The sequence below is a fragment of the Zonotrichia leucophrys genome, chromosome 2, assembly GCF_028769735.1.
Source record: "Zonotrichia leucophrys gambelii isolate GWCS_2022_RI chromosome 2, RI_Zleu_2.0, whole genome shotgun sequence".
NCBI classification, from domain to species: Eukaryota; Metazoa; Chordata; class Aves; order Passeriformes; family Passerellidae; genus Zonotrichia; species Zonotrichia leucophrys.
This window is the reverse complement of record NC_088171.1, coordinates 120,443,299-120,731,656: the sequence shown is the minus strand read 5'-3', so window position 1 is coordinate 120,731,656 and position 288,358 is coordinate 120,443,299. Positions and strand designations below refer to the sequence as shown.

Here is a 288,358-nt window from a genome sequence, read left to right as displayed (position 1 = left end):
GCAACATTTCTGTCACCACAGAAAAACATTCTAGTGTGGGCATCATGTTGGGCACATATGTCCCACTGCATGTAGTAAGGGCTTTACCTAGATGAGGCTCTTGCTCAATCAAATTACCAACACATTTAATCTGCCCCTATTGGCTCTTCCTCTCTCTGTAGGGGTAATAGTAGTATTATTCCCTGAGAGAGACCATGAAAATTCCTTTGTGTAGTTTTCCAAGTCCACTCTGAAAGGAGTGCAGTAAAGGTGAAAAGGATTAATGCAAAGGATATTCTATTCGACTAAAAACTTTGACAATTGCTCAGGAAGCCATGCTGCAAAAGAAAACCTCTTTGTTTTTGTTCTGTATGCCAAGTATGTTTAGAGGAGAATGTTGTCAAATAGCAGAATATCATCAAAATCAGCTTAAGAAGCCTTAATGCCTCCCTGTCTGCACAATGTCAGTCACCAGCCTGTGCTTTTGAAGTTCCTCAGTTCAAGAGCAAACACAACCAAAGGAGAATATAGTTACAGCCCTAAAGTTGAACTTGACCTTTAAGTAACTCTTTCACTTTTCCCTGCTCTCCTTTCCCATTCGTCATTCACTTTGCAAAGCTGGAAAACGCATTGTACCCTTTTATTTTCAATATGATTTTTGTTGGTGCTATTCTGAACTTCCATTTTAGTCTTCATGTTATTCTTCTTTAAAATATATACTTTTTAGTCCAGAACATCAGACATAGTGAATTGATTATCTAGGTTATTATACTTTTGCTATATCCAGGCTGCCCAACCACCTGCAAATTCCTTTTTTTTTGTAGTCACAGAGAATTCTGAAGCTCCCTTTATAAATGTATAAAAATAGCTGGCAAATGTATTCCTTTTAATATCTCTGAAAATGAACATTGAGGTCCTCTTGATAATTTAGAGTGGGATGGAAAATACAGAATGCTGAAACCATGAATTATGTGGAATGCAACACACATTCTTTAGTAAATCCAAAAATAACAGAGAGCAGTTCATAATCTTTTTACACTAAGAAAAATCCATGAAAGCCTTGTCATTTTTGTTGACTTGAGTGTTAAGAGGCTGCTGCATCCCCATGTTGCAGTGTTCGACCAAAATTTATCTGTAGGACTGCATATGCCTGCAGAATATGCTTGGCTATACATCAGCCCTGCTTTCCAAACCTGTTATACACTTTGGCCAGGGTCAGACCCTTTTACAACCAAAAACCACATGCCTGTACAGAAATGCCTAGCCCACAGAGAGGATGTGTGCTCCCTCTTTAAAGACTATGTGGATGGAAAATGGAGTGAACCACAGAGAAACTTAGCCTGTAGTCAGTCAGTCACTTGCAAAAGAGCAGTAGCATTTAACAGTTACCACATCTCATCAGTTTATCATAATCCTTCTCCTGAGATTATTACATCTCCCTGTGATAGCTCTTCATTGCTGAGAGAGATTTGAGCTGACTGATGTTATTTGCACTGAAACAAAGCCAGGCTGTACTTGGCCTTTGCTAGAAGAGTGTTAATTAACAAATAAAGGATGTAAAAGGGCACCTTTAGCACTGAAATTTTGCCTCCTCAGATCTTATTTTCATGAGAGTTGACAGTGTCTATTTTGAAAAATGACAGGGCTTAAATTATTCATTGAGACACCAGGAGTGTCTCCTGTGAGACTTTCAAACACAAATAGATCTTGGCAAATCAGGCCTTGGTACCTGTCCAAAGTTTCAATAGCGGCAGAGATATGACCACAGTTTCATCCTCTGTCCTTAAAATACTGGACAGAATATTGTGAAGGAGAATGGCCACATACCTCAGCATCAAGTGTTTTAACTAGTGCATGGGAAACCATAATTCTGCCCAATGTTCACTAGAGGTAGAGATACTTCAACTTGTTTTGCTCAACAGCATTGTCCTCTCTCCATTTGTGAGATGCATCAATGAGTTCCCAAGGGAGAGAGCTCAATGAGCTCTTAGCATCCACAAGGATGATTGTCACAATATAGAAATCTTAAAACTGAAAAACTGGAGTAAACAAAATTCCCCTCAGTGAGAAAAAAACAAAGCACTACATACATAGATACATAGATACATAGATACATAGATACATATATAATACACCCACATCACTATTGAGGTTCATTATGTGCAATATGTTTCTAGGGTACAGACAGAATATGGAGTTATTTTCCTTAAATGTCACATAAGGACTATTTTACCTTCTGTGAAAATACTTAAAGTATACTGACTCAAACTTTACAAGCAGCAATAAATAGCTCACAGAACAACAAAGTGTGAACATACACATCAGTAGGTCTTCAGACTCATGAAGAAATAGATTCTGCAGAATTAGTTCTGCAGGAAAGACTACAATAAAATAAAATTAAAAACTACCTAGCTACTGAAAATTTTCTTTTTTCAGCAGAAGAAGCTGCTGATTTTTTAACCAGGAGCATGATGCTTCAAATTCATTAGTAAAGTCAGTCTTGCACTTAACAATAAAATTTATATACAGCCTACTATGAAGACAATCAGTAATCTATTTGCAGAGAAAATTCTCTTGACATAAGCAAAAATTCTCCTTTTTCCACCTTTTTCAGTTTTACAGAACGACAGCCAGGCTCCAAACCTTCATTAAAACACCTTTATTCAAACATCTTTAAGTAGCCTGTTTGTTACTGAATGTTCAGGACAAACTTTTTTCTGTTGATATAAATTCTGGATAATTACATTGAACATGGATTATTTCAGATTTATGATTAGGTAAGTGTGAATTTTCAATATCAAGCCTCTAATTACTCTAGGCAAGATGTCATTGATAATTGACATTATTAGTAGAAGGTGTTTAGATTGAGGCAAACAGATAAATAAGTTTTTCCATCAATGCATGGAAAGTGTTATTAAAGACTTATGCAGAAATGGTTAATGGAAAATCCCAAGCAATACAAGTCAGCAGTTTAAGAACAAAACAGAGTTATGAATGAGCTTTATGTTCTACAGTTTGACATAAATCTTCAATTGAAATGTGAAGGGAAATATTAGGGATAAATGAAAGAAATTATGAGAATGTGTCTCAAATTTCCACATTGCCACTTGAAAAGCTTCTTAACAATTTGGTGTGTTCATCTCTCTTGTATTGTTCACATTTTTGTCCTTCCTTCAGCATTTTTGTACTTGTATTTATTTAGGAAGACTGTGCAGGTCAAGTCTGACAGACAGCATGTCCCAAGTCTGTGTCTAAACCAAATTGCTATGTGGAATTGTGGCCTTGCAGTCTGACAGTGACAGGGAAAATCTTCTGGCCCAGGTTTGGTGGCCCTCTAAGCCCTACAGAGAGGAGGGAGTGTGAAGCTGGTTGCACTTAGCACAGGCAATAGCTAGCATGCTTGCAATGAGATTGCAAGCTAATTCCAGTTTGGCAGTCCCCCTGTCCCCATTCTACAACCCACACCATTGCTGGCAAGGGTCATTCACCTTTTTTTGTAGCTCACTAGAGATTTAAATAGACAAATATAAATCCTGCTATATAAACAAATCAACTTAAACTATTTAAAAGATGACAACACATTCCTGCAAATAATCCTTATGGCTGTAATATACTTCACCTCCTCCACCTCACTGCACTTCTCCTAGGTGTTTGTTTTTTAATCCTCTGGTCACCCTGGAAAACCTTTTTCTCTATGCTGCGGGCAAATATTAATGTTTGGGTGGAGTTTTTTATATTTGTGTCTATTGGTAATAGTTTACTCACTTCAGACAGATGGTTATTTATCAAAGCAGGTCTGAAAGTCCTTTCTCTGCATCTAAGGTATCCCAGTAGTTTACAAACAAGGTAAACATGGCTAGACATCAGGATATAAAGAGGTAGAAATCTGCTCTAGCTGCAGTAAACTCTTGTAAATAGCTTATCCCTCTGAGTCTTCTTTCCCAGATGCTCTCCTATGAAAACACTGCAGTTTGGCAAACTGCATTCTTCAGCAAGCCCTTAATTAACAGAGAGTTAGGCATGTCCTTTCCCAAAGCCTGGAATGCAGCATTATTGGCCTGCCACACAAAGTCATCACATAACTTAATGAGCCATTGGCACTTTAATTTTATAACACACTTCCCCAATTAAGCTCTCTAGACCCCAGACTTAAACAGCTGTCCACAGCTGTTGGAAAGAGATTTATCATTGTCAGTCTTTGCAGCCAAAACATTGAAAGGTGCAAGTTTTCAATATCATTCAGCAGATAAACATTTGTCTGTTTTCATTTATTTTAATGCTGTTTCAATAAACCTTTGGCCATCAATTTATATAATTTTTGTATTTATTCTATAATATGCAGATCCATGTTAACTCTGTATTCTCTTCGTGTGTACCCAAGTGTATCAGGGAATACAAAAAGACATAACCTCAAGCAGTGTTTTGCTTCTGTTCCTAAATGTGGACTGAAAAGCTCCAAACTTTCAGTATGGTTGGTCATACAAAGGCCCCCACTCTTGAACACGTGTTATGAGCAAACATTTAGACTCTAAACATATGCAAATGAAGTTGTGCTGTAAAGTGCTGACCTTTCCTTTTTAAGCAATTTTCCAGTCCTGTGATACTGTATTATAAAATAGTCTGTAGAGCTTCCTGAAGAAAAAACCTAACAAATGGACTTAAGAATTCCAATCAGCAGAATTCGCTACAGAAACATTTAAAAGGATGGGTATTCTGGATATCTGATTAGCTAAACATTCAACTCTTCTCATCCATCTCAATACTGTTGAAATGTCATTGTGAATGTTAACCTCACTTTTCATATGTATCTTACCTTTTCAACTTTAAACACAGTATATTATTTTCTGCATTCTTGCATACTATATTTTCATAGAGTTGGTCACATTGATTTGGTATGCTACACCCTACATCAGGGTGAAATAGAAGGTATTTTGGTTGGAGTAGGAGATGAGTGAAAGAAGCTACTTTATCTGGCTACCAGAATTTAACACAAATAGAAAAAGGTCCAGTGTTGATTTTAGCAGTTATTGGAGCCAGTATTGATTTTTCCATAATGTTACTCCTCTCAATACAGGTACTGATATATTGATAGTATGGTGAAGAGTTACACCATTGCTGCATTCTAGCTATGTGACTTTTTTAAAATTAATTCTTTATTGCCTTCAAATTCAGAAACAAAAGAATAAATATAACTCTGGAAGTAGCCAATACTCACCCTCAGCACTGCCACTACATTTGAAAGCATTTGTCAATAATGCTTGGGCAGTTTGTGGGGTTAGAGTTAATGGAAAACTTTTTCCAGTTTTGAATGGTGTGTGGCAAAAAAAAACATAGAGGACAGACAACTGGGCAGATTTTAAGATCTGCAGAGAGAAATAAGACTTGTTCCTTGCACGTCTCTAGTATTTGTCAGCCATTCAGTCATTGTGTTGAGCTAGTGGGTGGTCTGGTCTCAGTTACTAGCTAGGCATTTACCAGTGCCATATTACAGAGGATACCCATAAATGAAAGGTTTTATTCCAACACATTTACAATAGAAGAGTTTCTCAAATAGTAACTGAAGACATTACTTATACACTTACATTCCTTATACATGGTCAGCAAATCAGTGTTTGGATGAGAACCAGTAGAGTTTTTCCAAAGAAAGACACATTTAATTCATACAGAGTTGGTGACATCAAAAAGAGAGACTTGACACAGTGATGCATACTAAGAAAATGTCATAAACAAAGAAAAATCTTTTTCAGCAATAACTTTCTTTCGTTTTTTTTTTTAAAGAACTACATAGATTGGCCCAAGCAGTACCAAAATATTCCGATCACACCAGCCTGAACTGGTGCATTGCTTGCCTTTGGAGGTGGGGCAACCTTGAAAAGTGAGGAGAAATTGTCTTATTGACCATCCACTTTTCAACCAAGAAGACTGGGGAGCGATGTAGATTTCTTTCTCTCTGATGTCTTTAGGAGGATGCTTTGCATTTCAGACGATAAAATTAATTTCAACAAGGGATTTAAATAATGGATTATGATCTTGCAAGTTTAGGATGGATCATTTAATCCATCTGTGATCACAAAGAATCTCTGATGCTACTCTTTAAATTGAGGTCTGGGCAACATGAACTTTCCCTCCATTTGCATTTGCTTGTACATCCCCTAATTTACAGATGTGTGCCAGGTCTACGGGAATAATGCACAAGTTAAAACTAAATGTGGAGCTCAAATGAACTCAAAAAACATTGGCTGGTAGAAGAACATAGGGGTTATTTTCTTCTCTCCAGAGAGCCTTCCTGATGCCAAAGATTGAGCACACAAAGAAATGACAAGTCAGAAGTTTTAAAATAAGCAATCTCAGAAGAATTTTTTTTGTGTTCAATTATTGCAGGACATAGTAAATATAAAAAAATAGGAATATTTTAATATTTAGATGGAGAAAATATGCATAAAAGTCTGTCAACAGTTCCTAAGTACAACAATGCAGATTCAACTTTCAGCTCAGGAAATCCCCAACCAGTAAATTTCCAGAAGCTGTAAGAGAGAGAGCAGTATCATGTGAAGTTACTTTCTATACTGGTGCCATTCCTAAGTATTCAGCTCTGGACAATTTCCAGAAAGCTAGAGGACCCAGTAGCCACAGCCATTAGTAAATTTAGCATATCTTTGATGTGATCCACACAGACATTACATTCCCACAGACTATCCAGGAAAACAAAGATAGTTATTATTTCAAATGCTCAGCACATATCCATAAGCTTTTAAGTAAGCTTGTTTCCTCATATCTCAAGCACTGCTTTGCACAAGATAATTGCCAAGAAAACCATATCTCAAAACTGCATAACTTTCTACAGAGGAGTAAAACTCATCTGCAGGAAGAAAAAAATTCCTTTCAAGACTGCAAAATATGGCCCTATGCTGTTCTATTTACCTCCAGTGTAGGTTCCTTCAATCTTACCACAGTTAATGTCAGAGAGACGCAGTCTTGTGCACAATGAAGCAAATAAAACTGTACCCAAATAACACTCTGTGCCTAAACTCTCTTCCTGGGAGAAAGCTGAAAAGGCAAAGCAATCACAGCATCAGCCAGTCAAGGTACACAGCACCTTTCTGGGAACCTCTTCACTGAAATGGCCTCAACAGTGAACTTCATTTTGTTCACAGTTGTGTTCCAAGTAGAGAAAATATCCTGGTTTGAGCAAGGTTCATTGGCCCACTTCCAGAAAAGGGACTATCCAAGGCAAGGCAGGCTGCAGAAGCTGGAGTAAGAAAACCTTATTTCTAAAAGAAAGGACATTTTTGTTGAAGAAGGTTTCAATAGACAACACTGACAACATTGAATGGCATAAGAATTTTGATCTCATATGGTAGGAGTGGATGCAGTGTGGTGTTCTAGTAAAATAAGCATTGCTTTAAATATATCTCAGGCTAGCCCAAAAACTGTCTGAGTGAGAGTCAGACTCTATTGAATTTGGTGCCTTTTTAGTATGCTTTACTGCAAAGTTACCATGAAATGTATGGATCTTGGTAGACAAAACTAAAATAAATCTCTCTGTTTTTTCAGTTTTAAAAACAGTCTTTCCAACAAAATTTTCCTCAGTTGTAGAATTAAGATGAATCATAGCAACATTTTATCATACATGCTTCCTTGCATGTAAAATTTAACATAATCCACTGAGAGTAGCAGACTAATATCAAAATTTAATTTTCAGTTCTACTCTGTGTTTTACGAGATGTTATCCTTTTTCTTCTTTAGTCAGCTGGCACCTCTGAATGACATTTTCCCACTGAACTATTTTTAGCTGAAGTAAAATCAATATTAGTTTGAAAAACTGAGCAAGGAAAAAAAGACTTCAGCATTTTTAGTTTGCAGATGTTGGAGAGATAGGGGAAAAGTTTTTTGCTAACATAGTGTTTCTCAAGGATAAACAATGATTCAATAACACATTGATCTAAAGCATATTTTGCTGAGGAATTTACAGTATCTTTATCACACCTTTTTAAGTTACACGCGGCTGAGGTGAGACACTGCAGCCAAGAAGTGCGGGTGACTGCCCTGTACAGGAGGAAGCTTCCTCCTCATTCAGTTTTCTACAGCTTTAACCTGATCCTGCCAGGACAGAGGGACTGAAGACTCTCAACAGTGACTGAGTGGACAATGAGTAATGTAGGAACACAGCTACCACCTTTGTCTTGAGCCAGAGGTCATCCCACAGGTAAATACTCTTGCAGCACAGCCTCATAGAGTATGGGCTCTTACATCCTCTTAAATCTGACACATCATTTGCATCTTGTGTGGCTACCTCAGATTTAATTTCTTGCATTTTCTTTTTCACTTGAGAAGGACATAATATGATTCTATGATTCTGTACTAGAATCCGTTAATTTTTGTTCACTTTCAAATAGTGTGAAAAGTCCCTTATCCTTGCAGACAATGGCCAAAGAGCAAAGCAAAGATTTTTTTTTTTATTTCAGAGAGCTCTGTACCTCTTTGAGCCAGGACCTAACTAAAAAACTCCTTCAAATGTTTCATTTGTCAGCCACTTTCAGGACTTGTTTCAGCTCTCTTTCCTGGCCTTACACGTTTTTCTTCTCTTTGTCACACACAAAATGTCACTCAACTGATATACAGTCATTCTCCCTATATCCTTGGTTTTTGACTCAAAATTCAGAAAACATTAGTTTGCACCCTTGGCTGCACTTTTATGTGGCCTGTAATTTTAGTTGCTATTTTTTAATTGTTTCCTCATTAATTAAAGGATTTTTGACTGTTTCTTGAATGACAAATGTACTGTTCACCTGCTTGAAGAGAAGAGAAAGAATTTCTTTCAGCCTCTGATCTTTACTCTCACATGATAGAAAAGACTTCTATGCCTACCTTTCTCAGAGAAAGACAGAAAAAGACAAGAAATTATGTTATTTTCCTTACATTGGCCTGGAAATTACTTTTGTACCTGTAACCAGGTCTCCTGGGCCAGGGCCCCAACTCTTACACAGCTCACCTTGCACCATGTCACAGTTACTTTTATATGATTAATTTTTCAAATAACTTTTTTCATCATGAAGTTGCAATTTTCTGCATATTTGCAAAAACGTATGGAAAGGTTGGCTGCAGTAGTCAGCCACTGCTGGGTAATGTTGTATTCATTTGAATTAAGAATTCATTCATCATCAGTTCTGTTTACTGAATCTAGGTTGGGATGTCTCAAAATTTCTTACAGACTGATGCAAATAGGGAAAAAAATAAAAAGATATTTGGAATTCATGTGAATTGGCTAAAATTTAAGAATGACATATCAAATCCATTAGAGATTTAATAAAAGCCTTCTCTTTGGCCATCAAAACAATTAATTTTTAATTATGCTCAATCAAATGAATTATTTAAGCATGTAAAAAATGCAACGTGTGAGAATTGGCCTTTCTTGATTTGTGAAGTGTTGTGTAGAAGCCTCTGAGAAACTTCATGACTGTGAGTATAAAAGTACTGTATTCCTCTGCACAAATACTCACTTGCATGAACATTTGTGGCATCTGAGATTTTCCTTGTAGATTTTGGCTCTTTGTGAGCATCCATAAACTGGGATTCCAATAATGCAAACACTTGGATATCTGAGTTAACACTGTGCATATGAATAATCTAATTGAACTCACATGCACGAAATTATTCACATATGTTTGTAGGATTGTGGCCAAAAGAATATTGATTCCTATGACATATATTTATTCATTTCACTTCATTTAAGATGAGCCTGAGCCACAAATTGCTGACTTAATGCTGCATCTTCTCAAAGTGTGGGAGTGTTCTGAACAAAATCTTGGTCCCAAACCACTTATTGTACAATTAACATTTTATATATTTCATTTTATCATTTTATTGTCTATTCTTTTTTTTTAATTAATTAGAACATAACGTCCGACTCCAATTACTAAACAATGCCCAAATTATTTATCTCAACTCCCTATGGTTAAAGAAAACATAAATGTGTATACCCCAGTATAATAAGAAGCTCAATTTAGTAACTTACTACCTTAGTGTAATGACCCTTTTCCTCTGAGAACTGGCTTTTACTCCAACCTAAACTAAGGCAGAGGAAACTCATTTTGACTGTAATGGCTACATGTATAATGAGATTAGGCTGACAGAAACCTGTTCTCTCTTTGCAGCCCAAAGGTATTCAATTCAAACCTCCCTCTCTGCTTGGAAGGGGAAGGTGCTAACATTGAACCTGCTGGTCTCTTACCAGTCTACTCAAAACACATTTTCTTTTTTATTCCATCAAACTGACTTCAGTAATGAAAAATACTTCACAAAAATGTTATCTAATGCTAAATCTCTAGATAAAATTGTCTCCTTAACCAATAAACTCTGTTAAGCCTTATAAGAAACCACAAAGAACGTGCTGCTTTATGGTATATGAAATTAGGGCCATAATCTTTCATTTCCTGGCATTCATATGTACTTAATTGACTTATTAATTTGATAACTTCTACCTACCCCAGCTAGCATGAATATAAGAGAAAGAGAAGAGATTTTCAGTTTAAAGTTGGAGAGTGTACATAAAATTTAAAGCTTCTGCAAAGCATTTTAGCAAAGATTTGCAGAGGTGCAGGTATGTAGCACAGCAGCCAGACATTGTGCTGAGACAGGGTAAAACACTTTTATTCTGTCCCAGTGTAACCTTTTCTCCAACTCAAAGGAACAATAACTTTCAAGACAAGGAATGCCCATTTTGGTAATTAATTCCACTTCTTTCACCTAATCATTTTTGGACCAGAACCATCCTCTTTTCAGTTGCAGCCTCACTTTGTGAAATACATCTTACCCTCAATTAAAACTTCAGTATTGATGAATCAGCCATGCTTTGAGAGGGACTGTTTCAATTCCTCCACTTCAAAATATACTAGTCTTCTTGAGTCTGGCAGTAGAAATCATTGTGCTTTCTCTGTGGGATTAGATAGTTCTCTGTAGGAGAAATCTTTTTCACATCAATATTTCTAAATTGTTGTCAACAATTGCCTGTAAAGACTTGTGATTTAGGGCAGCATCACTTTTCCTTGGGACAACATCATGCTCTCACATAGTATCACTGGAAAGGAGTTCTCAATTTTGAGACCAGCTATTTTAGCAGATTTCCATCACACCTCTTTCAGTATTTAACTAGGAATTTTTTTTCCAGTGGTTTTACATTATTTAAAAGAATGTTCATCAGAAAAACATGTACTCTTTCTGCATGAAAATGATTTTTTTATTTTGGTGGAAAACAGAGCACCACTATTATCTTAAAACAATAACTACATATTTTCCAAAGAAATAAAGTACAAAAAAATCAAAATACTGCAAGCCTCCCCAATTTCCTTCAGGAAGAAACATGCACAATGGTTGCTGAATCTGTCAGTCCCCATGTGAAACAAATAGGAGTATTGTTCAGCATAGAAATTCTCCAAGCACTAAATCCATCAGACAGAACTTATTATTCACAGGTTCAGATTTAACATGTCGTGAATCTCTTATACTTCCTAACATTCTTGATTCTGATCTCCTGTGATCAGTGCTGCTTCTTAACATGGCCTGTGGTGCACCACAGACACCATTACAAAACTGCTGTTAAATCAATCACTGGGTGGCACCCAAGAGCCAGCTAAGAGATGTATTGAATTGCAGACACTCTCTAATACACATATTTTAACAATTTCCTCCGTCTTCAGCGAAATTATGCTAATATTTTAGTTGAGTTTCCTTAAGTCTGGAACTCAAATTAAGTCTGTCTGTTTCGTTTTTATGATAGTGCTTGAAATCACTTGCAGACAAGGGGTTGTTGGACCATGAGATTTATAGTGGCAATGCCACAAAGGTGAAACACATCCTGAGGAAGAGGAAAGCAATCTGTATAGCCAGTGTTTTCACTGCAGTAAAGTTTATAGCAGTATTAAGGGAATAGTTACAAATCAGTTTGATGGTGTTGATTTCATTGAGAATAAGTATATTTACACTTGCAAGCTTTCTCTTAATAATTTTCGGTATGTTTTACACAATGGGGTTAGTGAAGGTTGAATCTGAGCATACTTCGGGAGTGACAAAATCTGTTTTTCTTTTTCCCACCCATCCTTCTACTTTATTTCACAAAAATGGTTTTATAACAATTCCTAAGGGGCTGAGTCAAGGTTCAGCTATTTTACTGAGGCACGCTGATGTTTCTGAAGATGCTGCAGAATCTTTTATGTTCAGATGATTTTGGTTATGATGTAGACATGTGGGAAGTAAAATAAAGTGTATGAGTACCAAAAGTCATCCACTTCCTCTATTGGCTCCTTACCACCAATTAATTACCTGGAAGGCTGGGGTTAGATTATATTATTTCCAAACATAAAGCTTTCTAAATTATGCAGGTTATAATAATTTTTCTTCCCTGCTGGCAGTTGAACTGTTCACACCTCATTGTGCCTCTGTAGCATGCAAACTTGTCACCTGCAGAATATCTCTAAATTCAGTCACTTTGGGGCAAGGGGGAACCCTTAACACATAAATACGTAACAGATGTGCAAGTGTAGTTGGGGATGATTATATTAGGTAGGGACAATAAAACAGATGACTTCTTCAGATAATATTCCAGTTAAGAGATAATATATCTTGAAGGACACTTGGGTCTGAAAATCCTTTCCAGAGTAAATGAAGAGCTAGCAGCAGCAAAACCAGAACCAGGGAGTAAAAAAAAAAAGAAAAAGTAGACTCGTGATGGGGTTTAATTACTATTTCCAGCAATGGCAAGAGAAGGGTACATAAAGGGGAATTATGGAACAGCAGCTGCGCCCAGTGAGAAGGGGCAGATGGGGAGTACCCATTACCTGAGCAGGATGCTGGTCAGCAGGCAGACAAGGGGAGTGGAAAACATCTGTCAAATACCCATTTTGAAGGTATATTGTCTAAAAATGTATCAGATGGTAAGGGCTGTATGCCCTGGACTGCAATGAATGTAACCCCATTTTTTCTCTCTTTCTCTCTTTGAATCCATCGAGAGCTGTCCTGCAGCCAAGAATTTTACACTGTAAGTCCTTCAAAAAATTGGCTGTTGTTGTGGTGTCCTTGTACATCATGTTCAAAGTCTGCCCTCAGCACAGTCCCACAGTTCTGAGCAACACAGATATTACACTCAGCACTTCCCACTCAGCACCTACCCCCCTGGCTTTCCCCTTGGCTTCTCCTCTGCTTCCTTCACATAAACCCAATTTTTGTCTCTTTCCTTTCCTAACTAAAACAGGCTTCCAATTAATGTTTGCCTTTAGGATGGTGTACCCTCCACAGTGTGGAGCAAGGCAAGGTCACAGACCTCACTTCCTTCCTTAAACTAAGTAAGCACAATTGTATGGGCCACACAAAGATGACTGTCCTTGTTCCTCCCTACCTTTGTTCGTCCATGCAAAAGATGCCTACAATCCAACACTGAAATAGGAAGGCAAAAACGCGTCTGAAAGAATGACAAAATCATCTTTGACACTTTATGAGAGCTCTGATTTAAGATATAGCCACCACATGCTTAACTTCTGTCCCCAAATAATGTGTAAGAAAAAGTTAACATGCCTGCTCATGCACGCTGTTTGGAGTATATTAAATAGAACATCAATAGCCTGAGAAATGAGAATTCTCTAGAGACAAAGAGGTTAAGTCTTTTCATATAACAAATTAAGCTCCTATATAATTCTTAAGCTTTTTTATTTCAGGGGGTAGGAAAATGGTCTAGTTTTAGAAATTAAAATACTTTAAGTTAAATCCTTTCAGTGATTTTCTCTATAATGAAAAAATATTGTACTTTTGCGGAGAGCAGTGAATAGTTATGGTAGTTGCCTTTTCCCTCTCATTTTAAAGAACAATAGGTCTATTCAAGAAATGTGTTTTTGTTCTTTTTATTGAGCAATTTAAATATTCTAGTTTCCAGTTTCCTTATTTTAATGTTTGCTCCTTCCTTGGAGTAGAAAAGCAATACAAAACACTTATTCCAGTATCAAAACTTGGGACATTATTTTTCTCCAGATAATCTTTTAAGAGTAGGGCAATCAAAATATAATGTCTTTATATTGAAGAGATTTCTTTCTGTTCCGTTTCTTACAAAAATATAATTCATAATAATGAGAAGTATAATGTCAGCCTCTGTAAAGTTCCTGTGCCTTTGTGCAATGAACGCTCAAGGTTGGTTTTAATCGGCAAAACTGGACTGAATCAAGGAAAAAAGTAATCATTCATTCCTAGAAAAAATATTTAAACCACAGGGATGTGGATGTCAATGTGCATGCTCATTTGAGGAAGAGTAACTTTTCTCTTACCACTGTAGAACTGTGCTTCACTGAGTTTGGGTTTATTTCTGACTCATACCCTCCTGGGTGACACCAGAGCCGGTACAGTTTACGGAGTTCAAAAGTGAATTAGAGTGGGGAGGGCAAAGCCTGAGTATGTGCTTAACTTTGGTGCATAAGTGCCACTTACCAAGGTATGGTAATACCTGATTCACTCATATATTGACTTTCCAGATGAGTTAAATACAAATACGTTTTTCTACATCGTTAACTTGAAACCTGACTCTGGTCTGAGTTCAAGAGTGCACACTGCCAGATCACAGTAGGACGGTATCCCTAACGCCTTTAGGGATAGTAGGACGGTATCCCAAAGTACCAGTTTTCTGCAGCTGAAAAACGGCCCTATTTCCCCCAAATTCACACTTGCAATGCAGCAGTGAGTGGTGAATAATCTGTACATGACACAAAGAGATATCCTTTATGTTGTGTTGTTTTAATCAAATTTTAATTAGCCATTGGCCAAAAGCTATAGTAGTTTCTACGTTCTTTATTTGACATGATGGTTTTGGTAAGATGGGAGAGTCAAATTAACAAAATGCAAGGACTCTTTTCTTGAAAACTTGCAAGCACATTTGAACCCGGCTTTAACGTGCTATAGAAATTACTGAAGGCAGTAGGTTTGGTTATTTCTTGGACTAGAGGACTTCACTTTCTTCCTTTGCTTACTGTTAAGGAGCCACACGACTCACGAGCCCTGTGTGGAGTCAGAGCACACTGTGCCTTGAGGAACAGCAGAACAGGAAATCTGTCTGGAGAAGGCTCTTTTCCTTAACACAACAGCTGCTTCTGTTCAATGTGTTTGTTCAACCTTAGGCAGATCTGGTCATTTAAGAGGTTGCATCTTACTATGATAACAGGTCCAATGGCATATTGTCGTGGTTTAACCCCAGCCAGCAGCCAAGCCCCTCAAGCAGCTGCTCACCAACTCCCCCACCAGCAGGGCTGGGAAGAGAATGAGAGGAGTAAAAGCTAGAAAACTTGTGAATTGAGATAGACAGTTTAATAGAGAAGCAAAAGTCATGTATACAAAGGAAAGAAAAACAAGAGAATAATTCACTACTTCCCAGGGGGCACCCAGGTGTTCAGCCATCTCCAGGAGAGGAGGACTCCCTCATGTGCAGTTGTTACTTGGGAAAACAAACCCCATCACTCCAAAAGCACCCCCTTTCTCCTTCTTTCTCCAACTTCATGTACTGAGAATATCGACTGGAATATCTAGTTGGTTGGTTGGTTGGTTGGTTGGGGTAACCTGTCCTAGCTGTGTCTCCTCCCAGTCATCTGTTACCTATAACTTTTTTCAGCAATAAATGACTAATTTCTTCAATGAAATTACCCATTTCTAACATTCAGTTCTCATATTTGTCTCAGAGATGTCCTTCAGTGATGCCAGATTTGCCAGTGACCAAAACAAACTGTATCAGCCTCTGTAGTTCCAGCTGTCTTTTCACCACATTTAATTGAATACTCAGACCTTCTTTCCTCTCCACCTCTGTGTTCATTCTACACTAGATATAATAATGGTATTGATCTTTTCCTATTTTATGTAGTCAGATATTTTTCTCTCCCATTTCTGTCTATTAGAAAGGTCTGGCAGGGGCATAAGATTATTTTCTCTCTTAGGAAGCCTAATCCATAAACTCACCATGCCAAGAAGTAATACATGTATATAATGTACATGCAGTCATTCTGCCATCTGCTAGCCTATACATATCTAGCACTAGGCCAATTATATGGAGAAGTTCCTAGGCTACCACAATATTTTCAGTATCAGATTGGAAATATTTTATTTCTTACTAAGCCAAAATAACATACCAAGAGTACCCAGTTAGAAGCCACCAAATAAAATGTTAGCCTTCTTCTATACTGAGCTGAGTAGACCGCCTGTTTTGCTCTGAATGTCCACTCCTCACCTTAGAGCTGCTCTTATCTCAATGCTCTTGTTTAGGCTGGAAGACTTTTAAACCTCTGCTCCCAGGCATCAAAACTCATTTTTGTTAGTTTACATCACCTGCATGTACCTAGCAAGCTAGGTTTTTCCTGGGACTTTAAAAGGAACCACATGCTTCACTTTGTCTGCCAGTCAGGTTAAATAAAATTAAGGACAATAGTTCAATACTCTGTGATTTCTGTGAGACAATCAGATGCTCCTGAAGTTGCAGTTTCTACTTCCCTCTCAAGATCATGTCTAACCTCAATGCTTTATTTGTATGGCAGTCCTAATAGGCTTTCAAAATTAGCCAGATAGCCAAAGAGTCATTCAAGCTCTCTCTTTGGTTGTTATAATTGTCATTCCTCTAGCCTAGATAACGTATAGTGCCACCACAGCTTTTTGGGATACCTTATTGCGATAATCTGTTTCATTAATCCCTATGAGTGCGTAGATTCTTCAATGGGGTTACTCCCTTCTATTTAAAATATATGAAAAAAGAATATTTACCTTCAATTTCAAAGCCATCATACCCTACTTCCAGCCTACTTATCCATCTCTTTCACCACTAAATCGATTCCTTCAGCAGTATGCAATTGTAATCTCATCAGTCAGGGACATTTTTAAGCAAATTCTATGCTTTCTTCCAGAAACAGCAAAATTTTGTCTCCATCTCCCCATAAAGATTTCTCCGAGTCTTTCCTCAAAGCTCTTCTTTTCTGGGATGTCTCCCAGAAGTGAGCCATGTAGCCAAACCTCATTTATTGTTGTCTTGCAGTTGGACTGTGAGTTCTTTAGGGCACAGAAAAGGTGGGGATTCCTCACATAAAATGCAGTCATAGTCATTGTTCCTAACTGCTTTGATAGTCCAAATAATTATTCAAAATAGCAGCTGCAATAGCAGCAGAGAGTTGCAGCTGTTGAATTTATCTAAAACACTAAAGGATTTTTCAACAAGGCTTTTCCAGTTGTGAAATTCATCATGAGTGACCACATCATGAGTTTCTCACTGTTCTGGTCACACAAGGAAACCAATCAATCAGCTGGATTTTAGAAAGAATGTGTTGATAAGATAGCTTTATTATCAGGTGATTTGACAGATTATGAAGAGTTTCATTTGCATATATTTATCTTAAATGTTTGATATGTTTATAAATGACAGAACTTAACTAGATCAGGCATTTTTAATTTTAAACAGGAACATAGATGATTGAAATGGAAATAAGAACTTTTTTCCATGAAGATAAAATTAATACCATATATGATGCCTCAAATATTTCAGGAAAACTCAGAAGAAAAATGTACACTGAAGAATAAATATGCTACATATAAAGGCATACTTGTTTTGGTTGTTGGCATTCAATTTTTAGTTTTCCATTGCTGGTACAGACATTTGCATAATAAGTTTTGCACAAAATCATTAAAACTTCTACACTTAAATACCAGATTATTAATTGATACAGAAATTTAAAATTCACTTTGCTTCTCTTCTTATGGTATAGATACTCTAATGTTCTTTCCCCATTACTGGAGATTTTAGTTTTACATTTAAAGAACAATCTAAGCGGTTTTCCCCCTCCAATATTCCTGAAATGTGATATTTCTGACATTACCCTAGTGTTCATATAATCTACTGAGGAAAAAATAAAGTAATTTAAGAAGTTCAAAGTCAGTGTGACCATTCTGAGAGTGCTCTCCTTCTCTGACTGCCCACTTATCTGTTTTCTTCTCATAGAGAACTCAGGCCTATCCCTGTAAGATCTGACCCCATGGTGGATGCTGCAAGTGAAGGTGGTGCTCATGTCCCCCACAACTCTTCCAAGCCATGACCCCCCTCACTCATCCCTCCCACAGGAGCCACACTGACTCTGCATGTTCCATATGAATGACTGGAAGCAGTGATTCTCCAATATTCATCTGAGAAAGAAATGAACCAGCTGTTTTTTTTTTTTAATAAAGATGGAATAAAAGCCTCAAGCTGGAAAGTCTATAAGGGATCACCATGCCTGCAACCCACAACACCTCCAAACCTACCTGTTTTGCCGACTTTGAGGAGAAAGGGTTGCTTCCTAAAAATCAATTTGTCTTTGCTCAAAGATAATAGGTCACCTGCTGCCTACATCCTCCAGGAACTTATGCAACAAGCTTAGGAAAACAACTGTGACTGGTGCTCACACAGACTGACCAGACAGATCCAGCCTCCTCCTCACAGCTGCATCTGTTGCTGTGGACAAGAGTATTCACAGTCCCTTTGGATCTCTCAAATTCACAGGACAACTTATTGTGTGAACAGAATTACTGAATACATACATTATGAATGGTTTCTTATTGTTTAGGCAGAAGACTGCTGCCTGACAGAACTTTGAGTAAGTATATTTTCAAAGTTATATTGTACACTGTTTTTCTTCTCATTTTGGAAACTAACCAGAAGTTTGAACAGCTACAATTGAAGCAACAATGTGATGAAAAGTATTATCCACTTTAGATCTACTTAAACTTGTCACATTCAGTAAACACAGTGCAGAAAGAACAGATAGGAAATTTAAATGGCTTTGCAGTAAATTTATATTAGTCCAAACTGCTTTTTCACATGAGGTCAGTAGGGTGCATTTTCCATTTAAGAGAGCCATCCAGACTTTACAGAAGATGTTATGCACATGTTGGATTTTTCAAATAAGAAAAAACACTGTTGGCAGGCAATTTAAACAAATACTTAGTTGTCAGTTAATCCTTATAGCTTCATGGCAGATATTTATTGTAAGGTAGGCTTCACATTGTTTAGACCTGATTTGATATTAATGTTTTTAATATCAAAGTAGTACTGGAACACAGACTGAAGTGTATACGTAGTACTTATCTACCTAAGCATCTGTCAGATTTTGGGGTAGGAAATAAGCCACTACTTCCATTCTGCTGTGAACGTGGGTGGTCAAACAAAAGGCTTGGTGATATTAATGCATTTAAAATTAAACTGTGGCTAACAATCACTAATAAATATGTACAGTCAAGATACCCTCACACTGCTGTAAATTTAGAATAGCTCTACAGGCTTAAGTGCATGGCCCAAACTCACAGCACTAGGGAAAGGGAAGCTAAATACAGTCCAGGTCTTGGCATAAGTAAATGAAGAACCTCTTGCTTACCTTCTCCTTACCACAAAGCATTCCCAAATAATACCTCCTCAGATCTTAAAAATAAAAATTTAAGCTGTCTACTCCCCTGTCATAGCTGACCATAGACTGACTGCCCTCTCCTCTGTGGCCTCAGATGGTTGCAGTCAGTGACAGCAATTTCATTAAACAATGCAAAGTGGAATACCAAAATATAGAAGCACACAGAGATGATCAGATGTGGTAGAGTACAAGGAGAGCAGCCAAAGTCAGTGTTACAGGGAGAAGAAATGCAGGCAACCTGTGTTCTTCCTCTCTGTGTATTTTTAGGTATGTCCTGTGTGAGTGGTGAGAAGTGAGGATGAAGGTACTGCTGGGGCAGAGGGCTGCAAGAGAGAGTAGGGAAAAGCAAGGTTCTGTCCTGGAGCTGCCTGCAGGAGTTTCCAGCCCCTGAATATCCAAATATCTTACAATGCAGGAGTTTAAAGGTAAGGAATTTCAGCATGTACAGCTCAGTAGCTCAGCGAGCTCTCCTCAGTTCTCAAGCTTTCCTCTGGGGCTCTGCAGGCCCTCCTTTGGTAGGGGCAGCTGCTAATTGCTGCCTCCTCTCTGTCTTCCTACCCCTTATATGTGAGGAGTTTTCTAACCACGTTTAACCCATCTTGCCTTAGACAGAGGAGTGAAAAGTTATGTGAATTGTGCTTCCACAGGAATTCCCACAGTGAGGGAGTGATCAGCCCTGCATAGCTGTCTTTTCATGCTTTATTAATAGATATTTATACTCCATAAACACCATCTCATACTCTGCCCCTTTCCTACAATGCCACCACTTTACTGGGAAACCTAAGGCCCCATTGGTCCTTTAACTCCCTTTTTACTCTGAATCCAAAGTAAATAGCATTGCATTGAGAAAGATTGTTTGAAAGATTAGGTTACTCAATTAGAGGGATTTATTCTACCTTACCAACTTCCTTATAAACATTTTCATTTGAATTTTCAAGGGCAGGAGTCTATTCTCATAACAGGCATGGGCCAGGCTCCACATACCATCTGACATTTCTTCATGTGGTTTTTCTTAATCAAAATTGAAAGCTTCTTTTATCGAGTCAGATGTTCACATCAGCATGGACGTAGGCCACCACGGAAAGCTCAGAAAATCAATGTCTCTGCCAACACATTTAGATATCAGCTGGTTTCTGCATAAATGGGAAGAGTGGGTGCTGCTATTATCCTGGGAGGTGATAGGTAAGTGTTGCTACTCAGTGAGTAAGACACAAGAACAGAGATATGAGCATCAGAGAGTCTCTCACTAAATTTCTTCCTGGGGGATAGCCATCATGTTCTGGAAACAGCAGTGTTCAAAGCTCAATAGCTCTGTCCCTCACAGAACTGTGCATCCAGAGTTCCCTACACTGGTTAAGATATAATAACATTATATCTTATGTTATCTTCCTAATAACATTAGGAAGAGTTTCTTTATAGGTTTCACAGATTCATAGATTTCAAGGACAAGAGGAATCCAATTTCCTATGCAGTGTAGGCTACCACCCTCCCCTGAAATAATTAACTGGAGCAAGTGGAAGTAACAATCTCAGTAAACAATAAAACACAATACCTACAGTAGATGATGCAGGAAACCAGGAGAGCTGAGCTCTATCCCATTCCCCCTGCCATGACCCTCCTAAATGCCCATCATGTTCAGTCCTTTGGCACTCTCTGCCACAGGACCCTGCAGTGCTCCACCCTATTACAGGATGCTTGCACACTTGCAAATTTTACTTCAGAAAAAGGATACCAGGGGGACACAAAGCAGTCATTTTCAAATGGTGTGCTTTTCAGCCACATTCAACAGGCTTCCAGTGAACACCTGGAACCCAAGGAAGAAACAATGTACTCTGATTTAAATTATGGCACTTTCCAGTCACTTGCAATGTAAAGTAGCCAGTCAAAGTAATGGATATTTTTCCCATTCAAACAAAGACTGTGTATTCAGATTGCCTTTTACCTTTTTATTTTCCTTTTTCCTTTACCAATAACACATTCACTGACATTGATTTTTGCAATGTGCATTATATCAAGCCCACAGATCATTGGAAAGGACTGAGTAGTATTTTACAGAGCAGTGCCAAAATGTTCAGGAAAGTATCAGTGTGAGTTTCTAGTGTGAAATGTGCTGTCTTCTGCCCAGAAGTTTCCACCCTCATAAGAGTTAGCTACAGAAGAGGCTTTATGAAAAGTACAAAAATTCTATTACTGTGTAACAAAGGGACTGAATAGATCCAAGCAAGGAAATATCATGAATAACCACATTTTTCTGTGGTTCTCTAGAAAAAAAAATTGCAAGGATCAGCAGGAGGCCTGTGTATTCCAGGGGCCTGCCTGATTCAGAGGTCTGAACATTCATGGATTTGTTACAGTGCACCTAGAAAAGACAGAGAGAGACAGACAGAAAAGACACACAAGAAAAAATGGAAGAGAAAATAAAATTCTTTTTCATTGCTAATCAGCCCAATAGTTAAACAAAGTTTGACTTTGCAACCCCAAAATCCTTTTTTGTTTTATGAATCAAATAAATAACATCATTTGAGTTCACACTTGGTTGGCATTGACACAGTCTTGCTGCTCCAGTATTAACTAAGCTGCCAATAAGAGATTTTGATTAGAAAGATTTGTAGTAGATTTCTTAGCCACTGAAAGACCATAATGGCCATCTCTCCATATGTGAGATTGATGCCTATTTTGGGCTTACTTAGAAGCAGAGACCAGACAAAGCTAAAAGGATAAAAACAAATTTATTTAATGAAGGGCCTTCAGGTCCATTAAGGGCTTTATCTGCCCAAAATGGACAATGGTCATGTTTAGACAGAAATAACTTTGGTCTATTTGCATACCAGGAGTTAATTCTTCAATTACAGCTTCAGGTAATGAAGTCATATACCCCAAGTTTGCTCCTCCCCCTTTTGATTATACTTTTTGAAACCTGAGGCAGAGGATGTCCTTGGTTCTCCAGCCTAGAAGGATTGTTTTGTCTGACCAAAATGTGAAGAGAACTTAGTAACACTCTATGTGGAGTTTAGAATATACACTGATGCAGTACTGGATCTGAAAAATATAAAAGCTAAATTCTTAAGGCATCAAGATGTGTCCACTTTACTCAAAGTTGAAAGGGAAAACAGTGAATAGCATATCACCACAGCACAGGAAAAGTAGGATATATTGTTCTCAAGGGAGCATCCATATGATGAAAGGTAAGCATGTGTATAGCATTTGCATAATCAGAAGCTTACAGAGGGAAAACAATTATTTTAAAGTTAAGATAGGCCACCCACTCAAGGTTAATCCTACCTGTCACAAGGGGAAAACAAAATACTATTTTTGGAATGGCATTTTTCTCGGTGACAGCATGTCTATTTGTGCTTCTCCATCAAAAATACCTTTTAAAAATTGCAGTTGGTTTAGCATTTTATGTTCATGACTTATTTGAAAGATTCATTCTTATACCCCACATTCCTCTCAGAAACAGAAGACTTTTTCTCTGTTTTTTTACTAAAAGTCCAGTTGAGCCCGGCACTGAGTCTTTGATGCCATTGGTTACAATAGAGCAGAGTGTGTAACACAAGTTTCAGGAAGCAATCTATCCCTTAGTACATTTTCATAATTTACTGGAAATAACAGTTTAGGAGTTTTCTGAGTCTGCATTTAAACATGAACAATAGTATCTGGACCTATCCACTAGGAACTTGCCTAGTCCCTTTGTGAGCCAGTTCAGGGCTTTGGCCTTCTCAAAATTCTCTCCCAATGAGTTTCATAATTTAACTATGGTTTAGTTCAAAATATTCCTTCTATGATTTTTTTGAAATGCAGTGCCTAATAATTGCATTGAGTGCATTGTTATTTTACAAAATAATCATCCTCTCTTTGTTTCTCAATACTATTTGTTAATCTTACAAACCTCTATCAGAGGTCTCCTATCCTCTCCTCTCATATTTTATGGGAATTCAGAAACAATGCTTTTCACGGAAGAAGCTCCTACCCTACTTTTCTTCTCACTTCATGGAAGCTGGTGTGTGTTCTTAACCACCTTTGTTTAGTGCAGCAGGGTATACAGAGGGTGTTTAAAAAGATGGAAAGGTCAAGCTTTGGCATAATTGTGTTTCCTGTTTCTAATTCTTTCTCCACAGTTATTAATATTATATGGCTTTAAGACCAGTCCTGGATGCTAAACTGGCCAATTCATCTAGCAAATGATGACTTCCAAACTTCTCCCTTGACTGGTCAGATCTAATCTGAAGCTTTTGTGTGGGACCATTCCTGTTGTCTTATTGGGTACAGGCAGTCTCTGAAACTCTTTTTTTTTTTAATCAGCCTTGCTATCAAGAATAAGACCAGGGTGTAGGATTGAGGCGTTATCACTCTAGGAACAGGGACAGCAATTCAGAAAGGGAAGGTAGGAAAAAGCCTTTGTCTCAGCTAAAGAGGATATAGGATAGTTACGTGGCTGATCTGCTCTTTTTGAGACCTAAGATGAAATATTATTTTGAGAACACTGTAAGATATCAGAATGGGCCTCAATGACACATCTGTCCCAGTCACTCTGACATGCCATACTGCTGCCAAGTGTGTGTGCCAAGATGCACCATACCCCTCTCCTGCAACGATTGCATTCTTGGGCTGGCACAGTAAAAGCTGTTGATCTTTGGGACACATTATAAGCCTATTTTATTCCTCAGTCGTTAGTGGTTTTCTAGGGAGCTGAGAGCAGTTAGAAGGGTAGGAATGAGGAGTATTAGTGGGTTGCCAGCTGTATTTTTTAATGTGGATCTTGGTTATTCCAAACTGTATTTTTTGTTAATTTTTTCTGTTCATAGGGGTGATATTTGAAAATTTCTAAATCACTTGGAACTTTACTGAGGCAATTCTTTCAGGCTAGAATAGTAGAAATAAACAAATAAACATAATTTAACCTGCTGCTTCCCTCCCTTGTTTGACATCTATGGCTGGAGTCAGCAGGCACCACACCAGTGCCCAGTGGTGCTGACCATCCTGATGCCACCAGTGCCAGCAAGTTGTTTCAGAGCCTGAGCCACTAGAACTGGCATCAGGTACCATTTGCAATCTCTGCTTTGCCACATCGCTGAGGGGTTCCTAACTGAGTCCAAAAGTACAGTACTTTAGTAATACATCATCATGGTGATGAATGTAAAGTCTTTCTTCACTTGAACAATCCCCTATTATCTAAAAGCTCCATGTTAAAAAGAAATATTTGTCTTGAAGGAAAAACATTTTACTGTTCCTCATCTGTTTTTACAAATCCACACTTATCTGGCAAAGATATCCACTGTCATTTTAAATGAAAACTGACTGAATGTTACATCAGTTTAAAATTAACTCATACTGCAGTTAGAATTTATTGTAAGGCAGCTGGTTTTTATTCCTATTTTTTGAAGAGAACATATGGATTATGACAGAACCTATTAAATATCTCTGGAGTGTATGTGGGAAGCTGTGTCATTTTACTCTGAGCTCCATCATTGAATTTCTGTCTGAACATCTTAGTCTCCTGTAGGCTCCCATCAAGTTACAAGAAGATAGAAACCAGAAGAGAGTTTTGTAAGCATGCCTGAAAATAAAACTGGGTGAATGGCAGTTTTCTTTCTAAGGCTTTGTCTTACTTGCACAGCTGACATTTGAAAAAAGTCCAGGCTGTTCCTCTCCTTGCCACAGTTAAAAAAGATGAAATGTGCTCACTTGAATGTGTGAACTGGGGATCATCAACTTTTCACCTCAAATCTGCATTATCTGGTATGATGGATAACCTGTTACACAGCAGTATCTTTTGTAGAGATTAATGGCCTGGTTTACCAATGCTCTTATTAGCTTACTTGCTCCTCCTAAACTTTATGGCAAATATATTCCTGCCACTTTGTTCATTTTATTGTGTTATGGTAGCAGTGTTTTCATATTCAGCAAAGCGAGAGAGCATTAAGAGAGAGCCCAGCTGTCAGCCCATGCCTGCAATGCCCTCCAGCAGCTTCAGTAAGAGGGTGAGTGAAAATAGCTTACTCAGTGGAAGCTGGATGGGAGATTTCTAGGCAGGCAATTACCTGGCTGGGAACTTGTGGAGGAAACTGTGGTTAATGCCCCTCCTGTCCTGAAAAGTGCAAGGGATCTTTAACAACCACAATGGTCAAGATTTCAGGGTTTAGTTTAATTATGGGGAGACCCTCTGTACCATTAACACAGAGGGGAAAGGAGGGGTAGAGTTTGGTATGTAGAGAGTGTGTGTGTTTTAAATGCCATTTGATAGCCTCTAAAAGCTCTATGCTGGAGCAGCTCAGATGCTTTCTTGTTTAGAAAACTTATGAAGCAGAAATTCTGTTGAAAGAAACTTCACCAGAATACATTAAGATCTTTCATTTGTTGGCAGCTGACATGACTCTTACTGGTGTTTACAAAGAAGAAAATGTAATGTTTCATTTTATTGAATTGCCAAATTAGTCTTGTTGCATTGTTGCAAGCTTCTCCAGTGTTTCAGTCTGCTTTGTTTTAAAGTATGCCTTGTGTTACTACCTGGTAATTGAGGCACTGATTCTATAAACAATGTCCCTGTGAGTTGCTGCTGCCTTCCTTGTCTGTACATTTTAAACACAACTTCTGCTGACACTAAGGGCAAATATTCATTATTATGAACTGTATGGATTTTGACTTATAACAATTTATAGAATCCTTTGTGTGTGAGAGAAAAAAAAGCAGAGTTTGATCATTACGTTCAAAACTATTTTCAAAATTGGGATAACAACCTTCAGACATAACAACAGGAGCCCTTTTATGTTTCCAACATAAATAAATACAATATTTCTGAAAAAAAGCATTTTTCCACCATTGATTTTCAGCAGAACAAATAACCAATTCATTTTAAGAAAAGAGATTATTAAAGAAATATAAAGCAGTTAGAAGGAACTTAGATTGTTTGAATACATTAAGATTCTCTTAAGGTGAAACATTAGTGAAAAATTTCATCATTCTGACCTATCTACCACCACTTTTAGCACTGAACACACATTTGTGGCTTAAGCTGGAGACATAAATCAGACTACAGCTGACAAACCCAAATAATTTTGTGATCACAGAAAAGCTGCATATCTTTCTGGCACAATTTGAACTTACAAAGAAGAAGGCAGAAAACCAGCATGTCTGGAAACTTTTGCAAATACAGCAACATGCTGCTGCAGATCCACAAAGTAGGAATAATTCTTAAATTTGCATGAAAAATAGCTGCAGGAAAATCTGTCCAAGGATAAAAAAGAATGATTGTAGGAATGATTGTCTGGGAAACTGGTGTGCTAAAAAGGCATAAGGCTGCAGTGTACTAAGCAATCCGTAGTCAGTGAAATTTATGTGGTGGGATGAAGTCTGTAAATTGTACTATTCACTTTTAAGGTTATGTAGTTCAGAGTACTGTTCATATTGTTTCAATATTTAACTGTGGTAAAAATAACTTTTCTTTGTTTTATCTGCAGAGGAAGCTTATTTTCCACAGGGATTCCAAAAGTCAGTTTTATCCTTTAAATATTTCCTACTGTGCATCTTTTTTTCTCCAACATAAGTGATTGGAGTGGTTTGAATAAACGCCCAACTTCTGAGTTTCACCATGGATACAGCAGTAGGTGACCCCCTCCATACATGACCAGGAGATGGAAAAGGATCAAAACTTTTGTAATTATAAATCATACAGCCTCTCTGGAGGGGCAAGGGAACCACTGCATGAGATACAGGGTAAAGGAACCACTGCATGAGATACAGGGTAAAGAAAAGGGTAAAGGAAGGGCTCCAATTTGCGTTTTGCAATACTATAAATACATTTTGTTGTCCACAGTAGAACATCTGATCTCCCACCACCTTCAGTAACCTACCAATTTCCTCTCAAATCAGTCCTGCTGCAGTGGAAAGACAAAGGCCCTTTGTAGTCAAAAAAAAAAAAAAATTATTTCACAAGTTATGTTTTTAATAAATCCAGAAGAGCTAAAATATTTTAGTAGAACACCATCAAGTAATCCAACCACTAAATGCATCTCCAGTCCAAGACCACTTGGGCTGCTTGCAGTCAGTTCACCTTGTTCCCTCTTTCACGAGTAGAGCATTCTCCACTAAGTGAGGGTGAAGGAAACTTCAGAAAAACAAGGGAAAACCACATCGCAGCTCTCTTGAACTGCCTTTGGACCAATGAGAAATAAAGTTTTGAAACTTTCCTTTGTTTCTTCCAAGAATATAGTGCAGTCATAGTCTTGACCATTCTTTAGCACTTGTCTTCCTTTACCACTTCTCTTTATATTCCCATAAGTCTTTTAACTTATGGAAATGTAAAGAGAGAAATAGAAAAAGATTGTATGGGTATCCATTAAAATATGAACGAAGGAGCATTTTATTTTCTCACTAAAATAAATTAATTCTCACAGAATCATGGAATGTTTTGGGTTGTCAGGGACCTTAAGGATTATCTAGTTCCAACTCCTTACCATGGGCAGGGACATCTTTCACTAGACCAGTTTGCTCAGAACTTCATTCACCCTAGTCTTGAGCACTACCAGGGGTGGGGCATCCACAGCTTATATCTGATTTATACCTATTGTCTTCCACTTTGAAGCCATCCTTCCCTTCTCCTGTCACTCTGGCCTGTAAAAAGTCCTTCTCCATCTTTCTTGTAGGTTCCCTTTAAGGTACTAGAAGGCCCCATATAGGCCACCTCAAAGCCATCTCTTCTCCAGGCTCAACAAACCCAATTACCACAGATTTTCCTCATATGGGAGGTGCTTCACCCCTCCAAGCATCTTGGTGTCCCCCCCATGGACTTGCTACAGCAGGTCCACATCCTTCCTGTGCTGGGGACCCCAGAGCTGGGCACAGCACTCCAGGTGGGTCTCGTGGGAGCAGAGTAGAGGGGCAGAATCCCTGCCTTGAGCTGCTGGCCATACTGCATTCGATGAAGCCCAGGACATAGCTGGGTTTCTGGGCTGCAAGCACCCAGGGCTGGCTCCTGTGCAGTCTCTCAGCCACCAGCACCCCCAAGGGCTGCTCTTGATCTGCTCACCCCAGTCTGCATTGAGACCAGGACCTGCCTTGACCCAGGTGCAGCACTTTGCATTTGGTCTTATTGAAGTTCATGTGATTTCCATGGGCCCACTTCCCAAGCTTGTCCTGTTCCCTTTGGAGGGCATCCCATCCTTTAGGTATATTCTCATTAAATTACTCTCTAAATTGCCTTAACTGACCGCCTTACAGTGCAGTTTTGGAGAAATTGGTATTAGTGTAGAGACACATTTTAGTTTTTTTGGTTTGGCAGCTGTGAATGAGAGGAGATGACACTGCAAGGCAGACAGGTCTGTGACTATCAGTATCTGAGGCTGGTTTTAATTTTCTCCTTAATAAAATGTTTTCTTAGAAAGACACTGAATGAAATTCAGCCTTAGTGTGGCAACACGAATTGCACAAGCACCAAAATGAACAACCTGAGCTGCAGATGATAATTTTTCTCTTTGTAGGTCACAATATATCTACTATATTTGGGGTCCCCTCCCGACTGCAGATTTAGAGCTATAGTTGGATATTCTCCTAATGGTGATGTGCTTCTTAGATGCAGTTTGTCACCCACACCATCTTCCCTACCTGTAGATTATTGTGGATCTCAGGAATTTCTCTGAATAGTGGCTGTAAATAGGAAAAACAGATATTTTGCTTGTAGACTGTATTACACAAATTATTCTCTCTTTTAGTCACAATGGAGGTTTAAAAAGGGTATCAATAGGCCTCTTAGGAGTTTTCATCTCAATCCAATGCTAAGCTTAGCTGTTGTACTTGCTAATTCTCAGGGCAAAATCTCATTTGTTCCACAAGACTCTTTTTCTTGTTTGACATGTGTTCTCCAGTGGGAATTCCATCACCCTTTGATTTAATTCTTCCAGATGTTTCATGCATCCTATTAAGAGCCTCTTCAAAGAAAGAATAGTCATTGGTCTAGAAAGCAGTTTCATTTTCATTGTTCCAGGGAAGGCAATAATTTTATGCTAGGAAACAGGAGCAAAAAAGAGTATGGGTTGTTGAACATATATGTGTCTATATGTATATATATAAATCAGTAATGAAGAACTCCCTAAAATCTTGTCAGTAAACCCAATGGAAATATACTACATTTAAGCAGTAAATACATACATTAAAAAAATACATTCTATCTGAAGGTAACAGTATCCTTGGGAATGGAAGATTTAGGGCTTTTAACTTCTCCCCTTTCCACATAATGATTTGCTTTGTGTTTATAAAGGGGTGTTGTTACAAAGAGGGGTAGTTTATTGCACCTGAAAGCCATAATGCCCTCATGAAAGACGGTAACTAAATAGACATTTGTAGAACAGATTTTACATTTTGGTACTTAAAGCATTGTTACACTTCAAATAAGAAAAGTCAAAAGCATCGCTGAATCTTTGTGCTCACTCAGAACTTAAAGGTTGCTTGTATAGTAATAATTTTGTGAATGTTTCCATAGTGGCTATTTGTATTACATTAGCAAATTCACTGCACACACCATTTCACTCCTACCTTAATGCTTTTTCATCATTGCCATAAAACTATTCTTCAGGGAAAATTACCTTTTTTTTTTAATTCATTCATGACTTTTAAGTTCAGGAGTGAGGGTTAATTAGCTTTGTTTTTCAGCACTTTTGACATAATGTTGTGATTTTCCTGTTGCTCCAAAAAAAAAAAAAATTCACATCCCAATTTCTCATCCTAAATGTGAAAGAGTACATCCAACTAACATCCTATTATAATACACTAGATTACACAAGTTCAAATCACTGGGCTATTAATTAATTATTTTTCAAGAGCCTCTGCAGTTCCAGCTGGTCTTCCTTTCAGGTATCCTGGAAAGGTGCAAATGTCAGCAAATATCAATATTTCTGGTAGAAATTTATATAATGGAAAACAGTTGGAAAAATACTTTTTTTTAGTATCAAAAAAAAAGTACTAAACAGGGAAAATATTGATATCATAGGCTGTGTCACTAAGTCTTGTAGCTTTCCAGTTTCAGCTTTTTATCTCCAATAATTTGTCTTTGGATAATATATGGCATAATAATATGCCCTGTATAATAGGACAGATTTTGCTGTCCTGGAATTTCACCAATAAATCAGGTGAAATTGCACTGATTGAATGGGATTGCAATTAGGTTTTTGGCTCAGCATTCCCTGTGACCTGACTATTGCAAGAGCAGAAAATGTTTCCCTCACTTCCGCAGGGTACTGTGAGAGGGAGCTGGCCTGTAATGAGTGCAGGAAAGAAGTGCTGACCCAGCTGTGCTCAGCCTCCATGCTGCTGTCCACAGGTCACCTGGATCTTGTCCTTTGGATTGCACCTTTCCCTTAGCCATGTAAGAAGGTCCAGAGCTGAGAATGCTCAGTATCCTATACTGGAAGACTCACCCTCAAACGCAAAATATCTGTGGAAGAAATCAGAGTGACACCTTTTTTTTTCTTTTACATAAATATGTTGAAAATTGAACTTGGTAATTTTTGCTCAAAGTGGGCTGAAATACATTTATCAACATTTCTGTGAGCTTCATGTTATGAATATTAATCTTTCTGAAATGGAATATATGTGCCAGACGCACATTTGTCCCTGTAGAAATACAGCAAAAAGAAACATTTGGCTTTAACTAATTTGAGAGTCTTCCCAAGACAGCAGCTAGACACAGCACCTTCAGACAATCACATCTAAGACAATGTTCCCAGGTCCTGCAGAAACTGCAACAGTAACTGTCCCTACAAGCATGTGCACTTTTCCCACCTTAGTTGCTGAAAGAAAGATCTTCAGTTTCTTTGCCCTTACAATTTCTTTTTGACAAAAGTGGAAATATTTTATAAAATCTGTGTGAGTCCACCCTGTGTCAGCAATAAGTCAAGGTTTTGGCTTAACAATTATTGACTTAGGTACAGAAGGAGACGACTGAAACCTTCCATGTGTGACTGGCAGTTAGGTTGTTATGGATTATTAGGCTCGCAAAAACAACTAGATCACAATCTGTAATTACTTGCACGTGGCAATAGGGACCTTTTTGGTTCCTAATACTAGAACGTAATGCAATCTAATGGCTACAGGTGGGACTAAAATTACTTTTCAAGTGTGTAATTGTTCCCTGAAGCAAAATAATTCCTTATGGCCTTTGTCACTTGAAGCCTTCCAGCTGAACATCTTTCCGCTTCATTCACAAGTTACTGAGTTTGATAATGTTCACTAATTTTGGTGCTGATCTAATCACTGTCAATAACAGTGACACAGGGAAATAAATTCTTTAGCAGGAAACAATGAAAGCCTGTGACCTGGAGAGCTCTTCCAAATAGGCTGGGTTGACACAATAGTCCCTCCCGAATGTGAAATTTATGGATGCAATCCATATTCCCACTGCCTTATCTGAAGTCAAATTTATCCTTAAGTATTTTAAAATGCATCCTATGTTCACTGAAAATGTGTGTTTGTATGAATTGCTTATCTCCTCAGGTTAAAAAAAGGTGTAAGACACTGCATTAGGGTAAATAATGTCAGTCTCTAGTTCTGATGCTTCTATCGCTTTTCCAAAAGAGGAATGTTGATAGTGATTAGTGGTGGTGTAGATGTGAGGATCCAAGTATTTTATTGGGGTACAGTCTGTAATTAGTTCTCTTTATTAACTTAGTTTCACATTCACCCTTCAAGTCTTACTCCTAATGATGCTGTCATTATTTAGCTCTTAGGAAAATAATGTGATACACTTTGGGACACAACCATCTCTGAATTATTTGAAATACTATTACTTAGAAGTTACCCATTCCTGAGGGCTAAACCATATTTGGGTTCCATTTTAACAGAATGGAACTTTTCTTAAAGAGGAGTGTGTTAGGCTAAATGTTGAGCGAGTGTAACACACACTGGTAGGGTAAGATGGAATGGAGGAGTACCTCGGAGGAGAATGTTCCTGGATAGAAACTAAGGAAGTTGTAGCTCTTACATGAATGGCAGGTTTCTTTCTTGAGAAGGAAGATCAGTAGCAGTAGTCATCACCTGCACCACGCGTACTCATGGCCATGACTCCTGTTTGCTCCTTTTTTGTTAGCAGAGGTTTTACTCCATCTTGGAAAGAAGAGGGATAACCCAGTGTGAGCTGAGTAGGGGGTAAAATGAGTGAAGGAAGGATTCAGCAGTAATTCTGCGTTTCCTTGATTTTGTCAGTTTAAAGTTGACCTCTTAACATTAATGTAGATTTTGTCATTTATTTTTTATGCCTGGCGTATCTACCTTAATACAGGGACAACAGTTCATGCTGAGTGTTTTATACATAATTTATATCCAATACTAAAACCCTTTGTACTGCTTTAAGGGGTTATAAATTCAGTGCAGCTGAGTGGATATGTTAATGCAAAACTCCTGGCCTACACATTTTACTTGATGTGAATTGCCCATGATTTTCCACCCTAGACATTTTGCCAGCAATACACACCAAAAAAAAAGAGTTACAGAATGTATCAATGAACAATAAAAAAAGCTACCTTCTTGGGAATATTCACATTTCTAATAATAATTATCCAACAAGCTTTGGATCTGATATTCATTGTTCACATTATTTTATTATCCACAAAGTGCTATTTCCAAGACTTGTACACGATCCAAAGTTGTGGTTGTAGAGAAGTGTAACAACACTATATCCAATTTTATTGTGCTCCATTCATATCAAGTTAATGAAATAGTGAGAGTTCTATTTTTTCTTGTTTGTTTACACTTTGGCTAGCATGAGATAAACCCACTATCATGATACTTAAAAGTCCTCCTAAGTGTATTACATTGTGTTCTGTGAAATTAATACTATAAAATACATCCACTTCATCCTTACTGCTCTATTTATTATTGACCCTTCTATCTCTGCACAGTGACATTAGTGGTTAAGATGCTTCCTAGATGCAGCAAGGATAGTCCATTCCCACCAGAACTTGAACATGCTGGGAGCTATCCTATTATACTTCTTGGGTTTCGCAGCTTGCAGGACTAAATATTAAATTATGATGTGACATAACAAAATAGAGAGAGAAAAGTAGGAGTAAAAAGCAGAGCCAAGACAGAGCACTGTGTGCTATTTAAAGGAGCTGTATTTGCAAGTTTGGAGTTCTACTCTAGGTGTTGGCACACATCAGTGTGCACGGATAGAAAATACTGTGTCTGTCATGGGATCAATGTTAAAAGGAAAACACAATAGGACTGTGTGCTTGTTTGGAGCTCTCTGGTACTGCACTCCTTCACATGCATGCAAACATGGTCCCTCCACCACCTAGAGGGTTCTTTCTTCTTGTGCAAACATTCTTTGCATGTCTGCAGTGGAGCCCCTTCATGAAGAACTTTCCAGCCACGCTGTAGAGCTGGTGTGGAAGTAGACAGGCAGATACCAAAGGTAGGCTGTGGTAAGAGCAATAAAAATGTAGGAAATGAAGCTGGGCCACATGCAGCCATTTTAGACTCTCCTTTTGCAGCAGGAGCTAGAGGAGACACCCTGCTGTTCTAGCCCTGCTGTGGCAAAACAGAAGAGTGTCAGAATGCTGCTATTAAATCTCTGGGTCCACCAGTTTCCCCTTCTTTCAATAGCTGCTCAATGATGCATAGGATCGTGGCCTCTCTGAGTCCAAGCAAGGATGGCTTTCTCCCCACCAAACCCCAGGGCATCCATTCTGTACCGCAGAGCCAGCTTTCATCTCCTGGAGAGGGAAAAGTAATGAATCCAAGAAAACTGGAAGGGAAATTCAGGAAGCCAGAGCATCATTATTGATGTTATGGCTTCTCATGAAAGACTGTAAGGGATCTTTAAGGTTTAAAATAAGCTTTCAAAGCTTCAGTTTTACGTTCAAATAAAATAAAACAAAACAAAAATTAAATGAAAAGGGGATTTCCTTATGGACACAGCTTCTCTCAAAACCACACGGGAACTTTGATCAAATACAGAACCTTGAGAAAGTGTATTGTATTATGTACAACACTTCCAACAGCCTCCAAACTTCTCTTTGCAGCCTCTCATCCAGGTGCTCAACCAACCCAAACATGTCTTTAATTCTTCCAGTCCTTCAGCCTCTCAGTCACCCTTTTAAGAGTACAAGCCTTTAATAAATATATAAATTTACTGTGTAAGTGCTGTGGAAACATGTCCAATGTCCTTGTAGTGATGTGTACACAAAAACCTGTCATCCCACGTAGAATTAAAGCAATGCTCCCTTTCTTGTTTGCCAGGGAAATTGTTTGTTTGTTTTCCTGAAAGGGAGCACAATTGTTCAGACTATTGTAAACTGAGTCAAAAGAGATTTCAGCAAAGAGTTACATTTCACTGAATTATTTGTGACAGCTTTGATTAATTGCAGATGTGCTAATCAGATTTTTTCAATCTCTTATTAACTACAGTACCTTTTTTCCAGGACCTGATTTTCCTTCTTTGCTGGCGATAATGTAAACCTGACCTGAAGGCTGGCTTTGGTCCAGCCTTGGCAGCTTTCAGTCACTGCACAGAGGAGCAGGTAGCCTCTGGCTCTTTGTTTGTTTTAAAATTTCTGTGATGATTGTGATCTGGCAGAAAGAAGACAGATCCAGATCTTGTTTTAAGCAACTGTTGTAACAGGGAAGTTTTGTAAGATCCCTTAAAGCCAGTGATGAAAACAGGACAATGCTCCTCTGTCATTAGACTCCACCAAACGTCAAAGATCACAACCTGTCATGTGTATTTAGGAAAAACTCCCCCTGAAAATTAATTAAGACCTAGGGTTTTAAAATGTCACCAATATATATATATTTAAGAGATAAAAGGAAAAAATTACTTTGAGGTTACAATCAACACTTGAGTTAATATAAGTCAATTCTGTTTATTTTACTTACAGGCAGCAAGCAGTATCAGATTTCAACACATCACACACCTGCATCTTCAGGGTTTGTTTGCTTTCCATCCCATAACTGCATTCAGTAGTAACAGTCAGTAAAAGCACAATGTTTTCTAGGCTAAAATGAATGAAAATGCACATCTGAGTTTCTAGAGTTTAAGTAAACATTAGAGACAGTAGGAGGAATTTGGGATATTGCAAACAGCCCATAGATGTGCCCTCAGATTGCACAGAAACCACATGAGTTAACACCAAGACATGATCAGTAGGTGCTGGTGTTTGCCATTGGGCTGCTGCTGCTGCTGCTGCAAGTCATCACCTTTAGGAGTTTCTGTACTTCTACTTCAACTTGGAATTGATGAAAAATTCTTTTTTTTTTTTTCAGGGCACAAAAATGTCAGCAAGAACTAATAGGTTTTTGTTTCTCTTTCCTCATATTGCTTATATATGAGTCTTGACCTCCTGAAGTCAGTAAAAGGACTTTGTTTTTATGAAGCTTTGGATCTGCTCATTGAGTGCACAAGGGCTTTTGAACAGGAGGGCAGAGCACAAAGGTCCACACGTGTGGACATCTCTGCAGCAGTGTGTCTGTGTGTACAAGCAGGGGGCTCAGAGGGAAAATGCAGAAATGCTCTTGGGTTTTGGGGGTTTTTTGGGGTTTTTTTCCCCTCAAGGAGAGGGAACTTTTAATCCTGAAAGTAGTTCATCTGTTCAGCTATTAGAGAAGAGTTACATAAAGAATAAGGAAAGTTGTGATAAAAAAATGTTAGCTTTTCAATGTGTCTTCTGACTATTTGTAAGTAATTGAGGTCTATTGGGAAGAGACTTTCCTCTATTTATCTTCCCTTTTTAACTTGAGGTTAAGAACCTAATAAATCTCTCCAAGTAGTGCCCCTTCACCCCACAGACATCTTGAGCAGTACCACTGAGTTTCTGTGGCATGCAACTAGAAACCACCACCCATTATGGCTACTTCATAAAATTACCTGCACGCTGGCTTTCTGTTTTTGCTGTTTTACCCTTAATTTGCTTGAAAAATGTAAAAAATAGCTCAAGATAGAAAGAGAAGATGTGGCAAAAATGTGAACTATTTGACTGTAAGGAGCTCCCAAAGTATTGGAAAGAGTTTCCAGAAAAATACATAGGAAACACCCCCCTCCTGAGGCTTTTTTTTAATGTCTTTAAGCTGGAGACTTTAAGATTAGTGTCTTCTTGAAAGAGAAAGATTTGTTTTCTTGGTAAGGAGGGCAGGAGAGCAAGTCCTCTAACACCCATGAAGTTCAGGAATCAGTAGGGCAAAGCAGCTCAAAACCTCCCCTGACTTCCACATGGAAAGCTGCTTGACTTCAGACTCTGACTGTCACTATCAAGGTGTTCTCCAAACATGTTGCCACCAGGTTGTCAATTTTCTGTAAAATGCCATTGGATCTTCCTGCTACTCCTGCTCTAAAATATTCCTTCTTCTCCCAATGTCAGGCTCTTTGCTTTGTGGGGTGGCTAGCAAGTATTTTGGGAGAGGATGTGTGTTCAAGAGCAATCCCTTGCACATCTCCTCCTGTGATGGGTGTTCAGAGAGTTCCTTTTCCTCCAACTGTCATGCATTCTTCAGTCCATGAATGTAAAGGTCAAGAAGAGAATACAATTATACAGCAGTGAACTTCAAAAGCAGAATTATTAAACTATGTCTTTTTCTATACAAACTTGCCATGGTTTGTATGGAATATATTTTCATCTCCCAAAATGAAGAGCAAAGGAGACAAGAGGAACAGTTGCAGTGAAAACATACAGATCATTTTCTTACTGACAACTTATTCTGCCTTTCTGTAAAACTGAAACATTTGGGTGACTCATGTTTTCTGTCTCTCTTTTTCTCTCTCTCTTTGATTCTCCTTGTCTAAGCCCCTCTTTATATTTAATCTCCCTTTGCAATTTCATTGCTGGAATTTAGCATTTCTTTTCCAGACAATCTTTCTTGTATCCAATAGCAGGAACATTTTCTGCACTACCCCCAACTTTGTCATGATGAAACATCTTCTGTGAGATCAGCCCTGGCTCCTGATTGCTAACACTGGCTGCTGCTACCAAGAAACCTGGGGACTTTCCAGGTAAGGTGTAGCAGATTTCAGCATTGTATTTTAGATATCAAATCCAACACTAGTTTAGACCCTGCTGATGCTCAAAATGAAGAGTTGAAGAGGACTATTTATCTAAATGAGGAATAATTAAAAATATTTTAATTGCAGGACTTTATTTTAGTCATCCCCACTTGAAAGTTTTGACCTGATAGTAGGAAGAAACTGGTCGTTCTTTAATCCTTCTTCTTTTTTATTTTACCTATGGCAGAAGAGAAAAATAAACATTTTGAAATTTTCTCACCTATTGCACAGTCAAATTTCTCATGTTGAAACTTGGCTTACAGGTCATGTGGAAAGACATGTAAAAAAAATAAGAATAATCTGAGTAATGGAGGATAGTAAAACTATTCATATCTGTACAGAAAGACAGTTGTCCTAGTAACCTGTAAAATGCTTGATTATCACTTGACTATTAGTCTTCTATTTTAATTCCTAGATCACCTGAATGTTTTAGTACCATCAATGATGGATGATATTTTTCTGCATCTCTTCTGCCACTGCTATGCGGTGAAGTTCAGCCACTCTGTACAAAGGTTAGACCCAGTTAAAACAGCCTGTTAATTATTTATGAGACAGCAAGAAGACCAATGGGACTTCCAGTTGTCCTTCTGGAGCAATAATGAGACCATTACAGTCTATTTAACACCATGAAAAACAATATCCACAGGTGACCTTTCAGAATCATTGCCAAGTTGGATTTATGGCCATCATGTACTCTTTTCAAGGAAGACTATCAAAGAGGGGCTTAAAGTTAAATTGGCCCTTCAGTTGGTAACAGTGTCCTGAGGTTTGATAATAGTAAATCCTCTTCATTTTCCTTAATTTTGTTTAAGGAAGGCAATGGATCTCACAGACAGAATCTGATAGCTGGGGTTGTTTCTTTTAAGTTCAGGGAGCCTACTGAATACTCTGGGCATGTGCTGTGATATGACATAGCAACAGTGCTGAGATATTTCTGTGTCTGTTTAAATAGTCAAAACATCTGTATGCAGAGAAAAACCTCAGCACTCCATTCCTTCAGCCACATTGTTCCTGAAAACAATGCCAGATATTGAAAGACTGAAACCTTTCTCAGTAGTGCTCAGGACACTGATGTACAAAATCTGAATATCACCATCACCTCCCAGAGATGAAAATTAACTTAAAAATAAAAAATACATAAAACTTTGTTTTCAATTAGTAACTAAATCAAATGAAAATTATGGTTTGCCTGTCCTTTATGTTAGCAAATTATACTGAGGTAGATACAATTTCAATCCTGATCCCTAGGTGGGCTTGAAGAGACACGTACATCTATTAGAATGGTGACTATAGAAAGAAATAAAGACTTAATCTAAATGCTGTCACTGAACAAAACAGCAGTGTGTAGGACACATGCAGCTGTGAAACTGCAGATGGAATAACAAGGAAACAGAAGCTAACTGCATGTCTTGAAACAGATGTGAAGCAGAAGGGGCATGTTCCAAGCAGCTGATTAAAAAAAAACAAAAAGCTGCATTGAATGAATTATTGTATTTGATTGCTTATCTAAAAAAAAATTGGAGAGTATAAACAGATTTGAGAGATAGGCTCAGTCCTTGTGTAAATGCCTGCACGACAGCCTGGCTGCATCTTCTTCGTGTGACACAAGAGCATGACCCACAAGTACCAGTGCCATGGGAACTGACTAAGAAGCCAAGCCTGGCACTCAAGCAAACCTGAATTCAAACAGAAGACACAAAAGTAACAAGATGTTTATTCATCTTCTGTCATGAGCATCACACTCAGGGTCAAAGAGGTAACACATTCCACCTTCTGTCTCATCTGTCTCTTTTTCACCAAAGGACTGATAGCAATCTTTTCCTCCCCTACAGAAGGGAAACAGGAAGACAGTAGTTTTCTTCACTGTAAGGATCTGCTTAGCTCCTTTGGTCATAAGCCATTTCTTCATGTTGTCTCAGACTTCAGATATGAGCAACACCTACTCTTTTGCAGAGATATACCCAAGGACCCTCCCCCTGTGTCCAATAATCCATCTGCCTTGCAGCTGCACAGCCCCAGCTGTCCTTGCTGCTGCTGGCCATTGTGTTCCCCCTAATTCCCTTCTGCATCACCATCTACCTCTGCCTCCAAACAGTCCCTTTCAGCCTATCAGAAAGGGCTGCAAAACTCAAGCATGTGTCTTCTCACTAGTGCCAGAGCCTTAACCAATTCCATAAATTCCCATTTTGTCCTGCTTAATGCTCTAGTGTTAATATACATATTATCTATAACTAATGATGCAAAACTTCTGAAGCTGAAGTGACTGCAGATTCAGCAGAAATTTTTGTCACTCTTTTCATATTGAGTAGTTCCAAGACCCTCACACCTTCTAGAAATGAGGAGTTTATTGAACTCCTAGTCAGAAGGTGATTCACAAGGAGCATTCTGAGGGTGGAATTCCCAGATTTTGCTTTAGGGCAACAGAATCTGTATTCCTATTTGCCTTTCACAGTTCAGAAGCTAGAACAACTGCATATCCTCCTATAACTCATTAGCAGCAAGGAAATTGTAGGATTAAGTGTAGTATAACCTTCTCCTTCCTCCACATACTTTTAAAATCCTTGAACTTTGTAATCTGGACTACTTTTCTTTTGTTTTCTTTTCTTTTAATTTTTTCTTCCTTTCTTTTTTTTTAATCCCACAGTAAATTAACTGGAGACTATTCACAAGTTAAATATTAAAGGCTCTTATGTCCAAGATCACCTAAATCCCAGGAACAATGTTGACTGCTTTCCAATTCAATGGCCCATAATCTGTATAGTTTCTTCTAGTTAACTTTCAGAGCTCTATTTAATTCAGTGTAGTATGGTTGTCATCTGCAATTCAGTATTTTTAAAACTCAATAGACATTTTGGGAAGAAAAAAAACCCTAAAAATATGAGGTAAAATATATGCCTAATGTTTTGGAGGCTTTGCATGAGTATTGTATTTGTGGTCTGCTCTTAAAGCCCTCTGAGATTCATCCTCTTTTCCACCCCCTTGCAGAACCTGATACACCATGCCAAAAGGAGAGCCAATATTTGAGGAGTAGAGTATCTGTCCAAATGGTTTCATCTGAGTTTTCACTTTGGGTCTGTAGAGTACCTGCTGACAGGGAGCAGATTCCTCATTTCCTGCTGTTCTACATAGAACTGCATCATAAATGGAGCTCTTGACATTGTCTCTGTTACTAAAATCGGGCTACATCCTCCCATCAAGTGATCTCTTCCTCAGGTACTCATTTAGCACTTTCATATTCCACTTTGGAAGAATCCAGTATTACAGGGAGCAAAGTGCCAAACGAGTACAACTGGGAGAGGATGTTTGGGGAGCAGATTATCCACACAGACCACCAGGTTTTGTCTATTCATTTTTAGAGGTTCGAGAGAAATCACAATCAGAGGCTGCTTACTCCCTACCCTTAACCCCCAAACTACAGTAGAAACAGTTTTTAAGGAGAAATTGATTTTTGAAAGATTCTGCTTGTTTGTTTTAAAGGGACCACCAGAACGTGTAAGTTCTTCAGAGGCCACTCGTCTTCAAGGCAAGTTGCTGCCTTGCTTTTCAAAACCAGTGTTCTCACCAAAATAAAATACTGTATATTTTTGATCTGCCAGAGTTTACCTCCAGAGCACAGGGAGCTGTTCTGTCTGAGCAGCAGCAGTCACCCTTTCTTCCTGACTAGCAGACACATGCTTTTGGTAATTGAATGCAGCTGTTCTCCTCTCTGCCCCTTCTTAGCTTTTGAAGGAAATCCTACTTAGAGAAATGGCTGTGCCTCCAGCAGGGATCCAGAACACGAGGGAACAGCGACTGGAAAGGCAACATTTGCAAAGGGCAGGTACCAGCTGACCCTGTGCTTAAATCTCTGCAGAGAATTTGGGATGAGTGATGTCACAGTACAATTCCAACTACCTGTATTATAGATTCTAAACAGACAGCTGGAATTTCCTTTAAAGAATTCCACAAGTGCCATAGCCTCCTGGTGTCTTGAATGAAGATGGCAAATTATTTTTGCAGTGAGATAAGAACACAAAAGATTTCTGTAGGCGTCTATAGACACCTCATCTATTGCCTGTTTGCGCAGTTGCACTCATAGAGAGGTCTGGGGAGTAAGAAGAGTCCTCAGTGATGAAGCCTTGGGTTTACATGGCCTCTCCCAAAAGTATCATGAAATTATTGATACAGGTGAGCCACCAAATACAGCCATTAAAAAAAAGGACTGAAATGAACTTCAAAACTTTTGTTTGTTATTTGTAACATCAGCAGCAAACACAATTTTATGTTTATACCTTCACATGTAGATGAGACACTATTGAGGACTTTGGATTTTCATAAGTAAACACATATTTCAGCATTGCAAATTTTAGAAACAGGCTTTTAGAGCAAAAGATGAATTTTCTATAAATACAAATGAATATACTGTGACAGCTAATAGAAGGCACAAAATTAGTATCAGAAATTAAGTCTCAGGAGAGGTAATAATAACAATAGCAAGCCCTCAATAAAATAATAGCTTTATTTAAATTATGCAATTCCTGAGAGATATGCCAATAGAAGCATGACTGACAAGGGCATTGGAAGTGCTGTAACTTTTAAAATGGATTTTAAATTAGGCAGATAGTTTCATTGTCTCAGACTACAGACACAGGATCCAGTAGATAACGCTCAAGGCATAAGCCCAGATCAAATCTTGCTGCAGCAGCAGTATAAAAAGGAGCACAGAACAAGCAGTCAAAAGCCTGCTGACCATCCATTGAAGTGAGGGCAGTTGAAAGCCCCTATTTGCTTTTGTTTCAGCCAGGAGTACAGTTCTCAGCACATGGGTGATGCAAAAATAACCTTGAGGGTTGTGTCAAGCTTCCATCCACAGCATTTTAAACAAAGATGGGCCGATGTTCTTCAGATTAACTGCATTATAAGCCTGTCTGCAGTACTCTGTGAAGAGAGGGCAGTGTTTCCTGAGGCAGGGTTAAAATGTCCTTACTTCTGCAAAATGACATATCAGCCAAACTAGTGAATAACAATGCCCAAAGTGCCAACAAAATTCTGCTCTGGACGTGAGGAGAGCAGGCTTCAGGCTGCTAGGGAATCAATAAGTAAAGTCCCCTGTGAAAATGTTTTTGCAGATGCCAGGGTCCATCAATGCTGGTTGCTATTTAAACATCACCTCCTAATGGCTCAGGGGCAGGCAATTCCCAAACTGAGAAATCAAGCAGGTGAGGCAGAAGGCTGGCTTGGCTGAAAAGGAAGGAATCTTCTCTTGGAAATGAGGTGAAAAAGGAAGGTGTATGCCCAGTGGAAGCAAGGTCAGGTGACACGGGAAGACTGCAGAGATGCTGCTCACTACTGCTGGGAGGGAGAAAACTCATGTGGCCAAAGGTGAACTGGAGTTGAAGCCAGCCAGAAATGTGGAGGACAATAAAAAGAGGTTTTTTTCGAATATACTGGTGAAAGGCAATGTAGAAACAGCATCTGCCCCATGACAAGATGGGGACAGTCTTCTCACAAACAGGGACAGATACAAGGCAGAGGTATTTAATGCATTCTTTTCTGTCTGTCTTCAACAAGAATGACAAACTCAGGTGCTCTAAGTGCCCTGAGCCTGAGGACCATGACTCTGAGAATGATCAACTCCCAGCCAACCCTGAAATTGTGTGAGATCTGCAGCTTCATCTGGATCCCTAAAAATCTATGGGGCCTGATGGAGTTTATCCAAGAATCCTCCAAGAACTAGCTGATATCATTCTAAAGCCTCTCAATGATATTAGAGTCATCTTGGGATTCTGGAGAGGTCCCAGCTGACTGGAAGCTGGTTAACATTGTCCTGGTTTTTAAGGGCAAGAAGGAGCAAGAAGGCAAGGGCACTGGAACAGGCTCCCCAGGGAAGTGGTCACAGCACCAGCCTGACAGAGCTCAAGCAGAGCTTGGAAAATGCTCTGAGGCAAATGGTGTGACCCTTGGGGTGTCCTGTGTAGGGCCAGGAGCTGGGTGGTCCTGATGGGATCAATTTAGCATATTCTATGATTCTATGAGTTTTATCACACTGAGATAGGACTGGCTCAGGCACACCTACATCATCTCAAAAGGCATTAGCAGGCAACATGGGTCCATAATCCTAAAGAAAAATTCTTCCACAGGTGGCTACTGATAGTTTTACTGCATTAAAAAATCTGTCACAGTGCTTCAAGTGACTCTGGCTGAATTTTGCCCTCTGGCTCTGGTAGCAAACTCTCTGAAATTGGCAATCCAGGAAGAATTAGGGCAGTCTCTGAAGTATGAGCAGCTCTTACAGAAACTGTTCTCATGATTTGATGAATATCAGTGAGACAGCACAGCTCTAGGTGAGGATAGATCACAGCTCTTGAACACTTATTTATGGGAAGAGAGGGAGAATCTGTTAATATAACAGCACTTCTTGGCCTCCACTAAAACAAACGTTCTCAAAAGCTGAGAAAAATGCCAAATTGCAGAAGCCAGAATTTCTTGAGGGGAAATAAACATTTTTCCATTGTCTTTTTTCTTTTACTCCTTAATTTTATTTTTGACAACCTTTGAGAATTTTTTGGCTGCAGCTGCAAAACTGTCTGCAGGAAAGAAAAATAAATTACTGATTCCTTCAGTTTACACTCTGGCATAAACTTTTTAAACCTTGACTGTCTTTATTGCATTCTGAATTAAAGCACTTCTGCTGAATGTGGTGATTTATTTATATTTTTGTTGTTTCTGTTGGCATTTTATGTTCATATATTTTTTTAACTACTTAATATAAAGTAAACTCACATGCTGATAACTTTGGATCAGCGCAGTATTTTTAAAACCACATGTTTACAATAAAACAGTGAGAGCTTTGAAATTGAAGTTAAACTCAGATGAAACTAGGAAAAATGTTAGAAAAGTTTCTGTGCTTGTGAGTCTGATTCTGCCTGAGTTGGGCCAAAATTCTTTTCTCATCAAAAATTACTCAACTCTGGACTTTCCCCAATGAAGGGAAAGCCAATGAAGATACTTCACATATACTCCTTTCAAGGAAAGCAGAATTCAGGCTTCTGTCTCTCCTTTCAGTTTAGGTAGTGAAAAATCCCAAAAGCTGAAGAAAAGCTGAGGATGTGGATAAAAGATTGCCTTATGAGACCCAAGGTTTTCATTCTTTCAGTCAAAATGTGAGTTTTGCTCCCTCTATTCTTGAATTTTTTATGCTCTTTGTATTCTTTTACAAGGGAATTTTGGGGGAAATTTTAAATAAAAGTCTCTTACTAGTTGCATTAAAAGTATGAAATACATTATATCACATCAACTCTGACCTGGTATGGAGCAGCAATTTTCATCCTTACATTTTTGGCAGATTTGTATTGTGTTTTGATGGTGGGGAATAAAACAATAAATGGCAAAGACAAAAACATCACCCGCTGGTAGCTGGACCTTTTCTTGGAAAATATAAATTAAATTAATGTTCTCTGAAGATTTCATCTTGCTTTAATTATTCTGGCAACTTAGTTTGAGAAAGGTAAGAAAAGTTAGGCATGTGTCAGCTTCAAAGATGCCCCACACTTTTAAAACTCTGATTTTATAACCAGGGAAACGCATTTTTGGGGTGCAATTTGTCTCATTTTTAGTTACTGGTGTCTGGTTCACTGAATTTCAAGCTCTGTGACTGCAAGCTTGGCCTGTGTTTTCTGTTCTGACCACTTGAGGGAATCATTCTGTAGCTGTGGTCTGTAATTTTTATTTTTTTTAACACTAAGGAAGTAAGAAAAATTATATTTGTTGCAGAAAGTTTTCCAACTTTACTTCAACATGAAAGACATCACAAGGCACCGGCTCAGAAATAAATTACTCCCTACATACTAAATATCCAGGAAGGGAAAAAAATGTTGATAAATGAGAGTCTTGGGAGTTGCTAAGTGAGGTCCCTGCACACAATTTATGATCATGCACTCTTGGACTTCAGAATGATTAATACAGCTAATTCTCAGCAGAGTAAGAGCTGTTTTAGCCCAGGAGAGAACTGTATGCTATTGTTTATAGAAGCAGATAACATCAAAGTGGCCCACTGCTTGTGTTAAGCAAATAGAGAATTCTGGGTCAGTGCAAATTAATCCTAAAGGAGTAAGAAAAAGTTCTTAATGACTGCTAGATCGGTGTGTTATCACTTTTCATGCAACCAAAAATGGAAGAACTGTTAATGAGAATTACAAATGGCCTCGCTGGCCGCGGCGTGCTGGCAGCTGTCTGTGAGCGTGGTGACCATCAAGTCCTCTGGCAATCTGTAAATATGACATTTGCTAACAGAGTGAAGAAGATTTAGGCAATTCTCTGAGATATTTATGTGATTTCAAAACGGTCCTTGGCAATAAATACGCAAAGTGCTTTACACTGTAATTAGCAGAGTGGACCAAAAGCCTTAAAACCCTTAACTTCTATTCATACAGTAAGATCCTGTTTGCAGAAATAAATTAATTGAATTTACACATAGTAACTGTGTAGTAACTGTGGGGAGAAAAGAAAGTCTTGTTGGCTGTGTCTCTTAAGATGTGTTTTCACACAAAGGTAAGTAAAGTACACACTTCATGATTGTTTAGAAGGAATTGGGACTGACAATATTCCAAATTCAGCTACAAGCTGCCTTAGAAACATTGTTTTAAAGTTTAAAACACAATTTAAAGTACAATTTAACAGCTTGACCACAAGGTCTAAAAAATAAACATCTTTTATTTGGTTTTGTGAGATGGTTTGGGTTGGTAATGATTTCTGCACCTCTGAACATATCCCAACACATTATAATTCTGTTCCAGTCCTTCTGACATGATCTATGCACCACATGATGGGATGTAGCAAGGCTGCTGACAGGTAAGGAGTGGGAATGGGTTGTAAGGGTACACTGGCCATGTAAGCTGTGGGCTCCTGAGCTGTGCTGGCAGAGCAGAAGGGCAAAAGTCTCCTCAATTCCACCTGGCAGGTTCATGCCTTTTTACAAGTCATCATAAGACAGTATGAATTTTGTAATTCAGAACCCTGTAATTACAATTACTACAATTTAACTCTCCCGGTATTGTCACCAGAAAAATTATTTGTCTGTTAAATTTGCTTTGAAATAAATTGCCTTGTTTCACACAGGATCATTACATCAAGAAACTATTCACAAAGTTATTAGGTCCTCTGATATATTGCCTTCTGGTAGGGTGGTTTTCACTCACCAAAGTTCACACACACATTTCAGTGCTTTGCAGAATATTTGACCCATAAAGCAGAATGCAGTAACAGCAAAAATAGGCTCCCCTCCTTGACTTACAGCTTTCCTTTCTACTGCTTCACATCTGGGGTGCATTTTTGCATATGGAGGTATTTTCCAGTGTAAGCCAAGGATGTGAAATACCCCTGTGTGGATACACAGAGGGAAAATGTCCTGCATAGGACACCAGATCTTTTTTCTTCCTTACATTGATACCCCTACACGGGAGAGTTCTTTGTTCAGGGGATGCAACAGAGCAGAGCTGTAGCAGTCTGGTTTTATTCTAGTATCAAACTTCCCTGAAGGCCTCTAAGCTCTTTTGTACATATCTGGATGGGGAGGTAACAGAGATCCCTATGTATGCTGTGTGGAATAAATGAACCAACTTTTTAGCAACACACAGAGGAACTGAGATATTTGCCAAAAAACTTTGGTGGGAAAAGTTGCTGACTTGCAAAATGAATAGCCTCCCATAGGAGACTTTATTTAGAAGTGACAAAAACCCACACAAAATGAAAATTCATCTTCTCTTCCTCTTTTTAGCCCTTCTCACTTAGTTTGAGGAAGGTAAACAGCTTTCCCTCTTATCCGGGGTAAATCAGTCATCTAACCAGGAGGTAAAATTGCACAGCCTGTCATCTTTGTCCTAGGGAAAATGGCTGTAGGTGTCTCTCATGCCCACTGTCCCATCAATGCTTAATCAAACTATTTGAATTTAATTTTTCTTATCTTCTCACAGGAGTTTGTACATTTTGCCATCAATCTGATTTGATGTTTCTCTCTGAACTCACTCCAATATGTCTATATTTTTTGCTGGTATGTATCTGGAACTAAACATATTGTAATGAGTGCAGAACAGAGCAACAGTGTAATGGGTGCACAGAAAAAACAACCTATTCTGGACTGGGGTAACCACTGTCTAGCAGTCAATTTACTAAGTTTGTGTCTGAAAAGGCAAAATGAGCTATTTTTCATTTGCAGACAAACTTCTGAAATCTTCCACCTCCACTCTAATTCCTAGAAAAGAGAGGAACAAAAGGAAAGCAACTGCTTGTGATTCATCTCTGTCTGCCTCTCAGAACACTGTGCAGAGACCCCTTAAAATACCCTTCAGACTTTCTTGGTGCCTGGCTTATCCTGTTCACCCTTCCTAGCATCATCTGAGAAATACACTGTGCAACTGGCCAGCCCGACAGCTTTCATGATGCCAAAGTTTATGGCAACTGTAAATCTATTAAGCCACAATTTGCACTTAATAAAATGAAACAGCAAGTAGTTAAATGAAAGCTCAATCTTAAACTGGACAACATTTTTCAGGAAAAGCCATTGAGCCTGCTGTTGCTACTGCTGCCTTCCTCTGAGAAATTCAATCGTGCTGATTGAGGGAAGCTGAAGAGAGCTGGCTATTCCTTCCCTTGGTTTGTAATTGCTCCGTAGAACATTTAATTATCTGGAGATGAAACAAAGCCTGTGCTGTGGAGTCCTGGAAGGGCAGGCATGCTCTTATCAACTCCTTCCTACCCACCAAGCAGAGCTGGGAGCTCATCTTGATGCTCTGAGCAGCCCTGCTGTCAAGGCAAGGAGCTGAGAGCAGATGGGCTCTTCCTGCTGTCACTACACCAGCCTTCCTGCCTGCCTTGGTTTCATTACAGCAAAGTCTGCACAAGCCAATTTTTCAGGAGCGGGGTTTGGAGCACAGAATGAAGGTCTTTCTGCCTGAGGAGGCAGGCAGATACTGAGACACCAGCCAGGACAGGAGCTGCTTGATGCTGTCTGGATGAGAAGAGATAAGCTCTGAAAGTTAAATAAGATGAGCAAGGATTTACTGGCTCCTGTAAAATGCATTCCTCTGTCAACCTTAAAATGTCTTTCTTCATACCACTGACTCTGAATGCGGTCCATATTGCATTGTTGCTGAGTGACCAAGAGGATGGCCTTGTTTCACAGATGAATAGTCTGGTCAGAAACCATATCCCCAGTTTCATTAGCTTGAAGAAAAACAAAAACAAACAAACAAAAAGCTGGCCAGGGAAGGCACTGAGAGTGAGCTCAAAAACCAAAAACCTCATCCATCATTGTAACCAGTTTGGAATACTAGCCTTTATTTGAGAGTTGAAATCTATTTCCTCCTGAATATAGATAATTTGCCTAACAGCTCAGGCACTACACATAACCAGGTAAAGCTTGACACTGCCCTCTGCTCCTAGCTCATATTTTCTGTACTTACACCGAGAGAATGCAGCACTTAAAATAGAGTTACAAGAACTGACTGCTCCTGGGAGGGCATTTCTGGGCACATATCTTCCCCCTTTCCAAAACTTTTGTCTGGAAGGATTCTTATGAGGATTTTTAATTCACAAAAAACCACTCAGTGCTGACTAATGCTTGCCAATTAAGTCAGCCCATTGAATCAACAGTTTCCTGTTACCTGTTCCTTCAGGTAGAACAGAGGCTGATACCCCTGCCCTTTCCCAGGCTTCTGTGCAGGGACCTTTCCTGCCTGAAAACAGTGGGGACACCTGTTTTCTGAGCTCGGAAGGCCAGCACCTGAAATCCTAGGAATGGGCCTGCTATTGAGTAAAGGGTGCTTGATAAGGCAGCCACTGTGATAGGCAGCGGAAATTTGATGATGAAAGGAGATGCCTAATAGATTAATCTGGTGTGATTTGCCAAAACACAGGGTTTTCTGGAAGATTATCCACACTCGCAATAGGAAGCCCTTTGTTTGGTAAAAGTCCCCACTTATCATGGTATTCTTTATCTCAACAAGAAACATAATGGTTTACTTGTTTACATGCATGGCAGATATATTCAGAGCTGGGCTTAGGAACTGTGAACTCCTTTTCATTTGAAATGCTTCCAGCAGGCAGGTTATTAGCTGAGGGGGAACAAGCAGTTGGACACACATAAAATTTAAATCTGCCTTGCTTAGATTGGCAAAAATGAATGTTATTTCATCCACTGGGAAAATGTTTTACTTCCTGCTCTGATACTTTTGGAAGAAAATCACAAGCTCATTTGTAGCCATCATATATGTATGTATATATTTTTTTAGAGTTAAGTGGTATGTCTACAGAAACGTATTTGTTACTTTATACCAGTTATTTTCCACTAATATTAATTATTTTATTAGCTTGTCTTTACTTCTTCAGTTTTGCTTTGCTTACTATAAAATGTGACTGATGGTTTTACATTATTTATACTGAATGTGTGGCTGGAATCTAGCCCTTGATGTACCTTGGATAGAACTGCTTTGGTTTCTGGAACTGATTTTTAAATACCTGACACATCCGGAACTGCAGAACTACCAAAGCTCTGTGTTCTTGAACTCTGAAAATAAACAAAAACTACCGTGTTAGAAAACTGCTTTATTAAAGCCTTTTTTAGCAACTGTCTCTCCCCAAAGTCTTTCATAGTGTTCAGTATTAATCTTGCTGGGTACACAATGCACATGCTGCACAAAGAATGCACATTTTATTAAAGGAGCTGGAGCATGGGAGTCTGAGGGAGTTATTTTCCTGTGCTCCTCAGCAGCAGTGTACTGTGTGTACTACACAGGATTTAAATTCACTGCAGAGGCAGCCAGTTTCCAAATCATATTAAGTACAAGGTGGGGGGGGGTCACTTCAAGGAAGACTAAAAGAAAGAGAAGGCAAGTGAAGGAACTGCTCACCCTGGTGCCACAGGATTACTTATGTGGACCTACCTCAGCAATACACTGCAGCCAGCACATGAGTGAGGAAGGAACGGGAATTGCAAAGATGGGCAAAATGGGTCTGGAAGTCTGATAAATCCACCAAAAAATAGATGGGCAAAGATTTGTCTGTCTAGACCAATGGACAGCTACAAATGGGGGTTCGTGGCTCGTGCAAATGGATACAGTGCAATGAAGCATTACAATGGAGTAATGTTTGGCATAGACAGAGGATTTTATTTTACTTATAGGACATATTTCATGGTTTATGAAGATATTGGAAGTCTACTTTTTGTTTCCTTCTTCCATGTTCATAGTTTACATTGCTTATTTTACAATGTATTCAGGCACACATTGTACTTTTTTCTGTCTGCTCCAAACTTTCCTGTTGCTGAAATTGTGCTCAAAGCAGAGTCCTGCAATTCAGCCTTGTCAGTGCACAGCTAAAACAGAGGAGTGCAGGGAAGGCCTTCAGAATTTGTTTGAAGAAATTGCAAAATCATCACAGTCCTTGCAAAATTTCTTTAGGCTCACTGTGTCAATACATTGTACATAAAAAAATCCTCAAAAAACCCCAATTTTCTAATGTCATTTCCCACTGTTGAGTTTTGAATTATTTTCATGTCTGAATAAAGTCACATGCTGGAATATAACAGCATCTTCTGTCCGCAATCAATGGGATGCTTTCAGAAGAAATCTCTCAGCCAAGTGAGTGCAAGCCATACTGAACTGTAGCAGTACAGACAAAAAATAACTCTTAATGTGTTTCTTGGCACTTAGTTCTTTCTTCACGTTTATTAAAACAATTGCTTCCAGTACTTTCTATTTTTTTTTTTTTTTTAATTTAATGATTAAAACATTCTAAATCATTCTGGCAATCAAAATATTCTAGTAAAGTCGAGATGATTAAACATTTTAGCCTATTAAAGCATGTACTTCCACTAAAAAGAGGAAAACACCTCTCATTAGGGTAAGTATGGTCAGCCTTATTTTTCACATCCCTCCCTCATCTTGAACTTTTCAGTGGAGGCTTCTAAAAGGTTCCTTGATTTATTTTTTTTTTCAGAGGATGGAAGTATTGTTTTGTTGGGTTTTTTTAATTGGTTGGTTTGTTTGTTGGTTTGGGGTTTTTGTTTTGTTTTAGTAAATGCACCACACTCATTTGTTTGTCATTAAAAGTTTATGGTTACATCACCCAACACTAAAAAGAGAATATTTTCTTTTGTACAGATAGTAAAAATATTTCATCTGACTAGGAGTTCTGCTAAAAAGTACCTTCTTAGTTAGTCAAGTTTCTGCATGCACAGTCATAGAAAGTCTATGGCTTTGTAACCCAGCCCCAGGGATAAAATTTGCCTGGTGGTTTTAGAATGTACTCAATTAGAAGATAACTTCTACACATAACTTCTGTCTTGTTATAGTCGTGCTGGCAGAAAAAGAGTCTGTCTACATCCCAAATCACCCGCAGACACACGTGTAGAACACGTGGTTCCTTGAGAAAAGGAAATACAGTGCTAAACTGAGGAAGTGCTGCTGCACCATGCTAGAGCACAGTGCACTCCTGAGCAATCTGCAGCAGTGCTACAGGTCAGAGCAAAAGTGAATTTTTGAACAAAACTCCTGGTTGTTCCCACTCACTGTGCTCTGGTTCACAGCACAGAGTGGTCGAAGACCACATTCCATAGACATGTCTTGGATGAAACGAAGCCAGATGGGCTCCAGAACTGGATCTAACTCACTGCAATAGCTCACAGTAGCACAGGTCCCAGACCCAGTCACAAGCTAGACCAAAGCAAACCCCCTGTGACACACCTGGTCCTTGGGATAAACAGATTTGCTCCACTGATCTGCTGATACCAGCCTGTACTACCCACTACTGCACACATAACACGTGTGACCAGCACCAATTTGCCCATATGGAAGGATGTCTATGTGAATGAAAACCCAGCAATGGATTTCAGAGCAGGTTAAGATCTCCCTTGTCACTTACCACTGCAATAGACTGCACAAATAAAAAACTCTATTTCAAATCACTGCCTTGTGTTGCTGCTAATGTCTATCACAGGAAAATATCCTAAGGATGCATGGAAGAAAATGACACGTATAACGATAAGGTGGCAGGCAATGGTCCATCTCTGGAGAGTAACACAGGTCCTTCAGTATTTCTGTTTGCCATTACAGAGGGACAGGACAGATCTTTGCTACTGAAGCTCAAGGACTACTTTTTTGCTTTGTTGCCCCAGTTAGGTCTAGTAAAAGATACCAGCTCTGCTTGCAAGCCTTGACTCGGTTGTAAACTTAGATCCTCCAAGCTACAACAACAAGAGGACAAACTCCACATAGTGCAAATGTAATTTGCAGGGTCAGCATGAAACTGATCCTGCCTCTTGGATGAAGAGAGAGCTATATATGTTGTGTCACATCCACAGAGCTGCCAGCACCTGCTAAGAATCTTCAACACAAACTGAAGCCAAAGTGAGCTGAGGTCACGCTTCAGGCATGCCAGGATGGATGAAGTCATTGTGCTCAGCCACTCTGGCTAAATGCAGTGGCAATGTATACATATCACACACCCACAGTCCTCTGCCCATCCTGTTCCAGTTGTCCTTGGTGCTGCATGATGGGGGATATGCAGGAAAGGTTGGCTGTGTGGAGCAGCTACAAAACCGATTTCCACAACATTAGATTAGGAACAAACGTTCTATACATGGCCAGACTTCAGGCCATCACATTTTCAAGGTTTTCCAGAGGATATTAAAAACTGCTTAAATTAATCTTTGAAGCACGTGGGGGAGGCATATAATATAATATTAAATTAGTTCTACTGACGTCCCTAATGGAAAGACAAATGTTGCAGAAATCTTTACTAAACAGAAGAATGACTTTGGCATGTCAGCTCTCCATCACTGGATCTGAGGAAACAAAACATTTATTGTTTCCAGGTCTCTGAGATCTTAAAAAAAAAAAAAAAAAAAAAACTTGGATTTTTGGCAGCTGAAAATGAGAGCTTTCAATTCAGACAAAAGAATTATTGTTTCTGGTGCTCATCCAAAAAAGTAAATACAAAATAAAAAGTAATATACTTCTGTCTGTACCTTAATACCAATGAAGTGTGTGCTCTAGTTTTCTACTCCTTATCTTTATTCATGGATAGATTTGTCTTCTTTTGCTTTGCTCATGCTCTCTGAATCACAAGAACACATCATGTCTGACATCTCTTCACTCTGTCTTTTGGCTGCACACATCCAGGGATTGACAGTGTAGCTAAAGGTCATCAGACCTACAAAATTATTATGGTCTTCACACAGAAACTCACACTCTTTCATGTTAGAGGGACAGTTTCTATGATGCTGTTTGGTGTCTAGCATACCATAGAAGTAAATGCAGCTGTTTAATTTTGGAGCCAGTAGACAATTCCCATGAGAGCAGCAAAATGACAACTGTTAGACTGGTGCTACCTGCTTGTCCCCTCCATGTGTTTTCTTTCCTATCCCTGGCCTCTGCACCCTGCCCATGGCTCATCGCAGTCTGCCAAACCTGATGGAAATATGCTCAGCTCTTCTCTGGAGAGGATTCACCTTCCCAGTGCCAGCCTTGCAAGGCTCTTCACTCAAATCCAAACCGTCACTGGAGAGAGATCCCTCCATCTCTTCTCTATCCTCCTGCACAACACACAAGGCAGAGGGATCTTGGTTGTCCTCTTCCAGTTCAAACAAAGGCTCGTCAGGAGGAATGAGCATTCCATTGCCATCCTTTCCTACCACACAAAGGATGATCATTTATAGTAATTTACAATAACACAGCTTTGGAAAATATATTTTGGAGGGGAAAGTGTTGTTTTAAGAACTACACAGAATTTTCAACATTCAACTAAGAAAAACGCAGTCAAATTTCAGTGGTACAAGATTTAAATCCCTGCATTTTTGACAGATTATTTCATGTGAATGATAATGATTTGTTGTAAATGTCACCATAGCAGCTACACATAAATATATACAGTCTAGTCTGACTTCAGAATAAAGTAAGCTTTATCTTTATTACATGGTACACCACCAAGAATAGAAGTATCCCCTTTTTGTTGTGGAGATACCAGACCCAAAGTTTGCCCTATTTTTTCTTTCACTTAACTAGTGAGAAAATTGCAATGTAAGCTAGCCAGAAAATGTTGGCAATTGCATGTTGGATAGACTTGAGGGGTGAAATATGAGAATTACAGAGACAAAAATGAAGAATGTTGTCAATTTCAACAGAAATTTAGACCTTGGTAGCCATCCTCCTGGAGATGGTAAAAAAAAAGTCATGGAAATGAATTAAATTTCCAAGGAGTGAGTTAGAAAAGGAGAAAGGAAGAAATGAAAGAAGAAAGCCTTGAGACACCATGAGAAGAAGAGGAGAGGTGGTGAGTGAAAAGAGTAGAGGAAAAAGGAAGTAGAGTGGCTCCTGAAAGATTAGGAAATCAGAGTTGGGAGCAACTCAGTTGTCTGAAGGAGTGACCACAGAAGATCAGGGATGGAGAAGCAGCAAGAGAAATCCCCTTGAGGAACGTGAAAACACTCCAGGAAAGCTGGTGTGGAAAAAGGTGAATGAAAGGGAAGTCCCTGAGACAGGGAATGAAGAGGAGATAGAAAATGAATGAGCCCATGAGGGAACCTCTCAGTCCTCTCTGCCTCTCTGTGTGTGGTCATGCCCCCTCTTCTCCCTGGCCAGGTCTGGGAGGAGATGTGATGGCAAGTTGCATGGCTGCTAAGGTAGCTGAGGATCTTAATTTCCTTCTCTCACAAAGAAATTTTGTTGCTTTAGGTCCATCTTGAGGGGGAAAGAAACCTTTTCTTATGTTGTTGTGGCTGTTTATCTCGTGCTGAGAGCAGGGTCAGAAGAAGCTCCTTTTCCACTTAGGCTCCCTACACCACGCACCTGAAGGCATTTAAGAGTAATGTCCAAGCTGGGGGTCAGGTCTCCCCAACTCCCACACAGCCAGCTGAACAAGAGAGATTGCTCCAGGCAGCAAGTCAGGACTCCCAGCACAAAATTCTCTTGACTTCCCTCTGGCCTGAATAGAGGATCTGAGGATTCCAGCCCCCAGCGGGTTAGAGATCCACCACCAACTCTCCCAAGCCAGCTCCAGATTTCTTGTACTGAAATCAAAATCTATAGGCAAAAAGTAGCTAAAAGTTTAACCTTGTATGTCTACCAGGACTCCTCTTTTCCCTTTTTACTTTTTTTTGAGCGTGTAATTTCTTAAACTCTCTTCACTTGGATAAAAAATGGTGATACATCTTCTAAATTTGAAAATACTTAAAATACATATGCAAAATAATAGGAAGATAATTTTAGTAACTTAAGTAAAACTAATGTCAGTACTTTGTGGTGTAAAGTTTAGCATGTTGTCCTTTAAAAAAAACCTAACATTGTGCACCTTGTAAAAATACCATAGATCCTGTTTCAATTAAATTACTTCATTGAAAAAGCCATAGCAGGAAGATTGAATGCTAGTATTTATTGAAAGTGATAAATTATCCAAGGATTATACTTTATAAACATGGGACTCAATGTCTAGGAAAGAATGTAATAACTACTTTAGGTATATTCAAGAAACAAGCTGTTCAGTGAGCAGTTAACAGAGCTGAGCCCCTGTATGTTTGTGTCTTATACCCTCTGCACGTCCCTCCCGTATTACCCCTGTTCATCTCTCACATCTCCACTTGAGAATCCCTTTTGGCAAGAGAGGGAACGGCCTGGAGCTGTCCCAGAGCCCTGGGTGAGCTGGCTGGTGCGTGGCCGTGAGCGTTTTTGTGCACCCAGGCATTGCCAGGCAGAAGCAAAGCTGACTTTGCCAAACGGGGGCCAAGTTACCTGGAAGAACAAATATCCTTTTTCTCTGCTATCCAACCACAAATTTTCAGGCCAGTTATTGGAACTTAATGATGTTTGGGATTTCTCCTCCTTTCTCAAATGTGGTTGAAATTGGCCTGAATTTTTCTGGGGAGATGAAGGAGTAGTAGGAGGGAGAGAGTGAGAGAAAACTGGGCTAAAAATAACAATGTTTGGATTTTTCCAGACCATTTATTCTGAAATATTAGAAAATGAAATATGTAAAGTAATACCTTTCCTCTCCCCCTGCCCCCCACTAAAACACACAGTTACAGATACAAATGGATTATTTTTGTTTTGATCTAGGAATACATTTTCATATACAATGACATCTGCATTTTCTTCAATTCAGAGTACACATACTTGGAGGTCTGTATTTTTCAACTTCTGAAAGGATCGACACTTTAGGAAGCCATTTGGACAATGGGGGAAGACCACTGTCCAGTGTGTGGGTTATCATGGATATAAGCCCAGAGCTGCGTGAGGAGCACATTGATAGAATCACATCTGTTTACATCAGCTGAGGATCCATAATTTATCTGAAATAGTATGTTTCCCAAGACTGCTTAAATGATTTAGATTTAATATTTGATTATATGGTTATTTTAAGAACTCTACAATGGCCCATAAGAAAAAGCCTGCTGTCTTCAGCAGTCTTGTCTAATTCATACTCTGGGTTCCCCAACTCCTACTGATACTATGTCTTACAAACTAAAGGGATTCCTTATAATAGCCTGTGCCATTGTGCTCACCCTACTCATCAGTGAAGCTAGGTACAATTTTGGGGAGTTAAAAGCCTTTATTTAAAGTAACCAGGTTCAAAGGCTGGTGCATGAGCATAACTGACAGTAGTAGGGCTTGGAATGAAATTCAAGTCCTATATACTAATGCCAAAACCAAGATAGAGTAGGCTCAGGACAGCCCTGACTGCTTTTGACATTCTGATGCCATAAATAACCATCAATTACTGTTTGTGAGAATATTACCTTTCCTCGAGTTCGTAGTTTCACCCTAGTTTCAATCTGGCCACTGCCTCTTCATTATAAATCTGTGCTCTCTTTCCCATGCCTGCCTCCATGGCTCTGGTTGAATGTTTTAGAGGTGCAACACACCACATCAGCATGCCATGGACAAGATGCCGATGCAGCCAGCAAAGATTTTGATGTTCTGTATGTTTTAATTTATAGTTTTCATAAGTGTCATTTTAAAGAAAGAGATTTAGCCCCATACACATTTATCTCTGCCTTTCCTCTTACCACACCACCTCCTGTATTTCTTTACTTTCTTCTTCTGATTTAGTATCTCTATTGTTTTGCTGTCCTTATGTCCTTACAAAATGCCACCATTTCATACATTTAGATGTCTATGGTGGAAAAAAAGCAAAAGAAAATGGATCAGTATAAACATTGGCTTTGCAGACCTGTAATGGGCAAATGGCCAAGGAAATTCTGCTGCAAAGAGAAAGAAAGCAAAGAAGCCAAAACTTTTAACTTTCACTGCCTTTAATACACATCAGTCTAATGTTCATTTCATCAGGAAAAATATAGATGACTTAGAAATCTAATTACATTGACCTTCAGGGATGTTTTTTACTCGCTGTCACTCCAAAGGCAGGACTACAAACTCTCAGAATATTATCTCAGTGCCCATAGTCCCTTGCTCTCACTTCTAAAATCTAATGACAGTGCATCTGTCCAAAGTCCAGCTCTCAAGATGCCAAACTTTGATTCTCTTTTTCGTTCCCATAGGAATGTTGCTGGATGCATGGATGGAGCTGTGAGTTTTCTTCAGATCAGCTTTTTGTGCATGCACTGTTGCACATTGAAAAAAGTTAAGAATCATATATATGGAGAATGAACAACTTTATAGGGAAATAATGGTTTTGTCTGTTCTTGATTTCTTACATATTCAGTTACTTTCTGAATATATCATATGGATTATTGTATTCCAAATGCACTTTGGTGCAGACATCTACCAACACAATAATCAGTAGTGTTTACATTACAATCAGACTTGACTCATGCCTGTAAATTCATCCCCTGTTTTTGTATTTACACACAGATTTTCTCTCCACTTTTTCCCCCCAACAAACCACATAAAATTCAAGGAATGGTTCATAAAATCTAAACTCAAATCTGCAAAAGTTGCAAAATATCAGGATAAGGCTGCTGCTTAAAGCAGAAAAATAACGGGGATTAGGAGGTGGTCACCTGTGGACCGACCTTGGAGGAAGATCTGGGATACTCTCAATGTATTTTAGCACTAGAAACAGAAAGAAATTTGAATTTTAACCCTCAAACATCCCATATCTCAGTCTAGATTGTGAATCAGCCAAGATAAAATGGGCTTTTGAGAAATGGCAAATTGCAAAGAGAGCAAGCATCCACTGACACGACATTTTACATAATGGGTTAAAATCACTTCAGGCAAAAGAAGGGCTTGAAGGTGCAGCTTTGGCAGCTGCAGGTACCTGTACTCCAAATCTCATTCAGCTGCATTTCAACATGTGGAAATGACAACTGCAACTCCTGCTCTCTGTGGACAAGTTTGCTCTTGAAATTCTTTAAAAGACAGGAGATTTTGATCAGCAATTTTTCATTAAATTTGGATGATGAAAAAAGAAGGATCAGAGACAAGCAGCAAGGCCAAAATAATTTCAGGCAGAGACACCATTTGAAGCACTGAAATTTACTTTTTTCACCATTTGAAGCACTGAAATTGCCTTTCCCTAGTCCTGCCACAGTACCTGTGTGGCTGGTGTGGAGAATTGAATTTCAAATGGATTGAAAGCTGTGGAAAACACATTGCACTTCCCAGTCTATCTGGAAGGCCAAGTGACTTGACCCACAGTAGAGCAGTGTATGAAAAAGCCTGCACTACTGGAAGCACAAATAATATCCTGATTCGATGGAAAGCACTAGGAAGCAAAATCATCAGGCAAAGACCACAGGTGTTCACAGGAACATAAATTCAATGAAAATTACCCAGAGATTGAATTTAATTGGCAATCACAGCACTGTTTTGTCAGGTCTAATAGTGACTCACCACTCTAAAAATCTAAATGCAATGGTACAGCAAAATAACAATAATTAAAAAAAAATGCGGTCAGGAAAAGCATCACCAAAACCTCACAAGGAAATATATCTGGCATAAAGTCCCAAAATAAACACTTTGCCAAATACTTGTTGGCAATGACAAGTTTCCATTTATGTTTGTAAAATGACAAAAAAAAATTTAGAAACTATTATTTGTTTTCTGCATAAACTTTCCTGTATGAAAGGTACCATGCTTTTTCTTTATTATCCTTTTCAATTGCTGAAGTTTAAATTTTGTTCCACTCTGAAATTATCCTGAAACACACCCTGCACCAGAAGAACTGTGGATTAAGAGTAAGCATAAAGAGTTTAATATCACAAACATCACAAAATGATAATTAATTTATGTAAAATGCCATGATAAATGCATGCTGTAAAATTGCAGTGTTGTGGTAAATACATTTCTTTAAAAATTAACACTCATGCAGCAGATTATCTTTTTTCTGTATTCTTTAAATGTTCTGACTTCAAATTTCAAAATGCTTTTCTATGTCAATGACAATCTTAATAAACTACAATTAGTTCCACAAGGCACTTTCTGATGCACAAGCCCCTGGCTTGATTGCGGTGAATGGTGGGTATTTCCTGTGTTTAAGTCCACATATGGATTGAGTAAGGCAGTGGCAGAGAGACTACTGTTTTCCTTCACTACATCTTCATTTCTTTTTCAGAGGGTAAGCCTTTTTTGTTTTTCCTGGCTCTGTTGTCAAAACATTGACCAGAGTTTTGGCTCGTGGTATTGGAATACGAGGCCAAAACAATCCTCTGAAAACCGGTGTGGCAAAATGTATTTTAAATCCATACATTCACCATTCAACCATGGGAGTAACCACGCCCACTGCCCCACTCTGTGGTTTAAAAACAACACGGGTTTGCCCCCAGAACGGTTTGATTTATTTGACAAGCTTTTTCAAGCTGGGTATATCAACATTTAAACTGTTCTGAGGCTTGGCTTCCTACATCATGTGTACAGCAAATATTAAAAGACACTTGAATCATTTTCTGCCTCTATTAAACTAGACAAGGTGAATGCATTGTGCATTCTGCAAGATTTCTCTGAAAACCTGTCAGTCTCTCCAAAGACAGATAAGCTAAAGTGATTTTCTTTTTTCTCTGAAACTTACAACCAGGACCTTTCAAATATTAGCTTTATTACATCCTTTTTGGAAAATGCATTGTTATGATTAATATGCAGACCTAATTCCTGTTTCTGACACGCTAAAGTCCAATGCAAAACAGTAAAAGATGACACATTATAGAGTGTCATCTTTTCATAAAATGTATATAGCTTCATAAAATGTAGCAGAATGCAGAAGTACACTGTGACAGTACAAAATATTTTCTGGCATTATCAGAACAATTCTCTTTCCTCGGGGGTAACAAGGAACACAAACAAAAACTTGGATGTAAAACTGAAATCAGGACAAGACCAATTTTGCACACATGATTTGGGGAAACTGAAGTACAGAGATGGTGGGTGGTAGATTAAACCATCTATCCAAACAGAATCTAATATTCTGAGTACTGTGGTGCAATTCCCCTGAACCAGAACTCCGGTATAATTTACTCCCAGCTTTTTGTGTTCCATTTTTTATGGTGGGTACCACACCACTGAACCGGGCCTCTGTTGGTGTTGCTCACATGGACATGATCTACATAACATTCACACAGAGAAATATATTCACAGACATGCAACAATAAGCCTAAATTTAAGGTAAAGCGGTCGCTCCACCTTGAACCACCTATAAATGATCCGTGTGACACTTGAACCAAATTTAAATATCCTGCCGGAATTTACTCCCAGGCGGCACGGCGGGAAGGAAGGAGCGGGCCAGGAAGCGCTTCTCGCCCTTAAATCAAACACAAACTTCACAGCCAAACCTGCTCGGTCCGTGCGTGCTGCGGAAAGCTTTACAGGGGCTGGCGGGGGATATTCGTGTCTGCGAATGCAGCGACACGTGTGACGGCTCCTGTGCCCGGCCCCGGCGGGGCAGCGCGCCGCGGAGCGCCGGCCCTAATTGAAAGGAAAGCAAAGGCAATTAGCGCGGGGGAGGGCGCTGCGCTGGATTGGCCGCTGCCGATGGATGTCCCTCCGCCCCCGGAGCCCGCCGTGGGCCCAGCCCCGGCCCCGGCACTGCCCGGGCCCCCGGGGCGGCGGCGGGACCCGGCCGGGCTCGGTGCCGGTGCCGCCTGGGGATGCGCGCAAACTCCCGCCCCCAGCGCGCCCTCCTGCTCCTCCTGCAGCGCATTCCCGACAGCCTTCCTCACAAAAACCGTAAAAACCCAGCGCTGAAATTTAGTGGCTTAAAACACAGACCTAAAGGAAAAAAAAAAAAAAAAATTAGCAGCGTTTCAACGAACTCCATAAACCCGAGATGCGAGAGCAAGAGAGAAGAGAAAAGGGGAAGGACGAAAAGCTGAAAGTATCAGCGGGAATAGCATATAGCTTAGTTTTCACTCCAGACACCGTAACTTGTTTTACGATTAGTGATCTGTTTAAAGATTTGTCCTGGAAGTACTTGATATTGGGTTACAAAAGGTTACGTTAATTGCATTAAGCCATAATGACCCATGAAGCGCTGCAAAGGCTTAGAGAAATCACGCTTCTTCCTTAAAGAAATAAATGTAAAAAATAAAATAAAATAAAATAAAACAAAATAAAATAAAATATAAAATAAAATACAATAAAATCACAGTGGGGCGGGAGGCAGTGCCCCATTCGCTTTGGGTTCCAGCCCCGGCCCCGGAGCCCCCGGGCTGCCCTCGCCCCCCGCCCGGCCCTGCCCTGCCCTGCCCCGGTGTGTCGGCCCTGGGCGCAGCCGCCCGCGTTATGGTCCGGAATTAAATGTGTCTACTAATAATCTATAGTCTCGCTCGCCGGGGCAGAGCAGACAAACAAAATCGTCATTCCAAATGAAAAGAAAACACTATTTCTTAGAAGTGTTTAGGAGGGTGCACAGCAGGGCATATTTTCTTTCTTACTGGCAAGAGTTTGTAACTGGATCCCTTAACATTACTGAGAACATGAAAACATGAAACAAAAGTATTGATCCAAGAATTCGCCGAAGAAAAGCATCCAAATACAGGCTGGTTTATTTGAAATTTTTTTTAAGGTTACATCAGATGTTTACGGGGGAAGTCCAAGCTTGAGATACAGCCCCTCCGTGCCCCATTCAAACATACGGGGAGGAAAGTGTCATTTGTGTTGTTAAATTTACATTACGTTCACTTTAATTGCATCAGCTGCTAGATAGATCTAGGAATAATGGCATTTTAGAGGAAAATAGCAATCATCTTCAGAAGACTGCAGCATAATGGAGGAACCTAATTAATTTAACTTTGCAGTCTTCCATAATGGCTGCACTTTATCACTTCCACAGATGGAGCTTGAAGGAATTAACAATGCTGTTTATCCCAGCAGACATCTCTGACTGTGGTTAGCCAATGGCAGATTTCCCACTTAAAGATGCATTTCTTTACTTGAGGGAAACCAACCCGAGCCCTGGCAATAGCTGTTGAAACTTGCTATTACTATATGTGTGTGGGATTTTGAAAACCTGAGAAAATGCACAATATGTGTCTCTTTATGGTCTCATCAAGTGACGCTGGAAGAAGACAGAGTGTTTCCTTGCTTACCAGAGCCAAGGTTTTTCCAGTACCATTTCGCTTTCTCTTCCCTTATTTTCCCCTTCACAGATTTTTTTTCTTTGCAACATATCCTGCAAATCTATTTTTTTTTTCCTTTAAAAAATTCAGTACGTGTCTTTTCCTAGACGCGTAGAATTCAACCCCTCTCCTAGATGATTTGCAATGTTTACCGGCTTTTCATGCCTGGGAAACCTGAGTAGACTTGAGGTAAGCACTCCTTCACACACAAAACACGATAAAAACCGGATTATTTGAACAAGCTGATTGTTTATTATTTCAGGAAACGATGCATTTTCCACGCTGCCATATTCTAGGGTGCACCTGAATATCACCCCTGGGTGTCCGAGGAAACTCGGAAGGGAGAGATACGCCGTGATACCAACCTAGGGATGACCCACAGCATTTAAATGCTCTACACCATTACCCGCATAGCTGGGCTAATAAGAAGTGTTGTTTGGCACCTTTGAGAGGGGTATTTGGTACCCCAGCAGCACGGACCTGGGGAGTCAGCCTCAGCAGTGAACCAGATGAGCACACCGTCGACACCACTGTCTCTACCCGCTCCTGTAAAAAGAGAAACCTTTTGAGGGGACTCGGAGCCAAGGATGGTTCTGCGTTCTGTGTGCTTATGTATTCGAGGCGGATCTTAAACTGGATTACTGTATTGGCGGGGGGGGGGGGGGGTTGCCTTTTTTTTTTTTTAGGTTTATTGGCATCCGGAGTTGATTGTTGCTGTTGATTTGTGGGAGGGAGTGAGGCGGGGCGGAAAAGGGCGGGTTTGCGCACTTCCAAACGCCTGGCAAGCAAAACTCCCATCCTTGAACTTAGACCTTACCACTGCCCAAAATGACAATCTCGTACCATTCCTACACCCTGGCAGAGAAAGCATCTTTTCCATCCCTCGTTTGTAGGCAGCAGGGTCCAATGGAAACCAGCTCGTGCAGAGAAAAAATGCAGGGCTGATGGTAAAATTCATACAGCTCTCAGTTTTTATAAAGTAACGGTGAACGGCAGCCCAGGAGCCACCTGGGCTCCTTGTGCCGCGTTATTTAGGAAGGCAGGCTTGGATCCAAACCTGAATTTGTTAACCTGGCAGGTACCTCCACCAGCAGCCAGTGGAGTGACAATGAGTATCTGAGTCATACTGTCATTTCCCTCGGTGTCAGAATAAGTCCCCTGCTGCTGAGGGCATGGAGGGGAGAAGCTCCCGCCTTTCACCCCAGTCAGGAGTGCTCCCATCCCCGGGCTCCGTCAGGCAGGTACGGCGGGGAGAGCGCCAGGATCTGAGCCGCTGACGGGCTCCCCGCTAATGAGGAGATGGTGATGCCGCTTCCCTAACCGGTCTGAAATGCTGGGCACTGGCCATCTGAAAACAAATGGCACATCTATGTGTCTATACTTCCACGGGAAAGAGGAAAAAAATTAAAAGGAATATAAAGATGAACGGGCACAGGAAGTAGCGCAGGGGATCTCAGGCTCCGGCTGGCACGTAGCTTTAGTCTGAGCGAGGGACAAAACATGAGGTGTTTGAAATCAGTTACACCAGAAAAAGGAAAAGAGAACAAACAAACAAACAGCGGCCAAACCTCGGGGGCTGAGGGGAAGCTACCAGGCAGGGCGGCGCGGTGAATCCCGCAGAGGCACGAAAGCACAGCAGCGCCTGCGAGCCGGCTGCACCTGCTCTGCCCGCGGAACCCCCGCCGACCCGCCGGGCCCCGAGAGTGCCCGCAGGCTGTAGGGGCTCCTGAGGCGCTGGGAGCCGAGCGGGAGCGCTCCGAGCTTCTCCCGGGGCGGGGGCGGGGATGCTGCCGGCTGTCGGTGGTGAGGTGGCTGCGGGTGGTTAAGTTCTGCTTGTGATGGAGGATAACGCCGCTGTGCGACCGTGGCGCTCTGCAAATCCCGCCCGTGTTCCAGCCCCTTCTCACTCGGTAGTCACATATTCCCAGTGATACCGATTTCACTGAAAATAAAGTTGTTGGTTTTTTTTACACGGGCAAAATGCAGCTGTTAAAAGAATACAGATCCCAGCGGGAAGCTTTCCCGCATGCTGCGGGATCCGCTGTCCCCTCGGAGGTGCGGGAGGGCCCCGCCACCCCCGTGTCCCGCTCAGAGCGGTGGGCGGGAGAGGAGCGGCCGAGGCGGGGGCAGAGCAGGGAGCGGGAGGTGGCCGCTCCTCCCCTCGGCTCGGGGAATCGCCAGGGAATCCAGCAGGACTTTCCTGTTTACCCGGCCCCGGTGGCCCCCGCTGGTGCTGCCTCTGGTGCCGGCGGCCCAGGGAGGGGAACAGAGGAGCGGGAGCGCGGGGAGACTGTGGCAGCTGTGGTCAGCCAGGGGATGGGCAGGCTGCAAGGCTGGCTGCCCTGTAGCCGGACCTGGGCTGTTGTCCTGCTCAGCCAGAGAGCAGAGCTGCTGTGCGGAGGCAGCTGCATCCTCCCCCTCCCTTGTCTCAACAGGCCAAACCTCCCTGGCGTTCCCGCAGAGCTGATCTGCAGCTGGGTCAGCAGGGCCGGAGCAGGAGCTCTGACGCGCCCCCGGTGTCAGATCCCCCCGTTTTCCACACTCAGGCTCCACTCACAGCGCCAGCCGCTCGGGCAGGGCGGCAGGGCCGGGCCGGCCCCAGGTGGGGCGCGGAGCGGAGCGGGGCGGCTGCGAACGCCTCCCTTGCCTGCCCTTCCCGCCTCCCCTGCCAGCGCTTCCCGCCGCCGGGAGAGCTCCGGCCGGGGTTTGAAACGGGGGGAGCACGTAAATCTTAAAATCTCCTATGAAAATTAATAAAAACACACGAAATCCTAGACAGTCCATAGCAACTGATTTTTATCTACCGTTTTACGCGCTTCATTATCCACCTAAATATAACCACGCCGTGATTTAATGTAGTTCACGGAGACCACAGGCATTTTTGGCTTCCCTCAGTCTTTTTATTCTAGCGTTGGCAGTGGCCTGACTTCAGTCTCCTCTCAACATTTGACTGTATCTGGGAGTTGGGATAAGACCAAGGGGGAGGAAACAGACTGCATTCGATGTGTTTGTCTCGGCATCACTTCCAACCAACCTGGGGAACCCCTAGCGCTTCAAACCCTGTTTTTACGTAATTGTCCCCGTGCCTTCGTTTTCGGCCACCGGTATGTCCCGACGGGCAGTTTCTCTAGAAGCTGGAGACCCCGGTCGGGCTTGCTGGAGGCGGGGGTTGGCCTTAATCAGCGTAGTCAGAGAACCAGAATCAGGTGTGGATTTGTTTCAGGGCATGTTTGCATCAATCAGTATTTTCGTTACAATCTTGTCAACAGTTTTAATTCAAAGCGTATGCTAAAGCCGAAGAAACTGAGCCGTACAAGGGAAAGAGTTATTTTTAGAAAAATATCGTTAAACAAATTGGCATGGATGAAATATTCTGATGGTGCTAGAGGCTAACATTTTTTTTTCTTAGCTTTATCAACACCGAGATGGCTCGAGGCTGTGCGGCAGGGCGCTCTGTAATTTTGGCGAGCATCGACCGTGGCCTGCCAATCCATAAGAGCGCATCCTCTCCTCCTGAGCTTTTCCCTGTCCGTCTGTGCCAGGCGCAGACAGAGCCTTGCGCTTGGCCCAGCCCCAGGAGCGGCGGTGCGGGCACCGGGAGCCGCCAGCGCGGTCACAGCGGCGGCCCTTGCGCGCCCCGGGCCGTTCCGCACCCCCGCGCCCCTTCCCCAGCGCGGCCTCCCGCGCTGCGCCCCGCACGCAGCTCCGCGGGGACCGCGCTGTCACCGCCGTGCTGCGGGCACAGAGGGCCGGGGGCTCTCATGGGCTGTCCCGGCTTTGCGCGGGTTGTAAGCGGGTTTGGGGGAGCAGCCGATGCCAGGCGCGGCTCTCCAGGGCCGAGTGAGCCCCCGCACCGCCCCGCTCGGGAGCACAAACTCACCGCATTGAAGGCTGACCCGGCGGAGAGGCGCTCCTACCTGCGCTGCATTTTTGGCTCAGCTATTTGCGCGGGGCTGGGGGCCCGGCTGCGCGGGCGCCCTGCGTGCGTCTGGCCGGCTCTTTTCGCTCCCGCTCCCCGGCATCCCCAGCTCACTTTTCACATCAAATAGGCCATTAACTTTTGATCCTGCCTGTTACATTCCAGGTTTCCCAGTGATATTTCCTGCACACTGACCCTCCCCCCCTTCTCTCCCACTTCGCATTTAAACACGACCCGGTAGATCTGAATTTCTGTCGAAAATGTAATTTTGAACATATGCACTTATTCGTCTCTTCGCGCTTGGCCTCACACCGAAGTCCCTCTCGGAGGAGGGACCTTACGTTTTAGATGCCCCAGAAGAGCGCTAAGTTTTGGCTTGCCCACATCTTTCAGCGACCGAGCCAGAACGAGACCTATTAAAGCACAGACTGATGCCTGCGAAGACAGTATCCATAACTTCAAAGTCCTTAGGCGACTATTGGCAGTGGCTGCGCTCAAGGGCAGCTAACAGCCAAAGGGATCAGTGGGACATTGTCTACTCCCGTTTAGAACGTTATTAAGCGGGAGCAGTGACTCAGGCTTCAGCCGAATAGGAATAGGTTTTGTGGTTTTTTTCTCCCCCATATGATCTCCTAGTTTCCTCTCTTGGCCGTAAGAAACCACTGGAGTGACCGAGCAGTGTTGGAGGAGCATCCCCTGGGTGCCACAGGAGGTCACCTCAGCGAAACAGGGCTCGGTCCATGGTGGGTGGAAGGGGATGACTTCACGCTTGGCTGCAGCCCAGTCCGGCCCACAATCCGGCTTCCCCCGAACCCCGCTGCGGGCACCGAGGCTACAGAGCCGCCGGGTGCCTTCCGGCCGTGTCCTTCGGAGCATCCATCACTCAAGGGCTCCTCGTCCCTCGAGCCTGGAAAATCCCACAAACAGCCGGGGAGGGAGGGGAGTGTCCAAGCCCTGGGCTCGGCATCCCCCGCCGGCTCCGCGCGTCCCGGGCCCGGGGGCGGAGCGGGGCGGGCGGCGAGCGCGGCCCGGCTGGGGCGGCTGCGGCCGGGAGGCGCCGCTTCCCCCGCGCCCGGCCTTGCTCCCGGCCCTTTGCACTGCCCAGTTTCATCGTGGGAAAATATTTACTTAAAATTCGCCGTTTCGTTACATTCTTTGACAAAAAAATTCTCTTTCTACAGTATTTCCAGACGCGTGTTCAGAAGGGATTTGAGTGAACTCAGAGATGGTAATTTTAAATTCAAACATAGCTAAGGATGATACCTTTTCCTATTAACTTGTCAGAAATGTGTTGCAACGCCTTCATATAATTTTATTCACCAAAAGAAAACATTTTTTTTATTTTGTCATCATTACCATAAATATTTGCCTTGTTAATAACTATTTTTTTCAAAGACACCTGAACGTCCTGTTACAAACACCATTTCCTCAAATATACTAAAAAATTTTCTGTAGTGAACCTGGTGAGGATACAGGTAATGACAGATTAGCAGGACTTAACATTGTCAGCAAAAATGATTAAATTACACCAACCAGCCTCTTGGACTGCTGGGAGCCAAATCGAGTCATAATGTTCTAAAGAAAAACAAAGAATGTGAAATACATACAAATCTCCCAAGACTCCTTTGATTAAACTTCTGTACCTGATAAACTGCACTTCAAAATTTGCAATAGTGACTGCACTTAACTACTTTATGAACGGTCTTATGTTAAATAATGCACAAGTCCATGTTAGCAGAATATGACATTAAACAAGTGGCTTGTCGCTCTGAATGGTTCAGCCTCCCGTTAATACGGATATTAGGTACACAGACTTCTGATTTCAGGCCTTTACTGCTGAAAAACCTCATCTAGAGTTGTGGAGAGAACAAGGTTAAGGATGTTCTCTCACTGCACTGGAGTATTCCGTTTTAAGATCTTAATGAGCTAAGGCACAATTAAAATAACCAGACAGTTTAAAATACAGGATTACATTGATAATTTACTCTATAATCTGGGTTTAGCCAGTTATTTAATGGAGTAAAATTCTGTAAATTCATGTATTCTTAAATAGTTCGGGGAGTAGTTTCACTAAAACATAAATGTCTGCATTGTTAGATCTTAGCATCTGAGATTAATTTTCAGATACTGAAAAAACAGTGCTCAAAAGTCATTGGAAGTCAGAGGGACTTTTCCCACTGACCTGGCGACTGTGGGAAGTTTCTATCTGCAGCGACACAATTAGCAGATTATGAAACTGGAAGACGATCTTATCTGATCCTCCACACAATGCTAAATGGCTGCTTTTCCCACCTACCTCCATCTTCATTAACTCTAGACAACCACCTATCAGAAAGATAGCGACAAAATAATGTATTACTGGGGGGGATGGGGTGGGGAATGAGCAGCATAGCAGAGGGAAACATACTTTAAATTATATTTAAATCATCCAATCACATGGAAGATAAACACTGGTGGTATTGAAAACATAAGCATCACATATGAAAATGGTTTCTTTTGGGGAGTTAAATAAAGTATAATCAAGAGTTAGAAGATGAGACAGATTAACATTTGAACGGACTATTTGTTATTTGTTTTCTCGTGGGACCTTTTAAAGGAGTAGGTGGAGATCTGTTGTCACATGTGGCTCTCCAACACGGCATTATGGGTGCCAGTTTGCACTGGATTCCCAGAGCATCTGTCTCAGAAATGTTTCCTGGTTCCATCAGAAGCCATTAGGCACCATTTGAATATTATTTTTTTTTCGTAGTAATAAAAATCTTGCTTTTAATTACATCTACATGTAGCTACGGACAGCATCTGATCCTGGAACTAAAAAGCTGAGTTTTATTTGTCCTCCTTTGCATGGATAAGTCAGGTTCATACTCATGGCAGTGCTTTTGTTTGTAACAAAACGCCCGTCGGTGACTGGAGGAATCAAAGTCTGAAAAGACTTTAAGAGAGACAAAAGAACATTTACTAACTAAGGAAGTCCGGGTTTATACTTCCTTTCTAGTATGAAACTTAAGTGAAACATATTGCAGAAACTGAATGTAAGTTTGAGACGCTTCTAGAAAGTTAAACCCCGGTGCTGGGGTTTTTGTAAACTCATCAGGGCAAGGTAGCAGCAAAGCACAGTAGACCTGATTCAGAAAGAAAATGTCATACAGATAGGACACAAAAATGTCCCTGGAAATGAACTCGAATCCTCCAGTCTCTTAAACCACACTGTATTCTTGAATTATGAATTTTGTATTTGGATCCCTTGCTTAGTTGAAAGAAGTGTAAAGACAGCTCCCTACTGGCAAAGTATCTGAGGAGATTACAGAATGCTGTTTATTCCAGCGAGTGTCTGGAATAAATTATGTTCAAGAAATTGGCTCCTGATACTCCTATTTCAGATGAGAATTTGTACAGAGTGCTAAGTCCTAACACTTCTGGCCAAACCATGGGATTCATTAGGATTTGCCATTCATCATACCTGCCAGAAGCTCTCAGATTTGGAGAGGTGCTTGTTTTGAGGAGTGAAAGAATAACAGAAAAGAAACTGTTTACCTTGGCATTACTGTCAGTTCTCAAAGGCACCGGGCTTTCAAATTTCAGGGCTATGAGTTGTCACTCCTAATATGCTTTCTTACTATTCCTACTGAAATTCATTAGCTACACAAGGAAGACCCATACCAGTTTTAGCTGACATTATAGGTCGAATAAACCACTTAACATTTCAGAGGTTTCTATTGCAGATAAGGGGATAAATGGCAGCAGGTGACCTGACAGCTCTTGGGGTGGGAGGGAGTTTTCACAATTGGTTTTTAATCCAGTAGCAACAGCAGATGCTTGACAACTCATTAGACTGGGCTCTAGGAAGCAGGATGGCAATCTCACTGCTATTCTAAACATTCTGATCTATAAATGTTTACCAATTTCCTATCGTGAAGGGTAATTATGCTGATTTTTTACTCAGTGCCTAACTATCATATAGGCTTCACTTGAAGCCTTCACTTGTGTTCTTTTCACAACATTAACAGCTCATAACCCTGCAGAAAAGGAAAGCTAACAGAAATGCCTCTAAGCCAAATCTAAGACAATCCACATCACTTACCACCACAACGTCCAGGGCTTCCTGTAGGAAGGAGGTCCACTCTTTTATGAGCAAGTTGAGGGCTCTCACGGTCCTCCTTGGAGCTGTATTGCCAGCATTCTCACATGCCTGTGCAACAATTCTGCTCTTGCTGCAGTGGACATTAACATTTTATTCTGAGGTATCAAACACAAAAATTAGAGCACCTCTGGGGAATTAGATGTGCTTTGGCAGAGACCTTCTTAAATATTTTTGGTATGTGTATAGCTTTTGAATACTCTCCTACTTGCTCAAAATTACAAAATACATACGAAATAAGAATATTTGACTTTTTATTTTTTTTTTACCAGTAAGATTTCTAGATGAAAAAAAGAATTTGGACGTACACTTAGCCCCACACCTGATTTTGAAAAAAGGCTTCATGCCAGAGTGGATAGTCAAACAAAGGTCATGAATTTCTGAAGAAACTGCTTTGTGCAAGGTGGAATATGGGCTACACATGTCTATTCCATAAGTCCAGGAAAAAGTATGTTGCAGAGATGAGGTTTTCCATTTTGCTTCTAGAGATTTTTATGGAATCATACGAGCTGCTCTCCATTACATATTCCACTGCAAGAGAGTAAGTAGATCAGCAGCTTTACCTTTCTTGAGTCTTTTTCATAATCTGTGAACCAAAATTTTTACAACCTTTATATCACATTCACAGCTCAGGTATGCTACAGAATTTTAATCTCCTTCCCTGCAGTGTAAAAATCCATTATCCCATTTTTGTGGGTCAAGGTGAGTTTTGGCTACTGGATTTAGTGGGAATTAAACTTGGTTTTGTACCTTAAAATGACATTGAACAAGAAATACAATGTTAAAGTAATACAGGTACAATGAAAGTTGAAAAGAAAATATACACATATAAACATCCCGTATTTGTCAATTCAAAATACAGCCTAATGGATTCATTTACCTTCAGAAGAATGTGGACTCCATCTCTGTGAGTATTTTGTATATGGCCCCATGTGTGACATTTTAATTAACTCTCACCCTTAAATTTACAGGACTGGAGTAGAAATATGTGGAGGACAAAACTCTTGAAATTGTTAAAAAGTTAAAATGGATTCCATGTGATTTGTGTCCTCCAGGACAAATATTAGACATTCTAGTGATTTAAAAGGCATTGCTTGTATACTGACATAAATGCTTGTGGGGACATAATTTCTTTAAAGGCAGAGGTAGGTTGTTTACTTTCTGAAACTGGCATAAAAGCCCACCAAGAGGGCTGGGAAAAGAAAATAGTGGAAGTGTATGTACTGAAGACAAAGAAGTGGAATGGAAGAACTTGAAGCTATGGCAATTTTTTTTTCCTTTTTGGTTTAAGGGAGAAGAAAGGGAGGATGAGAAGGCCTGGACTGCACTCTTCATATTTACAACTATAGGTAAAAGAAACCCCAGCAGCTCTGCTTACTTCAGTGTCTGGACGAGGCTGCCAGACTGAGCAGTGCTTTCACCTGTGTTATACTCGGGGTGCCCGAGCTATACACCTCACGCAGGGTCTGAGTTCATGTCTCTGGGATGAGGAAGGGAAGAGGATGTTCTACCCTTGTTCTGCAGTAACTTTATAACTGAAGCATAAGACATATGGAATCTGACCCATCTTTCTCTCTTCATGGGTAATGAGGGGGGCTAGATGCGTACAAGCTCGGATTTTAGGGATGATCAGAAGTCCGCGGGATCAGCTGCCACATGCCCAGCACAGCTTCTTCCCAGCGCAGCATTCCCATGCAGACCTTGGCACCTCGACTCATTCTGTGCCTTCAAGCGATAGCTTTACCCACGATGGCTAGGAGCGGTGTCAGACAAGCCCCTGGGGCCGGGGGATGCTGCCGGTCCCTTTCCGACTGCCACCGTGCGGGCCCGGCGCTGCCAAGCCAGCGGCGGAGCTGCCGGCTGGGCTCGGCTGTGTAACCTGCAGCCAGCCGTGCCTTACCTCCCGCAGTGCTGCAGGAAGCCGGCACTCCTCAGGGCCCATCCTTCCCTCGCTAGCAACATCTTAACCCTCAGAAAAAAAAAAAAAAAAAATTGAAAGAAAATAATGATCTTCGAAGCGTGTGTTGGTGGGGCGGGAATGGGGGGCGGCCGGCGGCGCTCTCCCGTGTGACGGCGGGCCGAGAGCGGCGGCGGCGGGCGGCGCGGCCGGGCAGGCGCGGTGCTGCCGCCGGGCGAGGCGGCGGCGGCGGCGGCGGCGGGAGGAGGCGGAGGAGGCGGTCGAGCCGCTCCAGGGAAGTTTTCTCGCCGCCGCCTCCCCGAAACCCCTCCCCGCCAAGCGCGGCTCCGCGCTCCTCGAAACTTACCGCCGGGCGCCGCTCCTGGGGAGCCGCCGGGCCCGCGCCGCCGCCCCTAAGGCCCCGCGGAGTAAGTGCGCGCCGGGCCGGGCCGGGCCGAGCCGGGCCCGTAGCCGGGGTGCGGGACACGTGGGGCGGGCGGGAGGCGCCGGGGGTTGCGCGGGCGCGCAGCGGAGCGGGGCCGGCGGGCGGAGGGAAGGAGGGAGGGAGGGGCGAGGCCGCGGAGCCCCGGCGTGGGAGGGGAAGGGGCGGCGGAGCGGGAGCCCCGGTGCCGGCCGGGGCCGCCGGGCGCTGCGGCAGCGCTGGACGCGGGTGGTGTGTCGGAGGGTGACACAACGCGAGTGGTGCGTCGGAGAGTGACAGGCTGTGATACCCGTGCCCGCTTCGCCGTGTCCGTCTTCGCCCCGCTCTCCGGGGCTACCCGCTGTGGGCACGGCGAGTGTCAGGGGAGCGGGGAGCGCGCAGCTCCTCCTCCGTCGGACGGACGGGGAAACGGGACCGATGACGGCGACCCCGCCGAGCGCCACCGCAGCGGTGTCCGGGCAGGGCCCCGTTGGGCGGACACCGGGAGCCCACCGGCTGCCTGTCCCCCGCGGGTCGGGGCACGCAGGGACGGTGTCCGGTGCTCCCCCATCCCTGCTCCGCGCATCCCGGCACCTGGGGAGGAGAGCGCTGAGCAAGGGCAGCAGGGAGAGTGTGCACCCACAGGTGCCTCAGCTCGCTTTCTGAGGCTCTCATTTCTCCCGCCGTCACCTAAGACCTTCAAAGAGATGGATGGATGTGGCTACTTATGAAATGGTTTTGGTCTCTGTTGTTCATCCTGGAGACAAAGCTTAATTTTTTGCAGGAAATACTCTGTTCTTTAAGACTGTACTCAAATTGGCAGTTTTTCTATCAGAAAGTCAGAGTTTTCTTCAATTATGAAAATATAACAGTAGGCTTCCCCCCTCGCTCCCCGCCCCCCCATTTTCCCCCCTATTAGATTGGTAGCAGCACAGTGTTGTTTAAATTGCACAGAGTAGCTCCCACTGACTTCTAGTAGCAAAACACTGTTATTGCTACATATGCTCCAGCAAAATGCAGTATGAGCAGCAGCACCAGACAGTTGCTGTGTTTGAAGACTCACACTTTCCATCATACTTTAAAATAAAAATATGGTTATAAGAAGAGAAAATGGTCATTCAGTGCTGTCAGAAGTTCTTTAAAAAGAGTGGTGTGTGGAAAGTCCCTATGAAACAATTTCCAGATTAGAGCTGTTCATTCTCTGCCAAAAGCTGTGTAAGCATGAGCCGTAATGAGGGTAGTTGTAGGATCGTGGAGTAGGCACGGAGCAGGTAGTCCAGCTGCAGCAGAAAGTGAGAGACAGGAGGGCAATATGTATGGAAATGTCCCTAATTGAGGACTGCAGCTCGTGGAGGTAGCTGGCAGATCTTCTGAAGGCTAGTCTAGATACGTTCCTCTCAAACCCTTGTTCTAGCTTGTACACAACTTGTTCTGCTGTAGGTTTAAGTGTGATGTAAAACACAAGAATGCATGTTCTTCAACAACCTTTTAAAATGTATGGATTACTCTTACTGAATGGTTTACCAGTCCTCAAAGTTTTAGAAATTTAAATAGCATCAATAAAAGTATTTATAACCCATCTGAGTAGAAACGAAGTCACTGGTTCCTTTGGTGACCATAACCAATGGTTACCAACAGCACCAATAACTGGTGTTATTAATTCCAAGCCTGATGTGTCATTACTAATTGTCTTCATTAACTACATCTTCCCATGTGACGTGAATCACAAACAGGGTAGGAAGAGAAAGGACGAAGCAAGTCACTCTTTTCTTTTTTGTTTGTTTGTGGCTCTGTCCTCCTTGTGCTGCATAACACAGCATGGGCAAGGTGAGGGATGGACTCTGGCAGGAAAACTGTAAAATCTTCAAAGGTCATTTGAACAGTTTCTCCTAGTCAGGCAGAAACTGGGGCCCTCTTGCATCCTGTGCATTTTGAGAGTTTTAGGTTATTTTCTTTGTTTCTCTCATTCAATTGCTTAATTATAGAATCCAAAAATGTTATTGCTCAAAATAACCTTTTCTTCTAGATTTAGAGAGAGGGAGAGTGATGCAAAATTAAGAGTTTAAATTGAGTTAGGAGGCTTGAGAGTTTTTTCCTTTCTATAATTTTTACTCTATTTGACTGTTTAATGTAGTATACCAAACATCATAAGATAATGATTTCTCAAATGTCTGGACACTTTTTGTTTTTGGTTTTTTTTCCCTCCCTTTGTGACACAGAATATCTTCTCCCTCTGTCTGATAGTGCTAATCCTACTGCATGGAGCTAGGAAGTAAAATACAAATTTACCACTGAATTCTGTGATATGGGTCAAGCTACCATGGAAATGGTTGGACCAAGGAAAGTTTGCCGGGGTTTGATGGTGTGGCAGCGAGCTGTGGCTGCCTGGCAGTGACCCCCAGAGGGGCAGCCCTTGGGGGGCTGGGGGCAGCTGCTGTCCCCAATCAAGCTTTGGGCAGGATGTGGGGACATGGGCAGTGCCCGCAGTCAGTGCCCCAGTGTGCCCAGGGCCCCTCTGTGCTGGGCTGCCTGGAAAAATCCCTGAGTGAACTCCCACCCTCTGAGGTGGGTCTGCGTTTCTGCAGCTCCCCTTATAATGAAGTGAGCTAGGAGAAAGCTCTTTTTATTTATATGAACGGAAATTGTGTGTTAAGTCCTTAAAATCAAGGAGGCCACAGCTGGGTACTTCATATGCTTTTAAAAGCTTTTCCAACTGCAAGTTGTTTCTCTGTCCTTCCCATGCTGTTTCCATAGCGAGTCACACCTATTGCTACTTTAGGCAATTGGCCTAATTCCTGAAAATTTTGGATTTTAATTACTCAGCTCAATAGCTTGAGCTCTTTATCATCTAAAAATTGAAGGGGATTGCATGGTGTTGTGTGAACACAATTTTCTTTTTTTATGTTTTATATTGTTCTCAAAAGAAAGTGAAATATTATGTTCAAAATGATAGTGTAAGTTGTTCTTCACTTTTTCCTTTAATATGAAATATTATTTATAAAAACTTAGCTATAGCACTATTTGATAAGTTAAACTATTTTTGTAGTAGTTGTAAAATCGTGTTCTATAATTAATAACCAGTGTCTGTTCTGTTCTTCCCACTTAATATATTGCTATAGTCAGTAATATTTAACAATAATTAAAGTTTCATCTTGAACTGTGATGGTGAAAAGGATTGCAAGACTATTACAATAAGCAAACACTTCAGAAGTGTTCCTGTTGCTAGAGGACAGACTGATTTGTTTAACTACTTAATTTCTGCTGTGTTTTGCCCTTGAGTGTTTTGTTTTTTTTAATGACTTTATATAGAGTTCATTCTCATTGGTAGATACAGTTTGGAGACACGGAGTTCTGAAACTGAATATTGTTGTTTGACTAGGTGCATTTTTTGCTGACAAAAACCACAAAATGCATCTTTGTGTAGTTGTGTAAGCAAAACCTATTTATCAAGGTTCCAAATCCTTAAGATTTCAGTTTTTATGATGTTAAAAATGAGGAGTTACTGAATTCATTTTCATGAAGACATAGTCTGGAAGAAGTCAGAGGAGAAGGATGTCATCTGTCAAGCAAAAGATATGATGAGGTTGAACAGAACAGCATTAAAAACCAAAAGTGTTTTAGCATTGTTTTGCATGAAATTTGGAGTCCTATAAATACTCCTGCAATAATTTTCTTCTTCTTCCTTGTAATATTCCAATGCTAATTGTCCAAATTTGTCAACAGTGTATTGGGGGGGTTTAATTTCATGAGGAGTGACTGCTGGCTAGAAAAGAGAGAGAGGTCCCATCCAGTGCCTCCTTGCTTGACCCATGGACAGCAGGGATGGCCCCACAGGGAGGTGGGCAGGGCCTTTCCTGGGATTGCTCCTGAGAAGCAAGAGCTGGGGATGTAGAACAGAAATGTGAATGAAAGTTGGCATCATTGTTAGGTAAAAAGAGTGTCACTTCTGCTTTAAAATTAGTTGTCAGTTAGTGAATTGTGGGTATTTCTGGTCACCATGGGCCAGGCTTCCAAGAGTGTTTAGGTGGCAAAAGGTGCAGCTGGGTCTTTACTGTAATTCACAAGGGTGCTTGCAATAAAAACAGCCAAACAAGGAAGTGTAAATGGCTGTAGGTGCTTAGGCTGATGTGGTGCCTTTAAATGTCCCATTGGATCTCACAGTGACAGATCTGACAGTTCAGTGGTACAGCCTTCTGGTTTTCTCAGTTTAGGACCATTCATGCTCTTTCATTTGGACTTAACAGAGGTTGAAAATTTCCCCATTCTCAGAAATTAGTCCAAATGAAGAAAATAGACTACTTTCACCTACTAGTGAAACTCATCCCAATTTCATGTCAGTACCTCTACTGCATGAAGAGAAGCAGAAGTATTTGTAGATATTGATCTGTTGTAAAGAGTGAAAATAACATGCTCATTGCACTGTGTGATTGTTGTGACTTACCAGTGAAAATTTTGGTGGACCTCAAGAGACAGGGAAGTTTTCTTGTTGTAAAGAAGAGAGCAGCATCCTTAGCCTTGCTGCTGGTGGCGTGAGGAAGGTCCCTGCTATGCACATTGGGTTGGTGGTTGGTCCATTGTGAGATCTGCAAGTGGCACTCCCGTGGGGACACCGGAGGCATGGCTCTGTGCCACACAAGGACAACTGCCCTGCTCCCAAGGGCAGGAGGAGTCCAGGGCCAGCTGGGTGCTCACAGAACCACTGGGACCTCAGCTGGCCCTGACCCAGTGCTTGGTCCCCCTCACCAGGAGATGCCAAGGCTTTGGCCTCTGCATTTCCTGGTTGAACACTGGCTTTCTATAGCCAGGGTGACTCCCTTGCATCCATGCTTTCTGTAACCCTTCTGTCTGGGTGGATTTTGCTGCTCTCTGGGATGCTGTGGCATCCACTACTGAAAATATTGCTGGTAGTGTTTCTTACTGGAATGCTTTTACCACCTTGGGGGAAGCCTAGGTTTTAATGAAGGTTGTTACAACTTCAGACTCAAATTTATCTGATTTATTTTAAAAAAAGCCCTTTAAAATTATAAAACTTAGACATTTCACCTAGAGGAAAATTACTTTAATTGCTCTGTGTAAACCTTAAAACCTCTACATGTGACCTGTATTAATTATAACTAGCAAACTTTTACCTGTTTGCACTGAATTATGCAGAAGCAGGACAAGTTGCTTGTTGTTAGACCACAAACTTTTATAGACTTCATATATTTTACAAACTACTTTAAAAGCACATGTAAAATAATAAGTAATGCCCTACCTTTAATCTAAATTTATAATAGGTGTAGAAAGGCTTCTTAAAGCACGTGTATAATTACTACATTGTACAGAACCACACGGGTTGAAAGAAACCTTTGTTTGTGAAGTATCTTACACTTCTCTCCTGAGCTAGGTAAGTGTTCCAGTTGCAAGTTATGATTTGTAGCTCAACATTTTTCTTGTATGTATTTCATATTTTTTAGTAACTATGACACTTCACCTAATAGTGTTAATCTGTTCATGCCCCCCACCTTTTGTAGTCTGTTTGACACAGAAAGCAGAAAGCAGATCTATTGCTCAAAGACATGATGACAAAGGAATTGGCTGTTGCATTCTGGTTTTGTTCTTTGTTAATGATGTATAAATAAAACCAGGGAAATTCTAACTTTTTGACGATAAAGATCCTATGGAATGCTGAGGGGAAAGCTGTTTAATCTTTATTTGAGGCAAAGTTCACCTTGTAAAATGTAATTTTATTAATTTTTAAAAGCAGAATTTTTATGTTTTGTCCTTAAGAATATTCTTTATTTCCTGTCCTAAACTGTTAGTGTGTTTTTCTGCTGAACAGTTTCAGCCTACATTTCAGATACAAATCAAGTTGATCCCACTGGATAGTTTAAATATACTATTAATTTTGTAAGTAATTTAGAAAAGAAATTCTGGCAAGCAAGTAACCACTATAATTTTAACATTGTTCTACAGCTTGGCTTTTGTGTGCATTTAGTATTCAATGAAAAATATGATCTTTTGCTCTGTTTGGAGAGCTCTGCTTTTAGAATAACATTATTGCTTTAAATTTTTGTATGGATATGTCTCCCACTTTAGCCTTTTGTGGAGCTTCCTGCCTGAGGTGCCCTGCTGGATGTTTGTGTGAGGGAGATTGAACTTAGAAATTTGCCCTTTGCAGGCACCAGGTCTCATACCTGAAACACATACCAGGTCCTAATTCCTGTTCAAAACCGTTCCTGACCACTGGATGCAGGAAGCAACTCAAAGGCTTCTTGAAGACAGTTTCTGAAACAGTTATATTTCAGGTTTAGATCTTGTGAAAGCAATGGCAAATTATTTACTTCATTTTTTCCTCTTCTCCAGTCTTATTACCCTTCTAACTTTTGAACACCACATTGTCATGCTTCTGTCTCCACCTCAGGAAATTTTTCTTTGTATTTGACCATCTCTTCCAATTCTGGGAGACCACAGAGCTCTTCTGAGCTTGCTGAAATTAGCAACCAAGAGATTCCCATAAAAACATGCCAGTATCTTTTGCCTTTGTTTGTTTCTTCAGGTAGGACTTTTCTGTTATCCCCACTCCACTCTCCAAAGGTCTCAATAACTGTGCTAATCAAGCAGAATAATTTTTGTCGGTTTCTTCCACTTGAGAGGAATAGCAAGGAGAGTGGTGAAGAACTGCTCAAGGATCTTATGAGACAAGTCAGTAGACAAGAAAATGACTTCTGAAATTCTGCAGATATAAATGTGAACTGCTAAACCTCAGTCAAAATAGTTGTAGCTGTACATGGAAGGCGATCAGGTCTTGGCATCTAAGATAAATCCAAGAAAATTTGTTCAGTTCTTAGTTCTAATTCTCCCAAAAATGAATGTTCAGAACTGCTAGGAACCAAAAAAAAAAAATTACATGGGCTTCAGGAGGAGAATAGACAAGTACTTGAGAGAGTTGTACTGAGGATTGCTACACAGATGAGCTCCATCTGTCTCAGGAAACCCTCTTAGCTGAAATAGCAGGAAACTGGGAAAATGCCGTGAAAATGGCATATGCTTGTTCTGTTCTTGCCCTCCTCCTCCTGCTGCTGGAGACAGCGCCAGGGGGATTGTTGGTCTTGACCATTATCATAGCCCTTGTGTTCTCAACACCTTTTCCATGATTTAATGGTATATGGGAGAAATGGGGCACAAACTCTATTGTTGAGTTGTTCCTTCAAGACATCTTTAGGCTTACAGTGTGAAAGCAATTTTATAAATGTAATCAGGATTCAGAAAGTAGCACAGATGTATTTCCCAGAATGTTCCTGGTATCATTTGCGTGTGATGTATTTTTTGTGTTCAAAATGCTTCATTTCTACCTTCTTTCTTGCTTGCTTTTGCTCTTGAGTCTCTTTGGTTATTCTGGTCCAACACCCAGTGAGATTGCTGTGTAGGCAGATGAGACCTCATGTTTCCTTACAAGAACTTTAACTTTTCAGTGAAGTTAAAAATGTTAGGGAAATAGCATAGTTTTAATCTTTAAAGTAAAGTTAAAAGTGATTACCTAGACTGCAAAACAAAATTCTTGATACTAAATTTATATTATTTCCTTATAAAGAACAAGATTTATTTGGTGCTAGACCTAAACTTGACAGTGAGTGTAAGAGCTATGTGTTTTAAACATGCCTGTCCACGACACCAGAGTGCTTGTTCTATTTTATATAAAGGAAACCTTACCAATAAAACGGAAAACTTTCAGCCTCCTCTCCCACAGGTTTACTTCAGCCACAAGTCCTGACACTTGGTGTATTTCTGTTTGATGGCAGTGGAGAAAAAAGCTCTGTTGTGATGACCATGGATGTTTATTGGGGTGCAGAAATGGTGACCTACCCCCGTGGTGTTGCTCAGTGTGTTACCTACATGCTGCCTGGCTACAGAGAGCAGCCTGGGGGATTGCACACCCCCAGACTCTCTCTCTGCTCAGTGTCAGCTCTGCAGCTGGTGTGGGATGCCTTCATGCAGATGTGCATGCTAGGTCCCACACATCTGGGCACCCATCTGTTTTGCTGGAGTCCCTGCGGCTCACTGGAGGGCAAGATGCTGTATTGCATCTGCAGGCATTCCAGGCTGAATCAGAGGTGGTCTTCAGTCACAGCTCTGGAGTTAATTGTTTATAAAGCTGCTGAAAGGTCCCTACCAAATTTCATTTTTTAAAAATACCTTTCCTCTTCCATTTTATTTCCTTCCTCTTTTTTTTTTTTTTTTCCCCTTTCTTTTCAGTTTTCAGCTGTTACACTTGGCAAGTTTCTTTCCCAGCATTTGGAAATAATTGTTTTCTAAATGCTACCCAGGTTATCTGCCAAATGTAACACCTTGAAAGGAAGTGGGGGTGGGGGACGAGAGACCTACCTGGGAATGGAGTGAATGTTGTGAGTCTTTAGAAAGTGCCTGCAAGGAAATTTACCAAATATAGCACCTAAAATCAAAACCATTGAGTTTCCTCCCATTAACTGTAAAATACCTCATGCTATCATCTACAGGGTAAAAAAAAGGCCATTTCACCCAGCCTCAAAACTTCTTTTGTTATTTTCTTTACTAAAAGATAAAACACGTGTGGCTTTTGGGGTTCTTTTTCTTCTAACAAATGTGTATAGTTTGGGGAAATACAATTTTTTCAAAGTGTTACAGGAAAAATCCTATCAGTTCCTGAGAAAGCATAAGAAAATAAATGAGAGCAAAGCAGAAACCACTGCTGGCACTAAAAATGACCTTACCTTGGAGACTTTGCAGTGGCATAATCAGCTGGGAGGTTGTGAGACAGGATTGATTTTGCTGGTGGCACAGAAACAGGATGAAAAGTTTAATTCCTTCTCTTTGGTGATGGAAGGGCTAAGGCAGCCCAAGGTAATGTGTTGGTGCTGTTTCTGATCACTGTGAGTTTTGCCAGGGGCTCAGTGCAGCTGAAGGTGTGTTACAGCAGCCCTGGGACAGCTCCAAGGTGTGCATTAGTGGCGTTGGAGGTCTTGCATGGGAAATGCACAGCTTTTATGAGGAACAGCTCGGCAAGCATAAAGAATCAGGTTCCTTGTCCTTAGATGTAGGTGTCTAGGTGCCAGGGGGCAGCCATGGCCAGTTACTTTTTGATCACCCTTGTGTTTGGTGTTCTCTCTACAAGTGGGCAGCCTCCATTGGCACCTCCCGGCCGTAAGAGGGTGTTTATCAGTGACTGTGTTTAACATCTGCTTCCCGGGTGATCCACTATTAACTTTTGCCAGGTTTTCAGGCGGGTGCTGGGATGGGGACAGGGGGACAGCACTGCCATGAGAAGGAGCTGGCTAAAATAAAGCTCCTGCCACCTCTGCTGTGGCTGGGAGGGGCTGGCAGCCGCCCTGTGCCTGGCGGCAAAGGCGTGGGCTGGGATCCGTGCGTGTGGGGAAAACTGCACAGCGCTGGCTAGCGGTTCAGAAATCCCCATAAACCACTTTCTGTGCTCCTCTGTGGGTTCTTTTAATGCCCTTTTAAATGGCAATAGCTGCTTGGAAACAGGACTGCTGGGTACTTCTTTAGCTGGTGGGACTCTTAATACTGTTGTGTATTTAATGGTAATAATATTTCACAAAGCGAAGGACTTCCAAAGAAGTAGAGAAAAATAAAACAGGATATGTGCTTTTGTGACTTCTCTTCAATTTAAATCTTGTTTTTTTCACTAAATTGAGTTTTTGTCCTACTCATATTTGATGGCACATTTTGCATATAACAGCTTCTCTGTAATAGATGCTGTGTAATTTGGATATATTTTTTGATGCATTAACATGTCAAGGGAATTTAATTAGTTCTTGTAAAGCTTCAGTAAAGGTTAAAAATAACCTAACATAGCAATAAGAATCAGGATAACGAAGTTGCTCTTGTTTAAAAGTTGAATTGTTCAAAATTAAAATGACTTAATTATTATTACTTCATTGTGGATCAGCTGTTCTGTATTAATATCTAAGCCCTCATGTTACTGTGACTTGATTCTGCTGCCAGAAGTCTCTGGTGACTTCTGAGCAAGACAAGTCTTTGCCCCGAGCAGTGTGGGTGGGTGCCCACATATATAAGAGCTTTTTGTAAACCTCTTTTGCAGCGACATGAAGTGCAGCATATGTCAGAGCAGAAATTACAAGAGTAGGCTCTTTTAACACTGGTGTGTTGTAGGAATCTTTCCCAGAGAGAGAAAATATTTGCCACAGCAGCTCCTGCAAGTTAGGTCGCCTAATTACAGCTGAACTATAATATACACTAAAGCATATATGCTTTTTCCTTCTGGGCTTCAAGAGAAAATTACCAGTCTTTTGTAAAGTTTTCTTTCCATTAGTAAAGAGAGCACTGCTGATCTGAAAATCCATCAGGTCATCCATACCAGCATTACATCAATTGACTTTTGAATATTTTTCCATTAGAAAAGGCTCCATTTTATTCCCTCGCTGAAGTGGCAGACTTTCAGTTTGTGCGGTTTTTCCATTTATTGAGTTTTGCAATAAAAGAGTTTTTGAAACAGATGTCAGTCATTGCTTAGGAGTGGGGCATTGTTAGAGGGCTGTTTTCTTCTCTCTTTTTTTTTTTAAGTTAGAAAAAAATCTTTTCCTTTCCCTCCCTAACTTTAATTGTCACTTTTAAAAGACATAAATAGTTTTCTAACCTATAATCTGGTGTCAGAACAAATATAAGCACCAAACCCTGATTTCACAGAAATATTGCAGATTGGCCATTGTTCTCAGCAGGAGCAGGACTGGATTTGATCTCTCAATTGTAAACCAGAAAGAAGGGAGTGGATGCATTGCAGAAGCATGGTTCATATTAGCATCTTCCTTAGGGTGTGGAGTGGACCTGTTAACACTTTCTTATTGCTTAGATTTTATACAAGTAGCCAAATATGTGCAGGGAGTAGTGTCCAAAAAACTGGATTTGTAGAGATTTTTTTACTTTCTTGCTAGAGTCTTATCCAGGTAGAAAGAATGAGAATTTGGTTCCTATTCCTAAAATATATGTATTTCCTATGCAGAGTGGTTTTAGGACAAACAGAATGTCTTCAGACCATATCTTCAACTGTCACAGAAGAGCAAAGTGTTATTCACGTTTCTTTGTATATATAATGTGTATGTGTGTGTGTGTGTATAAATCACGTTTTCATTTTTGTTCCTTATGGACAGCCTTTTCCCCATGTATTTTTTAAAAAGTGACAGTTTTTCTAATGAGGATTTAGCTGGGTTTGTTTAAATTACACCAATGAATAATTCTGAATTTTAAGATGTTTACAGCATTTTATTCTAAAGGAGGGAGGAAGGAAACCATATTTTGGGTTGATATCTGTTTGGGAGGGTAAGCTTTTGGTATTTCATCTGAATACTTCACTCACTGTTACTTTAAACATCAAAGAGCACCCTTTCTGAAGGTGAGAGAACACAAAGCATCCCATATTTATAATTTAAGAGGCCTAAGACTGTGACCTAATGTAAACTTGAAGAGATTTAGTATAAAAATATCCTTAGCTTGAGGGCAACATTTGAAAACTTTGTGGATTTTCTTTTTTATCCTGGCTCAGTCTACAATCATATTGCTTTGTTATTATTTCCTCTTAGCATTAAAGTACGATTGACATTGATAGATATCAGGGGAAGGCTGAGCTTCCTAAGGGGAAAAAAAAAAAGGAAAAAAAAGAAGAAGAGATGTGTTGTTGGCACAGAAATAGTGGTGGTAGGAGCGTTCCTGGCTGCCTTTTATTCTTCTGCAGACAGCGAGCACAACGGGGCTCTCGCTGCCTGCTTTTGGCTTGTGTGGATTTGCAATAAACAGCTCAGCTATGTGTTTATTTTCAAGGCTGATTCAATGCTTCAAAGGCAACTGCTCCCAACTTGTGAATACTTGTTAGTTGCTGGAAAGTTGCAGAAGTGAAGATCAGCTCCCTAGTTTCATGCCAACAAATTAATCCGCCGATGTGGTGCTGTCTTTTCCACAGGTGTGTGTGTGCTAGCACTGTCTGAAGCTCCCTGTAACTAATAGCCCAAATATAGTTTGGAAGGAGAAATCTTCAATGGAAGACCCCGAGGGAATAAATGGGAAGTCTGTAAGTAAACAACTTGTCAGTCCTGAGAAAAAAAGTTGCGGCTTTTAAAGTGGCAATTATTTTTGTGGCAACCAAGCAAAGGAAAGTCTTAAGAGAGCTACATGCACTTTAAGTGATTGGAAGAAGCAGGGAATGATGAAATTAATTGAGAGATGGAGGCTTGTGCTAAAGCTACAGAAAATTAAGTATGGCTTTAAAAATATTTGTCTTCAATGATTCATATTACAAAACGATGGTTGTTGCTTTCTCTAAGAAATATTTGGCCTGATGTGTTTATGTGTTAACATTTTTATCTGCTGGAGAGTTTTCTTCCCATTATTTGAAGTTATTTCTCTTTGCCTTTGTGAATATATGCAAATACTGCTTCTGAGAAAAGCAAGTGCAACCCCTAGCTGCAAAGTCTTAAGAACAGTGGCAAAAAATGTAGTAGCATTGTTGTTCTTGTAAATGCCTGTTTGTAGAGTCACAATAATAAGAAATTTTGCAAACTATGAAGCACAATTAAGAATGTTTAATGCATGGTCAAATGATTAGTTGTGCGTTTTGGATTTGTTAGTTTAATTTGTGACATCATTCTTGGCACTCAGTGAAATTCAAAATACTACATATATGTTTTTATTCTGAATTGTTTAACAGAAAGTGTGTGTATTGAGATTACCTTATTTTTACCAGTTGTAAAATCAGTCCAAAAGCTATTTAGTAAATTTAATTAGACTTATTTCCTGCATTTTTTCCTGATGTGTTTATTTTCTACATTTGACAGTAGTCTATTCTCTCTCACTCTTCCCTTTGTATTTTATGATTCTATATCCAGTTTTCCTGATGCTTCCGTTTCATGTAGCAACAGAGTAGAAAAAACCAAGTCCCTGATAAAAAGCCTGTTGTGTTGTGTGTTTTTTGTTACACTTCATGTCTAGTGCAATTTTTGCTGTCTGAAGCAATATGGCTTTGATTATTTTCCAATGTTCATTTGTTCCAGTCTTGTCTCTATGTGTATGTTTGGATATTTATCCATCACTGCTACCACCATGTTCACTTTCAGGGAAAGGGTGGCCATGGTTACCAACAGGCACTAAACAGGGATGGTCCTGTTTGCAGTTGCCATGCCAGAGCTTTCAGCACCACCCAAGCTCCTCGTTCTATTTGGAATCAGGCTTTCCTTCATGCATGAAAAGCCATTCCCTGATGCTGTCAGGATTTTCTGTGGCTTCCACTGCAATACTTCCCCTCTGTGTGCCTGGCATAGCCTGGGCTCCGTGTGCTGTGGAGGGTTTGGGCTGGGTGATTGTGTGCTGGGGCTGTGTGTAATGACAAATGTAACTGTCGCTTAACATAACAGGAGTGCGAAGGGAAATATTTGTTCATGGTTTGGCACCACCAGCACTCCTGTTGGGGTTATTCATTCCATTCCTACTTTTCACCACTTGGTCCAGGGAGCCTGTAAAATGCTTCATTTGCTCAGAGTTTCCCTTCACATTACCCAAGTGGGTGGTAGTTGTTGATGCTATCAGGATTATCAAAATCTAAACCTGTAACTGCTGAATAGACCCACTGCACTGACCGGCACTCAGGCTTCTGTAAATGAGGACTGAGGTTTCCAAAGGTACATGATAAAGGGCAGGGTGTGACTCTTCTGATTGCAGTGTCATTGGAGAGGTTTAAAATTGGGGTATTAAACCCTGGAATCAGATCCTTCAATTAGGTCTCACTTGAAGTCATTCATAACCGGACAGTCTGCTGCATTTGCATCAGCCACTTGACCAGCAGGGAGATTTCCTAAAAGCAGGCATCAGAAGGCAAAATAGTCTCAGTGAAAATAAAGATGATGGCATGAACATTGGTTTTTATTTATTTTGCTCCGTGTGTGTGCATAGAAAGTAAGAGAGTGTGAGGGATAGATTAGCACTCTGTAACTAGAAACCAGAGTGGGATTTGAGATCCCAAACACATGTAGTGACTTTGAAAACCTGGTGATAGTCCCTAGGAAAAGAATAAAACTTCCCTACACATACCAATTGAAAGGTAATTTAATTTTGCAACTGGCCAATGCAAACTATGTGGTGGAAGCAATTTCAGGTACATGTGGATAAGGGAGGAGCTTTATTCAACAACTGACAAATGAAGCTGGATAATGTAAAAAAAGTTACCAGACAACAGTATGAGAGAGTATATGAGGAAGTACTTTGCCATTGTCTTTGGCCAAGATTTCTCTTTTGAGGAAGAGGAGATGGTGTTGCACTTGGGAATACAGCCTGTCAGTGTTGATGTGTACAGAGGATTCCATAATAAGCCCAGTAAATTCACTTCTGCACTTCTGTTACCCTCACACAGCTGAGAGAGTATTTTAGCCATTTCCTAATCAAGAAATGATGCTAATTGTACTAATCAACCTATTTGATTTGCATTCTGTAGGAAATTAATTTCAAACTTGAGCTTGCAGCCTTGAACATTATGTCTGCCCCTGCCTTTCCTTTACTAGGTGCTTGAAAAAGAAGCAACACACAAACCTGAGGCTGGCTGGACAGAGGATGTCACTATTTCATCCTGTCTGAAAATTTCACTGAAGTTCTGTTGCTTTCTTTCCAAGTCCAAAAAACACTTTGAAGCTTTTTTGCTAATGATATATGCACCTATCAAAGATGGTTCATTCATGTTTCATCAAGCTAAAACAAATGGTTGAGTTTTTTTAATTAGTATTTTCTTCATCATCCTGAAGGGGCTTTTCTGTCTGTCAGTCATTTGCAACAGGTCCCACTGCTCAAATATACTTGAGAAATAAAAAAACAACCTCTTGTTTTAATTATTTTTGAGATGAAAATGTCGTTTTGAGTGTTATAGAAATTCCAATTGTAAGGAGCCTGGGGCTGTGTAATAGTACTTCTTATACCAAATTGATTTAAAAAAAAAATGCAAAATTATCATTGCTTGTATTTGTGGTAGGCTATGTCTACCAGTTCCAAACTTGGCATTGGCATGAATCTATTGCCCTAGAAACCCTCTAGAAGCCCTAAAAACATGACAAACAGTGATAAGATTCAGCATGATAACCCAGGTTGTTAGAGGTACCCTGATGATGACTTCTAAAAAAAACTCGAAAAAGGCAGTGTAGAGGTCAGCAAGTATTTTATTTCATTTGATTTGCCTTTTCTTTTTTTAATGTGTGGGGTTTATTTATTTGCAAAACTCAGCACAAGAAAATTTTCACAAGTAAATACTGGTATGTTTTTAGCAATTACTATACCCTCTGGGGATATTTTGGAGGGCTTTTCTTCTCTCTCTCTGGTACCAATATTAAGTTATTATATAACATAAAATAATTTTCATTCCTAACCTGTCCAGGCTCATAATTGAAAATTCTCATTGCAAAATTGCACACCAAGAAGAATTTTCAGCAAGGAGTGTTTTTGATGATGGAGTTTGCCCATCTGGAAAACAGAGCGAAGACTCTGAGGCCCTCAGCAGTCAAGGTAGATCCAAATGGTGTGCACCCAATGAGCCAAAAAAGGAGGTGCTCTTGGTCCACTCCTGCAGTCAGTCTTCTCTGATTCCCCCACAGCCCCCAAACCTCAGCTTTCAGTCAGCACTCTGGGCAGCCTGGCTGTGTATTTCCAACTTCTTTCTCCTCCCTGCTGCTCCCTGGACCCTGCTCCCATGCCACGTACCGGAGGGCGGCACTTTGCACCGAAAATTCACCTCCTACCTCCCTTAGTGGAAACACACAGAGCAAGTAGCTGGTTTCTGCAAGAAAGGGGGAGGGAGAAAATAAAAACCCAAACCAAAAAACATCCAGCACCTGGCTGCAGCAAAATAATGAATTTTGCAGCAAACATGCGAGATTCTGTGGAATCTTGGAAAAATGCCAGACTCCACGACCACAGAAATGCTGAGTCCATGGGGCCCAGAGAGAGATGGCTGGGGCAGTTCACATCTCTCTGTCTTTGTTTCAAGCTCCTTGCAGTCTTACTGAGGCATCAGATTACACTCTCTTCACATTTTCAAGGTTATCTTCACTACCAGAAGGGCTAGAAAGTTCATTTTGTTTCAAGGCGAGCCAGGATCCGGCGGCACAACTCTCGAGCGGTTTCAGAGGCCACGGCCACGGTGATGGCATGGCTGTGCCTGAGGGCATGGCTGGTGACCTGCACATTTGAACAGCATCATCAATGACATGCTTGTCATGCTTACTCACATTACCTGTTTGTCACTTTAGGGAACAAAGTCTATGGGGAGGAAGGGTGAAAATAGAAGTATTTTACCTTTGGTTGAAAACTTAGAGCGTTGTCACTGTGAAAGTCATGCATGTGCTGCCTAGTTTTTGTCAAAGACTGGCAAAGTTCTCCCCTCTGTGTTCCCCTCCTGTTCTGAAGAAATGCGTGACACGCTTCCTTTTTGGAAAGCTCTGCAAGGCAATAACCAGCAAGCACCATGCAATTGCAATCTGTAACTGAGCCTATAAAATGTAATCGCCTGCACCCTTCCCACTCCCCTTCCCCTCTCTATCTGCAATTGGTAGAATATTGGAAACATAAGCCACAAAACCCACGTATTACGCTCAGTAAGTGTCAAAAAGAATGAACAGCCGGAACTAGATGATGTATTTAAGTTCCCCAAATTGAAGTGAGCTGCTGCTAGGCTGTCTATAGCAACTACTCAATCAGTAACTATTAATAGAATTTTTTCTTTCAAAAGGTTTTAGTGAAAACACTCCCGAAAATTGTAAGCTGTTTGTGGACAGTTTTAAAACATTATTCACTACAGGCTTTTCATTCATCTATGTTTGCAGAAACACCATGGAGAAATTCTTGTCATTTAAAATGTACCTTTCCTCCTTGGTGGCAGAAATCCTAAAGTGCCGTAGGCAGCAGTGCTTGCATCTCTGACAGAAGTACTGCTACCCACAGCTTGTAGTGTTTGGCATATTCCTCAAGGTCACAAAGACCTTGCAAGGGTTTTGGTTGGGGTCCATACACAGATACCACCACTTTTCTTAGTTGCAAATCCTTGTTTCCTCAGAGGGGTGGAACTTTTGCTTTGTAACAGAGTGAGGCATTTTTAGAAGACTTGTAAAAGTGGGCATATGAGAAATACACAATCCATCTGACTTTTTCTAGCCACTGTGTGCAACTATTCAGCATGGAGTCTCTTCTTGAAAGTCTTGATGAAGTTGTAGCTTAGCCCTTAACAGTAAAAAGCAAACTGCCAGCGAAGTTTATTTTCTTTTTTACTAGGTTTTCTGGACCATTGTTCCGCTTGAGGAGCCATGTTTGTTAGTTTTGGCTCTCTGACTTCTCTTCCTTAAGGATAAACTCTCCTTAGGCAGTTGTACAACTATGCACTGAAAGACTGCATAGCAGTTTATTCACAGCCCAAGCTCCAGCCGAATTCAACTGTGTGACTTCCTGGCTTAAGCAGGGGTGCATCCGTAATGTAAATACCTACTTGATTCTGTGGAAAACCAGGAGGTTTTTTGTTTGCTCTTGTAAAAGATTCCTGCGGGAAGCTTAACTTTAAAGTTGGCATCCAGCCTTCTCTGCTGTGACTCGGATACTGATCTGATTTTGTGCTTTCATGGACATTTTTATATTTGAAAATTTTTAATTCAACATTAGCTTTGCTTACAAGCTACAGAGCAGAATAAAATCACATTACAAACATTGTAGTATTAGATTTTATCACCATTTATTTCTTCTCGTCTGCCCAGGGATTTCTACATGTTCGGTAGAACTAATTTGCAGTCAGACACTGAGGTCTTCTAGAAGGCCAGCAGGCTCCACAAACTAATTTATCCAAATAACCAATCCCTCATAGGCCAACCATAGAAGGACACCAAAATGGCCTAAGCAGGCAAAGCCCCCTTTTGAAGTCTGGAATGTTTTGACTGACTTGAAACAGGCGGCAGGAATGAAGGGATAATTTTCAGTGACCCATGGGACTTTTTTGCCATTTTCAAATATTAGGTAAAACAAAGAGAAATTGCTTGTTCTAATTTAGAAAGACTTAACAATCCGGAAGGTAACCAGACTCAGAATTGAGTACTAAGGTATAGAGCTGAAGTTTACTTAATGCATTGAAGGTTTGCATCTGGGTATATGGTATTTACACACCCACACATACACAGGCTGCTTTACTTGTACATGCGCAGACCTAAACTGTTTTGTGAATTTGACTTCTATAAAAAAACTTTAGTACAAAGTATATTTTTGCAATATTATGTGGACTACCTGGAATGCTGTTTTTAAGTACGTACGGTTTTTCTTGAAATAATAATTTCAAGTTAAAAGGATGTATTTCTGTTGCTGCTTCAAAAGCTGGGGTAGTCACTCAGATGCCAAGACTTTCATGCCATCCCTGTTTTATTCCACCCCCTGTCCTGGTGCCATTTGAGTAAATGTGGAAATTAATACAATTTTAAGTGTGTTTTCTAGTCTAAAGTACTCTTGCAGATACAAAGGATAAGTATTTTAATGCATACATAAACCCAAAATTTTCTATGAATACTTCTAGGGAGAAAGAGAGAATGTGAATATTTAGAAATAAAATTAAAACTTTACAGATCAGGTATTTCATGTTCAGCTACTTGAATGAGCATATTAAAGGCAGTGTGGAGCAATCACATGGATTTCAGCAACTTTTTTAGAGACATTCTCTGGTAAATTTGGTCTCAAGTTTACCATGCATATTTATGGGATAGGTAGAGCCCTGTTGTCATGGGTTGACCCGGAAGGAGTGAGAATTCTGGGAAGCTGTGGTCAAACCAATGAAGGTTTTGGGTTTCATACTGACACCTGGTGTAGCCAGTGGGGTTTGGACACACCTCCGAGAATACACAGGGGTTAAAAGCAGGGCACTGCCCTGGCATTTCCTCTCTTTGGACATCGCCGGCCGAGGAGTTCAGACCTCTCTCCCTCGCCCGGCCCGCTGCTGCTGGGCGGGGGAGGGGCCAGCCACATGGTAGGCCCGGGGCCGGGACAGAGATGGGCTTGAGGGGGCTTCGGGGGGGGGCTTCGAGGATGGAAGGGTGGCGGAGCCCCAAGAGACATCGAGATATCGGGCAGCCAGCCCCTTCCCCCCCCCCCCCCCCCCCCCCCCCGGAGAGAGAGAGAGCCGGCGGCACCGAATGTGATGGCAGCCCGCCAGGAGGAGAAAGGGGTGAGAGAGAGAGAGAGCCCGGCCGGCCGCAGCAGCAGCATGTGTGGGAGTATCATCTCCCAGGACAGACAGAGACTGAAAACTTTTAACCCTTTCTTGCATGATTGGGGCCTTGCGAAAATGCTAATCCTCCTCGAAGCTGAATAAGAAGGGAGATGAGAGATGAAATGAGATAAGACTTTGGCCCGGAGATTGTGGAGATGATTGGATGGGGAGAGATGATTTGGAGTGGCCTTTTAGCTGGACTTTTCTTGTAGCCATGGACTCAGTTGTTCCTGTGACACAGACTGCATTTAGGGGGAGGCAGTGCCTCAAAACCAGGAGGGTTCATTTGTGAGGACCCCCCGGCCCCAGGGGGTTGGAAATATATGGGGGGGACAGTTGTCCCAAAAGCAGAGACTGTGCCTTTTTGGAGTGAGACAAGGCATCCTTGAAAGACCACCCTAAAAGCAGCTCTGGCCATGTCTCGGTGGTGAGAGCACTGAGCATGGAAGGAACGTGTCACAAGCGGCAGATGGACTTTCCGGGCGGTGCCGGAGTGACAGGGAAGCACACGAGGGTCTCAGTGTGTCTCCACGAGAAGCCTATGGAACAAGAAGGACTCCGTTTCCTCTTCATGAACTGCAGTTTGAGTATACTAACGTGTGGGGCCAAGGCTGAGCAGTTGTTTTGAGAGAATGTATTGGATTGGGAAAGTCAGGGAGTGGGGAGGAGGAAAAGTGGTTTTTGTAAGGTTTTCAATTTTTTTTCTCTTTTCCTTATAGTCTTTCCTATTTTTTCCTGTAGTTTTAGGTAATAAAGTGTTATTTATGTTTAAGTTGGAGCCTGTTTTGCTTATTCCTGGTCACATCTCACAGCAGACACCAGGGTGGGGCATTTTCATGGGGGCACTGGCTCTGTGCCAGGCTCAAACCATGACATTTTTTGGTTCCCTGACCGGGAATCGAATCACGGGAGAATGATGAGGTAAAGCTGTGAGATGAGACCAAGAAGAATAAGGAAAGCATGTACTAAGTTAAAGTAGATGAATAGTCATAGTGAATCTAAGATATTGTTGTGTAGAAGTGTTTTGTAGTCCTGTTGATAATTTTAGAAAGTGTATTCTCGGAGGTGAAGGGTGGAGTGTCATGGGTTGACCCGGAAGGAGTGAGAATTCTGGGAAGCTGTGGTCAAACCAATGAAGGTTTTGGGTTTCATACTGACACCTGGTGTAGCCAGTGGGGTTTGGACACACCTCCGAGAATACACAGGGGTTAAAAGCAGGGCACTGCCCTGGCATTTCCTCTTTTTGGACATCGCCGGCCGAGGAGTTCAGACCTCTCTCCCTCGCCCGGCCCGCTGCTGCTGGGCGGGGGAGGGGCCAGCCACATGGTAGGCCCGGGGCCGGGACAGAGATGGGCTTGAGGGGGCTTCGGGGGGGGCTTCGAGGATGGAAGGGTGGCGGAGCCCCAAGAGACATCGAGATATCGGGCAGCCAGCCCCTTCCCCCCCCCCCCCCCCCCCCGGAGAGAGAGAGAGCCGGCGGCACCGAATGTGATGGCAGCCCGCCAGGAGGAGAAAGGGGAGAGAGAGAGAGAGAGCCCGGCCGGCCGCAGCAGCAGCATGTGTGGGAGTATCATCTCCCAGGACAGACAGAGACTGAAAACTTTTAACCCTTTCTTGCATGATTGGGGCCTTGCGAAAATGCTAATCCTCCTCGAAGCTGAATAAGAAGGGAGATGAGAGATGAAATGAGATAAGACTTTGGCCCGGAGATTGTGGAGATGATTGGATGGGGAGAGATGATTTGGAGTGGCCTTTTAGCTGGACTTTTCTTGTAGCCATGGACTCAGTTGTTCCTGTGACACAGACTGCATTTAGGGGGAGGCAGTGCCTCAAAACCAGGAGGGTTCATTTGTGAGGACCCCCGGCCCCAGGGGGTTGGAAATATATGGGGGGGACAGTTGTCCCAAAAGCAGAGACTGTGCCTTTTTGGAGTGAGACAAGGCATCCTTGAAAGACCACCCTAAAAGCAGCTCTGGCCATGTCTCGGTGGTGAGAGCACTGAGCATGGAAGGAACGTGTCACAAACGGCAAATGGACTTTCCGGGCGGTGCCGGAGTGACAGGGAAGCACACGAGGGTCTCAGTGTGTCTCCACGAGAAGCCTATGGAACAAGAAGGACTCCGTTTCCTCTTCATGAACTGATGTTTGAGTATACTAACGTGTGGGGCCAAGGCTGAGCAGTTGTTTTGAGAGAATGTATTGGATTGGGAAAGTTAGGGAGTGGGGAGGAGGAAAAGTGGTTTTTGTAAGGTTTTCAATTTTTTTTCTCTTTTCCTTATAGTCTTTCCTATTTTTTCCTGTAGTTTTAGGTAATAAAGTGTTATTTATGTTTAAGTTGGAGCCTGTTTTGCTTATTCCTGGTCACATCTCACAGCAGACACCAGGGTGGGGCATTTTCATGGGGGCACTGGCTCTGTGCCAGGCTCAAACCATGACACCTGTATTTAGCAATACTAATGACACAGACCAACTCCAGCACTCAGCTTCATCCCCATGACATTGACTTTCAGGTAAGCTGGAGCTTCCCAGCAGAAGGAATGTTGTCTGTAAGAAGAGTCACTAAGCCAGTAGTGAAGCTGCTCTACCTGTGCTTAATGGAATTATGTTTCCTTAAAGCAGTACTTTGACAAGGATTTTGGTCACCAACTCACCCTTTTCCCTCTGCCATCTTTGGTGGTTCTTGGCGTGGGGCATTGCTGTGCAGCTCACATGTGTGTCCTGATAACTGTATGGATAGCAATGTCAGCAGATGGGAGGTTCAAGCTGGCACTTAAATATTTATGGCACTGGGTTGGGCTGTGGCTGTCACTGGTATTGCTCCTACATACAGAACAAACTCCGAGTTTTACTTTATTATTTTATATAGGATATTGAAATATAAGTTCCTCCCAATTTCAGATTTCTCTGAAATATTCATTCTTACTGTTGTCGTATGGTAATAGAAAATACAATAGAATGACAAAGAAATCCTGTTTAAGTGCCGTTTTCAATCATGTATATACTGACCTCAGATTAGTGGATTTCAGAAACATGATGTTTAAATTAATGTTATTTTGGTGTGAGTTTATATATGTGTGTCTGTGTGTGTCTGTGTGCATGGAATGTATTAGATTAAATTAAGTTACGTTCCAGCTTTTACTTGAGGAATATAATTTTGTTAGTAGTTAATAATGTTAATGCCATGATTTTCTCATATTATGTTTACATATATGGCTACAGTAAAATCAAATTATATTTGCTGGGGGTAAGATTAGTCAGTCAAGGAGCTGTTTACAACAGGAGAAATTTAAATTCAGGCTTGGTAAGAAAGCGATTCTTCTCTATTTCTGTCTGCCTTGCTGGAGCTGTACTGTCTAGACTGTCCTGGAAGTCATAGACTCAGTGGTCTCGTGGTCCGTGCACAGCACAGCAGCAGAGACTGGCAGGGAATAGAAAGCTTCATAGGGATTTCTCATCAATCACATAGAATTTGTCATTTGGGCATTTTTGGCATTCAAAGCCTTATATTCTGCCACCACCATTCACATGGGGTGGATTTCCATTGTACTGGCTATGCACCTCTACAACCGTGCAGTGCAGCACATGGGAGAAAATTTCTTCCCAGCTCCTGTGGAGGTCAGCTCCTACCCCAAAGCACAGGATTTGGTTATCCTGATTGTAAATTACAGAGCTGTAAATGCTGTTAGTGGGCACGAGTCAAGGAATGAAATTGCTTGAAGATCAAAAAAAATTGGTTTAATCTATTTTTTTAAAATTCTATTTTAAAATAGGAAAGTAGGAGAGTAAGTAATTTCAGACATATTTTCACACTTTCCTTATGCTGTGGAGTAATTTTAAAATATAATCTAAGTGTAGCATTTGGGCAAAATGAATGGGGATTCAAAGAGCGAGAGCTTTTAGAGCAAGCACTGCTTTGGTGCTCATAGATTCAGGAATTCACTCTTGCTGAATGTGTGTTTAGTATTGTAGATATTTTTAGAAAGTAAGCATGATCTATTTTTTATTTTATTTTTATTCTTAATAATTGGACATATTTTTCATGTTTGACCACCCTTTTAGGCCTGTAAATAATTTAAAAGATCTAAAAGTATCTCAGTATTCAGAATCAACTAGTTAAATGCTTATATGCCTGGCCTTCACCTTCAGTTATATGTACATGAAGAAATAGTCTAAATTTAGGGTTGCCCTGTTCCACTTCTATTTTTCTGCTCTAGTTTGAACCATTAGTTTTTTGGGGGACAGGCAAGGTGTATTTAGTGGTGGGCTGATGAGTATCTCAGATCTTTGTCCTTTGCAACAACACTTTGAACAGGGAGAAGGTGCAAGATCTATGTTATGTTTTTCCTCTGGTTTTTGCAAGGCTCTGTAAAAGCTGAGTGGCACATTGAGCAGGTTTCTATAATGCAGACACTGCACAAATCCTCTGCTCCGTCCCTGTAAGGGCTGTATGCTGCCATTATGCTTTCTATAAACAGAAGACAAAGCACACTGCCAAATCCTCGCAGCGCTGGACATCAGCTCTTTCTGTTCTTAGCTTGTTTTGTTTATTGATGCTCAAAGACTGTCTTATTTGACACTATTGCATCCGCTTTTGATCAGCAGGAGCAAAGAGTATCATGCACTTCTTGGTAGCTTGGAATCTCCATCTTTGAAATTTCTTCTCCATCCGCAAGTTTTAAAAATAAAATAATTACCTCTGAGGAGTGTAATTAATTTGATTTTGTATTTGGTCTGACTAATGAGACTTAAAGACAAAACCTCCTCAGAAGCAAACACTTCCAGGGCTGGACAGAAAAGCAAGAGCCTCATATGACATCTTGAAGAACCTCAGACTGGGACTAGCACAGGAGAGAACAAGAGGTAAGTGCCACCAGAATGGAATAGACAACTTATCCTGGTGTTCTGGTGTCCTGGTGTTCTGGGACTGGTGGCAGACACTTAATGAGAGCAGGAGGAAGAGAGCAAATCCTGCTTTTGAGAGGATGGAAGATACATCCAAAACACTGTGTTTAATGCTGTCCTTCATGAATTTGCTTTTGGATATGTGTGTACTTTGATTCTCTGCAGTGGTAAGTTCCACAATATAATTATGCCTTTTCAAAGAAAGTGGCTCTGTTGTTTAATGCTTGCTGCATAATAACTGCAGCAAAAACATGGGGTTGTTAAGTTTTCCTGACATGAGAAATAATGACTTCCCAATCTGTTCACTTCCTGCAGTCTCTTTCCTGATTTGGTAGAATTCTCTTGTTTTCATGACACAAAAGTGTCTCTTCCAAGCTGAAGAGCCTTGTTTTTTCCCGAGGCTGCTGCCGAGCTTTGTGTGAGAGATTCAAGATGTGAGCACTCCGGCTTTGTGATGTTTTCTGTTTTACTCTGTGTTTCCTTCCTAATAGTTTTAAACACTACATCCACCCTTTTGACTGCCATTGGCCACTAAGGCCTTGTTTCCAGAAAATTATTGGCAACAACTACAAGATGCCTTCTCTGGGGACAGTAGGTAATTTAGAACTTATCCTTGTCAATTCTTAGTTTGAGTTGTCTTTTACTTTGCATTTCTCAACACAGAATTTCACCAGCTCTTGTCATGTGTCATCACCATAAAAGCGGTTTTCTGTAGGCAGATTTACTTTGAGCTGACCTGAGTTATGTAACAAATTTGTAACTTTTCTATTTCTCATCTTTTCCAGGGTATTTATGTTTAATAGACCAGGTTGTTTTGCAATTCCACTAGTAACATTGTGAAAACTGCCCACTTACTCAGTTCCATCCTTCAAATAGTAAATTAATACAGATCTTTTATTTTACCTTATGACAAAATTGTTTAAGAGCTTTTGGATTATGAGATCTATTCAGAAATCTAAATATACTACATTAACCAAATCATCCTTATCCAAATAATCATTAACTCCTTACAGAAATGCTAGTAATCTTGAAGTTATGGCTTCTCTTTACAAAGCCATGCTTTCTCTTCCCCATTACATCATACTCCCATGTGCCTACCAATTATCTTGTTTATTATAGCAGTTGATTTGATCATGCTTCCATTGTTTTAGAGATCTTGGGTGAACTCTTGAATCTGGCTGGTTTGTGTCTCTTCATTTTGTTAATCTTTCCCAAAGCTTCTGCTGATACTTTGTTTTAGAGCTGTCAGAGTCTTTTCTTGGATAGTGAACATCATGCAGAAAATTTATTTAACTGTTTCTGTAATAGTCGTCTTGACTGAATTTTCCTTTGTTACTACAGTTAAATGTTGGCTTTTTGCATGTTTTTAATGAAGTTTTTATATTAATCTGAGACAATAACAAATGGTTCTTCAGGGCTGGGTTATTTTTTGGCCTATGTTTTCCTGTGTTTGCATTTGAACTGAGCCCTTTTCCAGAGGCTACTGAACATGAGCCCTTTTCCAGTTTCAAGTATTTAACTGTGGTGTGTGGCACTCAGCTTGTGTAATGTCTCTGACAGACATTTAGAACCTTTCTCACTAAAGATGATCAGTCTTGGAAGCTAAAACTCTGTATGAACTTGTGATGAATTAAGTTAAATAGTTTTCAGAGAAAACCCCCAGAAACTGGGGGCATTGGCATCAGTTGCAAATCAGGAAGATGTAATTCCAGCCCCCCCTCACTCTGTTCTCTGGTGATGGTACTTTGGCAGTCTGCCCATGACAGAGAGCTTGCGCGAGTGCAGAGAGGTGAATGAACACCTCGCCTCTATGATCAAGTGTTCTGCCCACTTGGCTACAGGTGAGCAACTTCTTCCCAACAAACAAGAGGAATGGTGCTTTCCTGGAGGAGTAGTTTGAATTCTAGCTCTAATCAGGCAGAAATGTCATTTAAAATCTCTTTTGCATTCCTTGGCTTGTGAGATAGGGTTGTTGGAAACATCTGCCTCAGCCACCTACCTCCTTTTTCTTTTGTCATCTAATCTTTTTGTTAAAAGCTCTGTCTCCAAAACTTTCTTCTCCCCTTGCTAGTAAAGTTTCTGGGTAGTTCTGATTTATGGTCTGACTCAAAAGTGAAGACAGATAGGTTTTGGGAGAGTGGGAACATAACTTTCCAGAAGAACTTGCATATGGGAGTGTATTTTACTTTCCTTTTAGAACCTGCATCTCACTGACCAAGAAAATATACTGCTGGGAAACATTTAATTATTTATGTAACATTAAGGTCAATTAGTAGCTTTGTGAGGGTAAAAAAATATATATGTCCTTTATATCTGGGGGAAGATCAAAGACCCATTCTGGCAGGTGGCACAGAGAGAGGAAAAGCAAGCTGTCACCTAAAGAAATTGCATGTTCAGTTTAGAGCAACATATGATGGAAGACTAAAATTTAGAGTTTTAAGCCCATCTGTTCTAAAAGCAAATTCTGAGAATTGAATGACCTATTTTATCTTTTTAAAAATATTATATTTTTAAAATGAAAAATGAATTATTCAATACTATTAATAAGTAATTCAGTGACTACTTTTTCTTATTTTTTTGTTGAACAGATGCACTATTTGAACACTGACACTTATACAGGGCTTTGTCCTTGTTGTTAATGATCAGTAACCAGTCAGATCTATTGAGACTCGGGCCCCAGGCAGTTTAGCACCCCTGGCTTCAGTGGGTGCTTGCAGCCAGTGCCTGCTGCAATGTTGCTGGGTAAATCTTAGAGCTTGGGACTGGAAAGACAGTCTGCATCATCACACCTGTGCACTGTGGCTAAATCCTGAGCAAGTCAGCTGGAGTGCAAAATGTGTGGTTCTGCTCTTACCTTGTGCTCTTCTTTCTACACTTTATTCTTCCTCTTTCCCACCTCTGTTGCTTTCCGTTCAAGAAAAGTGTGTCGTAATTAACATGCATGATTCCTCTGGCACTTGAGTTGTGAATCCTGAACTGGCAAAAGTGCTAAAACTATACCTTACCTAGCATAGTTTGTAGATCTGAGAACAGCTGATAAGATATTGAGCCCAACTTGGTCAACATATTACAATTAAAGGTGTGCAGGTGACAGAAGCTGTTTCTATTTTAATTATATCTCCTCCTACTCTTGTTTTTTTTTGGGCACCAGCAATATAGCAGCTCCAAATCCCTTTTCTGTCTCTTCCCAGGCTTCTTCCAGAGAAGAGTTAATCCAATGACCATTGGATTATAATGACATAACAAAGATTTTATCCACTTGTTGACCTCCCCTTGAAAGGTTTTGGCATATAAGTGGGAAGAGAGCAAGAAGTGTTAGCAGAAAGAAAGTAGTTCTAATACCTTAAAATTCTGAAAGCATAAATTGCTTTTCTTTATTAAAGATTTAGACAGTCTGTGTGTGGGTCATTGTGATGGTGGGGTGTGATGACTCCTCTGTACTTGAAATGCCAAGATGTATTGACTGCTTGTCATCATGTAGTGAGAAGGGTCATGCCAGCACCTTGGAATTCCTGGGCCTTTTGGAGCCTCTCCTGTGTGTTAGAGCTGTTACCTGCATGTTATGGCATTCAGTGTGTTGTGCAGGAGGAGGTTGTGCTGAGCAAAGGTAGGGAGAAAGGAGGAATCACGCTGTGCAGTGTCAACCAGGAGTGGGTAATAACATGCTGTGGAAGATAACTCTGAATGGGAGGTGAGGCAAGTTTGTGAAAAAAAGAAGGATGTCATTTCCTCCTTCCTTTTGCCTCCAGCTGGAAGTACTCCTCCACTTACTTGCCTTTCCCAGCCTTTGATTTCTCATCTTTGTTCTCATGTTTTACTAGCACAGGAAAGTCCTTCATTTCAGTTGACCGAGGATCATAGCAGCACATACCTAAAAAATTATTTGTGCATCTGAGCTCTTCAGTCTTCTGCCACAAAAATAAAAATGGATGTTAAATATTTTCCCAGCATGACTTTGAGAGTTATCAGTTATGTACTTCTGCTGATGAGCATTTTGACAATTTGCTTACTTCACACTAATGCCAGATTTAAACTGATGCAGTTTAGGTCATCCTGACTCCTTTCCTCAAGCACTGGTACAACTTTGGCTTCACTCCCATTGACTGTCAGCTGGTGCTAATAATAAACTGCAGATCTCAGCTGTCTTTGCTGAAAAACCATTGCTCTTTTGGGGACTTTTTTTTCTCTGCACTCATCTTATTCAAGCACTGATGTTTTGTGCTGCTCTAGTTTCTCATTGTCAGTGGCTAAGTAGGAGAACATTATTCGCTGCGAAGTGTTCACAGGGCATTCAGCATTAGAGACAGCTGCTACAAATAGAAGTCCTGTCCTTCTTGGTTTTGCTGAGCAGTTGAGGATAGTTTGTGTCAAACGAACTCAGTGGGAGATTTTATGTTGTTGTTACTGCAGTTACTTAGAGAGGATTGCAAACTCTTGCCACATTTTTTATTGCACATGGCATTTACTGTCATGGAGTTCTTGTCTTAGTATTTTTTCTTTTTACAGGGTTGCTTGGCAAATGTTTCATGCTTAAGTATCTTTAGTACCAACTCCTTGTGAGATACAAGTTTAGAGGGCATTATTATTCTTCTTGTAAGCCTTGCACCCTGCTGGGAAATTGAGAGTTACGTTTATAAGTCAAAGAGGATTGTCAGAAACAAGTGGTGCTGACAAACGCAATGTTTTGTGCTTTAACATTTGTTTTCTGTGAGTAATTTGTAGGTATAAAAGTAACATTTGAGTAAATTAAGTGATAGGAACTGTTACACAGGACCTGTGTAGGTCTGCCAAGAAAAATAAACATGACTGTGATGAAGTGTGTGATGGTGGTGTTAGCAGAGCTGTAGAGGCTCTTGGAGGGACGCTAAACAAGCATCATTGGGATCATAAACAAGCTGACCATGTGGAGTCCAGGAGCTGGGCTTCTGAAACAGGCATTCCCTAAATCCACCACAACCCTTCATTTTACTGTTCATAAAAGAATTTTAAAACTTTGTTATTTTTATCAGTTCTGAATCTGTCAAAATTGCAGGACTGGATTAACTGTAACATCTGATGTGTTTAATCCAAGATCTTTGTGTTAGCCTACACTGTCACTAAAGGTTTCCTGATTGCTCTGCTGACACTTTTTAAACATCTAAGACTTCAATAAGGAGGAAATGAAATTTTTTCTGCTTTGAGATCTCCTTGTGTAATTGGATGTAATGTTCTGGTAGTAAGGAGGGTTTTGTTGTTAAGACATCAATCTGACTTTGGGAAATGAATCCTCTCCACGGCTGTCCTGCAAAATGCTTCTGTGACTGTGATGCCCTGTAGTTTGTCTCTGCCTATTCTTTGTCTGCAAATTGGGACAGTAATGTTTTCCTTCTCATCATATTAGTCTAACTAATTTGAGTTAGTTGTGGTAAGCTTCTGTTATATATAGAGGTTGCACTAAGCAATGTCATATAGTCCTGAGCATTGAATTTATCATTTTGAAAGTAAAATGAGAGTGCCAGGCATGAAAAATGAACTGTGAAGATCTGTGAAGATCTCCATGTAAGTGCTCACAGAAACTATATTCCAGTGGACAAATACAAAACACACAGAGACTGACCCATATGTTTTTGAAATGATAAAGATCTGAAGTCTAGATTTGAACACTGTGTTATCTGTCCCCATGGAGGGAATGAGAATTGTGTGTGCAGAGCTAAAGCTGTGAATTTGATCCAGAACTTTCTTCTATATTCGGTAAATGCAGTAATTTATCTAAAGTCATATTATTTGTATGACTTCTTCTGCTTAGTGAGTGCACACACTTTTTATCATGGTTGTTATATACTTTATGAAAAAAGGTATGCTTTGGTGCTATTTAAATTCTAGAGCAATTATTTTCTATAGCAGACATTGACATTTTAAAATGCTAAGCACATCTTTAAGTGACACTATTCAATATTTTCACATTGCTTTGTTCTCATCTGGTCAGAATATAGTGTGGGAATATTCTGCGATAACCCAAATTATAGAATATATTTAGTAGTTTTTTAGTATATTGAGTAGCTTCATGCAAAGTGGTACTGGGAGAAAAATGAAGAAAATGCCAGGATAAATTAAAGCAAATTTTAAATTTTTTCTTTAGCTGTTCTTAAGATTGGACAAAGTTAGTAGTCTTACTTTTAGTCATCTGCTGTTGGTGCTGTGTACAAATGATAGTACATGAACAGAGGGCTACGTGATGCAATTTTAATAGCAGCAAGAATCTATTCTCTTGTAACTTGATGGTTTTTTTAATGCAAATTTTAGAATCATTATTTTTAAATTATAAATATAAAAGTATTTGCCATATGTATTTCTCCTATTTAATTTATATTTAACTGTGGTTGGTCTATTGGTCTATTAATCTTTGTTTCAAACATTAAATGCCTTCCTCATGGCAGCTGTCCATTCACTAGCACCATGACTACTGGCATGTTAAGTTCAAAGTGGAATGTCTTGGAGAATTCAGATAATATATTTAGTTCATGTCACCAGACAGCACAAGGCACCAGTGCGTCTCGCTCACAGAAGAGAAAGCCAGATACTTTCTCTGCAATGTTCCCCTTCAGCTAATATAATTTGGGATGGTTTTTTTAGCATAAGTGGTAATCAAGTCTATCAACATGATTTTTGTTTCTGTAATCTTTAGTGTTATGAATACCTGGAAGAAAGTTTTAAACAAAATAATTTTAAAACCAATGCCAGAGAGAATATTAAGGAGATTATATGGTTTTTTTTCCCCAATGCTTGAATATATTTGTGACAAGAAATAAGCTGAAGCTGGAGGGGATGCAGAACTCTGGGTCTGAATTATCAGCCATTTTAAAACAAATTAGAGAAGTAGAAGAGAAAACTTCCCCAAGAGCTTATATTGAAAGGCTTAATCCATATTTCTAGAAATTGCAGCTGTCAAGCTTTCTTTTAGTACCCTAACAAAATACTGTGTCAGGTGTTACAGAGAAGTTTGGCCATGCATTTAGAAAATTAATAGCTTCCTTACATCAGATGTGTTAAATAGAAGCATGTCTCATTGCACAGCCAATTGTCCTATTTTGATGTCCCTACTGAAAATTATTTCTTTCGCTGTATAATTTACATTCAATAATTAAGCTGTGAGGAAAGACTCATCTTCATGCATGTAAAAAACATTTCTAGGATGAGACCTATTGCTATGCCAGTCTTGCTGCATAAAGTGTCAGGTGCTCCTGAGAGTGTGCCATTCAATCATAGGGAATTCCAGTGTGGAACAATAAAGAATTGCAAATTTACCACAAGGAAAAAATTGGTATTGACATATTCTTATGTATCCCCAATAAACTGTGTTCAGTTTATCCAAAAAACAAATTGACAGCCAGTAGAAGTATTTCACAATGATGCTCTGAGAATTAGTGGTTAGCTTATTGAAAACTGCACTACTCTTATGGTGAATTTTTTTCTTCTTGTGTGTAATTTCCCATTTTGAACCTGTTGTTTATTGTCTCTTACCTTGTCATTGCCCACCTCCAAGAAGAATCAGGCTTCTTATCTTCCTACCGGGAAAAAAAAGAGCAGTAAGATCAAAACCAGTTCTCTTAGCCTGTTCTCATACAGAATGTTCCTTCAGGCCCTTTCCAGTGTCTTATATGGGAGGGCCAAAACTAGACACAGTAATTCAGATGCAGTCTCTTAAGCACCAAATAGAAGAGGAGAAACGTTCCATGATTTGCTGCTTGCATTCTTGCTAATAACAGCCCCATATTCTCTTGCTTTCTTCACTTCTCATAGCTTGTGTTCACATGGTCTGTCATCATTTTCTGTAAATCTGCACCCAGTCAGCTGCCAGCCTGCTCTGTTGCATGGGGGTGTTCTGTCCTGGCATGGGGCTGGGCACTTCCCTTTGCTGAACTCATGAGTTTCCTGCAGACCCAAATCTCCAGTTTATCAACGTCCCTCTGATGAACTGCAGCTCTCCCCTACCAGTGTGGGAGGGCAGAGCTGCAAACTTGTAAGCTTTGGAGTCTGCAAACTTGTTCAGAGTACACATCACCCCTCTCCCTGCTTCTTGGTAAAGATAGCAAGCATTATGGGCTGTATTGTCAATGCCGGATAAGATGACACTGGCACCTACCTGTCAGATGGGTTTTACATGGCTGAGCACAAACCTTCAAGCCCAAATGTTTAGCCAATTCTCCACCTGCCTTATCTTTTACATATTTGTCTGAAAGGATACCATGAGAGGCTTGCAAACTCTTGTCCACAGAGCCAGTTGTTTCATCTCACAAGAAACCAAGTTAAGCACAAATCCTCCTTGTTAAATCCATGCTGGCTATTCCTTTCTATCTTCTAGTCTGTCCTGTGCCTAAAAATGGTTTCTGAAAGGTTTTGTTCCATAATTTCCTGGAGACAGAGGTTAGGTTGACTCGACTGTATTTTCCCAGAGTCTTCTTGTTCTTCTTGATGATGGTATTGCATTACTTTTCTGAAGTCTTAAGGAGTCTCCTCTAATCATTGTGACCTCTCAGAGATGCTCAGTGGTGGTTCTTTCCTACCTTTATCCTTACACACTCATGCCATGTCTCTATACTCCTCATGAGTAGCCTATCCCTGCCTCCACCTTCTGTGTTCTTCATTTTTGTGTTTAAGCTGAATCAAGAGTGTCTTTTTCATCCATGCCCCCCTTTTGCCTTTCCTGCTCAGATTCCTACGTGTTGGAAAGGACAGAGCACTGGGGAGGCTGTTGTTGAAGGTGAACAATCTTTCCTGGGCCCCTCTACTCCCATGGGGTCCTGCCAGAGGTCCCACCTGCTCTTCTGAATGATCAGATGGGGGAGTGGGGCTGTGCTGTGCTCCTGATCTCACCGATCACTGTGCAGTACCCACTGCTGAGTCTGCCAAACCTGCGCTGCTTTCAAAACTCCCTGCCCTCATAATGGATTTGAGACATACTCCTTTCTCCCAAGATGAGAACAATTTTTCAAGGCCACTCTTATCCCTAAGCTTCAAAGGAAATAGCTTTAAATAAGCAGGCATTTGTCTAGAAATTGGCAATAATTAACAGTGGCTGCTCGTTTAAGCAAAAAAAGAAATCAAACAGTAAAACATGAGTGCAGATTGTGGATGTAAACCATGGCTGCTTAGGTTAGAAAATTGATCTAAGTGTGCTCTTTTCTGCTTTTTTTTTCCCCTTTGAAGAAGAATGCAAAGTAATTATTGTATTTTGAATGACTATTGTTCCTGTGTAATGCTTTTTGGCATGAACACACCCCTTGACTTTTGAGAGCATGATAGAATTTTATCAATTCCTGAGGGAAGTGCTTGCTTTTGAATGACCAGCAATTTTCTGTCAGTCTATCTAATTGATAATGTTTATGCCTGTACAGTGTACATAACAGAAAACTGCTTTTGTGGCAACTTCTAAAAGCTGAAACTGGGCTACAGAATTTGATAACCGCAAAAACTATTTAATGTAGCTAAACACCAGGGCCCAAATATTTTCCCATTATGTAATGCACCAAACAAGTTCAATACCCACAACATTAAAACAATGCTTTTTCCTACTTCCTGGGATGCCTCCAGTTCCCTGCCTTTTATATTGGGGTTTTTTTTAAGTACTCCATTGGTTGCCCTTGTCTGCAGGGAAGAACAGTAATCAGTAAATTAGTGAATTTACTAATACAGTGACAAAAAGCCATAACTCTTTGGTACCTGTCAGTGGACTTAGCTTTGGTCATATTGTGAGATAACTTACAATGAGGGGTACAATACTGAGTTGATAATTGAGACATGAAGCTGAATGTTGCAAAGACTGAGTTATGTAGATACAGGCGATAAGATGTTTTCAGTTCTCTGCCTTGTCCACCTTATCCAGTTTATGCTACTGAGTGTTAAATGTAACATGATTAATTCTGAAATTGTTAAGGAGGTACTTCAAGAACAATTACTGAAAACTAGTTTAAATTCTATTGTCCCTTCTGACTTGCAGTCAGGTTTCCATCAAGTAACTGCTGCCCTGTTGGGCTTAAGCCTGGGGATATCCTTAACACAAAATGCTATTTGTGTTAAATTGTAAAATCTTAGTTTTATAAAGTAGCTTGCATTATTTAGGGCTTACACTGGGTCCATCACAGATACTTCCTTTAAGGTCTTAAATTTGCTGAACCTATATGTAAGGTTTCAAAATAACTTTATTTTATAAATATGCACAAATAATAAAGCTGAAAATAGTAATAGGCCTGAAGTTTCATCTCTTCTTGATCCTTTAGGGGTAAGAATTAGACTTACTCAGTGGTTTCTGGAATAGTTGTGGTAGTTGAAACTCCATAAAGCAACTCAAAGACCTTAATAAATGAGCAGGTTTAAAAAGACTGCATAAGTTACAAAAGGGTGTTACTGATGGATTTTTGAAATAACATTATACCAAATTTTTTTTTTTGTATCCCTTACATTTGAGTTTCTCATTAATAAGATTTACACAAGAATTCGCAAAGGAAAAAATTAGGCATGTAGTTGAATATTAATGCAGTTGTTTTCAGCTGTGGTAAAGCTGCAGTTCAGAAATGTCCTTGATGAAGTGGTTGATTTTAAACGTTTTGTTCCAGTGACTTGCCTTTTTCTGCAAAACACACCTGAATAAAGCATATGTTTTGATACATGCATATATAATTATGTTATATAAATACATATGTATGTTATATATTTTGGGTAAACTAGGAAGATGTTTAGAAAACTTCTCAGTAGTACTGTAAGTGTAACTATCATCAGTAGAGAATGGATCTCAAGTTTACATAAAAGAAGATTGATCTATTAAAGCAAATTTTGTTTTAAAAACTAATTGAATTTTTCAAGTATTTATCCCTAATCCGTTGCTTTATTTCCCTCTGTATTATCTTTTCATCTCAGCAGAAGCAAAGTGTTAAAATCACAAAACCTTTCAAAGTTAGTACATTGCATGTCCCACAAGGCGACTTATAAAAGGGACTTTTACACTTAACTTTTTTAGGTATCTGAGTGAAAAAAAATTATCAAGGCAACTCTGCTAGTGCCAAGACTAATTTTTAAGGTGACATTTCTGAACGCCAGCCAAGGTGAAGATTAGGCAGATTGTTTGTCATGCTGTTTGATTCCGCTTGATTTTTGATTGTGAGCTATCAGGTTATACAGGGAAGATCTTCAGTATGAACCAAGTGTAAGTGAAGAATTTCAGTGTTACTATAGATAGTCCTATGAACAAACAGTGTTTTTGCAGACCTTCTGTTTTTGCAGTTCTTCTGTTTATGACCTATTATTAGTTTCTCATGATACAAACAACATACATGTTGTTCAGTGTGGTGTCTAGGGCTCTAATCACATGTGTATTCCTAGGTACATTAAGATATTTGTAATTATTTTTAATGATTGGTACCTAATGCAGATATCATGAGAGAAACTACAACCTTGTCAAAATCAGCAAGAAATCATTGATTTCAGAGGGATGAGCCTCCCAATTTTTTGCAAGTGTAATTTTTACTTACTTGAGATAACTCCATGGCCCAAATTCCTCCCTTTGTATATATGTGGCAGTTCCTACCAGTTGATAATTGGTTTGTAGTGGATTAGTCTATTAGTCTGTTGTGCATTTCCAAGACTATTATTTTGAATTCTATCTGATTAAAAGTAGACCTTTGGTGCAATTTATGAAGCTCAGTTTTCAGTAGCTGTCTCCTCCTTGGATTTCCTATTATCTAAAATCTGACTGAGGTTATGAGGCAGACTTTCCAATTATGGGGAGGAATCTCTCTTCCACTTAGGCATCTCTGTCCCCTAGCACTGTAGAAGCTGCCCTCTGTCTATCAGATCCAAATGCTACCAAGCAAAGGATGACAAACACATGGTCTGCATGACAGTAAAATACTTGGTGGTTTTTCTTTTCATGTGAAGTTGGATTTTTGTTTGCTGTGGAATTTAAAATTGAAAAAACATATTAAGTTTTAGCATATACCCTTTAACATAATAACCTTTCTCTCATGTAAAAATAAAATATAAATAAGAGAGATGTCAAAGTAAACCTTTAAGCATTATCCTGTGTTGAAAATACACCTCAGAGTAAAAGAAATTAGATGTCAAGTAGATTCCATGGGATCTTTTAACATTCAGATCACATAGATGTTAAAAGGAAGCTTAAGATCTTTTGCACAGTCGGATTATGAAATCAATAACTTGGATAACACATCTTGGGGAAACAACTGAAAGTTATTTAAAATCCCAAAAGAGGTAAGATGGGGAGTGTGAAGGAAGTAATCTCCACTGTATGACTTCTGTGTCCTACATGTTTTGGTGGGAACTCATGTAGTACTTCTGTGTGTACCACAGCAGCCCCTGGAAGTAAATTACCAATGTAATAGCCAGCATTAATAGTAAGAAAGAAATTTATTGATGTATACTCACTGAAAAGTGACTAATAGCAGGACTATTCATAATTGAAAAAAAAAAAAAAAGAACAGGTCCTGGCCAACACAAAAGTGATGCAGAACCATAAAAATTTTGGTATGTTTAAATGTTCATTTCCCCTTTTGTTATACTAAACAGTGCTAATAGACCATCAGACTTTTAAGATTCATCTGCAACTGTAGGTCTTAGTTAAAACTGATTACACCTTATCCAGGTATTTGTGGGTCATATTCTCACTTGCAAGGTGGCCCACTTCATTATGCACATTCCTGAAAATTAATGTTGATTTTATTTGATAGGATTTGCTCTTCCTTTATAAACACTCTATGTGTTATGTAGATAACAATGTCTAGGGGATTTAGATGAATGTGCCTGGAAGACAGTTTTAACCATCCTTTTTCAGATGAACCAGAGGGGACAGGCTGACTGTCTTGAGGAACAGAAAATGTTTCTATGTCTAGTCAAGACATAGAAATTTAGAGGGATCAGTGACCTAATTAAAGAACATGAATTCTTCTAGTGTTGACGCCTAAAGTTCAAATGTCCTTTTTATACAGGAAACTCGCCTGCCTGGCTGCTACACAAATATTAAAACATCTCTGTGTGAGACCAGGTTTTTTGAGCATCTGGTCTGCAGCACCATGAGACAGTAGCTAAATCTTTGCTATGCAAGACCTCCTTGTCAATCTTGAGCCTAAACATAGTAACCAGTGTAATAGGATGTTTATAAGGCAAAACAAATAATTAATGTCTTGAGATAAGCTCCTAACAGAGACTACATTCCTCCTGCAAGTTGCTCTAAAATGACTACTGTATTTTCTTTCTGACTGTATTTCTTTCAGGAAGAGACTCAGCATGCCTGCTAAAGTCATTTGTAGCCTTGTCTTCCATATAAATGAATGTCAGGGTTGAATAAGATAACTAATGAGTTGGACGACTTCATACTTGAACAGCAGAAGAGATGCAGCTCCAAGTTTCCTTCCTCTAATCCTTGGTGGCTTGCTCATATTCTCATAACTTTTTCTCCTAACCAACTTCTCAATGTGTGTTTCTGGAAAAAAATACCTTATCTAGGGCTTATCCAAATCAAATCTACATCATTACCACATTCACCTTGGGACAAAAGCCCTTGCAAGACGGGAATAAAATATGGAAACAGTGGTTTCCAACTGTTCTAAATCTTTACATTTTTATAACTAAATATTTAAGTGTCTGAAATCTAACTAATAAATTGAAAGCTTTCAAAATCACAACCAGGAGGTATGCTGTACCTTATAACACATGTTTTAAAAAGGAAATGACTGAATAAATTAAAACATAGGAAGACAATCTGAGTTACATAATAGCTATACGTATTAAATCATTCAGGAGAAGTTGCAGCTGAACTAACACTCTGTAAAAATGAACTCTCTGTGGTAGACTCTTCACTCCCTGAACTTATTTAAAATGTAACAGAGATGAGAGTATGGTTGTACAAAATGGAAAATTGCTGCCATGGAAGAGATATGTTCAGATTTATTTCTTACTGAGGAGAAGATGATGATTTAGTTACATACAAGGGTGAAGCAATTGACTGTATCTTTCAGTTTGAATCTGACGCTTATTTGAAATTACATTTAACCCCTAACCAATTCTTTCCCTCTTATCTAAATGCTGATCTATAAAAGGAAGAAAGCATGATCTATTCATAGAGAAGACATTGTGGATGTAATTAGAAATTGTTTACGGTCTGCATAAATGCCAGGTCTAAATGCTTTCCCCATAAATGCTCATTTAAGCATCCCATTGATCATTTTTTTTCTCAAAATGTTTAATCATGTTTTCACTTCAAGTACATGACATAACTACAACCCAGCTAAAATTAAAGTCTTAATAGCCTAATATGCAGTCCCTTACTGGGGCCCCCTTACAGACCAACCAGCCTTATGAATTCAGATCTTACTGTTTTATCTAAATTAGAAGCCAATGAGCTGGAACACATAATTTAATTTTATGATGCACTGAAAGTATTTCAGTAAGTAGTCATACCAGACTGCTACAACACTCAGTCTTGGAAGGGCACTTTACAGGTTGTCTGTATAATAGATTTTAAAGGACAAAAGTTATCCTTTATCAGAAAATGTAGAAATATTTTTCATCTGGCAGATGGGTACCTTTGTTGTTTTTTAAATAACTTAATTTGAAAATACTTTGCCATGTATAGAGCAAAACACTCCAGTTAGTGCACGGAGAATGGGCTCTCTTCCTTTCTTCTCTTCCTTTTTTCCAAAGGGATACTTGTCAGAGCTGCTTTCTAGTAATCTTTCTTTTGTAGCTGCTGTAAAAATATTAGCTTTTGTCAGAGAAAGAAACATAAACATGTTTTCAGTTCCCTATATTTGTATGCTAAAAGCATTAGTATTTCATTTTTGCACTAGAACTTGCAAGTTCAAGGGATTGTCCACTCATGCATCCTGGAAAAATGAATTCCCCTACCAAGGTGGATGCAATTGGTAATTTTATAATGTATAAAACTTTTACTGCAAAAATTACTTTAACTGAGTGAACTTATTTAGCAGAAATTTACAGAAAACAGTAATATTAATTGGAAGGAACCCAATGAATTTCCTGTCTTGCTTTCTAATCAGTAATTTAAATAAAATCAGAGGTGTTTTGCTGACATTTCAGGGAAGAGCTTTACTGTGGGAGATGGCTTGAATGGTTGCTTCATCTCTTCCTTGCTTTATGCTGCTGTTGGGGCAATGTCAGTGAAGGAGGAGAGCACAAATGCAATGTGTCCTGTATTTCCCAATGTCTTTGAGGAAGCAGCCAAGTTGAATCTGTTGCAATCGGGCTTATGAGAATGTGGAATCGGCTGAACTGTGAATACTTAAGTTCATTTCATTCAACAAGGCTCCAAATTTTAAACCAGAGGTGGACAGACTTCTTCACTGTGGGAGCCTCCTACTAAAATCCCTGGGGATAAAAAGCTGCCTGGGGTCCACTGCCTACTCAGGAGAGTCAAGGAGAGAAGGAGTGTGATTTCCCAGTAAGAAGTGAAGGAGTCCCTGTGCTCCATAGGGTTGGCCTGCCTTGCTTCTGAGTCCCAAAGCAGCTGAGGGATGTCCCCTTTAGCAAACTGGACTCTCCTGGCAATATGGATTACTTGGCAGCCCAACTAAAACCCTTCTGCTTGCCTTTCTATTTAGCAGGGAAATCCTTTGAACATCCACTTCTGTCTAGCACCACATCTTGGCCAGCCTTATCTGATTGCTTTAAGAATCTGAGTCAGCTTAAGCATTAACCTCAGGAGTAAATGGTCTCATTATAATCAGTGCAGCTACCAACAGGCTAAACTTATGGTTTGTGATTTAGGACCCTCCATTAAGGGATGAATAGAGTGGATTCTAGTGGTTCCATATGTCCATTCATTTTTTATTTATTGAAGGGTACTGCATCAGCCACAGTTCAAACCAAGTGGCTTTACAACACATTATTATAATCTATTTGAGCAAGGAACATACAGTATGTTGTGAGGTTAGACACAAGCCTTGTTCATTTGAAAAAATACAGTTCATGTGGGAGGGAAGTGAAAACATATTTATTGAATTTAGAACTCCTCTATGTTCCATTCAAGGATTGAAGAGTATTTATTTTGCTGCATTTTCATGAGTTTGTTCTACTAAAATCAGTGCTTGAAACTGGGACTTGCTATTTTTGGAGTTATAGAAGAGTTTTCTTTAGAGACACTTAGCAGGAATGGGACTACTGTTGTATAGAAATGCAGGGAGGATAAAGTCCATTCTTGGCTGATGCAGTAGTTTAAGTGGTAATGCTAAAAATGATACAATTCTCAATCTTTTTATCCATACTTGTTTTACCATTTATGTACAAAGAACATTTCTTTTACGTATATGTATATGTATATGTATATGTATATGTATATGTATATGTATATGTATATGTATATGTATGTAAGGCCCGTGAGAGACTAATTATCATTGATCTCTGAATAAAATAACTCCTTTTAAACTTCTCCTTTACTACATTACATACCACCATAACATTTTAAATATGTTGACAGTAAAATGAACAATCTTGATAGAAGCATGGATGAGAAATTCAACAGATTGTTTCATCTATCACTGTCTCTGAAGCAGAATCAAACATCTTAATTACCGTTGTACCACTGGGACACTTATCTAGCATGGTGGTGGAGTTTGCTCCATTCCCATCCCACAGAGGGTAATTCACTGCCTTTTTGGGAGACTTTTAGGAATCAGTAATGATATAATTCACATTCTTCTTCTCAATCTCAATTTTCTTTCTAGATCCACCAACCCTAGACCCACCAAGCTCAGTTCTTTGAGCGATTCCTGATAGCTCGTGTTTCCTCACCTTGATTGTCTGTGTTGCTCTTTGCAAGGTTCACCTTCTGGGGAGGATTACTTTGCATGTCACAACAGGATCAACACATTTTTGACACATATTACTTAGATTTGTTTTGTGATCTGCTCCAAAACCATTTCTCCATAGCTGCAACTTATGCACTAGTGGCTTTCTCATATCTGTGCAGCTTCTTGTTTAGATGTTGTAGTTGTTTTAGATATTAAGTATAATTTTAGTTGATGATAATTAGAAGAAACTAAAAAGATAGGCTTAATTTTCTGACTTGACATTTAGGGAATTCTAAAAATTTTCAGTGAGAATCTTGAATTTCAACTTTTGTTTTTATTTCACTTGATTTTTGTATTTTATCGCTGTTGTTGAAATAAATGTTTATTACAGTAGAGCTTTAACACAGCTACAGTGAAATCACTCATTCTGCATTTGAAATGATTAAAACTTATGTATTTTTTTTAATGTAGCTATATTGCCAGTCCTGTTTTACTGATTTTTTTAGTGGAAGAATTGGAAGGACATCTATTTTTTTCTGGTAATTTCTATACATCATTTATTTATTTATTTATTTAGTCATCAGCTCAGGCATAAACTTTTGGTTTTGAGCATGTTCCATATCATGGCTTTCTTAGTCCATGTTCTTGCAGATATGCATTTGCATTTAACTAATGTGGTTGACATTGAGGTGATACAGTTAAACACGTGTTTGCATCTTTGGAGAACTGAGTCTTTGAGGTCTCCAGGGAAGCAAACCAGTCTGCTTTCCTCCCTGGAAAGTTTCATGCATTATAGCAACAACAAATAATATAAGAAATGCATATCTTTTCTTATTCCAGCATATTATTTAAGTGCCTGCAGATTTCTTTGACAAATGCTTTTGTTTTCTGATGACCTTTCCATCATTAGTATGAATTTCCCTTCAAGGCAGGCATTTTTCAATCAACAGTAATTTGCATATAATTTATCAAGAGAAAAGAAAAGCAAAATAATTTTATTTAAAGATTTCCCTTTGTTTTAAGTGTCATTAGCCGTTCTGACTAATCAGATTTTTGCAATCTCATCAGGCACTTTGAGAAAATCTCTATGAACTCATCTAGAGGATGCATTTATTCCTAAGTGTCCTGTATTGCATTACAGCACAGTAACAAGTCACCGACTGCTACAGATGTTTATGTGAAATGCAATTAACACTCTGCCAATTTAGTTTTTATAGGGACACAATCAATTTTTATTCATTTTAAAGCTGGAATGCTTTCTTTTATTGTGTGCTGCCTCTCTGCTGATTATATAGCTAAACAAATTATTCTGTTTGTAGTAAATGGGAGTGTTTAGGCAGACAGTACTGTGCCATGGATCACATATAAGACAGGAATGGAATATTTGGATTATGTAGAATGTGTAGGAACTAAATGTATTTAAATGCATTTAAGTTATCTTTATTATTTTAAAAAGTCACATAGAAATGTGATTGCTGGTATTTAGAGATAGTTTTTTAATCCCAGTCTCAGTTTTTGTGTGTGCTTAGTGTCCACAACTATTGTGGTTTTCATTATTAGGGAAATAGAAACTCAGTTTGTTCAGGGGATCCTTTAACAATGACATTTTCTTGGGTGCTTGACTTAACTGAAGTATTTGCATTGAACAATGCTAAATTATTATACAATAACCTTTGCTGCATAAAGAGACCCAGAGTAAGTGGTACGCTCAGGAAACATGGGAATGTTGTAGGTAAGGGCTTTCAAAGAGTTGTGAAGAGTGGAATTTTCTGGATGGTCTCTGTTGGGTAATTTTTTTTGGATATTAAGGGTGATGTCAAGTCAAGTAAGCAGAAGTCAAAAAAGGAGAACTAGAGGTGGCATGAATGTAAGGAAACATTTTTCTAAGAATGAGTTATCTTCTGCACGTAGCAAAATTATTGATAAAGGTGGTTTGTTTTCATGCAGAAGACATTTTTTTCTAGGTTATGGTTCCACCCTAAATAAACACCTTTTATCCTGCCTTTAGTGATCACATTCAGAATCTGTAAAAAAGGTCTTCCTTACTTTTGCCACACGCCCGCATTATTTCCTATCCCTTTCCTATGCATTAATTTGCTTTTCTTCCCCGACTGTTGGGATATGTTGGTCTACTTTTAAGGAAGCTTTTCAGAGAGCTGCCCCCTGCCTGTCCTCAGCGTGTGGAGCTGGATCACCAGGCTGGCCAGGGAGAGTCTTGAGCCCCCAGCCCAGGGGCTGCCTGCATGTGGCTTCTGCTGGAGAGGGCAGCGAAGGATGCCCTGGGCATCCCCATTATGTCTTACCCCAGCAAGCAGTCTCAGCCCTGATCAATACTGATGTCTCTTCCTGAGAGAATCCTCCTGGTCACTCTTCTTTCTCATGGTCACTTCTAGTGTTCATTCCCATGGTGTTCCCACCTCTTGTTCTTTCATTTTCCAACCCCAGTCCTGCATTGCCCCTAACAGCCCTGCATCCCCATCTCTTGTCCTTACTAATCCTTAGCTTTCTTCCTTCCTCTGCTCACTGGTCTGCCTATTCTTCATGATTTTCTCAGCCACAGAACCCATTTTCTCTATCAGCTACTCTTCTTTCCCTGCATTTGAATCAACTTCTTTCTCTGTCCTTTGTAAACACTAGACAGAGAATGAGGGAAGGGAAAAGATCATTAGAGAGAAGATAAATCCCATTGCTGACCTAATTTTATGAGACAGCTCTCAGAATTCCTCAAAGCATGCCAAGTGTGAACAGATTGGTCCATAGGACTGACTTGCTAAGATGTGATATGTTGTCAAGTCTCTCCCATAAGCTGCAGTTTTCCAGGGTTAACTATTTTTTATAAGATTCATAGTAAAGTTAATAATTGCTGCCCTGAAATGAATTTCATATTCCTCATGTATTGCTCAACTTTAAAAATTACAATTATTTTGAATATGGGTGGAATTGCTTTCTTTCTTATGATTCTAGAAACGGCTGAACACTTTTGCTTGACACTTTATGTCAATCAGCTTGATATTGGGAAGTTGCAAATTTGTTGTGGAACTTGTTCACCTACTAGTTAAAACATGTATACACTTAAGCTTTATAGGCTTCTGCCAGCCAGGCTGGGAAGTTGAAAAGCCATTTCTTCTGCAACTGCTTTGCCACCCTTTGCCTATCAGGCTGCAAAGCTTTTAAGCATTTTTATAGCCCCCAACACTCAGAGAATGCTTTTATTGTGCCTGCTGGCAGAACCACCTCTGTGTAACCTGTGTAACTATTAAAATACTTTTAGTTTCAGAGAACACAGTAAGCATGTGCATCCTATGTGTGTTTAAAGCCCACATTTACATCCTGTGAATTTTTGCTGCATTTCAGAGAGGTTTCAGTCTAACTCCACATGTAAGAGTTCTTGGAGGCAGTCTTGTCTTTTTATTTGCCTGTCAAGTGTTTTGAATCCTTGTAGTTTTGTTAACCATACCAATGTTAATTTACTCAGGATGCAGTACCAGTGTGTTGCTGAATTTTCTTGACCTCAAGCATTGAGACAGAAATGTAGCTTAAAGCACAGAAGTAATTTCCTTAAATTTAAACTGTGACTATAAATCATGCACATTCTTTTGTGTAATTAAATAATTGATATTTCCTCCCAAATTTGGGTATAAACTGCTGAAGTTAAATTTTTAAAGGCAAGATTTCTATTTAATGCATCTAAGAACTTTATAGAGGACCACAACACAAATCTAAAGAAAATATTTACAGTTTATATGAAACCTTTTTACTTTCGATTAATCATTTAGAGGATGTTAATGTGTTCAGAGAAAATGTACAAAGGGTTTGTTTTCTTTTTCCTATGTTTTTCACCTGATCTGGCTTTCTGTGACAAGTAACAAAGAATTAGCACCTTTGATGCTGATACTAATAACTCTCAATGCAGAGTTTTCTGAGGCCTCCCTGCAGACAGCATGATGGCTTCTTGTTTCACTTCTTAAAATTTATTAGTATTCAAGTTCAGTGAAACCTAGATGAATAATTGCAGAAAATAAACACCCCTAGGAAGTATGAACAAGGTGAGTTGTGGAAGCTGCTCTTACGCTGAAATCAGATGAGATCTGCATTTGGTTCTTTCATGTTTCTCCTGCAGTTTTTCAAAGGGGAGAAAAAGGGAAATGGTACAATGACAGTGACCATTTTTAGCAGCATGCTGTAATTACCAGAGTTAGGACACAAACTATTGCGAAGCAAGAAAAAAAAAAAGAAAAAAGAAAAAGGCTGAAAATGACCAACAAGGACACTTTAATGAACACTTCATTGCACCTCAAATGAAAACCAGATGTTTTTTGTAACCTTCAGCAGCAAGCCTTCTGTTCCAATGGAGGAAATTGTACCTTCATGTTTTTTTGCAAGTTTAATAGATAATATGGCAGAGGTATGTTTCTCTACCTTTCTGAAACTTTATGGCGTATTTAACATTGCTGACATAAATAACAACCCTTGGTGCTGGAATTTTATCATTTCAACTGTGCAGTGCTATATTTAAGAAAGCCCTGTAACACAATTTGCCTAGCAAATCAAAAATATTTCTGCAAAATCACTATTGAAAAACTGCAAAAAAAAGGACTATTTCCTTACCATTTCACTGCACCAGAAGGGATACTGCAAGTAAAATGATGTTGTAAATAGATTTTCAGTATAATTTTGATTTAATAGGTCATAAATACCATTTTTCTGAACATTCTCCAAGTTCTAGTGGGACTGCCCAGGTCTGGCAAATCAACCACTGACAGGAAACTAAATATTCCTGGGAGAATTAATCACAACCATTTATGTGTATGTGCGTATCTATATCAATACATGCCTAGACATTCAGAAATATATAGCATTGCATATAATCCCTGGACTTTAAAAGCATATTGGCTTGTAGAGCACCTACAGCTGCTAAGTCAGGTTTTAGGTGCTTCAGTTTCCTGTGTAAGCCTGCAGTTCTACTGCAAATACAAATTCAAGGACACTGCTGGAGCCTGACAATGTTAAATCTTCAGCCTTTAAGGAAAGGATTTAATCAGAGATGTCCAGAACTGATTCTGAAAACATTTTAAAAGTTCACCTCTTATTTCTCCCAGCAATCAGGTTGTTCTGAATGACATGGGTATGTGGCTACCTAAATCCTTAGAAGGTAGTGAGGGTCCTGTCCCTGCCCAGAAATGATACAGATAATTTTCCTGTATCATCTGTTTCCTTTCTTATCAGGAAATGTGAACCTAGAAGGACAGAGAGGTCATGGTGAAACTATCTGCTCTGTGTTTCATTACTTTTTGGACTGTGTTGGTAAACTACAGGGTGGGCTGCTGTTTGTTTTAGCTGGAGGTGAGGAATGGAGAAGAATAGTCAGCTTCTTGGAGCTGCTCCTTTCTACTATGTCTGAACATAGTTTTAGGATTATGTATATTGTACTATTTCATGAATTACTAATGTAATATGAATCATTACGATCTGCCAATCAAGGCCTATTGGATGGAAATGTACTGTAACATGCCAAGATCTACTGGGAGACAATTTAATTTATGGCTTATTGACTAAGATTTGTTGCCATTTTCTTTTGAGCTTTTAATACATGCTAAGTAAGGCTTTATCAAGACACTTGTTGTATAATGTGCTGTAGGAAATCTGAAAGCCTAGCATGCAATGGCTAATGCTAAGCAATATACTAGAGCTACATGTTCTTGCTTTGTGCATTAATTCTTCTGTAATTCATATTTAATTATTTAGCCATTTATCTGTTTTAAGAGTTAATAACTTAGGATGTTAGTATTATAGTAAAACTCAGTTTAGAAGGCAATCCAGGAGGTGCCTCATTCATCCTCCTGCTCAAACCAAGATCACCCAAAAAGCCAGACCAAGTGGCTCAGGGCTTCATCTAGTTCAATCTTGAAAAACCTCCAAGTTTTTAACCTCAGGGTGAAAAAGATTTTCCTATTCTACACTCTAAAACTCTGTAGTTTCAGCTTGTGCCCACTGAAACTCCCACTAGGCATCAATGAATGTTAAGAGCCTGGCTCTTTTCTTCTTGATGACCTTCTTGCAGGTACTGGAAGCCTGCAATTAGGTTCCCCCTACCCTCTAAACTCAGTAGATTTTGTGTGATTTATTCCACTGGCTAAACCACATATTATTTTGAGAAATAAAGACCCCATTTTAGCTTTTAAACAGCTCTCAACAGCTCTCTGTTGGCATGCTTAGGTCGTCCAGAATTTTTTGCCTTCTCTTTTGTTTGTTAGGAGCGTGCCCTTCCCTGCTGTACCAGTGTTGGTCTGACATCAGTGAGTAGTTGTGAGTGTTGTGCCCAGAGGTTCAATTTATAAAGAACTAAAATGTTGGGAGGGATATTTAGGTTGTGGATGCTCAGAGTTCTGTGTTGCATGCATAAGTTTTGAGTGCCTTTTCACAGGATAGGAGTAATCTGGTGTTTATATTAATCGCACAAGGCTCCTCCAAAGGTCAGCTCTCCTCTCTTATACAGTTCCCACTTAATCTATTCAGGAGGACATACTGTCTTGGCATCCTTTTTCTTTCTGCCCTTTTGATGGGATTTTAAACTTTAAAATGAAAGTCAGATGTACAAAGCTACTGGGAACACAAGTTTATCTTCAGAGAGCTTCTGTTTTGCTGATCTTCACCAGATTATACCATTTAATTACTACTTAGTATTTCATAAAACTCATAGGACATCTGCTGCTTGACTGCTGTATGGTTTGGTTTGCTGTGTGGTTTTTTTTTTTTAGCACAGTTAATTTTCAACACGAGGTGTCTCAAAAATATTTATACAGATGAAAAGTGGTTCATCTGCTTTTATGAACATAGATTTTTTTTTTTGCAAATGAATGAATCTCAGCCTTCTGGGGATGTATTTCAAAGTTGTCATCAGCTGTCTTTGTTGCTTTGCATTCAAGAAAGTTTTGTTCTTGTGCCTGGATTAAGACTGGACTTAAGGGAGTAGGTGGGTACATTCCCATACATGCTCAAAGGGAATTAAAGGGTGTGTCTTATATTTGTTTCAAAGAAAAATGCTAAAATAGACAAAGCATAAGTATTTTATGTATCAATCCCATTTTTTATTTCCCATTTTAGTAAAGAGATCCTGTGTATGTCTAGAGAAAAAGTGAAAATCTATTACTTTCCAACCAGTAGTTTAAGAATGCAGAACTGACCTGTCCAGCTGTATTAACAAGTTTGCATTCAGCAGTTACAGCACACCAGAAATTACTTTGTGTAAGGTGTTGGGAAGACCAGATTAATAGATTTTTTTGGAGCCTTGCTCATCTCTCACAACTTTATGCTTGGCTCCAATATTTCTGTCCTTGTAGGGCTACTGAGAACTAGTAGCTGGGTCGTGTGAAGCTGAGGCTTTCATGAAGTCCGAATGAAATTTGTCTAACTGACAATTTTCAGCACAAACTGTTGGCAGGAAACATAAAGAATACTTTGAGATTCTCTGATAGCTTTATGTTTGGTATCTAGATTTTTGTATTGTTGTATTGTTTTTACTGTAAAGACTCAGTCTACAATGGTTAGGTGTAGAGATAGAAAACTTTTCTTTTTGATTTCTGTCTTTATGGAAATGGACAGCAGTTTAGCATTTTGTTCTCATCCTTGGAAGGCCACCTGAGTCTGTGGAGAGACGTACTAGATGGAGGGACAGAAAAGCATGGGGAAGGAATGGAGCAGATCTCCAGGTCCTTCTGAATATCAAAAGTTGTTTCTCATTTGGATTTGGCAACAGCTACTGAATGAACAGGATCAATTTATGGATAGATGGACAGTTTGCTTTTTGATTAGTTGGCTTTTGTTTGATTGCATCATCTCTGCAGTGCCTTGAGAAGGGTTCATTTAGAAACCAGTCCAAGTTCTAGGGATTTTGACCAGTTTTACCAGAGAATCCCTCCCATGCTGCAAGCAGGAAAAATATTAGTGTTTTGGTTTCTTTCTATTTTAAGTGGATTTTTTTTCTCCAGCATAACTGAAGTTTTGTTGTTCATTATGCCAGCTAGTATGTCTCATGGAGAACTGAGGTCATGGAAATAGGCTGGGGAAGGACTTCACAGCAGAAGGAAGGAGTCCAGAAATGGCAGTAAAACTGTGGTTTTTCATTTGGTTATTGAGGCCTATTAAATTTATGTTTAACTGAACAAACTTACAAGATATGGATTGATACACTGGGGAAAAAACCTCTGGGGTCATTCCTGTATTTCAAGTTGTAAAAGTTGAAAGTGTAAATTCATGTACTAGTGCTTGGGTTTTTAAAATAAAAGTTAGGCTGAAATACTGATTCATGGGACTTTTGGAAATAATAAAATATATACTTATTTGGGAAGTCATTCTCTGGTTTAATTTATATGTTTTAAATAGGTCCTGCACAGTTTATCTCAATGTCATCATAAAAGAGATTCACTTCTTCTTGAAGCGATAATACTACAGCAAAATTATGTTCGCAGAAGTAGATTTCAAAAGAAATATTAGCTATATCAAAAAAGCCCCAAATGCACAATAACTTAGGTACAGATGCAGTTTTAGAAATGGGTTTTGGTTTGGCTTTAAAAGGGCCATATCACATGTATTTCTTCCATTGTCTCCTCGTTCCAGTGCTTTGAGGTTCAGCAATGCAGACGTGCAATGGGCAGAGCCCCACAAAGGCAATAGCTGCTGGTGCCAAGCCCTGACTCCTCACTAGGAGATGCTGGTGTGTAGAATCAGGTTAGAAAACAAGCTGCTGATGCAGCTCAGTTACAATATTTCCATACTGTACTGTGGTGATTTGACTGTTTCAGAGTACACAGAGCCACTGTTCTGCCACATGTGAATGTTAAATTTTGCAGGTACTGGAATAGAGTGTAAAAACTCTGACTGCCAAACTTTGGACTTTTAGGTGGCTGACAGAAATTTTCTTAAAGATAAAAGCCATGAAAACAGAAATTTTTTTTCTTAGGTAGTTTCCCATCAAAATATCTCCATGTCACTTTCTTATTTGAGTCTTTTTTCCCTTTTATGATTTATTGGAATTTTATCATTCAGGCTGGGAAAGCAGGAGGAGATTTCTATGAGTAGAAATCACAGATTGTAATTCAAATCTATGGTATGATCACTATTGCAACATTACATGTAGAAGTCTGCTGAGGTTTTGGGGTAAGAAAACTAGTTCCTGGAGACAGGGGAATGAACTTTGTAACTTAATAAGAAAAATAGAATGTCCCTCTCTTAAAAAAACAAAATTCCTCTGCCCCGAATGCCTTAAACTTTGGATACCAGTCAGAATATTTCAGCATTGAAGTTATGCTCCAATAAGACATTGTGGAAATGCAATTTGAAAAAGGGGAAAAAAAATACTACTGTATTTGTCCTGTATTTTATATAAGACAGGGGAACTCTCAATTTTATAATGCCTTGTGTGTTTTAGCTTGGCTTACTGGAGGTCTCTTTTACTGGAGATCTCCTTAGAGAAGATGGGAAGTGGATGGAGAACTATATTAGTTCTTGAAGGACTATAATGATTAGAGATCTTACTTCCCAGCCATTTGAATTGAATAATCTGTAATAAAATGTACACAAATATTTAAGTAGATAACTGTGCCTGAAGAAGTTTATTTATAGAAAAGAACATCTTAATTTCAGTACATTGTCTCTGAAACTTCTTTTATAGACACCAATGTCTAACTCTCATGGAAATCAGGCTATTGAATTCTGGGCACCCTAGACAGAAGAAAACATTTCGTTTTCTCAAGTAATGTATATTTTGTTTGTTTGTTTGTAAATAAATAGATGGAAGATGGTATCTTATAAATAACATAAAATATTCTGTGATAATTTTTCTTAGGATCCTTTTGCAAATCCCCATTAGAATAAAAACCATCCAGTTATTCCTTTTGTAAAAGCCAAAACATTAATCAGTCAGGCTATTAAACTGTAACAATCTAAATATAACAGCTGAGAAGGGAAGAGGCACTGCATCTCTGTAATGACTCGTGAATGATTCATTTGTGTTAGTGTAAAATTAAACACCTACTTTTTATACAAAGTGAGGAACTGTTTGTGTTTTCAATGCTGAAGGAGGTGCTAAACCAAATAACAGAGCAGCCCGAAAGCCAAATGGCATTGTTTTTGTTCAGCTTAAGAAGGGGGTGGTCAAAAAACATAAGTAACAATACTGAAAGCACTGAGACATATTTTTGTATGAGGTAACCAGCGAGTGTGGAAGTGTAAATCCCTCAGAGAACATGTGTGAGACACAATGAGGTTTCTGCATTCTTTGTGTGAGTCACTGAGAAGGTGAACAGAAACCAGACAGATACAGTGTATTTGTATTTTTCAGAAAGAAATTTTCTCACAAGAAATAATTCAAGAAACATGTTACTGCTAAACTTCCATGTGGATTGAAAAGTGTCTGGGAGATTAAAAAACAAATAGGAAAATAGGAGATTGATATTCATTGCACAAAACCTTCAGCATCTATAATAAAAGTACTTTGATTAATGTACTTATTAACCAACTAAAAATAGGATGACTGGAGAGATGGCAAATTTAAGACAAGATAATTTAGGTGAAGATTAGGAAAGGCTGAAGAACTCCTGTGGGACCTCATATAACTGGCAAATATGATGCAAACTATTCGTAGGACAATGTGGGCTGCTGTAGTCATAGCTGCTACAGACATTTAAACATCATTTTGTGTAGCTCATTGCCACTTCTGCTCATAGCACAGCACCAAACAAAAACTAAAATTGTTTCATTGATACTAGAAAAAATATTTTCTTTGTGCAAGTAATAGCCCTGTATTACTGATAGAAGAAAAATCACTTTTAAGGCTCAGAAAGATTTAGAAGGGTACTTACAAAGGTAAAACAGATAATAAGTGCAGTAATAAAAATATTTTTTTATGTATGTTACATAATCCTTAGGCTTCAGAAGGCAAAATCATGGGCAACTGTATCCCTCTGTTTTTCTAAAAGAGTGATTGTGATCTTTCTGATAAAAATGTCTGGTACCATCAGACAAACTGCAAGCCTGCAGTGCTACAGTGGGCATTGTATTCAGGGTCTACCAGTAAAGATAAAAGTTTCTAAATGGGAATGCTTGTGAGTGTACAGGTCATGGAAAAGTGAAAGTTCAGATTGCAAACTCATCCATTTCTCTTTTTGGGTCTTTCACATTTATTGTGTGCAAGGTGACACTTTTGTCTCATCTGTAAAGATATAACCTTCAGTATTCATATTAATTCATAACTGATCACCTGCAAATGAGCTAACTACTTAGACTTGTATGGTTTTAGTATCCTACCCTAGCTAAGTGCTTCTGGAGACTTAAAGCTCAAAACTCAGCCCACTCAGAAAGCTTGTTAATGGGTCCCACGTGACACAGCTATCAATTTTTTAGTATCAGATATACATGCTGTATCCATTATAACTTTCACTTAGGGGCAGGCTTGCCCTAACTGTACAGAAGCTTGTAAGGCTTTGCTTTTATTTTTGGTCTGAAAGAAGGAAAAAAATTAACAATGCTAGATGAGAGTGAAACTGCATATTGCAAAAGGCAACGTTCGCTGTGTCTGGCAGAGAGGGCCTGATGCACTGCAAAGGCTTGCAAGATTCTCTCTCTGTTTTTAACATTTCCCAGGTTGTTTAAATGTGCATTGTAAGCAATGATAAAATGACAAGTTATCATTGATCTGTCCTTTCCTCCATCTCAGAGGGATTCATTAAATAATGCATGTACCCATGTGAATTACCCTTCTTCACTATACTATCCCCAGACCATTAGCCAAATATAGCATCAGCAGCATCTTTCAACCCCTAAGAACCCTTTGGCTTTCATTTAATTAAATTATCCCATTATGAAAACTCTTATAATGAGATTAAATTTAATTATTTATTAGACACTTATTTGCACTAGGGAACCTATCAATTATGCATGGTTGTGCTAAACATTTTTCAATCCATCACCTTTTCTTTTCATGGAAGGTGCAATTTATTAAGTGCAACTGAAGTACTGTAACGGAAGAGCTCCAGCAGAAATGTGCATGCCATATTAGTTCAATTAATTGCAAATTTAATAGGAAAACAGAAATATGAAAATTTATCCTCTCTCCTTTTGAAATAAAGAGTTTTGACAGTATTACATATTCTGCAATTATTTGGTGCATCTCATTTTTAGATCCTACCAATAAAGTTCATGGACAGTCATGTTAAGTAATTTTTTTCATTATATTTTGTGTGATAATAGTTCCTAATTGCACAGAAAATTCAGACATAAAGCATAATTAGAATAGTTCAAAGAAATGTTTGCAGCACACTGTGACTTGTTGTTAAGTTCACACAATAATTTCTTAATTGTTGATAGAAGACTCTAATGTTCTCGTAATATAAATTACACAATCATAAAGATTAGATTTTAGGCAACTTGTTAAGTCCTATAACCATAAAGCATCCTCAGTCACATATCTTCTTGATAAGCATTTGGATATGAAGGCAAAAACTGTAAGCTACCAATAATTGTTTCAAGCAGAATGACATTTTCTAATGAATTTAAGAAAAAGATATAAATGTCAATACAGCTCTGAGCTTTTCTTTTATAAGACCTTGTCAATATGTAATTAATTATTCAACTGGAGTTCTGTGTGGCTCAGGGCAGCATTTCAAAGAGCTTTCTTTTTTAAATTGCAAAGTCATCATAAGATTGCTCTTAGTTGATTCTTCTTTTTTCCCATTTAGAAGTTGTGTGTGTATAAAAGCTCACAGACACCTGTGAGGTGGCATATGCAGTGCAGTGATAAAGTGAGGAGCAAGAGGCTTTTTAGTAGCAGTAGGCTTTAGCATATGCTTTTAATACATTGCAAAATTCTTCCTTGCTTTAAAAGTGCTCGTGTTTCATGTTCAGATTTGAATGGGGGTCAAACAGAAAGATTTATTTCCTTTTTTTCCCCACTTATGCATGTAAGAGGATGTTTGCTTCATTAACTTTGAAATTCACTGGCCAAATAGACTGCATATTTTAGAGGATTTAAGTAAATGTGCCCCAAAGTTCACACAAATTATTATAGAGCATTTCAGCCCTCATCTTGAAGGAATGAGACATGATGCATCTGTTAATAAAAACAAAAGAGTATTGCTTGTATTTGGCAAAACAGTTGTAGTTTGTACTTAAGACTTTATCAATGTCACCTGTTGTTATTATTTGGTGCTTTCTTCCTGAAAGTCAGGACAGTTAATTAAATCTCAATGTACCCTGGTGGGTTTGTTAGAATGGCTTTATTCCTGTGAGGGAGATTACATTCATTAGGACAACTTTCCAGATGATATTCAGAACTTAAGTTTGCTTTTTGGTATGCTGCTTTTGCCAGCTGAGAATTTAGCTCTTATTTTCCAGAATAACCACTCATGTCCCACTTGGATAGATATGGTCATGTGTAAGATTGGGATGTAGTTACACAGAAGTTGTTCTTTTAAAGTACCAAGATCTTATATGAAGCAAGTGGTGGTACCATAACTGGTAATTTCTGGTTTCTGACACTTCCTCTGCAGAACCAAACCTCTGAATGAAGCTTAAAAATAGTGTCTAGAGGAAAACCTTTGCAACATTACAGTACAATGAGATTACCATCTGCAGATCTTTGAATAGTGAAAGGGTGAGTTACATCTACATCTTCTTAGCCTAAAAGCAACATTTTAATATATTTTTCATCAAGTTGCAGCAAAAACTTCATTTTAACTTTGGCAAAGATTTCTGTATTTTGCATTCTGAAACCTTGTTGCTACAGTTAGCTGTAGCCCATCTTTGTCTGTATTGGGGGCTGGTAAATTGGCAGTGATTATTCTCATTTTTCCCACTTGTATAATCAATTGGCAGCTTTGAACTCTACTTTGAAATCTCCTTCAAGGATCATGTACACTACACACTACAATATGTTAGCAAATAATTTTAAATGCATACTTGAGACATGAAAATGAGATTAAAATAAAAATGAACATGAAAAGGCATGCATGAGATATGACATCTGTCAGCCACCTGCTTAAATTATAGCTATCCAGTCAGGCCAGATGTACTGGTAGGTGTATGCATTTTTTACACCTATATTGCATGAAAGTTTCAGTGTTTGCAAATTGACTGTGATTGCAACTCTCCATATACTCCTCTCTTCTTTTTACATGTGATGATACCTTACCTTTACAAGTGAGATTTCTAAGAGCTTTAACGGCTGAAGCATTACACAAACCCTAAAACGATCTTATGTTGTGGAGCAGGGTTTTTTTGATACATCTTCACAATACTTAGAATGCAAGGTTTGACAGTTTTACTTGAGCAAAGACATGATCTGTGAGGAAAATTAGAATTTCAGTGATGAATTCACTGTTGGTATGAAAACATTGTAGGCAGGTTTTCATTTACAGCTTGTTAAAGACTTAACTTTCTTATTTTTCTTCTTTCTACTTTATTTTTTTTCATTTAATAAGGACCAAAATTAATAGAATAATGCATAGGTATCACTACCTTTAAAACCTATTGATTTCAGCTGTATTCAACTTTTGAGGGTTTTTTTGTAACACTGATGATGAAAACACATGACATGGTTGAGTCTAGTTGGTTATAATCTTTGGTCAATTGTCTTTATTAATAAAGAACAGAATCAATTTAGTATGGTTCTGAATTAATATAATTTTAAAGTGTTTTTTTACAAAAAGATATTGAGCTTAGTACTAATATTACTTAGAGGTGTGAAATTTTCACCTTTGTTGCTTGTTTAGTGCTTTCCCCTTCCATTACTGTTTTACTAGAAATGGGTTTCTGAAGAGGAGTTAAGATAGTAGTAAAAATAATGTTGCATGAGAGAAATTATATTAAAAAGGAAAGACTTGTTAAAACCAGAAGAAAACATGGGTTTTCAGAAAATTGCACCATACAGTAAATGTTTTAGGACATTCTAAATGCAAATCTGCTTTTCATCTTCTTTATTTTTACACCTTTTAAAATATTTTTGATCGTTTAGGTGAAAAGATTCCTGAGTTGTGACTTATTTGTCTCAGGAAAAAATCCTTTTCTACAGAGCATTGATGATTTTCCCAAACCAGATAACTCTAGCTGGAAATCATCAAGGCATCAAGTCATTAAGTGAGGACGAAAGACTCTTGCTCCACCTCTCCCTGATGCAAAGCTTTTTTCCCACCAATTTAGGCCCTGAGGTTGCCAGCAGTCTTCCCTTTTGCTTTGAAACAAGCTGACAGCCTCAGGCATTCCAGCAGGCTGTGTAACAAAGCCTTTTCAAGACCTACTTGGTGGAAAATCAGATTATTTATGAGCTCATACATGGTGTCCATTGTTGTTGGCTTGTAGTTGTTTTTTGGTGGTCTCATCCTTCCCTGCATTGCAATGGTGCCTTTGATTTTATTTTTTGGTATCCATCAAAGTAGACTGAAAGAATGGGTGAAGAAAGATGATCTCCATTGACATCACTCTTGCTTATCATCTGCTGCAACGTGGTGAAGAGGAAAAAGCCAAACTGACCCACATATAAGAGAGGACAGTCCAGCTGTTAACAGCACCAGATCTGAGACTGAAAAAAAATTCAAACAATTTATAATATAAATAAGAAGTGACTTCTTGACTGCAGCCGTAGCTGGTCCCTGAAAGGAAGCAATACATAATTTTTGTCTGTAGTGTTGTTTTCCTTCCTTCAGCAGTTCAATAGGATGAACCTGATTTTTTGAGGTACAGTTTTACTTTTGTAGGTAGGGACTGAAAGGTTTTTTGTGACAACTGACAGATCTTACCCTCTGGGGAACTGTCTTTTTATGTAAAATGAATTTGCCCTGTCAGCAAAATCAAAAACTTCATTAAAATAGCTGAACAGAACTGTAAATCGAGATCAGGCAGTTTCTTGTTATAACCTGGTTTCCTAAAGCAAAAAGGCTTTTGCAACCACATTCTTTGTATGTATGTGTCTGTCTAGCTGCATGTCTCCTAATAATAACTTTGCAATTTCTTGGGAAATCTCAATCCAGTCTGATGGAAAGCTAGCCAGCCTCACACATGTCACACTCCTTTTAGCTTTAGGAAAACACAAAGATGGATTGTGGAGAATGTGTGGAGGTGTCCTTGGCTGATGAGAGGCTAAAGACAAGTGTACCTTTGGGTGGACATCTGTGAAACTCTAGGATAGGGCTGTTGTGTACTGCTGATGATATGGTTGGAGGCGTGCAGGTCTCCAGTGCAGGCAAGCTGCCTTTTGGTCCTAAAGGTGCTGTTGATGACACAACCCCTTGTGTGTCCCTCTCCCCAGACCGGGGTGTTGGTGAGAGGTACCTGGCTGGTCTGTGTCAACCCCAAGCCATTGCACCCTCAGGACTTCCAAGCCCAGAGAATTTGCTTTTAAACAACTTGCATCCCAAAAGTCAGACCCTTTCCTCTCCAGAACTACACCAATGTCATCAGCACACATCTCCTTCTTCCCTGCCACTTGATTCTCTTCTCTTAAGGCACCCCATGATCTCTCCCTCTCCTCTCCTCTCCTCTCCTCTCCTCTCCTCTCCTCTCCTCTCCTCTCCCTCCTTCCTCTCCTCTCCTCTCCTCTCCTCTCCTCTCCTCTCCTCTCCTCTCCTCTCCTCTCCTCTCCTCTCCTCTCCTCCTCTCCTCTCCTCTCCTCTCCTCTCCTCTCCTCTCCTCTCCTCTCCTCTCCTCTCCTCTCCTCTCCTCTCCTCTCCTCTCCTCTCCTCTCCTCTCCTCTCCTCTCCTCTCCTCTCCTCTCCTCTCCTCTCCTCTCCTCTCCTCTCCTCTCCTCTCCTCTCCCCCTCCTCTCCTCTCCTCTCCTCTCCTCTCCTCTCCTCTCCTCTCCTCTCCTCTCCTCTCCTCTCCTCCTCTTCCCAATACGGAAACTCCAAAGCCATTGCAGCTGCTCCACCACCAGATTTCAGCCTGGTTCCAAGGGCTGCTTTGAGCCAGCTGTGCTCCCCCTGGCTGCCCATGTTCATTGCCTCTGCCTCCATGGGCACTGATCTCTTGAAGTTATCTGTGTGGGGGAAAATGTCCCCCCTTCCCCCTCTCCTGGTTTTCAGGAGATGTAAAAAAACTGGTTAGAAGCAGCAACTGTGAAAATTGAAGCCTGTGAGCTACAAAACAGAGGGAATCTCTGGCAAGGCCCTGTAAGTAACTCTAAGCCTGTAATTCTCTCTACTCACAGCCTTGCTCTAAAATACCCTGGCTGACCTTCCTGGCACATTGTGGGGAAAGTTCAAATATAGTCAAATGCAAAAATCTTTCATTTATACTTGCTGTCATTAGCTTCTGGAATGTCAAAGCACAATTTCTCAGACTGCTTGATGAGTTACAGGTTGATTATCTCTTACTCTAGTTTTAGTGGTTCTTTTGATACTATTTTTTTTTTGTAATTGTATTTCTAATTATTTTAGAAGTTCCCAGGATACTGATACTCTATGCATCTAAAAGGCATTTCAGCAAAAATATTAATGGAAATATCCCTGGAGATGAGGATTAGGAGCAGCACAAGGAATGGAGTAACTCTCATTAGCCTGGAGACTTTTTCTTCTGAGTATAAAATGCTAATGGAGCATCCTGTAGTGCCTGTATGAAAAGACTCTATGTTCCTTCTGTATTTATAGATTGCAGAGTGGGAGATGCAGACAGTGCATACCCGGAATTAGATGGTTATTTTGGATGGTGGAAAGCAGGAGGGAAATTTTCAAATTAGAGTGTGAGAACATAACCACATGACTTACTCAAATTAATAGGAACTGCATAGTGTAGTCTCTATGCACCACTTTGAAAATTTCCCTGGGTGTGTTTATGCAACCAGAATAATATGCAGGCAATGAAGCAACAGCCAGTGTAAATACCAAGTGATCACATAATTTTGCTTGTTTTAATTATTGACATAAACTCCACTTTTCTCCAGAAATAAAAAATACATATGAATGAAGTAGCTAAACATAAAAGAAAACTGTTTCAGCAATTTAGAATAGAAATATTTTTTAATTTACTTTCTCATGAAGCCACCAAACTTGCTTGCACATTTAGAAAATATATTTCAAATCTTTACTCCCATGTATGCATAAAAACCTCCAAAATACAGATTATTGCATCACTCTAAAGGAGATGTTTATGTCAATCAGATCACCAGGTGTCAAACAACCTTCTGGTAATGTATCCAGAGTCTTAATTTGATCTCAATATTGGATTCATTGAATTCTTTGTACTCTGAAGATTGTAGCTGCACTGCAGGATGATATGAGAAAGGTGTAGAAGGTAAAAGGAAAGGCTTCTGCATTTGCTTCAGGACCCATCTATCCACTGTGTCCTGTGTCCAGTTACTGCTGGCTTAGTAAAAGACACATGGTGCTTATCATTAATTAAGTAATGAATGGTGTTAACTTTTTTATCCACTGGGCTTTCATTCAACATCATGAATCCAATAAAGCAAAGCTCATGGTTTCTGATTGTCAATCCAGCTCAGGGAAAGAATGAAGATGAAGTGGTTATGTCTGAAAACAAATATCATGTGGTGTCTGCATCCCTCCAAAACTCAAGAGCTGCAGAACTAATTTCAGCTGTTAATATATTGCTGTACCACCTTGGCTTTCCCAGGACAGATGCAGCAGGTCAAAAAATGACAATGCCTGTAAAATGAGAGTAATTCTGAATCAATATAGCCCTTAAAAAGCTTGGCATGAGAAGTAGATATTCTGCAGCTTTCCCTGCCTACCAAGTGTTTTTCACATTTGGAAGTCTTGTCAAAAAGCAGCAATCTTCTGCAAAATAATTCCATCACAAATTAGTCTGTCATGGGCTTTGTCAGTTCATCTTAACTTCTCTGCCCTATGGACTGAATGCTGGATGCAAAAGATCAGAGACAAGAAATGTTTTTCTTTCTATCTGTATAACACAGCTTTAACCAAAAGATCGTCAACTGCTGACATTGTAAAGCAACAAAATTCCTTCCCAAGACCCCAGACTCAAAAAAGAAACAATCATATCTCCAGCAGGACCAAGAATCTCACACCCTTCCTAGCAAGATGGGGTTAGAGAGGTAAGGAGGAATTTATGACAAATTGATCAGTATCAGAGAGAGTGATCCCCTACAAACAAAACACCTTCTTGATCCTACAGAATATCTAAGAGAATAAATTCCCCTGGCAAATACATGGGTGTTCCTCCAGAGAAGGAAATGTTAACAGGCTTGTGTAAAGAAAGGCAAACTGTGTAAATTGAGTAATGAAACAGTAAATTGTGAGAGCTGGAAAATCATGCAAGGTGAATGTGGGTATCGTCAGCTGTTGCTGGCAGCTCAGGAACAAATGGAGAGCAAAACCTTGAGCCACCCGGCTTGTGGTGCCAGAGGAGTGTCCTCAGTGCCAGTATAATTCAGAATATCAGTGATTCCTACTTCAGGGGTTCGGATCTGGAGAGATGAGAGAGTGAAATCTAGATGATTTCACAGAGATGATCTAATATATACATACATCCACTCCATTCTCTTAGGAGGGAAGTGAACATCTGACACACCATGGGCAGTCACCCCTGTGGGGGAAAACAAGCTCCAAGGAAGGAATTTGTAACGAGCTTAGGGGCGAGACACCGGCATGTTGGACAATGCATTGACTTCTGTGATAAATGTTCGCTGAGGAGTAATTTCCAGAGCTAGCAAGGAATTATGTAAATGGAGAAATAATCAGATAAGGTGATCAAGAGTGAAGAAATGAAACAGTCTTTCAGGGCACAGTTATGAAAAGATGATTGGAATGCATTTAGCAGTACTCAGCTAATGAAGTTAGAGTTATAATTGAAGGCAGGTGAGGAAACCAAACAAATTTTAAATGATAAATCAGTATTTATGTTTTTTAGGCTTGGAGGAAGTCAGGACTTCAATTTTTTATTTTTTTATTTTTTTATTTCTGTTCTGTGAATGCATTCACACATTTCAGAAGTACATTTTTGCATTTTTGGGGATTTTCAAATAATGGAGCTAATCCAAGACCAATACAAGTGATGAAAATTTACTGGATTTACTTCTTTCAGTAGAACCAACCCTACAGAGATGTTAATTTGGATAGCATGGCATTTGATGTTAGACAGGGATAGATGCTGTGGCTTATTAATGCTGGGATGGAAGGAAAGAAACACATTGTCATATCCTAAAGGAGATATTAACTCCCCTGAGCACATGACACCTGTGTGGAAATCTTATGAAGTCTAGGTATCACTATTTTTATTAAATATTAGGTTATCACATTTCCACTGATGTCTGCCTGTGTACTTTCATGTTTATTGACTGTTAGATGACATCACTGCTTTCTGATTGCAAATACTTTGCATTACTGCTAGCTCTCAGCTATTAGAGGGAAGATTTATTGGTATTATCCATGGATCTTTCTAGCAAGAGAACAGCTACACATGCTTACGCAGTGCTGAAGTTGGAAATTCAGCAGGTATCCCTAAGCTGTGCAGTGCAGATTTATTAAACCAGAGAAACTTGCAGACTTAAAAGCAAGCTCAGGTGAGCGTAAAGATTTGGCAAATCAGTATCTCAGACCAATCTCTTAAATCTCTGTGATTTATTGGGTTTTTATTCATAGTTATGAGTTTCTAAACCAAATAAGTCTTCTCTATTAATGGTCTCTAAAGTCTACTTCTCTTAATAAATTAATAGGAAACATTTTTATTGCGTATTAACTAACACATATTTTCTCACTGCCATTCATTTCAAATAATTTTATTTTACCCATTGAAATTCTGAGGAACTGGTGTCTTGGTGAACTTCAGTGCGTCCAAACATGATGAGATAGCTTGTCCTGTTTCCAGCACCCTGGACTGTGAGGATGGCCTCCAGCCAGCAGTACACAACCCTCTTGAGGTCAGGAGCACAGCTGATGGGAACCGCAGTCCACCTTTGGACTGGGCTGCAGGGCAGTGGCCTGGGCTGAAGCAGACCCCAACATTGGTTGACAGTAACCTTGTAATGTAGGACCTGCTCAAATGCATTTCATCCTGCACATTCATCAGATGGTAAAAATTTTAGGCAACCCCATATTACATTGATGTAAAAAATATTTGACTTAAAGTTACTGCTTTAGTGTATGTGCTGCATAACTATATACTATTATTTACTTACTTACCAGGAAAACAAGAGGCAAATCCTGTAATTCATCAGCTAGTAGAGAAAGATTTGTATGGATATGTATAAAATATATGTATAAAAACCCCAACAAACCAACCTTCAACCTCCTGCTGTTCTTGCTATACTGCATTTGCCTGAGACCAATTACTGTGATGCTGATTCTGTCTTAATTCAAGCTTTAGAGATGCATACATAATATTTTATAATATTTTGAAGGCGAAGATATTAAGAGTGTTTTCTCATTTAAAAACTCAAACAAACAACAAGGAAAAAAATAAATCCAGCTGAAAGCAATGATTATTTTATGAGAAAGGGGATTAAAGAAGAGAAATCCACTCTAGGGCTATCATTGCTGCTTTGTGGCAGCTCTTTTTGGGTTTCACAGAAGAACAAGAGCCAGCTGAGGGTCAGCCACTCTCCATCCCTTGGATTTCCCATTTTCAACTGTTCCTGAGACCACCACACAGTTCCTGAGCCTATTTTTTAATTCAAAACCATTCTAGATACAGATTAAGCTTCGGGAGGGGGAGCCTTCATTCTGGAGATTTGAGGGATGGGTAAAATTCATCAGTGGCTGCAGGGGCTGTGAATGGCCAAAGCCCTCTGGGGCTTGGTGGAGCAGGAGGTGTCCTCAGCCAGGGCAATGCAGCCCTTGTGTCCCAGGCACCATAAGGCATCACCTGCAGCATTCAGTCTCCACAAGTTTAATTCTGTTTCTTTTTCAATAACTGGTCATCTGCAGTGAAGTACATTGGTGGAATATATTTGAAACGAATGCCTTTCCAGGCTACTAAAACTACTAAATTTTTCAAGGTGTCTCTAATTTGGGCTGTTGTGCTCTCCAAAAGAGCTATTAAAAATCAGCCCAGTTACAAAAAATATCCTGCTTGTAATTACAGTGGCACTAGATTCACCAAAGACAAATAAGCATTTCTGAGTTGCACTCAACACATTCCTTATACTGATAGCAGACAGATTGCAATTTTTAAAAAATCAAATTATAAGAGTTAAAACCAGGTTACTCAACTTTGTTTCAAGTTCTTCATGCAGTTGTCTGCAGTTGTGTGTAGCTCTGTGTCCTGTTCTCCTTAGGATCTTGCATTCTTCTGGTTCCACTGCAAGAAAAGCATTCTGGCTCTGCCCAGGGTGCAGCACCCATGCTGTGTCTCTCAGCTCATGAACTGGCATCCAGTGCAAGATGCATTTTTGTTTGTCTGGGCCTAGTTTAGCAACACCAATTAATGGAGATGGTTGTGCTTGGAGATTCCTGCATTGTGCAAGGCAAGGCATCCCTAAAGATGCATTTTCAGAACTTCCTCAGGTGAATAGCTTGAGTGGATACGAATGTTTCACTCTTTTGGGCATGCCAGAGGTGGTACAAGACAGAGGAGCAAGGTATAGGATTTGTTTTTTAGATACTGGAATCACAATTTTGCCTGATCTTAATTCTTGTGAAACTCACTTGAAATTTTTGTTTTATTTCCCTCTTAATTAGTGACAGGTTTGCAGGGACAAAATTTCTGACTGTTGTCTGTGACGGTTTTCTTCCTCCCCTTGAGCCCAGGTTTAAAAGAGGTCTGTCATCTTGTGTTTGTGGGCTCAAAGTGTAATTATGAATAATTGGTTTAAGAATTAAATATTTCTTCTGAAGGGTGTATTTTAAAGCAGGATATATATGTAGAAAATCTGTATAATGTCATTAATTAAAAAAAAAAGTCCATATTACTAGCCTGGAAGTATCCAAGCAGTAAAAAAGAGTTTAAGCTTTGTTTACATTTTGGCTGCAAGAGGTGCCTCTCTTTAAGTATTTAGATAAACAAACCAAAGCTGCTGTTTTCATTAGCATGTGACACAGAGCCCAGTTTCCTTACCTGAGAGAACGTTAAACTAAAATTCAGTGGCAGAAAGCAATTTGATCTCTTGCAAATATGAGTGCTGATAAACCTTACGCTATGGAAAAAAAGCCCCAACAATCCAACCTTCAAATTTCGTACCTATTGACATTGCTTAATAAAAACATCTCCAGTGCTGGTGCTTCTGGGTGTGTTTCCAATAGCAATGTGATTGCAAGGCTCCGTGGATAAAGTTACCAATCCTTTGAATTCTGACCTTCAGTCTAAAACAGCTTTAGAGGTTACTCTTTTTCCTTTTTGTGAGATTGCAGAGAAAAAGTTAATGCTTCTGGAAGGAAGCGGGGGAGGGAGCTGGGCTTGGAGATGAGAACTGGGTCTTTGAAGCCATCTGAGAAGTTTTCCTTTGGCCTTGATTTGTAACAACAAATATTGGCAGTCTGAGTCAGTAATTATATGAAGTTTCAAAATAGAGCCGAATGCTCTATTTTGAAACTTCTGTGAATACAATTACTATTGAGACCAAATTGATTCTGAGGGAAATTATACTGTTTGACCAAATCTGAATTCTTGGGGCAGCTGTAGCTACCAAAACCTAAGAGTAGCTTAAATCCATTATCTGTGTCTGCTGGGAGGGGACACCTCAAAACTGGGTCCCCTGCCTTGACTGGAAGTGTTTCCCTCTTCCCTGTGGATGAAGGTTTGGATGATCTTTGACTAAATCCCTAATTTTAGATGGTTACACATAGGTGAGAATCTGCTGAACAAATGATGCTCATGATATAATTACTGTAAAGTTTGGAAGAATTTATTGTGTTAAACTACCTAAAAACTGTTTCTGGGAAAAATATGGTTGCAAGTATAAAATAAATCACAGGACTATTTTAAATTAGACTTCCACTTTGTCCTTTCCATTACAAGGCCCACAATGGGGAATATTTATGCATGTCCCTTTTAGAAGATATTCAGATCACCAAAAGAAAAAATTGTGTGACTCAATGTTTCAAAGTTAAGGATGTACATATTTTCTGTATTCAGCTAATGGAAGGTTTGTAATTTGAATGTATATTGATGAGTCACTTATATTAGTCATAAATGCAGGTTTGTCTTAATAATTTGTTAAAGTGAGCCTGGGTTGTTGTTCTTTCAACATTCTTTCCAATTCAAAATGCTTTAATCAATAATTATTTTCTCTATATAATAGTTTTTGGGTTTTTTGTGCAGCTGAAAAATTATGTAATAATTGGCACAAATAACTAAAATACACTAATGATCCACTGCTCCATCTACTGTTGAACAGTGACATGAATAACACTCCAGAAAAAAAATACAAAATGCATTTAGGAAATAAAAGCAAAATGGAATTTACAACAAAAAACCTATTGTTTTTGGGGTTAGAGAACAAAGATCTTTTTCTAGCCAAGTAAAGTATTCTGAGTATGACTAATTCAGAGCTAAAAAACAAAGAGGAACTTTCCATCTTCTTTTTCACCTTATAGGAGGCGCTGAGAAAGCTGGTTTTGTTCACTTAAGTGGGAAAAAGTTGGAAAAAAGACACTGTAGTATTACTGAGCTGACTTATGTCATACAGGGTGCTGCATTTATATCACTGGCAAAAATGTAAGTTATTGCTGTGAAAAAAAAATTGTGATGGTTTGTAAGTTCTACCTTTATTCTAGTAGTGCTAAATGAAAGATGAGGAAGGCCTAAGCAGTCGTGGGAGGGTGAACTATGGAAAAATGGCATGTGTGTGAAATGATGTGTTTTATAGTCTTTGCAGAACAACAGGACTTGATTATTTTGTCAGCTCACTGGTAATCTCTCATTTGTAGTGTGCTCTTCCTGCAACACAGTCTTTGGAGGAACTACTGATTACAGCTTTTATCACCCCTTAGAATGCTAGCTAGCTGCTTCTCATCATCAGTGGTGCGTTTGATTTGACTTGTTCATTTTTATAAGCAAATTATTATTCACATATCACAGTGAAGGATGATTCTTTTCAAGGTTTAGGCAGTTATGTTTCCATGCTGAGCTGGAGTAAAAGCCTGAATGTCAATTAGAAAAATTAGCTGTTTCTTAAGGAAGCTCACAGTTTGCAATTTACGTTTTTGATTTCACCCCCTATCTTGTAAACTGATAATTCTCCAAATAACTTTCTTCAGACACATCTCTGTTGTCTTCAGCAGAACTTCTTTTATAAGTAGTTACATGTTTATATTTCTTTTAAGCAGAGGTTTTTTGTGCAACAAATAAAAGTAGCACTCCGCTGTTTTTTAGGTACTGCAGACAGTATTAAAAATCCCCCTGTAAAACTCCTGAACTTTATTGGAAAATGGGAGGTAATTTTCTATAGCTCAATTTAATAGCTAAAACATTGCTAAAATGAAGACTGTTTTGGTTGGAAAAGCTACGTTACTCTTAAACCTGCAGTAGATCTCAGAGCTATGCCCTCAGGATGCCCCAGACCTGGTGTCTCAGTCTTCAGGGAAAAGCCATCACTTTTGGGTAAAACATCTACTTCGGAGGATGTGGAGACCAAAGCTTTTCAGTATTTTTGTGTGCCAGTCATTCCCTTCATGAGATTTCTAGAAGAGACAAATAATGTAGGGTGTTAAAAAATACCAGAAGAGAAATGATAGTATTAGATACATTTAAAATTTAAGTTCATCTAGGAAACCTTTCCTTCACCCTGCCAAACTACTTTTTTATTTTGTATTTAGAGTACTGAGTATATATATAATTTACACTACTGGTGCTTGTACACACACTTTTTTTCCCTCCCTTTAACATAAAGCTTTTAAGATGCAAGAAATCTACTGAAGAAAATACAAGCATATTTTCACTTTGGAGAGTGAAAAATTGAGACATACTAAGTAAGGGATTGACTTTCAAAGTGGACTTCTAACACTTCTTCCGTGGGCATTGTCTGCATTTGTTTGTGTCATAGCTGTCAACTGTTTCAGAATCATATGTAAGTCATGCATTCATTCAAAAAGCTAAAGCAGCATCTACTTAAGATTAATAAAGATTACTCTTTCCTATTTTTAATTATAATAAATGGTTCTGTAATTTGTACTGAAGTGATGGATTGAAAACAACTACAATTGCATGCAAACTAGCCAAACTAGCAAACTGGGGCTGGCAGTTCAGTGTTTTGGCTAAGGACGATGGCTAGCAGCACATACCTTTTCTTAAAACACATTACACACAGACCTTAGTTCAATATGAAGTTTATCCAATATATCTTGAAAGAATATAATTAAGTTGTTCTTCTTAGGCACACTGATAATTTTTGGACAGAACACTTTAAATTGTTGCTTTCTGTCACTTTTACTGTTTGTATTTACCAGGGTCTTTCTGCTTTTGCTCACATGAGTAGCATGAGACAATACGGGCTCCTGTCAAGTGCTGCAAACTTCTGTTCCAGCCAGGGATGTCTCTAGGCAACAGCTGCTATGTGTAAGATAAAACTTGTATGGAGGCATAGGAGGGATATTGCTGCTTCAGAGGGTTCTGACGTCGCACTGCAGTTGTTATGGGAAGGGCCAGGTGGTGGCTCTCAGGAGCAGTGGGGTACATCTTTTGCTTTAGTGAAGTGTGGTCTTCCTAGGTCTATTTCTGATATTAAATATTTCAGTAGTATTTCCTGCTTGGAGACGAACATATGAACATCCCACTTACATATCCATCCATATCCATCTTACATCTAATTTTTCTTAATTACCAGAACATCTGTAATCGTGGCACCTAAGCGCCCAGTAAATGTTGTGCTCCAGATGGGCCCATTTTACTTGTGCTAAAACAAGTGTGTGACACTGCATATGAAGTTAAAACCATATTGCATGAGTAATGGTTGTAATAATATACCCAGTGGCTTGTTGTGCATTTGATGTTATGTAATAGGCCTGGTCCTTCACTTCTTAGGACTCTTGTGATGCCAGCTGCATTAATGGGAATGCAGAATCAGGACAAATTTAGGCATGATGTAAACATATGCAAATCCCACTGAAATCTCTGTTCCAAGCCCAGTGTTAGTGCAATTGTGGTTTGAAAATGATGTTGGGTGCCAGTGACCAACAACCCACCCTGCACTGATTTGGTATGCAGTTACTGGGAAGAACAAACCCCAAAAGATAAGTAAACAAACCTCTTTTAAGTAGGTTTCAAATCGGTGTAGTACTCAGCTGTCATAATTAGATTACCTATTGAAATAAAAAGAACTGCACTCACCCAAACCAAATGAGGATCTGGTCCATGGTATCAGCTGTAGGATAAGTTCATAGGTTAGACCCTATCATGGGTCTGTCATGGGGTAATGATATACACTGATCTGAAGTCCAATCTTCAGACATCAGATAAAGAACTTTAAGGCACTCTTTAATGGCTGTATAAACACAGAGGACCCTACTTTATCTCATATCCCCCATTTAGATCATTTATATAGCTTCAGTTCCCATACTGCTTACATGCCATACTAGAGAAGAGATTAAAAATTCAAAGCTGGTTCTTTTCTTGCAAAGCATCGCCAACACCCTTTTTCTGATCATCTTAGCCTCTGTGTAATTTATCCCATGTTTATCCTCAATCATCAAGCTCTGTATGTGTGTGTGGGGATCTGTCTTACTTTAATTAAATACAGAGACTGGGCACACTCCTGAAGTTATTACTTAGATATAACTCCCAGTAGGGACTATAAACTAAACAACAATAAGCCTGTTTCAGTGAACTTTACATTTAAAATACTAAAATTTATTCATATATTTGTGCTATTTGGTTTTGGTGGGTTTTTTTCTCAATACTGGAATGAAATAGATTTATGCTAAAATTTGCATGCCTCAGTGAAGTCACAGTGAAGTCACACATTTTATTCTTTTAAAATATTTGTTTATTTCCATATCGTCATTTAAGTATCACTGTTTTTGAAAAAGAGTTTTGAGTTACATTTTCCAGTGTTAGATTTTATCTCAAAACAACAATATTCTGGTTTTTGAGTTTTTCTAGAAAAAAAAATGAACTTCTGCTTTATTAAAATCTGTGCCTGATATTATTCTTTTAATAGATGTAGCTCCTACAGTCAGTGAAGCAAGATGTGTCTTTATATCAGATTGGGTAGAGCTTTTAAAAAATGATCTTATTAACACTGGTAAAGAATTCAGTGGTAAGCATTTTCCAGAAGATTGTGGCTGTTCCAAAAAAGTGTATACTTCAGAAAGGTTGCACAGCCTTTTGCTTCGGGGTTTCAGTGACTTTTACCTGACACAACTGCGTGACTCCATAATAAGTAATTTGCATTTCTTTCACAGTTTAATATAGAACATGGTAAATAGTTTTCTTGGCGTGAGCTGTGGTTTGTGACTCTGAAGAAGTGATGGGATTGTGTTTGTGCTGGCTACGCAGACGGGCCCAATCGAAAGCTGCTTATTTTGACCTGGCTTCCCATATATGGTGTGTGACTGTCCCGAGATCCCTTTTCTCCGCTAAACAAAATGAAATCCTAGGTGCGTTCTCAGCTCGAGGTTGACTTGAAGCTTTGCAAACCGATCTGCTTTCCTGAAGTATTCCCAATGTACTTGCTGCAAAATAATGTCTCACTTACTGGGATGTAGTAGCCAGAAGATATTTCTCCTCTAGAAGTATTGCTTTCACATTCACAGATTAGTTAATTGAAGGTAAGGATATATTAGCAGTGAATAACCACAGGTTTTTGTAAAGAGGAAAAAAAGTTCTGTTTCAATCTGTATATACAGTATAAAACTGGGGGGGGATTGCTGATTTTTGGTTATGTTTTGGTTTTTTAAAATTTAGTACTTTAGACCCGGCGCAGTATTAAGACTTCTTTTTTGGAACTATGAATCGTTACGCTGTTTTCCTCATCATATTTGGATTATGAGCACTGAAAAACAGTGCAGAAAAATTTGCGTTACATGAAGGGAAAGATACTGTCTGCGTAGTGGAAATGCTCCGGAGAATGCTGGTCAAATTTAGTTACTATGTATGTTATAATGTTTTTTAACGTAATGTATGTGTTTGAAAGAGTTAGGTTGTTGTTGTTTTTTTAAATTATGAGCAACTAAAAGTTCTGTAATAGAAAAGCATCATAAACCCATTTCAGTTTAATGGCTTACTAATTAAATTATTTAATTACCTATTGATTGGTAAAAGCTAAGGTTACTTAATGCACAAATTTAACTCTGTGCAACCATCTCTTCCTTCTTTGGAAACATTTATATGGTCTCTGGAAACAGCCTTTATACAGTTTCAAATTTTAAAACTTTAGTAAGTGATTCATAATAATTAAAATACGAATTTGACTATATTTGCAATTGTTTTTAGGTGTACAGATATTTAATGGTTTAAGTGGTTTAAACCATTTTAAAAGTTCCAGATATTTTATTTAATAAATACCCTTAAATTGGAGAAAGGTAGCTTAAATAGTTTTAGCAGACCCTTTCTTTACAAGGTTGCAAGAATCTTAGATATTTGAGAACAAATCTGTTACATATCCAATCAAAACGGCATGTCCGGACGTGCACGCCGGTTGTACGCTTAAGAGCCTCTATGAGTATCCCTGTTTAGCTTCTCTCATTGACATAATGTTGGTGTCATTCCGGTTATTCTATTAGGACGGCTTTAGTTTAAACCCAGTTTACAAGAGGGGACGCATCTACGGACAATTCAACTTTCTGAATGAGGAGGGGCCCGAGGGATTTTCAGGAGTTTTTCTGGGGTGAGGCTGAGGAAGGTGCAGGGAAGGGGGGCCCTGCCGGCCGGGCAGGGGGCGGAGGGGGCGGCCGGGGCCGCGCAGTTTCCGCGGCGGAGCGCGGCAGCCCCGGCCGCGTTTCGCCCGTGCAGGACGGCTGACTTCAGACCGCGCAAGCCTCGTTGCAGTTGTTGCTTTTAAACCAATAAGGCTGGGACAAGAGAATAGCTGCGGTTTGCATTACAAAAACAAAAACAAAACCCAAAGGCGAAAAGAAGAAAAAAAAAAAGAAAGGAAAAAAAAAAAAAAGGCAAAGGGGAGTGAGAAGGCAAGCGGGCGCGGGAGCGGCGGCGTGCCCGCAGGCAGTGCCTGGGCAGACGCACACGGCTGAGCAAACAGACGGCGGGGCTGCAGGCAGCCTCCCCCGGCCGCGCTTTGTCTGCCCAGCCCGGCGCGGCGCGGCCCGGCCCGGGGCGCTCCTGCCCCGCCGCGCCATGGGAGGCACGCCCGCCGCGCCCTGAGCGCCGAGCGGCACCGTGAGTACCGGGGCACGGACAGCGGCCGCGGAGCGGAGCGGCACGGGCGGAGCGCCGGCAGGGAGCGAGGGACGGAGGGAGGACAGCGGCGGGAGAGGGGCCCTGGCGCAGCCCGGCTGCCGAGCAGAGCGGGGTCCGGGCGGCGCCGAGGGCAGCGGCGCTTTCCGCGCGTTCTGCCGCCCCGGAGGAGAGCGGCGCTCAATTATAAATCACTGGGCGCAGCATTAATTTTGGCCGTAGTTCAGGCTGGGGTTTGTAGGCTTCCCGCAAAACAGATGTTAGGAGGTTCTGTTTATTGTGATCAGCCAGGTTTGGGGATTCTCCTGTTTGATTTCCTCGAGCGCTAATGGTTCGGCAGATAGCAGTAACGTGATGGGGAGATGTTAAATGGGGGGTGGAAATAGGCACGTACGGTACGAAATCAGCAGATCTTGTTGAAAGAGACGTGAGAGCGTGAGAAAAATAATAAAGAAAATTGGGAGGAAGAATGCCTGACAGAGATTTTGACAGTGCTTTCTGAAGCAGGAAATCCTTTCGCTTAATATGTTTAAAGTTTCCAAACACCAAGGAAAACATGCAGATCCCCACAGGAGAACTTTTCAAGATGACAGAATAAACATCTACACAACTGAAATATCTGACGTTTATTGACTTTTTAGGTGGCTTATTCAGAAGGGTGATCTTAGAACAAGGAAGGTGAAGACATTCTGAAGTCTTGTTAAATTTACATCTTCCTTTTGAGCAACCAAGACCCACCAAACATTCTCTTGGTGTTTCAAACACCAAGAGGAAGGACTGCCCTTTACAGTGCAAGATTGATTCTGGAAAAATAAGGTGTTAGTGCACTTAAAAACGCTTCTTTGAAGGTGGTTGGGGTTTGGTGTGGTTTTCTTTCTTCTGTAAGCAAACATTCAAAATTGAGGTAAGCGGAAGAGATAAAAGCTTTCCGGGAAAAAAAAATGATATAGTGTGTTTCGTGTAGTTTGCTTAAATTTAAAAATGAGCACCGGGGGAAATTTGGAATAAGAAGTGGAAATGTGGTGTAGTGTATCATTGGAAGTTTTTAACATTAGATACCATGTATAAGGATTATTTTATTTTCCAACCCATACTGAGATGGTTCGCAAAGCATCTGCCAGAAGCAGACTACTGTTTTGGGGAGTCAAATAAATGAATAGTATTGATGTGGATATGCATTGGTAAAAGTACATTGGTATACGTGTGTGTAAACACATTACAGAATTTCAGGTGTATAAACACGTATGCACACAGTGTTTTCATGTTGCTCACAAACCTATGACATGCAGTTTTTAGCCAAGCACCTCGCTGCTGTCAGAGTTTTCCCAAGGCCTGGAAGGGTCTGGAAATGAGCAGCCATCCCCTCTCAGCAGTTCTGTGCAGTGACAGACGGCTTGAGTCATGCTTCACCTTAGGAGAAAAAAAGAATGAGTAATCATTTTGTTTGAATTGCAATAAGTATGAAATATTTCTCAGGAGCCAAAAAAAATCTTGGAAAAGCAGAAAGACATTCTTAAATGGCTGGTCATAATAGAAGCATTGTCACATTGTAGTATTTCTTTCTTAAGGGGAAGAAAGTGTTGGGATTTCAAAATGTTTCATTCATGAGTGTATGAAATGAGCACACAGGATAGCACTTCAGAAGAATTTAAACTGGCAATTAAAAATTTAATAACTGTAATTACTTGCTTTTAATTTAATAAGTACAATTTGTCTTTGATGTGAATATCTAATGAAAAAGCCCAGCCTCTTGGAGCCCAGCATTATATGATTGTTGGAAGAGTGAAAGCATTACCAAGTTTCCTGGGTTGCCAGCAAGGTGCCTTTCTGCAGCCAATTGGCATTTTAGTTTTGTAACATTTTGGCTGTTGAAGCCATTATGTCGGTAGATACTGACTGCTTTGCTCTTTTAGGGAGGCAAAGAGTGCTGTTGGGGAAAAAGTCCCTTTCCCTCCCTCCCTCCACCCCTTCCCAAAAATGACAGATTTTTTTTTTTTTCCCTAAAGAAGGAACACCTTCATTTGAAAACTGCCATTGTCTTTGAAATTTGCTTCTTTAAAGAAGAACTGTATTTTAAGAGAAAACGTGTGTGCTGGCGATAGTTTTCTGGGTTAAATTCTTATTTTCACTTTGAAAATTTCTTTTCAGCTGGAAAAATGTTTTAAATTATAGCCATTAAAAAAATTGCTCCTAGCAAGCAAAAATACTGTGGAAAACCTGTAATTTAGACAAGTACCTACATTTTATTTGCTCTGTGCTGCTGAAATTTAGAATCTCTTCCCATTTACAGTTTACTTTTCACAGAACATTATTAACTTTTTGGCTTCATACATGATCTTCTGTCAGATGCTTTTGATTTGTAATTTAGCAAAGTATAATAAACAGTGCAAAAGTCATGAATTTTCCTCTGCATCCTGAGCTCTGTGGTAGGGAAAATGTGATAAAATGTGTACCTTAAGTCTTGTTTGATGATCTCTCAAAGCAAGTTTGCCTTCTGGAAATAATTTCTGGGGTTGAAGAGCATGGTATTAACAGATTTAATGTGGCTATTCAGTGGATTGGTGGAGTACTATGTGAGGTTTAACAAAATGAGAGAGACAAATTGAACATCAACAAAACCTACATCTGTGAAGAATTATAAATTTAATTAGAAAAAAGGGCAAACTTAAAAGACCTCATTAACTAATCAGAATTTGATGTTACTGATTTAAGATTCTTAAATGGATGAATTTTAAGTAGCTTTGCTATCATTGTCCTTTTTTTCTCACCATGTACTACATAGTGCCCAATCTGCAGTCTGTATTAAGGAGAAAGATGTGAATGTTACTGACAAAAATCAAATTATACAGAGTAATGTTTTTGAAGCATTAAGAAGAACTTGTATGCCATTCAGCCTATAAGACATTTTTAGTTTAAGCAGAGCATTGAGTATGAAGGGGGTGTGACAGCTCCTTTTTTTTTTTTTTTTTTTTTTTGTGACCCATTTCTATCCAGTTAAGGCCAAGCACTTGGGTTTTTTCCCCCACTTTTTATTTGATATGTGAGTTATGTTGCCAAACTTCAATTACCCAGAAACCTGTTGACAAAATGGGAATATATGAGAGAAAGCACAAGCACACACCACCCAGAAATGTTTTTATTCTATGAATTAACTGGTCGTCATAAGTGTGGTTCCTTACTACGTTGTAATTTTGTACTGCACATAAAAAACTGAAAGCATGTGAAGTGTAGCATTTTGTAAACTGTAACTAATTTCAGTCACATCTGTGTCTAATTGTTGTCTGCATTCGCATTCTTGAGAGTAGATTTATTTTTCCTGGACCACTCTGTGGATTCAGCTGACCAGCCTAAGTGAGGATTAGTTGTTTTAAAGTTATTTTGATTAAAGAGTCATTTTTAAATTTGGTAACGTGCAACACATGGTTTAAATAATCCTTGAGACACAAAGGAATATATCTAAAGTATGTCTAATGAAAATTGTGGATATGAACTTTCACAAATCATGGAGTGTTGGAGGACATTTAAGGTATATATTTAATTCACTGTGAATGAGCTGGTTATTTTTTTTGCCCTGTCCCACAAATTCATTAATGAGATCTTTCTTGCTATGCACATACATGGACATATATATATGTATATGATGTATATATTTTCAAATGTATGGAAGTTGCTATTTTTGTAAATATTTGGTACTTAAAATAGTGAGGATTACATTTTCTAAAATTTGAATCAAGTATTAATAATTGTGTAGTGCATGTTGGAAAATATCGGTTTGTTAAAGCATCCATTTAGAAAAGGAAGTTTTTTCTATTATAAAAGATGGGTTTTAAAAGATCCTGTGCAAGAGGGAGTGAAGATAGCTCTGTAGGCAAACTTAGTTCTCACCTATAATTTTTTCCAGGTGTTTAGAAGTAACAGCAGAAGTATATCCTAAGGCACTCTGCTGCAGTTTCTGGGGTAAAGAACTAAGGGGGAAAAAAAATTCCTTAAACCAAAATGCAGAGTTTTGACTCTATCTGCAAGTCTAGTTTGATTTGGCATGCAGCGATGTATTGAAAAGCATGTTATGCAGTACTTTAAGTGCCCAGTTATAAAAAGATTGATGTTCTTCAGCATGCATTATTGCATGCTTCTTGACATCATTCGTAATGTTCTTCCTTGCCTGACTGCCCCTAGCAGTTGTTTACTCTTGCTAGTAGTAATTCTGTCTGTGATTAAAAATAACAAAAAACCCACCCTACAGACACATAAGTAGGATTTGCTCGGATGATTTTTATGGCACTTAAAATGCCTCATCTCCCTTGTCTTTGCTCTGTGATCATTTAAGAGATGTCAGTTCAGGTTGAATGGAAACGCACAAGAAAGATCCTCACTGCAGGCATTGGGAGGATATATACCTTGCCCAGAGAAGCTTTTGTGTGCTTTTAAGCTAACAGTGTCTAGGAGCGTATTTCCACCTGAATTTTATCACCTGCTGACAATTGTTACTGCCTAAAGTTTGTTAGTAAACCAACAGAATTTTTCTGATGGAATATGAAAACTATTACTCACCTGAGTTATAAAAGGAATGATTTGATTACACTAAATAATTATTGGTGGGCTTTCCAGTGGAAAATGGTTCCTTTTCTTCATGAGCGACCTCAGAGGTAAATTCTACAGCTTCCTCCCGTTTATTTAGCCAGAAGTATCCTTTTAAGTGATTTTACCAGAAATCTCAAATTGGCAACTGCAATTTTTAGGAGTAAGACTATGCAATAACGTGTGGAGTTTTTATTTTAGTTTGACCTGGCGGGAGATGGGCTTCTTTTAGAGGTGATTCTGTCAGGCTGTGTGCTATACAGTGAAGGTCTTTACCATAGGTAGGCTTGCCCGTTGTTATTCTCTACCCTTCCTCCCCCAAAAATACCATCAGCCTCTCCAGCTCGCCTTTGGGGTGAGCTTGACTGGTGGGTTCCCCGTGGCACAGAGGAAGGATGGCGAGGAGCAAAGGAAGAAGAAAACCAGTGTGATGAGGGCAAGAATCTGTCAGGACGGAAGGAGGGATGAGAGGAGCGGAGGATGCTGCGGGGCTCGGGGCAGGAGCAGCTCGCTGCCCTTGGCGGGGTTACCTTTGCGGGGCGCGGGCCGAGCCGAGCCGAGCCGAGCCGAGCCGAGCCGGGGGAGGAGGGCTGAGCCCCTGTGCAGCTGTCACGGGCCCCTGATGAATCACTATCCCGTCACTTGGCTGCCGTCCCCTGGCGCGGGGAGGAGGGAGAGCGACCTGCCGGGGAAACAACAGTTGAGCCTTCAATTTAAAGACAATATGCCTTTCAGGGGCACCGCACCCTCCTCCTCTCCCTTTGGATTTAAAGGAGAGAATTGTCATCCATAGTGATATCCTTTCTTTAAATTAAGGCCTCGTAGTAAAGTGAAGTAATAGAAGCTTCTGTTTGTTTCCCTGGTTTACAGGTGCAGAAGTCCCAAACCAGTTCAGATGTTGCTGTTTCCTCAAGCTGCAGGTAAGGATTTGATTGAAAATTGCTAATTTTTTTACAAGCCTTCTATTGATGGTTATTTTTTTAAACTTCAAGTGATAAGTAAAGTATTTATTCTTGTTTCTCACATTAAGCAGATGAGTAAGTGTTGGAGCATAGGTTTTACGTGTGTGCAACCAAGTCTGTAAACCACGAGCACGTAACTTTTCCACTAAATTGTTCGAGTTTATATTTGATGCAGACATTTTGAACTCATAACAGTATCATCTTCTTTTTGTGTAGATTGTTTTAGGTAAAGAAATAATAAATGAAGAATCTGTGTTTAGAATCTGTGATAAAACTTCAGTTAAAATATAAAAGCTTCGTACCTGAAATGACACTTAGAATATTTATACCATTACTGCAGGAGTAATTTTATATATAATTTTAATAGTCTTTAAAAGAGCCTAAGCATTACTTTTAAACTGAAAAATTACTAGCTCAAATGCCTTGGAGGCACAGTAACCTATGAAGTTTCTACTGGGAGCAATTACTTTGAATGAGTACATCAAATAACAATATCAAAAGTTTTAGGTATAAAGGCACAGAAGGGTAAGGAACTTCAGTGATAAGCCCCACCACCAACCAAGGGATATGTCATGGTGGTGATGACTGCTGTCCTGTTAATATAGGGCCATTGAAAGCACTAATATGAAATATTTAGCTGCTTTAATGCTGTTTAAACGTTTAATTTTTGCTTTAGCTGGGAATTGCTCTTTCCTCATTTTGAGTGAGCGACAGCTGCTGAGGTACAGCAGAGTGCTCAGGCACACCAGCGCCTGCATGGACTCACTGCATGTCGGGCAGATCCCTTCCCAGTTGGGCACGCTTTATGTAATCCACAAAGCAAACAAGTGAGCAGACATAATAATGTTTTAATGCTGCATTTGTTTCAAAGGAAACAGAGGAACAATTAAGTAGTTTGCCAGAGTAAACACATACATCAGGAATATCTCATTCCCTGTCAGTAGATGATAGGTTTCCACAATTGCTTCAAGTGTTTTATTTGTTTTGGAGGCCCATTATATTGCCACTGAGTGGTAAATTTTGAAAAAGCAGTGTTAATTTGTTTTCAAGAGAATATATATCTTCATATGCTGGTGATTCCGTCTTTGTATGTATTTTAAAAATATGAGAATGCATCAATTTTTAAAGTGCAGTGCTTGGAATCTAGGTTTTATTTAGTTACAAGCTGCAAAAATAATTAAAGTATCTTTCCACTCATGTTTGGGGCTACAACATGAGTTAACCACTGGAAAAGATCAAGTTGGAAAAAGTAGTTAATTTTTTACTAAGCGTTTCTGGGATGTTGATAAATAGCAGGCTGCATCTCATAAAGGCAGTTCCTCTGTAATTCATGTTGATTTATGTCACTAAAACAAGTTGCATCTTGTTTTCAGGTCTATGGAAATGCAGGATCTAGCCAGCCCACACAGACGACTAAGTGGTAGTAGTGAATCCCCCAGTGGTCCAAAACATGATAACTCCCATATAAATAATAATTCCATGACACCCAATGGCACAGAAGGTGAGCCAGACTTTTTTTTCCCCCCATATTTCGTAATTTGGGTTTTTTTCTCCTTTTTATCTTTGGTGTTCTCACAGTCAGCACGCTATATAATGTTTTACTATTTTAAATGTTCTGGGTTTATTCATATGTTACATAAAGGCAATGTTCAATGTTTATTAGTAGTTACTATTATCAAGTTTCAGCAATAGCTTTCATTACAGGTTTATGTTTCTTTCATGGGGTTTGAGTGGACAGAGCAGGTAGTATGTGCAGAGCTTAAATGAAAAAAAAAAGTCAAAAAGTCAAAAAAGTGAAAAGGTAGTTTAATGATGAGAGAAAAGAAGTAGGTGTTTACAATTGCCATAGCACAAAATGTAATTTTTCAGTCTTTCTTGCTATTTTGGTATTTCTTTATGTCTCACTTTTTGTAAGCTCCTAAGGCTATGAGAATTTTGTCAAGTAGGCTAATAAAACTGAGTGTTGAAAGTTCCTCAGGCTAGCTTGCTGCTCTGATGGAGTGACCAAAATTCAAACAGGTGTAGTAATTCAATGGGGTAAACTGATACCTATTTCTCAAGAAGCAGTCAGGCAGTTGATAAGTTATGTTTGTTCTCAGTAGAATACTAACAGCAGAACAACCTAACAGCTTTGCCAGTAATATAATACATCTATAATACATATAATAATACATATAATGAAACACAGAAGGGTTTATGCAACGAGCAGCAAAAAATGCTCTTTCCTGAAGCATTTCTATGGCAATAGTGGAAAGATCATATGGGACATTTAACTGGCTGTGTGAACAGAGACTTAATGCATTACTGGAAGACAGTCATGCAGATTCAGTATTGCTCTTCAGTATAACTGTATAGGTAAACTGCTACAACTGTATAACTGTATAGGTAAACTGCTACAACTGTTGTAGCAAAGATACGGGTTTTTTTCCGCTAAGAACTGGGTTGTAGTAGTGCTGTCAAACTCTTTAGGATTATGGACATGCATTTTTCCAGGAAAGGCACATGTCAATCAAGCAGATGTCGTTCCCCCCCTCAATTCCCCACATATCTTTGTTATTCATTGTAATTGGAGTCCTTGGTAGTGGGGACAGTTTATGGGTTATCAGATTAACAGGGACTTGTGCTAGACTTGTGTGTAATTTACTTTTTGCTATTGCTGTAAAAGTATTGCTTCAATCAAATATTAAGCCATAAAAAAAAAAACAAACCCTTTTTAAAGGATAAATAAAGTATTTACTGTGCTCATGGAGTTTAGGCAGGAAAATATTTTATGTCCATAAATTAATCTTCTTCCTTTAAAATATACAAGTATGTTATTATATTTTTATATCATATTACCAGGTATATACCACTTTTGGTACAGGATAAAATTGCCCTTTCAAATTAAAATTCCTTTAGCTCACAGAAGCCTTTGTTGTAAACTTCATGAGCTTTTATACCTTTTATATAACTTGAAGGTTCTTTTGTAGCAAAAAAAAAAAACTAGGGGGTGTTTCTTGAAACATTGAAAGATGTTCATCATCTGATGACTTTTTGTTCAACATGTAGTGCTGTGTGCATCTACTCTGAGAAATGCTTAATATTACTTTGTCAGGAAATGAGGTATATTTTGTATCTGTTAATGCACTGACTTCAGGTAGAAAATGATTTTGGAAATAGTATCTCAACTTCTAGGTAGGTATCAGAGTTTATTGAAGGAAGTCAATTAAACCATGGTAACTTATTTGTCTGACACTACAACTTTCCAGTGTAAAAGAATTTGGAGTGAATTCTACCCAAAAAGCTCTAACTTGCAATAGATGTTTGCCTCCTGAGATGAAGCCAAACGGTTTTCTTTTGTTTGCCCTTTTCCCTCAGGTGACATGACCCTCCTCAGCACTGCAGACTGGCTGCTCAGCCCTAGCACACAGAGCCCTGCAGGTTTGGGTGCTGCAGGCGTGGGCACTCAGCATGCGATTTTGGATGTTGTTCCAAAAGTGTCCTGAGAGACAGCTTGTGCTTGGCCGTTCTGCTCTGAGCTCTCTAATTTGAAAATTCCTGTCTCTGATTGCTCTTAAGTGACAAAGAAGGAAAAGTTTTTCAAAGAAACTAGAATAATTTATTTCTGAATGAGATGTGTGCCAAGAGACAAAATTTGTAAGTGAAGCAGATCCCTAAGAATCTGAAGGTGGAATTTTTACTGCTTATCTGTTTTATCTTGAGAAAATGTTTTTTTAGGCTCCTTGAGCTGCTTAAAAGACTTAAGAAGGAGTGGAGTGAATGAAGCAAAAGTTTCCTATTTTTTTTTTTTTATGAAGGTTGAAGTAAAATTATTTTTTCTGGAATTCTTGAAGCAGAATCCTGCTGAGCCAGAAGTGGCTGATTGTAAGGATGTGGTTATAAGGGCTCACTGAATAACTCTTTCTAGATGCTGCAGTGTGGTTTGCTTGATTGTTGCACATGGAGTGGAGATGTGGGTTGCTGAATCTTCACATGTCAAATATAATATGTGAAATCAGCTTCTACCATGCACAGATTCTCACTAATGTGAAAGAGCCCTCGTTCCCTAGCATAAGAGATCTTCATGTGACTGAGAAGAAGGGCCTCTAGGTATTTGCATGTTATAAATATCTTGTAAAGATATGTTAAATTTGATTTGACTATGGGTGTGATTTTGACAGGGTTCCATACCCTGAAGCACAGGATATGTTCACTAGATGAGGGGAGGGGAAGAAGAAAGAAGAAGGGAAAAAATAAACCTGTCCCAAAGTGAAATGGCTGCATTTCAAACAAATGTTCATTAATTCCTCTAAGGCACATTTTCAGACTTGTCTTCTATTGATGTTTTTTTGGAAGAGGATGTGGTTGGAAGATAGCTCACTTTGTTAGCTAATATTTTTAGCTTCACACTTAGCTGTAAGTTTTCAAAGCACTGAATGAGGATTTAGTTGTGTGATTAAGTCTGAATTTAATCTCTACATGCAGCTTATATATAAGTCTTTGTGTGCTTAAGTTCACTTTGAGAGAGCAAAATTCTTCTCTTGGCTAGGCAGCATGGTCTTCAGTGACGGGGAAGAAACAAGGAAATTATAGATCTTGACCAGACAGAAGTTTCCCAGGATCAAATGCAGAGGACTAAAATGTCTGGCTAAAGGCACTCAGAAAAATCAGGCCTAGTATGCCAAGGTGATGCTGACTATATAAATACTACAGTATTTGAGGTTTTCCTGTTCTCTTTAAGTTTCCACAACATACCCTCTATTGTAGAAAAGAGCAGGTACTGGACACCATCAAAATTATGGCCTTGTATAACTTGCCTAAGAAAATCTCTTAAAACAAATTACTAGAGTAGGGATCAAAATCTTCATAGTTTTGCTTTATCTCTAATCTTCCTTTGCCAGTGAATTGCCATGGTGGGTTGATACTGAAGGAGTTAAAGGAACAATAACAACAGAGGCCCATAAAATTGCCATTCATTAAGTTTTATCAGACAGCTGGTGGCTATTCCAACACAGTGCCCACTTTGGTGGATACCCTTTAGAGGGGAAAGGCCGTGAGTAATCAGTAAACTTGAAAGGAGTAGGAAATCTGTTTTCCATGGCAGACAACTGCATCCAGTTTCTGCCTATGGTGATCTTTACTTTTATCTTAAGAATGTAAATCAAATCTGATGGATGGCATAGAGTGAGAAACAGAAGCCTGTAGCCCATCATGATGATGTTTTATACAACTGAAATGGAATAGATGAGGACTGAGAGAAGGAGCTGTTATTTTCTGAGCAACTTCTCTTCATTCATTTAAGCACTACAGACCTGCTACTGCCCTTTTATTTGAGCATTCAAGAAGGAAGGAGGGAAGGCATTGTCATATCAAGTGGGAAGGGAAAATGGATAACAAATTGAAGATCAGATTTTCAGAGATACATAGGAAGGGAGGCTTCAAAGGGAGTTGGACATCAAAAATCCTTTGGAAAAAAATGATTCTCACTCTTTAAGTACCTGCTGCAACATGAGAATGAGATCTGACACAAAGGCAGTCAAAGCTCTCCACTACGAGACTATCTGATTTGTGGCCATTAAAAAGGTTGTTTTAAGTCTGGTGAACATAAATCCATCTTCAGAGTTTCAAAAGACAGCACTGTGTGGTATGTTTGCTGTCTAGTTGCAGTATTACAGAATGGAGAAAAAATTGTTTCCAGTATTTCCTAAAGTAATGGGGGAGTAAGATGTTAAAATCTATAGAGAGGGTAGAGCTGATTGTTGTTATGGCATGCGATGTAGATTTCTCTAAGTAAATTATATTTCTGTAAATTATATTTCTTGAGATTCTAGCAATACCTTGTAGCACTCAAAATAGTCTTTCAGTATAACAATTAAGCAATTCACATTGGCAGTGAATGATTTTTAATTAATTTATTCTTTTTACTTAAAATTTTTGGCTTTTTGTGTGCTTTGGGATGCAAAGTTATGGTAGGTGATGGTAATCAGACAAAATAATGCTTCTTTTGGTGATTCTGGTTGGATTCCAGTACCTTTTAATTATTCATTTCTGGAGGTCCTGCTAGTTATCTATGCTGAAATTTCTATACTTGTGTTTGCACTAAGGAGCTTGATGGTATGAAACTTGTAATTGATACCTCCGTATTTAGACATCCTGAAATAATAGCATACTAAAGATAGATGTAATATTTGCCTTTTAGTAGGGTATTAGCATCAAGAGCTCTGGATGCTGAATTCTTTACTCATCCCAGAAGAGTGCAAGAGGACCATTGTTTGGCCAGAGGCAAAAACTGCAGGGGTCCTGGGCTCCCAAATGCAAGCTGGGGGTCTGCAGAGGCTAGTAAGAGCCTTCCGCCTGATGTCACTTCTGGAGGATAAAAATCAGATACAGCTGATTTATGTGAAGGCAAGGGGCTGACTTGATCTATCTTTTCTTCCCTGCTCTTCACCTTTTTTTCCTTGCTGTATTACACTGGCTTCCTTCCAGACTCTGTCTTATCTTTTATTCTTCTGCTTCACCAAGAGTCTTTCTGTCCTGAGCACATGTAGCATAATGCTCTATTGTTCCTCTTTCATAGGCACTTGGCCAGTGAAATGACTTGTCCACTTCTCTGCTGACTCTGTCGAACAACTCCTGTTGCAAGGTCTTGGGGAGGAGACTGGCTAATAAATATTTATTTACTTACTGTCTTTTCTATATGTATGTGCATCCATTTTTGAAAGAGTCCCTATTTCAGTTTCTTCCGTAAGTTTTTCCTGAAAGAAAGGACTTCATTTAAGTGATAAGTTAATAGCAATACTGGTCCCACAGGCATTTGAGGTAAACAAAATACTCCAAATGACAAATTACTTTTATAAAAAAATGGAAAGTCTTAGAAGCATTATTATTTTAATATAATTTATTTTTTGAAAGCTTCTCAGATAGATGCTCACAACACATACTGTTTCAGACAGTGGATGAAGTGTGGTAGTGTGAGAGCATCCTCTGAGTGTGCCCAAGGGCCCCAGAGTGGTTGTGCACAGGCTGTGGGGTTTCAAGGGCCTGTGAGAATGTCCACTTCTTTTCTCAAAACCAACCACAACACATCATCCTAGGAGCGGTGTCTTTCCAGTGGGAGCAGCCTGTTATGCATGTGTGTGTACAGTTGTGTGATTCCATACGAAAATGTCACATGAAGTGTCATTTGTCATATGCTGGCCAGTAATACATGAGATGAGAAGGAAATTCAGCCCCAGCTGTCACTGTGCACCTGCAGAAGGAACAGAAGTGGAACATCTTAGTCAAAGATCACACAATAATAGGGTAGTATTTGAAGAGCCTTAGCAACTTCAGACTTGTGGCTTGATGATGTAGCATTTGCATTTGCACTTTATAGTCTTCTGATGGATTTTGATTGTTCCAAGTAGATAAAAAAGCATGAAACTTGGTTACGCTTCGGGGTTAGCCATGTCATTTCACCCCTGGACAGTGAGTGAAGTACCTGTGTCACCAGGTTTGGTGAAACGAGCTAGGGAATTTGCTGCTGCTGGTGCTGGCTGGAGGGGAAAAGAAGCTAGAACTATCTCTCTTTGTCCAGGGGAATTTGGCTTTAAGTCTGTCAGTCCTGGAGTTCAGACAATGGCCAAATGTAGACCATATTATTTCCCATTTATGAAAAGTCCCTGCTTTGTCATTGTGCTTCTATCTTCATGAGATAGTCTTGTGTCTTGTAATGGCAGAGCAGGCTTGACTTTTGCATGCTGCTCTCTTGTTCACATGAAAACCTCCATGTTCCCAGAAGGTAGTGAAGACAACCTTCTTTGCCCTTAATGACTGGGCCTGTGATGTTTTGTGGTCATTTTGTCTGGCTTTGTTTAAAGAATATGAATACTGTTTGGGAGCACTGCAAAATGTTAACCATGTGCATTGTCAGATTCCCAGCTGAAAAAAACAAAATTTAAAAAAATAGGAAAGAGAATAGTCCATGACACTTTTAAAAGTATTGGTTTTGGATATATCCTGCCTCCATTTGCAGGGGAGAGATAAAAACATTTTGTATAATTGGACATGTGAGTGTGAAGGGATAAGAACCTTAGTTTGACTCAGATACTCTCATCTCCCAGCTGCAGTGAATTTTAACCCCTGACTGTACTTTCAGATAAAAATCCAAGCAGAATCTTGCTTAGCAGCTACAAACACTGTACAGCTTTGTCTCTATCCAGATGTTTTTGAATTTTCTTTCTGATTTTGTTTCTGATTTTGCACTGTAGCAGTGACACCATTTCTTTGTAAATTTAAGGTTTTTACTGCTAGATGAGGAGGTATGAGGATGTTAAAGCTCTTTCACCTTAAATGCATAAGAGGAAGATGAGAGTCTTGGGGGTGTATGTAGTAAAACCACAGCCCAAATATTGGGGAAGTTTTGAAGCCTCTCACATCAGAGGAGGGGAAAGCAGGGAACAGTCTGGGCTTGAACTAGAATGTGCTGCTTTGAGCAGGGACTTTTTTGAAAACCATACAAAAATTTAGGCTGGAAATTACCTTCTGGTAGTTTCCAGACAATAAGATTCAGGAAGAGTTCTCTTCTTTGAGAAGCAGTAACAAGCAAGTTTATCAGGCTCCATAGTCAGAAGCTGATGATTTGATAATCTATGATAGACAGAGACAATAATATCCTGGATAGGAATTAGTATAATTGAGTAACCTGTAACCTTTTTATAATTGCAAGATTCTTCACCACAAACAAAGGGCTGTTTGAATAAAGTAATGGAAAATATAATCAGCTTAGAGATTCCAGGTAGAATTCTTGTCTTGTTGTTAGTAAAAATTATCTTTATGCTTCTAGGTGAACTTTGGGCTTGTACAGTGAGTACAGAAACAAGATGATGTCAAGCAAAAAAGTGTGTGAATAGCAATTGATTATATATACATAAAGTTCTTAATCAAGATTTACATGGTGTTTAGTTACTACTATTATTTGAAGATGCCAGCCAAAATAGGGCAAGAGGTTGTGTTTTTATATATGTCTATAAACTAACTACCACACTTTGTTGAGTCTCTTGTAGCCCTTGAAAGAGCTGTCAGCCAAGAGTAATTTAATTTTGCCCAGTTTTTTTGTAAAATACAAAGAATATAACGTCATAGTGTTAATTCAATCTTAAAACTGTAAAATTAAAACCTATTTAATGTCAGGCATGTTTGCAATATTTCTGTTCTGATTTAATGTATATGGTATAGCTGTTAACAAAAATTAGTTCAGTAGAGCAAGACTTATATGTATTTAATGTAATAAAAGCAATTTTTAAAAGATATTTTAAAACCTTACTTTTTGCATGCTTGAAGGTGCAAATCTTTATGAGGTATTCCTACAACTTCTGTGCTAGGAGTAGCCAAATATTAGGTCTCAAAATCCATATTTAAAATAGCCAGCATCTCATTCTCATAACAGTCTTTACTGATATATATACCAGGAACTGCATGACAAGCTGTGAACTCAGAAAGCTGTTACTTGGCCAATGAACCACATGAACTTGTGGGTTCTGGTCTGGAGTTCTCTCTCTCAATAGAGTTCAGAAACTGCCATGTCAGTCATTTTTTGACCACCTTTTGCTATACAGCTGACAAAACAGGGCACATTGCACTTGCAGTCCCCGAGTTCTTTTAGAAGAAAAATCTTAACAATCTATATAACATTAGATGAGTGGTTGTGGCATCTCTGAATTTTTTTTTTCTTTTTTTTCTTCAAGCTGGCATTTGTGCTATTATCTGCTACTCCTATTTTTTCTACTGTTCCATGTAGTTTCTTACACAGTTTCTTTTTAAGTATTTTTAGAATCTCACAAATTACTAGAAGCAAAAAGTAAGGGGGAAAAAAACTCTTTGTTGACATAATTTCTTAAGATCCTCCATATATAAAGCAAATCAAAATCACTGGTTGTAAATAAACACTGACTTTTTGCAGCAGGTTAAGAAGACATTAGTCTGCTTCTTGGACTTCTTATTGATAATCTCATACATGAGTGATTTGGATGGCACTAAAACTTAGTAGTACATTGCTAAATCAGGGTCTGTCTCTAGAATTCAAGTCTGATGATTCTGCATCTCTGTAAAGGTCAGTTTTGATAAAGGAACAGCAGGAAGGGGAACTTTTCTTGTGTCACTTTTCACAGTTTTTACCACAAGTGAGCATGGTGTTGGCTGGTCCTGGCAGGCTTGCCACGTGTGTTGTCTAGATGTGGCAATATTCCCACTCATGTCCCAGTGTCATCTTGTGAAAGCTTAGGACATGTTGCAGAAATGTTAATTGCCATGGAAATTGTGAAGAGCTGAACTCCAGAGCACCCGTAAGCAGCATGTGGCAGGGCCAGATCTGTGCCCAGCCAAAGCCTGGCTTCCTTGGACAGCTCCATATGTCTCTCATCATAGACATGGATGACTCATGTGCTGCTGGGATAGACTGTGAGCCTTGTATTCTTAGGCAATCCCTTTGCAGTTCTCTTTCCCTGTGATTCCAGGGTGAAGGATGCTCCATGGCAGTTGAGTTTTGTCTTGGACAAAGAGACCTTCATTTGCAGTAAGAGTACTTTTAAATATTTCCAGCAGGTAAACCCATGGCTATTCTTCTCAATTTGTTTATTTGTATAGGAAGATTTCATCCTCTTAAAAGTGCTTAGGCTGTTAGAAGGAATTATGCAGCAATTTTCAGGCATTTTAAAGTGCTTGGAGCACGGAGAGTTTTTCAGTACCTGTTCATCTTTATTAAATTCCCAGCTATCTTTGCTGCAAAGGTTCATTAAGGTTGTGGTTGTTTCTAAAGACAGCATTCTAGGGCATATTTTTTATCACCCAAGTAATGGGTATCCAGATCCAGGGATCCAGGATAGTGGGAACATCCTTTCTTATATCCTGGGATTTTTATATATTCAGGAGACAAAACAGCTGAGAGAGAAGACAAAGTTTTTATGAAAAATTGGTGAGCACCTTAGTCAGCAACTAGAATTCCTTCCCATGAAGATGGCAGTGCATTGTATTTAATATTTTTTCTGTATCTTTAAAATAATGTGTGTAATAAACAGCATTCAGTTTTAAACTATGTTGTACAGAAGTATTGCTCATTACTCATAGAAACAGAAATCAGATTTTGATTATGTTTGTTGAAAAACAGTATCTTGAACAAGGATTCAAATAGGTGCTCAAGGGTTCATCCAACCTGTCCTTGAACATATCAAGTGATGGGGGCAGCCACAGCTCCTCTGGGCAACCTGTTCCTGTGCCTCACTGCCCTCAGAGTAAAGAATTTCTTTCTAGTATCTAGTGTAAACCTACTATCTTTCCCTTTGAATTCATTCTCCCTTTTCCTGACACTACATGTTCTTGTAAAAGGTCCTTCTCCATTCTTCTTGTGGACTCCCTTCATGTATTGGAAAACCACAATTTGATCACCCCAAAACCTTTTCTAGGCTCAACAGTCCCAAATGTCCTGGCCTTTCCTTGCAGGGGAGGTGCTCCACCCTTCCAGTCATCTTGGTGTCCTTCCTCTGGACTTGTTCCAACAGGTCCATGTCCTTCCTGTGCTGGATGCAGCTCTCCCAGTAGTGTCTCAGAGAGCAGAGCAGGGGCAGAATCCCCTCCCTTGCCCTGCTGGCCACGCTGCTTTTGATGCAGCCAGGATGCAGTTGGGCTTTCTGGGCTGGAAATGGACATTTCCAGCTCTCACCTAACTTCCCATCCTCCAGAAATCCCAAGTCCTTTTCAGAAGGGCTGCTTTTTATTTAGAACAACTGACTCTATACTTCTCTATACTGTGTGAAGCAGTTCAGCGTAGTCCTCGGACTACTAATTTGGAGTGATCCTAAAAATGAAGAATATGGAATGTTGTTTCTGCAATGGAGAAGAGTTTGGAGAAAGCACATATTGAAAATTTCCACCCTTTACTCCAGGTTAGGTGGATCTGTCTTATCTTCCTCTGTTTTCCCCCACCACAGATGCCAGCTATAGAGGAAAGCATCTTTCATTGTTATTCCCAATGTACAATTGCATTATGGGAATTAGGCTCAGAAGACTTGCAGATTCTGGGGAAACTTGGAGTAGTCTATGAGAGAAGTGTGAGTCTGACTTTGAAATGTAGCTGTGATAAACTTTTAAGAAAAGGCAGAAGATAATGTAGATCCTATAATTTTTCACATCTAGGTTGACAAACTGTAGAACATGTTGTAAAAGTGTTTCTTAGATACACACTCTGCAATAAATATCTCATTGTATCTCTGTTTTAGACTTTCAGTATTTAGTCGTTAAATGGATGATGAATAACTTACATTCTGTGTTTTTAAGAAATACCTTTGTAATAGAGTTATGGTTCAAATCCTGAGCGCACTTTTGGAGTGAACCTTGTGGCCACCTTTTCTTAACACAGTAATTCCCCTTAGGGAGTCTCTTGGACTTCACTTGTTTCAAAAAAGCTGCTTTGCAGAAGTGCAGATAATGTTCTCAAGCTGTATAACCGCTCTCAAAAATGCCCAGCCTCTGGACACTGGGCCCTCTGCCCCAACCATTTCACGTCATGAAACTTTCCTAAATGGACTGCATTGCTTGTTAATGCAGACACAGCAGAGTTTTGTGTGCAGCTAAGCATTGACCTCCCAAGTTAGCAGCCAGAAATCCTGCATGAGAGTCAAAAGAAAATACTGAACGATTACTAAAAACTGGAGAGATTTCTTACAAATCCCATGGAGGAGGCTTGGTGAAGGAAGTCAAACATGCAGAAATAAGAATGTGGACTGGCAATGAAAGGAAAGGTCTTCTGTGAAAAGAGGGACGTCCCTCTGCCTCACCCTTTTCGAACTTGGTACCAAAGGTTTCTGCTGGGGATGGTTGTAATTCCTGAACACACATGTATATTCAAACTGTGTAGGGAGTAGCTATTGGTGCCTATTTTGCATCCATGCCAAGTCAGCCCCATCCCTGCTCTTGGATCAGGATACTGTCCTGATCTTAGGATTACAGACTTTGCATTGGACTGACAGAAAGAGAAATTGTTAATTTACTTGAGGTTTTATTAAAAGTCATTAATTGATTATTGATTATGAATCAGCATGAGCCAGGCAATAATCACTTGGTCTATTTCTTTTTAACTCTCAGACAGCCGTGTTATGTTGTGGGTGCAGAGGGATAAAATGTAAAAGCATTCTTTGAAGTATTTGGTGAGGACTGTGTTCTCTTTTCTTATTCAGGGTTGTTGAGTATAAAGTTGGTTTTCATTTTAAGAGGAGAAATCCACAACAAGAAAAGTATTTTACTTCATCACAAATCCTTAATTTTCCTCTGAAAAATTATTTAATTGGAAACAAAATTTGAACAGCCCTCAGCAAAAACCATTTAAAAATTATTTCCTCTTTTGTCTTATTCAATTTACTGTCTTTCAAGCCTGTAAATGCTGTGTGACCTGATCTAAATGTGGATCCTTATTGTTGGGTCTGTAGGATTAAGAGGAATCAGGACAGGTGCAGAGAGTTGCATGGGGACTTCTGGTTTGTTACAGTGGCTTTTATTCCTTGGGGACAGGAATAACCCTCTTGATCATCTTATATTTTTGTGTAAATAAATCATAGCTGGCAGTATTTTGCACTGTTTGTGTAGACAAATACATAAAATGCAAAATATTGATAGCCATGATTTAGAACTTTTTTGGCAGATTTTTGCTTTATTGAGTTTGTGTTTGTGGTGAGTGTGTGTGCATGCACCTGCAAGAATATTAGGAGCATATAGAATATCTTCTGTTTATATTTCTGTAGTTAAAACAGAACCAATGAACAGCAGTGAGATCGCTACTACTACTACCACAGACGGGTCTTTAGACAATTTCTCAGGATCAGGTAAGGAATAAACCCAAGTTTTAAACTCAGCATTTTTTTCATTTTTTATTTTCTTATCCCATGTGATCTAAACCTGCTCACCTCACTCAAAAAGCTTTTTATACTTTCCATCTTTTACCGATTTCTGTACATTTTAGTCTAAGTCAACAGGAGTTTTCCCCAAGTGAGGAACATAACAGTATCAGGCTTATTGATATCAGGCTTATTGTCTTTGGTGGGAGTCTCACTAGGGAGTTTTCTGGCCCAGAGTAGTTTTTTTTTTGTTTTCTGTGAGTAAACATACATGCCTCTGTGATTATTATTCTAATTGAGGAGCAGGTCTTCCTCATTTATTGTAATTTATTATTACCAAATTATTTATTCTTTTGTCAGACTTCTTTTCTTAGAGGAAGGCAAATGCATCTTAACTCCTGGCATACAAGATACAAACGCTGTGAGAACAATCTAAGATGTTTGCTCAGTTTTGCACACCTGTGGACTAACTGTGGTATTTCTAGCACATAGGTTTTATGGTGCAAATTAAATCAGAAAAGGATCTAATATTATATTGTGGGATTACATTTCAGTAGTGGCAAAATTTGACATCTCACAACCAGTCAGACTCCTGGTAGCCAGCCCTTTCCTGGTCTTGTCACAGCCTCCATTTTCTGTAAAGGTTGTTGAGTTTGAAAGCATCAATCCTGAAAGCCCAAAGAAAGGCTTCTAAGGTATTTTAATTCTCCGAAAGAAGAAAATACAGTATGTACCTAATTGTAGCTACATACATCTTGGTGATCTGAGTAAAGGTTGGAGATTAACACTTGGCATGCCTGCAGCCTCACAGGCCACAGAAAAGAAAAATTATCGGATGTAGAAGGCACAGAAAGAGACTACCTGCTTCCCTCTTCCCTCCCAGAGTGTAAAGATGATGGATTTTCCCTGTAGCTGGCCAGGAAGGGGGGACTGGCGAGGGGTAATTATGTGTGCCTTGTTTATTTCCAAGCACTTAGCAATAAGGCCTGTTGTTTCTCGGGCTGTCTGATCTTACAGTAGTCTCATAACCTGCTGCTGACCCTCTCCTGGCAAAGGCTCCCAGGCCCACCTTGGGACCTAGAGGAGAAGTGACACCCAGACAGTAACCAGAGATGGAAGGGCTCCCAAAAATATTGTCCTGAGCAGAGGAGGCCAGCAGAGCTGCCACGCTCTGAGCAGCACCCAGAGACGCTGACAGCAGTGAGCAGTGCTGGGGGAGCTCCGTGTCAGCAGCGCTGCGCGGGGGGCGGCTCGCGGTGCAGCCTCCTCCGCTTACCTGTTTCACTGACTGCATCTGGGCCTGGACATCCCTCTACAATACTGATTTAAAGGGCTGAAAGCATTTCAGACAGCAGATTAGGTGGAAGAAAATAGAATTGTAATAAGGTAATGCATAGTCTGTATTAGGAATTATTTTGTTTTTAAAAAGAGGCGCGTGCTCTGAAGTGGGCCATGTGTTTCCAATCGAGGCACGCATAAAGCTCCTTCATAAAATGTAGGTCTTAAAAATTCTAAAAGTTAATAAAATGTTGCACTTGAGATATCAACAATCCTTTGAAAATATGAAGGGAAATGTTTCCATTAGGAAATAGGTTGTTTGCATTGAAAATGTTGCCTGTGTGCAACCAAAGAATAAACTATGGCTCAGGAATTGTACAAAGGGGCAATTTAGTATTTGAGATTTGCAATCAAGATTTTAATGTTAAGCATTCCTGTATAGTTCCTCATAAAATATTATTTTCTATCTAAGGTATCAATGATATTTGAATTTAATTAAAATCTTGTTAATACTCTGAAATTCTATTAGGAAAAATAATATTTATCTTTGGTGTGTGTATTTACACTTCTGTGTGCTTTCTTTTCTCCTTGGTGCAGCAATTGGAAGCAGCGGTTTCAGCCCAAGACAAACACACCAGTTCTCCCCACCACAGATTTACCCTTCCAAGTATGATATCTTTTTAAAATAATAATAGTAGTAGTAATAATAATAACTGGAATAGGCAGATTTTAACCTCATTTAAAATAATAATTGAGTCCATCTGTTAAGCCATAATTTGAACTGCAGCAGCTTCTAGGGAATTTTTTTTTTAAATGCTAAGAATGTATTTGAAAAACATTTGTAAAGTACGTATTTCACTTGTTCTTTTATTATTGATTTCTTATGGTTTCTTTATTATTATATTATTATTCTTATTTCTTTCTTATTTTGTCTCCTAAAGTTTCCATTGTCTAGCACAGCCTATGATTATGTGTTAATGAAGCAGCAGGATTATAATAAAGCTAAAAATAAGTACGTGCATGTCTGTCTAATGCAGTGTCTGTCCTATTTTCTGTCCCTTGTAATCAATAGCAGACCCTACCCACACATTCTCCCCACCCCGTCCTCACAAACGATGGCTGCCTATGGGCAGGCACAGTTCCCAGCGGGCATGCAGCAAGCCACAGCCTATGCCACCTACCCCCAGCCTGGCCAGCCCTACGGAATCCCTTCCTATGGTAAGAAATCCCGGCCGTGCTGTTTTATTCCTCAGGTAAATGTTCTTTAGATCAAGCCTCTGTGACCCTTAGGTTAGTGCTTAGTGGGACAGCGCTGGAGCATTTCTTGTGGAAGACTGTTAGTTTTCTCACCTTGGAATGAGTAATGTTTAATTTATGTATTAAAGAGCTAAAAAAGCACTCAAGAAAATAAACCTCATTTTGGGATCAGGAGGAGAGGTTCATGATTAGCTTTCTGTTGGTGCCATCAAAAATCCAACAGTGAAATGGGAAAAGAGATCTCAGGGTTTCCATGACACAGACCCAGCCCCTGGTGACTTGCTCAGGGCTCTGCTCCCCAGCAGTGTGTGAGGTTACATCGGGATGTAAAAGTCTGAATTTCAGCTGGTACAGATTACTAGAACCCAGATGAATCTGCGAGGCTGTGCTGATTTTCAGCAGGCAAAAAAAAAAAGATTCAAAAATACTTCCATCCAAAAAAAAAAATCTCATTTTCCAATGTTTTAAAACTCCCTGGAGGTGAAAATTGAGGTAAATTGCCACTAAAGCTCTGTCTGCCTGATGAAGGAGATAGTACTAAGTAGCAAATATTTCCCAAAAAATTTAATTTAAAAACAAGCTGCCATGGGTGAGACCATTTTCCTGCCAGACTGTCTGCTGGCAGACCACATAGCAATGCTGCAGCAAGGATGCATTATTAGAAAATAGGTCTTATATTCCTCTGGGGGAATATATTAAAAATATACAATCCACATGCTTTGAGCAGTATATTTTGTAAAAATGTGTTCAGATAATATAAGTTTTATACCAAAAGGACAGAACTTGCCATATAAGCTGTTCATTTTAAAAGTATTAAAAGTTTTAAGTGCAAAACTGGTGAATATTGAAGTCTGCAAGTTGAAAATCCACTGAATCTCAAGTATATTCTATGGCAGATTATGGTGAACACCAGGTAAAAGAAATACATTATTATCTCCCTTACTTTAAAATAGGTTTCTAATGATAAATTGGATGTTTCAGCTTCAGTTCAAATGAACATATTTTAAACTTACACTGTGAGATGAGAAGTCTTGGACACACACAGACACACAGACACACACACAAGAGCTCCTGTTGCTGATGAGAGTTTGTCTGCTAATTCCATCTGGACCAGGGGGGATGATAACAAACAGCCCTTTTCCCCACCCTGCTTTTGTTGACCTGTTTCTCCTGTGGACACCTCGTGTTCATGCTTGGCTGACTGCTAGGTTTGGGCAGCCCAAACTGTGACTTTTTTGTTTTTTGCTTGGTTCCTCTGGATTAAATCCTGACTTCACTGAAGTCAACTCTAAAATTCCCACTGACTTCAGTCAGGCCTTGATTTCACTACTTGAGTTTAGCTGTCTCACTGTCGTCGGAGCTGTAATTGAGAGTTGCTTTACTTGGCAACTGCTTGTGGGGGTTAACATGCCTGCCTGCTCTTTTGTTTTGGTTTGGTTTTTTGCCTAGTCCATCCCCCATGCCTAGGACTTCAGATAAATTTGCAATGTTTTACATTGCAGAGGTTACTTCTGACCACTGAAATCCTCAGCTCCTGAGCCAAGAGAATTTTTATGTGCTTGGTTCTTTTCAGGCTTGTGCCTTGTGGCTGGTGCTAAGGTGCTCCTTCTGATGTCCTTTATAGGAGTTATATTTAAAAGCAAATAACTATTAAAAAGTTTTAGGACTTAACAAATATTTTTTGCTTATTTAAGGCATGCCATATAATCTGTGCTCCCAAATGAAATTGGGGAGCATTAGGACACTCATTTGCAATAGGCAAGAGCTGAAGCCGTGCTTAGAACCAGAATTCTACTATTTGATCTGCAGTTTAGACCCCATGTACTCTCTGTCTTGCCTTTCTTTTATCCAGGCAGAAATCTTACAGCAGTATAAAGGGAGACTTATGCCTATGTGAAAGAAAAAACTGAGTTGAGGCCTCTTTCTTTTTGTTTCTTTACTCTGGTTCTACTGGAAGAAAGAGTATTTGTGATTTTCTGTATCAGCCTGCCTCAGGTTTTCTCTCTAGAGCAGAGTTTGGGAAGGTGCTCAGCTGTACCTCTAGCCTCTTCATTTTTCCAGTTCCCCACCTCCACAGCCATGCAGCCATGCAGGCAGGAAGGGGGGTGGAGGGGAATGCCATTGACAGCTGCTGCCCTGGGGCTCCTGGCTCTGCTTCATCTGCAAAGCCCCTGAGGAGGCTGGAGAATTTCCTGAAGCTCTTTCCTCCTGCCTGCTCCAGCACCAGCATCTAGCACAGGCTTTGCTTCCCAACTTCTTTACCTTCCAAATCCTGGCAGTCCTCTTGTGTCACTGTCCCTTCTCACTTCCTTGAGTACATTAGACTTGGGAGAAGGGAGCATCAAGGTTTGATGAGTGAAGGCTTTGGGGATGAGAGCAAGTGTGAGAGTAAGTAGTAAGTCCCAGGAGATGAAAGGCTCTTCATAGCATGGAGGTTTGCAAAAGGGCATGTCAGTGCCAAGTTGTCTTCACTCAAGTGGCATCCTCCTACTGCTGCTTTTGATCATCTCCTGCTCCGTCTGAGATGGAGAGTTGGATCAGGCTGCTAAGGGAAATTTAGACTAGAAATTTAGTGCTTGATTTAGTTAAACTTTCTCTAAGCCATATTTAATCAGCATTTCAGAAGTCCTTAAACAGATAACAAATAGGGATTGTTGATACCAAACCATCCACAGCAGGAGTTTCCCCTTGGAAATGAGGTGTCGAGATTCGTCATTCGAACTGCTTAATTGTAACATGAAACAGAAGAATCAAGTAAGCATCAGGGAAAAACAAGCAAACAGGTTTAGCTCAGCAGTTAGAAGGTCTGGCAGAAGGAATTGAGGTTAATTAATCACAACAGTTGAAAAATAATTACTTAGATGATAGAAAATATGCTGCCATTTGTATATAGGGAGGTATTGAAGTTTTGCCAACGCATTAGTTTCTGAGCCCACTCCTACCTTGAAACATTGTTGAATATTGTCTAAAGAAAAATCCAACCAGGAAATGAACTTAGATTAACAATAATTTTCAAATGAATGTTACTAATTCACACTTAGTAAATCCAGTTCAAATATTGTTGGTTTCTGAACAATGAGTTATCACTGAATGCCATTGTGAAACCTAAGAATATTGTATCACTTTTCCATTACTTTGGCTGTAATTATTTTTAAATGGTAGTTCATGTCGGGACAAACTTATAATTAAAATTAAGAGACAGAGGCTGAATTGTGTGCATTTCCTCAGTATTTTGCCTGCTGATATTTGCTTGCTTATTGCCTTACAAATTGAGGGAAGAATCACTGAAACTGGGCAGCAAGTCATTCACTGATCAGACTTTGGATTATTTTATAACTAAATGTGGAAGTGAGAGAGTTATGTGCTGTGTAATGATTTCTCCACCAGTGCAGATTAATGACTCTGCTATGTTTTTCCCAGTTCAAGAGATTGCTTCAGGAATAGTTTCTGTCTCTTAGGTGTTTATTTGTTAAAGAACTGAATTAATATTTAATTACCTTTGAAAAAATCATCATTGCACTTAATACTGCTAGTTTTCTTTATCCACTTCTAATTCTTAAAAAAACCATTCTTGGAGCTGTGTGATTTTCATGTAGGAATAATATCCAATGCAATTTTCATTTATGTCATTAATGGGTAGATGGCAGGAGAGCTTGGCTATGCTATGCTTCATTAAATTCATATAAAGTTGCTAATCTACCTCTGTGTAATGTCATGAATATATGGAAAAGTTTGCCTCTGGCAGGAGAGGAAAAAAGGAATAATGCAACTTCCTGTTCATGTATAAATTTCTTTTGCAGTTATTGGAAACACAGTTTTGAATTTAACCTTTCCCTGGTGAACTTCAGTTTTCAGTGTGCTCTTAGACTGCCATTACCTTATTAATTTGTGTATGCTCTCAATATTTATTCTCTCAGGCAATAGTGGGTATATGTTAAAATGGCTGTTAATTAAGTGATTTTATTTTCCATCCCTGTTTGAATATGAACAAATAGATTTGCTGTCACTAACTGATTTAGGTGCATTGTGGGCAGGCATCAAGACAGAAGGTGGATTGGCACAGTCACAGTCACCTGGACAAACAGGATTTCTCAGCTATGGTGCCAGCTTTAGCACACCTCAACCTGGACAGGCTCCCTATAGCTACCAGATGCAAGGTCTGTATAAACAGATATTACCATTAATTAGCTGTAGTTAATGCTGTGGTGGGGTTTTTTCCTCCTTATTTTGTTATATTCCTAGAATAAAAATGAATGTTTGCTTGATCTCTTAGCTCTGATTTTATTGAAGTTGTTGATGAAATGATGATTGCCTTTGCTGAGAGAGCAACAGGCCTGCTCTCAGCAGTTTAGAAGACCCCTTGCTTCATTAAATTTTAAAGAGTGAAATATTCTAGTGTTGTTACAGTAAAAAAATGTTTCTCTGAATAGCAACAGTTTAGCAAATAGTGAATGAGACAAAGCTAGTCCTGTAAAACGTGACAGGATTATGAATTTAGGAAGTGCCAAATATAATTTGACACCTGAGCGTGTTTGAGGAGGGAGAAGAGGATAAAAATACCTACTGCAGCTGTGGAGGTAGCTAAGTAATGATTGAAGTCTGTTTCTTTGAAGTCTATTTAAAAGCTGTAAGTCTTTGTATGTGCAGGCTATTATTATCAATTATATTTTGTAGCTGTACTTGCCTGTTTAGTTTACTTAATGTCTTTCCACCTTGTTCTCCCAATTCCTTTTCCCTCTTCTCTATTGAGAAGTCACTGGTTGTGCCTGGTTTGGGATTGTTCCCATTTAACAGATATTTTAAAAAATCTTTGTTTACCAGAAATAGTTTTTTTGGGATGTCTGCTGCAGGCCTTTTCACCCCTGAATTTGGCAGTAGATATCAGGTGTGTTGTGATTTTGGAATTGTTGAAATAAGTCATCAATCAATGGACCAAATTTTTTTATAAGTTTTGCACTTTTGTATATTATCAAGCTCAGTCTAAACTGTGTGCCACCAAGTAAATATTCCATGAAATGTCTTGAGTCAGAAGTGCTTTCACAGACTAAGTGAATACAATTTTGCTTTTGTTCCACAGCTTTAAGGATATATTGATCCTGTACTTTGCTCAGGCTCAAGAGAGATGTTTTTTGTTGCATTTTTTTAATCTCATTTTGAACTGCGTGTTGAGTAGCTCCACAGGGCAGAAGTAACCCTCTGACATCTCAAATATTGCTGATTTATAGCGTGCTCTGACAAGCAAGAGGGACAGGACCAGAGTAGCACATGGATTTTCATCTACATGCTGAATAGTGATGATCTTCTCCTCATCAGAGTAAATATAACCAAACAAGGTTACTGGTTTTGCTTTCTGCAGGCAGCTACACAAAAGAACTCAAACAAACACACCTCCACACCTACCTCCACACCCACCTTCTCCCCTCCAAAAATCCTACCTCTCTGTAGGAGAAAGCTCAAAATGTTTGCCAGCGGCAGCTAATATGAACTTCTGAATCAACATTTCAGCTTTTAAGGAACTGATAATTCACAGTTACTAGAAAATACTGTGACTGAAAAATCATGTCTGGGCTGCCTATAATTTCTATTGCAGTAGTGCCTTCATGCCACAGTCATATACTGGGATCCTGTTAACTTCTACAGGCAAATAAAAATATAGTCCATAGAAGTTGGAGGCTAAAATTAAACACACAGACTAGAAGAGCCTAATGAAACAATAAAGCTGACACTGCTTATGTATAATATACAGTTGGCACCCCATACTGGTTATCTAACAGCTCTAAAGGTGTTTTTTGAAAGATTTCAAGCAGAGGGATGTCAATAAAAAGGGATTTTAGGGAGGGCAGGGAAATAGTTTTGCAGATGTATATGGGAAACTCATTCAACAGAGGGAGGGAAGAGGGAGCAGCAAAGGATAATGTAGAGAGTGCTTGGAAAATTTTAAGTAAAAGCTGTAAGTAATGTGAATGCTGGCATTAGTGGTGCAAAGCTTGGACTCTGTCAATAGGCTGCATAAAGTCTGCCATAAAGGGTATTGCTTTTTTTTTCTTTGCTATATACAAACAGAATTTTCAAGCTCAGCAAAGGATGACAGTTGTCAAGAGATGGAATGGTAACATCTTGAAAAGCATTTCCCTGTATACTTTGAGAAGCAAGGATCTTAAAATATTCTGCAAAAAGAAATATGTTAAAGATGACCCAGTTGGGAAGCTCTAATAGGAAAAGAATCAGAAGCATTGATTTAATGATGGAATTGTCTGCAGGGCTTAGGGGGGAGGGAGGTCTTATTCTGGGTTGTGCTCTAGCTGTGCTGTGCTTGGGCTGAGAGCTGCCCACCTGTGGAAGTCAATGGATCACTGACAGTCTGGCTTGGGCAGAAAGCCACAGGTCAGACTTGGAGCATCCCTGTAATGTGTATGTCCTTTCTGTTGTGCTCATAAACAGCACAATGTGTGGGTGAGGGAAGGACTGGTCTTCTACAGAAACCTTAGAGACCACAAGATTGGAAATAAGGGGAATATTTCAAATGAAAGGACTGGAGGAGTTGTTAGTTGCTAAGCAGAAAAGAATCACATTTCTGAACAGGTCCTTCTTGCAGTTAAATGTTTGACAATATATGTCTGTACTACATGTGAGAATATATGTCTTTGTGATATTTTCATTAAGTAAACTTGTGTATTTGAAACAACTCTAAATTGACTTAATTCTTCCTTTTGATTGAACAGCTGTTGAAAGTAAACAGGAACATTTGTTTCTCTTTCCTGATTTAATTTCAGAAGGAGAACCTATTCATAATTTCAACTATTATTTAAGGACAAAATTGATTCTCATGACAGAAGACGGGGTTATTGCTGCTGCTGTTCAGTTGTTTGTGCAGAAACCTCCAGAGAGGAAAATGAGTTTATTCTCCCTTTTCCCTCTAGCAGTATATGGGCAGGCTGCAGCCCCAGCCTTGTCATAGCCTGCAATAGCTGCTCTTCATCTCCTGCGTGCAGCTGCTGAGCTGCTAAATGGAGATAATGGATCCCACAACCTACTCCACAGCCGAGCGTTACATGACAGCGGCTCGGGGCCCTGCTGGCATTCCTGCCTGCGGCAAAGGGGATTTCCTAGCGGCCTTGCAGTTGTCCTGCTCGTGTTCCCTGACTGGGGTTACCTCGTGCTCCAGAGCTTTGGAGTTAATTCTGGTTCCTCTCCCTGGGATGGATGTCTGCCTGCAATGCAGAGACGCTGCCTCGCGGTGCGTGTGCAGCCAATTAAACCCAGTGCTTTTCCTGACCCTGCTAAAATTACAGTGTCATTAGTCACCCAACAATAGTGGGGGGAGAGGCTGCCAGCTTATGAAAATTGTAAGGAGAATTGCTGCCTGTGACTCCTTGCTAAGTTTATTCTGGTAATTGGATTTTTGTTTGTCACAAATTCATAATCTCATTAACAGAGTGCATAGGGGAGAAGGTGACAAGAGGATTCAGGCAGTTCTGTGACCCATCTCCCCACTCCCCTCTCCCCCTCCTCCCCCTTACTTTATTTAACGAGTGTGTTCCTTAAGCTGTTTTTCATATAAGTTGCTTCATAGATGTTGAAAGACCACTTACATGACTAATGGCTGTGGGAATGGGCCCTTGTTCCTATATTGGCAGATTTATAAGGATTGCACAGTGAGGATAAATGGAGTGGAGAAGGGCTGGGGGAAACAGCAAGGAAAGAACACCATTTGCAAATGTCTTATTTGGGTCTCCTTTGATTGTGATAAAAAGCATGGTTTGTACCCTGCACCGAGTACCCTACCACTGGAAGGGTGCTAGACCTGTGATGAGCACTGGCATTGTTTTAGTAACCGAGGCTGTGATAGAACATAACTATCCCATTGGTTTGGGAATTCAACCGTAAAAAAGTAAACGTTAAGGTATTTGGTTATTATTATACAGTATAAAAATATTGTGCTGGATGGCTAAGCAGTTACTAGGACAACAAGGGGGAGTTTGCCAAGGATTTTTAAACACTGTAAGCAAACGGAAGAAACCTTGAGCTTAAATAGCCCATCTGGCCGTCTAAGGCTTTCCCAAGAGAGCTGCACTAAACTTCTGCCACATACATTGTACCCTGATGATAGACATAGCCCATGGCAAGGAGGCTGAGCTAGGAAGGCAAATGGGCTTCTGTCCCAATACACTGGGGAGGACCTTATCCCGTGCCTGCGGCGGCACAGGGCGCGCCCCGCACCTGGAGCGCGCCCTACTCCCAGCAGGGTCCGGCCGCCTTCCGATGCTGACTGGGATTCCCAGCTTTAATGTGGGTCAGAGCTCTTTGCAAAATAGACCTTTGACCTGCAATTTACAGCTTTTATCACATTTTAAAGCTATGTAGCCAGCCAACTTAGGGCTGTAAATCTTGCATGCTTTGTAGTGATTCTTATTTTTGTGTTTGTTCGGCTGAGGCAGGATAGCGGCTCTATGCCATGTTATGGCTGAATATTTAAAAAACAATTTGCAAAATCAGGACTATTTTAAAAACAACTTCAGGCCTGTAGTTCTGGGTGGCCCACAGAGCTGTTTCTGAGAAACCTGCTTCACGTTTGTTACGGTCTAGGAGACCCTTACCCCTCCTCCATAGAAGCCAGTGCTGACCATGAGATGAAAGAGAGATCTGCATGTTACTGTGTGTGTGTCTTTGTCTGAGAGGGAGAGATGCTGGCTGGCATGTAATTACTTTTCTCATTTGCTCTTGCAAATTATTTTCCAAACTTTCTGAGGAAAGACAATATATTCCTCAAACAAAGTCTGGGGTTTTTTTCTACTTATGACTTTGAGAGGCCTTTTATATCTTTTTAGAGTGGCTCAAACTGCGTGCCTTTAAAACCTGGTTTTGAATGTATTACTGCTTCTGCAAAAAATCCTATAGAAATAAGAAGAGACACAGTGATTTATATTTTTCCAGCCAGAGCACTATTAGAAATAAAATATTATTTCAAATTGTAATTTAAAATATTTTTCAGATGTATTTTGGCTTTCGTGTTTGTCACAATAAAAAAATAACATCTGTTTTCCAATTTTAAATTAAATTTAAAACAACATGTTTTTCTCATTAGTACTGTTTATCTGAACTATCTGCTAAACTTGGATGTCAACTCTTCTGCTGAAGTAATCTGATTTTAGTTCACAGGATTAGTAGCATCTATCAACAATCAGAGATTTTGTACTAGTGGAAGATAGAAGATAAATGTTTATAGTTCATACATTAGGTTTAAGCTTCCTCCTTTACTCCCACTGCTATTGAACTTCTCATCTATTTCTTTGAGACTTAACTCGTATGTGGTTTTAGTAACTTTTGCAGTCAAAACATTTAAATATTTTTCCTTCTGACTTCTCATAGCTACAATACCTATTGGTCTGGTGTTTTTTGTTTAAGAAAAGTAAATAGCATTTTGAGGGACAAATGTCCTTAAGGGGTTGTAATAAGTACAGACCTCTACCTGCATTCTGTCCTCTGGATTTGCAAGAAATGTTGCTTCTCCCAATGAGTAACCTCTTTTTGGGTTTGGTTATTAATTGAGTTGTGTCAGGTACATCAGAGGATTGTGCATCTGTGTGTCTGACTCCCTGTTGATTTTCATCCCTCCTTGTCTCCTTTGCTCACCTGCAAGTTTTACCCCCAAGGTCTCTGTATATCTTTGCACCGAGGCAGATTTGGGTGGTGAGGGAGGCTGTAAACAACCTGTGCACTTTAATAACCTGTGCTGACTGGTGCTCTCCTGCTGGATGGGTTCAAGAGGTTGCCTCATTACAGACTTTGTGGTGGCTTATGTAGCTTCACCCTGTGCATCCATATGTCTCAGCTGGTGGCTGTGTCACTCCTGGGTTACAGCCAGCGAGGGCAAGACAGCTGAAAGGGGGTTGCTGCCCTTTTAGTGGAACAGCTTCTCAGGTTGGGTATTAGAGAGCCCCATCTGTCTATTTTTGGTGGCTCATGAAAGCTGGAGGAGGGAGATGAAGGCAGCAATTCAGTCTCTGGGCTAAATTCCATCTTGGGGCTCCCTTTTCAGAGAGGTACTTTTTTTTCTCTTGTGTCATGCCCAGTACACTCTGTCAAAAGAGGGGAGGTTTGCAGCCCAAGGCTGTCTCTGATCGATTAGTGAGTCCTAATGGCTTTGCAGTGGGATTGAGCTGTTTGGAGCAGGCAGTTATGGCTTTGGCTGCTCCTGTGAGGGGCTGAGGCTCAGGGAGGGGAGAGGACACAGTTCTCAAAGGTGGCAGGAGAAACAGAGCCACCAGGTTTTCATGAGGGGAGATGGTGTCTCTCGGGACAAGCCCTTATTGTTCAACAACAACAAAAAAAAACAAAAACAAAGAAGTAAAGAAACCCTCATTACTTCCACAGTGCTGGGTGTTATTTAAAGAGGTGTGATAGCTGAATTTTCAATGAGACCTGAGGTGGGTCCAAAATTCCAGTCTAAATTTCAAGGGGACTTTTTTATTGTAATAATGAAACACAGAGTGTAAGAACTATGAATTATCACTTTCTAAGTATTAACATGTTATAGAGCTGAATCGGTCAACATATGGGAAATATTACAAATATGCCATAATGTTATGATATAATTATGTGATATAAGTTATTTTCCAATACTTTGTTTTAGTAATTCACATAATTTTTCCTTTCATTTCAGGCAGCAGTTTTACAACATCATCAGGAATATATGCAGGAAATAATTCACTCACAAATTCTACTGGATTTAATAGTTCACAGCAGGTAAATTTGTTAATAGGAGTTCAGCAAACTTTGGCAAACTTAGAATTCTCATCTGCTGAAAAAATATAGCTCTTAAATAGTTTGTTGAAAGAAATTGTCATCTTTCAAATCAAACTAAAATGTTTATAAATGTTTTTCTTCAATCTGTCATCTTAGAGCTAATTGTCAGAGGTTAATGTTCTTAGTCACACATCTTTAGCAGTGTGAATAAGATAATAATAATTCACACATCTTCAGCAGTGTGAATAAGATAATAATAAACTGCCTGTATGAGAAGACATACTAAATTATGTGTAATTTAGATTTCATTTTACTGCCTCACAGTTTTAGGTCCTACAGCATCCAGTCCAGGAAGCATACGTGCTCAAAGTCTGACATGTGTTTGTAGTTATATTTTGGAATTTATACTGAAAAGTAGCAAAACTTTGATGGACTACTCAGTTGCATTTTTGTCTTGCAGGAATATCCCTCCTATCCCAGTTTTGGCCAGGGCCAATATGCACAGTATTACAATAGCTCACCGTACCCTTCACATTACATGACAAACAGCAACACCAGCCCTACGACACCCTCCACAAATGCAACATACCAGCTCCAAGAACCACCATCTGGCATCACCAGTCAAGCAGTTACAGATCCTGCAGCAGGTAATTACATGGATTTTATGGTCCCTATGAGGCACGTTTTTGTAAGTTGAAAGGGGATTGAATTGGATTTTTTTTTGTGTAATGGTTGATTTTTTTTATTATTATTTCTTAATCCTGAGCCTGTGGCATATCTTGGACAGATTTTAACAGAAAATAGAGTAAAGAAAAAAGAGGATCAGTAACAGTTTTAAAGCTTATCTGGAATACAAGCTGTTTGTATTTATTTGCAAAGTGTGTTAAAAATTGCAGGGTATGAATAAGTCTTAACAGAGTAAACAAGAACCTGGTGTTTTTAAGCTCTGTATTCATTAAGATAAACCCCTTTGATTTTTCTTAAAACTGAAATCTAGAGGCCTTCAAACCATAACCCAACTGTCTACTTGAAAGAGAGCTTTTGAGTTCTTTATTTCAGAGGACATAATAATGCTTGCAATGGAGAGTGGAAATTGCACAAGTGTTTCCATTTTAAGAAAAGATTTTCAGTGGCTTATTCTTTTTTCCCAGTCATTTTACCTTTCTTGGTGGAGTTTGGCAGTCTTTTACTAGTTGAAATACTTTTTGAACATTTATGCCAAACTGCTCCAGCTGTTTTTGGAAATGAGTGGTGAAAAATACTTTTGTCATTATTAAAAAAAGTTAAAATCCATCTTTTTAAAAGATCAGGTGTGTCAGTCATTAGTAGATGGCAGAGGTATGAAGTCTGTCAGAGAGAAATTCCAAGGTTGCAGATGTGTTTCTTAGTAATGCAGGAAGAAGCAGTTATGATTTGGCAGTGGTATCAGGTGGTTTTGTTTCTGGCTTCTTTGGGATGAGGTTGGTTTTAGTTCTCTTGAAGCACTTGATGGCACTGATCTTCCATGTGCAATGCTGAATTTTACTATAATTTGCTAGGCCTCTGTTGCTTTTCTGCATGAGTGTGCACCAGAAGAAAATGTTATGCAGGGTTGTCTTTTTTGAGACATCTGTTGCAAGTAAGGAAGAAAATACAGCTGGTGTGTGCTTTTATATACACCAGGTTATGTGTGTGCACTGTATTTGAGAAAGGAATCTTTCTAAATATGTGAGTGCTTATTGGGGTCTGTGGCATTTAGATGTGGATGCATATTGATGTCTGCATAATTATCCTGCTTTTCACTTGTTAAAAATTTTTTGCTTTTGTTTTCTTGTGATTTTGTTTTCTTTTCTTTTTAAGTTGGAAGCAGTTAAGTTCCTCTTTAGCCCAAAACCCTACGATGATCAAGTTTTAGCTGTTATCAAGATACTAAAATTGAATCATCTGTGTCTTGATCTTTTGCAAAATTTTTGCATGCATTTTTCTAATTGATCTTTACTATAGCATTTACTTCCTAAAAGCTATAGTAAATGTGCATATGAAGAGAGGAGGTGTAATATTCCCAAGCTCAAACTTGGTGACTTAAAGACTGTCCTCCTATTTAAATAGTTTTCTGTACTCTATAAGCCTGAACAGAACTTTTCTCAGTTCCTTTTTAAGAAGTCTTTCTTTTCTCCCCCACATCTTCCATGTTCTTCTTATGACAGTTTTGTCTAAAAATTTGAAAGAATTTGGTGAGCTTTCTCATGGGTGAGTTCTGCACCTAATCCTTCTTCTAATTTGTTATTTCATGTATTGAAAGCTGTACATCCATGGATGCCCTACCACTGCTTGCTTAGCCCTTTCTCAGACGTGTGCACACCTCCTCTGGCATTGCTGGGACTTCCATTTCTTTTCTCAAGACATTAACATTACTGATTTAACAGTTCAGAAAATGTTCCTTCCAGCAGTTTGCAAATAACAACCCATAATGTAGCAATGGGGTTATCACGGGCTGGCTGCCTCTACCAGAGGCAGAGGCACATTTAGGAAAGTGCCTAAATGTGGTACCTGTGGACCTATTAGAAGGAACTGGTGAAAGTCATCTCCATCAATGTGGTTGCAATCAGCAGAAGGTCTAGGGCCAAATTTCTCCATTTTTCTTTAGGCAGTTTTTTTCTTTATGCAGTTAGGTTAGGATCAGGTCCATTTAGGCTCCTTCTGTATTGCCTGGAGAGAGATGAACACTTCTAATTAGAGTTCAGTTTAACAAGAGTCTTAATCCTGAGATGCCAAAGCCTCTCCAGTGGCAGGAAAACAGTTTAAAGTGGCTGACATACCTGTGCTGGCTCCCTGAGGAGAAATTAGGCAAGAATCTTCTGCTCCTTCACCTTCAATGCTGGTAGAAAGGAAAGAAGGAACCATCAGTGAATCCAGTGCTGTGCTTGCTATTTCTCCTTGGACAGTAAGTGGTTGTGCTTTTTTCTTGTTGAGGTTTATTGCCAGCCCTCAGCTGAGCTCATACACAGCCTGCTTGGAGGACAAAGCAAGGCTGGGCTCAAAGAAAAGAAGGATCAACATGTAGGAAGGAAATGCTGGTGGAGTGGGGACAAGTGGAAGGCATATTCAACAGAAGGAAATTCATAGTCGGGTCAAAAACACAGAACAAAAGAGAAAATTAAACAAATTTTTATTACAATTAGTAAAATTTCTGTAGGCTGTTTTGCCACATCTGCTCAAGTTAGGCTGCTGATTCTTTACCACAACTGGAATGTTTCACATGAGGGATGGTGGGGAGCAGTGCAGAGCTATCACATTTTGTAGGATGGGCTCCAGCTGCTGAATTGCAGCTGTCTATCCTTAGACATCTTCTATATTTAAAAAAAAACATGTAATCCATGTGGTTATGAACTATGCCAGGACAAGCACAGAACAGCCTTCAGACTTTACAGAGGCACCAGAATAATTTGACAGACATAGGTGGTTTCTATGAATTTGGGCCAATAAGTGAAACAGAAGAGTCTGGTAAGTAAAATGTGAAAGGGAGAAAGTAATTATGTGCTCTTGTGACATTTTTAATAGAGTTTTGCCGACTGAGAAATCTCAGATAATTTCACTTCAAATATGTTTTATTCCTTGTCCAAATATAAAATAATCCTTTTATGATTTTCCTCAGTTACTAGTTAAATGTGAAAGTTTTTGCCATGCAATCCTGAACATGCAGGAATTCCTGCAGAAAAACCTGGGATTTTCCATGCTCAGTGTTTCTTCTTTCTCTTCGCTTTCAGGATTTGAAACTTTCTTGTACCACAGTCAGGATAAAATCATTCATTTCCCAAATGTTTATAGTCCTTGTATCCATAAATCAGATATAGAAATTAATGTTACTTTCTTGTGAACAAAAGCCTGTATTTTTCTTAGTGATGTAATCAGAAAATTGCTGATTTTTTGTCTAAGCTGTAGTATCTAAGAGAAGTAATAAGAATTAAAAATATGAAATAGAAGTAGATAAATGAGCAAATATTTTTTCTCCCTTCCACTATTTAAATTCATTGAAATAGGCTGAGAGTGAAGAAAAGCAGTATTTCTTTATGTTCCATGTAGGTAAGCTGTGTAGCTCTTTGCTGCAGGATGTTGTGGATGCAAAATGTTTATGCCTGTTCAAGCCTAACTTTGACAAACTCAAATATTAAATTTACAGAGACAACAAGAAATTCTTGATGCACCAGATCACTGGAGACTGGGGATGAATTAGTGCTGTGTGGATGTCTGTCCTTTTTTATGCTTTCTTACTTAGTTTCCAGCTGTTTGCCAGTGGTGAAATTTACCCTGGAGAGATGGAGTTATGCCCCTATTCACTATGCCTACCCTGATGCTCAAAAATTCTTAGTGTAACATTCATAACATTATTTCTAGGAGTCAATATGGAAAAAAACTACCTTTTATAAAGCCATAATAATTTTCTCTTGCAATATTTCAACTCCATCATCACAAATGGTAATAAAAAGTTCTGGATTTGTGCAATATTTTTTTTTCATTCAGTCAGGAAGGCTGAATTTATCCTTCTATTTCATATGACGATATATTTATAATTTATTAAACAGTGTTTCTCACAAGAGAGACTTGCATTGTTCTTGCGATTCAATCTCTTTCATTTTTCTTGGTTTCTGTAATAAGTGTGTTTAATATATTACTGGAAGGTTTGGGGGTTTTTTCATATTATGCACATACTTCACAATGCAGATTAAAAACCTCACAGGGATTGTGCCAGCCAGCAAAACTTGGTCTCAGACATGGGCCACTATTTTGCTATTAAAGACTAAACTTCTTTTTCCTTGAGTACTATATCATCTTTAGTATTACAAAGGGGAAAGCTACTTTTACAGTTTCTTCTTATCATGTTTCATAACAATAAATTAGAGACAGAAAAGTGAAAGTGGGTAAATAGTTTATATAGACGACTTTTCTTTCCTATATGGAAAGAAATGCAGCTATATTTGCAGGACATTTCTGGTATTCTAATGTTTGTTCTTTTCCATAAATATAAATGAAGAGTAAATCTAGAGGATATATTACACAAAGAAGGAAAATCACAGAAAATTCTGTCAAAACAGAAATTAAATTGCATACAGTGGTGAATGGCAAAGTGCAGTACTGGTTTTGCTTTTCTCATAATGATTGTTCTCCTGGGATGCTTATCTTTGGCTTTGGTAGTATTAAAAGTAACAATTATTTCAAATTGTTTGAAAACTGAACTAATGAGTAAGGAAGAAATAACTAATAAGGATACAGGTACTACTGGTTCATTATTGACTGTTTCATGTTTTTTCCTCAATAAAGAATGCTGGAGGACAAAAATCTGGACCACTGTCGGTTGTGGTCATATATAGTTTATAAATACTGTTATATATGATATTTTGTCATTATTTTAAATATGCAAACCTAAATCAAAACCTCAACCAGGCTTTCAAATAAATAGTCATTTTTGCCACTATTTTTAACAGACTGTTGAGAGCTTCTGTCAAGTTTACAATAGCATGCTCTTAATTCTCAATATACAAACATTAAATTTGTTTTTCAAGTGAAGATTTTGACATTTTGTCAAAACAGCACTAGACATATACTTCTGTGATCCTGACAGCAGGCATTATTGTATTTCTTGCAATATTTACTTTGTGCTTTTACTTACTGCTAATACAGTATTATTTTTTTAGTAGACAAGTAAAAAAAGGAACATCCACAAATACACTTGATTCTGCTGCATTGTTCAATCCTGGTCCAGTTGTATGCAAGTAGAAGTTTGTATAGGTGCTCATGGAATTTGTGTTTAGTTTTATTTATGCAAAAGGAAACTTTAATTATGCAAAGTAAGAAAATCATAGTGTGAGACTGACATATTCAAATTACTTGAATCTTGTATTTTTATTCTGGTACACAGGAGTTGAAATAACACTGGCAAAATGAAGTATAAGATTTAAGGGAAAGCTATTAATCTGGGCACACTCTAAATGGAAATTTTTTTGTACATAGGTACTTGTAGAGACATTTGACTGTACTAAGTACCCTGGACCCACCTTATCCATGTGATTTACATTGTGACATGAGATATGATTACTTTGATAATGTACGTTTACTCTTTTTTGCATAACCTTTCAGTGTAGTAGGGAAAAAGTCTAATAAAATTTGCAATGCCTTTGTCAGCAGCAAAAGCTCTACCCATACACACCAGCTGGATTTACCTAAAGACACACTTGATTTTGGGCTTTCTGGCCTAGCCAATTTGCCCCAGATTTGTCACTAAACACTATTGCTGTACATTGAAATCAACATTAAGAAAATGAAGCAATTACTATGGAGGATTTTCATAACAAACAGAAATTAATTACAGAATATGATGTTGCAAATGCTCTCTCTGCAGCTCTACTGTCAGCTCATAAATAGTCAAGGTGGTTTTATTTTTGAGATGATGGAAAATTGTCCTGTGTGACAAAACCATCAACACTGCCCAGAGTGATGTATAAAGGGAAGTATAAACTGATGAACTCTCATGTCAAGTTGCAGTGTTAAAGTGCCTTGAAGCAGAGAGGAAAGTCTGATACAGTCTGGTTCATGTATTCTAGTTAGGCCAGAATGTAAACATATTTAATTCCTCACAGTTAGGTTTTTGTCAGGCTTGATGTCACTGTATGCTGCAGGGGTTGCTACCAGGTCAGAAGCAGGGGAGTACCAGTCACACCTGGAAAACAAGATATTTACAGAATCTGGGCTTAAAATGTGTTTTTTTCTGACTGACTGTAGAAGTCAATAGGGAGTCTTTTATACTTATCCAAGGTCCAGAAGGTGAAGCAGAAGTAAGCTATAACATTTAGTATCTGCCTGGAGCAAAGAACAGAGAGTTGCTATAGCAGGGAGATCTAAAATGATGTGTATGTCCATGGATGCAGAAGAATGACTGTTGCTACAGTTGCTATTAATACAAATTTTTAATATTAACTGTTGTTATTAATACAAATTTGTGAAGGCGTTGCAACACAGAGCCACAGCACTGGCAGTCTGGGCTGATGGATCCAGCAGGCTGTACCCTGCCCGCTGCAGGGGCCATCAGCAGGCACCTTGGGAGCATCAAGGACAGGCTGGGCTTGTGTAAGATTTGCCCTAAGCACTTTTCCAGATCCCAGATATTTTTGTCTCAGGGGATTTCCAGACCTGCTATTGTTTGTGTGTTTAGGGTGTGCCTGCATTAGCATTTTAATTTTGCGTAGGGTCTTTTTGGTGTGAAGCTTTGGCTCAGTAGTGCAGTCCTAGGGCACCAAAGTGGAGTCCTTCCAGTCAAAGCTAACCTGGAAAGTGTCCTCCAGAACAGCTCCTAATTGCTCCAGCCCCTTCTGAGGGTGCCCAGGAGCTCAGATCAGAATGCACGTGCACTGGAACAACCTCTCAGAAACAGCCAGCAGAGCCTGATGTCGTTGCCACCACTTAACTGATCCCACAGATCCAACTTGCTAATGTGGTGCAGCTGTAGCATCCCTGAATGCTTCACTTCCAGGGATGTCTTCAGGCCCCTCTTGAACCCATATAACATTCTGGGAGCCTGGCATGGGTTGTTTTTGTTTTTTTTTTTTGGCAAAATGTGTACAAATCTTATAGCTTTTATCTGAACTCCTTGTATTTAACCAGGTTGCTGCCAACTCCCTTTGGTGATCTTGCTTTTGTGTTGGGCAGGCAATGGATCTGATCCTCACCCTCTTCTCTGCTCATGATTATGTGCAGGGCAGGGTTTTCTCCTGCACTTATTTGGGTTTGTCATGCTAAAGGACAGGGTAAAATTGAATTCGGTGCTTTTGAAAAATCATCATTTCACTTGACTAGTATTAAAGTGTCTGGTACAATGAAGTCAGCTGAAGTTGAACAAATTAACCTTCTGTTAGCAATAATTGTAGAGTAATGAGTGTAGTGATAACATGATTTGTTATCATGTAAATTGACTTCAGCACGTCTTTTGATGCCCCTGGCAGTTAAATCTTTTCACTTAACATAATTAACAATTCACTTAACAATTTTAAAAGCAAGCTAGGCTAAGGCAGTTTGGCAGGAATTGCAGCAGAAGGATAAAAAGCTGTTTAGGAAGTCATGTCCAGAGAGGAGTTAGTAAGAGCTCACTGCTAAAACAGAGGGATGGCTGCAGCAGCATTCCTCAGTGTCTGCCTTGGGCCTAGCACCAGACCACATTTTCATTAATCACTATGTGGCGGAACAGAATGTGTTTGCCTATTAAATATGTAGATGACACCATGCTGAGAGGGCTATGAGGCCTTTGGAGACGGGATGAGAACTCAAAAAATGGAGATGTGATCTGAATAGGAGCAGGTGTGAGGTATACATTTAGGCAAGAATGATGAACTGCACAAATGTGGGACAGGGAATGTTGGCAGCTTCTTCCAGGCTCTACCTTTCCCTGCAGAGCCCTCTCAGTACTGCAGATATTAGTGGCACACAGAGTACCCTCAGCCAGTGTTGTTTTTCTTTCTCCAGAATTTGTCAGGGCTGGGCATGTTGAGGCTCAGGGCTCAGGTGGACACTGAATTCTTTAACTGGGTTTCCTTATGAGGCCCTGAGAGTGACCATTGGACACTGAGCTGGTGACACAGCCATGTACACAGAGGCTTCCCTTCATGTACATGGAAAAAGTTTCTTGCACACAATGTCATGTTTTCCCCCACTGGTTAATGCCATCTCTCACACTGTTTGTAACACACAGATCTCCTGAGCCGACTCAGAAGCTGCAGGTATCAGCAATGTTGCATGTTCAGTCATGTGGAAGATTTGGCCAAGTCTTTGAGAAACAACCAGTTCAATGTCACTTCTTCCTCAGAGGATGATCTAGAAATGACCAATCTAATATTTATGGAAATGTTGTAGAAAATGATTTTTTTTTCTGGCCAAGGGGTGTCCAGGGGAGGGTAGCCTGCAGAACATTCAGGAAGTCAAGCTTTGCCTGACTTTGCTAGGCTCTGATTCTCATCCTCTACAGTCTCACCAAACTGGACAAAATAATGCAAAGCAAAGAAGATTGACAGGGAAAGGTAATTAAACAACAAAGGGGATCTGTGAACAGTCTTCAAATGCATGCAGATACAATGAAGGGAATAATTTTCCCCCACTTTCACAGATTCAACTTCTACTGCTGTAATTAATGCTCAAGTTGTATGTTCTGATGATGCAGCTGTCCAAGCAGCAGAGATTTCCTGGGGAGATCCATTAGAGCAGGACAGACAAATGTTTTTGGGAATGATGGAAGTACAGTGGTCCCAAGAAGGGGTCCTGAGGCAGGGTTGGGAGTTTTTCTGTCAGGTGACAGTCTGGTGCATCCAGACTGGGATGAGGAAATGGAAATGAGCCTCCACCCAAACTTGCAGCCCTGTGTTTAAAGTTTTGAATGAAGTATTCATAAGTGAAAGTGTTGCAAAGATGGAGAGCTGGATGCCTCTTACAGACAGATTTTCTTCCCTGCCCCCACCATGCCCTGCTCTGTGTCCTCACTCGTTTAGGTTTCCTTGTTTGTTTATTTGTCATGGAGTTTTGTTTATACTCTTTCCATCTCACCTGTTCCCTACTTGTTTTAGTATTACTCCAGCAAGTTTAATTCTTGATACTTTCAGGCATAGCATGTCTGTAAGAAAAGTTTCTAAAACTGGGAACTACAGCCAAACTCCTGAAAACAGTGTCAAATACCAAAAGCAGCTGAAATTTAAATTAGTCAATAGAAAATGAAATTTTTCATTACATCTAAGTTTTGAAGTACATATTTAGAACATCATATCACCAGTATACCTGTTGAAGAAATTCTGGTATGTTTATTTTATGGGGTTTTAGTATAGGTCAAATGTTTTCAGAGGATTCTCTGCTTAACTTTGAGTTACATCTTTGTTTGATGTAGTCTGAAATATTTAGGTAAATATACAAGGTGAAGTATGTGAGCTATGCTGATTATCAATAAGTGTAGATTTGAAGGCTGAGCATGAGAATTTCAAGACCTTTTCCTTTCATTCAGCACAAGTAACTGTTATTATTTGGAGTAATTGTGCATATGTGGTGTTACACAGATGTCCAGAGTCTCCTCCTTAATTTAACCTTTGACCTCAACAGGATGTTTTCCTAGGAGAGAGAATCCCTTGTGTGAGAAGTATACCTGTCTGTTCAAGCTGGAATGTTGTGGTCTAGGCAGATTCAAATTTAAAATTTTGCATCTACTGAGCTCTAAAGAGTAGTTAATATTAACTGAGCACTAAAATTGAGAAACATAAAAGTTGCAGCTGCCTTCATAAAGTAGTGTTTTTAGGAAAAACAAAAAGAAATCATGGTGACCATCAAAATAAAAGTATTTCTGAAATTCAGACTATGAAAGAAAGTTTTCAAAAGATATTTAAAAATGTGTTGTTGCATTTCTAAGGACTATGGTACTGCTAATTAAATTAATGGGAAGGAAAACTGATGCTCAGTGTATACTTTGTTAATGTACAAGCATTCACTATGATATGGATGTTAAGAGTAGCAAAATATCTTCAAATTTGCATGTTTTCAGAAAAACTCTGCTGTTCTTATCTACATGAATCATCGCTCTTTTTACAGCTGTTCAGTAACAGTAAATATTCTTATAAATAAATGTGGCATAATAATTAGCATGCAATACTGTTTGTAAAGATTTGCATCCTGTTTTGAAGGTACTCATTGGAAATGTTCAGTGTTGATTAGGCCTTTAAAAATACTTGAAATCTCATCTTCAGTTGATGCATATTTAACACATTCATTTAAATTACTGTAGGAAAATAAATATTCTGGTTTATGCTATATCTTGGAATAATCCTACTCTTCTGGCTCAAATGTAGCAATCTAAGAGTGTCCAACTAGGCAATTTGGAAAATGTTTCAATTTATATTTGTCTGGGCTTTTTTCACATCTGGTTGGATTTTTCTTACCTGTCACCATGACAGTTATTTTAAAGCATTTAAGGTATTTAAGTTTGAAAAGTTAGAGTTAGATTAATGTTGTTTTATGAAAAACTGGCATCCCTTAAAATTGTTTGCTTACTCTTGTAATAATTGAAGGAATGAAGCAATGAAGTTTTTATCTCCTGAGTCTTTTATAGGCATTTACTGAAATAGTTTGTCACTCTTTTTACATATAAATTGAGCTAGATTGAATTCATTTATGAATCGATATGACCTCTTACTGTTTTATATTTCATTATTTTAGTTAGGACTGGGTTTGGTAAGAGCAAATTATTCTAGTTAGGACAGGGTTTGAGCAAGTAAGCTGAACATTTTGAACACTGAACTGAAGGGTAAAAGTGTTCTTTCTTTACTGTGACAGAATACAGCACAATCCACAGTCCATCCACCCCCATTAAAGATTCAGACTCAGACAGATTGCGTCGGAGCTCAGATGGGAAATCACGTGGACGTGGCAGAAGAAACAATAATCCTTCACCACCACCTGACTCTGACCTGGAGGTACTATATATGAAATGTCTTTGGCCTGTTACAGAACTTTGTTTTTATCATTATTTACACAAAGTGTTATTTATGCATCAAAAATAAAGTGGCATTGAAACTCCCTTTCTTCTAACAGTATTTCCATAGATAATAGGATTTTTCTTCTAAAGAACCTTCTTCAAGAAGAGCTTCTACTTCCTTGGAAAAATACTGGGTGTTTCTTTCTCCTTTTGATTAACAAAGCAAACAAACAAACAAACCAAAACAAACCAAATGGGGAAAAAAAGAAAGAAAAAAAAAAAGGAGCAATCTTTTCCCAAGGCAAAGAAAGGTTTTCAATTGGACAGGAGACACTTCTAGCACAATAGTGTGGTTTGTTCTCCCATGCCCTGTTCACATTCCTCCCCGTGGCCCATGGTTTATGTTGAGAACACATCTCCAATGACACACCACAGCTATGAGTGTCCACACTGCATTACTTTTCCTTTCCAGAAGATTACCCCATTTGTCATCATGGGAAATACAATCTCACCAGGATTTAAAATGTTTGTATTTGAACACTTTATTTTTCATTAAGTTATCATTTTGTGTGTGGTCAGAGAACAAATTTAAAACATGTATTTTCCATTGTCTCTAAGCAAAAGAATTATTTACTGATGTCATAAGTTTTATGCATACATCATCCAAGCTCATAGTTTTTCTTCTTCAGATGCCTAAAATGCATGAAATTAACATAAGTTAATTTTATAAAGAAATAAAGTGCTTAGCAGCAATCTGCTTTGTTTTGGTTTTAGAGGTAATATTCAAGGGCACTCACATGAATTTTTGTAAGACTTTTGTTTTGTAAGACTTGCAGAAATACAGAATTGTAACCCCAAGGATTTAGTTTTCAGATGCTTCTCTTTGTTTATTTGTTTCTATCTCACATCAAGCTTCAAAAATTACATTGTACAGTCTCATTTTCTGTGTATATTTGACTATACTATAATTCTATTCTAATAGAAGGATATAATAACAATTGTAGTAAAAAGCTAACAGATTGTATTACCCTACCCTCGAAAAAAAATCTTGTTAGTTTTGAAAATAAATGACAGGAAAGTGATGGTTTTAATATGCAACCATATCAGTACAATTTTCCCATTTTTGTGCTTACTGATTCAAATTTTAATTTTCCATTTCAAGTATTAGCTTCACAAAGGAACACATTGATTTGATTCTCTTTTTACAGAGAGTATTCATTTGGGATTTGGATGAGACAATCATCATTTTCCATTCCTTGCTTACAGGGTCCTATGCTAACAGATATGGAAGGGTAAGTGTCAAGAAACTGATGGAAATGTTCAGTAATATTTGCTGGTTTATGGTTGATACACAAGGAATACCAGAACATTAGTTGATTTTTAGAGGCAAACTGGTACTGGCCTTACAAGACAAAAAAATACCAAGCTGTTTCAAATGTCCATGCTTTGCAGTTGGTCAGCTCTTGTGTTCAGTACATATTTAAATAATGTTGGGTTACTTGATACTTGGGATACTCAAACTTAATACTTTGACCACTTGAGGTTTGGTTTGTAGGTACAGGTTGTCTGAAATCTTTTGACATCATCAAAATCTGCAAAGATCTGCATCCCCTCAGAGAGTTCCAGGAATGATTGCTATGATGGATTGGCTGTGCTCTGTATTGAGAGGGAAAGAGGAAGAATGCTTTTGGACATGGCCAGATTAATCTAAAATTTTTTACCTTTGATTTTTTTTTTAATCTAAATTTCAAAAGTCTGCTTATGAGTCAAATCTTTATATTATGCACAGTCTATAAATCATAACTGAACTGATGAATATGTCTACAGACAGCAGATTTCCGTGTAATTCTCAGAAGAGAAACATGATTTTAGGTGAATAAGAACAGTTTATGGAAGGAATGTCCTTATGAGATCAGAGTTCTTTTTGTCAGGATTGTATTTGAAAGCTAACAGCTTGTGCTAAAATCTGTTATAGCTTTTTATGTTCACCTCCTGTGAGTTAAAACTGCAATGTGATTTTTTGTTAACCTCAAGAATTTCTATGTGTAAAGAACAGCTACATAGCTTTGTCTGGCTTTGTGTAATGCCTGTGTCTTCTTGTAAAGCTTCTATTTAGCACTAAAAGATTTTACCCTGCACCCAGATGAGTGAAGGGCAAAGCTACCTCCAGTTCAGTCTGTGCCTGGGTCAGGTTCTGAGTTTCTCTCAATAGCTTTTTGCACTATACAAACCTAAAGCAATACTACTTTACAACCTTTCTTGCTTGTTCAAGTAAGGTTTGCTTGCAGAAGTGTTTACTGTAAGAGCAATGTACCTGTTTAAAGAATATATTTAGATTTTTTTCATTATACGTCAGAAAAGCAAGTTAATTCAGCAGCCTTGGTTTCCTAGGTGTTGTTAGTTTATATTTAGTTAATTCAGCAACCTTGGTTTCCTAGGTGTTTTTAGTTTATATTTAGGTAGTAAAAAGAAACTAGAACTTAAATGTTTCAACAATTATTGTGTGGATAGGTATGGAAAAAAGCACTTACAGAAGAGTATTAAATATTTACCAAAAGTTGTTTTCCATTTTTCAAACTAAAACTAGCTTTTGTGTGGTATCCCAAAATCTATGACAATTTAGTTCAGAATGAGGAGAACAAGTCCCAGTGCTCACAAAAAAGCTAAGTGACAACAGAATCTCACCACTGGCTTTTGGCCAGCAGAGTAGCGCTGGAAAAGCCTAATTAATTAGTCACTGTCATAGAAGTACTAATGTGAGCATATTTTTTCCATTTGTTACTAGTTCCCTGTAGTGGATTCATTAATTAGAACCTGAACATAAACACTTTATTGCTGGATGGTTGAAGTTGAGGAAAGTGGCTGGGATTCAGTTGCAAAGAGATATAAATATGTGTGCTTCAAGGAGGAGGCTGACTCCTGGGTGCAGCTCCATCACTGTTGGCACTGTTTACTTAAGATGCAGCTTTTGCCCAGCTGGCTCTGGTTTCATGGCATCTGGCACAATATTCCTGCACTGCTAAATGACAGCCAACTGTTGATGGTGAGAGGAATGATGGTATTGCTGCTTAATCTTTGGATAAATACAAAATCTTTTTGGTGAGGGGTAGCAACATGCCTGTCCTGGCTCCCAGATGATGCCATGAAACTGCCATTCTGGTTTTGTTTTCTTGAGGTTTCATTCAAATCAGAGTTTCTCTTGGGCTATTGACAGCTTCAGACAACAGTTAGTAATTTCCAGGGATGTTAGAGAGACAGTGTCAAATGTTCAAGGCAAACATGCTAAAACATGAGAATTTTAGGGTTTATTTGTGTCAGCAGAAGGCGCATGTTTTTAAAAGAGGGTTTGCCTCTGGTTAATGGCCTTTAAAATCAGAAATCTGGACCATTAGTTAATCTGACAAAAATGAAAGTTGAGGGGAATTATTGTTCTTTTCACCTGTATTCTTGTTTATGAGCAACCCAACATCATGTTCTCTTATAAATCTGTGCTATGGTGAGGGCTAGAAATGCCCTTTTAAAAAATTAAATCTAGGGTGATCACATAATCATTAAAATACAAAAGCTGGATCTTCAAACAAACAAAAATGTCCTAATTAAATAATAGGGGATTTGGCAACTTGGCATTCAGCTCTTTTCATAATGCCTGAGTGAGTTTCATGGTGAATGACTATGAATGATGTTTGGCCTTGCTGCTGAAGGGATTGATTTTCTTTGCTTAATTCTCTCCCTCATTCTTCCTAACTTCTTCCTTGTACCACTTTTTTCTGTATCTCCTTACTTTTGCATCTGTTTTTATCACCTGCTCTCCTTTAGCTGCTATTGTGCTCTATTTTCCTCTTGCTTTTTTCCTTCAGTTTTGTTGTAACATAATAACACCTTTATTTTTCAGTTTACACATTCATGGCAAAAATTATTCCATAAAACATTAATTTTTATTTAAGGATAATTTGAATTTAGTGAATTTAATGGAAATGTATGAAACTCAAAGAACATGCCCTTTCAGAAGATTAGACAAAAAAACCCAAAACATTTTCATTTGCTTTTGAATTTTTTTAACTATGTACAGAGAGAGATGTATTGATCAAATATAAAGTTACCAGTTAGTTTAATTGACATTAGGGCTGATTAAGTTTTGGCATTTGGAAAAAGTTGGAGCCCTTTAAGATCTTGGAGCAGGTGAAAATATATCTCAGCATTGGCACGGAATACTGTGGTCTTTACATACATTTCCATCCCCAGTAAAAGCAGTTATATGCAGAGGTTTTAAAGGAATTTTCCTTTAAATTATAAGCTATTTTATTATGGTTTAATATACTTTAGAGATAGAGGAAAACAAACCCTGGTTTCACTTAACCCTTCATTTGTGACCTGTAGGCTTAAGTGGAAAATAAGCCTGGTACCCAAAGTGAACTTTCCTGTTTTTCAGCTTCTTGTTTCTCCACAAAACAAAGAAATCAAGTAGGTAGAATTTAGAAATGACATACAGGCAATGTTTTGGCTCCAATGCCAGTATTCAAAACAAAAGGCCTACTTAAGCAGTTTGACATTGGTATTTCTTTTCTTTAGTCAAACTGTACCTCCCTCAGAGATTTGTACCTGATTTTGACCATACCTGAAAAGACACTGACTGAACCTGCAAATCCCAGGCAACAAGAAGAGATTGTTAGCTTTCCTACTCATTGTGAGACACCTCACAATAATTAGTTAGCAATTAGTGGCTTAAAAGTGCAAAAAAAGGTTGGGTATGGGATTATTTTTTTAAAACCTTGTTCTAGCCTCATCTTTTTTCTAAAGTTTACTGCCCCCGCTGTAATGTCTGATGGCAGAGTTTGATATACTACGATGCTTTAAACCAAGGTTCTTGTGCTTTTCATTAGAGCAGTTGCAAGTTTGTGATTACACAGATATTTAAAATGTTAATGCAGATAAGGTTTTTGCTTCTGTTAAATATGTAGCTACCAAGAGCCAGAGTTTAACATAGTTTTTGTGTTAAGTAGAACTTCCTATATAAAAATATTGTATTTAAACTAGGAGTTAAGCTTTCTTTGAAAAGCAATCCATTTAGTTTGAATTTATTTAATCTGACTCTTTCAGTAGGTGCCAATGAGTTTCTTACATTTTTTCTGCCTAATTAGATTGACCTAATAAATGACATTATTTTAGTATTACTTTGGAGAAAACCATTCTGTTTTATTTCTGCCATGTAAAAATACCTTGGAGTAAAATGGGTAGAAATCTTTTTACAGACAAAATCCTCTTTTTACAGACTCAGAAATGTGATAAAAATGTTCAATAATAATAAAAGCAAGGCATGTACACTGAAATGTAAAATATATAATTGCAACCATTAGTCTGGCTGCAAAATTAGTCAAATGAGTTCATAACAGTATCATGCTCTGTTCCCCATTTATTCTGCTTTTCAAAATGGTGTTACTGTTTAGGGATGGAAGTCAGAAGGGAATTATTTCTACCTTGTTGCATTAGCTGTTGATACTCAAGATGTAGCTAGTGATCTTCATTTGCATCTTAGAGCTTTAGCCCATCTAATTCCTTTAATAACTACAGCAGAGGCTCCTGAGAGGTGTCTTCTGTTACTGCTCAGGCACCACAAAAATCTTTGTCTGTTTAAAAACAAACAAGCCTGATGAGCTGTGTAGGATGATGAGCTGCTAACTGGGCACAAAGATAAGCAGAAATGTGAAGGGAGAAGAAGCCAGCTAGAGAGAAAATACCACCTGCTTTCCACCTCACATGCCTACAAAAGTAAAGCAGAGGAAAGCATAGGTCTACAAATAGAGCAATATTAAAACAGAGAGACAGAATACTTTTGTTCATATTTCAAAGTGTTTCCATTTGAACTAAGAAGCCAAGTATTCCTTTTTTTTTTTTTGGCTATGCCAGTTTAAATAAAAGACTTATTTTTAAGGGCAAAGTTCATCAAAATAGCATGATGCAATTTTTTTCCCCAGTTATAAGGGTTTTTTTTTTATTTTAAAAAACTTGCTCTTAATGGATGTGAGTTCAAGAATAGATGTTTTGTCTGCTCAGTGTTGCTCTGCTTTGAAATTTCAAAAATTCTTTCTCTGGATAGCAGTTCTTGGGTTTTGGCATTTCCAGAAGGCAAACAGGCTCCCAATCACCATTCTTTTCCAGCTCTTCACTAGTGACACATTTTGCCTTTTTAACCAGTAGTTATAGAAAAATGTTTGAAAGTTCAGAGATCATGTTGAAGCATCTATTAATTTGATTTAGAGGTGGAAAAAGAAACTAAGGACTGCATCTCTTGCTTTTTAACTGTGACTTGTCATCAAGTTTAGAATATTAGCTAATTTTAAGTAAAATATGGGTTGTCACTTCTTCAGTTCAATTTAAAATATAATTCCTAACAAACTAACATTATTAATAGAGGCTGTTATGGGATAATATAACATGTTCTTTCAAACTCATGCTCCTGTGCTCTTGGATAGACTTGGCATTATAAATGAGAAACTTTATATCAAACGTATGTATTAGGCTCTCTTTTCTATTTTTCAGATTGAAAATATATAAAACACCAAAAAAATCAAAACAAGACAAACATCTGTAATGCATTTGGTAACCACAATGCTGAACATGCTTTTTGAGTTTATTAGCTCAGTAAGGAGTAAGTTGTTACGGTAATTTCTGCAGAGAAGTTAAAGTGTGTTATGTATTAATAACAAACAATAGTTTTGTTCACTCTGCATGGGTGGGCCAAACTGGAAACATAATTAAAGCTTTTTTGACAATCAAGGAGTGGTTTTAAATAGAATTACCATTTGCAAATAAAACATCAATAGTTCTTTGCTTTAAAGTCACTAGGTATTCCCAGGGCTGAATCCTGTCATTTGTGACCAGTTTATTTTGAGTAACAATAGTATTATCAAACCCCTGCTTGATCATAAAACTTGTGAGCAGTTGTAGAATCTGGAGAAGTTTTAGCTGAAATGGATTTGCACAGAGATCAAAGAGCCAGTGGCAGGGATGCATGAGGGGCACCACAGAAGACCCACTGCAAAATCAAGGAGTCAGTTGAGTTTAAGGCATATTTTTGAGTGTTACTGGGAAGTGCTGTAGTACAGGGTAAGAGTTACTGAACTGAAACTCACAAAGCAGATGTTGCATTTGATACAAGTATTATGTTATGAAAAGCTGTTCCTCCAGTTTGTATTTGGGTATTTGTGTTAGGCACAGTATTGATGGTGTACTTGCTTAATTTCTTCTTTAAGGATCCTCCCACTTCTGTGTCCCTTGGACTCCGAATGGAAGAGATGATTTTCAATTTGGCGGACACACATCTATTCTTTAACGATTTAGAAGTAAGTGTTCATTCTTTTAAAACACACAGAGATTATCTTTATTATATTATTATATTTAATATTTGTCTGGTTTTATGTGTTGTTAGATGCTTTGACAATTATTTGCAGAGTTTCAATACCCAAATGCTTAGAAAACAGCTATATCATTTAGTCATTAGGATATATAATAATATCTACAGTAAATGTCTGAACTGGCCTTCAAAGGTTACTGCAGTTTAAATGGTAGACTTTTGTCCTCACAGATTTTAGCACTTATGATGACAGTAGACAAGTTTCAGAAGTGGATACACCAAAGGAGCCTATAACCATACAGAATTCAAAAGTCTGCACAGGCCATTAAATATTAAACTCCAGCTTCTATAAACAGTTGATGGCTGGGTGCAGATTTCTTGCTTACATCCCCCGGTGGGCAAGTGTTACCTTAGCCCCAAGGGACATGATAAATGTTGCATGGGCTGTCTGTGGGCTGCTCCTGGGGCTGCTGTGCCGGCAGCAGGCGCGGGGTGTTCTGTGCCAGGGTCCCTCTGCCTGCAGCAAGGAGCTGTGGGTGCCTTGCCAAGGGATTTTTTAGCTTACACAGACTATGGTTTGGCAATGCTTGGGAGATCCTTCCAAAGCTCTCCAAACTGCTGAAAGAGACTGTCACTCTAATGCCTGGCTGTTTCATCTTAAAAGGGAAAAAAGCAATTTCTGATCACATTTTAATAACAGAAAAACATGAAAACAGTCAGACTTCTTTCCCATCATAGTGAAGACAGCTGTTTATTTAAAATCCAGCTGTTAAGCAAGCTTGTGGTGGGACTGCCAACACACATTAATCATCAAGTTGTTGTTTTGCTAGATTTTAGAATAGTGTGTTATTCCAGACAGCAAAAGAATCTAAAAGATTCAAATGCAACTTTTGCTGATCAAAGTTAATTGGCAGCAATTGGCCTTTAAATATTTCCTGATGTTTCCCTTTTCAAAATCAAGCAAAATACACCTTATTCAATAGATGAGCCAAAATAATTTGAAAAATGCCAGTGTGTGATAGACCTCAAATGTGGTTTGTCCAACATCTGTCCTGTATTTTGATTTCTTTTCATCTAAAAAGAAACCACTCACAGATGATTTGGCATCTTAGAATGTAATGAAATTATTGAACATGCTTTTTTTTTTTCCATTCCTTAGAGTATTTATTTTTTATACTTACAGTAAAATAGCTAGTTTCTTGAAATTTTAAAGTAGCATTTTCTTCCATTAAGGTGGTATTTAAAGATATTATTGTTTTGGATATAAGAAGCATCAATGAGTTGCATGTATAAGACTTATTTTTCAGATATATCTAAAAATATAACAATGCTAGTTATTTTTCAACTCTGTTTCTGATTATATTTCATTTTAACCAGAGCAGAATGAAAAAGTACTACTCTTTTTGTATTTAAGTATATTTAACAAAGTTCAGTGTGTTTTCATTTGCTATGCAGAGCCAGATATCTAGCAACTTCATACAGGATTGTCAGCCTCACTGACTTAATGGAAGTTAATCAACCACATCTTAGAGGTGGCAGATTATCTTCTGCTAATGGACACGTTGCAGCCTTAACAATGGAGCACAGTAGTTCATTCACTCAAGAACTTTTAAGCTGTGTATGAGATAGCTGTTGGTTCATGGAGGCAGAGGAGCTCATGCTAAGCCTGAATCTTTGCATTTCCACCATAACCCCAGTTTATGTTGTATGTCCAAACTGAAGTGCAATAGTTGGTGTCTATACCCTGGCCTGCCTTCCTCACACATAGAGGCGCCCAGGAATGAGCAGCTGTGTGCTTGTCCTTGTACACCAGCCCTAATCCTTATGGCTGGGGAGCAGGAGCTCCAGTCTGAGGGACCATGCCTTGTCCTAGGGGTGAAGAGCACATTCAGTGTGCATGGACAAGCCTTCAGAGCACACAGTGGAAGGGTGTAAGGGAGCCTGTACTTTGCGGGAAGCTGCGTGTAAGGACTAGGCCTCATCACAGAGTGGGGTTTTCAGTTCACCAGCGGTGAGACAGTTTTTTGAACATGTCACAGAAATGTGGTGTTCTTGAAGGAGCATGTCCTCCTGGAGCCATAGTTTGTCATTGTTGAGAGCATCATCATTGAAAAAGCCCTTGCCATTTTCCCAAGGGCTGTGACCTCAGGGCAGATTCCTCACATCCATCTCAGAAACTCAAAAGTCCTTGCTTGGTGGTTTGGAGTTCAGGCTGCTCACAGCCTGACAGGCTTCCAGCAAAACTGTGGACAATTTGGTTTGGATATGCCTCAGGCCTAAAGCATCTATTCTCACTGATGAAGAACTGAGTCTGAAAGATCTAGCTCAGGTCTTAGCTTTGCAGTTCATCAGCACAAGTATCTGGGCTGTTGGGATTGAAAACATTTGTAGGCACATTGCCTGTGAGCTGCAGAGCTTGGGTATCTATGCCCAGCAGTCATATGAAGAACAGCGAAGCGGGATTTGGAACATATCTAACCCACAGACTAGATGTGTGTTTGAGCCTAGGCTTAATTCAAAGTGGGAAAGTGAAAGCTGATGCCCTCTGTCTCACCCAGGCTCAGAGGGAACCCTTCTTGGCACATACAGCGGCAGCTTTTAGAGGCAAGCAATCATCTGTCATAGCTTTGGCCTAGGATGCACATTTTTCCAGATACCACAAGTTAATGTTTTTAAATAAAAAAATCTTTCATCCAACATTCCAGAAAACTCTATAATCAGAATAGCTCTCTTGTTGTCCAAGTGAAAATACTTTTTCGTCTTATAAAATGCTGAAGTCTGATTGAACATTTTGAATGCAAAGGGCAGAGTGGCAGCAGTGATCTCTGAAGCACAGTTTGATTTATGTATGACCTAACTGGCTTTTCAAAGTTCAGCCTAGAGATTTAGTAATGTTACTAAGTTAAATTCTACAGTAGTCAGTTTTTAGTCTGTGTAAAGTGCCAATGTGTATCAGCTGAATTTAGTAGGGGATACAGCCAGGTAAATGAATCATTTATTTTTATGTATGTTGTTCTTTATGTAATAATAATAATAATAGTAATACTTGTAATTGAAAATTTCAAACTCATTGAAAAAATTCAGTCAGATCTCACTAGCTCTGAAGTCAGTATTCTGTTTCTGGATAGGTGAACTGCAGTTAGATTTGCACCCTTGCACTAGTTCTTATTTTATTGCTTTGAAAAAAAATAAAATAAATTGCTTATTTCTTTCACTTTTCACAGATTTATTTGGAGTAATTAATTCCAAAGTGATGTAATAGCAAACAATTTCTGATCTTTAGGAAAATTTCTTAAACAGCATGTTAAAGGGATGTGAGAAAATTTTTAACATACTGAAAGGAAAAATATTAATGTTTACTTATGTATAATTTGATCTAAGTACCATAATAAACAGTATTTTCATGCATTAGCACTAATTTCATAATGAAATTAATGAAGTGTACTAGGCTAAACAGTGGAAGATAGTGCAGTGTTCTAAAAATTTTGATTCCAAAATCTGCATTTGGGTTTCTGAACAAGAGCTTTTGGTTTTCAGTATTGAAGTTTTTTATGTAAATGTCTCATACTCTCTGTTTTATAGTTGAATTTTAATTGTGTGCAAGAGGGAATAACTACATTAGTGTAGTGCCCTCAAGAGAACCACGGTTATCTCATCTGAAAAAAAGTTTGTTTTTGCATGCTGATTATGTTGTGATAGAGATAATAAGGTATAATATTTTAAAGGTCTATATGGAGCAATTATACATATTATGTATTTTAGGGGGTATGTTCCAGTGTTTTAGGGAAATGAGCAACTTGATGATAGGACTGAGATGTGACATCCACAGAGGTGATCAGCTCTGGTGCAGGTGTGTTCTACAGCAGAGCAGGGGACAGTGGCTCGTAGGGAATGTGAGCTCCTTCCTCAGCCAGGGAAGGCCCAGGGGGGCACAGACGCCCACCAGGAGTGGGCTGCTCTTATGAGAGTGGCATATGTGAGGCCAGGAGGAATGGTGGCCAACCCCTCTTCCCAAAGTAGGCAGCCCTAGCGAGCACTGTGGCCAGGAGCACAGGTCATGGTGTGGCAGTTTGCTCGGCAGGGTGTGCAGGGAAGGTGACAACACAGAGGTGGGACATCCACTGGCCAAGCACAGGCACGTGAAGTCCACCAGCAGCCAAGCTCCACTCTGTAGCCATCTGCACAGGTCAGGGGCACTCATCCCACCTGACTCCCAGGACAGAATGGTGGGCACTCATCTGAGGGAAAGGCTGCAGCTGTGATGGGGGATCTGCACCATCTGTCCTGACAGTGACCAATGCCTCCCTGCAGGCAGGGCTGCTGGAGGACAAGACTGCAGTGCAGAACTCAGACTGCAGAAAATGAATAGAGGCTTCTCCTGATGCAGGGACAGGACAGCAGACCTGCCTGCCAAAGGTGTGCCAGGTGGAGGAGCTCCTGTGGCAGGTGGCTGAGCTGCAGGAGGCAGCAGGAAGACTGCATAGCATCGGGGGGGCGGAGAAGGAGTTGTATAGCTGGTTCAGAGGAGTTGCATAGCTGCTTCCAAGTGCAGTCTGCAGCAGACCCACAGCCCATGACCAAACAGCCAAAACTTCCCCCACTGGCACAAACAGAAGGGAGAGGGAGCAATAACATTGCAGAATGTAAGCAAGGACCTGCAGGAGGAAGATACCTCCCCAAAACCTGAGGTGCCCCTTGCAGAACTGCTTTACTGGTGTGCAGATTGAAAAGGAGAGATACATCACACAGGAGAGATGCTGGAGCTGAGTAAGGAGCCTGACCCCATAACACCCCCATGTAACAATGACAGCAACTAAGAGAAGGAGAGAGGTGATAGTAGTAGGTAACTGACTTCTGAGAGTCTTATTTGCCACCATCAGGCTCTCTCTAGAGAGGTGTGATGTTTGCCAGAGCCTTGTATTAGGGGTATGTCCCTTGGGGTGTGCCCCCAAGACAGGATGTCACCAATAGACTACCAAGCCTCATGCAGTCCTCTGACTTCTGTCATCGGCTGCTGTTATTTCACCTGGGCACCAGTGATACAGTCTGAGGAAAGAAAAACATTCAAGATAGATTATAGTGCCCTGCTCCCTGTACAGAGCAGCAGTAAGGGATTCTGGAGTGTGGGCAGTTCTTTCATCAATCCTCCCAGCCATAAAAAAGGAGTTTGAAAGGGCCAGTCAAATCTGGCAAATTGACAAATGGTTGCAGAACTCATACCGCAGAGGTTCAGGTATTTTAGAGCATGGGACTTGCTTGAGAAACCTGGTCTGGTGGGGCTGATTGGCTCCATCTGTCGGAGAAGAGCATCTTCAGTCATAGGCTTGAGGAAGAGCCTTAAGCCCTCTTTAAACTGGAGAAGAGGAACCTCAATCCATCCCACACTTACTTGTCTGATACCTGTGGCAGCCATAGGTGTCCAGAGTCTGGAGTGGGATCACAGGTCAGGAGAAGAGCACCTGAAGAACAGCACAAAGGAATTCCAGTAAGTTGGCTTCATCAGAGGCCCATCTTGAATGTTTCTATGCAAACACACACAGCATGGGGAGTAAACAAGGGGAGTTAGAAGTATGTGCATGCCTGCAGGTCTATGGTCTTATTGGCATCACAGAGACTGGTGAGATGACACTTGTGACTGGAGTGTTGGAATGAAAACATGCAAGATGTTTAGGAAGGACAGGCAGGGGAGACAAGGAGGGCCTGTAACCCTGTGTCAGTGGATGTCAATGCTGGAGTGCATGTAGCACTGTCTGGAGATAGATAAGGAGCTGACTGGGAGCTTATGAGTCAGGATTACAGGGAGAGCAGGGAACAGGTGACATTAAGTGGGGGTCTTCTACAGACCACCTAACCAGGAAGATTGAGTGGATGAGGCTCTCTATAGACAGGAGCAACCTCACATTTGCAATTTGTGGTCCTCATGGTGAGCTTCAGCCACCCAAATATCTCTTGGAGGTACAACAAATTAGGCCATAAGCAATCCAGGAGGTTCTATAATGTATTGAATGTGTTGGTGATGACTTCCTTCTGCAAGTGGTAGAGGAGACAAGGAGAGGTGCTATGCTGGACCTTGTTCTCACCAACAAGGAAGAATTGGTGGGGAATATGAAGCTCAAGGGCTGACTGCAGTGACCAGGAAATAGTGGATTTTAAGATACTTGGGGCAGCAAGGAGGGTGCGCAGGAAGGTCACAACTCTGCACTTTGGAAGAAAGACTTTGGCCTCTTCAGCAATCTGCATCTGGACTGGGTAAATCTGGAGCAGACTGGATTGAGAGCAGTCCTGGGTGGAAGGACTTGGAGATGTTCATTGACAAGAAGCTAAACATGACCTGGTAATGTGTGTTTTCAGCTCAGAAAGCCATTTGTGTCCTAGGCTGCATCAAAAGCATGACCAGCACATTGAGGAGGTGATTGTTCCTCTCTGCTGTGCTCTCCTGAGATCTCACCTGGAGTACTGTGTCCAGCTCTGGGGCCCCAACTAAAGAGGGGCATAGAGTGACTCCAGAGGAGGCCACAAAGGTGATGAGAGGATTGGAAGACCTCTCATATGAGGAAAGGCTGAGAGAGTTGGAGTTATTAAGCCTGGTGAAGAAAAGGCTCCAGGAAAACCTTATTGTGTCCTTTCAGTAGAGGGGAAAGCCAAAGAGGGATTTTTACAATGTGTCATGTAGTGACAGGACAAGAGTTGATGGCTTTAAACTGAAAGAGGGTAGATTTGGTTAGGTATTAGGTAGAATTTCTTCGGTGTGAGGTTGGTGAGACACTGGAACAGGTTGCCCAGGGAAGCTGTGGATGCCCATCCCTGGAAGGGTGCAAGGCCAGGCTGGATGCAGCTTTGAGCATTCTGATCTAGCGGAATGTGTCTCTGCCCATAGCAGTGGGCCTGGAACTGGATGATCTCTAAGGTCCCTTCCAACCTTATGTGATTCTATCTGCATATTTAAAGATTGTATATGTTTCTACTGATACTTTTAAAAGTTTAGTCATTTTTTTGGCATATCGGGAGCATATTATAGCAAGGTATGTTAAAGGTATCACTAGGTATTGGTGGCAGTGAATCATTAGGAACATTTTATTTGAAAAAGTTCGTTCGGTGCTTTGCAAACTTTGTTCTAAAATCACACCATCTCATTAGATCTATTCCTTTAGAGGTATATACTGAAGCTGAATATGTCACTTATTAAATCTTGTGTAATCTTACCTAACACTTTTTTTTTTGTTTGTGCTGAATTCTATTGAAGTAATGAAAAGCAAATTAATTTGTAGTTCTATTTCATGGTGGTTTTTCTTCTTTTAGGACTTTTATTTCTATTTGTTCATTTCACGGGTTTTGGTGTAGGCATTTGTGGGAAGGTTCAAAATAAGATTCTAATGATACTATAAAAAAACAATTTTTCCCACCTTTGACACACATGGTCATGATTATCCTTAATTTTTTTGCCATTTGTGAGGGATGTATAGTGCACACCTGTGGGTTCACAATTCACTTCTGTTTGTGTGCAAAATGATGATATGTGTATGGCAGTAGTTTATAATGAATGGCAGTATTCAGGCTACATTTGTTGATATATTTCTCTTAGTGATAAAAGATCAGGGAATAATAAAAGGTACTGCTGTCAAGCAGTAACTTTGGTATTTTGGGAAAAAAAATTAGAATAGTCAATTATATTCTAAAAATTAAGGATGATGACCTTGATTAATTTCTTCTGAGATTGTTACTTAAAATCTACTTGATGTTCCACATCTAATTTGTTTGTGATGAAAATTCAGAGCACAATCGCTTCTGTAGGTCAAAAATAGCTGCATAACTGTTATGATATCAAGAATGGGGTGTTACTTCACTTTCATGAACCTTTAAGGCACTGCGAATATTCTGTCCATGCACAGAATATGCAGCCTTTAAGGTTAGCATATTCTGTGCATGGACCCCTCTGGACAGCTGCCTGTGTTGGAGTTGTGCATGATTTCCATAAGATGCAGCTCTGTCATTAACCACAGTGGGTTGGACCATCAGCCCAGGGCAGGCAGTGCTCCCACCCCAGCCTGGCCACCAGGCAGCACCTTCACTCCTCTGTCCTGCCCACCTGCCACCACCGAGGTCAGCCACCCCTCAGGCACCCAGGAGCAGGACAAGAGCAGCCCATTTCTCTGCCTCTTCACTCCATTAAATAAGGTTAGATTAATACAGAGACATTTTACAAATCCTGCATTTTACACATATGGGAACATTTCCAGCTTTAATGCAGCATTGAGATGCTGTCTTCCACAGATGCATATTCTCACAGTTTAAAGCAGAGAATAAACTGCATTTATGTCCTTGCGCTCTCATGCTCTCTGTATGCTTTGTAAACCTCCCCCCTCCACCCACAGGGCAATAAATCCTTCCTGCAAGTCTGTAACTGCTAGCTTGAATTTACTCAGATCTAGAAATTGATAGGGAGAAATTTACTATAAGATTTTTTAAAATGAAAACTGCTTTTTGTGGATTGTTTCGTGTATCATTTACTATGTGGAAGTTTTGCTCTTGTTTGTGGCCCCCAGTCATTAGACTGTGAGTATTTATCAACTTTACCTCTCCCTCCTATTCTTTTTCAAGCTCAACACGGTGTGTAGGACAGCTTTTTACTTGAAATGTGATGGAGATGTCTGACACCCAGCAGTATGCTGAGCCCTTCTGTTCCCTAAAGGAACATAAAGGACCTCTAAGCCCACATTGCAAGGCAGACTGCTGTGTCACTAAAGCAGATGGGGATACACTCTGCACTAACACCTGGCACTACAGGGATTTCCAAGATGGGAGATCATTGTCAGAGCTCAGGGAAAAGGAAGGGAACAACTAATACCCAGGACAGCATCCATAAAGCCTGATCATGGAGCAGAGCTCCTTGAACATTAGTTCCTTTCTGGCCTTTGCCTTCAATTCTTACAGGTGAAACCTGGCTGCCTCCCTGCTGCTGGAAGCAAATGTACCCTATAAATCACTTCTGGCACTCAAGGAGACCTTTTTTCATGACAGGGACATATATCCTCTTTTCATCAGCCTGAAAATTTCTCCTTTGTAGGTATCAGTAACACCGCAGGAGACTAAGTGACTTTCCTCCCAGGTCCTTCAGTGACCGTGCACACAGCTATGTCCCCAGTGTACCACACAGTGCCCTGTAGGAATGCCTTTGAAGCAATGCAGCCATATGTTCTGGTTCTTTAATCTGAAGGAGAAAGGGAAATCATTTCCCCTCAGACCTGGGTCTGAGGCACTTTAATACGCCACAGACTCTGACTGGTAACTTTTAGCACAGTAGCACTCCAAAGGATGATTTGGGATTCTGGGCATTATGATAATTCTTGTTATTGAATTCATTACTGCATTCAGCAGGCTTTCCATATGCAGGTTATTGCACATCTCAAAGAACCATGACCACTGTAGGGTAAAAGGCTCTTCTTTCTGAAAGCATTTTAGCACATCTGGTCCTAGATTCAAATAATCTAACAAATGAAGTGCTTGGATGCAAGCCAGCTCTTAAGTGCAGACTTTGAGCAAGCTCCAAAGCAAGCTGGGAGAGCAGGTTGGCCACTATTAGCAGTGTAGAAGTCCATCATTTATTCTTCCACACCTTATAGAAATGTCATGGAGCCAGATCTGGACAGCCATGACAGGTGTGACATTGCCTAGGTTTATAGAGATCCACAATCCATGATAGGAGCTGGGGGAGCTGCAGTCAGACCAAGGAAGTACAGAAGGAGATTGTGAAACACCATTACCAGAGAGAAAAGCTTTCTCAACTTCTCCACAAAATAAAAATCAGATCAAGGTCATTTTCTGTCTAAAGCTGTACTCCAAGCCCTGAACATTGACAGGATGAGCCTTTGCTGGCATTAGGTACTAATCACTTGTCTAGACCATATTTTACAAACATTTACGTAGGTGACACAGCACGAGGTCTGTGTTTGTGGTTGCCAATACTTTGTAGTTCCTCGTCACTGTTCCTTAGTCTTCTCATCATGGTGATGATAAGGATGATATCTACAGATACAAGGATCATAATTCTGTCATAAAGTACTCAAGAGAGAAAATCAGCAGTTGAGTCTGGTGATTATAGCAGTTGTTATTGTGTACAATTGTAGCTGGCTTTCTAACAAAGCTTCAGCTTGGTCTCTTTAACATATTAGTCCTCAGGAACATACTGGCACAAATTCTCTCTCTACTGACACAATTAGGAAATATGTGTTTTCAAATAAGGGAAAAGAAAAAAAGAACAAAAAAATTGCAAATAGCCAAAAAAGCTTTCCAGATTTCTGTTGTATTAAATTTCTATTTATTTTCTATGATTTTTTTGTTTTGTTTTGTTTTTGTTTCTTTGTTTTGTTTTTTAATGATTTTTGTAAGTTGTACTTGTTTCAGTTTGAGTTATTCATGCATTTCAGGTAAGGTCTGATTTTTAAAGCCACAGGTTAAAAAACACCCCAATATTTAAAGCAGAAGGGCATCAGTCATCACTAGTCATGGCAGTGTTTCAGGTGTGTGTACTTGGGAGCTAATAGCCAGTAGGAATTCCATGAAGTCAGCTGGTACCAAGGCTTCTGTTTGGGATACCTAGATTTTGCTGTAGTATAAATCAGCTAAAGACTAGGCAGGCATACTTTGTGAAGAAATGCATGGACATGCAAATTGCCCAGTATAGTATAGAACATTTCATGGAATCTCAGAATGGTTTGATTTGGAAGGAGACTAACAATCATCTAGTCCAGCCCCACTGCCATGGTCAGGGACACCTTCTACTAGACCAGGTTGCTCAAACCCCCGTCCAACTTCCAGCAATCCACATCCACAACTTCTCTGGGCAACTTGTTCAAGTGCCTCACCACTCTCACAGGAAGGAATTTCTTCCGTGTACCTATCTGAATCTGTCCTCTTTCCTACCCCTTATTGCGTGTCCAGTGGTAAAAAGTCTGTCCCTATCTTTCTTCTAAATCTACTTTATATATTGAAAAGCCACAGTTAGATCATCCCAGCTCTCTCTCAGGCTGACTCACAGCCTGCCTCTCTTTTCTGTGCTGAGGCCCCTGAGCTGGAAGCAGTTCTTCATGTGGGATCTCACCAGGGCAGAGAAGGGGAAAGGGGAAAATCACGTCCCTCAACTAGATTTCAGGCCTCTTTTGGTGTAACCCTGTGTACTGTTGACTTTCTGGGCTGCAGGTTACATCCAGGGGATTTTATCCACTGGAATCCCTAAGTCTTAACAGGGCTACTCTCTCTCAGTTCACCACCCAGCCTGTACTGGGTGTCCAGTCCAGCTGCAACACCTTGCACTTTATTGCCTTTCATGAAGTTCATATTTGCCCACTCCTCAGGCCTGTCAACGTCCCTGTGGATGGCATCCTACTTGTCAGTGGAATACATGGTAGTGCAAAAAGGTTTGTGGTAGGCAGCATGGTAACTTTTAATGGTATGAGACCCATCTCCAAGATGGTACACTAAAAGTAATTTCTATCAAAATGTCAAAACATGTTTTGTCTATGTATTTTCCCAAATTAGATATTCAAAGGTGCTCCTTCCAGTGACAGAACTAACATTCTTGTCCCTTTCCCAGGGTAAAAAAAAACTAAATGCTGGCATGCTTTCCAGGTAGCAATTGTACCTCCCCATTACAGCTAGGTTCTGCAGCGTCTGAAATATCAGATTTAGGATCAGCTAGATCAGGAGACAGTGTATTGAAGGACAGTGGTAAGGCACCTGGAAGCCATTGCAATACCTGTGTCAAAGCTGTGTACAGGCAGGGTCTGACGCTGGAATCGCAGATCCACACCACATATACCAGCTTGAATTGCAGCAGAAAGCTCTGAAGTGCTGGGCTGCAGAGGCAGGCTCTGAAAGGCAACGTGCAGATTGCTACATAGTGCAGGACATGAGGCAGCACTTTGAAAATTCTCTTACAGCCAATCAGGAAACAAAGTTGTTTGAAAAAGCCTAAGACTTGATGGAAAAGAGGAGATGCAAAACTGACCGCAAATGTAACAGATTGAGAACTTTACAACCATTAGCAGGTTTCAAAACTGTCTTATGTTATATTGCTGACACATAAAAATGCCCTTAATGAATTTGTATTTTTGAGAGGTTGCAAAGTTGCTGATATATGCCACAGAGGTTTTCTACAATGCAAATCGTTCCCTAAGCACAGATACAATACACTGCTTGATGGTTCATCATATTAGATCCAAACTAGGTAATAATGGCCCCTTAGTGCCAGAATTGTTACTTCAGATTTGAATAAGTTCATTTTATTAATTGAATTATCTGAAACAGTAGAGCAGTAATGTCAAATAAATTAATAAATCATTGATGCTAACAGTAAAAGCAGTAATGTGCTAATTATGGTATTGCTTTCCTTTTATTCTTGTGTAGAGAGGCTTCACTTTGGCTTTTAATATTTCATGGAACTGATGTGAACTTTTGTTTAACATTTTATTTAAATATTATTAATTTGATAACACTGGACAAAATCCTATCTACGATTATAGGTGTCAATACTTGTTCATAACACTAAGTATTCCAGTATTAGTTTGCAATCATAAAAGTTTTATAAATTAAAATATAATATTGTTCATTCCTGAACAGTAGATTTGGTGTTTTGGTCTCTGATTAAGCTGACAGATGTGTAAAATCTCATATAGCCAGTGAAGTCCCTGGTGCAGCTGCGAGTGCTAAAGAGTGCAAGTTATTCCAGCTAAGATCAACATTAATTTACACTCAAATATCTTTCCCAGCCTGCCCTTTCTATTCACGTAATGCAGTTATTTTGTGCTGATTCCACTACTTTGTGGAAAACTATTTATTTTATTGGACTCTTCCAATACAAAAACCCAGAAGACAAACTGAAGAGAGCATAATAGTCAACCTTTAGAAAAAAATATTTCCTGATTGATGTGGGAACCATTTTTAAGTCTCATATTTGAATTATTCAGGTTGATTTTTTGAATGGATTAATCTCTGAAAATTACATAATGTAATTATTTTAGGGAAGCTAGGTGAAACTAAGTGTCTTCCTTACATGCTATTTTGCAGGGTGAGAGTACATTAGCCAGTCCTCACATAAGTAGAAAGATTTGAAACCACAGCTTAAGCATCTTAGCAATATGCATGGTAGGTTGTTTCTATCAGTCTTGTCAGCCTAGGTTTAAATTTGGCATGGATTTACAGAGTTGTTTACAAGTTGCTCTAAATCATGAAAGCCATTTGTGCTGGTGTGGTTATGCGTGAGTGCTATGGCTGAAGTTTAAATGTTAAGAAGATATGCATACACATGAATTTTAAACATATCTGTGCTGGGGTTTTAGGTTGTTTTGTTTGTTTGTTTGTTTGTTTTGGGTTTTTGGTAGCAATTATATTAAAATGTTTCCACAGGGAAAAAATTAAGAAGTTTCTTTCATTCATTTTCTTTTAAAAGCATGAAAAGAGTGCTTGAAGTTGGTTCCCAAAATGTTTGAGTTTCACAGTCTCAGGAGATTTCTACTGTTTCAGTGTGGTTACAATAAGGCCTCTATCTGAATTTCATCCAGTTCAATGGTCTAATGAAACTGTAAAGAAAGGGAGAGAGCATTATTTCCTTTACTCATTGCAGTATCACTTCTATTTTTCTGTGGTTTAAGGTCAGATTTGACTGTTGTTAATTGCATTTATAAAATTTTTCTTTAGATATGTTCAAGAGGCTGGGTGATCCTATAGCAGACTAAAACTACCCTAAAGTGTGCTGTTAAAGCATGAGGCTTTAACGAGGACTTTAAAAAAATGTAGACAAAAAGTTTAACAAAAGAAACAATGAAGTATTGAAGGAATGGAGCACTGATTTTATTTTTTTGGGTTTTCCAAGATCCTTTCCAAGATGATTCCAGGCATTAAGTGAAGGTTACCTGTGGCACTGTGAGGCAGGAGATGACAGTTAACGTGTGTTCACTGACGGCAGGAGCAGACTGCTGAGCCCTGGCTCAGCTGAAATGCTGTCACCAGAAAGATCAGCTTTATCTGAGCAAATGATACTTTCTGAACTGTAGAAAATCCCTTCAATCAGTTGAAAGATCTCATCTTTTTCTTCTGCATGTTTGCATAATTCACATTGGGAATGTAAAGTATGGATACACAGGGGAATCACTGCTTCCCTACCACTGTTGGCAAGGGGGAGAGACAGTTGTAGCAGCAGCTAGAACACGAGAGAGACAGTTTCTAGGAATTTTCTTTGACTTTGAAAAGTTTAAAAATACAAATGTTTAAATTAATTTATTGGAATAAAATGCATATATTTTTCTCAAAGGTGTGTTCACAAGTCCAAAACTCCCATTATTGCCTTGGTCACATGAAGAAAGCATAAATTAGGCTGTGGTTACCTACAAACAAGGATTTACAAGCAGAACAAGATAGACAGTGAAAACATACACCACCTTTTTTTTTGTTCCATCAGTTTAATAAATTCAGACAGAAATTTGAATGCAAGCAATACAACCTCTGACTCCCAAACTGTCAAGAGGATTAACTAACAGAACTAAAATCTCTTTCCTGAATCTAATCTCCACTAGTTTGGTATTTAACACAGCAAATATAATGACTAGCAGAAGTATCTTCCACCAAAAATAAAAATCATACAGCAAACAGGTTTTATTTCTAATTTTTTAATTATATTGCAAACTCATAAATCTTTCTTTACCATAGGAGGGTAGAAAAAACAAAAGTTTTCTATGGATGTTTTTTACTTTATAATCAAATTTTTACTTTATAATCAAAGCCACCCTCAAATGGTATGTAATATTTCATGTATTGGAAAAGAATATCTAACTTTTAATACAGCAATGTATACTGAGAAAAAACCCTGGATACTGCTTGAAAAATTCAGATTCAGTCTTAAAAAAAACCTATTATTTAAATTTTACTTAAATGAAGTTCTGTGAAGAAAATAATTTTAAAACCTTGCTAACAGCAGAAAAGCTTTTACAATGAAATTAAATTGCAGTGTGGTAATACAGCTTTTATGTATGAACTGCATGTGGTCATGCAAAGGGTTAAGCTGTGTGATTTCAGGATAAAAGGTTTCCTGAGTTGACTATTATTCCTATGGTCTGCCAACAACTTTGCAATAAATGGAATGATTTTTATGGGAATGTGGTTATTCACAGCAAGACTACAGTTGGTGTCAGTATGAAAAATTCTTCTTTAGTAGATTCTCTCAGCAGGAATAACAGATCTGAAAGAAAGGCAAAAAGTAGCTACAGAGAACTCTGGCTGGTGTTGGTGACAAATTATGTTTACAAAATGATGTGGTAACCCATAGAAAAAGAAGAAATCAGAACAACAGTAAATCAGAGTATTGCTTCTCTAAGTGCTGCTGTTCCAAAACAAGTTACCTGTGATTGTGTGTATTGTTTAATAGCTCATTTCTTTTGGCCATAAAGCAAGTGAGACTTCTAGTCTTTCAATTGCAGGGGTGTGAAAAAATGCTCCAGAAATCAGTAAAATTACCTCAAAGTTATACCGAAGTCCATGGCAGAACATAAAATATTGGTAGATATGAATTAAAATAATTCAGGAGAAAGGAAAAAAAAATGGCTGTAGTAGAATTTAATATAATTTTATAAGTATTTACTTTATTTATAATTTTTATAAATTCTATTTTTTCCTGTATGACTTGTCTATCTTTTTATTTATGGTTTTTGAAATTATACTATTAGAAGAAAATTGTGATGGAGAATGCATTAAAATATTGATGAACTTAGTATTAACAGTTATCCTATCTCCATTTGGTTTGTGATAAGCTTTCAGAATGCTGAAAACGTTAACCCCCTGATAAAGTCTGCAGCACCACAAATGGAGCTGGCATTGTCTTCCATTCAAAATGAGGATTAAAGTTACATAGAAGTTAATGATTCTCTTACAACCATACAGCAACTTTGTGGGTTTTGGTTGTTCCACCATTCCTAAGTCAAGTTGTTGGAATATGAAAGGGATTGTTACTATTTGTATTGCTTGGTTGGTTTTTTTTTTAATGAAATAGGTAGCAGCTCTTTCAAGAAGTAAAAATGACAGCTTTGCTTTGAGTGTTTCCTGCTCTTTGTTTTCATCATGGACAATTACCCCAGTTCTATTTAGAGCATTTCATTTGCAAACTTTTCTAGGAGCATTGGAAAACCTCAGTTTTTTTCATTATAGCATGAATTTGGTTTGTTGTGCTGGGATCACCAATGATGTGGCAGCAGGGAAGAAAATCAGCCTAGATGTGTCAATGGCAGTAAATAAGAAAAAAATCCAGTATAAAGCAACTGTGTTGTTGATAGGTGGAGGTCAACCACTGTTGAGATAAAGGGATAGATTTACCAACCTAAAAGTAAATGTTGACCAAGATGATGCCAAAGAAAATAAATTTCTTAGGAAGTTACATATCACATTCTCTCAGAATAGAAAAATAGTGTGTGCATTCTTTAAAATTCTAATAAATGTTTCTTCAATATAAATATTTTAAAAACAAAAGAAAAACTTTTTGCTTGAGAAGAGTTTTTGAAAGAGTAAAATAGTTAAAATGAGCTGAAAGTGGAAACAGCTCTTGTTGACCATTGAATGTAATCATTCATGATTATTTTTGCCAGATGACCTTCAGTTTGCAATAAACAATGGACAGAAGCTCATATTCAGATCTCTAGGTCTAGTTCTACTGCTGTGAGAAATATCTGTTTTGCTTGAGGCAAAAAATCACAAATGTGATTTTTGCAGAGTAGGTCTGATTTGGCTTTGATTGGAGGATGGATCCTGGAAAGTCTTAGCAAACCTTTGGCTCTTCATTTCCTCATTGGTTGGCTAGATGTTGAGTAAGAAATGTTGGAGGTCACTTCTTAAAGAAAAAAAAACCTCCAAACATAGAAAGGACTGTAGAATATGCTGAAAATAGATTTCTGGACCATCAGACTCAAAAAAATAAGCAATCACAGGAAAGATTGTTGAACAAACCTTATTCCTGGTGAGATACAAGGAATGGTTTAAGGGAAAAGAAAGCTTCAAACAGAGCTGACTGAATTATTTTCCTCCCACCCCTAAATACCATAAGGATGACAGCTGAACAAACCTTTGGTCACCCAGAGTGGAGTCATCAGAGGAATATCTATTCAGAAATTACTTTTCTCTTTTGGTTGAAATAAAAGTTCACCTCCTCCCAATGTTTGTGATGTCTGTAATGGGAACCTCCTGACCAGATATTGGCCAGGGATGCTTTATGAGAAGCATGTGATTCAGCTTCTGATAGTTCATCAACAGAGAGTGCTGGGAAAGCAAAATGTAATTATTCCAAAACCTTTTAACAACATTTAATTTATTTTTAGAGACATAAACCTAATTTTTCAAGTACTGTAAGTTCTATGAAGAGTTGCAAAGACAAGTTCACTTTCTAAGGAACTCATCAACAATTTTGAACTCCCTTCCAGCAGGTATCAGAACAGTTCCCTTTGCACATTCAGACTGAGACACAAAGCCCATCTATTTGCATTTAATTTTCCACAGCAGCAATTCAAGAACAGCTCAGCTGCAGTGCAGAAAGGAAGGGTAGAGAGAAGAAAGGAAATACAAATCACAGTACAGGGTTTTTCCTAATATGTGTGTGAGGGAATGACTGGAAATTGTTTCTCATCTGTGATGCTACTACCATGGGTGACTTGCAGAAAGTTCATGAAGTTCCACTTCATGAATGCGGGACTAAATTACATCACACATGTAGCTGTAGGTAAATGAACAAAAATGCAAAACAAAGTCTTTATTCAGGCAGAACTGTGGCTTTGCTGGTGTGTGCAAAACACAGCTAAAAGCCTCAACCCATCTGAAATGCAAGATGCCTGGCTGTTGTGGAATGTGCTGCTGCAGTTCCTGAGTGTTAGAGCTACAAAGAATAACAAATACCTCCTTCGCTCACTTGAGAAGACCATTCCTATAGGCTTATGCAACTCATTAACCACTTAATTTCTTTCACATGGCAAATGACAAGTACCTTCATGCTAGGTGCCACTAAAAATAGAGCCTATATGATTTCCTTTCTCAAGAGGATCACATGGGTTGTTCTTTGCAGATGTACAGCTGAGCTGAAATATCCAGGAGCATGCTCATATCATCACTTTGTCACTTTATTCACCTTTCTGTTGCTTCTCCCTGAGCTGCCAGCTGGGGTTAAACCACCACAGACTGGTGGCACAAAAACTCTTGTCTTTCTAGCTGGCACTCCTAGAACTCTGACAAAGAATTGTTCTCCTCTTCTCTGGCTGGGCAAGGCAGTGATGGGTCAGCTCGCTCCCCACTTCTGCCACAGAGCCAACCCCACAACACTGGGAGTGGGAAAGAAAAGGAAAGAGAAAATTTAAAGTGTTGTGGAAAGGTCTTCAGGCTGCCCATAGAAGAAAATGTTTTTGCTGTCCATACTGGCAAGGTTAGCAGAGAGAATTTTAAACCCTGGATTTGTCTCATTAACAGACAGTGACGAAGATGGGAGACTCACTCCCTCAAAGTATTGCAACTTTCATTTTATACACATGCATTTAGAAGAGTATCAACAGCATCAAGGCCCTGCAAGTTTAAATTAATTGGTCACGTGGAACTGAAAGACACAGCTTTGGTCATCTTGTAAAAATTTCTACATGAACCTGTCATTTCCAGAGAAATGATATATTTTAAGGCTTTTGTGGAAAAAATCATTCTTTTCATAAGTTTAATTTTAGGTGCTTTAAAATTTAAATATATTTTAACAATCTTTAGTGTATCATTTCGACAAAATGTGTATGTTCCTAAAAGTATACTTTCAAGTTAATGAGTTTGAGAATAATTCATTACATTCTGATGAGATTCATGGCTTTTTTTCTTCTTAAAATATCTTCATATTTTATTTTCACTGTCTCCTATTAATTATATAATTTTTTTCTCTTTGTAAAAGTATATATTAGCAGATAATAGGAATCATATAATAAAAAAGTGTGTGAAAGCACATGCAAAATGCTGGCCTTTTAAAATACAGTTAATTTGACACTTTAAAATTAACACCATTCTCTCCAGGAAAAAAACACACCCTTCAAACAGATTCACTTGTTTTATTTAGCTGTTTCTGTCTATTGGTAAAATTCTTTCTTTGACTTCCCTACTCTTCCCTTTCTGCAAAATATACAGAAATAGAATAACATAACAGAAGAGAACAACAAATTACTTTGTCAGAGTTGGAGCAAGAGCTGATTTTTAGAGAGGCACTCTATCCACTGCAGATACTTCTTTAGGTCATATTTTATATTAAATTAGATTCTTTACAAGGTGCAGTTGAAATGAAAATGTAAACCTTGGTTTTTGCATAGCTACTTCAACAAACACAAGTTGCAGAATAAGACTTTTATTTTGGAATATACACTGTTTACTTTAGGAGTATCATATTTGATCCAAATGTGTCTCTGGATGTGAGCAAGCAAAATAGGATTTTAATCACCTTTTCTATTAGAAAAAAGGGTCATCCATTTTGGGCTATAAAAGGGTTACATGTTCAGTGCAGGGGATTACTTTAAAGTCATTGGGTGTGAAAAAGAGTTTGTAAATTATTTCAGTTCTTAGTCCTCAGTGTTTATAGCTTATATAGATAATATATAGCAGTTTATATAGCTAATGAATTAATGTTTTGTTCTGATGTTCTATTTAACAATAAAAGATAGACTTTGGTGAGTTTTGGTAGAGTTTTTGTGGGCTTTTTTACATTACAAGCTTCTCTTTATAGTCTTAAGTTTAAAATGGGAGCATTTTGAAAGCCTTCACAGCCCAATTTAATTCCTTGACTGTTCATCCACAAATTGTCAGACAGAATGAAGTGGATTTCAAGAACTCTCTTTGTTCCTCATATCCTGTGCCTGACCCACAGGTAATCTGCACCTTTTTTCTTCAGCACTGAATAATTGTGGTGGGAAAGAAGAGAAAATGTTAGGGTCACAAAGTGCAGGCTAGACAGAGATGACAGGTCCTGCCAATGGAGTGCCAGCACTGAGAAGCTGCGAACCACGGTCGCTGCTCTTTCACATGGGTTTGTGCTGTGCCTTACAGGCTCTGCTCTTTCACAGGGGTTTGTACTGAGCCTCACAGGCTCGGCTCTTTCACATGGGCTTGTGCTGAGCCTTAGCTGTGCTGCTCTTTCACAGGGGTTTGTGCTGAGCCTTACAGGCTCTGCTCTTTCACATGGGTTTGTGCTGTGCCTTAGCTGTGCTGCTCTTTCAGATGGGTTTGTGCTGAGCCTTAGCAGTGCTGCTCTTTCACAGGGGCTTGTGCTGTGCCTTAACTGTGCTGCTCTTTCACAGGGGTTTGTGCTGTGCTTTACAGGCTCTGCTCTTTCACAGGGGTTTGTGCTGTGCCTTAGCAGTGCTGCTCTTTCACAGGGGTTTGTGCTGAGCCTTAGCAGGCATTCCGCAATGATGGCTAAGGGAGCTCAGCACTTCAGTCTTTGTTGCCTCAGCTTGAAAGAAAGTGCAGAGGATTTTTTGTATTTAGCAAGCACAGAAGTACAGTGGAGAAGCATTAGGTACAGTTCATACTATATATAAATATATATATATATATATACACACACACACACACACACATACACGCGCACACATGTGGATGTTTCGATTGTTCCAATTTCCAACCTGCACATACCAGGGATTTTATCCTTCTAGTCAAGTGGAAACCAGAGGTTGACTCCTAAAGCTTAATGAATGCTGGCAAATAGTGTTGGTGCATGTGGTCACAACTATGAGTAAAAAGATGGGGGCATGGGGCATTCACAGCCTAGCTTTGAAATACGTAATTGTTGCCTGGAAAAACAAAATTGACTATCGGTAACTCTGTGATTCCAAAGGAAGCACATTGTGATGGCTAGTAGGAGTGAGGAGTATTTGTGGAGTAGATAATAGTCTTAAAGGGTATATACAACTGAAAGGGTGTATATATCTTATTCCTGGAAAAGACATAAACAGAGGTACTCCTGTCATAAAAAGCTGCATTAAAATCACAGCAGTGTACACTTGGGGATTTTTATTTTATTTTATTTTTTTTTACAAATACTTCACATTTATAAAGGATTGCATCTTTAACTTGTTTTGCTAGATCTGTTCTCACATGTACATGACCAAATTTCTCTACTGTTCAGTAGGGAAAATGAAGCAGTGGATATAATTGCGTAATGACAGATATGAGAGGAACAGAGAATCCTAGCAATCATTTCCTGTGAGTTGGCCAGCTTCCAGGATGTCTCAATGGGCCCGCTGATGTAAAGGCAAAATGAAAATAGCTCATTCTGAAGGGTACTTGTTGGTTGGGGGTTTTTTTCCCTCTCTCATTTGACTTTGCAGACTAAGGTATTGGAATAATTAGTTGGCAGTGTGGTGTTAGTTTTCTCACGGTAAATTAAGCAGATTAACCAAATGTGGAAACGTATTTTAGCTACAATCAGCAGATTTGAAGCTGTAATACTTCAGCATCCTCTGAGGTTATGTTAATATTATTCACATTATTCCTCTCTATTATGTGCAGACTTTTCCACAGTTACCTTATGTCAGTGTTTATTCAAAGGCAGCAGAATTATTAGATTCATTTTTGTTAGTTTTGTAACACAGAAATGTAGGGGATCAGCATGCTGGCTGTTGCGTCACTCCACTTGGCATGTAGTATTGGCATGGATAAGAGAACTATTATAACAGCCTTAATCTCTTTTTTTATTATTATTGTTATTAATTTTCCTACAGTAAGTTGAGTAGTGAAGCATATTTTACATAATTATGGCAGAAGTACACAACTTGACGGGTGGTAGTGAAGGAGCAAAGTAATATAAATATTTGGAGAACATTTCTGCCATAAGTTAATGCTTTGCATATGAATCTTTATAAAGATTCTAAGTTAGTTTAAAGGAATGATTCCAGAGGACTACATAGGTCCAGGCATTTTAAGAGCTGTGAATGATGACTGTGGAGCATCTCTGGGAGTTTTTGGCTAGTCATACAAAAACAGAAAAGAGAAGGAGGAAAACTCAGCAGGAAGAAGTTAACAAATGCTTTGGGAATGGAGGAGGGAGAAGACATAAGCTTTCCATGTACAAATCTTAGGCTAGACTCACCTAGTCATTCATTTTTGATTGCTGTTTGTCTTTGGCTTGCTGCATTTGACTGGAGACACTCACTTAGCAAATGGTTGCAGCAGCTTTAAGCTGCTCCTGCAAGCACATATGTGCTGCTGCTTCGAGCCCCAAAGCAGAGCTGATAGAAGGGAATGGAGAAACAAATCTCAGCTATTCCATGCAACATCTGTTGGTTTAATTGAGCTGCTGCAGGAGATTCAATCTAAGCTACCAGCTGTGGCACAGAAAGGTCTGAGGGACACAAACACATGGATCCGTGCAAGCCAGCTGTGTGAAAGAGCAAAAAAGGACAGCATGGACAAGAACTTCTTAAGCTACTATTGGTAGATTTGCCAGGTTACACATGCTGACAATCCCATTTTCCCTCAAAATGTTATTTCTAAACAATACCAAGTACATTTTGCTTTCCAGGGATTGGTCTGAAAGTGCAGAGCTGCACCTCAGCCTGTCTGGCTGAAATACAAATCTTCAGTACAAACATGTTAGCACTTGTAGTTCCTCCTGAAGATTTCAAACTGGATACACTGAAGCTGCAAGGTCAACATGTTTAGGAGCAAAACACAGCTAGCTGCATAGGCTTTATGTGTAAGCCACAGGATATTTTGCTCTTTATTTGCCAATTCAGCCTATTTTAAGAGAATCCCACAATTTTAATTTTCTTCTTTGGACTTGACTGCTAAACTGATCATGTCATAATAAAATACATCTGCATAAATAACAGTGTTTCTACAGGGACTCTCAGTATTGGTTTCAGATATCACTTTGCCAGAGAATTAGGGGGAGAATTCTAGTACTGTATTTCCTCTGAAAATTTTACAAAAATTTCAAATACATTTGTGAAATTTTGAAATGATGAGCCTGCAAACAAACTTTTTTTTTTTTTTTCTGGATGGCCATTTAGCGATAAGTCAGCTCCCCTCACTTTTCTGAGAAGCACTTGAGGATTTTAGAGTCTATGTGTATACATACATACACCTTTGTGAAAATGTTCTGGTTTGAAAGGCATGCTTTATTTTTTAGGCAGTGTTTTACCATATCCCTGATTGTGGTGCATATTGAGCTAACTGCTATTTTAAGTTGTTGATGGTGCGTGCTTGCTTATATCTAATCAGAGGACAAGCAGTGTCTCAGGTAGCTCACAAATAGAATGTTCCACACAAGCCAAGCAGGTGGAAACAAATACAGGGGGTTCTGATGTAAGAATGGACCACATCAATTAATGATAGGCCGGTAATTGGCTTCTTTGAAGAATTACTTCTAAATAACTTCCCTGCTAAAAGGGCAATTGCTAAATGAATGTTTTTCCTTACCGTGTTCAGGGGTGGAAAAATGCAGCCATCAGTCATTAGCCCAAAGTCTGAGTCAGCTAGACAGTGTGAAAAAATACCTGGCACTCAAAGCTCACATTTAGCCTCAAAGCCGTGCCCTGCCACTCAAAAGGAACAAAACAGTCGTGCACTGTTTGTGACCTCCCTTTAGCTGTAACATAGTGTCAATCACACTGGGCTTTAATCCTTTCCAAATTATAACATGTATCTCTTGTGCTTTGTTCCCTTCCTGCCTTTTTTCCTTCTTTTATTCCTGACAAAAGAGGACAGTATCTCGCTCTTATAATAGTCAGTATTTTGTCAGAAATTTGCAGTGCTTGTGACATTTCCTTCCTTTTTCTTACTTTCTTGGTGCTTTCTGTACCTTTGCCCTATCAGATTTTAGTCTCGGATTTATTTTCTGGGCTTTTCTCTCCAAAATAATTCTTTCTTTTGATGCCACGATTTCTATTTCTAACATATCACTGCGGTTCTCACTGTTTCCTTACCAAGCAAGTGGTTAGACAGAAGGGGAGAATGGCATGATCCAAGGCTTGTGATGGTCCCAAGTTCTTGTGCTGTGAATTAATGTTCCAAGTCCCCAGGTTTCTCTCTAACTGTGGTATCTACATGTAGTGGTCTCATTCTTCCTTCCTCTATCTTTTCCCTGAGAGAGTTGAATTTGGAAGATTTTTGAGTTATTCCTTCCTCCATCTGCTCCTTTGAGAAGATGAGCTTCTACTCCTTCCTTTAGTTTTGTGGTTGCAAAAAAAAAAAAAGTTTCTTTTTAACAGATTTCTATTTTGAGTCCTCTTCTCCAGCAGCTTGTTGCAGTTGTCATTCATAGTTTCTAAGCTGGGGAAGGAGAAATCACTGAGCAGTAGAAGAGTAACTAAAGTGGGAAACTAATGAATTCAGGAGGGTGTTTCTTCTTTAGCTTACATTCAGCTCATATTTGAATTGTTAATGTGGTATGCATTTGGAGGGACATTTGCTCTAGGTTTTAAACAGAAAAACAGTAAAAAATTATGTGAATTTGATAACTTGCTGAAGAAGCTTCTTGGCTCTTTTTTCAGCCAAGTTGATTTTCAAAGCCTGGCAGCATATGCTCACACTTGCAGTTTCAGCTGTGTCTGTACATCTAATGCATTTTGTCTGCCTAAGGAGGAAATTCACTGTATGCTGGTTAAATATGAGCAAATGTAATATTGTCTCTCCTGTGCTGATTGTCACTCCTACCTCTCTCTTTAGCACAAGCTACCTATGCATAAGATACAGAAGAGTAAGCATTACAGTAAGAATATGTTGTACAAGTGTAAAAGACCACACCTTGTTCTTCAAAACATTTCAAGTTTCTGAGGCATTTTTTGTAAACCAGTGTTTTTAAAAATCTAGAATCCACAGCCACCATGTGAGGCCACATAGGCTTCTTCAGCTTTTTTCTTATCTGAGGTTGTTGACCTCAGGAGAGGAGGAGAAGGTTACAGGGTCAAAGTCTTTTCCTCCTTGGAGCTTGCTGCTTGCTGGGAGAGGGTTGGCTGGAAAATAGATGTTTTAGAAAAAGGGTTGAGGGTCATGATTTTAATTCTGTTAGGGAACAGCTGGTTTGAGTTTCTTTCCACTTCTATCTTCCCTCCCTTCCTCACAAATCCATGGAGAGAAAAAAATTTGTTCAGAGGAAAGCAACACAAAAATAAAGAATTGCAGCATTTTCATGTTTAAAATAGATCATACTTGTTATAGGACTTCACATTAGGAGAGAGAGGAGGAAATTATTAAAATAATTGAAATCCCTTATTGTTACAAGCATTGAATTGATATTGATCTAAAGTGTCAGAGGTTTATTTGTTTTCCTGCCAACAGTTAAAATGTTAATAGTAATGTTTTAATGGATTTTTTGTGGATTAACAATATACATTGCAATTTTTAATTTAGTGATGGAGAAAGCTAATTTTTAATATATTGTGTTAGTTTGCATAAAAGCAGCTGAAGAAAGATGGTTTGATTTGGGTATTTCTGTTCAGATTTCCTTCATCTTTGCATGCTGCTTTCATGCACTAAGACCAAAGAGAGAGAAGGAAACTCACAACTCTCAAATGAATGGCAAACTAGGAACAGATTTTTCATCTGCACTCCTCTGAAACACTGGCCTCAGGCTGTGTTGGTGTGTGGCTCAACAGCAATCAGAGGTCATAATTTCATTGGCGGTTAGCATCAGGTTTAATTTTTCTAATATGTTACATTTACCAAAATGTCTGGTTTCAGTTACACTTATGCACTGACTGAATCAGCTTTGAGCAGCATGATGTTTTAAGGTACCTGAAAGGCTACAAGAACGTTTATGGAACACATATGCTAATTGTTTTTAACCACTTTCATTTCTAAACACAAAAATGTGTTTTTGGAAAGCCATTTAACAGTAGTAGCTAATGACGGTGTGCATTTATTCTAAGAAAAGAGCACAAGGAATAGGTAAAATAGTTGTTTTAACAAGACTGCCATCTACTGATTTCCACAATTAAAAATATCCCTGATGACTAGATTGGTCATAGATTTTTTTAAATAGCTTTGTTTTCAAAATTTGCAAAATCAAGAAAATTATGAAATCTTTCTGTCACCTTAGGAATGCGACCAGGTTCACATTGACGACGTGTCTTCAGATGACAACGGTCAAGATTTAAGGTACAAGAGAACTCATTAAGATAAACAGTTACTTTGCAAATTCCTTCCTGGGCGAGGGATGGGCTGCTGCGATGCTCACAGTAGCCTGCTCTCTTTTAGCTGTCTTCTTTGCAGCCCAGCCAAGTGGGTAGCTGGTGGTTCAATGCAGCCTGTTGCCTTTTATTAATCCGTGGGGTTTGTTATCCCTGCCCAGCACGTATAACTTCGGAACCGACGGCTTTCCCGCGGCTGCCACCAGCGCCAACCTGTGCCTGGCCACCGGCGTGCGCGGAGGAGTGGACTGGATGCGGAAACTGGCCTTCCGCTACAGACGAGTAAAAGAAATATACAACACCTACAAAAACAACGTTGGAGGCAAGTGACTCTGGAGTGTCTAACTAACATGGATTATTAGAGGTGGTAAATGGGAAGAACTGGTTTCTACTCCTTTCTAGGAGTGAGCTGCTTAGTTTGCAGTGTGCAGAAAATTGTCTGAGCTGGTGAAAGCAAAGGAAAATGACAGACCATACTTAGTACCAGTGCAGACATGCCCTTGTCTACTCCACAGGTCTTCTTGGTCCAGCAAAAAGAGAGGCTTGGTTACAACTGAGAGCAGAAATTGAAGCTTTGACAGATTCTTGGTTAACACTTGCACTGAAAGCACTCACCCTCATACATTCGAGGTGAGTATGGAGAGTAGGGAGGAAACTCCAGCATGTCTGATTATGATCTGGAAGAGGCTGTCTGGTGTGGTGGGCAAAATGCTGAAGCTGGAGGACCTTATCCTCGTTTCTTATTCTGATCTGACTATGCTGCACCTTGTTCCTTGATACAGTGGTAAAAAAATGCTCTTTTTAAGTGGTGATAATAATATTGAAGGCGTTCTGATGGGAGGGGTAAGACTTTCCTTCTATTGTTTTGTTTTTTTTCTTCTTTCTGTTTTGTTAAAAAAGGATATTTGCATTTTTCTCTTCTGTAGGACAAACTGTGTGAACATTCTCGTAACAACTACTCAGCTAATTCCAGCTCTGGCAAAAGTCTTGTTGTATGGACTAGGGGTTGTATTTCCCATAGAGAATATTTACAGTGCAACTAAAATAGGTGAGCTATTTTCATCATGTTGTGATACATTTAAAGCTGTATTTCTAAAAAGAAAAGGTATTGTAGTCTATATTTGATTCTAACTTGCTTTCACTTTCATGCTTTGTAGCAAATACAGAGATTAGTAACATCAGATCCTCATGAAACATTGCTAAAGCATCCTAAAAGTGCTTTTTGAATGTGTGATGATCCAGCACAGAACGTTTTTTATAGCTCTATTAACAGTGGTACAGTCTCTGTTAGGAAGAAATGTAAAAAAAGATTGCTTTTTTCATCATTTCTCAAAACTGTGGGGCTGTGTAGCAGTTGAGAAGGGTTTTTAATAGGCAGTAAGTACAGAACACTGAAGTCTCCCTGGAGCAGCAGTAGGAGAAGTTCTGTAAAGGTAAGCCCTGGCTTATTTGTTTTCATGGGCTCTGGAGAAAATTTTGGTAAACAATTTACCAGAAGCAAGAGTGTTTTGCTGCAAAAAGTAATTATTTAACTTTCTTCATACTGACTGTAATAAGCTTCAGCCAGGCAAATGTTTATTTCTGTTTTCTGGTTCAGTATAAAAGATGTTATTCTGAGTATGTAGAAGTACCCCAGACCAGATGGCAATAGTGTTTGTAGTTTTTAATGTGATTATGACATATCTGTTCTGTCTCAGATTCCCTCATAATTGTGGGACACAAGAACACATTTTTCATCTGTTCTTAAGTATCTTAAGTGTAATACAGCAAGCTCAAATGGTAGGATATTTTTGATTTTTTTTAACAAGACAAAACAAAAATTGGCTCCTAGTTTTACAGAGAAATTTGAAAGCATTCCCATCAAATATTTAAAATTTTTCCTGAATATAAAAGTTATAGTGCCCTCTATCAAAACTTTGTAGCAAATTATAGCTTTGAAATATAGTGCTTTAAATACACATTTTAATTAAAACATATTTTAATAAATCTTCACTTGTGACTTCACATATATGGGGTAGAAGGGTGGTTTTGGAAAAATATGCTCTGTCACTGACTGTCACAAGAAACCATGAGATTTCTGTGACATAGCATGATTCATAATGTTCAAACACTGTTCCAGCTTAGTGTTGGAGGTTTCTTATGCCTGGGGCTACTGTCAAATGGTATCATTAAGTAGTTTGGCTTCTGTAATGTCTAGAAAACTTCATTTAATTTCCAGCCTACTTTTTCTTATGCTTTTATTGTTCTTTAGCTGAAATAACTATTTTATAAACTACAATTCTTCCCATCCATTGCTGTAGACACTCAGCATATCCCACAGCCAGACTAAAGTGACCTTTCATAATGGGGACATTTGGGAAAACTCAAATTTAGGTTTTTGCTTTCTTTTGTCTTCTCAGTACTGTACCTGAAACTTCCCAGTAGGGGTACAAATTGAAAGAGAAGAAATTTAGGTTACCTATCAGGAAGAAATTCTTTACTGTAAGGATGGTGAAACATTGAAACACATTGCCCAGGGAAGTTGTGGATGCCACAACCATGGCAGTGTTCAAGACCAGGTTGGGTAAGGCCTTGGATAACCTGGATAACCTTGGATAACCTTAAATAATCTATTATAGTGGGACTGTCTCTGCACATGCCAGGATGAGTTGGGACTCAATGAGTTTAAGGCCCCTTCCAACCCTTAGCATTTCTGTGATTCTGTGGTACTTGCGCATAGGGCTGGAGCACTGAGATCATTTCCCTAGGTGTGTGCAGGGAAAGAATGACCTATATGAATGGATCCCAGTGCAGGATCAAGGACATGGCCCATGTATTGGATTACAGGCATTTAAATCTTAATCTTTTGAGTGACCTTCTAAGTCAAGGTACTACTGTTTTAAGAGCTGTGATTAATCAGGTAACACATTTTGGAGAAAAAGATAGAATTTCAACTCAACTTCAATCAATTTACTCAAATCAAGCTACTGGTCATAAACAAATGGTAGATAATTCTCCTGGTGGTAAAATTCCCCCCAAAACCTGTGTCATATTAGGGAATGAGACAAGAAAGGTCATATTGTGGATCTCTAGTATGCTGTCTATGCTGCAGTCAGCCTTGATGCACCATACTGAGGGAGAGACTCTTCTCATCTTTGTAGGTCTACTTAAGAAGTCCAAGGGTTGGGGAGATCCAAGCTAAAAAGCTAAAACATTATTTATTTGATGACATCCCATCACCGCCTACCTTGAATTGTCTGATCTTTTTCTTTCAGGAAAGGAAAGTTGTTTTGAGCGAATAATTCAAAGATTTGGAAGAAAAGTAGTGTATGTTGTTATAGGAGATGGTGTCGAAGAAGAACAAGGCGCAAAAAAGGTAATGGCCTTTTTTTGGTGAGGGTTGGTTAAAAGAGTCTGGAAAATTGTCTTTTCTTCAGCACGGGACAGCATGCACTGACATTTAAGTTGGATATCTTTGCCTTATAAAATCTGTGTTGAGTATATCTAGTAGAAAGCCAGGTAAGCCTATAGATAATGATTTGCCCTGCTGTTCTCCAAAAGACACATTAAACTATGTATGTTTGATGCATTTCAAAAAGGGGCCTGAAAATGGGCCCTGGCTTTTGTGCCAAGAGCTAACAGTTCTGTTTTCCTTGGCAACCCAAAATACCGCATAGGATGTTATGAATGTAAGCAAAATATGGTGATTCTTAGTGATCAAAGGCAGTGTGCTGTTTAACTGTATGAAATACGTATATGTCACACCTTAAAAAGACATGTAGGACTGGAGTAGGGAGACAGGAATTTCCGTTTTCTTGTGTGTCCATAATTTGGATTCTTCATTCAGACAACAACCTGTGGCTTGGCATGCATTCATAATCTCAGATAACTGAGCAAAGAATACTATTTGACTGTCTATTATTTTTTGCTTCCCACTGAGGAGAAGGGAAAAAATGGGTTTTTTTTCAATGTGAATTAAGCTGTATAAAAAGCAACACTTTCCGTTCACAGATAGTAGGCTTTATTTGTAATCTTGCTAAAAAGCTACCCTAGGTAGTCTGCAGATACACACTCTTTGCTTGGAGGAATGAGGCATAACCTTGGCTATTTGAATAATAGGAGAAAGAGCAGGAAAACGGGCATTTTTGTTTTTGCTCCCTTTCACAGATAAATTGCTTTTACACAGCTATTTTTTCACCACAAAACTCTCTGTGATACTTCTCTCTCTTTCCACTGCGACTTTCTAAATGGGAAAAGTGAAACTAATTAGTCCACATGGCGTTTTAACAACCATTGACTGGTTTTGCTTCATGAAATCTGGGTTTTGTGCCCCTGAAGCCTCGCGGGTAGGTTCCCGGCTTGTCCCAGCACTTTGCAGAGTCTCAGTTTCATATATCCCTTTGGCGGAACAGTTTGCTCCTTTCTCCTTCAGAAATGCCTTTCATCTTTGCAGAGAAATGTTTTCCCGCTGCAAATGATTACATTTTAAAAGCTGTATTTAAGATCGGGGGAAAAAAAAAATTCCTTCTCTTTGTTCCTTTTCTGTTGCTTGGTGAAATAGTGTTGTATATGATAATGGCAGGAGTAGTCCTTTTGGTAACATTATCTATTCCAATGCTTTTTTCAACAGGAAACATGATTCAGAAAAGCATAAGGGAAAGCCTTTCCAGTCACTAAGAGGAGTAGCAGTATAGAAAGTTCTTTTGTGCAATTACTTCTGTGTATTCTTTCCTGGTGGAAGGAATTTTCAGGTTGAAAGCATGTTAGATGCTCTGGATTAAATTATCTGCTGCAGCAATGCCAGAGAAGTCAATAAGTAGACCAGCAGCCCTGCCTTTCTGCATAAACTATCAATCTGATTTAGGAAGATGCTTCTGGGATTCATGTCCTGCTTCTTAGTCCACCAAATAAGAACTCACCCTTTCACACTGTGAATGCAGGCTTTGCCTTCTAAGTTTTTTCCTTCCCATCCTTCAAGAGTAGAAACCTTATCTGGAGAGCACACAGACAAGACAGAAGCTTTGCCTCCCCAAAACTACCCAAAGCATCTCAATCGAGAGTGGCATAACTGTCCTGTGATGTACCCCATTGTCATGCTTACTCCTAAATTTTGGTAGCTGGTTCCGTCCTGCCTTGCTTCCCATCAGCATGTCAGCTTTTGTGGTATTCTCCAGAGAAGGGACAGGTCTTCTGTTACCCTTTGCACAGCAGTTTTCTGAAGGGCTTTGGCCTGAGGTGAAGCCATTAGCATATGTGTGTTTCTTTACACTATTTAGAGCATAAACAGCACAACATTCTTTAGATAGCACTTCATTGTTTACATATAAACTGTAATGAGTCTTTTCAAGTGAGCATATAAATTCAAGCCTATTTAATTAGGGTTTTTTTTATTCTGTGTTCATTCAGTGTATTTAAAAAAAAGTTGAGCTTCCAGCTTAGGAGTTAACAAAGTTAAGGTTAAATTATTAAAAAAAAATTTACCAATCATTTATAAATTCCTTCATCATAAAACAAGATTTTCATGTATGTCCTTCATCATGGAAAATATTGAGTCAATACAGCAGTAGGAAAATAAAAGAAACTTTTAAAATCTTTTTATTATTGTCATTAGTATAAAAATTCAATAATAGAAATTTCTTAATGCCACTTAAAAGATCATTGCTTTATTGAGAAACATTTTTAGGATAAACAGTTTGGTAATAAAATGCCTCTTTTGGTTGATGCAAGTAAACATAATACACTGAGAAAACTGCACACTGTTACATTTCTGGTAGCATTAGTTGAACTAGGATAGTGACACTTTTGTTTAGCTGTCGCTTCCATCAAAATGTTTGATGAGACAGTTAAACTCTCAGGATGTTTGCCCTGTGGATTGAGGAATGATTGTACCCTTCTGGGTCAGTGCAGCAGCCCATGAGTTTGGCTGTAACACTGGGGCTCACACAAAGATTGCTACCTTCACATCAGCTTCCCCCAGAAAAGAGGGAGAGAAGGGCTGAGAGAAGTCAGTGTGAAACTCCAAAGGGTGCCCTGGAGCTGCTGGCACCAGTGTGGGTCAGAGCCACCACCTCAGAGTGCCACTGTGGTGACACAGCTGTTCTCAGTGCAAGGGTCTGGGGGCTTCTGCCAGAGACTCAATCGTCTCAGCATTTTGGTTTGCTTTGCTTTGTTTTGTGTTCTGGGTTTGCGCGTTATTTTGTTTTGTTGTGTTGTGTTTTGTGCTCATCTTTTGCCTTTGTCTTTGGAGACACGTTTAGGAAATATTAATAAGACAGAAAAACCCCAGCTCCTGAGTTTTTCTGCTTAGGAGAAGTCTCCAAAGGATTTCTAATTTGTGAGATGAGACAAAGGCTCCTATGCACTGAGAAGCTGGATTTTACATCAGGTGATTCGGGAGAGCCTAGGCAAATGGGCTTCTCCTTTGTCTCCAAAATGGTCATGCTGCCTGGGAGGAAAAATCATAAATCTTTGTGGAGCAATAAATAGAATATAAATGGGTATCCAATATGCCACTGCTTTTAAGCTCAGAGTCACACTGTGCTGGTCAGGTCTGGGGTAGGAAGTAAAGACGGCCGCTTAGCAAATCTGGCAGGAATACAATAAAAATACCATGAAAGATGACAAAAACTGATGAGTTTTCTATTCAAATCCATCACAAATCTCAGGAGTAATTTTTTTGTAAAAATATGTATTCATTTAAGGGAAGGAGGATAGAGGGTAATCTGGACTTTTTGGTGTTGCTATCAAAAAATGGATTTGTTTTGCATATGTATTAATAGCAGCACTATTTTGTGGAGTAAAATAGCTGAAGTTTTGTACATTTAGTAAGTACACGCTGAAAATAAAATTATTTCTATTTCAGAAATAAAATAGCTTAATATCTTAGATTATTTAATAGTACTCTAATTATTAGGCTTACTAAATTTGTTGTTTCATTTTTTATGCTTTTTACATTAAAATCAAAATTTTGCCACCAGATTTAATTTCAAAATGTCATCAAAATCAAATAATTTAAAAGTTCATAGATGTTTTACTACTCAGTATCATCTACCAAACAATTCATGATTTTTAAAGATAAATGTTTCATATTTACTTGGAATATGTTGAAATAGTAGACTTAGGGTTCCATTAGATATTAATGCATCCAGTTTCACCACCTATTTATTAGTGGTTAGCATTTGTCATCCATTCTCCCGCAGCAGCAAATGTGAGATTAGCATTTCTTGCTTGGCTCAGAGTAGAAGCATTCTGCATGACAGGGGTGTGCTAAGTGTTGGCAGGGATGGCTTTTTAAAGGCAATATTTAGTACAAATATATACAAAGGGTCTCTTGCTCTCTCAAATGATCTCAAGTCATTTGGCAAGAGAAAATGTACTTTCATCTCATGGGAGTGTTGCCACTTTTGATGTGGCTGAATAGTTGTGAATCAACAATGCATGTTAATACAGGAATAATGGATCAGGTTGTGTATGATAATTTTCTTACTTTAAGGGTTCTAGTTTCATACAGTCATTATCTTAGATGGGGTGAAAATTAGTATGCATGCCTCATGAAAACACAGGCATATATATGAACACATATGTATGAGGCTCTATATATACACCCAAACATACAGATATATATAGAGCTGTATCAGGTTTGTTTCCCCTCCTCACAGCTCTGAAGGCTGTAGTGTAGGGTCAGACTGATGGAAATCTGAATTGTCCACATTCAGCCATGCCCAGGGCATCAGAGCAGATTCCAGCCCCATGCAGCCACCATGTTCCCTTGATGCTTTATTTCTCAGTGTGTGCAGCTGGCTTTTAGACCTGCATGAAGGAGAACTGAAAATAATAATAATCCTGAGATTTACACAACCTCCTTTTTTCGTGAGACTCTCTATTGTCATTCCACACTTTGCTGCTGTAACTGCATGGAGTAAATATAGGTATATTCCTTTCACAGACAGACAGACATAAATAAAGCAGAGGGCACTTAACTGAATTTGAGATAGAAATATATAGTCAAAATAATGACTGCTAACAGTTTTGCTTTAAAATCTGACCATCAACAGCTGACCCATAAACAGGGTAATCCAAAACTCGATATTGCACATGGGCATCTAGCACGAGGTGCTGTAATTTGATTTAGCAGAAGCTAAACCTTCTGTTAAATCAATCAGACTCTTTAACTGCTCTATCTGCCTGGTGTGTGTATGCTCTGTGATGCTGAGGTTGTTACTAGGGAAGCAGTATAAAGCTGGAACTGCATGGAGTGGGAGTAGGAAGCCAAGAATTTATTCCTATAGCTCTCCCTATTCATTGGTTTGCTGCCTGACCTTGGAGGGCATCCATGTCATTGACCTGGCTTCTGCAGAGGTTCTTTGCATAGGCAGGTGTCCACCAAAGTCCTTGCCACACACATCATAGGTATGCTGTTTACACCTCCCTGACCCAGTGGCTAAAACAGACCTGCTGCCAAGCTGACTAAGAGGAGGAGCAGGGAGCTATGGCTGGCTGTCAGGGAGACCAGCTGTGTCCCACCTGGCAGGGGTGTGAGAGAGAAAAGGGAAGCTGCAACCTCCCACAAAAAGGAGGCAGCACTGCTGAGCATCGCCGACCTGTGCTGTCATCTGGCAAACACAGCGTGGACCTGCTGCAGGCACAAACCTGTGACTCTTTGTGCTTGATGTAGTATCCCTATCAGATATTTCAAATTCTGCCAGAAAGATCTTGCAGCCTAAGTTAGACAGGTGCACAGAAGCTTTTGCAAAATCCAGAGAATGGCATGGCTAGTAATTTTTATTTTGTATTGCTCTTGCTGGTTCATTTCCTGAACATGATGCAAGAAGTTCATCTTTAGGAAATCTGTGAGTTGGAAAGCAGCAGTGTCAGGCCTGACAGAGCACAGAGGGTAGGCTGCCTGTATAATGTAACAGGGAATAAAGATCCTGGGACATGGAGCTGTAACTGAGTGAGCTAACTGCATCAGCTTTCTGTAGCTGATGGAGCATAGAGACAGTACAGTGGAAGTCCAGACTGAACATGTAAAGAAAAAAAGTGTTGTAGTGTTTAACATTTCCTTCTTAAGGAAAAAGATCCATCTATAAAAGTGTTTTGGAAATATCACAAGCATTAAAAAAAAAAATGCCTCTATTGTCTCTCTAAATTTTGTTTGGTTTGTTGTCTCCATTGTCAGCCATCGCTCATGAATTTATCTTTAATCTGAGATTCAGTCAGCTGTTTCTCAAGGCTTTCTAACACTCTAGAGCAAAGCAAAGCAGAACAGAAACTGCTATAATGGTGTTTTCTTGGAGGTCAGTTTGTTTTCTTCCTGAAGAAATTCCTTTGCTCTAGAAGCTGGGCATACTCTGAATGTGGGCATGTGTTGATGCCTCCATATTGCATCTTCATTCGAATCAGGAGTGTCATATCAAAGAGGATGTTATAGACTGAGTGCTAAGGTGTTTGCCTTCTGAGACGGGTACAGAAATTACAGTAAATGTGCAGATGGAATCAGTGAATTTAACATTGTTTTCAAAATTTTTCTCTAACTTAAAATTTGAGAAGACCAGAATGAAAAAAGGAAAGCAGAATAAAAGTGACAGAGGAGATGGAGTTTTGCCACTGATTTCAGTGGAATTAGGAATTTACTCAGGAGCTGCTGAAGTAGGATGATGAATGCCTCTTTGGAAAATCATAGATAAAAATGGTTGGGGAACTTAGAAGCTAATGTGATAATTAATTGCTTGTGGTTTGCCTCCTAAAGATGCCAGGACACAAACTGACCCGATGAAAAGGTGAACACAATCACGATGGCCTTCAGAATACTGTTGAATTGAAACTATTTTCCCATTGGATAATTTCCTGACAAAAGCTCTTTTTTCTTATTTTTTAATTTATGCAAAAGTTCTTCTTGACATTATAACCCCCAGTTTCAAGTATAAAGGTAGTTCTTAAGCAGATTTTTACCCTTCATGAATGAGGTGATCTGTGCTTTTTCCTGGGATTTGTGTTTTTGGTTTATTCAAGTTCTTTGCAAAAGTATTTGTGCTCCAGACAGATTTTATTACAACTAATAAGAAAAAAAGATGTATTTATTTTAATGTCCCACATGGAATAGATGCTTTAAGATCAGTGTTAGCAATGACCAATGTTATACAAGCCACTGGGATTAAAATCTTTTCGAAGTGATGTGAGCAACACGTGAGTTATTCTGAATCACCATTTCTCTGTTCTTAACTCTTCTGCCAAGAGTAGATTTTTATAAGGAGCAAATACGTTTTGAGAGTAAACAACACTTTCACTTTCTTTATTTTCTTTCTGTTTCCTTCCTGAAACTACCCACGTGCTTCATGTGTATTGATTTCTTTTTTTCCAAAAGTAATGTTTTCTTCTGCAGTGCTCTAAAATCTGTTTTTCGTATAAAGAGATGAGAAGCCCCTCCCTTCCTTATGATCTCCTGATGTGTTTGCTGTAGTTTCTATTGCAAATAGATTTGCTGTTATTGAGAATTTATGCTTAGGGGGTGGGTCAGAGAAACCAGGCATAAACATGAAGGACTCAAGGTTTTAAGAGTTCTTTTTCTCTCCCTCAAGTGTTCTCTTATCCCTGTGAAAGACAAAGGGTGCATCTAAGTACCAGAATGCTTGGGGTTATTTTTACATGTTGTCTGTGCTGTTCACAGCATGCTATGCCATTTTGGAGGATCTCGAGCCACTCTGACCTTATGGCCCTTCACCATGCCTTGGAACTGGAGTACTTGTAGCAGCTTAGCAGCACTTTCAAACCTCAGAGCCTCCTTCTGCCCGTGGATGAGATGCCTGTGTCTTGTGTCAGCATTGGACTAGAGAACTCTGTGATTTCAGCATGTTGACGTACAGCTGCAGTCGGGGTTAACCCTTGCCCTTTCAGTGAACAGAGGAGCAAGTCCTTTTCTTCAGAACAGCTGTTGGCTCCGGCACTGCCAGCCCAACCTAAATAAGCCATGCGAGTGTTTGAACAACTCATCTTTACCACATTTGCTACCAAAAAGAAATAGAGAAGGAAAAAACAAAATGGGAAAAAAATTTAAAAAAAGAAGAAGAAAAGGAAATAAGAGGTTCATACCTGTGAAGAAAAGAAAAAGGACCTGCAAATGCTTTGTAGTTTTTAGCCTCTTCAATGTGACACACACAATTTCTTCAACACAGCAAACTTGATTGCACAATGAAGACTGAGATTTTACAAAATACCAGTGGAGTAATTTTCTTATAAAGAAGGTTTACGTTTTGGTTTCTCATACCCAGGGTACTCTGTACATCTTTACTTATTTATGAACAGACTGTATTTTGACATCATATAACTGAGGATATGTATAATAGGATTAAAGGCTATTATAAGCCTTTGCCTTATGGTACAGCAACTACTTTTGATTTTAGCACATTACAGAGTAGTTTAAAATATGTCTAATTTAAACTAATAGGTACATCACTGAGACAATCATGTACAGGAAGAATTTTTTGTGTAAATTTGTAATAATGAATGATTCTTTTACATGTTGTTAAGGTGAATGCTATTGAAAGATAGTAACGCCTTGTTGGTGAAGAATGAGGCCATATGTGCACAAACTTGTGCAGTGCCTTATCAATGTGTTGGATATAAATATGTAGATAATGGATTTTTTTTTAGATAAATTTGTCAAGACCAAAAGCATGGATGTCAAGTGTCAATAGGAATTGGGTTTTGTTCTCAGCTGTTTCTCTGCATTTTCTTCTCTCACCCCCTCTGGTTAAGAAAAGATTGATTTTGTGTGTCCCCCCTGGTTGAAGCAAATACAGAAAAAACACAAGTGAAGAGGAGGCCTTTATTGTCTTTTTGTTTCCTCTTTTAAAGTTAACATAATAACTCTTTTTTAGAGTATTAAAAAATTAATTAGGAGCTCATTCCATAAAGTAGTAGAGAAAGAACACAAATATATTTTAAGATGTAACTTAAACTGGAACCTTGGTACTGAATAGTTTTTGTCTCATCCAAAAATGAAGGAAATTATCATCACTAATATTTTTTGAAATTAGAAATGGGAATATTTTGGAAAAATTAAACAAGGATGCTCATATACATTGAAGTTTTTTAATCCTCTTCCACCAGGAGTCAGATTTTCCTAAGATATAACATCCATTGCCGGCAATGGAAATGCTGAAATGGTTATCAACAAGGAGTTAAAATTTGCTTTTGTCTGTACTAACTTAAAGGACAAACCTAGACCGTGTCTGTCTGTGACTTGTGACTTTTCTGATCTTGAAGGCTTTGAGCTACTTGGTTAAATAAACTGTTAGTCTGACTTTTTTTGGCTTGAATTGTACCAATTCCCTTGGCCCAGTTAAATATCTTATTAAAAAGAAGCCTCACCTTTGTTGGTTAATTTTCTGGGTTTTTTCTTTCATTTTTTTGAAAAAAAACCACCAGCCTCGAAACAGCTACCTGCAAAGCTACAGAGCACCAATGTAGCTACAAATCAACACCCTTCTCTATTGGAGGAATCACATTGCTGCTAGAATAAAATATTTGTGGATTGCCTTAGTACCAACAGAGAGGTTTTTATCCTACCAAGACTTGCACGTGTGCTTTACTTTACCCAGTATGAGTTCTGCAACTCGTGCTGGACTCACGTGCATAAAGCACATTGTGGATAGTTTTTAGAATTGAGACTATCATTAGCCTTTTCTTTCCTAAAGCAAAGTAGACAGTGATGGGGGGGATTGGTGTCTTTTTTTTCTTTGGCTCTTTTCAATTTTTAGTCACTCACGGACTGAAAAAATAACAGTTTATCTGGGCCTTATTGTACAAAAAGTGTGTTGTGTCCACAATTGTGTACAGAATTTTTCTTCATTAATTTTGTTTTAAATTAATAAAATTGATTTGTGAACGTATTAAACAATTGTCTTGTATGCGAGTCTGTGATATTTCTGCCCGCTGGGTTGGGAATGAGGAGACATCTCTCATCTCTTTGCTGTCTCAAGACACAGAAGTTATTCACCTTCTGGTGCACAGGTGAGATGTTAAGCAGGTTAAAGAATACTTGCAACTAGTTTACAGAAGGCTCAGTTAGATGAGCAGCAGTTGTTTTGCTTAGGAGCAGCAGCTTGAGATAGTCAGTGCAGAATAAGGCCTTGGTGTCCTGGAAATGTCTCTGAGGTATGGTAAATGCCTGAACTTCATGGTGCCTCTGTCATCCAAAGCAATCCATATGAATGGATGAGTCTGCCATTCAGACATCCCACTCAGGGCTACAAGTCCCATCCTCTGAGGTTAAACAGACCTGAACATCTGGGAATTCAGGACTCGCATTTAACTTTACCAAGCGAGGAGCAGGGCTGCCCTTTAAATTGGGAAGAATGCCAGTGACCACCATTTTATAGCAGTTTTATAGTTTTGCTGCACACACATGGTCTGGTGAAGATCCCTCTTTGCTTCTCTGCCCATCAGTGAGAGCCTTGGCTGCCAGCAGGTTTTTCCTTACTCTCATTTGCTGGTCTAGTGAGACCTAACAAATGGAAGCAAATCCAAGGACCTGCTTCTACATACTTGGCACCATCATGGAAGTTGCATGCTCAGAGCTGAATTAAATGTTTTTTAACAAATTCCAGCACCAACCATGCTGGAAATTAGTGTGATGAAGTAAGCATGTAAATGCCCCCTGAAGTCAGTGTCTTTCCTTCTGAGCAAATACTCAGAAAAAAAAAAAATCAAGGCTCATAATATGAAAACCCTTTTAAAGTCAAAATCTTGTAAGAAAGAAAGAAGTCCTATACAGTGAAGGAGATAATGTAGGCAATACATGAACTTGGGGTCCACTTTTTGAAACATGTCAGTACTGCTTGAAGTTTCCATTTCTTAGATGCTCGCTGATAAAAATGTTCAGCTGTAATGGTTTTTATTCTAAGAATAACACATATGTAACTTTGAGGTAGTGCCAAAAAAGTGAAATTAAAAATAGTAATTATTATTTATGTCTCTTATGACTGGAATGCATGCTCAGTGAGTGGTACCTTTGTCTCAAAAATGCTTGCCATGCAAGCCAATAAAATATTGTTAGAAATTCTTTTTTGCCTTTTTCTTCAGTTTTCTGCTTCTCTCAGTGTTGAATTCTGCCCTGCATAATTCGAGGATGGATATCAAGAGACATGTTTCTTTGTGTCATATGCCAAGGGAGAGGCACAGGCCTGTCCCAGTCTTCCTGTCCTTGGTCAATGGCAAGGCTGCTCAGCTGCCACTTTTGCCATTCTTTGTTTAGCCAGGCACTGGCTCTACCAAATCTGTCCAGTTCTCTTGTGCAGGCAGAGGGCTAGAAAGAAATGGGAAAATCCAGGGGAAGACAGGCATCTCCCAGGTTGGAAAAACACAGAGAAGAGGTGTGAGGGTTACAAGGCCGCAGCTGCAAGGAGGGTCTGCAGGTAACCAGGAAGGGTCTCTGAGTGGAGCACCCAGTACTCCTAGATGGGCCCAGCAGCTTCCCAGGATTATGCTCAGGAATCTGATGGGACAAGAGACAGTGAGAGGTCCCACAGTCTCTTGGCAACCCTATCCCACCACCTTCATGGTGTGGATGGGAGGTTGGCCACAGCTTGGTGGACAGCAGCACATAACCCAATATGGGCCTTAGGGCAGGTAAATCAAGGGGGGCTGGTTGCCATCCTTCTTCTGGCTCCTCCTGAAACTCTTGCCCTGTCCCCATTACCTCTGCACAGCTGGCATGCACCTGCATGTGCCAGAAAGGACACAGCAAAGATGGAAAACTCTGGAGTACGTGCCCTGAATTCTCTCCTCAGTGTATCAACTTGTGTGAACTTCTCTGCACTATAGATGTGCATATATACACACACATACATATAGATATATAGCTAGATACACAAATACAGACATATTTGTTGCGAGCTTTGTTATGACAGCAAAATTAAAATGGTGTATCATTGAACCTGTTGCCTGAGTGACTTTATGCAAATGGTTTGCAATATAAAATGCCCCTTACTCTTGTTCTCCAGCCCAGCTATGAAAGATAAATAAAGATAAATAAACATTTCACTACTCAAATCATCCATCTTTGTAACTGTCAGCATTTCAGTCTCTGTGAGTGTAAATAAACTTCCACGAGTTCTGATACACCAGGGACATTTTTTGGTTGTTTTTTATTAATATTCTATACTGCCATTTCTGGTTTTTAAGTGGTTGCTTGTTCCTGCTAATGATAATAGAATAACAGCAGAAGAAAAATAAAATATTTGGATTTATCTAGAGCTAAATACAGATATGCCAGCTCTCATGGAAGCCACATGATGTTGCCAGGTGATGTGGAAGTCAGACCTAGGTACAAGTATGCAATCTGCCCTTCCCAACACTTCACCAGCACTGGCAGTGTCTCAGCTGGGAAGAGGTATTTGTGGCTTGGATTTTGTTTCTCACCCTCACTTAGAAATGTTTTGCATGGACTGCTCTCTGCTGCTTCCTGAAGGGCTGGCCTTTGACACTGTGCTGTTTCCATTCTTATGCACAGGTGCATAGTTTTCTAAAGTGGGAGTTGAATAATTTGCAAAGGAAGCTCCAGTCCTCTTTATTTTATTCATTGCCAAGTCATGTCAAATTTGACATGGAAGTGAAGTGAGATCTAGATATCAGATTAAGTTTAATAGGTGAGATTGCAGTGATAGATGGTGTAGTGCAGAGAAGGTGAAAAGTAGTTAGAAATAAAAAGACAAAGCATAAATTGATTTGAAAAATGTAGGATAATAAATCTGGGAGAAAATAATGCAAAGCAAGGAGTGAGGAAGAATGCGAAGTTTTTCAGAATGGAGAAAATTATGTTTGGAAAGGGAAATTAATTTCTTGCCTCTGCCAGAGAACACCCCAGGGGTTGTTAGGACTCAGGCTCAGCAAAGCTTTGTGTCACTGTGGCTGGCCACCTGCAGGACACCCAGGGCTGGTCCTGCATGTTCTCCATGAGGAGAACTGGGAGCCTCAGTGAGGAGCTGTTGAAGCCAGCTGCTGGCACCAGAACTGTGCACAAAATCCTGCCCTTACCAGGAGCTTGGGCACCACCATCTTGCCCCCAAAGTGATGGCTGGAATCCTTTCCTGTGCAGGACAGGAGGCTGCCCATGCTGAGGAGCATGGCAGGAGCTGTCCTGTGCAGCACCCACTGTTCACCATCCCTGCAGAAGTTTAGTGATTAGTGGCCACTTGCACGGGACACAGGTGACTTTATGCCAGGTCTGTTTTCAATCCCATCCAGAGCTATGTGGGAACTGCAAGCTGTTAATCCTCTCCGAGAGCTGGAGGAATTCTGTGGGAGAGGAAGAAAAGAGAAGGGCAAATGTACAGGCTCTCAGTGAAGCACATGAGGATGATTGCAGAACAAAAACACTTTGCCTCTTTGTAGCTGCTTAATGCAAAGTACAGAAAGTCCTGGGAGCTGGCACATAAATCAGGGCTCCTCTCTCTGAGGCATATGCTCATGCTACCAAACCCAGTGCTGCCCTTAGCTCTCCTCAGAAAAATCCATGGGATGGACTGAATACCTGTTTCCTTCCTCCTGTGGTTTCAGTCCAGCAGGTCACTAAGCCCCATGCAGCCACTCACTCACTCACTCACTCACTCACTCACTCACTCACTCACTCACTCACTCCCCTCACATTTGAATAGGGGAGAGAATTGGAAGAGTGAAAGAGAGGAAAGTCATTGGTTCAGATGAAGACAGTTTGATAGCTAAAGCCAAGGCTGTGCACACAAACAAAGCAGAACAAGGTCTTACTTCACAATTTCATGGACAGGCAGGTGTTCAGCCATCCCAGCTGAAAGCAGGGCTCCATCACATATAATGGTGACTTGAGAAAACACCATAACCCCAATTATCCCCCCTCTTCCTTCTTCATTCTCCATCTTTATATGCTGAGCCTGATGCCATATGGTGGGAAATATCCCTTTGGTCAGTTGTGGTCAGCTGTCCCAGCAGCGTCCCCTCCCAGCTCCTTGCATACCCCCAGCTGCTCACTGCTGGAGTGGGGTGGAGTGAGGCCCAGAAAAGGCCTTGACTCTGTGCAAGCCCTGCTTAGCTGTAACTAAAACATCCCTGAACTGCTAACACTGTTTTCAGCCTAAATCCAAAACACAGTCTCATACAAGCTACTGTGAAGAAAATTAACTCTATCCCAGCCAAAACTAGCAAAGCACCTCTCCAGAGTAAACAAGTGCAGTTCTCAGTACCAAGACAAGCAACTGAATAGAAACAAAGCCATTACATTCCCCTTTACCTCAAGAAATGCTATAATTCCAGAAGGGATTATTAACTTTGCATTAAATTCATGTTCCAGCTCCTAAATCTATCTGTGCAGTCATTATTTATATGTGACTCACTTAAAATTCAGTAGAGCATCTGTATCATGGATATCAGAGGTCTACTTACATGCCATTTGGTATTTGTCACTAATCTGGGGTCACAGGGGGTCTGCTCAGTAATATTTCCACTACACAGCAGGTAAATCCTCTCAGACTGCTCCTGATACTTTCTTATAAAACGAGAGTTTGAAATTCAATTTAAACCATACAGATTTATACCTGGTAAGAGCCTTCCTGGAGCCCTTTTGTTTTAAGACAGAAAGTTTTTAAAGGGGACTTGGAACAAAAAAACAACCCTAAACCATATACTTAGTTCTCTAGAAGACAAGGAAAACTCATCAAAGTAAAATTAGGAAGGTTGCAATATCCCTATTAAACAACAGTTATACGGAGGGGAAAGTCAGCTCTTGTGATTATCAGCATTCTTTTTGATATTTCGATAGTCCAGCTGTAATCCACTGTTCTGTAAGCTTTTTGTCCAGAATTTCTCAAATACTTGCTCTTATGCCACCTCTTTCCATGGCTCCAGTAGCTGTGTGAACCAGCAGATCTGAAGACTCTGCTGATTGTCCTTGGGCATTTCCCTGCAGAAGAACCAAAACAGGCGATGGGTGTGCCAAGAAGGTAACAGAGCCAATGTTAGTGCCTCGTGGGAGTGAAGGTGCCCTTGTAACTTTTGGCTGTTCTTGCTTAACACAGGCAACAGGTGTGTGTTAAATGACAATTGAGAAATTCAATTTCTGAACAATAATTTTTTGTGATTTCCTTTCTTACAGATAGGCAGAATTGGGATTCCTTGAAGTCAAAGACTACATTTCCATCAAAACCTGAAGATAAACTGTCTATTAAGAATTCCAGGCATTGGGTTGCCCATTGGTTTCAATTAAAGTTATGGGCAAGTGTGCAGTTCTCTAACTGTAGTAGACCCTTGAAGCTTACTGGCATTTTTGCTTAATATTTGCTCTTTTTTTTTCCACTAGGAATAGGAGTGAGAAAAACGTGATGAGTGCTATGGCAGCCTGAAGCCAGAGCTTTGACTAGAGACTTTTATTAAGTTCTTGAATCATGTTTTGCTTGGAAATGTGGTTTGGTGTTTATCCTCCTTCCTGCTGAGCAGTCCAAGTCCTGAGCTGGGACACTGGGTGATGAGAGAAGATACTGATCTCATGCTTCTCCTTTTTTCCTTTCTTTCCTTGTTTTTTTTAAAACATATTTTCTCCCACATTTGTCTGTGAAAAACTGATCTTTTATGACCTTATTCTTGTCATTTTAACTTTGTCCTAACCCATGCAATGACCTCCTCCATATTCCATGATACACCAAAGTTTTAAACATTGACATCTGAGACAGAAGCTATTTGACACTTCCATAATAGTACATAATGCATTTCCTTCTCTTCTGAGATGGAGAGTACTGCACCTGAAATGTGAAGGAAAAGTTACAGTTTGGATACTAATATTTTCCACAGCCTTCTAATTACTCTTTCATCTGTACCAAATATAGACTGATGTTCAAACCTTTTGTACGTCTCTGGCAGGATTTTGAATGGTTATGTTGCCTCTGGTCAGGTTTCTAAAACCATTCTAGTAATTTTGAAAACATGCTGGCAAAAGGAGTCTGTTCCACAAGGCACTTGGTTTAATTCTTAGACAGTGGCTTTCTGGTGAATATTTGTGGTATCATTCTAAAGTGTGGAAGTACATGGGATTTCTAAACTCTCAGTTTCCTGGTGGGAATAATTCTGGACAGATGGTTTTACTATCCAGATGACAAACTAATTGCCAGCAATTTTGTAGAAATAAAAATCTTATTTGAAATTATGACCTAATTGTTATGTAAAAGAAGAATAGACCATTGTAAATGCATCATTGTGTAACATGAATCTGAATATGAGCTAAGAATGCTGCCTTCAAATCAGTCTGTTAATTACACTTCCTTAGACTTGAGAGTTGACATTCTGTTCATGCAGAAGTCTAAAGTATAGGGAGATTTTGGCTCTCATAAATGGAAAAAAATAATCTAATCCACTCCTTTCTAAATAGAAATGGAAAGTAGACCCTCTTCAAACATCCTTTGAGTCAAAATAAAGGACAGCTGCAGTCTGAGGTTAAATCCCATTATTTCCACAATTTGGTAGAGAGGTTGAGATTTGGATTTTGGCCTTTAAGTTTACTAATCCACCTAAATAACCAAATGATATCACTTTTAATCTGCAAGAGGATAACTAAGAGAGAAAAGCTAAGAAAGATGCAGTATTCTTGTAGCAGAAGTGATGCCTTAAGTTTTAGCTTTCATATTTTTCAGATTCTGTACTGCATTAGAGTCTGACTCTGAACTTCATGTAAATTGTTAGCAAGTTCTCTTCCCAGTCTAGTTTGACAAAACCATCCTTCTCCAGCCTGAGAACCAAGGACACCGTTGCAGCTTTGGGCACAAAAGGTAAAAACAGTGAATTGAGGAGAGCAATCAGAGGATGGGACTTCATAACCCGAGGCTGTAATTGGACAATTAACCCCAATATGTGAATAGACCAAAACTTCTAAAAGTGTGAAAATTCGTGACCAGTTGTCCATGTTGGGTCCACCTTGGGCAGTGCCACAGCCGGGCTCTTGTGCTGCCCAAGGTGTTTCCTTTGAAGGCTTTTTCATAAATACTTACTTTATTCCTCCAACTGTCTAACCTCTGTTCCAGGTAGCCTCTCTAGGCATCAGAACTGGCACATGAACATGCTGAAACACTTTTAACAAGCATTCCCCAGACCTCTAACCTATGTGCTTCATTCCCTTCATTCCCTGATGCAGGATTTCATTTCCAGCATCAATTGTGGTCAGTATCAGTGGAAATCCCAAATGCACCAAGGGCCACCACATGTCCTGCCCACCCACCATCAGATACTCTGTTTTTATTCCATGTTTATGCAGAAATTAGTATTTTAGCCACCCATCACCTGCTTTTCTGTTGTGTCAGTCAGGTGACACCAGGAATGCAGCACCAGAGCAGCAGCAGATGGTTCTGTGCCCATCTTGCTCATTACCAGCCTCAACACCAGGTGTGCAGGGCCTGGTCTGCCACAGCTGGGCTCAAGCTGTTCCATATGCAGCACTACTTCATAAATCTGCAGAGCCTCAGCCCCATTGACCATGGTCTTTTGATATAATGTAATAGTAATTCCCTGTGTTCACAATTGTTGTAGTAATGTTGAAAGAACACGAAATAGCAGAGCTGTGTCTTGTTGTCATGGCATGTTATCTCTTTTACACAGGTTGGATTCCTATTAATTAAATTTAAATCAAGACACTGAGTCACATATCAGGTCCTCATGTCTCATTCATTTTATGTCTTCGCTTGAAGGAGAATTTTCTGTTTTGTCTTCATGTTCAGTGATTCCCAAAGGCAGCCTGGGTAAAATAAACAGAATATCATGTATTTATGTCTATGGATAGAAGAAAGGCTTTGTTTCAAACTCATTACAGTACTTCTTAACAACAGCATGCAAAATTTAAGCCTGTCAGATAGAGATACAGATACAGTGTCAGGAAGAAACAACTGCATTGAGTTTATAAATAAAATTAATCATCAATTCTCCAAAACATAGATGAACTGTGATGTTAGTGATATAGCCTATTAAAAATAAACTATGGAGCCATAGCAGTTGGACTCTAACCAGCTCTGATATCCTTATATATTCTTATAAATCTACAGTGGTTTGTAGATTTCTTTGCTTCAAAGAGGAAAGCAAACAAGTACAAGTGAAAGACACTTCTATGATTTGAAGCTACAAAGCCAAAAGTTGAATCTGTGCAACTGAGTCATTTTATTTATCCACCAGCACTGATGTTCAGTTCTGCGAGAACTCCCCAAATCTTCAGGTCTGTAGCACAGACAGTAAATCTTAAAGAACCATGCTTCAGTAACACTGATCAGGACAGCTGCAAAACACCAAAGATCCCAAAACCAAATAGGATAATGGTAAAAACCTCTGCCCACAAATCTAACATGTGTTGCCTGCTATTTTGCCACAGCATTTAAGCTTGCCAGATGCTGTCTGCATCGGTCTGCAAGCCTTCTAGTGTTCCTTCATTTAGGAGTAGTTTAGGATGCATGGTGTATAACAACCATTCTAGATCTTTAAAAATAAAAGGCTAGGCCAGGCTAGGCTAGGTTAAAAAACAGGTTGAATAACACAAGTGATGGACAAACATCAATCATTACTTGTCTCTCAGAAACTAAAAGACAGGCAGCAGTCTGGAAGAAAGGATCAGCCAGGCTGGGAGATGTGCTTTGGCTTGGAGAGCACTTTGCATGCCATGCCAGCATTTGTGGTTGATTTCAGAGTGCACGTTTGCTGAAATATCTTGTCATAATTTGGCTGGGGCTTAGCCAATCCCCTGGAAAGAAGAGCAAGCAGTGCTCCATGGCAGGAGCAGCCAAGCTTGTCCGACAGCAGCACAGCCATGTGTGACCCTGCTGTGAACTGGGGATCTTCACCTCTACCTCTGCTGCTCCTGCAGGGACAGCTGAGCCCATGCAGCACCAGAGCTAAAATAATGAACCCCAGGCAGAGCTGTACAGCATGTGCATCCCCTGGATGCTGCCTAGGAAAGTAAAGTGTGAATATAGCCAGCAAGAAAAAGTCGTTATCCTTGTCAACTATTGTCCTCCAAGGTACCTCATGGAAATACACTTTCCAGTTTGAGCTGATATCTTGTGGATCAACAGCAATGTATTGGAAGGAGTGCAAGGACAGGCAGATTGCATCCTCTGATTTCCCCAGGTCATGCGAGGTAAATGACTTGTGACTGTATCTGATGACTCTTACCTCTTAGTAAGGAAAACATCATACATAGACCAGTGCTGGGACAATGGAAGATTACAGATACAGTGAGGTATTGTGTATTTCTCCAACACACAAAATTCATTTTAGTTTGTAGTATTATTTCTATTTCAATTGCTTTAGTTTCTTTACTCCATCCCAGTGGGTCAAACAGACTTGATGTTTTATCCTTCTCCTGATAAATTTCTGCGTTCCTTTTGAGGGTACTACTGTGGCCTAACTCTGGCTTTCCAAATAGGGTGCAATAAGAGGTAAGGAAAATGGTCATCCTTGATGAAAACACAACAAAAATATATGGAGATGACATTTCCTGTTCTCCCACCCCTCTGAATTCAAGGCTGATGGCTCTGCAGGGAAGGAGGAACCTCATCTCTGGTTGAATTTGTTAACATGTCCAGGGGAGAAAGCTTCTTACAAGCAAAGCCCCTAACTCTGCTTCTGCTCCTGACCATGGCTCCTATGTTGGCTACTGTCAAGGTGTGTAACAGACCATTACAGTCCAGCGCTGTAATTGAACTGGAATTGAATCCTAGAGCTACTGTGCCAGCTGAATGGTAAAGGTGCTGTGAAAAGTTTGCTTTTGTTTGAAGGGAATGATCTGAGAGTGGGGAAGGGAGGAAGAAATAGTTTTACAGAAAAAGCTGCTTTAAATCCAGTATTATTAGACCAGTTCTAATGCTACTTTTCTCCCTCCCTTGTTAAATTGAATTCTCAGCTCTTCATAACCATCTTTTTCTTCCTCCTTTTTTTAATCCTGAAAGCTACCCAGTAATTGAGATGTCTGGACAAGGATCAGGGGAGTTTATTTTGTTTTCCTCAATGTCTGTTTTTTTGAAAACTGTGAGGATAAATGAAAGGAAGTCTTGAAAAAATGAGTATTTGATTAAACATCTGTTAAAAAGAGTATGTGAACACTTTTCTGTGACATTTATTCTTAAATATGGTATCTAGCAAGTGGCCTATTTCTAAAGTTGCAAAAGAGTCTTAGTGATGCATCTCAGCAAGAATTAGTGCATGGCAGATTTTCCTGAAAAACTCTTTTTTTTTAATAGGAATTCATCCATTAAAGAAATGGGAACCTTAAAGACCTGTCAAACACTAACATAAACTGCATAAACAAAAAATATCTATCCCTTTTACCAGCTGATCTTCATGTGTCCAAGGAGATTCCACCTGTGACAGGTTGACCCCAGCTGGATGCCAGGTGCCCATCAAACATGGTGTATCACTCCCTTTCACAACAGGAGAGAGAAAATATTGCAAAAGATTCAGGACTTGAGATAAGGACAAGGAAAGATCACTCACTAATTACCATCATGGGCAAAACAGACACAACTTGTGGATGTTAATTTAATTTATTACTAATCAGAATTCTTCCTGGGCTTTGCCTTCTCGAGATGGGGAACAGAGGTCACGGTTGGTTCATCATTCATTGTTTCTGCTGCTGCTGCTCAGGGAGAAGAGTCCTTCCCCTGCTCCAGAGTGGGTCCCACCCAGAGGAGACAGTTCTTCATGAACTTCTCCAGCATGAGTCCATCCCGCACGGAACAGGTGTCCATGAGCTGTTCCAATGTCAGTCCTTCCCCAGAGGATGCAGTCCATAAAAAAAAGGTTGCTACAGCGTGGGTCCTCCACAGGGTTACAAGTCCTGACAGGAAATTTTCTCCAGCATGGATTCCTCTCTCCAAATGTTTGCAAGTCACTGCCAGGACCCTGCTCTAGTGTGGGCCTCCCACGGGGTCACAGCCTTCTTTTGAGCATCCAGCTGCTCTGGTGTGGGCTGCAGGTGAACATCTGATCCCCCATGGATCTTCATGGGCTGCAGGGGCAGAGCTGCTTCACCGTGGTCTTCACCAGGGGCTGCAGAGGAATCTCAGCTCTGCTCCCTGGAGCATCTTCTGCCTCTCCTTCTGCATTGACCTTGGTGTCTGCAGAGCGTTTCTCTCACATATTCTCACTCCTTTCCTCCCCTAGCACAATTACATCTACACAATAACTTTTCTTTCTTCTTAAATATGTTACCACAGAGGCATTGCCACCATCTCTCATTGACTCAGCTCAGGCCAGCAACACATCCATCCTGGAACCATGTGGCATTGGCTCTACCAGATTTTGGGGAACCTTCAGGCAGCTTCTCATGGAAGGCACTCTCATAGCTCCCCCCTCTATCTGCCATTAAACCCAATGCACCAGCACAACAGCAGAATCTAAGGAAAAGATCTAGAAATCTTCTCTCTCCAGATTTTATTGTCAGTATATTGGTGGGGGCACCACAGCCTGGGTCTTTTGAGGAGTTATTTAAGACAATACCTGTCTCACTCAGGATGATGTCATTCCTGTCCTAATTTAGGATAATACAAAGAAACTCACAGGTTATAAATTGCCAAGTGTATGGTCAGGCTGCAAGCCAAAAAAATCCGTTTTTGGAGTTTTCTTTGCCTGTTGAAAGACAAATTGGGAGCAGAACTGGAATGTGGAAGAACCATTCTAGCTCTTCTGGAATATCTGGATTTATCCAAATGCCTGATGTCTATTCTGACTGTGTAATTTCTAATATTTTTGCTTTAAATCCTACTTTACATTCAATATTTTAAAATGTGATATTCCATCAGTATTGCTGTATATTTTTTGTTGCTCACAGTAGAACTTAATTCTACTGCTATCCATAGTTGCCAATTAGGGAAAACAAAACATCTCTTATGCCAGGTGATATTTTGCATTCCCATCTCCCCACCTGCTCCACATGCCTACAGTCACACCTGAACTAATGACACTTCTCCAGGCAAGCTCTCATCCATCCCAGGTGCTGCTTTTATACTTCTTTCCTTCTTTCAAAGTATTCCCAAGGAGAAAGGGAGACCCTCCCAGTGTGTGGCTTATAGCATACTAGGAGTTCATTTTTTGTTCTGGAAAGCATCTACTCAAGAAAAATAATTTCAGCTATTTACACTCATAATGAGAAATTGCTGACTTTTAGGAGGGAAGCACATCAATCAAGTGGAAGTTGCTAAAAATGTTTTATTCTTATCAGCACGGAGTAAGAAAATTTGTGTTCTGATATTGACAGAATGTGAATTGCCTGGCTTAAAATACACATTTACCTCTGCTACTGGTTTAGAAATGTTTTAGGAATACACAAAGGATTTTTAAAAATAAAAGCATGGTGCCTCAGGGAGTACCGCTAGTTTAAATAACACATGAAAGTATTTATGGGCCCTTTTTTATGAGGTGGTCAAAGCAAAGACCATCCAGCATGTAACATAAGACTGGCTAAAGAAGAAAGATTTTTCAAAACCACATTGGAGAATTAAGCATGAATGGAATTTTATTTCAGTCTCTATTGCTTATTTAAATTAATGAGGTTTTCAGGTGCAGTCTAAATGATAATACAGATCAAGGTGAGTTTTGCCAGGGAGCTGGACTCGAGTTTATTATTCAAAGAATGCTACTGACTAATGTTGATGTAATCCTAAATAGACAATAGGTTTAGTAAAAGTAAATTTTTTAAGAGTTTCAAACACTTTAGGGACGCTGGAATTGCATTGACTCATTCATTAGAAATGGAGATTAATGTTTCTGAATTGTCCCAGGTACCTCCACAGCAGATCTGCCCATATCTATCCAGTGTGTCCAACCACAGAAAAGTGCAGAATAAACATCATTGTCTCTTACTTGGTTGGGCAGTATCACTCAGTAGTTACTGCTGCACTTTTGTAGAGTTACTGAGGTTTTTCCTACTGCAGGAGGAAGCTTCAGTCCATCCCCATGTCAAGAGATCACTTCTAGGTCTAATTCCTAAGATTGCCAAATCCTGGCCCATTTCCTAGAGCTCCTAGGGGGATTTTAAGTACTACAACTCAAAAATGGTCTCACACTCTTTCCTTCCACTTTGTACACAGTCATTCACACTCTGGTTCCAAGCCTTCTCTTTCTGGTCCTAAATTTCCCATCTCCACATAGGTCCCAGAGCTAGAAGATTGCATTTGGACACCTGTAATCCCAAGTATTTTCTGTTTACCAGACCAGGGTCCCTATTGACCAAAGGCACCAATCTCAGTAAGATGAGCTTTATTCTTCTTGGTTTGTAACTCACAAACCAGAGAGAGTCCACTGACTTCATTTATTCACTAATTCTGTGTTAGGCTTCATGGCAACTGTGCACATACTTAAAGGATTTGCAGAAGTACAGGATGATGAGGAAAATTTTTGAATAGATATTCTCATGTTTCTGCCTTAACTATGCATGTACATATTTAGCTAATTAAGACAGTTATTTGAAATCACTTTTGCAATTACTGTGCTAGTTAGTAGGGCAGAACTGGACAAAATTGATTACAATGGAACTATCCTTAACTGCTAACAGAAAAACATGGACATAAAACCTCAATTTTTCCAGAACAAACTTTATCAGAAAGAAAAGGAAGGCTTCTAGCATGCTATTTGTGCGACTTCATTGTGAACAAGTTTGGTGAACGGATCTGTTTGCAAAATCAGTTAAAAAAACTGGGCCATATTTTGCTTTGGGTCTTTTGGGGATTTTTGTTGTTCCTTTTGTAACTGGGGAAATTTCTCTTAAGCTGGTATCACTGTTGTCCATTTTGAAACATCAAACCACAGCCTCCTACAGGAAATGTAAATAAATCCCAGTGGCATGGAACTTCAATAACCTTAAACCATTTTACACCTAAATGAGAGCATCTGTGGAAGGGATTAGCATGCTGTAATTTATGTGCAGTACTTCCCACCTTGAGCTGGTTTGCCTTAACTTTCCCCTGTGTCCCAGGCACACCAGCAAAGATGGAAAGAGAGGCTGCACTGCTTCAGTCACTTCATGGAACAGCTCCATAGATCTGAGTGTTTGAAAGTGATGCTGCACAGAGACTCCTAGATTTTGGTGTAGGAGCTTCCACCAGTGAACTCAGATCATTCACAGCAATACTGCAACTGAGTAGGTCTTCCAGTGATTTATCATTAGTGATGAGGACAGTACGTCTGTCCTGGCAACCGTTGTCACTGAAAAGCATGTTGTTGGCTATGGTAATGGAGATTAAAAGCATCTTAAAATGAAACAGCTGCAGCCTGTCAGTTGTTGTTCATTAGCATTTCATTGTTCAATCTGTTTTATTGATTTTCATTGTGCATAAAATACACAAAATGTGCAGAAAATTTGATACTGAATGGAAGAGCAATAGAGAGAGAAAATCATGCGGTGTGAGGAATGGCTACAGTGAAACAGGCAGGCTGAACTGAGGTGGGCACGAATTCACTGAAGGAAGTGGACTGAGCTGCCACCCTTCCTTGGGTGGAAGCTGGCAAAAGAACTATGAAGTTCCTCTGTGGAAGTGTGTAAAAGAAATGATAGCAGCCTCTCAAAACAGAACACAAACCCATGCCTCTACTCAAAGAGGTGTAAGAACATGCTCAAAAGCTCAAATGTGTTTGGCCAAAACCAAAATTGTCTCCCACTGATTAATATTACCTGGGTTTAGGAACACAGGGCTTGCAGCCAGAGTGGACTGCAGGCAGGTTATCTGACTCCATCATCAATTTCTCCTCTTAAAGAGAATAACCTTCAAGCCTCCAATTTTTTGGCATAGCTAATCAAGCTGAAAAGGGTAACAACATAATCTGCATGAACAGTACAAACTGTGCCTGGTGGTCAGGGAGCCAGACTGGCATTATCCAAATCCCAGGGAGGCCAATGGGATGACTCTGATTTCACCCAAAGTGTGCCTTGGGCCAAGTCCAGCAGTAGCCCATGTATTATCTAAACCTCTATTTCTTCCCTCATAGGGCACGCATTGTCTTCACTTTAAGCACTTACAAAACACTGATAACAAAGGTGTTACCCTGTCACTGTGCTGCTAGTTAAGGACAGAGAAGATGCTTTATGAAAGTGAAGCAGGATTCTTCCTGTTAAGGACCACTCCTGCTTCATAAAGCAGGTGCTGTCTCCAGCGCTGCCTTTGTCCCTGACAGCAGGCAGGGCCCTGAACATGTGCAGTCAGCATGTGCCCTGACAGGGATGGGAGCATCTGAGGCAAATCTCGTGAAGTTCCATAATGTGATTCCCAGGCCATTTTGTCTTCCCTTGGACTGCATGCACAACAAAGCCATAATGGGATTCTCAGTATGCCTGGGCTCACTGCCATATGAACAGCAGTTGCATCCTGGCAGAGGAATAGTCTAGCCCTGGGCATTCCTTTCCTGTAGTCTGGGAGTATTTCAGGTCTGGCACCTGCCTGCAATTGGTCTGGGAACAGGGTTTGCCTTGGTGACCCAGGCTGGACACTTGAGGTTCTTATGAAAGTGCTGCCTTCTCCTGTGGCCATGCAGTGAGTCTGCAACACAGACTATCAGCTTTGCTCCATGGCAGCCAAACACTGACCTTCTTTCATTTCATTCTCCTAAAGCCTCTTTTCCTGTGATATTCATTTGCATTGTTGAGTAGTCCAAGCATATTTAGACTATTATCTGTCCCTCTCTAAACTACAACAAGCACTTATCTGGCACTATAAATATAAAAATTATAATAACAGAGCTGTCTCCCAGTGTTCATTTGAGCACACCTTGTAAACCCAAGGGAAAGGCTGAATGCAATGACATATTTCATTAAAAGACAAGTGATGTTTTATTTAACTCAATAATTAAAAGTTTTACAAAAAATCACCTCAGGGTGGTTTCTTAATAGCTTGGTTTCAACTTAATGCCCAAGTCTATATTGCCCAAGTCAATATGATAATTGTACAAGAGAATAATTTTAATATAAGTAATAAAGTTTCTTACAGATTCAGATATGTTTCCCTCAAGACAATGAGAAATGTTTCTACAGAGATTATGATGACTGTATCAATTAGTCCATCATTCTTTTGTGCACAAACGATAGAAGACTCCAAATGATTTGAGCAGGCAGTTTACTGCAGCAGGTCAGTGACGGTATGGAGCTTTTAAACAATGGTACTCAGCTGGTTAGGCTCCCTTTCAGAGAATATTCTTGCCTGTTGGAAGAACAGTGTACTGCTTAAAGTAGAACATGTAAAGAGAAGAGATTCTGGCTGCTCAGTTGTCAAATTTGTCTTTTCTTTGGTTTTTTAATTGCTTATTTTTTATGAACTGAAGGCTCTTGGAGGAACACAAGAAAGTAAGTTAGCAGGGCAATGTCTTGGGAGCAGTTAATTAGTGAGAACATGATATGAAAGGGGGATTAAACTTCCCCTTTGTCTTGGTGAAATGGATTCTAGCTCCTGCGTGCTTTATTCCCAGTCTGATGCAGATGCTTGACAGCTCTTCTCATCCACTAAGAGCTATTAAGTACATTCTCATGCTGCTGCTCTAACTTCTGGTATCAGCTCTGCCCTTTTTACGTCCTCCCAGTCTTAACTGTTTTCCCTTCCATGCTACTGTCCTCTAGATGAAATATTTTCCTAAGCCTTTTGTGACAAATGACCTCTCTTTTCCATCTTTCTACTAGTTTTTATGTTTGGGCCCATTTCTCTTATACATGACACATTTACCTTGCAAACCTTGCGGTAGCAGATGTTACTCACCCTGACAGATTTTTGCTGTGCCAACACAGCCTCAGCAGTAAGCATAGGGAGTTTTTCCTAATCCACTTCAGCACAGGGCTAGCGGGTTAACTCAACCCACACTGATGAGTTTTGAAGTTTATCTGGGCTCATTTACCCTGGGTGGCCTTCATAGTGTGGAGCTGAATGCTCAGAGGAGGTCCAGTGAGCTGGCAATGGGGAAATGAGGACAGTTTAGTCTTCAAGTACTGTAGTTTGACCTGGCAGAATGCATCATTCCATGTCCCAGGCTTTCTTTACAAGCAAAATGTGATCCCTTAGTAGTTTGTGCCTTGCCTTGTACACACTTAAATATGGCTGAAAAGGTTTTCGAAAGGCAGGAATTTCACGCAGGTGTGTGGGCTTTACCTGGCAACAGTAGTTTACACCATTATTGATCAGGTAAAAACTTGGGCCTCTGTATTTTAGGCATGTGTTTAATGCTATGCATATGTGAGTGACTACGTGTGAGTGTTGCTGTGTAAAGCCAAACAATCACGATCTTAGTGAAGCATGAATGAGAATTGTTACAGAATTACCATAATAGTGTTTATAGTAGGAAGTATAAATGGTACCATGAGGCTGATTAAAGCTAAAGAGCTACTTCTGCTTGCTGATTACAATTAGCTCTTCACTGAATTGCTTGCCAAAGAATGCCATTAAAATACAGTCAATTGATCTTGCAGGCTGTATTTTTTTGTGTGTTTTAAATGCACAGCTCAAGATTTTCACATGGAGAACTAGACATATTCTGACCACAGGTACAGTGAGTTGAGTGGAATAATCTACCTGCAGCAGCAGGAATAGCTGGGACTTTGTACACATTGTTACCTTACACATTTGCAAGCTTTCATAAGCTTTTAAAAGTCCAAATCTATCACCTATTTCTTTACTTGTGGGTAGGTCTCCATCAGTCTGCTTTACCATTTAGGTATGTCATAGGATTACATTTCAGGAATTCGAGGGGACGGAATCATTTTGGTTTCCCTAAGGGCCACCAGTTGAGTATGTGATCTGGGTGTTCAGTTTCCCAAGGCCCATACACTACCAGTGGTAAGTTTTAAGACGCTGTCCTTGTATTTGTTCAGTCATTACTTTCAGTGAAAGAACAGAATCTTTCACCTCACAAATCTCACTTTCTCCATTTCTTTCCTCCAAACAAAACCTTCTCCCACCGTTCTGGTTACAGTTCCTGATACTGTAGTTGATACATAGCCAGCTCTGTATTTGGCTGGTATCTGCTTTTGCTTTCATAACTCAGCAGGGTCTATTGCTTCCTCCAAGTCCCACCAAAATTTGACATAAATTTTCACACCCTTCCCTTTGTTTTAATACTTGATACCCCCAATCATCTTCCCTGCTGATTCTCTTAAAGCACCATGAAAACTGATTTTGATCTCACTGTGAATCTGACCAAATAAGATTAGCATTTAACAAAAAACTCTTTTAGAAACAAAGCCCTGAAGACTAAATGTAATCATGCTCATTCTGAGAGCTGCAGTCATTTGTCCTTGGCTTGTTTTTCCCAGAAACGACTAGCACAGGCATATTTTTTCATCAGGGTAGTTGGCTCTGCTTTCACTTGGCTGGTCTTAGGAGATGATTTCAGTTACAGTTTCATCTGCCAAGTCCCATATTCCCTTGTGACCTAGTTTGGATTTTAGTTTTCCAGCTAGACCACCTGCCTGGTGTTAATTAGTTATGGTTTCCTTTTCATATGCAAAACTGTTTTAACTTCATGAGCTGGCACAGATTTACCTGGGCTTTCCTCCTGGTCCTACTGTACAAGCAGCGCTGCCTGCTTAGACCTGTCATCTGCACTATAAAATCAGCCAGCCTCAATCAGATATGACAAATTGTTCAACAAGAAGGGCTAGGAGAAGAGAAACAGCAATTAAATTTCTTACTTCCCACTTTGAGGCTCTTGTTGTCTCTAGACTCAAAAATCCTTGCCTGACTTAGTTGCTGGTGATTTTTTTTCCTAAAGCTTGATGGTTTTAATCCAAAGAGGGAGAGGAAAAATGTCTTCAATAAGTACTAGAAGTCCATGTGCCCACCTATTTATAGTCAAGATATACAACTCTGGCAGGGCTTCTTTTTCACACCCAGACTAATTACTGTGTGCTTGTTACTATATCAGGCTGGACTGGTATCCTGTTGCTATGATAGGTACTCCAAGTAACCTCTGTGCAACCTACCCGTCTGTTCCCATTGCAACTGGTGTTATGGAAATTATTGCAAGTGCGCTTGACAGAAGTTGCATGGCACTGAGGATGTCCACCAGCCTGGTCCTCATAGCAATGCCACACTGGGCTACCTCTGGTCTGAATAAATAGGCAGACTTTCTTGCTTTTTTTTGACAGAGGTATTCCATCTGCAATCCCTTCATAGCAGCCTTTTACCTTTGGTCCTGACCAACATAGGCAATACAGATTTTTTTCCCCCTGGATTTTATTTCTCCCCTTCTGGGGATTCAAGATTTACAGTACACTTTTTGGTGGTTTGTCATTGTTGACAAATGATTATAAAAGTGGTCAATAATGTTTATCTTTTCAAATCTTCTGTCCGATTTCTCAGACACCCTTCTAATCCATCCTAGCACAAGATGCCCTCTTCTTGGTCTGAGCTGTATTGCTTAGTTACTGCAATGAGGGCTTGGTTACCCTGATTCTGCTGGAGTTGTTACACAACCAGAGCTTGATGTGAATAAATAAACAACAAAGCTTTGTTATTTTCCTGAGAATCCCTTTGTGTCATGGCAAAGTTTCTGTTAACACTCCATAGTGTTATGAAGCAACAATGAAGACAGCCAAGCCCTGCATTGAAAACAACATTGTCATTAGGGCAGTTTGGCACAAAAGCTGTCCAACACCAAATGATACTGAATCAAATGCTGATGCTGAATGTGTGATCCATGTGTTTGTGGTGGGCAAAACCATGCAAAGCCATCTCTGTGTATAGCCTGCCTACTTAAGTCTTGCTTCTGTCATTCTGTGTGTGCCATCTCTGCATGATTTTATAGGCCAGTATCTTTTAAACACAGAGGTACTGTGAAGTTCCTCTAGTAGGAACACAGACAACCAAATTTCACTGGATGACTCCTGACACATTATATCTAACTGAAACAGCATCTATTTTCCAGAAAAATGAAAAAATCCTCATGTAAGAAGTTAAGATAGGATTCTATTTTATCTATGCAAAGTCTGGTACTTAATGCACAACCTCAAGGTACATTCAGAAGCCTTTCATTTCAAGGATACTCTCTGAGGTGTCCTTAGTGTTGTTTGTCTCTCAAATGAAACCTAAGCTAGGTTGGGTCAGAGATGTAGTTTTCAGATGGTAAAAACAAAGGATACAAACTTTTTCTCTTTTCATCAATGACAAATGTACCAACTTTTCCATTTTATCTTTAAGATGTGAATGGCACACACAAGTTTTGATTCAGACATTTCAGCTGTCATCTATATGTTTTTTGTCCCTAAGCTGTGCTATTTTAAAGATGCTGAGTTGGGTGGCAACACTAGTGCTGTCATCAGTCTCCTGAGACAAGTGACACGAGGCACCAGCTGGTGCCTTTTCCTGTTCCTACACCATGTAGGTTAGATAAAGAGTAACTGTGTAAGTGGGCAGAAACCAAATATTTCATTGTGGATAAAGAGCGTGGCTGTACTAAAAAGAGGCACATAGGCACATAATGATTGAAATTGGGCTGAAATGGTGTCTCCTCAGATACATTTCACAATGTAACAGGAGACCATCCTGTGAAGATTCCACTTCAGTGAGGCCAGACAGCTCCAAACTTACATACTTTAGGCTTCAGCCCAGAGATGTGATGGAGATGGAGCTGACCTCAAGCCTATGAGTTACACTGCTGACTGTCAGAGAATTGCTTACTTGGTTAAGTGTCTTTGCATATCAAAGTTTTTGTGGGTTCATTATCAGTTCCTTTGAAATGAGAGAGGTACCTTAAATGCACTTCAAGTACCAAAGAGGTAGATGACCCTTAATACCACTCAAATTGTATCTGAACTAATAAATTAAACATGCTTGGAACCACTTTCTGGCAATGAGCACAGCTGGTACTTGGGCTCACATTGTCACACTCTTGTCCTCCAAAGTGGGGTCCCTGCATTCAGGTTGCCACTGGGAAGGCTTTCCATCCCTTTCTCACCCTCAGATCATGTCTGAATATTTAGTGTGAGCCAAAACCATCCCTGGGACCTTTTTAAAAATTTAGAAGTAAATGTAATTGAAGCACAGTGCCTGGGAACATCCCTTGCCACTTTTTAATTTACTAGAATAGTCCTACCCTCAGAGACTGAGCACTCCTCTAAGGTTACTTACACAAGCAAGCATGGAGGCAGGAGAAAATTAGTTAGTTAGGAAAACAATCACTTTGTGCTTTCTACAAAAGCCACATATACTTAACTGTGATAACCTAGTCACAAGGAAATAGACTTTCACTAGGCTGCTGAAATGCTGAAAGATTTCAGACCATGAAGCTCCCTATGTGCCAAATCCAAATATTTATCCAATAAATACTTAGAAGCTTTGGCTGTTTTGAAAATTGAATGTTATATATGTATATATATATATATATGTTATAAAATATTATTTTGTGCATTTAAAAATAAATAATTTTCATAAATGAATGGGAAAAGGACAAATAAATGAGTGCAAGGCAAAACATTCCTTCAGAAGTCTAATCCTCTTGAGAGATTAAATGTAAAAGAAGAAAATTCCTATCAGCTGTAAGCTTCTGTAAAATCAGTAGCATTACTGTCTTTATCACATAACATTGACAAACCATCCATTTCCCCTGGGTGAAGACTGTGTACTCCTGAAAAAAGACCATTTGCACTGAAGAGTCCCTGTTTAAAACATATCAAATACAACATCCTTATCCAAAGGTAGCAAGCCACTGCAAACAACTTACTAACTGATATACAGTTAGCCAAATTCCATTCTGTGAAATGTGTGCAACTTAATAATTTGCAGAGTATCTTAGCAGAATATGGCCAGTTTCAGCATATGCTATAATTATTATATATGAATTATATATAATTATATATATGAATTTTCGCAGAAGTTGTGTGTCCCTGCTCTAAAACTATGGCAGTCCCTTCCCTTCTACATCAATGCTCTCAGTGCACTTTCAGGCTGTGTAAATAATTTGCTGATGTGCAAGATACAAATGCAGCCCTGCTACTGCTGGAACTGAGGCCATTGCCTGAAACTTCCCTTTTCCCTCAATTATGTGTACTTTGGTGAAACTGGATACATTCATCCCTGCATGCTTTAAGAGTACCAGTTCTTTTGAAAACTTTTCAGAAAAGACATCAGAGCTGATGTACCTTACAGTATATGACTCTATTGAGAATAAATGAGGGGGGAGCAAACTGAAAGAAGGGGAAGAAGAATGGCTGAGAGCCCCAGCAACAGCACAGAGCCGCAGGAAGTGGCTAATGAAACTGGATCCCACAGCAGCTGTGTGTCTAGCAGAGATTTCACTGGACTGTCAAGAGGATAACAGGAGGATGTACAGCCTGGCATGCACATAACAGTTTGCAATTAAAAAACAGTTAGAGCACTTTGTTTAAAGGACTACTTCACAGAAAAAAATTAAAATAAACAAGGTGTGATTGAAAAAAGTAAGCATATATATACTTGAAATTACCTCAGTCCTGTAGGGCATTTTCAAGAAAAACTCTGTTATATGGGTTTTTCCTTGCAGTATTCATGCTGACAGAGAAGGTGCTCAGCTGGTCCAGTTGAATTATTAGAAATGTATTTACACTGTTTTACCAGCCAAAATCAAAGTGATCTCTGACATTCCACAAGTGGTACCAAATGAAACAACATAAGTGGTCCTGAGATATGCTTCAGAATTGAACATGGGGAATTTTTAACTTCTTAAATTCACCAGTTCTTGAGGAGTTACCAAACTATCACATGAACAGGACAGGCTTTGAAATGCTTTCCAGGTCCGTGGGTTGAAAGGAAGGAATTTTTCACAAAGAAGAGTAAAATGAAACCTGTAGTGTGAGGAGGAACCAGCCCATTTCTAATTCATCATACATAAAAGCCAAGCGCCAGCCACAAATTGAGCTGGGGTTACTGTGGGTCTTTAATAAACGACAGGCTCTCTAGGCCAGAGCCTTTGTCAAAGACTAAGTCTCCTTTGAGAGGGACAGGGAGTAAGATCATGCACATTTCATTACTGCACAGGTAACTTGTGTGATACAGTCTTAGGTTTTGGGTAGCTAATGGATGCTGCTGTGGATGTAGCCCTGCTTGAATGGAGTTCTGCTATGAGATTGATAAAATTTTTCATAAAGGCAGGTTTTTCAGCATGAACTGAGGTCCCTGCTGTTAGAGCTACTTGTTGTTGCTCTCTGAGCAATCTATTTTAAAGCCAGTGTTGCCATGTCTATACCACATTTAATTTCCCTGGATTTTAATTATCTGAGGTTTCCAAGGAAGTCCATTCTACACACCTGCAATGCGACAGCTTGACTCTGAGCACAGGATGAACAGCTGTAATGGGAATGGCAAACATGTCAGGAAGCACGATGGGCAGAAATCTTCCTGTCCTGATGCAGGTTTGAAATGAGTAAGAGTTCTAAGACTCATATCAAGGAGGAAGACATATCCTAGATGAATCTCTTGCAGTATTCCTCTCAAGGCATCAGTTCATGCTACTGAAATCTGGGCAAGTTAATATCTTGAAATCTTTCTTCAATCCCTGGAATTCCAGACCAATCCATACAGCCTGGTTGCCCTAATTTGTAGCTTTTACCATGATGAGCTGCTCTGAAAGCATCTAAGACGAAGGAATTCCCTCTGGAGGTGCTTGTCTCTCTTCTAGACAAGCACCTTAGTACCTTGTCTTTTTCTAGACAAAGTACTTAGCTTGTGAGCTAGGACAAGCTTATAACTTTTAGCTAGGTAGAAGTATGTGAAATGACTCTGGTGTGGTTAAATCCCTCCAGTTCATTGTTGTAACAAGCCAAGACAGTTATGGTAGGCAAATTAAGTCAACTGCTACTGATGCCCAGCTGCTTGCTCCTACCCACCTCCCCGAGGCTACTGCCTCCTCAGTTCTGATGGTGTAAATAATTGTCAATGAACTCTGGGTTTGTGAATGAACCAGGAAGAAAAAATGTCAGAACAGAGCATTCTGGGGGTGGGAACCAACAAATGTGAATCGGCAGCAGCTGGACTGCATCATCTGTCCATGGCTGAAGTTTCAATTATGTGGTCTTGGGCCTCAGCCCTGCATGGCAGACTATTCTGCATTATTATGAAAGCTGTATTACCTAAGGAAAGGGGGGAAGAGTGCTTCTCCCCTCTATGTGAGCACAGGTGAAGCAGAGACCGCCCAGGGTAACTCCTCAGGCAGGCGGTGTGAAGCAACAACCCCGAGAAGGTTCTTCAGTGGCAAATCTGAGAAATCAGCTGCTTTGCCAGTGGGACAGCCCAGCACCACACAGTAATAAAGGGGCAGTTTTTAAACAATTTTAGCTCAGAGTTCCTCTCAGATAGTTATACTGTGACAGATTTCCAGAAATACCTTCCTGTCATCTGCAGAGAAAATGCTCAGTGGTAGGTCATGAAAGAAAAGCAGAATGTGTGTACATTCAGCTCCAGCCGAACAGCTCTTATTTTTTCACTGGGGTTTTTTTATACACAAGATGCTACAAACAATATTCCGGTGATATTATGTTGCTCCTGGTCCCTGAATCCCTAGTGGGTTAAAAGCTGCAAGCTCTGTGTGCTCTCACATCCCCTGGAAGAACTACAGTAATATGCAAATGGAACATGTCATCACTAATTCCTGGGAAAGACAGAGAAAATATACAAAAAGTTTAATGAACGGAAGAAGAAAGAGAAGTGGTAACTGACGTTTCTAGCTAGGGAATATGACAATCAGCAGCAGGGCTACCAGCCAAATCCTCTTATAGGCCCAAAAATGCTAAAAGCTTTAGCTGAGTGTAAACAAATGCCATGTTCGGTGAAAAGCAGTCTTGAGGGACAGATCTGTTAACCATCAGTGGGCATGTTTCATCTCACCGCTCCTTCCAGGCAGTTAAAGGGAGCTTTGTGTACCTGCCTACAGACAGGAGCTGCAGCTCTGTCATGCAGGAAACCATTGCCTTCCCCTCAGGCCGAAAAGGGAAGGCTATAGCTACTGCCTACATATATAAAATATAATACAGACCATTTATAAACACAGAATTCTTCAAACGCCTTCCCTTAGGCTACCGCTTTTAAATTTAAACACAAAGAGAATAAGGGAAATGTCAAATTCAGGTGAAAACTGAGGATAGATTTATTTTTTTAATTAAGTGCATAAAGTGAACCCATCTTGTTACATTAGCCTGCAATAGCATGAAGTATTGTTTGTTGCTTAAAAAAATTAAATCATGCCTTAAAAACAAGTGCAAGGTGAAGCAGAAGACCAGGAAATCTTTTGATTTTGGTTTCACCCCCAGCTTGGGAGCAGTCCCACCACAGGCACCAGCAGTGCTCGTGTACTTGATGTCCTGTCCATGGTTTGATGTACCTTTGTCTTGGGCCTCAAGGACCTTCATCCATGAGAGAAGCCAGACATTTCCCCTTTTGAGTGACCATGTTCTTCATGCCTGCACACACCAAAAGCCAAGTCATTCAGATCACCTGGAGTACACAAAATGCTTATTGAAATGGCACTTTTTTAGAGATCAGCTAGTGAATCAAAACATTTCAAAGCAGATACTTAACTGCTTTGGCTGATTTCAACAGTTTTTGTAGATTTCTTCTGAGTTATTTAACTCAAAGCAAATATTTACAGAAAGGGGCAGCAAAGTCTGACTACACCATTTTGGGGGAAACACTGGGTTTTCACTTTCTAGCACTACCTCAGAGGAGGCCTAGCAGGAATTCAGTCTCTTCTCCCAAGTGGCAAGAAATAGGATGAGAAGAAGCAGCCTCAAACTGCACCAGGGGAGATTTAAATTGGATATAATGAAAAGTTTCTCACCTAAAGGGTTGATAAGTATAGTAATAGGCTGCCCAGAGAAGTGGTTGAGCCCCTGGAAGTATTTAAAAGACATGTAGATGTGACACTTGGGGACCTGGTTTAGTGTTGGGCTTGGCAGTGCCGGGTTAACAGTTGGAATCTATGGTACTAAAGGTCTTTTTCAAAGTAAACTATTCTATTATTCTATGACTTGGTGATCTCTAGTCTGGTGCCTTCCAACTTCACCTGTTCCATGTACATTTAAAAGAAATTCTGCAAGAAGGTAGAACAATGTTGAGAAACTCTCACAAGGAATTGCTCAGACTGTGCTTGCTGTACTTGGAGGTCTCCTTGCTGCAGCAGTAACTCCCTGGATTAGCCCACCATCATGGAGCACTGTCACATCAGTGAGGATCTGCACAGCCACAGCAATGGGAGTGCTGACCAGAGTCTGCTCAAGCATTCCTGCAAACCAGTTCCAGGGATAGCAGAGTCCCTGGAAGCTGCTGCACTTGCTTTATTTGCCTAGCACAGTCACAAACCTGTGGTTAACCTGCTGATGGCCCGTGGTTCAAGACATTAAAATAATTACAATTAGATGAACAAACTCCCAAAAAAAGGTGTTATCAGTGAGAAAAAGATGTGTTTGAAGAGAAACACAAATTATACAGTCAGGTCAAATCAATTTAAGTTTCTGGGATTGTGTGGCAGTAATTTGAGTGCAGCTTTCTCACAGCTATGCTTTTTTTTAATCTGACAGTGTTTTGAGGATATCTCACCTGCAGACAAGAAGCTTTTACAGGTATTTGCCAGCTTTTTTTTTTTTTTTGATGATTTCTCAGTACTAAAAAGTTAACCTTGCTAGTTCTTCTCTACAGTGGAAAATTTTCTTGTGATACCTAAAGGTAGCACACTAATGAACTACTAGGACAATTTGAGTCCTGAAACACAATCTCTGCAGAGATTCACACAGCTTCAGCCTTTACATTCCAGTCTGAAGAGATTATTTCATGGTTCTTAATCTCAGGTCCCCTGGACTATAGTGATCTATCTGTGAGTTACCCACAAAGCCTAAGGAGTCGCCCACATGGGTGAATTTAAATTAAACCACCAGTGATGGTCGGTGTCTCCAGATCTTTGACCTTGCTGCTGGTCTGGGCTGTGTAGTTGGCAGTGGCTGGGTGACATTCCCAGGATGCATCCCCACCCTGACCACATGCTGCCTCTTGCCTTCCCACAGCTTGACCTGAGTCTCCTACCCTTCCTGGGGCAGCAGATGTGGTGAGCCATCACTGCTTCTTGCCAGTAAAACAAAATAGAGTGCCTGCCTCAGGATGCCTGGAATGAGCACAGTTCCTTCTGCTGAGCATCCATCAGGAGAATAATTCTCATCCTCTGTTACAAAAGTGAAAATAAAATCCCAGCCCTGGTCCCCTCCCCTCCGCCCAAAACCTGAGCAGCACTAAAAACAGGCATTTTGTTACTTGGAAGCCATGAGTTTGCCTTCCCTGACCGCCTGTCAGAATGCCACATCTCTGGCAAAATGTATTCACAGGCCAAAAATGTAAACTCAGGCCAAATGTATTCACTTCGGGAGCCATGTCTATACTCAGAAAAAGTGACTCAATTTTAAGGTGTTATCACCTGTAAACATACAGTTGCATTTAGGAGTTGTAGATCTACCTCAGGAATGAAGCACACTTGGGATTGGTCACTAGCTCCATTATATCCACTAATCCATCTTTCCTAAAATTTCTTCAAACAACTGGAACCACTCTGAGAAATTTAAAACAAACTTTTTCATGAAAAAAAAATTATTAAGCTCTCCTTCACAGATAAACTTGCCCTGCAAAGCTGGACAGGGAAAAGTCCTCTTGCCCCACTGATTATCTGGCCTAACCCTGTGTGCACAAGATGTCACAGAATTGACTGGGAGAGTTTATGGAATGGCAGGGTGGGGAGCGGGATGTAAGCTTCTTCTAAAATCAATGAAACTTTGACTTGTCCATAAAATCACACAATAAGGCATCTACTTTCTGTTTCTTACCATAAATTGTTGTGAATGCACAGCCTTACTGACTGCAGGCATTCATTCCAGTGAGACTCAAGAAAAGTTCATTAAGTTAGATAAAAATACAGATCAGGAAAAGATTTGTACTACAGTCCTATGTTGCACATTAATTTTTATTATTTTTTCCTGGCCACTTCAGTTTTCTTTAGGAATTTTACCTGTGTCAAAGAGAAAACAGGGCAGGTAATAGCAAAATATAATTCTAAATGAGCTGTATAGATAATCACATACCACAGACTTTTCCCCTCCCTCTGCCAGGAAATGGGGAACTTTTTCATTTTCTCCTTTTGATGTCCTATTCCTGTCACCATTCTGTGGCATAGCAATAGTGTGATTAATGTTGCATTTTTCTTTCCTATATAAAGACCTGGTAGTGGTAGAATCTTAATATAAATTGCATTGCATTAGAATAATTGCTAAGGAACATAGGATAGTATTGACACAAACAGTTCCTACTCAAGGAATGGAAAATCAGCAAGAGCAAAAGAATGGAAAGTCAAACAGCCACTGTAGTCCAAGTGATAACATTCCAAATTATGAGATGATCCCAAAAAGAAGCTTTTTTTTTTTTTCTCACAAAAGCTCTGCTTTAAGCTGTAAAAGCAAGGAATAGGTCAAGGAAAGCAAAATGTATATTGACAAATGGCCATGAAATGCGTACAAGTATGTACTGGCTTTGTTCTGCAAACCTTCCAAGTACCTGATGCTTGAAGTGATCACTCTTGGAATGTATTATTAAATTATAAATATCTATTTAACAAACAGAACAAGTCTTTGAGAGCTTCAGTCAAGTGCAAGGAAATATCTAAGAGACCACAGCCAAAAGGAAAGTACTTTCCCATTTTACAGTAATAGATGTGTGTGGGATTCAAAATATAGCACTGAGGTAACACAATACCATGCAGTGCATGACTTGCAAAACCATAGACATACACTGCTACTGACATGGCTGAGGATATATTTAGCAGAGCTCTAGAAGATTAAATAAATGAAATTTTGGATCCTAGGTCAATGGACCAATTCATTTTACATTCTGAGAATGTAGAAAATAGTAAAGTACAATTTCTCAAAACAATAAATAATTTTACTGAGGGTTTTTTCTCTTGTGGAATATTGCAATTGGAAAAAATATTTTTTACCATTTCTTTTTCATGATTTGAAATTGATATCTTTCTATGCAAAGGTCCTCTGCTCATGTAATGGATTACAAGGGGGAAAGTTCAGATTAATGGTATAAAGAATGAGCACAATAAACAACTCTCCCTAGATGAAGATTAACTCTTGCCTTGGGTAAATTTTGTAAAAAGTAACGAAAAAATCAGGAACAGAACAAAAGGTGCCTTCTGCAATTTAATCTAGTCTTCTGTTAAGTGCAGAATTAAGTTCCTTAGGTTCTTGGAATTGCAAGGTAGCATTTCATTCAGATAAGGAAAAAACCCTTATAAGGATGTGGATCTGGATTGAAGATTGTGACTTTTACTAAGGGAGGAAAGTGACCCTTGAAATTTTAATGAAATAAATAGACAGTATTTAAGGCATGTTCCATGAATTTAAAATAATTTAATGAAAGGTTGGTAAAAGCAAAGGATATTATTCACATCTTAGACTGAAAAGAAAACTTGCTGACATGAGACAAGCTTTGAGAAGAGGTACTGATAATTTGGCAGAAAAAAGTAATTTTTGAGAAACTTCACAAAACAATATCAGGGTAGTCCAGCTGTAGGAATTTTTGTCACAGAAACCATCAAGTCATGAGAACTTTATTATCATATTGTGGGCTGTTCTTGCAATTGCTGGAAACTTTGGCTGGTTTCTGATTTCTGAGAAACAAAACACTTCTGATTTTAGCTATTCCATCTCATTACCTCCAGCTGCTCTTTTTTTTTCCATAAAGATTCTCCATCATTCATCCAGCTGAAAAGTGGCAGTAAGGAAAAGGCTTTCTTATGATGAGGCCATTGTGGATGCACTCCAGCCACAATCCTGGATGTGCCTTTCCTCACCACAGGAGAGGAAGGCCGATGTTTATGGCCCCATTGAACACCTTCCATCTGGCCAGGACCTCTCTTCAGTGGCGAGAGAAGGGGGAAAATTCAACAATATCTCATTGGCAAGAGGTGGTGTCTGGTCTTCACAATTCCCTTGTGGAAAAAGCCGTACATAGGATGCCCTGATTTTGATGGGAAGCTAAAGGAAAGCAGCTCAGCTAGCAACAGGTTGCCTCTGTCATGCATCTTGCTCCCTCATCCTTTCGTTTCCAGCTACCTGAAAACAACTATTCTCCTGTGTTGTATTCTTTATTCTGTATTCTTTCCCACCCCAGTGAAATGAGGGAACCACAAAGCTAGAATTACTTTGAATTCAGGATTTATAAAGGCAAAACTAAAGACATAAGTTTTATTAGCAATTGACACACGTGCAATATTTTCCCTCTGTGTTACAGTATTTAAATACCTTATCAGCCAGAGCAATAGTGGATCCCCAAACCCCAGTACTTTTCTCTGGTGGTCCTGTGAAATGATGACTCCTGAGCCACTGTCAAATAAGAGATTTTGATCAGATTATCTGAAAGTATGCCAGGAAGCATGATAAATGAAGGTAATTAGTCACTGTCCCTACAGGTCTGCCTGGCCTGTAAAGATGAGACAGTCTGCTCTTCTTGCAGACAGGAAATCACAGGGCACCCCAGCCCCATGGAAAGAGGACTCTGAATGCATCACATCCAAAATTAACATCTTCAAGACTACACTGAGAAAGAAAGAGGGAGAAAATAATTAAAGTTTTTTAATGTCTTGATTTTTCCCTTATTTACAAAATCAGCCACAAACACACTTTCAGCACAGTGAATTTAGATATTTCTTCTAAATAATACCTACCTATGAATGATTTTTCTGTACTGCATGAACAGAGGCAGCCAAAGCTGGAACTAGACCCAGCCCATTGGCTCAGACTGAGAACTACACTCAGCCTCCTTTAGAGCTCAGGGCTGCTCAGAGTGAGCCGTAACTATATTATTACAAAGGGACTTAAAAAGCCACTGCTGATCTAAGACACATATCCCTGCAGTAATAAGCTTAGACATTTCCCATAGATCAGGTTACAAGTGAGAATTGTACATGCATTTCTATATATTTAGATTCCTACTAACTAGGAGGTGAGTGTAAGCAGTAACCACTCTGCAGGGCCAGCTGTCCCTTTATGGTTATCAAGCCATAAAGTTCTCACATGAGAAAAGGTGTCAGTATACCTAAAGACAGCAAATCATGCAGAGGTGTTGAAGAAGGTGAAGATTTACTGCAGACATGTGCAGCTGGGCATTAACTTGGCTGCAAGTCATTGCTGCTGTTGAAGGAGGAAGGATTTGTTTGTCTCACAGGCTATGGTATTTTATCCATTTTCTGATGTGATGTTCTGATTTCACTTTTCCATGGCAGAAAACCATATGTAAATCTCCTTAAAAACATGGTAAATATAATTGTTGTGTCTTGAAGGTGCAGGAGAGTTGCTGAGTGCTGGCTGCTGGAAAAACAGTGGCAATGGGAGGGCACGAGGGGAAGAGGAGATGAGCCAGGGACAGCCATGGCTACACAAAGAGCCTGCAGAGCAGAGCAGGGGCTGGTTTTCCATCCCACTGCAGATGAATCACAGTTGCAAAGCGGCAGCAATGCCCCTTCTGACCTCTGAAGGGTACAGGTGTAAGCACAACTTTCTGGACTTCTGCATCAGAAACCTCTCTGTATCCCAAGTGAGGAGCCTTAGACACTCCTATGAGATTGGATAAAGAAATTAATCTGTGGAGAGGCAGTGAGGGTCCAGATTTGAGATTTATAATTTATACACATGGATATAGCAAAGAAGCAGGGCCAAATGTTGCTCTGTTGGTAATAGTGTAAATCCTTATGGACTTCCTGGAAGTCAGTGAATCTTGTTTCAGATTTGTGCAGGCTTGTCCCTCTATGTTTGTTAATATACTTAATTAAATCTTGTTCTAATTTGAGTAGCATGCAGTGCTGGAAAACTGTAATCAAAGCTAGCCACAAGTTATAGAAAGATACTAGGCACAGAACAAGCACAAACTGACATTTTTAACCATGCCACTTGCTCCACCGAATACAGTATTTTGTTGAAATGAGAAGTACTTGGTAGGAATTATTGTCACTCATTATGTTTAAATAGTATTTTTTCAGTGTATATTGAAGACAATATACTTGTTTTAAAATAAAGGTTTGAATTGCAACACTGTGATGTTATCCAAAACAAGACCTTGTTATAAATTCCAAATATGATAGTCGTACTTAGGAGCATAGTAATCTTTTGATAAAAATGTCCACCTCCTTGGTGGACCAAACAATCAAAAGCCCAAATTGTTCAGCACTTTTCATACCATTAAATACTTCAGCTATTCTTACTTTTGGTCCAATTAGAACAAATAATGAAGTATCACTTAATGGACCTGTTGTAACAACTAAATTATCTTTCTGATATGAATCAGACAACCATACTGCAATTCACACACAGATAAAATTGCTAAAACAACTTCCAAAAAAAAAAGAAACCACCAGGTATTTGTTCCAGGGGGGACTCCTATGGGAGAGTGTTTTCTACTGCTGATAAAATTTGTGCTTTACAGAACCAAGATCATTGGAAACACTCATAATCTGGTCTTGGTTTGCTCAAACTCAGAGTAGGCTGTATATGTGCTACAGGAAAAATAAAGTACTAGAGCAAACTTTATGTTACATGTTTCTGAATGTAGTAGAGCATTTATCCCTGTAAGTCTGGATTTCCTGTAGCAAAAGATGGTACAGAGTATCTTTAATCTTAAAAAAAGTAAAATTTACAGTGCCTGTTGTATTTTTGTCTCAATATTTTTAGGTGAAAAATAACAATCCTGACACTTTTTTTTTTTTTGCATTTCTCAAATGCCGCCTCTTTTATTAAACCCTCCATGTAAAACCACATCATTGTTCCTGAGGGAAAATTCTACCGCCACCAATTTAGATATAGTCAAATCAAAACCATTTTCACAAATGACTGGCAGATTTTTTGCATTTGGTTTACATGGTTGGGCATGTTTGTTTTCATTACTCAGTTGTTTCTAATGAGTACATTTGTTTAGACTATGAGGAACTGAAAATAATTGTAAATATTCTCTGGTTATTGAAAGGAGAGTTCAAATACTTATCAGAATACACTGAGATATATATACTTACACATATATTCAATATAAGAAAGTGGGGGGATTTTTTATGGGAGGGCTCCAACAGATAGGAATTTCATATGTTTTTGCTAAACCAGACCCTCCAGGGCTTTTCAGCAAATACCCAGTTGAAGGGGATTATCTGGAAAAGGGAGATAGCTAGAAAATCTGGGAGCAGCTCTGATCCACCATTCCAGCTTCCAACATGGACACAGGCGTTCATAGGTTTTTCCTAGATTATCCATAGGTTACTATAGGTTTATATTTACAAAATACACCTGAGACAACTAAGTTTCACAAGGAGTTGTAAAGGTATTGGCTTTGTCCCATTCTCTGTTTTTGCAGTGAATGTAGATTCATGGGCCTGAAACTAATTTATTTGCCACAATAAAATTATCACACACACAAAGTCTGTCAGGCCCAAGTTTGGAAATCCTTACTCAGATCTAATTAGGCAAAAGCCTGGCTCTAATTAGAAAAAATATCATATATTCCCAATTCACCTACAGTACTTCACACAGGACACAATTATATTCTCCAGTGGAAACAAATTTTAGTCTTCTACCACAAATAAGAGAACCCACTGTGTGAAAGGTAATCTGCTGAAATGAAGCCCTCTTCAACTTATTTGAGTTCTAAACTAAAACAAATATTCCTAATATTAGATTTTATGTAAGAAGTAAAACTTCCAAACTGTTTAACTAAGAGCATATGCCTGAGAATTCTTGTGGTTATACACCATATTTCTGACGCTTGTCCTTTACATCAGGCTTCCCATTAATTCCTTTGGAACAAGGATTTCCCTCACAGTGCTCTTTATGATACTAAACAGTTTCACTAAGTTCACTTCCCAGTTTTTTTTAATCTATGTCACATTCATTCACAGCAAATGTAATAAAACACTCAAGTCTCAATTTTTGCTAATATTTATGTGCTATGCCCACAAAAAGCAATTGAACTGCTCATGTGAATAAAAATTTGGCCTCCTGATTTGTATCAGATTTGCAGAAGACAGTCTCAACATTTCATCACTCTTGTAATGTAATAAAAATTTCTATATGCTGAAGAGAAAAGGCTGAATACAAGAGATTCCTCTGCCAGGCTGGTAAAAGCTTAGAGCAAGCGTATGGATTTAGACTGAAGAAACACACAGGCACTTGTGCCATGCTTCAGTTCATCTGGCATGTGCAAGGAACTATAATTACAAATACAGGAATGTCTGACATGTACTTGCCCACTAGTGCTGTTGTACCTCTGCCAGAACAGGCAGTAAATACATCACTGGAAAGTTCCAGTAGAGATAATATGAAAACAATTATCATGGGCAGTTTCAGGCCCTTCTGCAGGGTAGCCATGTTTGCTGGGCCAGAAAAACTCATTTTCCCCAATTTCAAATCAATTTGGATGTTACAGATTTGAGAGTTTAGCTTAAAAACCAATATTAACCCATTTTTCAGTTGTCGAGAAGTGATAAAAAGGAGAAGGATGAAGAAGAACAAACGGGATAGCAAAGATTGTTAATCACAAAAATGCTATTAATCAGGCTGAAAATCAGCTTTGGGTGACTGAAAACTGTTTTTAAAGGAGCTCAGCTACACCAGCAAAAAAAATAAATAAGCTGGTGAGCCATTGTGTTGCTAAATAATCACTAGAGAAGTAGAGCCCACCAATTTGTGTGAGCTCAGCTGTGTTTTCCTGAAGACTGGAAGAAGGCTGTCCTATTTTAAAACCATTGCATGGGCTTTCCCTTAGTTAGAAATCCATTTTCTCAAAAGGGGGCAAATGAGCATGACTAAAGAAAAGCACAAGATGGCAAATCTGGGAGCAGTGGGAGGATGAAAAGTCTGTAAAACTTTCTAGCATTTTTGAAGCTATGAAGAAACATATAAAAGTCATCAAATATAAAACTCCAAGACAATTGTCTTAATATTCACCTTCTCATGCACATAAATTGGTATTGAGAATATTCACCAATGCAAATCTAAATGGAAATGGAGCCACTAATGGAAAATCTTAATCTAATGGAGCCACTGTCTCTCAAAATAGATGAACATGTTCCTGCACATAAAGAGACCTTTATATTATCATAATCAGAGAACCTCTCTACAAAAGACACCCTTGCCCCAAAAAGGGAGAGAGAGAGGTCCCTCACTTTTATCTCTCTTATAATGAGATAATTAAGTACTAAATTAAAATTTACAGTATGCATAATACAGATTTGGTTTCTGCAATGTGTGAGATATTAGGGAATGGCTGAAAAAGATGCATGTCTGTGATTTGTCCAGGTTTTGTGGGTAATAAGCAGTCTCCTATAGGAAGCCATATAAGACTATTTATGGCTGCAGGCAAACTATTCTGTCAGTAGCCTGGCTCAGCTTTCAGCATGTGATTACAGGACCCAAGGAATTTTATGTAGAAGCCTGAACCTTTATGTGTATTTTACTCAAAGATGTGTGCACTTTTATAGTGTGATGAGCACAGCTCTGAAATCACCCTGTAGTCAATATTTTTCCAAATCTATTAGAGTGAGAACTAAGGTTTGTCACACTTGTCAGTTTGGTGGATGTTTCTCAGATCCTCTATGTAGTTCCTGAGCAGAGTGAGCAAATTACATACAAATCATTAAAATTCATGGGGGTTGGAGGCATTACAGCTAAATTGCCAGAGATGAGCAGGACTGCAAATGTGGAAACCCAGGGCACCGGGAATATTTCTCTGTCTGCTCTGGGGTGCCCTGACCCCCAGGGGAACACTGACTTTGCCCCTCATTCATGGAGAGAGTTTCCAAGACTACAAGATAGACTAGAATCTACAAAAGTGTGAAATAGCTTATAGAGAATAGTGTAGGTGTATCACTTACGTGAGAAATTTAGATTTTGGGATTTTTAGTATGTTGTGGATGGAAGCAAGATGGAGGGCACAGGGTGTTGTCCTGGGTTTCGTCTTCATGCTTCTCACCTGCAAATCACCTCCCTGTTCTGCAAGTTTCTAAGCTTAGTTTCTGGAAGGATTGGTTCCTTGGGGTCCTCCTTTCTACCATTTTTTCAGTCACCTGGGACTTCACCTGGCTGCCTTGACAATTCAAATATCATGGAGAGTGGCTTGACAACTACATCAGCCAATTTCCTGAGGCCTATGGGATACAGCTCATGATATCATACAGACTGAAGTAAAATCAGCTTCATCAGGTGGTCATGATCTCTTACAGTAGGAGGAACTTTGCTCCCCCAGCCCTCATCCTGCTGTCCATCCACTCAAGGAGTGTGGGAAGAGAGGCTAAAATTGAAGATTGTGGCAAAAATTGTTACCTCTGCCTTCTCCTCACCTGCTTTTAACAGTATTCCAGACCTGGTTTTCAGCAGGGAACACTTTGATATTTTCTGGTTAGTATACTTGGTGTTATTCTTTACATCCCTTGCCAGGCAGTTCCAGCTTCACCTTAGCCCTCCTCATCCCATCCCAGTACAACTGTGCTTCATCTCTATACTCTTCCCAGGTTACCTGTCCTTGTTTCCATGCATCTGCGTTTGCTTCTTTCCCTTTAGTTTGACTAGCAGTTCCCTACTCATCCACACAGATCTCTTGTTTTTCTTGACCAATTTCTTGTTCCTGGGAATTGCTAGCTCTTGTGCTCCGTGGAAGACTTCACTAAAGATCTGCCAGCTCCGTTTCGCCCACTTGTCCCAGAGGGCAGTCTTCCAGGGGATCCTGTTGACTGTCTCCTTAAAGACATGGAAGTTTGCTTTCCTGAAGCCCTGCAATATCGTGTTTGCAGTCAGGCTGTCACAGGAACTCAGCTTGCAGCAGAGATAGAATCCTGATCACACAACACGCTGTCCTCATGAGGCTCCAGAATGGAAACAGCTTTATTGAAAACTGTCCCCCAGTGGATAGCAGGATGGGAGAGGAAGGGAGGTATACTGCAATCAAGAATTGGCCATGAAAAAATATGTGCATGTGGACTGGCAAATGCTGGTTCCAGGAGCAAAGCATTTTAAATAAGCATCTGACTCTACACTTTCACCATACAAACAGTATGTGCGCATGTGCAGTAACTTAATGTGACATAGAAGTACTGGATTCCATGTGCATACTGTAAAATTCAGTAGTGTCCATAGAGTGAAAATGTTTTGTATTTGGGAGGTAGAACTTGGAGAAACAAGAACTGAAACTGGAAAGGCAAGTCTGAAAGAAAAGGAAGGGCAAAACTGGGGACCCACAACCCTCATGCGTCACACCTTTCCACAACCCAAGTAGCACAAAATTCCCACTGAAAATCTGAACAGTAAGTACTCTGCTTGCTCCTAACTACTACCTGTGTCATTCTAGGAAATGAGATTGCTAGAAGCTTTTAGAAGGAAACACAACACCTTAATAGCACCTCCCATACTGAAGGATATATCACTACCTCAGTGATTAAACACTCCCAGGGTTGACAGTGGCAGTTGACAACTCTGTTGAAACTAACCCCAATTGTCTTTATGGCATAGACATGTCTGTTCACACTGGAAATGTCTTTTCCGTTTCCTTCTCTATTTGGCAAAAACCATTTTTCTAGCATACTTTTCAAGTTTGGGATAATTAGGGCATTGATCCTGAAATCTGATCCACCGTGGGATGGATACAGAGCTGTAGTTTGTGCAGAGTCTTGTGGGTTTCAGGCTGCATAGTCCCATATCTGATTGTAGATTGGGGACATTTGTTTCCATCTTCACACAGGAATATTTTCTTGGGGATAATCATAGTAAGTCCTAGCAAATGCTCATATGTTTTATAAGGACGGGAAGGTTCCCATTTTTATCAGCTGCAGCCCAGAGTGTAACACTTTGCCTGATGTACAGCATGCCAGAAAAAAATGGAAGTTTGGCTTCCAGGAGATTTATTTTACCCTCTGTAGCTACCTTTTGAACTGAGAATCACTTGTATTCCCCTCCAGCATACTGTGATTCAAGAAAGAAAGACAATCCAGAGCAAAAATCCTCTAGCTTAAAAGTAATTTTTTCTTCCCAAAGAATATTTATTTCCTTTGCAAATTCACGTAACTGTGCTAAATGAATATGAAGTCTGTCAAAAATAATGCACTACATGTTCACTTAAGATTTCATTTTTTCAGAGCATGATCTTTCTATGAGGTTTTTTTTATTTATAAACAAATGATCCATCCAAGAGGAATTGTTTCAACTCACAAACCATAAATATTGTGTGATTTTTGTCTCAGTTTGTTTTAAAATCTGGCATCTTTGTCAAAATAGTTTGAAAAAATTCAGTACATCAAGGGTTAGTTGTTTTCTACATTTTACATGACTAATCTTGATCAAGGAAGGAGGAAAATGGATGCAAAAGGGGCTGTGTAGGGTGCAAGGTGTTAGCTGAAAAGGACAAGCAAGTCTGAGCTCATCTATTTTGTGTTTGATTCTGAAAAGAGATAAAGCAAGTTCAGAGGGGAAGGTCAAGGTTGTGAAACATCCTGAGCACTTTGTCCTTTTAGGTGAATTCAACACAGACATACAATCCTGATCATACAAATCTGGTCTATAGCTAAGAATACAGAACAAAATGTGACTGTAAAAATTCAGTAAAATTATACCTTTTATTTGAAAACTCTATTTCCTATAAGGCAGACTTTTTTTTAAGTTCATTTTTATATGGAAAATGTTGGTATTGGAACAGCTTCAATCAATTAGCAAGGGCATAACAAGAGTGATTCTGGGCTTGCAAAATCTCATCAGTTGAATTGCTTCAATACCAGAAGCCAGAGCCAGCTTGTCACAAGATACCACATCTCTGCATCCTACTGCTCAGATTCCAAACAGCCTGTAAAATATTTCAGTTTTGGTGAGGCTCCAGCTAGCATTTCCAATATAAAGCCTGTTATCCATGCAGTTTTGATGCACCTGGATTTCCCTGAATGTTTTCACTGAGGAGTTGGGGATGTAGCACCACATCCTGAAACATGGAGCACTGCCTGGTATCTGGTGAGGAGCAAAACCTCTGGCTACAATGGACAGGGTTTGCTGGCAGGGCTGGTGTCCTCTTGAGAAAAGCCAGGGCTATTGTGGCCGCCCAGCACCAGTCACCACTGCAAGGGCTTCCAAATATCCCTGATTTCTACTTTAAAACAAATGGAGCTGCCCTGAAGCAAGCAGTTTGCCACACCAGGGATTGTCATTAACCCTCTGGTGCCAGAAGTCACAGCTGAAGTTTAAGGAACTTGCCCGATTCCCAATCCCTTGCTCATATCCTCCACTGTGCCGCACATCTGCAGAGTGTCCCTGCTCCAAGTCCTGGTCCCACAAGTGCAGCTGCCAGGGCACATCCAGTTTTTAGGATGAGGGTCTGAGTGAGGCTTGGGATATGGCTATGCAGCAAAACAGATCCCTGCAGCTGTTTTAGTTCCCCCTTCCACACCTCTGTGATTGTCTTTGTACCTTTGCAAATCCTCACAAAAATGTCTTCCCCGTTGTTTAAATGCTCTTCTTCCAGCAAGCACATCCTCTGCACCAATGGGATCTTCCTGTTGCTGATTCAGTTCTTTCTCAGTTTGCTTCTAGATTTATGTGCCTTTTTCTGTGTCCTGGCCAGAATTGTGATGCAAAGAAAATGTACTGAAGGTATTCAATACTTCTCCATTACCCTTGTCATCAAATTTCCTTCAAAACTCAGCTGATATTGTTTTAAGTCACAAACCCAGGTGAGAATAGCTGATCAAAAAAGGTGAAAAGTGAAGCAAACAACTGTCCCACAAAAATCCAACAGCCTAAATGAACTTTCTACCTTTCCACAATAAAGCATTCATAAGTGTGGTAGTTAGATACTCCCATTATTAATGATTCACTAGTAGTGTATTCATTAGTAATAAGCACTAGTGTCATGTCCATAGTGCATCTAAATTGAGCTAATTACATTAACTGATGCCTCGTATTTTATGTGTATAATTTATTCCCCATGGGATAAAACCCTTGGCTTTTCTCCAAAGACGGGCAAATAGTCCTGGTAGTTTCTTCTCCACTGGAACAAGAACAAAGTAAAACCCTTTATTTATATCCCATCCCAGTCACCACCCTCAGATCTGTCCAGTGCTCCAAATTTTGCAGGAACTGTGACATTTGCCACTTTTTCTCATGCAGAGAGCTGTGAATGGTCTTTCTGCCTCATGTTTGCTCTACTTTTGCTCTGTACCCTCACTCCTTAGCCCAAACCTCTGAGGCAGCCGCAAGTCAGGGGGAGAGGAAACCTCAGACATCATTTGCCACAAACACCTCTAGGAAGGAGCTGGTATTATCTTTGATCAGTATCTCTGTGTTGCTGTAATATTACCATAGCAGGCACGCTCTTTGAAAGGCTTCCAGACACAGAAAACCACACAAAACTTTCTGAAGTGTCGTTTTCTCTCCCAGGTAAATTGAAATAGCACCTCTTCCAGAAGCAGTGCTCTTCTCTAAGTAGTAGGAAGACAATGTTCACACCAAGGAAAATCTTCAGAACATTTTTAAAAGACTTTTTTTATTAAAAATAGGGACTTGGTAAATATTTTGAGTTAATTTTGTCACTCTTTGACCAGATATAATTGTTTATGTCTTTGATTCCCCACCTTTAGAAGTCTAAAGACTAAGACAGGAGCAGTAGGCAATAAAGACAATCATACTGTCTAAGTTCAGGAACCTAACTTTAGTGAATAAGTTATCCCAGGCAATTACCCTGGACTTTTACTGTAGTCAGTGGAAAAAGATACTTCCAAGCATATATTCAAATCACTTACATTAGGTTCCAAAGGTGGCACACCAGATGCAACCTTCTTATTTGCATTTGGGGTGGTAATTTGCTTTCAAAGGAAAATTCAGAGAGCTTATGTATACAACGTTGTGCACAGTTTAGCATCTCTATTTTTGCAGTGCCTTGATAGATGGAAGTCTAAACACAGTACCTTTTGACTAATCCATTAAAAAGTAGTTTTATTATTGAAAATAAAATTATGGACTTGTATTTCTGAAAGCATGTTACATTACATCCCTCAAACAGAAAGGAATAATCCAGAGAGGATAATATGACATGACTGTGTGGATTTCAGGACTAGCTATGTAGCTGGGGCAATACCTCAAGTTTATACATCTTCTCCTTGCTCAGATTTTAAAGAGAGTTCCTGTGAAACTTATGTCACCTGGACAGAGGACTACATCTGTTTGAAGGCTCCATTCTCCCCAGACACTTCTGCAGAACTCCTCTTGTCTACATGGCAATGACATCTAACTGCTCTGATTTATCACACACATATAGAACTTTTGCTGGTGAAATTCTAGGGCTGTGAGTGGGACTTGACACTCTTCTGAACTGGCAGAAATGTTATGAGAGACAAACTGCTCTTTAGAGAATGACTCTTAGACACTTAGAAACTCAGATGTGCTGAGGGAATGAACCCTGCAGACTTTGACATATACTGTGTGCTCATATCTAACAAGGGTTCAAGAAACACCCTCCTTAGTAGCATGTTTTGTGTTTCAAACCTCAACTTCAGTAGTAGAAAGAACACCAAAGGGCAAATTTCCACAAAGGATGCCTGCTGTATGTTGCTGAAGGTCGTGCTCTCAACCCCAAAACCCAAAGAGGATCTGGTGTTTTCTGCAGTGAGGCTGGGATTTTTCTGTCAATGACCTCTCTTCTTGTTCTTCTCAAAGTGCTGGAAACAAAAGAATAAATGCTTAGAGTAAGTGACTCAAAACACAGGAAAGTTCATTCTGCAGGGACTGTATGGAAAAATCTGAAGGAAACCTTGACATAAAACAAATCCAATACCTATTCCTACCAGAGTCTCATATTACAGTTGTACTGACTGACATATTATAGCTGGCAAGGACTAATGCTACTGTAAAAAAATCCATGATGTCATTTTGACTGTTCAAATACTCATGAAAATAATTTCTGAAAAACTTCCTATTCAACTTTTACTACAAATACAATATAACTGGCTAGAAGTGAAGAAATTGGTATTTCACTTTGACACAATAGAAAAATACCATAAAACTGGGGAATAAAAGCATGTTGTTCTAGACACATATTTTTCAATATAATTTTATTCTCTTTTGCTGTCAACATTTGAGACCTCATAATAAAAAATATTTTATTTGATTTATCCATTCTACTGGAGACTATGAATCTTGAGTTCATGCAGCAAGGTCAGAGAAGTTTAGGAATTCAGTGGTCTCAAATGAATGTCAGTTAGCTAAGAGGTGCTCAAGGAGGGTCTATTAATAATGAAAGCTCCAGGCAAATGTATAATGCAAGCCCTTCAGATCACAACACAGAGCTCAGATTCTCTCGAGAGTCATCTGAGGACAAGATGCTTTGTTGTAATGAAGAGAATATAATGTACAGTGACAAGAACAAAAAATCTATACTGTGCATTCTATATGTGTGCTTTTATATCATAGTATTGCTACATAAATAATAGCAAGAGTCTCATACAACTAGATAGTGAAGACTTCAAAGGACCATTTTCTAACATGCAGGTTTTAATATTTAAAAGTAGTAAAATATGTAAAAAGTCTAAATACACACTATTGTATATGTGGTCATAATCTGCATACAACAAACAGTTTCACAAAAGCCTAATCCTGTATCTGAGTTAGGAACAAAACTGACTTCCAAGAGAGACATAAATGTAAGAGTTTAATTACAGTATATAGTATGTTTAAATAATTTTATTTTTAAAAAATTAGAAAATTTTAAAATTTTAAAATAGTGATGAAAATGCTCTCTCTTCCAAGACCATGGATGGATCCTCCAACTGCTTGACAAGAGTGAACCAGCTCTCAGTGCAGGTGCAGAACCAATCCAACCAAGGCTGTGCAGGGGCAGTTCCCATGGTCCAGGCAAGTTGTTGAGTGAATATTCCCAGCTTCCCTGGCCAGGAACTGCTTCTGGTTTACATGCAGGGTTGATGGCCCAGTGGAGAGTGTGGTCAGCACCCTCAGCTTGTCTGCACTTCCGGGACACCTGAACACACAAACAATCAGCTGATGGGTCAGGCTTGGTCTGCCACTTGGGCTGGGCTTACTGAGGGATTTACACAGTGTGGATGGGGCTGAGACCTCAGCAGACGTGTCAGTTCACATATTTTACACATCCAGCTCACACATCTGGCTCCTATTTCTACCAATGGCATCTGGTGGGTGCACTTCTGTAGCCAAAGGCTGGTTGTGCTCAGCTGTAGCCCAGAACCATGCAAGTCTTTTTGGCTGAGCTGTCAGGGGGCAGTGTGCCTGTGTGACCCAGCATGGCAAGGATAACTGCACCTTGTCCTGTGAGAAAACTGCAGCCATCCTGCTGTACTGAGCAGCAGTCCTGCTTCTGTCCTCACCCATTACCTCTCCAAGCCACTTCAGGCTCTGGGTAGTTTCAGGGCTACATCAGCTTTGCTCATGAAAAACTGAGCTAACACAAATCTTGTTCTGGAGTCCCACTGACCCCAGCCACAGCTGTGTGTGAACATTTACAACTCCATTTCCCAAAGGCAACAAACATTAAAAGTATTTCTTATTTTAAGTACTAAGTAATAAATATTTGTTATTATAGTTTTCTACTACTCTTTTTAATAGTGATCCACAAGAAGAAAGAGTGCAAGTTATTAAGGAGGCTGTTCACTTAAAGTCATTCAGAACTGCTTAAGTCTCACTGCAAATCTTGTCCTGGGCTTCTGAACCCATATTTGCTCAGGCAACTTTTCAATTTTTTTTTTTTTTTTGTTTAGTTACAAAACTAAAAGTATTCTATTTTATCAGCTTACTTTTGCTAAGACAAAGTCACAGGTATATCTTTTAAGATAGTTCAGAATCCTTTTAGCTTTTAGCCCTAGACAGGAAAGGATGTTGGAGGCTGCAGTTGCCAAAGCACATGAGAGGTCACTTCTCTGGTCCCTTGTGGTTTGTCTGCTGGCTGGTGTTTAAAGAAAGGTTCCTATCCTGGTTTAGGGAAATGGAAAGAGTTTCCCTCTTGGGATCTAGTAAGGGGCTCATGATACATTTATGTCATAGAGATGAGAACAAATTAAAGAGCAAATATTTCTAGCTGGGATTAGATGCTTGGGGAATGTTCAGACTGGTGTGATATCCAAGAACGACTGCCTAGAAAGTTCTGTTTTACCCTTCACCAGCTTGTGGAGGAAGGCCAAGCATTTGTCACCTAGTTTTGTATGATATTTTGAGATTTGTATGCTGTTATTAGAACTGGTCCTAACATGAACTTGTGAGATGGAACATCACCTATACGTGCCAGTTGGGGAATGTACTTGTCAGCTTACATCTGCTGTTACAGCAACATGGTTTATAAAATCAAATATAGGATATAACCATAATCCTCCAGAGACCATGTAAGTGCAAAAAATCTAATATAGACATGTAAGGTGACATGTAAATAAGCAGAATTATGAGATTTTTCACAGCATGTCATAATATATTTACTTCAGTAAGGGCATGGATGGAGCATATCAGTCAGACCCCTACACCTTTTAACTCCTCACAACCAAGTGGGTTACAGATGTCAAAATACTGATAGTACCTATAAAACAACTAATTTGGTTAGTAGCATTTCACTTTCCAATGTTTTGAGGACACAGATTAAATTGGCACCTCACAGCATCTGGGAATTTCATTTATTCCTTCTCTACTTCATTTCTAAATTCTTCAGTGACCTACTACTCCCTTGTGTACACTTTGCATCTGATGGCATGCACACAGGAGAAAAGTATTAAAGGTTTAATTGTTTGCCAGTTGGGCTGTGGAGAGACAATTATTTGTTTCAAATGAAACATATTTTTTGGAAGTGTTTAACATTCCTACTTGCATCTGTTAAAAGTTTAAATGTTATGCTTCCATTATGACTGCTGTAGGGGACCCCAGAAGCGGTTCCATGATGTGAATGTTTAGGTCTGTGTGATGCAACTCCATTTCAGAAGTCCCAAGCAGATATAAGCCTTCTTCCTCTCCCCTACTTTCCACAGGTGCTGAGCCCAGAAAGGACCTGCATCAATTCCCAAGGTGTGCTCTGCTTTGAACACAGCCCTCACTGGGGCCCAGATTAAGGAACATGCCACAGACTGCCTAATCCTTGTAGACTAGATCAGCATCTAAAGCATCCCAAAACACAGGATTATAAAGACAACTGTCTTTTTCCCCTTGGGGCAGAGATAAGACAATTCAGAACTCACTGAGGCACCTTGACAGGATGTTTGCAAAGAAAAATGCATTGTGGGGAAACAATCTTTCACATACCACCATGGACATGTCATTTAAATTGTATAAGGAAGTTCTTCATCACTTTTAATGGGGAAAAAAGCAGTTTGCCTACCTTTTCCTCCACTCATCTCTTGACCTCTAGTTCAGAGAGAGATTGGATCTAGGAACCAAAAATTCATGTTTATAAATAGCACTATAAAACCCACACAGCCCCTAATACTAGATGCCTTTTTGCTGTCCATATTCCCCTAGCAGGTCTAGAAAAATATAGTCATTAATAACAAAGTAATTAGCATTAAGCTAAGGAAAATTCCAAATGTAAAATCTTCTCTAAAGATGTTTACTGAAGCTCCCTTGATGTGATTGCCTTTGGCTATATTACAGCCATATCTTGTTTTGAGGGGTTGAATGTCTGCAGTCTGAAAAAAGTGCTGACAGGAAAACTTAAATGTAACAAATGTTGCATTAAAAAGGGCTAAATCTGTAATGGTCATTGTTTTGCTTCCACTGTGACCTGAAATGAGAAATGAGAAGGAGGTTTAGGCTGGGGTTTAATGAGAGATTTTTCACTTAAAAACATAATTAGGGTATTGAAAAGTCTAACAACAGATGAAGATTCAAACAGCATGGAGTTGAAGAGCAGTGAGTGGAGAGCATTTTGGGGCATGGCTGATGAATAGAAGCCCAAAGAAAATTATGGATTAGAAAGACCAATGGTTCTATTCATACTAATTTCCCAAATCTCACTGTAGTCTTTGGGGTGGGGATTATTATTAATTAGGCTCTTGCAGCTCCTTTTGAACCCTTATTATCTTGACTAAGAAATACCATAATTAAACATAATATGAAAAACATGATGTTATGGAACCATGGAACAAAAAAGCTTTCACAGGACTGGAATGCACCACTTTTAACTTTGCTACTATGAAGCATTTATTTCTAGACAAGATTACTAGTTCACTTACAGAATATTTTAACCACCAAAAGTTTTCAATTTTTGTAATTAGAAACATTTTATAAGTGAATGTCGAAATGCAACACTTAACACTTCCACTGCAGATATTCAAAGCTATTGGAGAACCACTTTTATTTAGATGCCAAAATACAGATGCAGGAGTCAAAACTCATAAATCAGATTTTAGTATCTGTATTTCAGACTACAATTCCTATCTCAGCTTTATTGAGAATAGGAAAAAAAAAATAAGAAAAAAAAAACCAACCAAACAAAAAAACCCTTAAGACCTGAGCCAAATCTGATTAATTTGGAATTTTCTTGCACCTAGTGTTATCAAGCAAATAAAGGATGATGATTGGAAAGGGAAACCAAAGTGGAGATGGAGAAAAGGACTCAGAGAGAAGCGTGAGAAATTAAGTATGAGGAAGGGAGTGAAACGATGAAGACAAAAGAAACAAGATTAAATGGGATAAGGTCTGGGGGAAAAATCCTTTTTGGCCAGACCTATGGAAACTGATGGCCTAGTGATTATAATTTTGTTTGTAGATTGTCTCTGAACCACTGCCAACATCAGGTCATTCAGCCATGGCTGGAGTTTAGGAATGAGTTACCTTTTTCCTCTGTGGAAGGAAAATCACTTTGCAAGACATTTTGTAGGGCATTTCATTGATTCAAACTGTAGCTGAAGCTGGCACCTGATAATAAAAGAAAAAAATTTTTGAGCCCTGGCCACAAAACAGAAATCAAAATAATGAACAAAAGTATATGCACTTTCAGAAAGTCTGATTTTCAACACTCACTCATGCAAATATTAATTTATTGCTCATGTAATCAGAATTCGGAATAAAGGGGGATGTGCAAGAGTGTTAATGTAGTTTTTGATGCATACCATATAATGAGTGAAACAGGGAAATTAAAAGCTATGTTATGCAAAATGAATATGAATGCAAGATTATTTCGAAAGCCCCTTTGGAAAGAAATAGTGGACTTCTGTAAACTGAAGAGTAAAACATGAGTAGTTTAAGTAGGTGTTTAGTGGAGGGGGTTTTAGGTTTGTTGTGTTAGCAGTCATAGTCTTCCATCACAACTGGAAAATCTGACTCAGAGTGGGAAAAGCATCATGCCTCAGGGTCTCAGGATGAGAGACAGTTGGGTTACTCCACTTCAGATTGTTTATGGGAACTTTCTGATGGGGCGCAGGTGAAAGGAATCACAAGCTCAGCCATAGTCACAGGGCTGGAAAATATCTCTTGAATCATGTGAAATTTGGGATAGTGATCTTGAAGAACACAGATAGAAGCACACTCAGTGAGATGAGGACTGAACCTATGCATACTCCAGCCTGTTTGTCTGAGGACATTACTTTTTTGCAGCTGTAGGAGAGCTGCTGTCTCACACTGAGCCACTTTTTTCTTTAGACATCAGGCCCCAGAGGCCTTTATCTCATTTTCATCTGTATTTCCTTTTAAAATTATAGTGAACTTTAAATGGCAGGTAACCTTTCTTTCAATGCTGATGTAATTTGTTCCGTCCTGTGGTGCTTGTCCCTGTGTCCTGTCCCTTATGTCCAAATTTCAGAACCGGCAAGCTGAGCCAGTCAGTACAAGCAAAGAAAATGTGAAACTATCATTCTTCTAAGCACATCACTAAAAACATCTTGGAAAACAGCCCAGGCTCTTCCAACTCTGCCTCTTCAGTAATTAGAAATGGAGATCAACATTTATATATATATATGTGTGTGTGTGTGTGTGTATATGCATGCATGTAGGGTGTCCACCCATGGGCTCTGCATGATCACCATCTCCACCAGAGCACCCTGTGCCCCCTCACTCCCACCTAACTCCAGCTGGAGGTCTTTCTGAGACCATCACCTGCTTTGACCCTTGCTTCCATCTCCCTCTGAATGCAATAATACAGCAGCCTGGCACAAAGTGCTTTTTCTAGACACAGCAGTTTCACAGATGTATACACTACCTCAGTTTTCTAAAAATAACAAAGGACAGGAAATGCTGAGCTTGACTTCTTCCCCCCTGTATCACAGAGCATTCAGTGGCATAAGTGAAAATGAGGGTCATAAAGCAATATCTTTGATACAGACACTCAGGGAAGTGGGTTAGTAATATATACCATATTTTTTTTATTTGGTAAGAAGTTCAGACTTCTTAATGTTCTGTTACATATCTGAAGCATTATGTGCACATGCCTGACCAATTAGGTTAAGTCTATACATCATGCTGTTTCATCACTCACTTAAATTCAGTGAATTATTTCCCAGCCCAGATTTTATTTTCTGATGTACTCAACCATCCATGTGAGGAGCAGAGCAAAGGAAATGTTTCTTCTTCTACTGTAGAAGAAAAAACATTCCTGTCTTCTAAATATATGATCTAGAAAACTGAGAAAAGTGAAGATCTATTATAACTCACTGAAGAAATATCTTCAGGCTTGCAAAAAGTAATCCAACAGGGATGCTAGACTATCTGTGCAGAATGACTTTTTGTACTTCTGTGGACATTTGTGGGCAGTGTCAGCGTACCTGGCACTCAGGAGCAGCCAGCTGGGCTAACAAATGGACATGGAGGAAAATCCTGGCATGCAACACAGATGCTTTGCACTGCCTCAACACCCACACGGCCAGTGGTGCCAGCTGCCTCAGAGGTTTTAAGTATTATACATCCAGATAAGAACTCTTCCAGTGTTTCTGAATCTCTGTAAAAGTGATAAAGCATGGCAGAAAAGTAGACATGGCACCTGGCATCTGTAATACTTTTTTCAACATTTTTGCCGCTTGGCTAATCTTTCAGAAAAAAAAAATCAAAAACCAAACAACAATACAATGCACTCTTTCCCAAACATTCAGTAATAGAAGTAAGGAGGCAAAAGACCCCAAAGAAAGTCATGAAGTAGTGCAAAGGTTTGAGAACAGGTTTGAACACTGTTCTAACAAAGTGGATGGCAGATTTGGGGAGGATCAGAGATGCTGATAGGATTTTTTTTTAAATTGTATATACAAGCAAATGCAAGAGCATGGAATATATGCAGAAGAACAAAACTGAATCATGAGGTAACTTGTTATATCTGTATTTTGATAACAGCTGCAAAAGGTACATCAGTAGATAATACAAATAAAAAAGGTATTTAAGAAACAGGTTTTCACCTCTATATTTATGACACTGATCAGCTTTTTATGCCTTCATTTTACAACTACTGTGTTTTCAGTTTACCTTCTTGGCAATCAAAACTGAAAAGGCACTTTATAACATCTGTATGCAATTTTTACAGACACTAGTGATTCATAAACTTTGATTTCAAAGACATTTCCTACAACTCTTCTTGCTCCACAGGACCACATGAGTTTCCCCACAAAAGTGCTTGATTTGTTTCCAGAGTTTATCTCACAATTTCTGTTGTCTTGGGGATGAAGTGGTTTTCTTATAGCTCAATCATTGCGAGCTATTAAGCCAGCAAGTTCAAACAAATTCCTCAGCCAAGAAATGGTCCCTTAACCTTTTTTGCTCTGTGTTTCTTTTGTTGCTTTTGCTAAACATTTCTGAATTGAACAAAAAAAGAAAAATTCTTAAAAAAAAGAGAGAACAAATGTAATAATAATTATAATAATATAATTTGAACTTTATCCATATTGTTTCTATGATTGAAACAGACAAAATATATATTAAGATAAGGTGAGAACAAGTGAGGAAAGAAAGTTGTAGCTGGTTGGAATAAATTGAAACAAATGTTTTCCTAACAAAAACTGGAATAGGTAAATATGCAAATAATAAAGTACTGATCTTGACAATGCTATTACAAAACCATACATTAAAATTCAGTCAGGGATGAAGACAAACACTGGTAATTTAAAACTTAAATACAATATGAAACTCTCCTAAACATCTCACATTTCATTTTGTAACATCCACTGAAAAAAACATTATGGGAAACCCAAAAACACATGGTCTGTTTGAAACAACTGCTTTGCTGAAGTGGAATAGCAGACAAGAGCATTTCTGATCCATGCTAAATGCACTCATCCTTGCTACCACATCATATTGGTGTCTTGGAAGTGACAAATGAGGAGGGAATTTATAACAAGTGGCATTCTTACAGGCTTTTAGTGGGATCTAGCTTGTGCTCAGTGATTAAATACTTCTTTTTAAAAAGCAACACATAAAGGATGGGTGCAAGATGTGTAATTCCTGCAATTGTTTGCTTCAGGAAAATGTTACAGGATAAGGAGAGATTGTGGATTCTGAGTTTTTATTGGAGTAGTTTCAGGCATTGGCTGTACATTTAAATGAAGTGCAATAAAAATATTTGGAAGTATAAGGAAAAGGAAACTATTCTCTAAAGTCAACAGAGAGGTGGGTTTTATTTGGTGGACTAAGGCAATATCAGGTACAATCATATAGATATTTTTGGGATTACTGTTTTGAAGATTGTATGGTATTAAAAAAGCATAACTATGCTTTCAACTAGTTGTGGGGTCTCACAGTTCCCAGTTATTCAAAGAAAAACATAAAAAACGAGGCCAGAACTGTTTAACCCTAAAGATTTCGGTGTATCCTACCTAGTTGAGTTAGGCTGAGAGCCAGCAAATGCATCTACATCTTTTCAAACCTGATCATAAAGGTGTTTTTTGGCAGGGGGAAGTGGATCCAAAAGATGTGGACTGGGGTGTTTTCAAGTAGACAGTTCTGGGTTTGACTGTGTCATTCTTCTAGGACCTCTCTGACATTACTGGTAAAGGTATTTCCTGGAGTGCCTCCTGCTTGTTTATGAGGCTGGCTGATATTTGATGCACACTGACCATTTCCAGCATGAAGCAACAAACTCACAGCCAATGGTAATGAGTTGAAAACTGGACAAAAGCAATGTGAGCTCTTTCAGAAAGAGGTCATTTATCTTCAGCATGCTCCACAGAGGGAATTTCAACTGACAAGACAAAATATCACCAGCATAGACCTGGTTGAGCTCCCAGTCAGACTTAATGCCTTACAGGGCTACACCAGTAGTACAAAAGGTCTATTTTCATGTAACCAAAATTATTACATGGTTTGGGATGGAAGAGGAAAATTGACTTTATTCCCTAGCTGTGCTGGGAACCTGTTGAAGTAAAAAGGGCTCTAAAATGGTCTTTCAGTCACTTGAGTGGCATTTTGAAACTCAGTCCATAGTTGGCACAGAATGAATGAATGCTCGAAATACAAACACCAAAGAGAGAGATGAGTCAGTCTCTGACAGAAAAAAGTATTGAACTACCTGAACTATACTCCTTTTCAGCTACCTGTAAACTTTTTTAGTTGCTTCTATCAGAAAAAAATTCTAGTAAAAATGAAACATATTTTTACAAGGGTTCTTCATAATAAAAAAGAAATCTTTCTTGTGGCAGTGCTACACTTCATCAGGCAGACCTGTGGGAGATGTGTGCTTTTTGCACTCATAGGAACATCTGCAAACATTGTCTTCTCATAGAACAGGGAGCTGCCTGCCCAGAGGGATTTTGTCCCCAAGGTTTTTGCATGTTCACAGTTCCTATTTCTGCTGCTAGGACAATGGAGAAGGGTGTTGCTGGAATATAGCCCGCAGCAAAGAGATTGCTCAAACAGAGGATCTTGATGTTAAAATTATGTGTTACTGGAATTTTGGTTGGTAGTTGCCAACATCTTGGAACAGTTTAGTCTCCTCTATACTATTGAAATTATTTTCAGTGGAACATCTGGAACACAAAGATGTTACGTAAAGAGAAATCCCATGGAATGATGGGAGAAGGTATCATCTTATTATATGGTGTGACAGGGTGGTCTCCTGAAGGAATGTTGTGGTGGAGGTGGGGGTGAATGAATGGAATATGCATAACATGGAGTCATATCATTGCCTTGCTCTGTCTGATCCCTTTCTTTTGTATTGTACCTACACATGGCTGCTGTCTTTCTGTTGCCCAAAGACTACATAGTCCATATAAGAAAGAACAAAATGTATTGTGTGGGTTAGTCTAAAAAACGAATTAACCAACTGCTTAAACCTCCTTGGAAGCTAACCTGAGGAATCTACAATTATCGCCCAGTTTCTGTGTTTGTGAAGAGACCTGCTGGGAAAAGGGACTGGTACTTCAGAACAGAGAAAATTGTCTGTTGATGGGGTGTCTTTTCCTTTCTTCTTCAGTACAAGGATATTTCTAATTTGTGGTGGAATATTTTTTCAAATAAGGCAGAACTGATGCTTCTTTTAGCCTGGTGACATACCACATATACTTGGGACGTATAAAGGATTAAGGTCCTCTTATTATTTTAAGCCTTGGACATCACATCACAGAGGTGTGACTTAGGGGAAAACTTCTAGTATACAGAAATGGTACAGGAAATTTTCCCAGGAAGCTTGACTTCTTTGGCTATTATTTACACTGAGGAAGAATAGTGGTCTAACTGTTCAATAAGTTCAATTAAACTGCAGGATGTCAGGAGCACCTTACACCCATGGCTATCCAAAGACGTTTTATACAGTAACAGAAAGACATGCGCTCTATGTGGTTTGTAGCAAAAGGTTTCAGCAGGTAAAGTGGAATATTTACCTGGACAAGAGCCAGGTAGAGAGGGAAGAGAGTAAAATCTTTACTTGGAAGATCAGAGGAAAAGGGAATGTCTTCCTGAAAAAAAGTAAAAAAGAAAAAAGACACTCTTATAGTTTCTGCAATTAGAATAATGCAGTTTGTGAGTTGTGCCATATCTTTCAGCACAAAATGGATCTATGTCCATTTAGGAAATCAATACATGAAGCTAGAAAGAGAGTCACTTTCTCTGCTCTACGGCAAAGTGTTTGCTGCAAACGGGTGCTCTGTCCTCAACAACACTGGTAAATAATATGAATGGCCAAATATGGGCTGGAAAACAAAATGGCCCTTTTCAGGCCTTTTCCCATAGCAGGCTGGGGAAAGAAATGCCTGATTATGTCAGGCCCAGATGGTTCATGTAAAGAGTAGGTC

General features: G+C 39.5%; 1 protein-coding gene across 7 annotated transcripts; it reads left to right on the top strand.

Moving 5' to 3' along the window:
* Positions 1 to 85,359: 85,359 nt before the first annotated feature.
* On the top strand, positions 85,360 to 234,995 carry EYA1 (EYA transcriptional coactivator and phosphatase 1). 7 transcript variants are annotated; one of them, XM_064703543.1, is made up of 19 exons: positions 85,360 to 85,407; positions 149,997 to 150,046; positions 151,462 to 151,589; positions 153,446 to 153,508; positions 163,837 to 163,917; positions 165,805 to 165,874; positions 166,283 to 166,425; positions 170,484 to 170,621; positions 177,128 to 177,210; positions 177,671 to 177,857; positions 188,539 to 188,678; positions 189,889 to 189,972; positions 195,931 to 196,020; positions 222,109 to 222,167; positions 222,361 to 222,521; positions 222,715 to 222,829; positions 223,126 to 223,247; positions 225,454 to 225,554; positions 232,845 to 234,995. In XM_064703543.1, the coding sequence occupies exons 1-19, from the start codon at positions 85,375 to 85,377 to the stop codon at positions 232,923 to 232,925; spliced, it is 1,929 nt and encodes a 642-aa protein (XP_064559613.1). In that variant the 5' UTR covers positions 85,360 to 85,374; the 3' UTR covers positions 232,926 to 234,995. The 7 variants fall into 7 exon arrangements, with proteins under 7 accessions (XP_064559613.1, XP_064559614.1, XP_064559612.1 ...); XM_064703544.1 differs by having other exon boundaries at positions 166,280 to 166,425; positions 170,499 to 170,621; XM_064703542.1 differs by having other exon boundaries at positions 166,280 to 166,425.
* The last annotated feature ends 53,363 nt before the right edge of the window (positions 234,996 to 288,358 follow it).

Excerpts from the sequence above, each read along its gene's own strand:
- EYA1 (XM_064703542.1), top strand. The coding sequence starts at position 85,375 with ATGGAAGACCCCGAGGGAATAAATGGGAAGTCT. Across the intron at positions 153,509-163,836 it reads TAGCACACAGAGCCCTGCAG|TTAAAACAGAACCAATGAAC; the intron begins GTTTGGGTGCTG and ends ATATTTCTGTAG. Across the intron at positions 225,555-232,844 it reads AAGAACAAGGCGCAAAAAAG|CATGCTATGCCATTTTGGAG; the intron begins GTAATGGCCTTT and ends TGCTGTTCACAG.